The sequence below is a fragment of the Microcebus murinus genome, chromosome 2 (genome assembly GCF_040939455.1).
Source record: "Microcebus murinus isolate Inina chromosome 2, M.murinus_Inina_mat1.0, whole genome shotgun sequence".
Taxonomy (NCBI): Eukaryota; Metazoa; Chordata; class Mammalia; order Primates; family Cheirogaleidae; genus Microcebus; species Microcebus murinus.
This window is the reverse complement of record NC_134105.1, coordinates 71714616-71981798: the sequence shown is the minus strand read 5'-3', so window position 1 is coordinate 71981798 and position 267183 is coordinate 71714616. Positions and strand designations below refer to the sequence as shown.

The 267183-nt window shown below is 39.9% G+C and overlaps 3 protein-coding genes and 2 long non-coding RNA genes across 5 annotated transcripts; 1 reads left to right on the top strand and 4 right to left on the bottom strand.

Moving 5' to 3' along the window:
- Window positions 1-87794: 87794 nt before the first annotated feature.
- On the bottom strand, window positions 87795-168273 carry LRRC8C (leucine rich repeat containing 8 VRAC subunit C). Its single transcript, XM_012790850.3, has 3 exons — window positions 168017-168273; window positions 121979-122120; window positions 87795-94727 (listed from the first exon to the last, which is right to left on the bottom strand). Exons 2-3 carry the CDS (start codon window positions 122114-122116, stop codon window positions 92454-92456), a joined length of 2412 nt encoding a protein of 803 aa, XP_012646304.1. The 5' UTR covers window positions 122117-122120; window positions 168017-168273; the 3' UTR covers window positions 87795-92453.
- Window positions 168274-180328: 12055 nt separating this feature from the next.
- On the bottom strand, window positions 180329-189387 carry LOC142866674 (uncharacterized). The gene is made up of 4 exons (XR_012916520.1): window positions 189140-189387; window positions 188891-188956; window positions 185643-185677; window positions 180329-180540 (listed from the first exon to the last, which is right to left on the bottom strand). It is a non-coding gene; the product is annotated as an uncharacterized LOC142866674 (long non-coding RNA).
- A 1214-nt stretch (window positions 189388-190601) lies between these two features.
- On the top strand, window positions 190602-191767 carry LOC105885694 (uncharacterized). Its single transcript, XR_012916522.1, has 2 exons — window positions 190602-190736; window positions 191619-191767. It is a non-coding gene; the product is annotated as an uncharacterized LOC105885694 (long non-coding RNA).
- Window positions 191768-208971: 17204 nt separating this feature from the next.
- LRRC8B (leucine rich repeat containing 8 VRAC subunit B) lies at window positions 208972-223981 on the bottom strand. Its single transcript, XM_012790845.2, has 2 exons — window positions 221843-223981; window positions 208972-214160 (listed from the first exon to the last, which is right to left on the bottom strand). Exons 1-2 carry the CDS (start codon window positions 223979-223981, stop codon window positions 213888-213890), a joined length of 2412 nt encoding a protein of 803 aa, XP_012646299.1. The 3' UTR covers window positions 208972-213887.
- A 2862-nt stretch (window positions 223982-226843) lies between these two features.
- Window positions 226844-226906, bottom strand: LOC142866658 (uncharacterized). The gene has a single exon (XM_075999789.1). The coding sequence runs from the start codon at window positions 226904-226906 to the stop codon at window positions 226844-226846; it is 63 nt and encodes a 20-aa protein (XP_075855904.1).
- Window positions 226907-267183: the final 40277 nt, after the last annotated feature.

Genomic DNA, 267183 nt, shown 5'->3' with positions numbered 1-267183 from the left:
AGTTCAGCTAGTAGATAAGGCAGGGAAGGTCCTGCAGATAGAGGAAACAGCATGAGTACAGGCGCCGAGCTTGTCTTCCTCTCCACTCTATCATGTAGCCATGGGACAAGGAACCAGGTCCCTTCTAGACCTAAATTCAATGAGTCCTTGAATAAGGATTACGCAATATCTGTTTATACTATGGGTAAAGGAAAAGCCTTGGCTTAATTCTTTTGCCTCACTAGCAAACACGTAAATAAAGAACTCAGAGTAAAGAACTCAGGGAATGGCTTTTTTTTTTTTTGATGGAGGTTTGCTGACTTTTTAATCTCTCATCAACAGTCTAAACATGAAACTCTTTGCCTTTTTCATTATGAGCACTAGACTTGAGTGGCAACTCAAAAGAATTACTCTTCTTATCCTGTCTCCTTTTGATTAATTAATCAAAGTTGTATACATCATGAATAAATACTTCACACTTATTCTGATCACAGATAATTTCTTTTTTACAGTAATAAATTTTAAAATCATTCCTGTCATTTACAAATTTCTCCTTTATTTTTCCACATCCTAAAAAATCTTTTCTTTTAGCCAACACAGCCAGACAGTACTTTATCCTGCTCTGAGAAAACACTTTTATCTTCTGAGTTATCATGGAATGCTTGAAATAATATGGATGCTGAAGGAAAACTCTAAAGAACGATACATTATAACAGTAAGATGTTTCAGGGAGACTGGGCTATCTATCCAAGGAGGAAGATTTCCATCTGATGCAGTCTAAGTAACTCCCCCCCACCCCCGGGTCCCCAGACCTTAGACACGCAAGTGGCAGTTGCAAAGACTGTATTTGCGTGTCTCAAACTGCATGCAGAATTTTCAGGCCAGAGAGTGTGTACTGTAACCCCATTAGGTAAAGGCATGGCTGAGCCCCAATTAAGAAGGCCAATGCCATGACAGGAAAGGTAATTTGCAGACTTTGGAACAACCAGCATGGCTGGCTGTACGAAGAAGATTGGGGCTTTATATCCATGCCTAGAAAGACCCCCATGATATGTTAGCTAAAGTCCAAAGAGCACATGGTCAGGCCCTGATTGCTTTGGCATTGCTTGGAGCAGTGCTGTAATCTGTGACTTGGACCTCTTGCCATCCAAAACAGCTGGGAACCTTTTCCTGGAATCGACTTTGACCCAGGGGGACTTGAGTTTGGGTGGATGGATGGCTGAGATGTTTATTACCATAGTGTCTTATCCTCTGCAAGAACACTTGAGCTCTGTTTGCTTTAGTCGGTTGTTGTTACTGGTATTGGTGGTGGTAGGGTGTGTGTGTGTGTGTGTGTGTGTTAGTTTTACATGATGATAAACAAATATCTGAAATGTCATTGCTTTCCCTCATTTGCTTCATATCATCCATAACTGCTGGCTATTTAGGAGCAAAGTTAAAGAGTCTATAGATCTGAGGTGCTGGAAGCAGCTTTGGGCAGCCAGGACTCCCCATTGCACAGAGACTCTTCCTTCCTTCCCCCACCTCGCCTTCTGCAACTCTGAGTTCCTTTTCTAAACCTCTCACCGACACCTTCACTTTCTGTTAAGTTCATAATGAATCCCAGTGTGGCATGTTTGTGATGTTGTGCGGAGGCTGCTGTCCAAAAATAAACTATTGTATTGAACAGGGGGAAGGCTGGTTTAAGGAGGCGTGCCAGCCAGCCATGGTGTTCAGAAGCACTTTCTGGTTAATGTCTGCAAATTTTCTTTTTCTACAAAAAGCTAAATGGGGCTCATTAAGCTCCTCTCGTGTAATTTTGTAAAAGAAAGGATAAGTTAAAAATAGTCTAAAGCACAAGCCTTAGAGGCTTAGAGTTGTTAGGAAGAACTGATGATGAGGTCTGGGGAGAGGTTTTCACAACTGAAATCACAGCCCTGCAGGAGCTGGGCAACCCCAGCAGGAGGGGAAGGCTGGGAGGCTAGAGGGAGAGGCCTTGAGGGGCAGAGTGTGTTTCCAAGGATGGACTCACATTCAACCCCATTCAATTTGGATTTTGTCAAGTACCTATTAACACATAAGCTGCTAAATGGTACTAATTAAGTCCCTGACTCATGTCAGGATCCCAGTACAATTTCATGAAAGAGTTGGGAATGGAAAATCCAAAGGACTGGCCCATTTTGAGGCTCTAGTCCTTTGAAGAAGACAGTTGTCCTTACTTATTAAGGGATGATAAGCCTTGCCTGCTGTGTGCTGACAGAAAAGAAGTGCTAGGACAAGCAGGTAACCAGTGTGTGAATGCAATAGTAGGCAGGATTCCACTTGCTTGCCACTCACTAATGGTCCCTTGCATTGAAAGCTTATATAGTGGCGTTCAGGCTGCCTCAGATTACATTCTGACACCTGTTCCCCAGGTTTCTGTGTTAGTGAAAGGAAAGTAGAGGAGAGCCTTGGGGACAAAAAGTAGTCATCCATAAGCATTCCTGTAGCCTGACAGCTTTAATAAGGGCACAGATGCCAGCTGCAGGGGTGTTGCTTGTGGACCAAATGTATACAATTTCATGCATCTCTGACTTCTGAGCCAGCTCACCTCTGACAACTGCCTCCCAGTCTCAGTGGAGGTCTCAGTTGTGATGCCAACCACACCCCTCCTCATGATTTAGGGGCTCTCTTGCTTGTACCAACATTAATGTGGATTTGCAAACATCTGAAACTTTTCACTGCCTCCTGGAGGGACAATGAGGGACTTGGGTTGGGAAGGAGTGACTCATTCTTTAGGAGGGAGGGGAGAGCCCCTGCCTGTCTCTAGGTTATGTCCCTGCTAATCCCCACCCCAGGTTGGCCATATAGGAACATGTGGGGCTGACTTAGAAGATCTTGAAAGTGCTGTCTAGGGATAACTGCTGGGATTCTTGCATTTCCTGCTCATGAGCCATGTCAAAAGGCCATGCAGATAATGGATAAGGTTGAGACAGAGATTAGAGCAGAGCAGGCACTTGGCAGGGATGTGGTAGGAGGACACATGCACCAGATTGTTGACCTGACTGGGTGATCCATGAGGCCTTTGTAACCCTATGACACTAGGGTTCCACAGGAATGGGGGTTCTTGAGTCTAAGGAAGCTCAGTGCAAGAGGAGCTGCAGAAGCACTGGTGGCTGAATAAGTTCCTTTCTTGCCTCTGGTCTTCGCCCTGGGCTCCAGAAACCAGCCCTCCTTTTTATCTTGCTGAACCTTCCTCGTAGTAACTCATCTCAACAGCAATAATTCCATGGGCCTGACTTTTGGAATGCAATACAAATATTAGAAGCCATTTATCAAAGGCTTATTGTTTCCTAGTACATGCCAGGATTTTACCTACATTGTCTCATTTATTCATCAGCCAGTCCCAGGTTCAAATCCTGGTTGTGCCATTTGTTAACTGGGTCACTTTAGGCAAATTATTTAACCTCTCTGAGCCACTGTATTAGTCAGCTTGGGCTGTCATAACAAAATACCATAAACTGGGTGGCTCGAACAACAGAAATTTATTTTCTCACAGTTCTGGACACTGGAAGAATAAGATCAAGGTGCCAGCAGGCTGGGTGGGGGAGGCAGCGAAGACAGAGAGTTTTTGTTCATGTCTCTCCTTATAAGGACACAAATTCTATTGGATCAAGGTCCCATCCTTATGACCTCATTTAACCTTAATTACATCCTTAGAGGTCCCATCTCCAAATCTAGCCTCCCTGGGGGTTAGGACTTCAACATATGAATTTGGGGTTGGGAGGCACAACCATTCAGTCTGTAACAGCCAGTTTTCTCCATAGGAAAATATGAATAACAGTGGCATTTATATTAGATAGCTGAGAGGATTAAATATCATAATGTATGGGAAGTGCTTAGCAGTGCACTTCCTGGTGCCTGATACGGCGCTCAGTAACATTAACCATGGGCAGTATATACCAGAATTGGTATTATTACTACTAGGCCTACTTGACACATGCAGCCCAGGCTGCTGGTAGCATAATTATTATATTAATAGTAAGAAGAGGCAGCTATGGTAGTCAATATGGGTTTGTGGGACTTTACAGCCTGGCTTTTTTCCATTTTGCCTCATTTCTTCTTAAGACTTACCTTACATAGGGCAAGGCGCAGTGGTTCATGCCTGTAATCCCAGCACTCTGGGAGGCCGAGGCAGGTGGATCGTTTGAGCTCAGGAATTCAAGACCAGCCTGAGCAAGAGTGAGACCCCATCTCTATTAAAAATAATAGAAAGAAATTAGCTGGACAACTAAAATGTACAGAAAAATTAGCCGCCAGGCATAGTGGCGAAAGCCTATTGTCCCAGCTACTCAGGAGGCTGAAGCAGAAGGATGGCTTGAGCCCAGGAGTTGGAGGTTACTGTGAGCTAGGCTGACGCCATAGAACTCTAGCCCGGGCAACAGAGCGAGACTCTGTCTAGAAAAGAAAAAAAGATTTACCTTACACAATGTGTCGATTATAAGACCCACAGTTATTTGAACTCTCCTGAGAGTAGTGTCATCTCTTGTTTCCTGTTAATAGTTAAACACACTAGCATATAGATCGCAAAATCATTTCATTTTAAATGTCATACCCTCAAGTTCAGGGACTGTGCCTTACACATTTTTGATTCCCCAGCGTCCAGCATTGTGCCTGTCACATCGGAGGCACCCGATAAATATGCATTGAGTTGGACTGCGTTAGAGTCACAGGGAGAATGAAGAGAGTGAAGCAGCTAGAGCTGGCCAGCTCCCCTTGCCCATCCCGTGGGGGCCCCATTCTGACCCTAAAGCCCATTGTCTCTATACTTCATGTGCCTATTAGTAATCAAGGGAATTTTTAAAATGTTTCTTCTCCTATATTTCTCTTTTATTTTTTTTTAATTTCTCTTTTCTTAATCATTCTTCTCAGTTTGTTCATTCACTTATCTACAAATAATCATTACGTGCTTACTAGTATCAGGCTCTGTTCCTGGAGGCTGAGATACAATCAGGAACAAGAAAACCAAAGTTCCTTTCCTCATACAGGGTTACAGCAAGTACCCTGTTAGCGAGATTGGAATAAAGTGCCTAAGGGAACACAGAAAGATGTATGCATCACATGCCAGGCTCTGGTGGCAGAGGCGAGGGGTGCCTTGGGAATGGGTAGCAGGGGTGCTTCATCTGGACTTGGGCAACTTAGATCACTTAGATCACTTGGAGCCATCTCTAAACTGAGCCATGAAGGGGAGTGGGGGCTACACAGGTAAGTGACACAGGGAGAATTTATGCTTTAAGCTAAGAGAAGTCCTGGGAACTGCCAGTCCAACAGGGATCTAATAGGTATAAAAGGGGGAAAAGGAGAGAATATAAAATGAGGTCTCTGCCTCTTGAAGTTCCCACTTTTAAGAAACAAAATATATTGAAATGAGGCAACTTGAGAAAATGTTTGAAGTAACAATAACACGTGGAAAATCATATCAGATGACATGATAAATGAGTGTGAGTACATTTAGGAGAATATATAAGAGCTATTTTGTCAAAATGAGGTTCACAGAGTACTTAGATCAGAATCACCGGGATGCTTGTTAAACATGCTAGGGCACTATCCCTGACCTAGGGAATCATAATGCTGTGCGGTAGGGGCTGGCTGTCTGCAAGTTCCACGAGCACCCTGGGGGACTCTGATGCCTACTAAGGATTGAAAACCACTGTCAGCCAATATTTATCGAGCACCTCTTATGGCTCAACAAGTCCCTACATTTAGATTCAGAGGAGTAGCCTAAGGCCCAGAGAAGGCAACATAGACCCTAGGGCATGAAGGCTTTGTGGTCTCAGAGATGGAGGAAGAAAAGGGAGGATGTTTCAGTAAGTGACGTTGGAGTAAAGTCACTAAGGAAATCCAGAATGACATGTTTATGGAACAGCGAAAATACTGAACTGGCTGGGGTGGAAAGGCAAGGTTGTTTAAATAACAAAGTTTTAACTAACGAAATTCTAAGAAATTCTGCAAATAAAGGCATTTAATCAGACAATAAGGAGCTATTATATGTTCTTCAGCAAATAAAAGCCTTATTGCTTTGAAAATGCTATTGGGAGGAGGTTAATAGTAAAATATTTTTGCGTTTATGATTTTGGGCACATCACTTGGTTTCACTGAACCTCAATTTCTTAATCTATAAAGTGGAGATACTAATACCTACTTTTCAAGGTTGTGAGAAAAGAATGGTATACATGTGAAAACCAATCCTATTCTGGACCAAGGCTATATTAAAACGATAACAAAACTAAAGCCAAACACACACACACACACACACACACACACACACACACACACACACACCCCTTTTCATAGCCCATCGTGTGGCTTGTGACATCTGGCCCAGTGATACTACTGTACCTTACTGCTTATTCCATCCTTCTCGTCATCCATATCCGGGCTCCAGCTGCTCCTAGAAGCTTCCTGGGAATCCGTGTAGCCAGCCTTTCAGGGAGCGCTCTCTAGTGTTGGAAGCTACAATGACTCATTCTGTCTCTGAACAGTTGAAGTTTCTAACTTAACAAGAAACTGTCCTTTGAAAGCTAATACAGCCTACACTAAAAAAGTAATATCTTTAATAGCAAGCTACACATTAACACCACAGGCAAATCTCTTTGCAATTTTATAGTCCTAATGTCAATGACCGACGAGAAAGTTGCTTCTTAAAGTAAAATCTCTTAGTAATTACTGTGCAGGTTGAGGATAGAACAAAAGACCCAGTGATTTTCCATCCTGAGGCTTCCCTTTTCATGTTTCCAAAGTAACTGAAAAATATTTCCCTCAAGGATTTTTTATTGATTATGATTTCACTTAGAAATTTCCTTTTTTTTTTTTTGAAAGAGAGGCGATATCACTAAACTGGAAATATTGGGAGTCTGACTTCTGGGGCCAGTTCTATCACTGGCTAGTGGGGTAACCTTGGTTAAGTAACTTTCCCTGTCTGGATCTTAGTTTCTGCAAACCTAAAATGAGAGATGTACACTCCACAATCACTCAGGTCTCTTCCAGCATGTGGTTCTTTGCCTAAATAGAAAGGAATACAGGGAGTAGATCTCACACTGGGGTAGGAGTCAGAAAACCTAATTTCTTATTGCTGCTCCAGTGCAAACTAGTTCCGGAAACTTGGTCAATTATTTAACCTCTCTGGACCTTAGTTTCCTCATCCACAAAATGGGAAAAAGATCTTTTCTGCCTTATTTGCAGGGTTATTAAAGAGACTCGAAGGTTCACAAGATACTTTGAAAACTACAAAGTGCTATAGAAAATGCAAGGTTCTAAAATAAAGACTCGGCCGGGCGTGGTGGCTCACGCCTGTAATCCTAGCACTCTGGGCAGCCAAGGCGGGCGGATTGCTCGAGGTCAGGAGTTCGAAACCAGTCTGAGCAAGAGAGAGAGACCCCATCTATACTATAAAAACAGAAAGAAATTAATTGGCCAACTAATATATATAGAAAAAATTAGCCGGGCATGGTGGTGCATGCCTGTAGTCCCAGCTACTTGGGAGGCTGAGGCAGAAGGATTGCTTGAGCCCAAGAGTTTGAGATTGCTGTGAGCTAGGCTGACACCATGGCACTCACTCTAGCCTGGGCAACAAAGCGAGACTCTGTCTCAAAAAAATAAAATAAAATAAAGACTCCCTTTACTGTCACCTTTTTGCAAATGATTTATGACAATTAAGGGCTTTAAACACAGATATACACGAAATTTTTAATCCCAGTCCCATCAGTTAGTAGCTCCTGTAAACCTACATAAATCTAAGCCTTATTTTCATTGCTATAAAGGAAGAGAGGTCAACATAGTTGTGGGGATTAAATAAGAAATTTACAAATGGGCTTTACACAGTGTGTGGCACAATAAGAGCTCAGTATGTGGGTGCCGTTATTTTTCTCTAGTCAATCTCATTGTAGCATTTAATGGGTAAAGATGCTAAGAAAAAAACTTAAATGATTTTTCACATCGTCAAAACTTTATTCTTAGACCCCTGAATGGAATTCTTTCCAGGCCTGCTGTGTATCATCAGAAAGCCTTAGGCTAAAAGTGCCAGGTTAAGGTCCATGCTTGATTCAGAGGTTTTTCTGGAAATCTACTTTAATAGCCAACTCAGAAATTCAGTATCCTGTTTGATTTTAGGAGACCAGTGCTACAAAAACAGGAAAACCATACAAAAAACTTCCAAAAATATGAATTCTTTGGACTTGGAATTACCTGCTCTCTGGACCACAGTGCTCACAGAGCGGGCACCAGCTCACTCGGTGCAGGCCCCTAAGATTTGGACTCTGTAAGTCACAGCCTAAACATCAGGACCAATGGAAGGACAGCTGCCCCTTGTCACTGGGCCCTTGATTCTAGCAACCACATTGTATGCTTTAAACATAAAAACAGAACATAGCTGGAAGCTCAGTGAGATACTCTGAACCCATTGTCAGAGCAAAAAGCTGTGGGCCCTGGTAGGTATTTCTGGGGCGGAGTACTGATGATTTAAATAGGCTTGTTCACTTTGATTTCCCAACCATCCCTTCCATCCGTGATAGTTGCACAAACAACTGAGGCAAATGCCCAGGGGAGCTAGCTGGCCCCTTTCGTCAAAAGCATCTAGAAGGCCGATGGGAGAGGTACCTACCATATCCACTGAGGGAGCTTCATTTCAGTGCTATTCACCCTGGCTTTTGAAAAACAACTTCTGTGTTCAGGCTGTGCAACTGAAAGGGAGAGTCATGTTGCAAAACAATACTGTCAGGAGAGCCTCTGAGCCTCCCTCCCCTCCTTTGCTTGCCCAGTCGCCCTGGCTACGGAGGAGTCCCCCAGGAGCACGTAGAAAAACAGGTGCAGACAGTCAGGAAGCGATGGGACAAGCCGGCCTATTCCTCCCACAGTTGTCTTGTTTTTAAAATTAAGACTCCTGCCAACAATGTATTTAGTGTGAAGTGCATTCATTTAGAACCAGAGTGACCAGGCAGTGGTGTTTTACAGCCATGCAGCTGTGAAGTTGACACCCCACCAGATGAGGAAATAGAACAGCAATGGCCAAGCTTTTCCCCTCCACAAAGGGCATCAGGGCTTCTGTACACATTGTCCCCAGTAGGTCCATTGAAATGGGCCTCTCTGCTTTCTGTGGTGCTTCTTGCTTTGCTTGCGATATCCCTTGAGATGGGGTGGAGAAGACTGGAAAGATTGTCATTCAAAGGGGCTTTTTCTGTAGTTCAAATTCCCTCGATTATATAATTAGGAAACCAAACACTTTACAAGTCAAGGCCCGCCAAACTCTAATGCCTATGGAATAAATAATAAGCCATTTCACAAAAGAGCCTGCCTTTTCTGCAGAAATGGACTGAAAACAGAGAATCTAGATTCAAATCCCAATTCAGTCACTTATTAGCTGTGTGATTTAGAGTAAATCCTCAAAGGTTGTAAATGAAGTATATCCTACCTTCCCCACTGACCTCAAATGGTGGTTATATGAATAAAAATCATTAATAAAATGTGATATGGGCCAGGCATTGTAGCTCACGCCTGTAATCCTAGCACTTTGGGAGGTCGAGGCAGGCAGATTGCTCAAGGTCAGAAGTTCAAAACCAGCCTGAGCAAGAGAGAGACCCCGTCTCTACTAAAAATAGAAAGAAAGTAATTGGCCAACTAAAATATATAGAGAAAAAATTAGCTGGGCATGGTGGTATATGACGGTAGTCCCAGCTACTCGGGAAGCTGAGGCAGGAGGATTGCTTGAGCCCAGGAGTTTGAGGTTGCTGTGAGCTAGGCTGACACCATGGCACTCACTCTAGCCTGGGCAACAGACTAAGACTCTGTCTCAAATAATAAATAAATAAAATAAAATGTGATATGATTTATGCAAAAGCTCTGGAAATTGAAGAAGATATTGAAGAGTGCCTGTCTACCCCTGGTCCACACTCGGTAAATACCTATGGAATTGCTGTGGGAGTCAGAAATGTGGAATATCAGGCAAGAAGCGAACAAAACCATTGGGCAGATATTCTGAGTTTTATCTTTGCCTACTGCATCTAATCATTTACTCTCTCTGCACATGAAATTGGCTTGAATCCCTTCAGTCCCACTGTCCCCACTAAACATCACCCACGCAGGTGGCAGTTGATCAGATTCTCTAACACTGTCATAGCATCCTGAGCCCATCTACACGTCACTGACTGTGTAGCCAATGGCTCATTTGCAATGCCTCTGAACATTGATTTTCAGGTACTAGGAGGCCAAGGCATCAACCCCCAATAGATTCAAAAGGAAAGGATTATCCAGATACGTACGGTAACCTTACAGTCCTCCTCCTAAGCCACAGCTGAAATAAGTTTGTCATGCTCCAGAACAGTGCTGCCAAACTTTAATGTGCATAGAACCATTGAGGTGCCTTGTAATGTGCAGAATCTAATGCAGGCGGTCTAGAGTGGCACCTGACATCAAGTTCTCAGGCGAGGCCGGTGCGGCTGGTCCTCAGAGCACACTCTGAGCAGCAAGGCTGTAGAAGACCATCAAGACTGAATCATCTCTTCTCACATTCCTGTTTTCATTGGTTGACCTACAGTTGTAAACCCAACCCCACAATCTCATCCCAGCAGCACTTGGTGTTCCCTCTCCTCCTCCCAGTTTCCTTCTCATTTCCTCTTTCTCAAACCTTTCCCTTGAGCCATCTGCGAAGCTCTGTTCCTTTGTGGTTCACGCAGACTTCCTGATCTGCTCCTCCTCACTCATTGATGACGATGGTCGTGGCCCTCCTCTCTGTCTCAAGCCCTGCCATCCCCATCACCTTGGCTAGTGTTCACATCTCACAGGTGGCCCCAGCTCCCTTAGTTTTCCATGCGCAGTTTCCCTTCGTCTCCACTTTAGCCCAGACACGGCTTCCTGTGACCGTGCACTGGACCTGGAAGTCACTCTGGCCTGTCCCATCTCTCATGAGACTGATTCAGGAAGCCCACGCTGACCTTGGTTCCGACCTTCCCTCCTCATTTGCTCTTCACATCCCCATTCGCCGCTGCTGCTTCAAACTTTGCACTGCCTATGACACTGTTTCCCTCACCTCCTCCTGTCTTGGGTCAAACCCCCTGTTGTAGGCTCTGACAGCACCATGGACCTATCTTTCAAGATATAATTGAAATATTATACCATGAAATATATAATTGAAAGAGCAGGATTTCAAGAGCTTAGTCACAAAGTAAATTTATTTTTTTCTTCACAACTCCCCTGTACACCACCCCGAGGGGATACTTTCCCCTGGAATGAGAGCCCCAGGAGGCCCCATAGCTTATCTGCTCACTCACAGATCATGAAGAGTGCTCTGGTCATTTGAGATCTCAGGACAGTCTCTATCTGGTAATTAATTGTGCCCAGTCCAGAGGAACAATAAAAACTGTGACTCATTCAGTGTTGGCCTACTGTGCGCAGGAAGCCTTCAGCTGGCATATAGGCACACAGTACCAGGCCCAGCTCATTTTTCTATTTTTAGTAGAGATGGGATCTTACTCTTGCTCAGGCTGGTCTCAAACTCCTGACCTCAAGCTATCCTCCCACCTGGGCCTCCCAGAGTGCTAGGATTACAGGTGTGACCCACCTCCTAGGCCTTTTCTCTTTACAACACAAGTTCCTTCCTCCCTCCTACCACCAGGTGCCACTTCTGATCCCCACAAGATTGAAAGGGAAGGTAGGCTAAGGGGCCCAAAAGGTTCTGCAGAGAGCTGGTGGTTGCTGCTCTCCAGCTGAGCTGTTTCTCACATGGGCTGCTCTGAGAGTCTTTGGACACCACCATTCCTGGGGATCTCTCACCTGCACTTCCCTGATTTGGGTGGTCCCCTTACTGACTGGCCCCATGAATCTCCCCTGTAACCCCTATTTCTGAGTGTTTAATGCTCTCTGTTGGGGTAACTTTAAGTGTGGCCTTTTGGGGTAAAGTCTCTTTAAGGAGGCTCCAGGTCAACACATAGCACATCCTCCCAATGTCTGCATTTCTCTTTCAGGGCGAACATGAACCTCTGACCTATTGTCAGTGGAGTGACCTTACTTCCCACGCTGCACCCTCTGTGCTGGTGCCACAGGCAGCTTCAGTCTGCCCTTTAGACTTCTCAGGCACGAAGCAGATACCACTCCAAGCCTCACCTCCAGGGACACATTTCAGTTGCTCCAGAAGGTCTCCTACAGGCCTGCCACCTCTTCTGCATTGTAGGGATGTGGGACAAATCACACACTGCCTACCCACCAAAGCCTCCAGTTCTAGTCTTCCTCTCAGACTCTTCAGCATCTTTCTTAGGCTGGAGGGAGGTAGTTAGCTAGCTAGAGTCTCAAAATCGATTCATAGCTTCCTTTGCAAGGCCTGCATAGTTGAGCTAGCAACCGTGAACTAAAATAAAATCTTAAGGCTCCCCCCTCCACCACCAGCGGACTGGATGGATATCCTCTTGGCCAAGACCCCACACATACACCAAAGCTGAGGTGCTGGCCATGAGAAGGGAGGTCAGACATGCCTCATCACAACCTCCTTCCTCTGGCAGATATCCTTTGTAACTCATTGACAGGCCTAAGACTATGCAAGACTACAGGTCTTCAATACATGTAACAAATCATTTGAGTCACGGGATATGTCCGGTGGCTTGTCTCTGATTAACAAACTTCCTTAACTTAAAACATTCCAGGCCTTTAGACAAAGCTTCATTTCTTTAACCAATTACAAATCAGAGTCTTTAAACCCACCTGTAGCCTGTCAGCCCCCCTGCTTTGAGATGTCCTACCTTTTCGGGCCAGAGCAATGTATGCCTTCCATGTATAGATTCATGACTTTACATGTAATTTCTGTTTCCCTGAAATGTATAAAACCAACTGTAACCCAACCACAGTGAGTCTACTTGTTCAAGGCTTCTTGGGCTTGGCTCTGGGCCATGGTCCTCAAATTTGGCTCAGAATAAACCTCTTTAAATTATTTTACAGAGTTGGGCTTCTTTTCCATCGACACAACTCATTGTGGAGTAAGGGAACACTTGCCAGCTATTATTTGGTGTCCTCAGCCAAAGCACAGTCAACATCGCATGTTAATGTCCCATGTTAATGTCCCAGTATTTCTTATAGTAGCAATGTTACATTTATTTTGTAATTAGTGTTGATTTGCCTTCTAAAAGTGATCTCTACCAGGTCTGAGATCATGTCCACAGCAAATCAACACCTACTATAGCATCTAGCATCAGTAAGTGATGCATAAGGAAAAGGCTTTTCTGTAACCAGCCTTCTGATGCCACAGCCCTACCCTTCTCCTCCCCTTTACAGCCATTTATAGTCTATAGTCATTTGTCCTCAATGTCCCCATTTCCTAATTCTTTGCTAGGGGGAAGGTTCTAAGGATGGGGCTCGAGAGAAGCTCAGGGGGATGATACTTGGCAGCTAAACAGAGGCTTATAGGACAGCCTACACCTGCCATGGCCTTGGCCTTGTGTCAGCTGCCTGCTCTCCACGTTCATGACCACTGCCTGCTCCTTTTAGTGCCTGTTCCTGGGCCTTCAATCGGTTTCCTGCAATCAGTGCAGGCTCTCTACAGGAAGAGTCTCACCTATGCCTGGGACATCCACTGACCCCTAGGCCTCAATAGAGGGGAGGGTCCAGTATGGGCCCTGGTATCATTTTCCCAGGGCTGCTCAAACACAATACCATGAACTGGGTGCCAAGAATTTATTCTCTCACACTTCTGGAATCTAAAAGTCGGAAACCGAGGCATCAGCAGGCTCATACTCCCTCTCTTTAGAGGCTGAGGCTCTACGGAAGAATCCTTCCTTGCTTCTTTCTTTTAGAGGCTGTTGGCAACGTGTGTCATTACTCGGCTTATAGGTGCACCACTCTGATCTCTGCCTCTGTTGTCACATGGGCTTCTCTGTGGGTATCTCTGTGACTTCACATGACCTTCTTTTAAGGATACCAGACTTTGAATTTAGTGTATACCCTAATCCAGTATGATGTCATTTTAACTAATTACATCTATCTACAAAGACCCTATTTCCAAATAAGATCATATTCTGAAGTCCCAGGTGGACACAAATTTTGGGGGACTGCTATTCAATCCAGTATAGGGGATATATTGGAGGAGTAGGGACAACCCAATGATGTAGGGAATATTATTCTCAGGTGAGAACAATGGTAAAGGGCTTTCCCCCATACAGTCTCACCTCTTTTGCAAAATGGATCTAAGTATTATAATATATAGGTGTGTGTATGTGTATATTTGTGTGTGTGTGTGTGTATATATATATATGTATATATTAGCTGTCCTAATTTTGGTTTGCATTATCTTAGCAGACCAATACTTTTTAAGAAAAATGAGGTTTGTTTGTAACTATTAGAAAGCCCTGTGGCTTCATCCACATTAAGGGCCAAGTTGCCATCTGTGCTGGCCTGTGACTGGGTGTACATAGCAGGTTTACAGGTCTCCAGAGGCAGCCCAAGATTCTCTGTGACTGTGCCCTTAGATACTGTTACAGTCAGGGGCAGAGTGTTTGGGATACCAAAACATTGTTTCAGACACAGATTGGGAAACAAAGTAGAATCAAAAATGCTGTTGTGAACTAGCCTCAGAAATCACACATTATCACTTCTGTCATATTCTCTTTTTTTGTTTTTTTTTTTTTTTTGAGACAGAGTCTCGCTTTGTTGTCCAGGCTAGAGTGAGTGCCGTGGCGTCAGCCTAGCTCACAGCAACCTCAGTCTCCTGGCTCAAGTGATCCTGCTGCCTCAGCCTCCCGAGTAGCTGGGACTACAGGCATGCGCCACCATGCCCGGCTAATTTTTTGTATACATATATTTTTTTAGTTGATCAATTAATTTCTTTCTATTTTTAGTAGAGACGGGGTCTTGCTCAGGCTGGTTTCGAACTCCTGACCTCGAGCAATCCTCCCGCCTTGGCCTCCCAGAGAGCTAGGATTACAGGCGTGAGCCACCGCGCCCGGCCCATATTCTCTGGATCACACAGGCCAACCCTGAAACAACAAGAGAGGACACTTTTACTGTGGTAAATACCAGGAGGCTGGTTAGCACAGTCGGAGATTAATTTTCTTCTGTGATCACTCAAGATCAGATGTAATGCAATTAATTAGAAACACAGGACAGGGCACAGTGGCTCATGCCTGTAATCCTACTGCTCTGGGAGGCCAAGGCGGGAAAATTGCTTGAACTCAGGAGTTCAAGACCAGCCTGAGCAAGAGCAAGACCCTGTCTGTACTCAAAATAAAAAAAAAATTAGCCAGGTATGGTGGCACGCACCTGTAGTCCCAGCTACTTGGAAGGCTGAAGCAGGAGGATCACTTGAGCCCAGGAGTTTGAGGTTGCTGTGAGCTAGGCCGATGCCACAACACTCTAGCCCAGGCAACAGAGCAAGACTCTATCTCAAAAAGAAAAAGAAATACAAATGAAATACTGTTCTTATTTTCAAATGCGTACTTTGCTATTTCCCTTATCCTCTAACCTTGTAGTCTTTTATGTGAGTATATTATTTTTGTTAGGTTTAGACTAAATTTCTGCAACAAAGAGACACAAAAATATTTAGCTAAGACAAAATAGATGTTTCTTTCTCTTTCTGTTACCAGTCCAGAGTGGGGTGGAGCAGTGCAGGGCAGCCCTGCTCTTTGAGGACGTCCAGGGACTCAGGTTTCTTCTATTTGTTGCATTTGCCCCTAGGGTTCTGACTTAATCTGCAAGGTCAAAACTGGTCCACAAGTGCAAAATTGGGGGGTGAGGGTGGGGAAAGGATGTGGAGTGGTGACAGCTTCCTGTATGAGGGTGTGATTTGGAAATTCCACACATCAGTTCTGCTACATTCCATTGGCCATAGTCACATGGCCATGCCTACCTGCAAGAAAATCTAGGAAATGTAAGTCTCTAGCTGGTCACTCATGTGCCCATCTCAGACTTGTGGGGCAGAAGAAAGGGAGAATGAATCACAGGGGCAGTTTTCTGTCACATAAGCAAATAGGCAAAGGCTGCACAACACGACGAGGTGCTCTATTGCTAACTAGTTAGGAGACCAAATGTGTTATTTACCAGTTTTCATCATCAGTAAAATGAGCTCATTGAACTTGATCAGTGATTTCCAACTTACAGGCTTTAGACTAGGAGGGAACTGTGTTATGTCTGTGAGGAATTTTAGGAATGTTTGTAAATCTAGCATTTTCTGTCAGTGAAATGAATAATATATCTCATACATGTGCATTCTACTAATTCTCAATATAGGCACTGTCACAATGATTAAAATATAATATTTAAAGTTTTATTAAGTTTGTCATTAATTTTACCTCATAAGTTATAGTTCTTAAAGTCCAGAATTACAATGACTATCACATGGAGGACTGTGACTTTTTTAATATTAAAAAAAGATTTTCGTACTTGAGTTCCCAGCATGTAATAGGTGTTCAGTAAATATTTGTTGACTGGATTAAATAAAATGTAGAGCACCATTGAATAAGATCATTTTGGTCTCTGCCAAGTCTAAAATCTTATGAATTCTTTATTCTAACTCTGAGGCAATTTTCCAGTTTGAGTTTTACTGTAGCCAATCATTTCTACATAATTAAAACCAGCTCTGGTCCACTGCACCGGTTCCTAAATACTGGAAGACTTTTCCATTTCACATGCATATAATAGCACTGCTTACTTAGTATTCACGTCTTCAAAATCCCTTCCTGGAAATAATCTTTCCTTGTTGTAAAAATGAGGTCTGTGGAACTTACATGCCACCCTTTGAAGGTTTTGCATTATACATTCATTCAGAGACATGGATTATGTCTGCTCATAAAAGTAGAATTAGGAGACAATGCAGCACATCTCCAGTGGGGGCGGGGGGATTTTAAAGGCTCATCACAAACACCCAGTCACTTACTATTTTATGATGTATAATGTTAAGTTCTAAAACATTGACATCAAGAACATAAAAAAAAAATCCATTGGTTTGTGGGCCGAGGAAGCTCATGGTGCTCCTCTCACCCACCTCTAAGACTATCCCAGGAGGAAGAATGTCCCTGTGTGTTGGTCATGTTCAGGAATATTCTTGGGTCCTACCTTCTAAGGTGTGGAGCTTAAATAAGCATGATTTGGGGGCTGATCGCACTTCTGGCTGTTGAGGTGGTTTTCTTCTGGAGGGAAAAAGAATAAGGGGAAGTCTTGGCTACTTCCTTTCATTCTCTCTCACTTCTTCACTCTCACTCTTTCCATCTGCCTGGGTAAGTCAAGGGCTGTAATGAATTCATCCGAGAGCTGGGGCTGGCTGCCCAGAGCGGCTCTGCCCTGGGCTCTAGTACACACTCAGGTTCCCTCTCTCTCCCTTTGAGCCTTATTCCAATTTTCACTGGATCGGTCTTGCCTTCCCATAGAGTGCTGAGACGAGGGGGCTCTGAGATTCAGGTGGTGCTTAGAGAGGAAGTTCGTATAGGCTGTGACCCATTTTGTTTCTAGGCTCTAGGCCACATAACCCGGCTTAGCCTCATCTGCCAGTAGAGTGCAATAGTGTTTGAAGCCAGAGCCCAAGTTTCTGCCAAAATTTCCCTTGGCTCAATACTGTCTTCCATAACATATGTGGCCCTCTGAAACTTCTCACTGGCTTAGGGATGACAGGGCAGAGGATTGAAGGTGTCTGATCTTCTGTCCAGGTCATCTATTTCTGTTTGCAACAATATATCCTATGTTATTTAAGAGGAGGATTTTATGTAGAGAATATAGGAAATGTACATTAAATTTGATTTTATAATAGAAAAAATTGTTTTTGAAATGTAACAAACAACAAACTTAAAGTTAGAGCGCTGGGATTCAAATTCCAGCAACTATGTGCTGTTGGCTAGATATTTAGCCTCTCGGTTTCCTGTGTGTGCATGAGGTAATGCATATCGTATGGCAGTGAGGAGTAAATGAGGTTCCAGAGATAATAAATGTCTGCTCTATGCCAGTTCTAAAAGACAAAATAATGTAGATTTTTTATTAGGAGAGGTCCATTTGTTGCATTTTTTAAGGGATCCATTGTCAGAACTCAAACGAGAGGGCACTGGCTCCTTCTGTGCCTCATTGTGCTCAGAGACGCCAAATGATTGCAGCCTTTCCCCCCAGCCCCGACTTCCAGCCACAGGTTTAACGTGTCCAAAAGTGTACAGATTTCAACAGCAAGATCAACATTCATGGCAAAGCCTCATTCTGCACTCATGCACCCCCTTCCGCCAGGCTCCAGTGGTCCAGCTGGCCTCGTCATCATTCGTGCTGATTCTTAATAAAACTAATGTTTATTTGGACATACTATGAGCCATGCTAAGCATCCTATATGGATTATCTCATTTAATCTTCAAAACACGGAGGCTCTATTTCTTTTATCCTGATTTTCCATATGAGAAAAAGGAACCTCAGATAGATTCAGTGATTTGCCCAGGGCACACGGTTAGTAAGTGGAAAAGCTGGTGGGCAAATCTGGCAGCCTGGCCTTAGAGCCTCAACTCTGACCCAAGAGTCACCAAGTCCCCTTGTTCTTGTCTTGCCCACAGTTATCATCGTGCATCCTAATTGTCTTCGGCAGTCATGGCTGTAGTTGTTCTGTCCCTTTAGTCCATGAAGATGTTCTAACTTGTCAAACTCTGTGGCCCACAGAGTTTCTGGTCGTTTTATTTATTTATTTATTTATTTTTGGAGATAGAGTCTCACTCTGTTGCCTGGGCTAGAGTGCCATGGTGTCAGCCTAGCTCACAGCAACCTCAAACTCCTGGACTCAAGCGATCCTTCGGCCTCAGCCTCCCAAGTAGCTGGGACTACAGGCATGCACCACCATGCCCGGCTAATTTTTTGTATATATTTTTAGTTGGCCAATTAATTTGTTTGTATTTTTAGTAGAGATGGGGTCTCGCTCTTGCTCAGGCTGGTTTCAAACTCCTGACCTTGAGCGATCCGCCCACCTCAGCCTCCCAGAGTGCTAGGATTATAGGCGTGAGCCACCGCGCCCGGCCAATTTCTGGTAGTTTTAACCACAGGTGAAAACCACGTATTTATTGAACAGACACTTACATAGTGATTATTAATACTATGCTAGATGCTAAAGTTAATTTATTAAATTAACACTAGGAGTATTCTAATTTAATCCTTATAACAACTGTATAAAGTATAGTCCACTCTCCATATCCATGGATTATGTATTCATGGATTCAACCAACCCAGGATCAGAAATATTTGGGGGAAATATTCCACAAAGTTTCAAAGAGCAAAACTTGAATTTGCCACATGCCAAGTACTACCTTGAATCCACGTGAATGAAGTGATGTGTAGGCCTTGTGTTAGGTATTATAAATAATCTAGAGATGATTTAAAGTGTACAAAGCATGTGCATAGGTTATATGTAAATACCACACTATTTTATATAAAGAATTTGAGATCTTGGTATGGGGGAAGTGTCCTGGAACCAATCCCCCATGGATACCAAGAGACAGTTGTGCGTATTAACACACCATCTCCATTTTACTAATGGGGAAATTGAAGAACAGAGAGGTTAAGCAAGTTGGCTAAGGTTAAGGACTAACAAATGGTAAATGGCTGTGTTGGGATTCAAACACAGGCTACCTGGTTCCAAAGCCCAGCTTGTAACCATTATGCCATGTTGTTGCTTGTATTATATTTGTGGTATTAGTCAATGGAACACATACCATGTGCTCAGCACTCAGTTAAGAGGGATAAAGACATAGACTCCAGGGGCACACACATTGCATACAATATTTCCCCTTTATAGGCAATTTTGCTTTCTGTAATTTCAGTTATCTATAGACAACCATGGTCTGACAATATTAAATGCAAAATTCCAGAAATAAACAATTCATAAGTTTTAATTTGTGTGCTATTTTGAGTAACTGACGAAATTGTTCACAGTCCTGCTCCTTCCTGCCTGCGATGTGAATCACCCCTTTGTCGGGCGCGTCTGCATTGTGTATGCTACCTGCCTGTCAGTCATTGACACTGTCTGCTTCTGACATCTGATAATCGACACATCACAGGAAGAAGGGTGAGTAGAGTACAGTAAGATATTTTGAGAGAGACCATATTCACATAGCTTTTTATTACAATATAATTGTTCTATTTTATTAGTAGTTATTGTTGTTCATCTTTTGCTGTACCTACTTTATACATTAATGTTTATCATAGGCAAGACATAATATATATTAGGTTCAGGACTACCTGAGTTTCAAGCATCCACTGGGGGTCTTGGAACACATCATCTGGGCAGATAAGGGGAGGACTACTATAATAAATAGTTGCTCAGCGAGGGTAAAGTCCCTGGGGTAGGCTCTGAAGGTGATGGACACTGTTGATTGTCTATCTCATCTCCAGTCATTTCCTCTTCCTTTCTAACAGAACACCAGTTTTGTTTAGGATAGCAATGTGCCCAGTGAGAGGAGGCCAAGCAATCAAGCTCTGGCCAACAAGATGACCAGGAAAGCCTGCCGAGTGGGGCTTCCAGGAAGGCTTTTATTTTCCTGATACAAAGGCCCAGGCTCAGTTGGCATGCACTTTTCACCCTTTGCCCTTGCCCTTTCTCTTTTCCTGGGACCCAGACACAGTGCCTAGAGTAGAATAGTCATCTTACAACCGTGAGGACTAAAGCCAGCCAGCCACTCAGCGTGTCAGACGGGGAAGTTAGAAGCAGCCTGGTCCTTGATGGTCTCTCTAAGCAGCTGTAGCAGTCCTGGACTGACTACTTCTGGAGTTTTTGATATGTGAGTAAATAAACCCTTATTTGGTTATCAAGTTCCAGTTACAAGCAATTAAACAAGATCCTAACATGCACAGAAATCTTCCTGGAATAGAATGTTTCTATCTAAGCTTCGCAGGTGAGGAACGTTCAGCTAGGTTTGGGGAAAGAAGCCATTGTAGGTATGGGGCATGTCCTACTCAGTGGTAGGGAGGCAAGACCAGTGCGAGGGTTAAGGGGAAGGTGGGAAACCGGCCACTCTGGGCAGAGAACAGTTAACATACCTCCGTGGTGGCTAAAGAAGAACATGAAGGGTAAAGGAGTTGATGCGTGAAGCAGTACAGAAGGGCCCCGAGACTTAGTGAGAAAGTGTGGCTTGGGCCACATCATAGACTTTGGAATAAGAGTTTAGACTTCATTAATACAGAGGTGGACGGTACTGAAGAATTTTGGGCAAGGACATACGCAGCCAAGTAGAAATATTAATACACACAGGCATTTTATATATGCAACTGGATCATCACACGGCCAGTCACAAATGTTTGTGAGCATTTTGAGCATGTGGCAGATACTGTTCTATACCCAGGGTGAAAGGTCAAGGTTCTATAAAATAATGTAAGTTCAATATCTGGATTCCCTAAACAAATGTTTCAGAGAAGGGATCCTAAATCTTTTAAAAATGACAGAACAGTGTTTTGAGTGGGACTGGCTGGGTTCAAATCCTGGCTTTGTCACTTATTAACTGTGTGACTCTGGGCAGGTTTCTTTATATCTCTGTGCCTCTGTTTTTCTCAGCTGTAATATGAAGTTAATAAGAGAACTTTCCTCATAGTTTAATTATAAGGATGAAATCATGGAGTTTCCTTAAGTCCTCTTCTCTCGTCACCAAATCCTGCTGGATCTAATTTCAGAGCATATGCAGAATACAATTCCTTTGTGCCACAGTGGTTGCCGTGGTACTGGTTCCTACCAGATGGCCTTTTCAGGACCGACGCATCCGTCCTCACCTGCTGGGAATGTTGGTTGTGGAAGGCACACAGGTGTGTCCTTTGTGGGGATTGACTTGGCTGAAGGGAATCACCTTACTCAAAACTTAGGTGCTCTCTGAAGGGGCAGTCCCCACCACTGCCTGGCTAATGCACAGACACGAAGACCTGGCCCCCTTGCCTGTGGTAGGCAGAGTGAGGGCCTAATCCCCAGAACCTGCAATGGGTCAGGTTACATGGCAAGCGGGTAAAGTATTTAGAAAAGTATCTTGCACAGAGTGAATGCTCAGTAAGTGTTAGCTATTATTTTTGCCAGTGGAGAAATGGTCACGTGATTCCTGGCATTGCAGGAGTTATTTATCTTTATTTATGTTTGATCCCTTGATCCTGCAAGAAGTGGAAGACAAATAATATACACATGTTAAATTAGGACCTTAGTTTCCTTGCTTTTATGTGTGTGAGCCAACCCCTGGATGAGGTAAATTCCCTTTAGAATAGGCTCAAAAGCGTAAGTCTGAGTCTCTCACATGGAGCCAGTATGTGATCAAGGGCAGGAGATGAGAGTGTGGACTGCAACTTTTGAACCCACAATTTGAGCCCAGGGAATCAGAGCTCAGGGAAGTCAGATCTGGCTCCAGTCAGGCCTGATCTATCCCAGGACCTCTGTAGGAAATGGAAAAGTCCAGCAGTTATACTGCACGAGGAAGGCTGATGGCTGATTCTGAACTGTTATTTATTAGAAGGGCTGAACTTTTTAAATGAGATTTCCATGAAGAAAGAACCCAGAGCTCATCTCATATGCTTGTTCATGAGCTATGGTATAATAAGAAATATATATTTGGGCTTTGCCCCTGGTTCCTGGCATAGAGCTCCTAAACCCTTATAATGTTTTGAGTGATAAGAGCATCCCTTGTTCTAATAAGGCAACTCTTGCTGGGCCCCTAAATAGCTTCAGGATGGAGGCTGGTTGCCAGAAAGACCAAGCTTCAATTAGAAACTTGGAACTTTCGGTCCCATCCCTATCCTCTAGGGAGGGGAGAGGAGCTAGGGTTTGAGTCAACAGTCAATCTCCCGTATGTGATGAAACCTCAGTAAAACCCCATAAATCAGGGGTCCTCAAACTTTTTAAACAGGGGACCAGTTCACTGTCCCTCAGATCGTTGGAGGGATGAACTACAGTTTTAAAAAAACTATGAACAAATTCCTATGCACACTGCACATATCGTATTTTGAAGTAAAAAAACAAATGGTCAAAAACACCTGTATGTGGCCTGTGGGCCATAGTTTGAGGACGCCTGCCATAAATGATGAGGTTCAGAGAGCTTCCAGGTTGGTGAGCACATCAAGGTGCTAGGAGGGTGCCAGAGGGAACTCCATGCATTGCCCCCATACCTGGCCTTGTGCATCTTTGGATATTTCTGTGTTGAATGCTTTATAATAAACTGGTAACAGTAAGCAAGTGTCTTCTGTGAACCGTTCTGGCAAGCTATTGAATGTGAGGAGAGGTTGTGGAAACCCCTGATTTATAGCTGGTTGGTCAGAGGCACAGGTGGCTAGGACTGAAGTGGGACTTCAGCTTTGTGGGACTGAGCCCTTTAATTGTGGGGTCTGACACCAACTCTGGGTCATTAGTGTCAGAGTTGAATTGAATTATAGGACATCTAGTTCTTGTCTGGAGAGTTGGAGAATTATTTGGTGTGAGGAAGAAACCTCTCCCAAGTATCAGATGTGTTTATGAGCCCTGTCTTTTCCTAAACTGATTGTGCTGTCACTCCTCAGCAATTGCCAAAGGTGGGGGCTTTTCTTTTGGTAGGTTTTGGGATAAAAAGGCTCAGAAATATACTTTGAAGTGGGAAAGAGCAAGAGTATGTGCATATATATGTGTAAGATATCCTGATTTCTAGGGAGATACACAACCATCTTTATTGTTATTATATATGTGTGTGTGTGTGTGTGTGTGTGTGTGTGTGTGTGTGTGTGTGTGTGTGTATTTAGAGATGGGGTCTCACCATGTTGCCCAGGCTGGCCTCAAACTCCTGGGCTTAAGTGATCCTTCTGCCTCAGCCTTCCAAGTAGCTGGTACATTAGGTGTGCACCACTGTGACTGGCATAGCTATTTTAAAAAAAATTCTATTCTGCTTGATACAGATATAGACTCATATTTAACCATGTAAGAACAACATAGCCAATTCTGCCATCTGTTGGTTGTATGAGCACTTTGAAGAAACAACTCACCTGTGTGAGGCACTTGAAATCATTGAGTCCTGGACTAAAAAATATATAATGCCTGAACTGTCAGGGACAGGAGGGATTCAGTCCTACTTTTTAGAGATATTTCAAGATAGACAATGTCTAACTTTTGCTGTTTCTTCAGTACAAAATTAGACAACACACTAGAATGTCTTACTGACATTTAAACTCAGTTCTGTTTTGAATTCTATTGATGAGGTTAGCACCTAATCAGATCCCTTCATAATAACACTGGAAATAACATATGTGAAGATATATACATACATATATATATATATATATATATATATACACACACAGTTACTCCTGTGTTTTTTTCCCAAAATAAGGTTAATTCCTAATTCTTACATAATTCATTTTAAGGATATGGGGTGGAGGATCTTTCCTGAAATTTGGATAGTGTCCAAACTATAACATATTGTCTCAGTACCTCCACATCTATCACACAGTACTTTCTCAATAAAAGTTGAATTTCTAATTCCTTTAAAAAATAACCCATCTTAAAGAAAAAAACCTTCTATATCCTCAGTGATAAAAACATGATATAGACAATAATATGCTCACAGAGTATTACTTTGAGCTCTTAAATACCATCCATTTTTGTCATACTTCTGTTAATGTATTTCAGTATGTTGAAAACTTTTTAAATAGCACATGTTGCGGAAACATATTTTCCACTTAGAAAGCCTTAGCTCTTTTCCCACTGTACTTTCATTTAATGATTTATTTTTCATCTTATATCAAGACCCAAGATAAATTGAGCCAAATATGCAACCACCTCATACCCCATCCTTACTGTATTTCATCCTGTTTTTGATGGGCCATTTTATCATTCTAATTTTGAATAACTGCCTAATCTTGTAAGCCTGGATAACCTGTAAGCCTGGATGTTACCTGTTCATCCCAACCCTTCTTCATACTCCACCTTCCAGTCAGGGGCTAATCATGTCCCTGATCCATTGACATGAATGGGTGATTCATATTTCTAGCCACCTTGGTCCTCACCTACATAATTTTTTTTTGTGCGTGTGTGAGACAGGGTCTCACTCTGTCTCCCGAGCTAGAGTGCCGTGGCATCATCATAGCTCACTGCAACCTCAGACTCCTTGGCTGAAGTGATTCCTTCCTCAGCCTCTCAAGTAGCTGGACCTACAAGCATGTGCAACCATGCCTGGCTAATTTGTCAGATTTTTTTTGTGAAGACCTGGGTCTCAAACTCTTGGCCTCTAGCAATTCTCCTGCCTCAACCTCCCAAAGTGCTAGGATTACAGGTGTGAGGCACTACACCTAGCTCTCACCTACATAAGTTTTAAAAAATCTAATTTTCTTTAAATATCATGTATCATAGGGATTGTTTCCACAACTTCAGACATTTGACTGAGAATATAATCAGTGAGCAAATTGAAGCCAAGTGCCACCACTTGTGCCTTCTCAATTCCTCATCTGAGTCTGCATCAACATGACACATGCTTGAACTTACACTTGTGTTTTAAGAAAATTCTGCTTTATTGCTCATCATCCTTTTTAATCCCTTTTGTTGGTATTTAAGGTATCTTAGCAACAACTCACATTCGCAAGCAACCATCAAAGGCACAGTTTCAAACACTACAGCAATCAAAGCATCCTACTTGGTTGCTCACTGATTTTCTTCCAGGCAACCTATCTTATTTTAGAAATATAACAAATATATAGAAGCTAATGATTTACAATCTTTCCTCCTGCCACAAAAAAATTTCTGAGACTCTGTGACTGTTTCAAGGAGCTTCTGTGTGCTGCTGATTGATTATACTCCATCCCTTACAATCTGAAAGCTTCCCAAAGAAGGCAGAGCACTTTGGAGTTAGTTAAGATCATTTGGGAAGACCTGATGGGAAAAACCACCAATATCATATACTAACATGAACCTAGTATAAACCCCACTATTTGCCAGAGATTTTAAATTTTTCTAATTGAGGTATAATAAATATGTAAGGAGTAAAGTGCAAAAATCATGTATAAACACAGACTCATAGCCACTGCCTAGATCAAGATATAGATTATTTCTAGCATATCAGAAGGCTTGTTTCTCTCATGTTCCCACCCAATTTTTAAAATTTTTCTTTTTTTCCAATATTGAGACAGCAGACGTTTCTGCCCAATTAATATCCTGTTTAAAGTAAATACAAATCTTACTTCTATCACCATAGATTTGTTCTGTTTGTTCTCTAACTTCATCATAAAGGGGGCCATACAGCGTGTTCACTTTGGGACCTGACCTCCTCCCTTAGCAGTGTGTCAACAGGATTCATCTGTGCTCCCAGCATGTACCTAACAGGTACTTAATAGGGCTGCATTCTTTTTTTTTTTTTTTTTTTTTTTTTTTTTTAGACAGAGTCTCGCTTTCTTGCCTAGGTTAGAGTGAGTGCCATGGCGTCAGCCTAGCTCACAGCAACCTCAAACTCCTGGGCTTAAGCAATCCTACTGCCTCAGCCTCCCGAGTTGCTGGGACTACAGGCACGAGCCACCATGCCCGGCTAATTTATATATATATATTAGTTGGCCAATTAATTTCTTTCTATTTTTTATAGTAGAGACGGGGTCTCGCTCAGGCTGGTTTTGAACTCCTGACCTTGAGCAATCCGCCCGCCTCGGCCTCCCAGAGTGCTAGGATTACAAGCGTGAGCCACCGCGCCCGGCCTCTTTTTTTTTTTTTTTTTTTTTTTATTGCTGTGTCTTTGTCTTATTCCATCATTTCAATATTCCATAGTTTATCCATTCTACTACTGATGAACATTTGGGTTGTTGATAATTTTGGGCTATTGTGACTAAAGCTGTGTAGTCAGAGATTTTCATGTGTGAAATAACACCTAGCTACACACAAATTCTGCTATTTGTACAATCCTTTATGTGATGATAGACACAGAGTGGAAAACTAAATCAAGAAGCCTAGGATGCTTTTTGTGAGACATTTAGACAGAATCCATGTGCCATCCAGGCTGAGATCAACTGTAGGAGCACAGGCAGCAAAAGAAAAAATAGACAAAATGAACTTCATCAAATGTCTTTTGTATATCGAAGAATACTGTTAAAGCAAGAATACAACCTAGTAAATAGGAGAAAATATTTGCAAATCACATATCTGGTAAGGGATTAATACCCAGAATATATAAAGAACACCTAAAACTTAAAAATAAAGAAAATAAAATAACCCAATTGAAAAATGGACAAAAGACTTGAGTAGACATTTCACCAAAGAAAATAAACAAATGGTCCAAAAGCCTATGAAAAGATGTTTAATACCATCTGTTATTAGTGAAATGCAAATAAAAACCACAATGAATACCACTTCACACCTATTAGCATGGCTATAATTAAAAAACTAAATGGCAGTACAAAAGCAATCCATGTAACCAAAACACTTGTACCCTCCATAATATTCTGAAATTTTTAAAAAATGGAAAATGACAGGTATTGGCAAGGATGTGGGGAAATTGAAACTCTGTACATTACTGGTGGGAATGTAAAATGGTGCAGCCACTGTGGAAAACAGTTTGGCAGTTTCTTAAAAGGTTAATCACAGAACTACCATATAACCAGCAATTTTACACCAGGTATGTACCCCAAAGAATTGAAAGCAGATACTTGAACAGATATATAGATAGATATAGATATTGATCTCAAATTTAGAGCTTGAAAGGTAAAGAATAGATATTTGTACACCAAACTTCATAGCAAAATTACTCACAAAAGGCAAAAAGTAAAAATAATACAGTATCCATCAACAGATGAATGGACAGAGTTAGAAAAATCGTTATGGATGAGAGAAGCAAGAAACTTTTCCCAGAGGCTGTGTAGAAACCAGTCAAAAAATATATACAAGGATGCCTATGATGTCAAGAACTTTCAGATTCTCAAAGCTTCATTGCATATGTGAGCTACAGTCCACGTTGTTAGAAAACAGCTGGTCAGCCAATGTGAGAGAGCGATCCACAGTGGCTGCACGGTGGCATGATTCCAGTGGGTCTGTTGGGTGACAGGACAGCTATGCTGCTGTTGCTTGACAGGCAAGGGTGCCACTGCCACTAATTCCCAGTATGATGCACAACCTTACATACACAGTACTTGCTGGCAAACTGGAAACCCAGAGAAATGCGAATTCTGGTATTAGCATCAAAATGAGTGTGAGATACCTATAGATGGCAGCTCAGCCTTGCGCTGCTCTTACACACAGTGTGGCTACAATTCGGGTTGCTTACCAGTGTTTGCTTTTATACTGCATTATCTGAGAAGTCACCTCACCCGCATGTTCATGTGAATAGCTGCTAATAAAAAGCAGCAAGACTTGCTGTATCTTCTGATGAAGCCTTTAGTATGATACCCTTGTATCCTTGATAGCACCAAAAGGCACTTTAACCCCACAGGGGTTGGGGTGGGAAACACTGCAGTCCAGGTGCAGGAGCAAAGCCTTCTGTGCCTCCAGAGCATGGCATCACGAAACAGCTCCACTAAGCACCCAAGACACCCGGCAGTGGCCACTACTGTTTGCCTCCCCAATACATGATATGGTTTTGTTCCTCAGGTTTGTAATGGAATAAATTATCCTTTGGTAGGCATAATATGTGCTCAGTAAATGTTTAATAAATGCATGAAATAGGAATAAACCAATGATTTCAGGTACCTAAAATTCTTAACCCAGGCCTAGTGTTAGAGGCAAGGACCCTCAAAGACCCTCAACTCCCCTATGACTTGTCCTACGCACGAACTTCGCCCTGGAAAATTCCAGCTATAGCTCCAAGAAGAACGCAGTCCATGACGTGCTGACCACGGAATGCTCCAGGATGTGTTGACTGCAAATGTTCCGGTTGGAGATGAGTAATCAGTCAAAAACAAGATACTGATAAGACACTGATTAGGGCTAATCAACCCAGACCCAAGCCTCATCGTCACCACTCTATGTTTTGTTTTGACTTCCTTGTTTTTGTATGCTTATAAAACCCACTAAAAATCTAAGTAAAGCAGACCTTGACAACCATTTGCTTGGTCTCGTTTCTTTCTCTCGCTCATCTCTTTCAGGCACGGTCCCCCTTGCCCCCGCGAGTAACAGAAGGTCCCGCGGGCCGGGACAAGTGGCGCCCAACGTGGGGCTCGAGGTACGGACCTTTGTCGGGTGACGCCACGGAGTGCTCTTCGGCCGAAGGAAACCCTACAGAGACCCTCGTTCTGCCGCTCACAGAGTCGACGGTCTGGTGAGTAAAATTTTACATTGTCACCCCATCGAGATGGGCCATTCATTGTCTAAGGAGGCCGTTTTTATTAAGGATCTTAAGGTCTCACTCAGAGAGAGAGGAATTAGAGTTAAGAAAAAGGATCTAGTAAAGTTTTTTGTGTTCATTGATCGTGCTTGTCCTTGGTTTATTATTGGTGGACCTGAGATTCACCCACACAAATGGCAAAAAGTAGGTAGAGATTTAAACGATTTACTTCTAAACCAAGGCCCTCTACCCTCCCTTATCCGAGGTTACGGCTCCTCATGCATTTAATTACCTGGTATTCAAAAAACAATCCCCCCGAGAGTCCCTCGACCCTGCCAAAGAGGCTACCCTCGGAGAGGAAGCGGTCCAATATTACGATCCCAAATGGCCGCCTCCTTACACGCCCCAGATTTACGCACCTTCGTTAATGCCTCCCCTTACAATGCCCTTACTTTTGCGTACCAAAGAAGACTTAAGTCAAAGGGTTACGCAATTAAAGGATGTTTTACAACTTCAAAAAGAGTTTGCCCAGCTTTCCAAAGACTTGTCCTCCCTCCAAGATACGCTTAAAGATTCGGTTTTCATTAGCCACCCACGTCATGAGACCGCCCAGTCTCACATCACCTTACATAAGAAATCCTTAAAATCCTCCCATAAAGCCCTAGCATTCTCGGTAGTTACCAGGTCTAATAGGCAAGGAGACCTTGCCGCCCCTTCTTCGAGCCAGTCCCCGCCCCAAGATTCAGATAATGAAGATACAGAAGGGAGAGAAAGGGAAAGTGATAGTGATGACCCCCCAGAGGAGGCAGTCCCGGGGCCCACTGCAGAGCCTACTGAGTTCCGCAGACTAAAACTTAAGACTTTAAAAGAATTAAATTCTGCTGTTAGGACGTATGGGCCCAATGCACCCTTTACCTACTCCCTCCTAGAGGCAGCCTCGGGAGGCGGCTACCTGCTCCCCGGAGAATGGACCAAGCTGGTTCAGGCAGTCCTTTCACGCGGACAGTTCCTCTTATGGAAAGCTGATTTTCTCGACCGCTGTCAAACTACGGCTACTAATAATTTAAAAAACCCCAATTCTGCCTCTTGGACCCTTGAAAAACTTAGCGGACAAGGGAAGTTTGCCACTGAACAGCGCCAAAGGGGACTCCCAATCGGGCTTTTGTCTCAGACCGCCGCAGCCGCTTTCGGCGCCTGGCGAACACTTCCCTCTACGGGATCTGTTCTCACTCCCCTGACAAAAATCACCCAGGGAGCTCAAGAGGGCTTTAGTGAATTTGTGGGCAGGCTTTTAGAGTCTGCTGAACGAACCCTCTGGCACGAGGATGAGAATAATAGGCTTATTAAACAATTGGCCTATGAAAATGCTAACAGTGCTTGCAGGGCCATCCTCAGGGGCAAACTTAAAAATAAAGACCTTAATGACATGATTAGAATGTGTAATGATGCTGACCCCTTCGCCCATAAGGTGTCGCAGGCTGTGCAGCTTGCGGTCGGGGCTGCCATTCAAGGCACTGCGGCACAAAAAGGCTGTTTTAAGTGTGGTCAGCCAGGACACTTTGCGAAGCAATGCCCCTTAGCCATCTCCTCTGCTGCCCCTAACCTCAGTAGACCACCAGGCAGGCCAACCTGGCCCCCCTCCCTCTGTCCTCGCTGCAAGAGGGGATACCATTGGGCTAGTGAGTGCCGTTCTAAGACCGATGCCCTTGGAAATCCCTTGCCACCCCTTTCGGGAAACGGCCTGAGGGGCCAGCCCCGGGCCCCTTGTCCTATTCAATTTCAGTCGGCCTCGAGGAACAGCCGACAAGAGAATCCCCAGCCCCTAGACTCCTCCGAGCGACCACAGGGAGCGCAGGAGTGGACTTGTGTGCCTCCTCCGACACAATATTAAAACCTGAAGATGGTGTTCAAATTTTGCCTACTGGCTCATTTGGACCCCCACTGGCTAACATGTTCTTTTTTATTCTGGGCCGAGCCTCCTCCACCCTTGCAGGGCTCATAGTCCACCCCTCCATAGTAGATAGTGACTTTACCGGGGAGATCAACATCTTAGCCAGTGCGCTCACCGGCCCTGTGTGTGTCTCTAAGGGACAGCGCTTAGCTCAGGCATTGCCCTTGCCCCTTAATACATCCTTCCCAGCCATCGCCTCTAACTGAGGTGCTTCCTGCCCTGGCTCTTCTGATCTTTATTGGGTCCAAGCTATCACCAAAAAACGACCCACCCTGCGGTTAAAGTTAGATGGTAAACTTTTTGAAGGCCTTCTTGATTCTGGCGCCGATTCCACAGTTATTGCCCAGGACGCCTGGCCCCAATCATGGCCATTGCAGCCTTCACTTACACACTTACAAGGTATAGGACAGTCTAATAATACTCTCCAGAGCTCAAAAATTTTAACATGGGAAGACCCTGAGGGAAACAAAGGCACCACCCAACCCTTTGTAGTCCCAAACCTGCCTGTTAACTTATGGGGGCGTGATATCCTTGCACAAATGAATGTCATTATGTGCAGCCCCAATGAAGTTGTAGCCAGCCAAATGCTTACACAGGGATTCCTCCCAGGACAGGGTTTAGGTAAAGAGGGTCAGGGACTAAGAGCACCCTTAACCACCCTCCCTAAGTCAGACAGATCAGGACTAGGGTTCAAAGAACATTTTTTGTAAGGGCCATTGATCCCCCTGCACTTCAGGCAGATAAAATCACTTGGAAAAGTGACTCACCTGTCTGGATCGATCAGTGGACCCTCCCATCTAACAAGCTAGCTGCAGCTACAGCGTTGGTGCAGGAACAATTAGCTGCCGGACACATAGAGCCCTATACTTCACCATGGAACACCCCCATTTTTGTCATTCAAAAAAGGACTGGCAAGTGGCGGCTACTACAAGACTTGCGGGCTGTTAATCAAACAATGGTTCCCATGGGGGCACTCCAGCCTGGTTTGCCTTCGCCCATAGCTATCCCCAGAGGCTACTATAAGATAGTCATTGACCTGAAAGACTGCTTTTTCTCCATACCATTGCACCCAGATGACTGTAAGCGCTTCGCCTTCAGTCTTCTGGTAGTAAATTGTATAGGACCCTCCCCGCGTTTCCAGTGGCGAGTATTGCCTCAAGGCATGGCCAACAGCCCTACCCTTTGCCAAAAATATGTAGCTCAGACAATTGATTCTTTTAGAATTCAACATCCTCAACTATATATAATTCATTATATGGATGACATTCTTTTAGCCGGAGCCGACGAGGCAACCTTACATCAAGTTACTATGCAGGTTGTCTCGGCCTTACAAGCTCGAGGCCTCCGCCTGTCCCCCGAAAAGATTCAGGTCTGCCCCCCTCACCTGTTCCTAGGTTTTGAATTATTCCCCAACAAGGTCCTCTCCCAAAAAGTACAGATCAGAAAAGATTCTCTTCAATGCCTTAATGATTTTCAGCGTCTTCTAGGCGACATTAATTGGCTTCGCCCATATTTAAAACTCACCACAGGACAGTTAAAACCCCTATTTGACATCCTGCAGGGAAATACTGACCCAACCTCTCCCCGCTCCCTAACTAAAGAAGGGCAGCAAGCACTCGATTTAGTCGAGCAGGCCATAAATGCCCAGGCCATTGGCTACTTCTCCCCAGATTCCCACCTATACTTCATTGTCCTCCCCACCCCCTTTTCGCCCACGGGACTCTTTTGGCAGGGCAAGCCTTTTTTTTGGGTTCACCTATCGGCTTCCTCCCCTAAAGTCTTCCCACCTACCCTTACTTAGTAGCTAAGATTATTCGATTGGGGCGAGAAAACTCCCTTAAACTCTTTGGAAAGGATCCAGATATCATAATACTCCCTTACAATGCTTCCCAAATTCGGTGGCTAATACAGAATGATGATGACTGGGCAGTTAACTGTACGTCTTTCCAGGGCAAACTAGATAATCATTACCCCCCTGATAAACTAATTCAGTTCCTCTATCGGACACCTGTAATATTTCCCAAAAAAAACAAGAGTCTTCCCCATTCCAGGAGCCGTCTTAGTCTTTACTGACGGATCCTCCTCAGGCACCGCGGCCTATAGCATTAATGGCCAGGTCCGCAGTTTTCCCACCAGATTCTCCTCTGCTCAACTGGTTAAGTTAGCAGCCTTAGTCGCAGTCTTCAAATACGTAGATCAGTCACCATTTAACTTGTATACTGATAGTTCTTATGTTGCTCATGCTGTCGCCACTTTAGAAACTGTGCCTCATATTCGGCCCTCCAACAATACTACTCAAATGTTCCAGCAACTACAAAGACTCATTCACTCCCGTTCTGCGCCCTTTTTTATAGGCCATATTCGCGCCCACACTGGCCTTCCTGGACCTCTAGTAGCTGGAAATAATCTTGTTGATCAGGCGACTCGCGTTGCAGGCGCTGTTCACAATATCACTGTTGATCCTGTCTGCGCTGCACGCCAGGCTCATAATTTACACCATCTCAACGCCCATACCCTCAGGCTTAAATTCTCCATTACTAGAGAACAGGCCAGAGAAATCGTCCGCCAATGCAGGGCTTGTTTTACCCTTCTCCCTGAGCCACACCTAGGAGTCAACCCTCGCGGCCTGATCCCTGGGGAGCTCTGGCAGATGGATGTCACTCACTACCCCCCTTTCGGAAAGCTTAAATATGTACATGTCTCTATAGATACTTGCAGTGGATTTATCTTTGCTTCTCTACAAACAGGCGAGGCCACTCGCCACGTTATTAATCATATTATAGCCTGTCTCACCTCCCTCCCTCAGCCTAAAGTTATTAAGACTGACAATGGCCCGGGGTATATCAGCTCCAATTTCAAAAGTTTTTGTGCTCAGTTAGGCATCAAGCATATTACAGGCATTCCATACAAACCTCAGGGCCAAGGTATTGTAGAGAGAGCTCATCAGACGTTAAAAAATATGCTCTCCAAACTACAATCGGGAGGAGGAATTTTGTACCCTTTAACAGGTAATTCCAAAACCCTGCTTAATCATGCCCTGTTCATTTTAAACTTTCTCACCTTTGACACTGCCGGTAAAACGGCCGCCGACCGCCTTTGGCACCCATCCACCTCGGATACTTATGCACAGGCCTTATGGAAAGAGCCGCTTACAGGCAAATGGCTGGGGCCTGACCCTGTCCTCATCTGGGGAAAAGGACATGCCTGCATCTACGATACCCAGGCAGGAAATGCCAGATGGCTACCAGAGAGAGCGATTAAGTTATATAACCCACCCAGGGAATCCCCTGAGAAGAATTCTTAATTCTGTTCTCTTCCAGAACTACAATGACTCCCCGAAAAAAGGTGCTGCCTCTCCTATGCCTGATTCTAGTCGTGACCAAGAGCACCATCGCAACCAACATCCATCAGATCTACAACTATACATGGCAGGTAGACGCAGCCACACAAAAATCGGTCTCCGTGCTTCACCAACGGCTAGAACAAAGAGGCTCCAGAGAAGACCTCCATACAGAGTCTCCCCATTCAGCCACAGAGGGTTTAAATTTCTCAGACCTTGCCTCAGACATGGAACGCAGTTGGTTCCAAAGGCTGTGGAGACGCCCATGACGGGATTATCGCGATGCCGTGTACCAGGTGCACACCCCGCCAGCTGTGAGGTAACTCCATGACGGGAATATTGTAGGTCCATGCCCGGGGGCACACTTCATAATCAGAAGTGCCGGAGCTGGATGCCACCTACATAGCCTAAGACAGAGGCCTCACCTTCACATTAATCGCCAGATCTTATGTTTGGGGTGCTGGTCGCGGAAGCACATCGCGTAGCCTAAGACAGGCTCTCCACCCACTTATATAAACCTCCCTCATATTAATAAAGAGAGGGGGAGATGTTAGAGGCAAGGACCCTCAAAGACCCTCAACTCCCCTATGACTTGTCCTACGCACGAACTTCGCCCTGGAAAATTCCAGCTATAGCTCCAAGAAGAACGCAGTCCATGACGTGCTGACCACGGAATGCTCCAGGATGTGTTGACTGCAAATGTTCCGGTTGGAGATGAGTAATCAGTCAAAAACAAGATACTGATAAGACACTGATTAGGGCTAATCAACCCAGACCCAAGCCTCATCGTCACCACTCTATGTTTTGTTTTGACTTCCTTGTTTTTGTATGCTTATAAAACCCACTAAAAATCTAAGTAAAGCAGACCTTGACAACCATTTGCTTGGTCTCGTTTCTTTCTCTCGCTCATCTCTTTCAGGCACGGTCCCCCTTGCCCCTGCGAGTAACAGAAGGTCCCGCGGGCCGGGACAGCCTAGGTTGCATTTCTGAGGGATCATACCTACTCAATTGCATGCATTTCCTTGTAAGAATGACCTCAGTGTTGCAAGGATAGCTACACAGATCCTTGCTTAGCTAATTAAACAGGCTTGCTCTCAGTCTATGTCAACTCTAACTAGAAAAACATACTTAAGGATTTTAGAAAAAAAAATTTAGGGGTTGTTTTATGAAAATAAGAAATATTTTCATTAGAGTTTGTGTTTGGTTAAATGAGACCATTGAAGACCCATGCAAACCTTGCTTGTCTCCTATCCTCAAGAACATACCTAAACCACCAGATAAAACCGGCTACCTGGAGCCAAGGAATTCATGCTCTTGTTTCTCCTCCTATGTTCAATGACATCAAGAAATAATAAAAACTCTTTCAGTTGTGAAATAATAAAAACTCCACATCTACAAGGCCCAAAGTATTTCACTGAATATCTGCCCTGACGGAAAGCCCAGCAGAGTTGCTGGTGGGCCTCTAGACACGGATGAATGATGCTATGCCAGACCCATGATCCCTTTATAAATGGAATGTATTCAAGAATATGTGAAATCCTTAAGAAATTAGGTGCCCCTGTCTTTGTTAGACCTTGCATAACCTATTCTGACTTCCTTGCTTCTTTCCATGTATTTATTAATTCAAAAAATATCACTGAGCACCTATGACATGCAAGGGGATGATTAGGAACTGAGGATTCAGCTGAGAAAAAGAATCAGAAGGTCCTTGTCTCCATGGCGTTTACATTCTGGTGAGAGGGTGAGGTAATTAACAAGTAAACATATTAATTAATGAAATAGCTTCAGTCTATGAGCACAAAGAAGTGGTGCTGTGATAGAGAATAACGTGAGGAAAGCATGTTATTTTTCGTGCACTGAAATACACATACTAGGGCGACTGTCTGCAGGTGTGTGAGTAACACTGAGCTAGTCTTTTGTGGGCAACCCCTAAAGGAGAAAGCTTGGGTCAGTCTTCCTAGTGAAGCAGCGGTAAAAAATCTTAAAAATTCCAGGACAACTTATCCAGTGAGAAACTCAGAGAGAAATGAGATACTTTTGGGTTCTCTAAGGTCTGTAGGGGCAGGGACATTCATCTTGATCATCATGGCATGTCCAGTGCCTAGCACTGTGATGGCATACAGAAAATGTTCCAAAAGAAATCATAGATGAAAAACCAACTGATCCTGAAAAGCATACAGTTATGGAACCAGTTCTTTCTTTTATCTTAGGTAGAAAAAAAATCCAACAGTGTTCTGAGCGATAAGGCCTGATACCCAGATTCCTGCCAAACATGGCAGACTTTGTTGGCTTTGGGAAGGACTTCCTGGGAAGGCCTAGGAGTGGCAACAGGTTCAGAGATGCAAGAAGAATTTTTTTCACAGCCTCTTCCAGGAGGCCAAACCACAGGGAACAACTCTTGGAAGTATCAACACTTTGGGGCTAGCTGATTGCTGATTGGGTGTTTGAGAAAAAATTTTCTCTTGGGCTGAGATTGCTATTTACCAAAAGAAAATGAATACTCTTGGCCCATCCTGGGTAGGTTCATTATGAAAATACAATATCCTATTATAGCATTTATCCTCTTTTAATTTATTTAATTGTGTGCATATCAGTCCCTTACTCCAACAGACCATAGCTTCTCTTGTGGCAGCTTTAAAATCTGATGGGCAGAAAGGGCTAATCTTGTCTTGAAGCTGTGTTTTCATCATTAGCCTGTGTCTTGAAATTATAGGTCTTAGATCAATAAAGATAGCATTTTCATTCTTTTCATAAGATTTCCCGCTTTTTATTTATTATTATTATCATCATCATGTTACCTAGGTGGCTGCTGAGAATTAGAGTCAGGCTAACTGCTGCTCACTCCCCCAACCAGCCTCTTTCTTGTTAATCTTTTCAATTCACAATGTTTAGCACAGTGGCTTAGTAAGTGATTGTTGCATTGAGTATAAACACTAAGAACAAAGAATGAATAAAAAGCATGGAGTATAAGTGTTAATCTTATCTTCTAACACCAGTGTTTTCAATGTTTCCCATCATCAGTTATTTTTAGCATTTCCAAAGAGAGTACAATAGGGTGCAGCAGGATAGTCATACTTAATTCAAAAATTCATTTTAATACTGTCCCAAATAGGATACATGGAGACCACAGGTGATAGAATAGAGAGGCATGTTGTATTAAAATAAACTATTTAAATGTGAGGACTGCAAACATCTCTTTTAAGTCGCCTGCAGGTCAGATGTTTATAACTGCTGCTCCTGTCCTTCCTCTCCCAACCAAACCACTGTGACCCCAAAAGCCTCCAAAGCTGCTGTCAGGCCAGGTGCAAGAGGCAGAGACTAAAGAACTCCTAGAGATAAATAAACTGTCATTTCATCAGGACCACTCATGGAAGCCCTATAAGCTTTCCCTCCCTAGGATATGGCATTAGAGCAGAGATCTGGGCTAAAATGATTATTGCTGGGCTGCTGCCAACAGAAAATATCATATTCCTAGCTTAATAAAAAAAAAAGAGAAAGAATGTAAATTGAATCCAAATGAAATATAATTCTACTTCCATTTTATCCAACTGATTTAGGTGAACAAAGGATGGGGCACTGCAGAGAGCAAATGAAATGAGTCCTCTGATATATCACAGAGGCTTTTAGGGCAGTGTTGGGAGTAGATTCCTGTTAGGGGAGGTAAGGGCAATCCCCTTCCCCAAAGGCAAGCAAGCATTAGAATGAAGGCGGAGAGAAGGGAGGGAGGGAAAGCCCTACCCTACTGATATTCCTCTCTGCTGTTGCGGAAGGTTCTTGGGTAGGGGAGTGATATGACCAAAGTAGTTTTTAGGAAGCTGAACTTGTCAAATCTCAATTAATATTGGTTGAATGAATAAATGATTCAGGTTAAGACCAAGACAGAGACATGAATCTTAGCACATAGGAATATGGATTTCACTAAAACCTCATGAAAAAGATCAGAAAGTGATATCAGATCGATATCATACTTACAGCTTTAGGTTATTCATAGCTTTCTATTTGCTTATTTTTAAGTTACATGAACAGAAGTGTTAAAAAAATTAGACATGTGATAAAAACACAATCTGACTTTGGTTTTTATTGATCCTATAAAGTTTATTTTATGTAGTAATTGTTGCCTGACCTGGATGAATACTATTCACCCTAAGGTAATGTACAGTTAATCATTTTAAGGTAAAAACACAGCCCAATACACACATTAAAATACCCATCCCTGGAAAAAATTAAAACCCAGAATTTCATATGATGTCTAATTGTCTCCCTTTCTCGGGCCACACCAGTGTCGGCTGGCTGCCTGCAGTGACAGAGGGAGGCTTGTCCCTAGGGTTGTAGCACAAAGAGAGGAAGGGAAAATAGGAGCAGGGAATTTTCTTACTTCAGCTCTACCTGCCATCATTTGGCTTTGTGCTGAGTTCGGCTGACGTTTAAAGCTGATGTTCTTCTGAGGGCACTTTTGGCGGCCCCCTTGCTGGCACTTTCTGGAGCTGTGCTGATGCCCCTTCTGCCACAGCACCTCTCCCTGGAGGGTTCGTCCCCATATGCCGTCGGAGCCTTCCCCCTGCTGGGTAGATCTTACACAGCCATAGGATGGCTGGTCCTCTATCCTGTTCCACACGGGGGGAACATCTTTTTTCCTGCCACTGCAAGGGGATTGAGGTTGCAGGACTTTCTCAGAGGTAGCCCCTACGTGCCTTAGCTCTGTCACCCTCCACACAACTTACCAGCTTCTCTCCCACCCTGCAGATTTCCTGGGGGCAGAAGCCAGCCCTCAGCTCACTGTGTCTTCCAAACTTTAGGCGACACATATCGGGCTGTCAAAGTGATCATGTTGAAAGCCACCAAAACCTGAGAAGATGTGGGTCAGGGACCTCTTCATCCCTTATTTCTTCTTGGGGCATAGGACTAGAGACTGAAGCATACATTTCTCCAAAGAAATCCCTCTCACCAGAGTCTTTCCTCTTTTTTCCCACTCTCCAAGAAGTCTTTATATTCTTGAAGTGAGAAGGAAGACCCTAGATAAATGGTCTGAAGTTTTGAAACCAAACTTCAGATACTTTTTTGTCAAAGATTCTTTTTACAGGTTCTGTCTCATATACACTTTGGTACCTGAGAGCTATCATATCAGTCCCTCAGGAAAACTAAGTGAGAAGTGTTCTATTTTAACATTAGGTTACGTTCACTTAACCAACCCTATGTAGGACATTCCATAAAATAGCTTCAATTCTTCTTGCCCTTTCAAAGGTTGAAGTCTAAAGAACTTCCAAAGTAACCTGACACGTTAGTAAATTATATTCACAACTTTTACTGCTTGTGACTGCTGCTTGATCAGCAGGGCTAACTCTGTGTCATGTAGGAGCTTGTGCAATTTCGGAGGACTCTCTTTAAGAAAAAGAATGCAAAATTAGGAAGATAAATTTGGCATAAAAATATTTCCTTGGAATAAAACAACACAAATTATAAGTTTTAAAATGCTGACAAATATAACAAACATTAAAAATCCAGAAAAGTTACATAATGCTTTTATTATCAATAATTATCTTATACCTATATCTCTAAAATTTCTTTTGAATTTTAATATGATCAATGATTCTGAATAAATATACCAAATTATCTGAAGTCAAGGCATATATAGAAGTAATTAAAAAGAATTTTAAACACCTCTACATTGCATTAAGCTACTTAATTATGTAATCACAGTATTATTATCCTACATTGATTTATTTTATGAATATATATGGCGATTTTATGATTAGATTGTTTCTTTAGGTTGTTGCACTTCATTGATGGGTACTTTTTCATCTTGTTTTGTCTACAAGTGCTGGTCCTCTTCGGGATGTGATGTGATCTAACGTGTTGGGATATATGAACTATATGACTGAACAAATAGACATGGTCATTGTGGAACTGGCACTGGTGTGTGCCCTACAAACACAGGAATTCTGATAAATTCTATTTTGTATGATTTACCTCAAAAACGAAAAAATATATTGTAGGTTTATAACTGCAAACACTGCATGTTATGTATATTCCCAATGGGATGGAACTTCCATTTTGATTAGGCATCTTTGATAATTAAATCCTCTGATTGTACTTTCCCATATCTGCAGATTGGCAGAATTTTCCACATTCATATCACAATATGACCTCTTGGATTGCACCTGCTTGTCAGATACTGGGTGAGACAGCAAAGAGATATTGGAAATATTGCTGGAAGATGTTCCTGTACCATAGTAGCTAGTAGTAACTTAGATGCAGAAGTGAATCATGTAAATATAATCTTCTTAACCCAAATTCCATGTATCTTCAACTCAGCCTTTTTTAGCCAAATCTAGACAGCCCTTGCCACTTTAACCACCCTACGAGGAGGGCAAGTGTAACAGAAGGTAAACTAGGGAGGAGAGACATGGGTCTTAATAGATTGTAGTTAATGTATCTTACAAGCTTTACAAGAGTGTAAGACCATGTGGACATATTGCCTGCGTCCCTAACCGGGCCTTCAACAGGGCTTATGCAAGTGAGGGGGACTGGAACTTTATTAACTTTGTGGCGAATCTGCCCTGCCAACCAGGAATGACCTCTGCTTGGATGAGCCACCGAACACAGCACATTTACATTATAGGACTGACACATCGGTGTGCTTGTGGGCAAATGTAGGTTGAATACTTGTTGCTGCCAGAGGTTAGCAGTTGGCTGATCTCTAAAAAAGGAGTTAGCAGTTGAGTAGAATTTTCCCAAGTTTTACTTTTATTTCTTAGCCTCAAGGCCTTAGGAAAGTTACTGACCTCATTAGTGTGCTCATATACTATTGAAAGGTGTTTGACTTAGAAAATCAAGACATTTTAGTAACTTGGCAAAAAGGAGACTCATGGAGGGTGTAGGTTGTGCTCAGACATTGATAGAATTAAATAGAGTGTGATAGATAATTAAGATGCCTTAATTATCACCTTAAGGATAATCATTTGTACACTTGTATTTTATGAGGAACAGTCACAATTAATAATGATTTCAGCTGCAAATAACAGAATACTTAACTAATAGTAGCATAAACGTTAAAGATGATTAACTCAGAACAAAAAGTCTGAAGGTGGGTAATTTGATAATTCTTCTATTTTAGGACTCTGTGTCCTTATCTTTATGGTTCCCATGGTTAAAAATATGTTTGCCATAGCTCCAGGCACCCTTTGTCCAATGGCAGAAAACAGGGGGCAGCTAGAGAATGTGTGTTTTTTGCAAGGAGGAGAAATCATTTCTAAACAATTTCCCATCAGAATTCCTTTTAAAATTTCATTGGCTAAAACTGGGCATGTATTCCAGAGTTCCTTCACTGATTTCTAAACCCCCCCAAAAAAGAAAAAGGAAAAAAACTGGGCACGTGGTCACTCCTAGCTGCAAGGAGGAATTGGGAAAGTGGGTGTCTGGCAAAGCGGCAGAGGAGTTCTATGATTGGCTTAGACTAATCATGCTTCATCTTTCAGGGCTGGGCACATGGCTGCCCTGGACAAAAATATGTATTCTATCAGTAAGAAAGGAGAATGAAATGACTATTGGGTGGGAACTAATGGTATATGTAACTGAAACTTTCAGTTTGACTATTAATAAAACTATCCTTTTATTTAGCAATTATTAAACTAACATGAATTGAGAACATACAGAATACAAACTATGATTTATTTAGTAAATATTTTTGTGCCAGGAACAGGTGCTAGAGTTTAGTATACATTATCTGCAGTTTTCTCAACAGACTTGCAAGATGAATATTATTATCCCTGTTTCTAGGACATATTGTCAATTTTATTTTATCCATTCTCTTAAGTATGGAGTGGTACTTATCATGGAATACAGATTGTTTTTGAAATTTACAGTAAAAGTGTTTTAGACTCAAAAAATTATTTTATAGGCTAAGGTCCAGATAATTTGTGAATAAACATGGCATACACATACTTTTAAAAATATATCCCATTCTGTTTTTGACCTAGATACCTTTCCAGACTGGAATATTGTGATGATATGACTCAAATAGGAATTATGCACCTTACTTGCAGGTTTTCGTGGTCCATGAGGTTGGTCTCTATAAAATAGGCCTAAGTTTTACTTTTCTTTCAGGGATATTGTAGAATTTAGAATTGAAGTTCTTAAGGTGATGATGAATAGAAAATTACTCCCAGGGATAAGAATAAACAGTATTATTATTATAAAAAGATTCAGTCACTTATTAATGAAATTAAGACAGTATTTACTAAGTAGCTAATATAGTGAAAGTATTATGTTAGATACGTTCTATGGAGAATATAAGTATAAAACATAGCTTTTATCCTCATGGAGTTTGTAATCTAGTTATGAAGAGAAGTAAAATATCAAAAAACATGAAATAACTATTCCAATAACACATAAATACATATCACAAGACTTTAATTTTTCAAAATGATTGCACTCACAATACAAAAACCATACATCTATATATTATAAATATTTATTATATAATGTATATAATTTCATATGGTACACTGTCACAGATTATACAAATTGCCTCTCAAAATGGATAACCTGTGAGGTGGATGGCTTGGGTATTATTTCAGTCCCTAAGCAGGTGAGGACATTTGAGCTGAGGTTGGAGAACAGGTGAACTCTCAATATTAGAAAGGAAGAAGCGGTCATTACAGGAAAATTTGGTGTCAGAAGCCAGACCTGTGAGCAAATCAGTTGCCTTGTCGACAGGGTAATAAAAATAATTGCTGCCATTTATTCAACACTCACTATGGGGCAAGCACTGTGCTAAATCTGATACTCAGGTGACCTCTTTTAAGCTCCATTACAACCTTACAAAGAAACTAAGAATTTAGAACCTTTCATACAGTCGCATACGCAATAGGCTGTGGGAGTGGGATTCTAACCCACAAAGTCTGATTCTAACCCTTTACTTCTACCTCACACTGCTAGCCCAGGTCGCGCTGGAAAGGAAACTTGAGGCCAGATTGTGGAGGGCCAAGACGTTTGAACTTTTGCCTGGAGGACTCGTGGCTCTGAATCTTCTCTTTCCCCCACTTTTCGGCATTTGAGGGACAGGAGACTTGAGGAACGTGTGGGTCCCTCGGTAAAAGTGGCTTAATCAACACCCCCATCATGTGTGGTTGGAAATACTGCTCACTTTTTCCTGGGTGACAAGCCTCTCGAGGAAGGGGGTCTCTCGGCAGCTCAGGAGACTCCGAATTAGAGAGCACAGAGGATGGACAATGAGGGTCTGGACGACGAATTTGGCAGCGGGCTGCATAACGGGTGAGACAGAGAATTGGCAAACAGACCCCTGCCGCGCGACTGAGCGCGCGGTGACGAGGGGCAGAGTGGTGGGACTGGCGACCGGAACGGTTAGGGGGCGATGGAGAGGAAGGAGTTAGGCTCCCGAGAGTCCGTGACTGTGCTTCCTTCCCGCCCGAGGGCCGCTAGAGGGCCTCCAGCCGCCGGCGCCGCGCTCGCTCTCCGGGAGGGCCGCGCTGCTGCTTAAAATCCAAGTCAGGCGCGCCCCTGGCACGTTAAGGGGAGCCGGGATTTAGAGCAGTTCATCTTCATTGAGATGGAAATTTGGGCAGTCTCCCACTCGAGTGAAAATGGCTAGAAACAGGGCCTAAGATGGAGCAGTGAATGCCCGCGCGGGCGGGTGCCGGGCAGCCTGGGGAGCAGCAGGGCGGAGGAGAAAACAGCTGCCTGCAAGCCACCAGCAGCGCCCTCAACCAACCGGTGCTGGCCAAGGGGACCGAGGTTCCAGAAATTCCTAACATCCTTTCCCTGCTTGCCCGGGCCATGCAATTGGACCTGCGGTAATGGATGTTTCTCTCAGAGTCCCAGGTGTGAAATGGAAAGAGGAGTTATCCCAGAAGCCCCCGACCACAGGGACCTCGCACAGCCAAATGGCAGTGGAGCAGGCGCGTGTGTGCGTATGTGTATGTGCAGATGCGCGTGTGCGTGTGCGCATGCTCGTGAGATTGGTGAGCACGATGCCGTGTGTCTGTGTGCCTGCTCTGCTGGGGGAATGTTAATGTTTATTGCTTGGCTTTGGCCCAAGCGCACATGGCTTTTGAGGAGGAGGACACACAGTAGACTCAAACTAGCAAAACTCGGAGACCTAGGCTGGGGGAGAGGGTGTGCATGCTGGGAAGCCACTGGGCAGTCCCCTCAGGCAGGAAAGCAGACCAGTGGGGCATTCCTACCCTTAGGTGAAGATACGTGCATCATCCTCTCTTGGCTAGCCTCTCTTTTGGGTTGGCCTTGAACTTACTAAAGGTGACTTCACTTTTTGAAGGGTTGACAGTTACCTACCTTACCCTTCCCTGGGCTGTTTTTTTTTTCTCTTTGTCAGGTGTGCCCTTGCCCTATTTCTCAGAGATGTGGTCACAGCCCCCTTACTCACCGGCTGCTCAGACACACGTGGCTTCCACCTGCCTATGCACTGAGTCATGTGGCCTGCTGGTCCTCAGGATCTCCTTTTTCGGCTGTGAGGGGCTGGAAGCAGAATGGTGAAGGTAGAAACAGATTATTTGGTGGCTGGTGAGACAGAGCTGCAGCTTAATCTCAAGGCCCGTGTGTATACTGAGTTGTGAGTAGGCGGGAAAGGTGGTAGTAGGAAGTAAGTTAGAGACCCCTGTGGCAGGCCCTTCACCCATCAGCGATACCCTTGTCTGTGGGTTTCCCACAGGCCCAACTTACCTGGGCACCAAAGACACCCATTCAGCTGGGGAATGTGTGGCCCCTTTGAATTTTATAGAGGCATTCAAAAGATTTTTTGAAAATGATTGGCCCCACATGTGTATTGAGAACTGTATCCAGTTAACTAAACAGTTCACAGTATCAGTTAAGTATGGTATCAACACAATAAGCTTCAAGGAGCACCGTGTGTTGTAACCTCTTGATGCCTCCGTATTAGGGAACTGGTGAAACCCTTGGTCAGATCTGGCTAAGGAAATTACTTCATCCCAGCTCAAAGAAGACCTCTTCCCCAACCCCTCCTCCATTATTGTTATTCTCTTTTGTTCACCCATCCTCTCATGTGTCCCCTGACATGTTACATTGAAACAGTTTCTTCTAGATGCAAACTGTAGCTGATGTGGTCATTGGGTCTGTTGCATCACCACCTCCGCCCCCCAACGCCCTCCCTGACCACCCCCCACCTGGCCCCTGCCAAAAGAGTTTACTTCTGGTGAGAGGCATATCCAGGGCCTGAGGGCTGGAACCCAGAGATCATGAGGAAGGAGTGTTGTTGCTGAGTTAACCTAGCAGCAGGAAGAGCTGTGCTGTACATTCTCTCCTTGGACCATGAGAGCACACAGTTGCCTTGCTTGGGATTACAGAAGCCGGTAGGGCAGGGCCCAGGACTATGGAATCAATAACACCCATGGGACTAAAGCATTCACTATCTGTTCTTTGCTAAGTTCACTGCCACCACCAAAGTAAAAACCACAGTTGTCCTTCTTCTCCCTGACTTCCGTCCCAACCAATCTTCTCCTAGGTGGGCCAAACTCTCTCCTCCCACTTCCAAGAGGAGGAAGTGATGTCTTTTGGTAAGTACAGAGGAGCCCCAGGTTTTCTAGTCACACTACTCTTTCCTTGAGTTCTCAGCTCTTGGTAATTGTGGGGGCTTGTATCTTTCAGTGCTTACTCTTTGCAGAAACTGGCCTCAACTGCTATTTGGGGATGGCATCTCCCACGGAGATCTGCATGGATTTTGTCCCTGTAGGCTGCAGGGATGAGAGTAGTTTTCAAGTCCCTGGCTTTCTGGTAGGGAGTGAGAAGCTTCCAGATTGAGTACAACTGAAAAAAGATTTTCCCCTCTGAACAAAAATCATGGATGTTTCCTGTGTTGCAATAACAAACGCCCCTCCTAGCTGCCACCGGATATGGTGCTGGCTGTTTAACCCCTTCAGGCTCACTGGGGAAGTGGAAGTGGAGGAACTTCCCTTTCATGGAGGCTCCAACCACAGAACACTTCCCACAAATCCCTTCCTGCCTTTGTAATCTTGGCAGTACAGAGCTGCCACGGCTGCTGTTTGCAGAGCCCCGCCTGTGCTCAGTATCTCCTGTGCCCTCTCTAATTGCCCTCTTCCCTGCAAAATCCAGCTGCCTGTTGAGGCTTCTCTCCCTGTATTTACAGCCATCTAATGAGCTGGTAATTTACTTTCAATCAGTGCCAGATTGTGTTCTTCAGATTGATATCTTCTCTTCATTTAGTGAGGAAGTTATTGCCTTTTCTCTTTACCGTTCCTTTTAAGTATTAGCTGCCATGTGCTGATTAGTGGTCCTTAAAAACAAAGGTATAACCTGGCAGTTCAAGAGAGCATAGGCCGAGAGCTACACTCACGCTGTGCTCAAGGCCAGCCCAAATGCTTGGAACTGGGGTAGCATTTTTCATGCCCAGTCTTATGCCCAATGTCTTATATTCTTCAGCTGTGTCAAATATAGATTTCTAGAGGCTTCTTGTTATTTAATTCCAGCCAGAACCGAATTGCCTGGCAGGCTCCAGTGAGGACCATCCTGAATGGCTGGGGTGTAGTAGGGAGGCCACAGGGCTGTGCCATGCGATCCACTCTGAGAATTCAGCCATGTTGGGTTGAAGAGATTGTGTTAGGGACCGACCTTCCACAGCCCCACCAGACAGAAAAGCAGAGACATCGAGGATGCAATCACACAAGAGGAGGTTTATTTTCTGGCTAGCCAGGGTCCAAGCCCCAGAGCACCAACGCAGTGGCCACTCTCACAGGCAAGGACCCTGACCGGAACAACGGCATGCCTTTTATCCCCATGGTGCACAAACTGCGCACAAGCTGACTACGCATGGATCATGAGTTGACCTTTAAAATGATTGGTTGCCCACTATTGCCTTTTGAAATAATTGGTGGGTTGGTTGCCCCCTATTGCCTGATGGGCCAGTCGCCCATGCTTTAATGACCTCATCCCATAATTCCCCATACAGCGGTGTAGCAAGCAAGCAATGACCAGAAGCAAAGGTTTGCGGTTAGCTCATTGCCCCACCCAAGTAAATTCCCGACAATTGGAAAAACTCCTCTGCCCTTCCTCTGTCCTACAAATTCCTCTGCCCTTCCTCTGTCCTACAAATTCCTCTGCCCTTCCTCTGTCCTACAAATTCCTCTGCCCTACAATTGCCTGTTAAAATCTCAAAAATTGCAGGCCAAGGACAATAACAGGTTATTTTTGAGCTTGTGAGGCAGGTAGGGTAGAGCCCAAGAGAGGCCAGGGAGATGAAGAGAGAGTAGGTGAAGGCAGAAAAAAGGACTAATGAGGGAATCCTTGTTTTCGCCGCACTTTTCACCCTCCTCTTAAGGCTGATTTGATGACTCAGCTTGGAATGGAAAACAGTTCTGGCAGACAAATCTATGCTTAGGCACGGTCACCTGGGTTTTTCGAGGATTAGGTAGCGCCATTTTTGAAAAAATCATTATTTTAAGTGTTATTTCACCACCTTTAAAGACTGCAGCACTTTTACCAGCATTTTTACAGGAGTGGTTTCATGAGCTCACAGCCTAACATGATTCTGGCAGAGAATTCTATGTTGATGCCAAGCTAAGGGGATATTTCCAAGAAGTCGGTCCTAGAGCTTTTAAAATAATCATTCTTTAAAGAATTATCTCACCATTGATCACCATTCCTTGAAGAATGGTAGCCCTTTTCACTATCCTTTCAAGAATCATTTTTTTGGAGCTGGCCTTTGTGAGAGGTGGAAAGTGCGGGTGCTGTGTCAGTCCTTACTTCTAGCTGATTATCCTCAGAGATGAGAAGTGCACATGTGCGAGACAGTTGAAAAGTGCAGATTGTGCTTCAGTCAAAAGACTGGAAAAGGGTCCATATTTTTCACCCTAGTCTTCAGGCTGGTTTGATGACCCCCAGCTTGGAATGAAAAACGGTTCTGGCCGACAAATCTATGCATAGGCACGGTCACCAGGTTTTTTGAGAAGTAGGTAGCACCAGTTTCCGAAAAATCATTATTTTAGGTGTTATTTCACCATTATTTCACCATCTTTAAAGACAGCAGCAATTTTACCAGCATTTTTAGAGTGGTTTCATGAACTCACAGCGTAAGATGATTCAGGCAGAGAGTTCTATGTTGATGCCTAGGTAAGGGGATATTTCCAAGAAGTCGGTCCTAGAACATATAAAATAACCATTCTTTAAACAATTATCTCACCATCAATCACTATTTCTTCAAGAACTGTAGCCCTTTTCATCATCTTCTCAAGAATCGTTCTTTATAGCTGGCCTTGGTGAGAGGTGGAGAGTGATGTCCTGTGCCAGTCTTTCCTTCTACCTCTTTATCCTCAGAGATGAGAAGTGTGCATGTGTGAGACAGGTGGAAAGCACGGATCCTATTTCGGGATCCCCACTTCTCACCCTCCTCTTCAGACTGGTTTGATGACTCAGCCCGGAAGGGAAAACAGTGCTGGCAGACAAATCTGGGCTTAGGCCCGCTCACCTGGATTTTTCGAGGCGTAGCTAGCACCAGGGTTGAGAAAATCATTACTTTAAGTGTTCTTTCACCATTATTTCACCATCCTCAAAGACACCAGGCATTTCACCAGCATTATTAGAAGAGTGGTTTCATGAGCTCACAGCCTAAGGTGATTCTTGCTGAGATTTCTGTGTCGAGGCCTAGCTAAGGGGATATTTTGGATAATTCGGTCCTGGAGCCTTTAAAATAACCATTCTTTAAAGAATCATCTCCCCATGGATCACCATGACATCAAGAATGGTGGCCCCTTTCACCATGCTTTCAAGAATAATTTTTTGAGGCTGGCGTTTGTGAGAGGTGGAGTGTGCGGGTCCTGTGTCAGTCCTTCCCTCTAGCAGGTTATCCTCAGAGATGAGAGGTGTGCATACGCGAGTCTAAAGTAGACTGAAACAGGATCCGCACTTTTCACCCTCCTCTTCAGACTGGTTCCATGACTCAGCCCAGAGGGGGAAACTGTGCTGGCAGATGAATCTGTCCTCTGGCACGGTCACCTGCATTTTTCGAGAAGCTAGCACCAGTATTGATAAAATCATTAATTTAAGTTTTATTTCACTGGTATTTCACCATCTTCAAAGACACCAGGCATTTCACCAGAATTTCTAGAGGAGTGGTTTCATGAGCTCACAGCCTAAGATGATTCTCAAGATTTCCACATAGAGGCCTAGCTAAGGGGATAGTTCCCAGAAGTTGGTCCTGGAGCCTTTAAAGTAACCATTCCTTAAAGAATTACCTCCCCATCAATCACCTTGACTTCAAGAACGATAGCCACTTTCACCATCCTTTCACGAATAATTTTTTGGAGCTGGCCTTTGTGAGAGGTGGAAAGTGTGGGTGCCGTGTCAGGCCCCCTTCCCTTTAGCTACCACCAATGTTGAGAAAATCATTATTTTAAGAGTTATTGCAACATTATTTCACCGTCTTCAAAGACACCAGGCATTTCACCAGCCTTTCTAAAGGAGTGGTTTCGTGAGCTCACAGTAGCCTAAGATGATTCTCGCCGAGATTTCCATGTCGTGGCCTAGCTAAGGTGATATTTCTGAGAAGTTGGTCCTGGAGCCTTTACAGTAACCATTCCTTAAAGAATCACCTTCCCATCAATTGCCATGACTTCAAGAACCGTGGCTACTTTAACCATCCTTTCACGGATAAATTTTTGGAGCTGGCCTTTGTGGGAGCTGGAACGTGCAGGTCATGTGTCAGTCCCCCTTCCCTCTAGCTGCTTATCCTCAGAGATGAGAAGTGTGCACGTGCAAGATGGGTGAAAAGTGCATATCCTGTTTCAGTCTACTTTATTTTTTAAAATTTTTTTTTAAATTTAAATTTTTTCTTATTTCTCCCAGTTCTTCCACAAAGGAACTTCAGTCTACCTGAGACTGAAACAGGATCCAAACTTTTCACGCTCGTCTTCAGACCTGTTCGGTGACTCAGCCTGGAAGGGGAAACGGTGCTGGCAGACAAATCTGTGCTCAGGCACGGTCACCGGGATTTGTCGAGGTGTAGCTAGCACCAGTGTTGAAAAAATCATGACTTTAAGTGTTATTTCACCATTATTTCACCATCTTCAAAGGCACCAGGCATTTCCCCGGCATTTTTAGAGGAGTGGTTTCATGAGCTCACAGCCTCAGTTGATTCTCGCAGAGATTTCTATGTCGATGCCTAGCTAAGGGCCTGTTTTGAAGAAGTCGGTCCCAGAGCCTTTAAAAATCACCATTCTTGGAAGAGTAGCCTCCCCCCAGGTCACCGTTACTTCAAGAACGGTGGCCCCTTTCACCCTCCTTTCATGAATAATTTTTTGGAGCTGGCCTTTGCAGGAGGTGGAAAGTGAGGGTCCCTTGTGTCATTCCTTCCCTCTGGCTGCCTATCCTCAGGGATGAGAAGTGCACGTGCACAAGACGGGTGAAACGTGCGGATCCTGTTTCAGTCTAAAGTAGACTAAAAGTAGACTAAAGTAGACTGAAACAGGATCCGCACTTTTCACCCTCCTCTTCAGACTGGTTCCGTGACTCAGCCTGGAAGGGGAAATGGTGCTGTTAGACGAATCTCTGCTCCAGCATGGTCACCTGGGTTTTTCGAGGAGAAACTAGCACCAGTGTTGAGAAAATCATTATTTTAAGTGTTATTGCAACATTATTTCACCATCTTCAAAGACACCAGGCATTTCACCAGCATTTCTAGAGGAGTGGCTTCTTGTGCTCACAGCCTAAGATGATTCTCGCCGAGATTTCCACGTAGAGGCCTAGCTAAGGGGATTGTTCCCAAAAGTAGGTCCTGGAGCCTTTAAAGTAACCATTCCTTAAAGAATTACCTCCCCATCGATCACCATGACTTCAAGAGCCATCGCCCATTTCACCATCCTTTCACGAATAATGTTTTGGAGCTGCACTCTGTGAGAGCTGGAAAGTGTGGGTCCCGTGTCAGTCCCCCTTCCATCTAGCTGCTTATCCTCAGAGATTAGAGGTGCCCATGTGTGAGACGGGTGAAAAGTGCAGATCTTGTTTCAGTCTAGAGTAGACTGAAATAGGCTCCACACTTTTCACCCTCCTCCTCAGACTGGTTCCATGACTCAGCCTGGAAGGGAAAATGGTGTTGGCAGAGGAATCTGTGCTCTGGCATGGTCACCTGGGTTTTTCGATGAGTAGCTAGCACCAGTGTTGAGAAAATCATCATTTTAAGTGTTATTTCACTACTATTTCACCATCCTTAAAGACACCAGGCATTTCACCAGCATTTCTAGAGGAGTGGTTTTATGAGCTCACCGCCTACGATGATTCTCATCAGGATTTCCACGTGGAGGCCTATCTGAGGGGATATTTTGGAGAAGCCGGTCCTGGAGCCTTCATAGTAACCATTCCTTAAAGAATTACGTCCTCATTGATCACAATGACATCAAGAACGGTAGCCACTTTCACCATCCTTTCACAAATACTTTTTTGGAGCTGGCCTTTGTGAGAGGTGGAAAGTGCGGGTCATGTGTCAGTCCCCCTTCCCTCTAGCTGCTTATCCTCAGAGATGAGAAGTGCACACGCGTGAGACATGCTTTTCACTCTACTCTTCACACCGGTTTGATGACTCAGCCCGGAACCGAAAACAGTGCTGGCACACAGATCTTTCTTAGGCCTGCTCAGCTGGGTTTTTCAAGGAGTAGCTAGCACCAGAGTTGAGAAAATCATTACTTTAAGTGTTCTTTAACCATTACTTCACCATCGTCAAAGACACCGGGCATTTCACCAGCATTTCTAGAGGAGTGGTTTCATGAGCTCATAGCCTCAGTTGATTCTTGCCGAGATTTCTATGTCAAGGCCATCTAAGGGGATATTTCGGATAAATTGGTCCTAGAGACTTTAAAATGATCATTCTTTAAAAAATTATCTCCCCATCGATCACCTTCAAGAGCGGTGGCCCTTTTCACCATCCTTTCAAGATTGCTTTATTGGAGCTGGCCTTTGTGAGAGGTGGACTGTGCAGGTCCCATGTCAGGCCTTCCCTCTAGCTGCTTATCCTCGGAGATGAGAAGTGCACATGTGCAAGACAGGTGGAAAATACGGATCCTGTTTCATTCTAAAGACTGAAACAGGACCCGCATTTTTCACCCTAGTCTTCAGGCTCATTTGATGACTCAGCTTGGAATGGAAAACTGTTCTTGCAGCAAATCTATGCTTAGGCACGTTCACCTGGTTTTTTTCAAGGAGTAGGTAGCACCAGTTTTGAAAAAATCATTATTTTAATTGTTATTTCACCATCTTTAAAGGACTACAGCCATTTTACCAGTATTTTTAACCAAATCGTTTCATGAGCTCACAGCCTAAGGTGATTCTTGCAGAGATTTCTATATTGGTGCCTTAACTAAGGGGATATTTCCAGGATTGTCAGTTCTAGAGCCTTTAAAATAACGAGTCTTTAAAGAATTGGTTTAAAATAGTTTAAAATGGATTAAAATAACCATTCTTGAAAGAATTATCTCACCATCAATCACCATTACTCCAAGAACCATAGCCCTTTTTGGCATCCTTTCAAGAACCCTTTTTTTGGAGCTGGCCTTTGTGAGGGTGTAAAGTGAGGGTGCCGTGTCAGTCCTTCCTCATAGCTGATTTTCCTCAGAGATGAGAAGTGCGCATGTGCGAGACAGGTGGAATGCGCTCTAGTCAGAAACCTTCATACTCTCTCAGGTTTGGGGGACTGAAGGTCTTACCCTCCTGCCAATCCCCCATACTTCCATTCTTTGTTTAGCTTATTTCCAAGAACCTTCTAGAATTTTCCTAAAGGAGGGTTTTGTGGTGGCTGTTGGAAGCAGGTGGGTAGACTGATGTTGGAGAAACTGGCAGAGCAGGCAGAGTCCTCTCCTTTGTGAGAAAGCTGGGATGAAAGCATGGCACCTGGAGGCAGACTGTGTAGTACACGTCATGGCTGCACCACTTGGCTTAGTGATCCCAGGCAAGGTTCTTCACCTCTGTGTACCCCAGCCCCATGTATGGACTTAGGGTTATAATGACGTGATTCTAGTGAGGATTACATGAGAGAATGGCTGTTAAGTGCTTAGAACTGTGCTTGGTACATGGTGAATATTGAATAAATCTTAGTTGTTACTGTTAGGTTGCCTGGGATGGGGTGGGGGGAATAGAAATTAGGGAGAAGGCTAGAGCTCCTCCAGTGCACCCCTACGGGTGCCTCTGGTACCCTCTCTTCATTGTTTGTGGTCTTTTCTTTTCTTTTTTCTTTTGAGACAGAGTCTCACTCTGTTGCCCAGGCTAGAGTGAGTGCTGTGGCATCAGCCTAGCTCACAGCAACCTCAAACTCCTGGGCTCAAGCAATCTTCCTGCCTCAGCCTCCCAGGTAACTGGGACTACAGGCACGCGCCACCATGCCCGGCTAATTTTTTCTGTTTTTTTAGTTGTTTGGCTAGTTTCTTTCTATTTATAGTACAGACGGGGTCTTGCTCTTGCTCAAGCTGGTCTTGAACTCCTGAGCTCAAGCAATCCTCCTGCCTGGGCCACCCAGAGTGCTAGGATTATAGATGTGAGCCACTGTGCCTGGCCTTGTGGTCTTAATTTAAACAGAAGTTTCTCTAGAAGGCCTCCTCTGCCACTCTCCCTACTTCCCTGCCTTCAGACTCTGAGTCCTACTTCAGTGCTCTGTCTCCACATCCCCTAGACCTTTGTACTCATAGATAACTCACCCTTATGACCATGGTTTAATTTGATTACCCCTGTCAAGACCCTATTTCCAAATAGGGTCACATTCAGAGATACTGGGAGTTAGGGCTTCAACATATCTTTTGGGGAGGGTGTCATAATTTAACAATAACTCTGAACGGTGGAAGAACTGGTCGAGCAGGAATACAAGTGGAGTGGATTGTCATCTGAGAGGCCAAAATTGTTAAGGAAGGACATCTGGGCTTCTGAGATATTCTCAAAACTCTTAAGATAATATTTAAAAATTTCAGAAAAAGAAAAAGTACTCTCAAGTATGACCTAAAGACCCAATCTATAGACCCAATTGCAAGAAATGGATGACTTTCAAAAATAAAATTCTGATGACACAAGTGGAAATAATCCTGAAGAAGGAATTATGGTGGCTGCAAAGAGAGCTCTTTTGTGAGTTCTTAAAGGGTCATGATGAACTACTGGTGAAAGGAGTATATAATCAGGACAGAATATAACCTGCAAAAAGAAGCTGAGAGTGGAATACATCTTATAAAAATTCTAAGGGCAATAAAATGGGCTTTGTTAGACATGTACAGAGCAAGGAGGACAATGGGAAACAGACACTGCATGGGACAGAAGATATGTGTTAGCAGATGACTTTAGGCTGCAGCTTTTGATTTTGTTCTTTGTTAGAAAGAATAATTTTCAGATTGTAAAAGCAGATCCAGATCAAAGATGGGTAAAGAGGTAAAGAAGCCAACTATAGATGAGGTGACAAAACCAAATTGCTAGTTGTCTTAAACAAGTTCAAATATTCATACTAGACTAGGAGTTGCCAAATTTTTTCCATAAAGGTGATATTTTAGGCTTTGTGGGACATATAGTCTCGGCTGAAATTACTCAACTCTGCTATTGTTGCATGAAAATGGCCATCAACAATTTGGAAATGAATAGGCATGGCTGTGTTCCAATAAAACTTTATTTACAAAAACAGGTAGCCAGCCGGATTTGGGCTGGGATATAATTTGCTGATCCCTGCACTAAAACAGTGACAACCTAGAAAGCTGAAAGAAATTGCTGTTAAACACAGAATCATTGTCAGTCCTCTGTGAAGAATGCTGCAAGAAAAAGAAAACACTCTGAATCCAGAGGAGGGCAGAAAACAGAAAGATTCTAGTATCTATAGTTCATTTAGTTTAGCTCTGATTTCTGATACATTTCCAGAACAAATTATTAGGTAATGCTATTAAAACAAATATTATTTGAATGCCCACTTCGTACTATTTTAAGTCCTCAGTGGTAAACCCAACAGACATGGCCTTTGCCCTCAAGGAATTTTTAGTTCAAAGGAAAGAGAAATAAAGCGATTTTGTAAGAAGTGATGACAAGGGAATTGAATGCTCCATAACAGCCTGGGGCAATGGAGATTTAAGCAAGGGGATTTCACTTAGTTTTTGGGGTCAAAGGAGGCCTCCCTGAAAAAACTGAAATTTGAAGCATGAAATTAGCCTGGAAAAAGGGACAGAGTAGAACAGCAATCTAAACATAGAGCCTGTGCAAAAGCCCAGCATTGAGAGAATCCTCAGGACACTGAAGCAAACTGACAGGGATTGGCGTGTCTGCAGACGGATGAGGAGAGTGGGACAGGACAAAACTGAGTGGCAGGCAAGAGCCCAGTTGAGGACTATCAGCTTTGTCATTTCTCTGGTACTCTAGTCTAGCAACACTGGCAAAAGCAGAAATGATGTGACTTTGAGAGAACTTTATTTTTAGTAAGCTAACATTGGCTCCAATAATCGTAATTCCCTTTCCAAATGTTCATGAACCAGCCTCTTCTCCCTGCTTTTAGTATTAGTTTCCTCTAATTCATTCCCCACTCAGATGCATCTCTAAATTGCAAATCTGATTATAACACACCCATGTTTATAAAACCTTCAGTAGATTACCATGGTCCCTGGGACTGAATACATTTGGATTTAACAAGGCATATAATTGTGTTTTTTTTAATTGACAAAAATTGTATATATTTATGGTATAAAACATGATGTTTTGATATATGTATATATTGTAGAATGGCTAAATTGGGCTAATTAACATGCTAATTAACTAAGTCTTTAATGATGTTGAGTGGAAATGAATTTGTAGCTGGATGTAGAGACTTTAAATTAATGGAATGCTGTTAACTGTCTTTAATGGATTGCCACAGTCTCTTGTAAACTCTACCTACAGCTATCATCTAGAATGTGTAGCCTCCAATGTCTCTGTATTATGGGACTAGAGGAATAGAAGAGTCAGATTGTCTCTTAGATGCTTTGGCCCAGAAGTGACATCATCTAACTCACTGTTCATCAGCCAGAGGAAGTCACATGGCTTCAACCCAAATGCAACAGAGCCTGGGAAAAGTAACAGAGCACATGGCATATTTGGGAAGAATTGTCTTTGCCACAATGTGTTTATTGAGTCTGTGAATGGCATAAAATGTGGATGGTTAGTTAATATGTTTGATAGGAGAACTAAAATTCAAAAATATCTCAACCAGGTGGAAAGATATACTAAATTAATAAAGAGATATTTAGGAGGATTAAATATAAAGTCCAATACCTTAGTTAAATTAAAAATGAATCATTCTATAACAAGGTGGAAAACATCTTGCTTGACACATTTCAAGTAAAATAAAACCATAGAAAACAAACGGTTTTAGTTAACCATATGTTCAGTATGAATCACCAGGGCCTGCCAAAGAAATATAAAGTAATCATAGCAGCATTAATGGCTGTATAGAGTTTAGAATAGAAGAGATAACAACCCTCTTGTTCTCTCAGCTGGTTGGACCTCATCTGCTGGTGGGTTCAGCATCAGGGGCTCCATTTAAAGAAGTCTGAGAAGCTGGAATGAGTCCAGAGGAATTTGAGTGGGATGTAAGGGTTGTTGAAAGATATGAGGAAAACACTGGACTTGAGATTAAGAGATCTAGGTTTAAATTTTTTTTTTTTTGGAGACAGAGTCTCACTTTGTTGCCCAGGCTAGAGTGAGTGCCCTGGCGTCAGCCTAGCTCACAGCAACCTCAAACTCCTGGGCTCGAGTGATCCTTCTGCCTCAGCCTCCCGGGTAGCTGGGACTACAGGCATGCGCCACCATGCCCGGCTAATTTTTTCTATATATATCAGTTGGCCAATTAATTTCTTTCTATTTATAGTAGAGACGGGGTCTCGCTCTTGCTCAGGCTGGTTTTGAACTCCTGACCTTGAGCAATCCGCCCGCCTCGGCCTCCCAAGAGCTAGGATTACAGGCGTGAGCCACAGCGCCCGGCCTAGGTTTAAATTTTTTTGATGCTCCCTTTCTAGGTTGTGACCTTAGCTCCTCTTTAAGACATGACTTTCTCCATCTGACCCTTGACCCTTTAGACCACAACTTTGGACAATAGATGGCACCGTCAATGACCTTTCCTAGCCAATAGAACAATGTGCAGTTAAATTGCCACTCATCTGGTGCTATCTGACATCTCCATCTGACTTGCAAGGGATGTAGGGCACTGTGCTCCCTGTCAGGGCTGCATGGAAGAATTCTACATTGGGTGGGAGATTGGACTTAGTGACCACTGACATCCCCTACTACTCTCAAATTCTCTGACATTTATATTTGTCACTGTTCACAGGATAGGCAAGGAATAGAAAGTTTTCAATGATTCTTTGTCAGTAGTAATTCTCTTCCCAGATTGCCACCATTTAATAAGTCATATGCATGTATAGATTCTTCTGTGCCTGGATTTTGCCACTAAACTCTCTTCATCAGAACATGAGTAGCTCTTGGAACAACTCATGGAGATGAGCTAATGCTTCTTAATTTACTTGACTCTTGTCTGTTGTCCCACATGATGAAATGGTGCCTATGAAGTACAGCTGGCCAGAGAGGAGGAGGGAAGCAGTGTCAGTCATGGGGTGGTAAAATGCTGATGGCCCATGGTCAAACCATCGCTTTCAGCTACTTGAGCTATTCAAGATCCCAATGATGTTTGAAGGATGGCTGGGAGGAAGATCTGGCCATAGCTATGTTGACCCCCATAATGATTAGATTCCAGCAGAAGACAGCAGAAGGCCAAGACCCTGACCTACTGGTATTACCATACAATGGTTCTTCCTCTTCATAGCGATCTTATTAAAACCCTAAATATGATCATATCATTCCACTAATACCTTCCAACTATACATATAATAATCGTCAAATTCCATATCATGGCCCAATGGTCTGATTCCTGCCTCTTTCTACAACCTCATTTCATATGTTTACTCTATTATCTCCTTCTTTAGGGCAGAAATCTTTTCTTGTGTCCTGCTGCATCTGCAATGTTGAGAACAGCACTTGGCATATACCTCACTACTTATTTGTTAAACAAATGAAACCAGACTTGACTTCCAAAGAACTTTACTAAATTCTTATAATGGAACCTCTCATCACTAAATTCTTAAGAATAAATTGTTTTTGGAACTTTCATTCCCTATATCCTCATCATGCTTTGGGGATAAAAAACATTATTTTGATTAATAAAAGAATAGCTGAAGAAGTGAATAATAACGTCATGTTCGGTTCAATCTCCTTGGGAGAATTTGGTTGTGAGAATGGAATTACCCAAGTTGGATTCTGCCCAGCACACCAGGCTTAAGTTATTGGGTAAGAGCACATTAGAGAAATGAATTTTGGCAGCTGCCAGAATACTCCCTTGATGTGGAAGTACATGACCTTGGATGTAGTTCCTTTTAAAGTCTGGCTTTTCTGGCAGGGGCAAGAGATGGATACTTTGAGGAGCCAGGATTTTGCAATGACAGAGCAGTACCAGAAAACTTGCCGATTGTTATAGTGTATCAATTTCTCAGCATCCATTATAGTTAGAGATGTGATGGGCCAAATTTGCATTTTATTTTGCCAGTGTTTGGCCTCTTCATTTGGAGAATCACCCATGATTGTAGCTGACTGTATTCCAAGATTCATGAGCTTCGGCGCCTGACTCAGATACCTACAGACAAAAAAGAAACCATTTATTCATTCCTTTCTACTTTCTCTTTTTTTTCCATCACCCATTTAACTGTCCCATATGTGGGTAATTGAGTCAACTGAGTCAATATTTTTCCATAAAGACTGACTTTGGAGAAGCCAATACAGTTCATCATACTGTTTTTCAACTAGTTCATCGTGACATTCTGGGATTTTTAAAAGACATCTTTTCTGTGTCGGGCCGTCCTGGGGTGGCTGATATCCTTTTGCTCATTATTTGACAAGACAGAGGGAGGACAGGGTGATAACACAGCAAGAGAAAAGGGAGTAAGTGGCTGATGTGGATGCTTAGAGTGGAAAGTGCAGATAGAGCTGAGGTTAAGATGCCAAGGAGTAGTAAGAGGGCTCCTTGTCTGAATAGCCCGATACTCTAGCAAGTTCATAAAACTGGAAAAGAATTTTAAACAGTGGAAACCTGCTTTGAGGCATTTATATTTTCTGCTAATCTGACCACAAATAATCACTTTTTTTTTTTTTTTTAATTTTTTTTTTTTGAGACAGAGTCTCGCTTTGTTGTCCAGGCTAGAGTGAGTGCCATGGCGTCAGCCTCGCTCACAGCAACCTCAAACTCCTGGGCTCCAGCGATCCTTCTGCCTCAGCCTCCCAAGTAGCTGGGACTACAGGCATGCACCACCATGCCCGGCTAATTTTTTTTATATACATATCAGTTGGCCAATTAATTTCTTTCTATTTATAGTAGAGACGGGGTCTCGCTCTTGCTCAGGCTGGTTTGAACTCCTGACCTTGAGCAATCCGCCCGCCTCGGCCTCCCAGAGAGCTAGGATTACAGGCGTGAGCCACCGCGCCCGGCCAATAATCACTTTTATTATGAGTCAAAATAGAGTATATGAAGCTGCTCACAGTGGGATTTGGAGAGAACCACCTGAAAATACCTCCCTCACCAGCCTGGTCTGGTGCCTACAAGTTCTACTTATATCCTGTCTTTGAGTAGAAGTATTACCTCTCAAATACCCTGAGAAAATGCTGGTATTTCAACTAGGAGAAGAGGAAGATTAGTTGCCAGGGATGGGATTGGTTTATTTAGCTGTCAGCTAAGAATGCAAGAAATTTGCAATGGACTAAATGTTTATGTCCCCACGCCCAAGTTCATGTGTTGAAATCCTAAGCCCCAAGGTGGTGGTATTAGGAGGCGGGGTCAGTCTGTAGTATCAAGTACTGTCACAGTAGAGAGCTCTGGGAAGGCGAAAACAGCCATAAAAGACACGTGTTTGGAGGAACCAGTGAGGTGAGCCAGCAGATTAATGCCAACATGAACATGTGTGATCTACCAAATGGCTGTGGTTTCCCTTCTGCTCTCCTGCTCTCCCACAAGAATAACCTCCCCACTGGTTACCATTAATTCAAGAACGGTGGCCCCTTTCACCCTCCTTTCATGAATAATTTTTTGGAGTTGGCCTTTGCGGGAGGATCTCCCCTGGCCCATGCTAATAGGAAACATGTAGTGAAGGGCATTCTGGGAAATGTAGTTCAGCCTCATCAAGTTGACATTGATCAAGCCACCAGGTCAACTGATTCCAGGACCTGTGGTCTTTCCATGACACCACATTGCTACTCTCTAGATGGCCCTTTGCATTGCTTGTATAAACTTCAACCCCAGGAAAGGCAATCTTTCTAGTGCAGTCCACTTTAAGTATTGCTACCACAAGCCTGCAGCATGGCTGGCTAGTGGCTGAGGGTGGCTTGGTGGAGAAAGACCAAGAGGTGAACATCTTCTTGAGGAGATCCCACAAGAGACTAAATGCTAGCTGCAAAGGATTAAGGTCCCATTCTGGGGGTGTGCACACAGGGGCAAGGAGTTTTGTTTTCCATGCACCCCTACCTGCCCAGTACTGCTTTCTCACACAGCCAGCCACCGGTATGGCCCAGAGGAATGAAAACTTTTCTCCCAATCCATGGGGGCTGACGGAAGCACCCTTTTATAATTTACACAAAGGCATTGAAGGTGTGGCTGTGCCCCTTGACTCATCTGCCTATAGCTGCCTGTGAAACTATAACAAATGTACATTTGGTCTTTGCCTTCAGTACCTGGCAGATTTCCTAAAACCCTTGTAATTTCCTGAATGATAGGGCTCATAGGAGCATCTTTTGTTATAATACTCTGTCTTGGTTCCATTTCCTGATATAAGAAATTCTAAGACCCTTGGAATCTCCAGAGTGATGAGTGTCTTTTTTTTTTTTAGACAGAGTCTTGCTCTGTCACTCTGGGTAGCATGCAGTGGCATCATCTTAGCTTATTGCAATCCCAAACTCCTGGGCTCAAGTGATCCTCTTGACTCAGCCTCCCAAGTAGCTGAGACTACAGGCATGCACCATGAAACCTGACTAATTTTTCTATTTTTAGTAGAGATGGGATCTCAGTGTTGTTCAGGCTGGCCTTAAACTACTGAGCTCAAGTGATCCTCCTGACGTGGCCTTTCAGAGTGCTAGGATTACAGGTGTGAGCCACCGCTCAGCCTCGCATCTTTTTTATGCTAATGAGGTGGCTGGTAGCTGGGGTCCCTAGCTAGCTTCAGAATGGGTGTGGGTCATCAGAAAGATCAAGACCTGATTAGAGGTTTACAAGGGCTACACCCCCCCCCCCCCCCACAAACCTCATGCCTCAGCCTCCTCAGAAGGGAGAGAGACTGGAGATAGAGTCTATCACCAATGGCTAATGACACTAGGTCATTGAATACAAAATGTCTGATTTCAAATCAACAGTGTGTTTTATTATATCTCAAACAAGTAGCAGTACAATTAATCAAAGTATGTACCTAAACTATTGACACAGTTTTGCCATCTTAACAGTAGCTTGTTTATGCCAGCAATTAAGAAACCTGGAGAGCAAGTGGCAATAAAATTGTGAAAGGTATTTTCTGCAGCTTTTTAAATATTGACTATTTTTCCTTGCAAGAAAAAGAAGGGGTCCAAAGCCCAGAAGAAGTAGCAGTCAGTTGGTGCAAGGTCTGGTGAATACAGTGGATGACAGAGAGTTTCCAAGTTCAGCTGCTATAGTCTGAGCAGCATTGTTTATGTGACATGTGATCGAGTGTTGTCTTGTGAGAGAATTGGCCTGTCTCCGTTGACCAATCTCGCCTGCTTAATTGCAAGTATCCTCATTATTTATTTCAAGTGGTTGCAGTAGACATCCGCTGTAACTGACTGACAAGGTTTCACAAAGCTGTAGTGGATAATACCAGTGCTGGACCATCAAACAGACACCATTAGCTTTTTTTTGATGAATATTCAGTTTTGCACTGGTTTTGGCACTTCATCTTTATCCAACCATTGTGCTGAAAGCTTGTGATTGCCAAAAGAATCCATTTTTCATCAAGCATGACATAACAATACAGTGTAGAAATTGTTTGCTTTTATGTTATGACAGCAAAGATGATTTCTCTTCTGACACTTGTTTAATTCATGCGGAACCCATCTATCCACTTCTTTACCTTGCTCATTTGTTTCAAATGCTCCAATATTGTTGGAATAGTAACACCAAACCTTGCTGCTAATTCACGGGTAAGTTGAGATGGATTCACTTCCACTACAGCTTTCAGCTCATCATTATCCACTTTGGTCTCAGGTCATCCTCTTGGCTCATTTGAAAAGCACCAGAACAGAACTGAAATCATGGATGTACTGTGTGTTCTTCAGCCACATCCTTCCCAAACACTTTGTTGATATTTCCTGCTGTCTGCACTGCATTGGTTCCATGACAGAACTCATATTCAAAAATAACATGAATTTTTGACTTATCCATGTTTTTACAAAAATTGCTCTAAAAAAGTTTGGAAGATACTTACAAGCCAAAATGTATGTTTTAAAGACTGAAGATGTACCTTCACAATAAACATAAAATAAGAAGTGTCAAAGAGAAATGTCAGAATTATCAACTCTCAAACTTAATACTTAAGGAAATGGGACATTTCATATTTAGTAATCTAATAGAATCAACCATGCCTGCATAATGAAGGCATCACAAAACCCTAAACAACAGAGCTCAGAGAGCTCCTGAGTTGGTGAACACACCCACATGCCTGGAGGGTGTACACCCCAACTCCAAGGGGGCACAAATTCCTGCACTCGGGACCCTTCTGAACTTCTCCCTATGGACCTCTTCAACTATATGTTCATTTATATTCTTTATAATATACTTTATAATAAACCAGCAATAGTAAAATGTTTCTGAGTTCTATGAGCCATTATGGCAAGTTATCAAGCTGAGGAGGGGATTGTGAGAATCCTAGATTTTTAGCTAATCAGACAGAAGTTTGGGGTCACCTGGGGACCCACTACTTGCGATTGGTATCTGAAATGGAGGGCAGTCTTGTGGGACAGAGCCCTTAACCTTCGAGGCCTATGCTAATTCTGTGTAGTTAGTGTGTGAATTAAATTAAAGTGTAGGACACCCAGTTGGCAACCAGAGAGAAGTGGAGAATTCTTTGGTGTGAAAAATCCACACGTTTGGTGTTGGAAGTGTTTGTCAGAAGAGAAACAGTTTTTCTTTTACTGTCTCATATGAAGTTGTTTTCTTTTCATTCTTTTTTTTTTTCTTCTTCCCCATTTGGGAAATCCAAGCCAGGACAGTTTGCCTGGACTTCGCAGATTGCCCTGAGGCTAGCTCAGCTCCTGGCCTTCCTGTCTGGAGCCTGAGTGGACCTTGTGTGAGGAAAGTAGGAGCTGAGATGAAAAAAACAAGCACAGTTTCACACGGGTCCTCCCAAAGCATCAGGACAATGATACCTTCATCCTGGCTTTGAAAACAAAATAAATAATGGTTAGCATTATTACATACTTGTTATGTACCAGTCTTTGTGCTGAGAACTTTATATGAATTATACAATAAACATTTACTGAGGACCTACTATATGCCAGAGAATGTTCCAGGTGCTGAGGACATGTAATATAACATACAAAAATTTCTGCCCTCATGGAATTTACCTTCTAAAGGGAGATAAAGACAATTTAAAATATTGAAAATATTAGTATGATATGGAGATGATAAATGATACGTGGAAAAATAAATGAGGAAAGGTGTGAGGAGGTGCTGGTAAGGGTTGAGGAGGGGAGGGTGGCTCTTTTAAATAGAGTGATCTGGCCAAGATTTCACTGAAAACTGATCTGGGCGACATCCCCATAAGATAAACCATATTGTTATCCTCACAGTTATCCTTCACAGATGAAGAAACTGAGGCTTAGAATATAAAACCTTTTTCTCAGGAGATCTATTATTAGCTACTCATATGTTAGCCTATCTTTTCCTGAAGTATTTGCATGTAACTTTTTTCCTAGCAGTAGAATGCAAAGCAAGTTGTACATAGTAAAGGAATTTTAACACCAAGGGCCGAGCTGAAGGTCTGAGGGAAGGGGAGAGATTTTTTCTCTCAGGGCTCCTACAATCCTGATGCCTTAGTTGGCCGGTCCTAGTCGCTCTCTTGATCTACAACAAACCTCTGCATGATGCTAGGCAGGGTTCTGTGGCCAAACAACAGATTTTCTGTTGTTGTTGTTATCTGAGCCAACTTTTATTTTAAATAAACTTCATTTTTTAGAGCAGTTTTAGGTTCATAGCAAAATTGGGCAGGAAGTACAGACAGTTCCCATACACCCCCAGCGCTCACACGTGCACTCTCTCCTCCACTACGGACATCTCTCTACAACAGACTTTTATTTACAAGTTAACTTCTTCCCTACACTGCTCCTTTCTCAGAAATCAAATCTGGGCCAAGGTTCCACTAGTATTGCCCTCTGGATCCCGTGCCTGGTCCTACAGAGGAGGTCTGCGGACGAGCGGGACGCACAGGCCAGGGCCCCGCGCCGCGGTGCTGCAGCTGCCGCTGGCCGAGGCCCGTCCCCGCCGAACCCTGTCAGCACAGACAACCTTCCTCCCGGCCAAGCCTATGAATTATTTTCTAGGAATCCCTTAGCCCTGGATTTCCCCTTTTGCTTTTTACTTTCTCATCCTGCGTTGGCTCAGCTTGCCCTCCAGACTTGCCTAAAAACTCCCTATCTGTTGTTGAGGTTTGAATAAATTTTCATCTGCCGCGGTGGCTGAGTCACAGTTCATGTCACTCCCAGGCACGGCTCCACACTGTCTTCAGCCAGCTGCCTGCCCCTCCCGCCTAGGCTGAGAGGAGCAGCGACCAGCCAGACACCCACACCTTCAGGCGGAGCCACTTCTGAGAAGCAGTGAGGTGGAAATGTGTCATTGCCAGGGCGGCGGGAAGGAGGGGCATGGGGAGGGGGAGGGGGAGGGGGAAGGGGAGGGGTGTGGGGAGGGCGCGGGGGCGGGGTGGGGAGCCAAGCAGGAGGGGCAGTGACATCAAGCCTGATCCTGCCTGACTTGAGGGGAGGCCATGGTGAGCTTGATTTTTGAGGGAAAAGGAGGTGAGTTCATTGATGAGCTTTCCCTACCTGAGAGTCAGAGGATGAGGTCACTCCTGGGTTTGTGTTATTTGGGGGAAGAAAGAGTGAGATCATGCTGAGTTTCCCTTATTTTTGATTGAGAAATGAGTGGGGGCATGGTACATCTTGCTCGGATATGCCTTATTTAAGAGGTTGGGGAGGTTTGCAGGCCTCCTGCCTCTTGCCCGAGGTTGCCCTGTACCCGCAGAGCCTGGGATCAGCCCTTCCCCTGGTTCTGCTGTTCTTCTCGGGCCACCCGGGGCTGCACTATGACTTTCATGAGCCTCTTTCTCCATTAAAAAATGTTTTATTTTACGACTGCGTTGGTGTAAAGATGAATATAATCCAGGCTGGATTCATTATTATATAAGCAACTCATTTTTCTTCTGATTGGAAAAGAATGTAAATTAACATTGGGGCCACCAACAGCATCATGGGCCTTTGGCTATTGGTGCCTATTGTGCCTAATGATGAATTGGCCCTGAGGTCACTGGTACAGTCAGGGCTGTCCTAGAAGTCAGAAGAGAGTCTGGGGCTGGAGCCAGAGCACAGAGGACAGCACCAGCTCCCAATCCTTGCCTTACCTGGCTGAGACGCTCTGCCAGGGACCTGGCTAAGAGAACTGCACAGAACTGGCCTGCTTTCTTGTACAGTCATGCACTACATAATGTTGTTTTGGTCCACGAAAGACTGCGTATGCAAAAATTCCTATCACCTAGTGACGTTCCAGCCGTTGTAAGCCATTGTTCCACCAAGCAATTCTCCAATTCTCTCTGGTTACCCTACACTTTAATTCTGTTAAGCACCCAGAGCTAACACAGGCCTCACAGATTAAGGGCTCTATCTCATGAGACTGCCCTCCATTTCAGATACCAATTGCAAGTAGTTGGTCCCCAAGTGACCCATAACTTCTGTCTGACTTGGCTAAAATTCTAGGATTCTCACAATCCCCTCCTCAGCTTGATGTCTTAGTGCAACGAATTACCCACATGTTTGTGTGATGATGCTGGTGTGTAAACAAACCTACTGCACTGCCAGTTGTATAAAAGTATAGCACATATAAGTATGTACAGTACATAGTGCTCCATAATGATAATAAATGACTTATTGGTTTATGTATTAGTATACTTTTTATTGTTATCTTTGAGTATAATCCTTCTACTTATAAAAAAAAGTTAACTATAGAACAGCCTCAGGCAGGTCCTTCAGGAGGCATTCCAGAAGAAGTATTTTTATCATGGAAGATGGCAGCTTCATATGTGTTATTTCCCCTGAAGACCTTCCAATGGGACAGAATGTGGAGGTAGAAGACAGTAATATTGATGATCCTGACTCCATGTAAACCTAGGCTAATGTGTGTATTTGTGCCTTAGTTTTTAACAAAGTTTAAAAAGTGAAAAAAATAGAAAAAATTGAAAATAGAAGCGTATAGAATAAGCATATAAAGAAAGAAAATATTTTTGTATAGTTTTACAATGTGTTTGTGTTTTAAGCTCAGTGTTATTGCAAAAGAGTCAAAAAGCTAAAAAAGTTAAAAAGTTTATAAAGTAAAGCTACAGTAAACTAAGGTTAATTCATATTGAAGAAAGAAAATTTTTAAAATAAATTTAGTATAGCTTAAATGCACAGTGTTTATAAAGTTTATAGTAGAGTGCAGTGAGGATTCTGCCTTCACATTCCCTCACCACTCACTCACTGACTCACCCAGAGCAACTTCTAGTTCTGCAAGCTCCATTCATGGTAAGTGCCCTACACAGGCATACTGTATTTTGTCTCTTATACCATATTTTTACTGTAATGTATTTCTGTGGCACCAGTTGTGATTTCTCCTTTTTCATTTCTGATTGAGCTTACTAGAGTTCTTTCTTTTCTGCTTCTGTTTAATCTTGCAAGAGCTCTGTCAATTTTGTTTATCTTTTCAAAATACCAGCTTTTTGTTTCATTAATCTTCTGTATAATTCTTTTGTTATCAATTTCATTTAGTTCTTCTTTGATCTTGGTTATTTCTTTTCTTTTGCTGAGTTTGGGATTGGTTTGCCCTTCCTTTTCCAGATCCTTGAGATGATTTATTAAATAGTTGGTTTGTGATCTTTCTGTCTTTTGGATATAGGCATTTTAGGGCTGTGAATTTTCCTCTCAGGACTGCTTTAACTGTATCCTACAGATTTTGATGACTTATGTCCCCTTTATCATTTAGTTCAAGAAATCTTTACTGGCAAGAAGACTTAGCAAATAAAATTAAAAAAAAAAAAAAAGAAATCTTTTGATTTCTCTCTTAATTTCCCCCTTTACCCAGCTATCATTTAGCAGCAAGTTATTTAGTTTCTATGACTTGTGTGTAGATATATATATCTACATGTATATATTTTTTAATCTATTCATCCAGCTTATGTCTCTTGAGTGGGAAGTTCAAGCCATTCATATTTATTGAGAGAATTGATAAGTGGAGTGGATTTCTGTTCTTCCTTTTGGGTAGAACTTTATTGCTTTGTTTTACCTGGTGAGACATTGTGGTATCTGGGCTATGATCTTTATCTTTTGAGTGGTTTTACACTGGTGGGTGTCTATTGTGTTGATCCATGTATAATGCAGTTGCGAGTACTTCTTGTGGGGCAGGTCTGGTCTTGACAAATTCCCTCAGTGTTTGCTTGTCTGAGAAGGTCTTTGTTTCTCCATCATACAAGAAACCTAGTTTGCAGGACACAAGATTCTAGACTGGCCATTATTCTGTTTGAGAAGAGTGAGAATGGGGCCCCAGTCCCTTCTGGCTTATAAAATCTCAGTTGAGAAGTCCAAAGTCAGTCTGATAGGTTTTCCATTGTATGTTACCTGATTTTTTTCACCTTACTGCTTATAGGAATGCTTCTTTCATGTTTACTTTGGCATGTCTAATGACTATGTTTCATGGTGACTGCCTCTTTGTGATGAACCTCCCAGGAATCACTTGAGCTTCTTGTATCTAGATATCTAGATTTCTAGAAAGGGCAGGAAAATTTTCCTTGATTATTCCTTCAAATAGATTTTCCAACCCTGTGTATTTTCTCCTTCATACTAATGAATGCCTATGATTCTTATGTTTGGCCTCTTTACATAATCCCACATTTCTTATAGGCTTTGTTTATTCCTCTTGTTTTTCTCTTCTTTCTCTTCAACTGACTTGTTTAGGTCAAAGGCGTTGTCTTCAAGCCCTGAGATTCTTTCTTCTGCCTGATCGAGCCTATTCTTAAGGCTTTCCACTGTGCTTTGTAATTCCTTGAAGAATGAATTTTTCATTTCCAGAAGTTGTTTATTTTTTCTTTAATAATTCAATATCTTTAGAGAATTTTTCATTCATTTTTTGCATTGTTTTTGTGACTTCTTTTTGTTGGGTTTCTATTTTCTCTTGTATTTTGAGCTTCCTTACAATCCAGATTCCAAATTCCTCATCTGTCATTTTAATCTTTTCATTTAGGTTGGTATTCATTGATAATGAATTATTATTTTCTTTTGGAGTGTCTTTTCACTTTTATTTTTTATATTTCTGGAGTTCTTTCACGGGTTCCTTCTCATCTGGCCTCTCAATTGAGAGCTGAGGGTAATAGAGCTGGCTTATGGACCTGTTTTCAAGTCCCCAAAGATTGGTCCCTGACCATGCCAGAGAGAGGAGTGCTGGTCCTGAGTTGCCCTTGGGGTGCTCTAGCAGATTTAATGAACCTCTCTGGTAATGTCACTGCAGCAGCTCCTCTCTCAGTGGCAGGCTCTGCTGGAATGCGCCCCTTCTGCAGAGAAACAGGCTTCTCAGCACCAAGCTTTCCTGTGGTTGCTATGGCGGGCAAGGGCTATGATCTCCTTGCACTGCTCTCATGTCTTGGGGGCACCGGGTCCTGACCACCTGTCCAAGCCACTAGCAGTTGATCCCACAAAACGCTGCTGCTGCAGCTCTGTTCTCAGTGGCCAGTTCAGCTGAGAATGTGATCTCCCTGTATAGAAACAGGTTCTCAGCACAGAATATTCTTGTGGTTGCCATGGGGGGGAGGGGCCATAGTTACAATCCAGCTTGAGCTAAAATTACTTTCTGTGGCTCTAGGAATGGAGGCAGTCCAAAGGAGGAGGTGTCTAGGTATAAAATTTCTGGGTTTCTGGCCTCTCATAGCACTTTCCCAGGGGGTGAGAGTTTTGTCTCACTGTGCACGGGAGTCACCCAAGTGGGGGAGGGGAGTCCATTACCTTTTCACTGGGCTCCAGGCCTCTCTGGGTTTGGTCCATACCACTGTCCTCTCTTCTCTCTCTTTCTCTTTCTCAGCTTTGTAGCCATTCTTGGTGGGATCCCTGGACACCTCTGCTGTCTTCACATCTGAGCTGCAACTGTTTTCCACTTTCCTCAGTCCAACCTTCTACCCCTCCTTGAGAACAGATTAAATGCTTTCTACTTTCCTCTACCTTCTCTGTCACTGGTCCTGCGGTTTGCACTATAGTTACAGACCAAGTTCCATGGAGAAGCTAGTTGCAAATGTAGAGGATCATGGAGGCTGGCTGATCAGGCAGGAGAGGAAAGAAGCATATTGTCAAGGCTGAATGTCAGTTTGCCATCATCTTGCATTCCCTGTGTGCACCAGGTCAGGGTTCTGGGAATCCACAGTCCTGGTCACTATGAACTATACCAGAGCTCTTGGTCCTGTAGTCCATTTGTTTGATGCCTTACTCTTAATTGAAACCAGAAACATAGGGCCAAACCTGGTAGGGTGACTGTCAACTCCCAAGTCTATTCCCGTTGTTGAGTGAGGCATGACTGTACCACGAGGGCACTATGTGGAGGCAGGATGGGTCATCTGGCAACAGGCTTCCAAGGAGGGCTTACTTAAGGTGAAGTGCACTTAGGCTAAGCAATCCATCAAAGAATAGATGCTGGTCATTTCCCCAGGCAGTGGCAGAGATCAATGCGGGTACAATTTTGGAAATTCAGTGTCACAAGTGATCAAACTTCATTGAAGAAACAATACAAGGTGAAATTGATTGTATAAATTATCCACATTCATTAATTCATTAACAAATATTTATTCAGCCTCAACTATGTGCTAAACACTAGGCCTTGGGGATACAGACAGATTCTGGCTCTCCTAGAACTTATCCACTATACATTTGAATTCCCCAAGGTATTTATTTATAGCCACAGGTAAGTTGGGAAAAGGAGAGAAAGAAACAGAATTAAATTGTTAGAAGCCTTGTCACCTATTACCAGCCAGCATCTTGACATGCATTATGTCACTTTACCTTCCTAACTATCCTGTGAGACATGTACTATTACTTCTGCTTCATAGATGAGGAAACAGGCTCACAGAGATTAAGAAACATGTTGTCAATTGCAGAGTTTTACATTGCGGGTTAGAAAGCAGTTTTCACTCATTCCAAAGTCTGTGATGTTCCACCTGCTACTCCGCCTTGCTAGTTATGATTGATATTAAGCATATACTTGGTTTACTAGAAGCTTTCTCAAAGTATATTTATAGTTTCAATATACCCTTTTTTGGAAAAAATGAGAATAAATTACCTAAGAAAGAATGGGAAATGAGCCTATGTTAGGAATGTAGGGAGGGCAGAACTTTCTTAGTCCATCTGGGTTATGGACTAAGTGTGCAAAAGTGGGTAGGTGGTGTCACTGATGTCTGGGGAAGACCACCATAGGTATAGTGATGAAAGGTTACTTAGGTTTGGGGACAGGTGACTTTTCTTATAATGAGTAAAACACCAAAGTAGCGTGTCTATTAAGGAATGCTCATGCCATCTGGTTAAGATGTGAGCTGTAGTTATCATGACTGCTGAATATCAAGCATAATTGTCTCACCAAGGTACAGACAGAAACTGGGTGCAGTATCCAGTACAGCATGGAATGCAAACAGAAACCAAGCTTCAAAGAGCAAACCCAGTTGCAATCTAAATACTGGGATGTACGGGACAGAATCTCCGATCAGTTGGGTCTCTGGCAGGCAGACACCAAGGATCTGGGTACTCAGGGTTCAGAAGCCAGGACTCAGAAACCACTGCTTCAGAGAGCTGGATACAACAAGGTGAATGTCAATCCTGGATCAGGAGCTATTTGCTGTTGACTTTTTTTTGGCCACATGCTAGGAATGTGTGTGTGTATGTGTGTGTGTGCGCGCGCATGCATGCACGTGTATGCTCATGTGTGCACACACATCAGGTGGGTGGGGTAGGGAGCTGGGCTCCAGGTATTCATAGGAGCCAGGAATCTAGCAGCCTCTGAAAGAACCCTACTCCCTCCTGAGGCAGGGTAAGACTTGCTGTGTTGACCTCCCAGACATGTGGACTTGCACAATTCATTTTATAGTGCCTCTGCCTACAGCATCTGTCAATCTCAGATATTTAAAATCTGCTTAAAAATAATATAAGCAGATTTAGTTCTTCATAGTTCTCTTCTACTGTCCTTGTTTTTCCTTGTATACTGAGACCCACGTATAATCCAATCCTGTCCCACACAGGCCTGGTTACATAATTATACCTCCAACAGAATAATCTGCTGAGACCCATAGTGGCCATCACATGTTTATTAACTATCCTCTATCTCAACTTCTGAGCCTGAACTCCATTACTGGCAACTCACTTCAGAAATAGAAGACTACTTCTTCTCCATGAAATGTCTATCAGAACCAGGAGGAGAAGGGGAAGTTGTTAATTAATACAATTTCCAAAACATAAATAATTCCTGCAACTAAACACAACTGGAAGTGAAATGCATGAGCAGAATTGTCTGGATAGTCCACCGGCTACTCCCAGAGGAGCACGCGGGGAGGTTCGGCAGCAAAGTCTGCTGTGATAGTAAGTAGGTGCGATGTCGTCAGTGGAGGAGGGATGGGAGGGCTGGAGACTGTCTATGAGCCTCCACACCAGTTTGTGGAGGAAAAGGTTATTTTTTTCTGGAGGAGGAGAAAGGCTGTGAGAGAGCCGGGCTCGCACTTTCTGAGGACAACAGGAGGCAGAGTGTGATGCTGGACATTTGACCAGACTGCACAGACATGTGCCACACCCTTGGAAGCCAGATCTCTGTCTCAGTCCCCAGTCTTTCGGTGGGGTCCAGTTTGACCCGGTGAATACAGTCACTCTCTTTTCTTTTTACTTTCTTTCTTTTCCTTCCTTTCTTCCTTCCCTCTTCCTTGCCCCACATCCCTCTCTCCTCCTTTCTCTCTCCTTCTTTTCCTTCCGTCTGCATAGTAAGTGGAGTAAATAGAATATTACATAATTTATTCTATTTTAGTTAATTATAAAAATTCTTCTGGAATCTCAGATTCGCCATTAGGAATTGTTTCATTAGATAGAATGACAAATATTGACATAGAAAGTCTGGAGACGGCCAGGTGTGGTGGCTCATGCCTGTCATCCTAGCACTCTGGGAGCCTGAGGCAGGAGGATCACGTGAGGTCAAGAGCTTGAGACTAGCAAGAGCAAGACCCTGTCTCTATTAAAAACAGAAAAATTAGCTGGGTGTGGGCACAGTGGTGTGTGCCTATAGTCCCAGCTGCTTGGGAGGTTGAGGCAGAAGGATAGCTTGAGTTTGAGGTTGCTGTGAGCTAGGCTGACATCATAGCACTCTAGCCTGGGCAACAGAGTGACACTCTGTCTCAAAAGAACTAACTAACTAACTAACTAACTAACTAACTAACTAACTAACTAACTAACTAACCAACTAACTAAATAAGTAAATAAATAAAATAAGAAAGTCTGGAGACTAGTCTGAGTTGGTAAAGCCTTGAGAAATATCCTGAAAGTTGATTATGGGCAATTTAGAGTTGCTTTCTTGAGATTTCCCATTTTCTCCTAAAAGTTAAAGGTAGAAGAATTTCAGATTAGGTGAAATTTCTGGTTATTTGGTCTCTGGTTAAAGCTTTCCTTGATACTCTTCCCTCTCCTTTTCCAGGTACTGGTAAACTTTTCTGGGTTAAAATGTTAGCAAGAACCTAACAAAGGAAAAATTTCCTCTATTTTAACAAACCATCCACATATCTGGCTACAAGATCATCTTCATATACATAATTATCTCTGTATGAAAATATTTTATCTTGATTAATTAAAGCACTTCTGCTGCTATTAACAGCAGGAAAGAGTTTCTGGAAAGGACTCTAAAGTCACTTAGCCTCTTTAACAGCTCTGCTGTCCACTAGCAAATGCTTACTGCTACTTTAATTATTTTAGCTAGTATGGCACTTCTGCAAGTGGGAGTTGAAGTTGCACACTTTTAAGTATTATACTTCTGTTACATTAATAATTTAATACTATGATATAATTAACAACCTTAATTTTAAGAAGTGATTTTCTATTTTAAATGGCATAGATTTTCATTGTGGAAAATTATAAAATACAGAGAAACATAAAGAAGAAAATAAAGATCACTCATAATCAATCACACTGCTAATTGATCAACAGCATTAACATTTTGGTGAATATCCCCCAAGTATTATTCTATTCATACAATCTTTTTGTATACCACTAAAATCTTACATTCTAATAGGGTTTTGATTTTTTTCCTCTAAAAAAAAAGTATCACACATATTTTCCCATGCAGTTAAGTATTCATACCCAATGTGATATTTAATGGCTGCCTAGTGTTCAGCTGTGTAGATACACCATAATTTATTTAAGAAATCCCCTGTTGGAAACCACAATTAAGTTGTTGTCATTTTTTTCACTGTTGTATGTAGCATAGACATGAACAGCCTTGTGCATAAATCTTTGCAAGAATCCCTAATTACTTCCTAATGGCAAATTCCCAGAAATGGAAGAGCTGGCTGACAGAGCTTAAACATTTTCAAGTCTTTTGCTATAATCTTGCCAAATTGGCCTCCAGAAAGGATGTACCAATTTATTCTCCTAACAACATTTGACAAAGTGACTGTTTATCTACATCCTACGTAATATTTTGTCTTCAGAATAAAATTTTACTAATTTGATAGTTTAAAAATGGGAATGTCATTATCACTGAAATTTCCTGGAATACTAGTGAGGTTGAATACTGTTTCACATGTTTAATTGGCCATTTGAATGCAGGCCCAAGTGAATGGTCCACTAATGCCATCTACTCAATTTCCTACTGTGATGGTTATCTTTACTTTTGGTTTGTAGGTGAGCTAATTGTTTGGTAGTTCCTACTGTTAGATCATTTCCAAAGATGAATTTCATGGCAATATTTGTTTTATAGGCTACCTTTTTGTCACCTTCTCCAAGATGCTCAGGGAAAGTGAATGAATCTTAAAGCTGTCCAAATTACTCTGTTTCCAAATTTGTAAGTAATCTTTCTTCTTAATCTCCTCACATAATTACTCTGTTTTGAAATTTGGCAGTGACTGCCTTTCACCTTTTGAATGAAAGCAAAACTTATTTAGAAAAAACCAGGTAACAGATCTCATCTAGAGTTGCACTGCTCAATATAGTAGCCACTAGCAGCTTGTGGCTATTTACATTTAAATTTGAAAAGTGAAATAAAATTAAAATCTCAGTTCCTCGCTTACTCAATAGCCACATATGGCTAGTGGCTACTATTCCAGACAGCACAGGTATTGAAATGTTTCATTTCATGAAGAGTTCTGGACAGCACCGGTCAACAGATTAACTTTTCCAGTCCCTGGACCTGTTCCCTTCTACATCTCCCAGCCCCGTCTTAGGATGCCCTTCTCCCTTTCTTTGGCTAATTCCCACTAGTCCTTCAACATATGGCTCAGACACCACCTGCTCTGGGGAAGCCCCTCCTGACTACTCATGTTCCTGGATTACAGACCCTCCTTGGGCCCATTCGAGCCCTGGGCACAGAGTGCCCATTGTGGTCCACTGGGGATGTTGGTTCACTGGTCCTTGCTCCCTGCTAGCTCACTGAGGGAAGAGTATTCGCCTTTACATTCTGATTCCTCTGTTCCAAGCTCAGTTTCTGAAAAAGAGAGAGCTTAGTGTGTGTTGAATAAATGGACTGCCCACCATTTGCACCATCCTGTGCAAAGGTGATGGTTTATCCCCTCAAATTCTCAAGAACTAAAAAGCATACCAAGAGAAGTATTCAAGGAGCAACACACTTATATCCTAATATAGTATTAATAATACGATTATTAAGTATCACAAAATAATGAAATACATGGGCATGCTTTATGAGCTGCCTCACAAAGGACAGTTACTAAGGCAATGCTATAACCTTTCTTTTGTCAGAAATATATACATATTACCTTTATGCTTGAACTAGTATAGTTTATATGCTTGGAAAATTTATAAAGCAAATCCTCCTAATAATTCTCACCCCAAATAAAAGCCTATATAAAAGTTTATCTATTACCCTTAGGCCTCCAGAGTCTCTCTAAAATCTTCATCTCATTTTCCTTCTGAAGTTACAGCATATTGCATTTGTGAATGCCAAGCTCAGGATATATTTTTCCTTTTTAAATAAAAAATTACTATTAATATATATTTCTTAGAGGAAACATTTTAAAATGCTGATACATATAAAGAATAAAGGAGAATTCACTCATAATCCTGCCACCCAATGAAAATCTGTTTGCATTTGGATGTATATCTCCTAATTTTTTCCATACATAGATATATTAATATATATTTTTTGTTTCTTGCATAAATAAGATCCCACTGTACTTAGTTTTTAATTTACTTCTTTCAACTAACCATCATGAATGATTTTATATGTCAATAAATATGTTTGTAACATTATTTTAATGTCTACCTGGTATTTTATTGTGAAAATGTATCATTTAAAGAAATCACTCTCCATTTATGGGAACCTTAGATTGTTTCCATTTCCTTCTCCCTCTCATTAATAGTGCTATGATGGTTCTCCTTCTGACTAAATGTTTTCCAGGAATCTGTAGATCTGAATCTATTCTCTTTCAAGGCAGAAACAAGGAATGGCCTTCTTCTGGGGCGTTAGAGGATCTTAGGGAGAGGTGATTATAAACCTGCCAGCCCAACCCAACCAAGAAACAAACAGCCAAATTAATGGGTCCATAGTGTTATTCTGAGTTCAGTGGGCCAGTGTAGGGGATTCTCTAAAACACAGTCCGAGGTGAATCTTACCTGCTAGCGCTATGGCAGGGCTGCAAACTGAGAGAAAAGGAAAATCCAGGCTGGCAAGGAAGAAAGCGAATACTCATTAGCAAGTTAGTCACAGCTTCATGATAAAACACAGCAGGTTGCTTGATATGAGACATCTACCAGACCACCAAGCCTAGGAACAATCCATGGCAGAGAGGGAGGGTGTGGAATCTATTTGCAGCTCCTGTGAGTTTCCTTTCTCTATTTGGTCTAATTTCACCCCACAGGGCATAAACTGCCCGTAACTTTCAGATTGTGTCATCTGGTCCATCTGGAGAGCCACTGTAGGGGCTGATCTCATACTGCAAAGTGCGGTGCTTCCTCTGTATCTGAGAGCTGTGGGGAGGGTCAGGGGTTCCCTGGGTGTGGCCAGGCGAACGTGGGTGCTAGAAGGGCTGTGGTTCCCGCTGGGCAGGCTCACTGGGCTCCTGCCAGAGGCTGAGGCAGGGGCTGCAAAAATAACCAAGAAATGGCACCATGAAAGGAGAGGTCTGATCTCCAGCTTGTCAACTACAATTTTCCCAGTAGTATCAAAGCATCAAAGCATTATGAAAGCCCTTGGTTTCTAGGAGCAAAGGATTCTGCAGAGTGCTGTCTATGAGAAACACTAAGACCCACGCTGCCCAGGAGAGGAATGCAACATTATAAAGAACGGGAAACAGAAAATAAGGTCTGTGGGCAGGAAAGCTCCACCTTTCCTTTGGGGACAGAAAAAGAGTAAGAGGTCAGACAGGGACACTTGGGTCAGTCAAACCACATCTTCCTCTGCATCTCTTGCCCTGGGCTATGGGACTCTGAGCAGGCAGCCTGGCCTTCCCAGGGGAGCAGGCTTGTGAGTGGATGGGCAGACACAACCCTGTGTATGTCCTCGTGTCCCCTGAGATCAATGGCACCTCAAAAATGAGCACACTAGTACAATAAGCGGCAGAGGCAGAGGCAGGAGAGTGTTGCCCTGAGAATGTCACAGAGTTCAGGTTAATTGAATCGCTTCCTTTATGACTTGCCAGACCTCTAAACAGGGCACATTTCCTGCAATCAGCTGTACTATTGAAAAAAACAGCCGCAAAGAAAAGAAAGAAATGGAGTGTGAAAGAAGAGGAGGCAGGGACAAAGAACAAGTCTGCTGGGTGGTTTCCCTGAGGTCTAGTAATGCCAAGGACAAGCTGAAGCAACACATGAATGTTTATGAGTCTCATTGTGCACGGTGAAATTTGCTCTGGGCACTGTTAATCTGCTGACTCTTGGCTTCTCTTTGCAGCCGTTGGTTTTCTGCTAGACCAGATGGTAGTTTTTTTCTTTTTACAAGGATTTCGAAGTATAGAGAAAGGTCTCAGACAGATTCTGTAAGATTATCCTGGCTTTGAATGTAACTGAGGATGGAGTTAAATACGTTCCCCAGTTTCCCACTACTGGAAGGATCAAATAAAGAGCTCTCTGGGGCAGGTGGCAGATACAGGCATGTTAAGCTTATCCTCACACGTCTTTCCATCTTTGCCTCCATCCTTTCCAATGGTCATGACCCTTGACTTGCCCTGAGCCCTCCAAGGATACCACATAGTCCTTCAGGCCTCTGTCCTCTCATTTCTGCCTGGGGGTCACCTGCATCACCACTCAGCTCAGGTTCACCTCCTGAAACCTGTCCTATGGCCAGGTGACTATTCTCCTAGTGTGAATAGACTTCTAGGTTAGCTCTCGCAACACGTTGTAGCTATTTGAATGAATGGCTCTCTTTTCTTATTAGATTATGGACTCTGAGAACAAGGATTGTGTTATTAATTTATGGACTCTGAGAACAAGGATTGTGTTATTAATTTTTGGTCTTTAAGCACCTAAAACAGTGTCTCATACCTAGAAGATGCCCAGAAAATGCTGGTTGGTTGGGAAAGCACTTGTGCTCCCAGGGTACTTCATTGGATGCTCACTACGTCACTAGACACACTGCTCAAAGGTAGCTGTTGCTTGTGACTCCTCCATGATGCTCCAACACCTTGATGGCAAAGGTGCAAACTTACTGCCCTTGAGACAATGCCTAGCACATTCTAGGTGTTAAATATGTGTTGCCTTTAGGAAAATGTGCAATATTGTAGATGATTTTTATATTATCCGGAGCTCAGTCCATAGTTGTCATGATACCAGCAAATTTCTTGAGCATGTCAGATACCTCACACCACTAATCAGCATTAGAGCTTTTATTGTACACATGAGGAGACTATGACTCAGGGAGTTAAGAGGTTTGCTCCGGTGCACACATCCAGAAGGTGGCAGAGATAGGATGTAAACCCAGGACCTCATGTGTGATGGCCACACGCTATATCACATGACCTCCCACTCAGAAGCTCTGATGAAGCCAGAGTTTTGGCTCTAGCCCCTACCTGATACCCTGCCACCTACCGGTCAGCATCTGAACATCAGAGAAAGGGAACAAGCCATCTTTCCCCAACTCTACTTACTCCTTGCAGCCCCCCAAAAGCTCTCATGACATGGCTAACCATCCACTTGGCTGATACTATAAGTATCAGATTGTCACTTCAGTTTACTTTCTTGCTATCCAGCCTTATATTACATCATAGAGACCTTAAAAATAGCTATGACTTGTGGCTAAGGAAATGGTAGAAGGCAACAAGTACAAATGATCTTTATTTTGATGAGAACCAGGACTGGTGATAAACTATGAGAAGAAATAGACAATTTATTGAAGACAGAATTGGGGATGATACCAGCATTAGTATGCATAACATTTTAGTATTTCCTGTGAAGGGACAAAATATGGATGCCCTTAATATAAACAGAAGCTAAAGAGTTTAAATTAACTTGCTCAAGGTCATATACCAGGTAAATGGATTGTGAAAATTTAAATTCCTTTTGGATTCCAAGGCCTGTGCCAGAAACATGGGTCAGGACTAGTTTGTGGTGGACCTTGAAAGTCAGGGTGAGGTCCACAGACTGTATTAAGAAGACAATGGGAAGGTTTTTGAGCAGAGGAGCAATAAGATCAGAATTACACTTGGGTAATTCTAGTCGTGGGGAAGACAAGAGAGTATGGCATGGAAGGGTCAGTGGCTCATGAGGAGGCCATTTTGGAGGCTGTGGCAATTACAAAATTTATGCATAGAAGTTTGCTTTCAGACACACAAAGCTTGAGACGACAGAACCAGAGGAAATGTCCAGAAGACAGTGGAGGCAGGGGGTAGAAAAGAGGTGCTAACCAGAGGTAGAAAGCTGGGAGTTGCTGCGGAAGGGCTGCAGACATAGCCCTGAAAGTAAATGAAATCACCAGGGGCTGGGATTAGGACAACAGGGGACAAAAGGCTGAGGGATAAGCTTGGGGATGTGGCATATTCAGAGGGCAGGAAAGGCAGGGGAATTGTGAAAAGACAGGAGGATTAGGGAGAGAGGTAGAGGTCAGAGCACTAACCTCTAACAGGCTGATCACACAACTGAACAGAGGCTGCCAGAAGCCCTGTTAGGGGACAGACGTGTGTGTGTCAAGAAAAAACATGGATAAGCTGCTAGGGGCCCGGGGTAAGAGTGAGAAGGGGGAGAGTGGGAGATCAGGAAATGAGAGAGAACATGCGACTGCAGTGTGGCAGAAGTGAGGAATGTGAGAGTGGGGTTGTGGAGCAGAGAAAGGACGGGAGGGCTGTGGAGAGGGGAGACGGGAGTGTCTGAAGGGCTTTCATGAACATGGGGTTTGAGAGTGGCTTGCATTGTTCTCACCCATGCTCTGCTGTCTCTCCAACCTTCATCGAAGTTGCAAAAATGCACAAAGGCCTGGTGTGAATGCTGGGAGGAAATCACGAACAGGGCAGACTGCTGGGGGGTGGGGTAGCACAGGGGTCAAACCCTAGAATGAAGAAACAGAAATCATTCCTTAGAAACAGAGACGCAGAGTAGGGGCCTGAAAACATAAGCACACTAGAAATTTGTGAAACGTTGGGAAGGGCGGTGGACTTCCAAAGGGCATGGAATGGAGGTATAGCCAATTTCATCTAAATCTTATGGGACATTCTGACTTCATCTAACATCTGTGGAACAACCCTATCATGGATGTTAGCTGTTAAATATTCTTTCCAAATGAGCTAAGTATGTTGGTGGGTTTTACAAGAGTGAACATGAGTGAGGGAAGCCCTCAGTGATTTGGTTTGAAGATTTAGTAGTCTGGAGGGAGAACACAGATCTTAATATAGCATTACGTTTACACAGTTTACATCAGCTCTAATGGGGCAGGCTGCCCAGCTGCGAGTCATAACTTTGACTTGTCTGCTGGAGAACCTCTCTGGGAAGTTTTTGCTTCCTGTGTTCGTGAGTAATTGTTTCCTAGAAAACTTTTTCCAAACCCGAAATGCTTCTCCTGAGCTAGAAGGATGTGACCCAACTGAGAAGGCTGCCACAAGGCAAGGAGTTGGAAGACTGAGAGCCCTGCATTTGCTGCCTGTCTCAGTCTCCGTGAGGGTTTGCAGCCTTCACTAACGTGGGGCTGGGGAGGCGCAGGAAGCGAGAGCACTGAGCAGACGCCTGTGCCAGGGCAAGAACGGAAGCTAAGGGCCATGGCCCCACCCCAGGTCTCTCCACCTTTCACCACAGACAGATGAGACATTTCCTCTTATTAATTTGTGTAAGTCACAGACAAGGGGGGTGTGCATGTGTGTGCCCATACATGCCTCTGAGGAATTTAGGAAATTTTGGCTTGTGTTGGAAGAAGCATAGGATAGTTAGCTAACATTTGTGAAAGCTGAAATCCTGTCAAAGAGATGATGATTTTAAAGATTCAATTTAATAATATGAAATGATGGCTTTCTCACAGTTATTTCACGGTCTACATTCTGCCAGGTTCTCCCAGCTTGCCCAAAGAAAAGGAGTGAAGAAAATACTAGCTTTCTAAATTTTCCAGTTTTCTACAATCATCACTGGATATGCTGAAAGATTATCTGAAATTCATGAGTATTACTTAGTCTCCATGCATCCTATATTTCTTTTCTTTTCTTCATCCCATATTTCTTATCTATAAATGTTAGTAAACATTAAAGAGTTAGGGGTTCTTACATGCAAAACATATAGAGTTGCTGCTCCATGGTTGGAGAGGCTGGTTTGAAATCATGTGGCAGATTGTCTTTTTCACAGATGGCTACAACAATATCTCTTGTTCCACATATTCTTCTTACAATGTGACATTGGCACTTCTCCCATCCCATGTCTATGTCTTCTCTACCCCAGTCTTAAAACTTGGCAAGATTTATGACTGTTTCCACCAATAGCCTCAAAATTCACATATATCACTTCTGGCTGGGCCATAAAAGGTGACGGAACATTCTTTCTGTCTCTTGGAATACTCCCTTTGGAGCCCTGAGCAACCATGCAAGATGTCTAACTGTCCTGAAGTTGTCATGCTGGGAGGAAGCCCAGGCTGTACGGGGAGGCTATCAGCAACACAGCCCCAGCTGAGGTTCCAACCAACAGCTAGAATCAAATGCTAGACATGTTCGTGAAGACATTTCCAGATGATTCTAGTTTCCAGCCATTAGGTCTTTCCACCCAAAGTCCCAGACATCATGGAGGATAAGTAAGCTGTTTTTGCTGTGCCCTCTCCAAATTCCTTACCTAGAGAATCTGAATGTCATAAAATAGTTGCTTTACACCACTAAGCTTTGGGCTGATTTGTTACATGGAAATAGTAATTGGCACAGATGTGAAAGCAGGAGCCCTATCCACTCCCTGACTTCTACCAAGATACTTTGTCAGAGGGTTTCTTAGAGCTTCTTGGAACACGATTTGAAAACATCTGGGCTAACTAATCTTCGAGGGCTCCAAATTCTATGTTTCTAATAAACCTAGAATTTAATAGCTTTATCAAGAAAGAGAAATATCTTGCTCAGTATTTAGGGATTGAATTTTGTCCCCCAAAAAGATGTTGAAGTCCTGACTCCCAGTACCCATGAGTGTGATCTTATTTGGAAATAAGGTCTTTGCAGATCATCAAGTTAAGATGAAGTCATTTGGGTGGTTCCTCATCCAACATGACTGTGTGCTCATATTAATAAAATGGGGAAATTTGAACATGGATATAGATATATACTGGGAGAACACCATATGAAGATGGAGGCAGAATTGGGGTAATTCATCTACAAGTCAAGGCTCACCAAAGATTGCCAGCAAACCACCAGAAGATGGGAGATGGGAATAGAATAAACTCTTCCACACAGCCCTCAGAAGGAACCAACCCTGCCACAAACATCTTGACTTAGAACTGAGAAAACAAAGTTCTGTTTAAGCCTCTCAGTTTGCAGTACTTTGTCATGGCAGCCCTAAGAAACTCGTATACCACAGAGCAGATTTGAACAGGGTGATGGCCTTTCACGTTCCAAGGCTCTCAATTAATAGAGTTAGGCCTCTTGGTTGATTTAGCAATATATTTTCCAGAGCTTGTTTGGTACAAGTCGTAATGGTAGGCACTGAAGGGAAACACAAAGCTAAATAAATGTTGGTTTTCTGCATTCATTGGGCCTCCAAAAAGGAGAGATACAATAGGTCCTAAAATAACCATAATGTAAGTGGTAAGTGCTCTAATTAAAGAGGCACTTAGAAGTGTTAGAGAAAAATTCTGGATAAGTCTTAAAACCCTTTTTAAAAGTCTTAGGAATTTTAATACAAGCAGGGCCCTAAATTGAATTTGGATGGACAGAACTGAAGGTAGAAGGGGCATTTCTATAAATAGCTAACACTCTATGTGCCCCTGTCTGATCCAAACAAATACAGTAAGCACAACTTTTTTATTGTTGAGCCTATTTAAAACATTGATAGATCTCTGGATAAATTTTTGTATAACATTTTTTTCCTTCCTGTACATATAAGGAAAAAAATATATGATTTTAAATGTTTTAAAATAACCTAGAATGCAACTTGTACCTTACATTTGTTTACTATAGTATAGTATGTAGTGCAGTGCTGTTAAGAATGTCATTATCAGTATTTACCATAAGATTTTGGAGTCAACTTTCTGGTATTTTTGATATAATTATTATTATTTTTTGAGACAGAGTCTCTCTCTGTTGCCTGGGCTAGATAGAGTGCCATGGTGTCAACCTAGTTCACAGAACCTCAAACCCCTGGGCTCAAGCAATTTTTCTGCCTCAGCCTCCCAAGTAGCTGGGACTACAGGCATGCGCCACCATGCTCAGCTAATTTTTGCTATATATTTTTAGTTGTCCGATTAATTTCTATTTTTAGTAGAGATGGGGTCTTGCTCTTGCTCAGGCTGGTCTCAAACTCCTGAACTTGAGCAATCCTCCCACCTCAGCCTCCCAGAGAGCTAGGATTACAGGCATGAGCCACCGCGCCCGGCCTGATATAATTTGTTGATCAGATTTATAATTAAATCACTTAATAGTCACTAGCAGTTTCCAAGTTAGGGAAAGTTACTGGAAAATAATTTACCTAGCTGGTTTTCCGTACTTGAAATTTGATGATTTGAATGTTGGTAGAATTTGAAGGGCAACAAATCACACTGAATTTTATTTTTTTTTGACTCTTTTATTGTTTTAATTTTTTTCTTTTAGTTTTCTTTTTCTTTCCTCTTAGCTTTGCACATATATATATTTTTTTTAATTTTTTTTTTGAGACAGAGTCTCGCTTTGTTGCCCAGGCTAGAGTGAGTGCCGTGGCGTCAGCCTAGCTCACAGCAACCTCAAACTCCTGGGCTCAAGCGATCCTCCTGCCTCAGCCTCCCGAGTAGCTGGGACTACAGGCACGAGCCACCATGCCCGGCTGATTTTTATATTATATATATTAGTTGGCCAATTAATTTCTTTCTATTTTTATGGTAGAGACGGGGTCTCGCTCAGGCTGGTTTTGAACTCCTGACCTTGAGCAATCCGCCCGCCTCGGCCTCCCAGAGTGCTAGGATTACAGGCGTGAGCCACCGCGCCCGGCCTATATTTTTTAAATTTCAGAATATTATGGGGCTACAAACATTCTGGTTACATATAATGCCTTTGCCTCGCCCAAGCCAGAGCTAAAAGTGTTCCCATGCCACACACAACGCGCTCCGCACTCAATGGTTGCGAGTTTGCACGCCCTCACCACCCCCTCCCACAGGCTCGGCACCCGATCAATATTACTTCCATATGAGCACGTAAGTGTTGATCAGTTAGCACCAATTTGATGGCAAGTACACACGGTGCTTGTTTTTCCATTCCTGTGACACTTCACTTTGAAAGACGGGCTCCAGCTTTATGTAGGATAATGTAAGAGTTGATAGTTCACCATTGCTTTTTGTGGCTGAGTAGAACTCCATGGCATACATATATCACATTTTATTAATCCACTCATGTATTGATGGGCACTTGGGTTGTTTCCACATCTTTGCAATTGTGAATTGTGCTGCCATAAACATCTGAGTGCAGGTGTCTTTATTAAAGCATGTCTTTTTTTCTTTTCAGTAGATGCCTAGTAGTGGGATTGTTGGATAAAACAGTATTTCTATTTTTAGTTCTTTGAGATATCCCCAAATTACTTTCCACCATCCTGAATTTTAGAAAGTACATTAAGCATCCTTTAGCAAGAGGCTGCCTATTAAGCTCCATGCTCCTACTACTACTCCCAATAAATAATAGCCTTTTAAAACATAAATCAGGTATTTAATCCCATTGGCATTTTTGTCTTTCTCATTTGACATGAATGCAGTTTCTCTGAGAGATTACCTGGACTTAAAATATCTATGTAGCTAAATGTTTAGATTGAACTTTTTTGACTGAAACTGAATCTCTAGTTTTTAATTTCACAAGTATGAATTCATTTAAAATACTTCCGCACTAAAATAAAGGCTGTCAACATCCTGTCTTTGTTTCTGGAAGCATAAAACTACTAAATCTGTTAGCATGCTGATATTGTTAAGGCTCAGAGTGTAACTACCAGGAAAGTTTATGAGTCACAGCACCAGAGGCTAGAACAGGGGGAGAGTTAAGGAAAAATAGTCTTCTAATTTTTAACAAATTGATATGTTAGAAAGGCTTACAGAAAAGCCCTGCCCCCAAGAAATAAAATCTGGTTTCCATTTAGAGATCATTGTTGTACATGGCCTTTCAGATTTTTGTTGAACTTGGCTACTCCATTGAGTACTTTTCATAAAGAAACTTAAATCACTAAGAAATATAATTTATACATACAACTCAACAGGCACAAATGAGACTCATCAACTGTTTCATAAACATTTATTCCTCAAATACACAGTGAGTTCATCTTCATGTCTTTGCTTTGGTTTTAAATATTCTTGGATTAAATCAATCTAAGAAAGATGTTCAAAGCTGTCCAAATGTTACTTAGAGTATGATTTTAACAAAATTATCACACATAGTCTGTGAAATTACAGTGGAATCTCAAGAACCTTTCCAATTCCCAAAGTGAAGAAATGTTATAATTATTTTTTTGCCATTTCAGAATCACTTCTGGAAAATTGATTTTTTTTTTATTAACAGAACTATGGAGGAGATAAAACATGTAAAACCTACAGGTTGCTTCTTTTGTGTCATTTTCTCCAATATCTATATTATCTGAGACTTGTAATAAGAATTGGACCAAATACTTTTTAAAAATGGTATATGTCTAGATGTAACTTGAGTTGAAATAAAATTAATTCCTTAAAGGATTAAAAAAATAAACAAGAGAAGGGCCATCCTCTGGCTGGGCACAGTGGCTCAGACCTGTAATCCTAGCACTCTGGGAGGCTGAGGCAGGAGGATCACTTGAGGTCAGAAGTTCAAGACCAGCCTGAGCAACAGTGAGGCCCCATCTCTACTGAAAACAGAAAAAATTAGCTGGGTGTGGTGTTGTGCATCTGTAGTCCTAGCTACTTTGGAGGCTGAGGCAGGAGTATGATTAGAGCCCAGGAGTCTGAGGTTGCTGTGGGCTAGGCTGACGCCATGGCACACTAGCATGGGCAAAGTCTCAAAAAAAAGGTCCACCCTCTACTTGTTTGTAAACATTATAACAGAAAAATCCCTGAATCAAAATAATCTGAATGGCCAAATTGGTTTAGATGTTTGATAATATTGTTACCCATCTTACATATAAAATATTCATACTTTGAAAATTATCTGTCACTTATAACATTCCTGATCATATGTTTATTTGCAACTTGCTGTGTTCAAAGGTGTTTAAATAAGAAATCTAAAGTATAACCTGTATTCAAGGATTTACACACAGCTCCACACAAAATAATGTGGCTAATGAACAGCTTTTCATTTTTTTCCTAATTGGATATTTAGGATGACATTCAAATTTAAATTAAAGAAAAAATGCAGGTCTTGTGCTATCATTGTACTAAGTTGCAAACTAACTTTAATGATTTCCATCTTGTGCATCAAACAAAATGCTTATCTTACTAACCAACAATAACAAATAACAGAATCAATTTAGTTAATTTCAGAGTTTATCTCAATATTCTGTATGAATGAAAGGACTGGAAGATGAGACAATGGAAGGTGGCAGTGGGCAGTCTTTTCCTCATATGATATCACCAGATGCTCTAATCTATTGCATTCCCCAGAGCTTGTCTCCAAAATTTCTCCAGAGCTCTAACATAATCTTGTCTACATTTCTCACACACATTCACATGACCTCTCCCATCACACTCACAATCCTTCCTCATCTCAATCATCCTTCTCTAGAGAATTGACTATCAGTAAAATAACCACTATTAGAAAAATATGTAAAGTGACAATTTAGCTTTGAAAATTATGAATTGCAATTTTCTTATGCTTAAGTGGTACATGAAGTTTTCTTGTAGAGGCTTCCCAAAGCCTAGAGTGAATGTGGTTAATTAGGGGAGCCTGCCTACCCATGCAGGACCATTCTGATTCCTTTAAGTAACCACAGTCATTACCGTAAGAGTATTTACTGAAAGCTGAGCTGGACAGCCATTTTACAAACTGATCTGGCAAATGCAGACATTGCACTCCAGATTACATATTAAAGCACTAATTACCCAAATGAAACTCCAGGGGCACCTTAGGTAGATACAGTACATTGAATTAAGGAAGGAAATAATTAGTCACAATTACAGAAATTAACTCAACACAAAGTGAAAGAATGCATGTAGGCTATTTCCTGCAGAGCCTAGTGGGACTTAGTGATAGTTTAAGAAATGCAAAAGATAAATAAGATTTTTAAAAATGAGTAAGAAAGGCACAAATATCAATTTTAAGTTACAAAAATGACTTTATTTTTCTGTTCCTATGTACTACATGGCCAAATAACATTAAGACATTTTATTATGAATTTGCACTATGACAAATCAACTTTTAAGCATTTTCTTAACAATCTTAGAGGTTTGCCAGCATTTGACACAATCTGAACACATACAAACAGTGAGAGTAAACAAGTGGCAAAAAGAAAACTGAGGGAGCACATAAGGCATGGAGTTCCAACTCCAATAAAAATATTCCATTAAAGAGGCAGAAGAAGGTAGGAGAGAGAAAGACATTCAGAAGAAAGATGCAAATGGCACACGATATTAAAAACAATGCCTAGGAACTGTTAATTAACATGGCCAAGAAATTAAGTTGTCCAAAGTTTTATACTCCTTTCAGGGTCTTCTGATTAAAAAATATTCTTTGAGGCAGGGGAAAACACTCCTCTATCTCCTCCAAATGAACTTAAGGATGCTACCTTTACCAGCAAATAACTCTGGGAAGATGGAATAAGATTGGATACCTAGTTAGGAAGGGTGGCAAGAAACCGTAACAGAAGCATGTCACTGAGGCCCAAATCTGAAAAATCATGGCAGGTCTGGTGAGGACTATCCAAGTTTCCTTACAATGTTTCTAAATAGACAAGAAAAGATGAGAAAATCTTCTAGATCCTTTAGGCAGTCTCCTCACTAATAACTATACTGTTTTGCTAATTTGAGGTATGGAACCCTATCCTGAGTTATTAAGATCCTACCAAAAATGTGAATTGTTTGAAAAGCATTATCATGTTCAGGATTCATAGGAGGATGAGGATGTTAACTGCATCTTAATTTAATCTCCACAAACAACTGGAATTATATTGAATTTATCTTATTTGTTCACTACTAAGTACACTAACAGTTTTCATAATGATGGATCATGAATGTTCACTGTTTAAATAAACATATTATTACTATTGATCAGGTATTTTACATGAAATTAGATTAGAGAGTAAAATATTCTCTACTTAAACAATGGATTTTTCTTATAGTCAAAAATAAGCAACAGAAACCCTCTTGGTGGAAATGTTAACAACAAATATAAAGGTTTTGTTTTCTCTTTCTTAATATCAGAAATCATGAAATAGCATATTGAAAGAACTTGGAACTTCCCTTACTTCAAGCCACTCAAAGAATATTCCAGGCTGTTTAAGCCCCTTTCCACAAAGATGACCTGAGAGCCAGGTAAACAGGCACCTTTAAATGAAAAAAACTCCTACCAGGTATATTTTCTAAGCCTTTCTGAAAAAGTGCCTGCCACATAAGATGCCATGTAAATTGCTAGAATCCATTAAAATAGCTGGGAAATACAATGTCAGGGAAAGAGGTGGGTGAACAATAAGAAAAATTTATGATTGTAAATAACAGATTTCATTGTATTAATATCAAGAATCTTTGCATTACAGGTGCTATGTCAAAACAAAGTAAAACAAAACCCAGCACATAACAAGAAAATGCAATCGCTTTCTGAAGTGTGGTCTTCTTAGGTGAGTTCCATTGGAATATACTTACATGCTCTCTCTCGACTAGATCATTAGCAAACAATTGTTTGCTCTGTGCTTAACCTTTAAAGCTGACCAAAAGCTCACCCATCATGAGCTCCAAGCAGCCACAGGAGTTAAGATTACATACAGTGCTTTTATATTTACATAAGCAGTTTCTCATGCATCCTACAGAGATTAGAGAAATAGAGCTAGTTGTTCCTTTTTAGCAAGAGTGCTTATAAAATACAGAAAGTGATTAGGTAATTACCCCTCTACTCTGAGTTGATCAGTTAAAGAACTTTAGAAAAGTCAGAAGTTCATTTACCTGAGTTTCCCATTTAAAGGCTAAATAGTAATTGAATGCTTTTTACTTACCAAAGTGAACAAAAACTTACAATATTAAAAAGGGCCAGAGTCAGAAAATGCAGACTCAAAGTTAAGTTTGAGACTTTCAAATTTTTATAAAACCTAATAAGAACATCTATGATTTTCCTTCTTAGTTAAAACATAAAGTCATAAAACTATACTGATTTACTGGATGTTATCAAAACTGAGGTTGGGGTCAGCCTGCAAAATCATTAAAAAACAAATCAAATTCTTTTGTAATTTTGAGCAAATTGTTATAAGTGATAAAAATGAATTATTAGTGATTTATTTCAGTTATGAGCCCATATGAGATTATTAGTTAACACCAGATAAAGACTTCAGCATAAATATAATTTTTAACCTGAATAGATCCCATTTGAAGGGTGAAATAGAAAATAACTATAAATTTTATCCAGAAAAATAGTGCACCCAGTGTGTTTCCAGCAGTTATCTAAGCTCACCTTTCAACAGGGTATTAAATATTTCTGCCATGCTCAAACATGGTGATCTGCCAACAAATTGTTTAAAACAGGGCTACGTTTCTAAATACAACCCATTGTTCATACTCAGGATCCCAGCAATATTCTGGAATTAAATATTTTATCATACAAGAACTATAACCATGACACTCTTTCAAACATTATTTCAGTTGCAGGTCTAAATAAATCAGCTATACAAAATCATCATTCTAAAACTTTAACATAGTGCAGAAACTGTGAAGTACTTTGGTTTATATGATTATATTAAGAAACAAATGAAAAGCAGCTCTTTCCATAATCCTTCACTCCATTATGTATCTTAAAACTTAAAACAAAATTGAGGCACACAGTTCCCATAGTTGATTTCTGTATATGACTCAAAGTAGCACTGGGCAAATTTACCAGGTTCAGGGAACAATTCTTAAAAACAGCACTTTGAAATCCCAAATTATCTTCCTACTTTCTTTCATTGTTAAGTCACACAGAACTTTCTTAGATCAGTCTAGGGCTCAGAAAATGGTCCCTGTGAATTTGGTACATAAAACAACCTTCCTATAATCAGTAGCGCTGGTCCTGGATAGAGGGCACAAGTAGTGTATTTCATTTTTCCTGTTCTATCTAATAGTCAGTGAAATATTTTGCCCAAGAGCCTATACTATGTTGGATTTTAAGTACACAGGTAAGTAAAAGCTCTGCTAACAATCAGGCAAAAATTATTGCTATGTAACATGACTTAGCAATTTATTCACACTTAAAAAAAAAAACTTAACAGAGCCATTTTAGATGAGATATGTGTGTTAAGCCAGATAGCAGATAGAGTACCTGTGCTTGAACCACTAGCATTCACAGCAAGGGCAGGCTTGACGGAAACCAATTAATATACAGTTGTTCCTCAGTATCCCTGGGGAATTGGTTCCAGGACCTTCTCAGACACCAAAATCTGAGGATGCTCAAGCCACTGATAACAAAATGGTGTAGTATTTGCATATAACCTACGCATATCCTCTCGTATACTTTAAATCATCTCTAGATTGCTTATAATACCTAGTGCAATGTAAATGCTATGCAAATAATTGTTACATTGCAGTATTTAGGGAATAATAAAAAGATAAGAAAGTCTGCACACGTTCAGTACAGACGTAAATTTTCTCTTAGAATATTTTTGATCCATAGTTAGTGGACTCCCCATATGGGGAACCCATGGATATGAGGGCTGACTGTATACGTAAGTGTATTATTTTGTGCAGCAGGCAGAATTTGAATAGATTAACACTGCCCTAGTGCCCTGAGCAAGGGAGAGGGCCCCACTGGAGCACACCAGCTCTTTGACAGGGCACTTTAGTAGTGAAATTTTTTCCATCTGATGCATCCACATATCAAGATATCAAATATGATTAAATTACTCAAAAACAGGCTTCTAATTCTATGATTTTTAAATTTAATTACCTGCTGGAATATTAAAATAAATCTAAGTTCTCTAAGGTCATGCACCAGTACCACATAGCAGTATTGAGATTAAGGGGAGGGGAGGGCCTCTGTGTTTAGTTTTGAAATATTTAAAAAATATTGGTAAAAATGCTAATCAGTTAAATTATAAATGACCAATTCTAGCATGCCAACCACTAAAGATTACTTTCTTCACCCAATTACAAAAGCCTTGCCTAAAGGATAACTATAGATGTCAGGTATATGATATGACACAATTTACGGTTCTGTTGGAGGCACGGGGAAAATTCAGAAATAATACTCTGTGACAATGCACTTATGTGAAGTTATACTCCAGAGAAGTGTTTTTTATAGAATGAAGGACTTGGCCAGTAAAGAAGGCAGCTGGTATTAAAACAACTAGCACAGATTCCTTGGTATACACACAATGAAAACACAAAAATGAGGACCCTACACAGGTGTAAACAAGCTAAAAATGACCCTGGCAAAATATCTCCCTCTATTTAAAAAAAATGCCAAAAGCATGCAACTTATAATTCCCTCCCTTTCACAAGAATGAACTGAAAAACAAACAAAAACTAAAAACAGATGGAACCGTCTGTTTCTATCAGTAGAAAACAATAATAGATACATTAGGTTCCAAGACAAATAAAACTTTAAAATATTAATATTGAAAAAATACAATTAAATTTTTATTAAAATATACATACTCCTTACTCAATCTTTGTGTACATTTTGTTTTGTGTGAAAAAGAAAAAAAATAAAAATAAAATAGGAAAGGCATTAAGACTACCTAATTATTCATACTGTATTTGGTAGAAGCGTGTTTCAGTCAAACTTTAACGAAAAATAAGTTATTCTGTTTTCATTTGCTCCCGGACGTCAGAAGGCAGAGTTTCAAACAGGGCGTCTTCCACAACTAAACCAGCTCTCTTCAGAGCCCGACAGTCGCCCAGTTCAGGAGGGAGGATTTCAAAGTGATTGCCTTTTACATCCAAGTAGGAAAGAGATAGTAAATTTCCAATTTTCGGTGAAAGTACAGATAGGCTGTTTTTCCCAATCTTCAGAGTTTTAAGTTTCTTGCAGAAGTAGAGTTCATCAGGAAGGCTTTCCACTTTGTTACAAGTGATGGAAAAATACTGTAAACTTTGTAGAACTCCGATTTCAGGTGGGATAAATCGAATGTCATTGTAGGATAAGTCCAAGTAGCGGATCTTGTTGCATAGGAAGAGGTGGGAAGGCAGCACCTCTATTTTATTATGACTAAAGGACAGACGTTCCAGGCTGGTGAGTTTCTTTATATGCTCTGGGATGTAGGTGATGCTGTTATGCCACAGTTTTAGCACTGTCAACTTCCTCAAGTGCTGAAAGCTAACAATTTCTTCTATAGATTTCAGATTGTTTTCCTTCAGGTCCAATTCCTGGAGGCTGAGCAGGCTAAAAACAGCGTGAGGAATGCGCTCCAGGTCACAGTGGACCAGTTCCAGCTCTGTCAGATTGGTCATTTTCTTTAAGTTGTTGAGCATAACCAGCTTGGTGCCATCATTATGTATGCACATCTTCTGGAGATGGCTGGAAACATCAACCACTGCCTGAGGGATTTTGGAAACGTTGCTTTTGATAGAAAGAATTTTAAGGCTTTTGAGATCCCGCAGAGACTCAAGGGTGATGTTTTTGGAAATGTCATGACTCAGAGAGCCAACCAAGTAGAGCTCTTCCAGATTCCGCAGTCCGTACATCCAGGGGGGCAGCTCCCTCATGTCATCAAACTTGACGCTCAAGACTTTGAGGTTTTCCTTCAGGAAAGAGAGAGCTGCACTGTGGATTTTGACAGAGCACTGGTGTAGGGAGAGCTCTTGGAGATTGTCTAGTTGCGCGATGGTGGCTGGTATCATTACGTTCTTAATGATTTCAAGTTTTAGAGACTGCAACTCTGTGATTTCAAAAACAGTGTCTGGAAGGCCAGAGAGCATGATAAGAGGCAATTCCAGTCGATTATGGGCATTTGTCTGTAGCTTCTGCCTCAGTTTATCAGGAGTCCACTCATTATTTAAGTTCAGCTGCTTTAATTTATTTTCACTGACTTCAGATAGGAACACTGCAAATCTCTTGGAATAGAGAGGGTCATATTGATCTATCATATGAAGCATAAAAGCAAAGTCATTTTTCACATCTGGAATATCATCAATCCCAGTCTCCTGCCGGACATACTCAAAAGAATATTCCCTTAGAGAACGGTAGAACAGCCAGTACAAGGTATAAAGGCACGTCAATCCATAGATACTCACAAAGCACAGGTAGCAAAATGAGAGTTTTGAGAACAAATGTGCCATGGTATGATTGCAGGAAAAGTTTTTATATCCAGTCATGTCCTGAATGTCAACATTACAGTCCACTGTAAATTGGACTTCAGGAACCAGAGCACTATTGTATGCAATTATGATTAGGAATTTGATAACCTTAAGTACAGTCTGTCGAACATACATGGCATATAGAATATCACCTTCTTCTACATGCAGCCTGAACTTCTTCACCTTCTCAAATAAGGCCTTTGCTTGCTCACCTTCCTTTTTATCCAGAGCCCCCGCAGTGGATTTGTCAACCACAAACTTCTCAGGAATTGACTTTAGAGACTGAGAGTTGACTAGGCTGCCTTCTGGACCAGACTGGATGGTGTTGGACTTGCTCATGTTGTTCTTCCTATTGTCCTTTTCTTCTGAGTCCTCCCCGGACACTTCAGATAAAGCCCGTGTGGTCCAAGGAGAGTCAAAACACTTCCCCAGGATGGAGATGAAGTGTTCTATTTTGGAGCTGGAACCAGGGAATTTAAACCAAAAGTTACTGCAGAGCATGAAGACCAAGGTATGGATGAGAACAAGGTAAGGGAAGTACTTGGCATACCAGTGGAGGGCTCGCTCGTAACACATCTGGTTTATAAAACTGTACTGTTGAAGGTCCAAATCTGTCTTCAGTCCTTTCATTTCCACAGTGACGGGGTTAGTAGGAGACGGTTTAGGTGGAGGCAGTGGGGTGGTACTGGCAACTGCTTGAGACACGTTCGAAATGGAAGAGTGGTTCTGAGCAGGCTGCACTCTTTTCGGGAGGCAGATTATCTTGTCTTGCATGACCTGAAACACAGAAATAATATTTTCAAATTATATTACTCAAAGAGCTTTCATAATGTCATTAGTGCAAAGAAAGCAGCAATAACATCCAATAAATGTCCATTTCCTTTGCCTGGAAAATACAATGTTCAATTCCAGCACCAAGATTTTATTCTTAGCCCCTGTGCTGGAAAAATGAAATATCTGACTTTCTTCATCATGTCTAAGTTATGACATAAAACAGCAGTTTTGTCAGGTCATAGAACAATTCACAACAAAGTAAATATTTACAGAACATTTATGGGTTTTTTGAAAATAGCATTTCTTGTCTCACTGGAGCCTGGAAGAATCAGTTATTGGTCTGGGAAGTATATCACCTTATCAGACTCAAACTTTGAGTTGCATGTCCCCCAAGATTATAGCAGTTTATATATGAGAAGTAAAAGGATTGGAAGGAAGAAATTTGAAAGAAAATCCTGTCTTTATTGTTTTCCCATCTCTTCCTACCCATATCCAGAATATATGTATAAATCAACATGAATGGCTTTAATGTAATGGGAATTTTATTAAGCTTTCAGAAAAAACATTTCTCAGAAAGAGAGAGAAAATATAGTATTTAAAAGTAAAATAATTATTTCTAAATTTGCTAGCTTGCACACAATATATTACACTGAGAACCACTATCCTTCTACCAATGCTTTGATTTGTTGAAAAGAATATTAAGCCACAGTAATGTCTAGCAGACTCATAAGATTGCAATTTGGGAAGGAGAAAATGTACCCTCTCTGAAGATGAGGTAGAATGAGGCAGAATATATCTTGAATCAACCTGAAGGAATCATGCCCAAGAGGGGGCCCATGTAAGTGAAACTATATGAACAATAAACAAACAGTTCAATGGAAGGATAATAACCAAGGAATATACAGCAATGACATGTGGAATTAATAACGCAGGGAAAGCCTATTTGTACCTTAAAATGTCAAATGGCTGGAAATCCATAGTGTTTGGTGATTCTGCAACAGCAAATGGTTTAATGATTTTGCAACATCAAAGCCCTTTACACTGACTGTAGAAGTAGAAATGGAACCCATTGCAAAGTAGACTGCTATGCATGGTAGGTAATGTGACCATAAGTGGGTAACAAGGGAACTAGCAACCCACCACATAGAAGAACAAGGCTGACAATGCAATGAACCATCCAACACTTTGTAAAGTGCCTAGTACATGAGAGACCACCAGTATATATTTGTTGACAGAGTGAATGAATCCAGAACTGCCACTATTCCTTCCAGTTTGGTTGTATCGGTCTGGAGGTGAAAGACACCTCTCCTAGAGATGAAGATGGTGATTAGAGTGATGCCAGCAGTAAACTTCTGTTGTGCTTAATATGAAACTGACCCTATTGTCATAATGTCACGGGTACTGATTCTTTTAATTGCTATCTTAATTCTTATTAATATTCTTATTATTTTATTCCCATTTTACAGACGAAAGGAGACTGAGGCATGGACCCAGGTTAAGTCACTTGCCTAATGTCATCCATCCCAGGACCACCTGGACCCAGAGCCCACATTCTTATTTTATTTTACTGAGTGTCTAGCATTAAACGAAAAGGATACCAATTTGACTTTATCCTCAGTAATAAATTATTTTACACAAATAAGTCATATCTTAGGGAAAAAGTTTGCTGTTTCCCATGTCCTATGCAGATAACAAGACACAAGGTTAGGTGAGGAGAGAATGTTTCACTCCAAGATTTATAAAGCTCTGTCCTGGAAGATAAATCAGGGGAAACTACTTGCTATTTAAATAAAAAGAGTTCAGGGAAGAACAACAAATTTTATTTAGAGGGTACAGAGATGTGAGAACTGACTGTGGTCTTCAAACATTTTTATTACTTACCTATATCAGAGAAAAAAGGTTGAGTATGTCCACCTAGTATATGTGTGTCTACTTATAATTACTATATATCCTTATCAATCAATATGTCAAATATTAGAAAAGCAATTTCCTTTGTAAGTTTAAAACAAATCTAAATAAAATTTTCATTTTTATCTCACATTTCAATGGAGCATCTGTCATATTTCTTGGGGTTGAGCACTCTACTTTGGAAACCTCTGGAATAGCAAACAGTAGGAGAAAGCCCAGAAAAATGCCAGAATATCCTGAAGGAACGGAAAAGAGAAGCAACTAAGACCTTCAGTGTTTGGGATCATGTTCCAGGTGCTTTCCCATTCATGGTTTAATTTAATGCTTCAACAACCTGTGAAGTAGGCACAGGGTGGAGGCCAGAGACCAGCAGGGAAAAGGAATGTGCTTCCATGAGCACATTCCCCAAGGTGATACCTTTAAACTAATATATTAATATGACATTGTTAATGATGTGATGAAAGTACAGAGGAATAAGTATAAAAGCAAGATTAATTAGAAGGTAAAAAGGCAGGCACCTTCTTAAAGTGCTAAGTCTCTGGGGCCCCAGTACTGTCCCTTTTCCTAGCTCCTCCCCCAGGCTTGCTCCTAGTGGCAGGGGAGGGTAAACTTTGGGAGCTTGGCTGCTGTATAGGATTTCAGGTTATGCACTGTGCCAGGGTGCCCAGGTGCAAGTTGTAAGTTGAAATCTAGCTTGTGCACCTCTCACTCAGCTGTGTGTGAACACACAGTTAGGTGTACCTTTTTATATTTTACACAAAAACATCTGATTGTCTGAGGTCTGCCATGCTGGGTTGGTAGGTCACATTCTCTCCATTCTGCAGAAGAAAGTGACCAAAGTTGAGAAAACTTAAATGACCTGCCCAAGTTCACATAGCTAGGAATGGCAGAACAGGAACTGAAACCTGCCATTTGTTTCTGGCTTAGTGTTCTTCCACTCCTCCCCCTCCCCCATTCTTCTCGTTTCACCAAGATTCTGCTAGGGTGGCCGTGCTCCTCCTCCCAGTGTAGGAGGGGAGTACACAGTCTCCAGAAGTTCCTTTCAGTCTTCTGATTTTATGTTTCTCTTTCAGTCTTTATGAAGATAAGGTTTCTGAAATGTGCCTACTCAAATCTCAGGAGGATAAAGACAGCTATCTATTTTCCAAAAGCTGTTCATCACTCAGAAATAAGCACTGAGTAGGAAAAAAAATACTGGAATTTAGTCATGAAGAACAGTAGCTGATGTTGCTGAGAGAACATATCATAAAAAGACTCCAGCAGAGCGGTAGCTCCAAGTAGAATATTCCAGAAGAATGTGAGACCGGGTTGTCTAAGACAACCTGGACTACAGGTTGTAGTAGACAACAGGACTACAAAAAGAAACCTCCAGGTTAAGGAGCCCAACAGTAAACAGTATGAAGATTTAAAACAGTAAAATAGCTACAGGAGAGGGGAACTTATCCTCCATGTTTAATAGAAATAGTGTTTCTTCATGTTCTGGGGAGACAGGAAAAAAAATAGAAACAGTGTTTCTGAACATTGCAACATTGGGAAGAACCCAGAGAAGGATCAGTATTTTCAAAGGTATACTCTGAAAGAAAAAGAAGGCAGACAGGCTTCTTCTTATTCCTCTTTTTTTTTTTAAAGGTAAAGAGTATTTTTGCCCCATCTTTGTAAATAACAGCAGCCTATAAGAACTTGGAAGTTCTTGTTTCATCTTTTCTGCCCTTTTGAGAAGTTTGCCTAGTTAAACCTACACTTCACTTCTCTTTACCTTTACCCAGTCATTTAAAGTTCAAGGTGCAAATGAAGCCTTAAAGAAAGGCTGCAAAACAAATTTCGGTTGTAGGGTTCCAGGCTGCTGGTGAAAGACTAAGAGAGAGTGCTTGAGGTGTGGGCGCCCCCAACCCCACCCAGCTCCACAGAGCCCTGAGGCTCAGGTCATCCCCAGCAGCACGAGCATGCCGAGCATGCTCTTTCTCTCTCTGTCCCTCTGTCTCTGTCTCTGTCTCTCTCTCTCTGTCTCTCTCTCTCTCTCACACACACACACACACACTCACACACGTCACAACATAAGGAAATTCTACCATTTTCTCCTAGAGGCAACCCTCAGACTGCCTTTGGAGGAAAGAGGCTTCAGAACAGAGCACACGGTGTGTTTGTGTAGAAGCGGGGAGAGAAGGTGGGCAAAGAAATTGGGGGAAGGAGAGAAGAGAAAAAAAGATTTTAAATTAAAATGAATAAGAGAACCTGATTCAAAACACATTAATGTGAGAAAAAGTTAATACCCTAAAAGCTGATACGAGAATTCTTCTTACAGTGAAATCATTTATGGTAAGGAAAACGTCTGAGTGAGTGTGGAAAGGAGGAGGAGAGGGACACAGAGGACGAGGAGGCACTGAGAGCACGGGTCAGGTGAAGCCAAGGTACGAAGAGATGGTTCAGTCTTACTCGTGTTGAGACGAATGGGCTCAGAAATAGGAGGAGACGAATTAGGAGAGCAAAGGGGCTCAAATGGAAGAAGAAAAGTAGGTCAAGCAACACAATAGGTGGCTGGAGTGTATGCTCATTATTTCTATTTTGAGATGCAAATACTATTCAATCTTTCTCAGACTTTTAGTACACATACACACCCCAACACACTATCCCTTTTATGTATGAATTTTGTAGAAATCACAGCAAATTTTATGCTTGGATCAAAGTTATACAGACAGGGAGAGATTGCTTGGGACAGATAAAAATCTATAATCTACACAATTGCCATGGAAACAGAAACTGGGACCATGAGAACCTAACCCTTACAGGAATTTGACAAAACTGGGAGAGGGGGCACTGAATTAGGATTTGACCTGACAGCCTCTAGATCTTTAGGAAGGATATCTAGGGGACAAAAGTATATAAAATGCTCCTCAAGGCTTTCCAGTTAAAAGTCCCTGGAGAAAAAAAATGTTCATGTAAAATCGTTCCATGACTGTGGTAATTAATATCTACGTACTACTTCAGGAGAAGAAAACCAAGAGATGCAGGCATTGGAGAAATGGGCTCACTAAAATTTAAATTCTTGGGCCGGGTGCAGTGGTTCATGCCTGCAATCCTAGCACTCTGGGAAGCCGAGGTGGGAGGATCACTCAAGGAACAAGAGCGAGACCCCGTCTCTACTATAAATAGAAAGAAATTAATTGGCCAACTAAAAACATATAGGAAAAAATAGCCGGGCATGGTGGCACATGCCTGTAGTCTCAGCTACTCAGGAGGCTGAGGCAAGAGGATCGCCTGAGCCCGAGAGTTTGAGGTTTCTGTGAGCTAGGCTGACGCCACGGTGCTCTAGCCCAGGCAACAGAGTGAGACTCTGTCTCAAAAAAAAAAAAAAAATTAGATTCTTGAATTCTCATCTGCATATAATCATGCTGAGAAAACATATAGCTGTTTTCAAAAAGAAAAAAAGGATCTTGAAGACCTTCCATTCTAAGGTCAATGAAATAAACTGAATTTCTTGCTTTTACTTTTTATGGGTGGGGGATGTGTTTTCAGGGGAAATCTCAAGGAAAAATTCAAATTTCGAATTTCAAATCCAAATTTCAAATTCAAAATTTCACCCAGGTGGGAGTGAAGAAGTCTTGAACTCCTAGGCTCAAGTGATCCCCCTGCCTCAGCCTCCTGAGTAGCTGGGACTACAGGTGACCACCACCACCCCTGGCTAATTTTTTAAATTTTTTGTAGAGATGGGATCTTGTTATGTTGCTCAGGTTGATCTCCATTTCCAGGGATCAAGTGATTTTCCCCTCCTCGGCCTCCCAAAGTGCTGGGATTACAGGCTTGAGCCACTGCGCCTGGCCCTGTCTTTTCTTTTTAACATAGAAGATAGAGTCCTCCCTTTCCCTATTCCACTGCCATTCCCTTGGGCCCCAATAAGTTTGTATATACTGTTGCAGATGTTTATCTGTTCATTTACACACATTTATGTAAACAAATGGGATCTTACTATATGTATTGTTCCTGCACCTTGAGTTTTTCACTTTCGTAGTATGTCTTGGAGACGTTAACACATTGGCACCTTGAGATCTACTTCATTCTCAGTGCCAGGGAATCACACGTTATAGATGTGCTATAATTTACTAAAGACATTCCCATGATGATGTGGACATAGGCAATTTTGCTATTAAAAAACATGTCAGTCTGAAAAGATTATACACTATCTGATTTTACATGGCATTCTGAAAAACAGGACAGAGAACAGATAGGGACATATTAATAGAACAGATCAGAGGTTAATGGTTGGGGTGTTCCCTGCAAAATCAGCATGAGATAGTAATTTCCCCCCAGTATTTAACCCTTGGGGTACTGAGATTGTTCTGTATCCTGTTTGTGGTGGTGGTTACAAGAATCTATGCATGTTTTAAAATTCAAATATATACCTTGTTGAGATAAAGAGTGCATTCTTGAAGATGGGAGGGTCAAATGATGTCTAATATTAACATTGCTCCACCAGCTTTTATTATGGTATTTTCATGTTATATCATCTTTTTTTTTTTTTTTTTTTTTTTTTTTTGCTTTTTGAGACAGAGTCTCGCTTTGTTGTCCAGGCTAGAGTGAGTGCCGTGGCGTCAGGCTAGCTCACAGCAACCTCAAACTCCTGGGCTCGAGCGATCCTTCTGTCTCAGCCTCCCGAGTAGCTGGGACTACAGGCATGCGCCACCATGCCTGGCTAATTTTTTATATACATATCAGTTGGCCAATTAATTTCTTTCTATTTATAGTAGAGACGGGGGTCTCGCTCTTGCTCAGGCTGGTTTTGAACTCCTGACCTTGAGCAATCTGCCCGCCTCGTCCTCCCAGAGAGCTAGGATTACAGGCGTGAGCCACCACGCCCGGCCGTTATATCATCTTTTGATCTCTATTTTTCACCTTTATAATTTTGAGGTTTTTTTTTAGGCGTTTGCCTCATGAATTTTTACAGATCCAAATCAATCACCTTTTTTCTCTTTTTTTTTACAAGTGAACTTAATACATTACATTATTTAGCTCACTGATATTTGGATATTTGGAATGATTTCTAGTTTTTAGGGTTTTATTTATACTCTTTCCTCCTCCTTCCTGCCTTCTCACATTAATAACTTTTTCCATATCTCCTATTCCCCCCTCCCCCAGCTAGTTAGGAAGATGTAGACTGTATTTTTATTTTTCTACAGGTTATCTATCTCATTTCTTAATATGTACAATTAGAAGTTTTAGTATCTCTATGCCCCTCCCAAAAATGTTTTAACTACCCACTAAGCTACCCCATTTTGTTGTTCCCACAGTTTGCTTTAGCTTTATTTTGAGACACACATTTTTATAATCTGTAGTTAATTGTGATTGTTTATATATTTATTAAATTATATGTTACCAGTTCTCTTAGATCCTATAGGTTTCCTTGGGTTCATTTTCCTTTTGATTTTCCTTAATATCTCTTAATAAGGGGTGGATGGGTAGGAAATCCATATACCTGTATACCTAAAAATGTCTGTATTGCTTTCATTATTAAATAATAATTTGGTAAGTTATAAAATTCTGTGTTGACAATAATTTCCGCCCCCCTAGTATTTAAAAATATTATTCTATTTTTCCTGGCCTATATTTTTTCCTGATGAGAAGCCTCCTGTCAGTTTGAATTTGTTCTTTAGTGGCCAATCTGTCTTTCTCTAAGGTAGCCTTAAGATTTTACCATTAATCCCAGATTTTTTACAGTTTCACTTTAATTTTGAAGGCATGTAGATTAATTTTGTTCCATACCTGGAACTAAGGACTTTCTTCAGTTTGGAAAAATTTTAGCCAATATTTCTTCAAATATTGCTTCAAAAATTGCTCCATCATTTCTTCCATTTTCTTCTATAATTCCACTGGACATATGTTGGAGTCTCTCAGTCTATCTTCCATGAGTGTGTGTGTGCCTTGATCTCTGTCTCTCTCCTGTGCTGAGCTCTGGGGCAAGCTCAGAACTCTTGTCTAATTCATTACTTCTTTCTGCTACTAAATACAGTCTAGGTATTCTGTTGATATTTTAAAGTTCATTGACTTTTTTTCCGGGAATTCTAAATTTTAAATGTATCTGCTTTTAAGTCATATCTACCTACTTTTTAATGCTGTTTCTTAATCTTTTTGACCACTCTAAATATATTTATTTTAAATTCATTGTCAGCTCTTTCAAAACTTAATTTCATCTTGAGTGAATCAGTATTCAATTGCTAATTTTTTTATTTTTAATCCGCTGCATTTTATTTTATGTATTAAGTTTTTATTTGAGTAGATTTAGGGGATACAAGTGTTTTTTGTTATATGGATGAATTGCATAATGCTGAAGTCAGGGCTTTTACTGTATCCATCACCAGAATAGTATATATTGTAAGTGATGGGTAATTTTTTATCCTTCCCCCCTTCTCCCTTATTAGATTCTAATATCCGTTGTACCATTTTATGAGCATATATACCCACCATTTAGGTTCTATTTATAAGTGAGAATATGTGTTATTTGTCTTTTGATTCCTAAGATACGCAGGATAATGGTCTCTAGTTCCAGCCAAGTTGCTGCAAAAGACATTATTTCATTCATCTTTATGGCTGATTAGTATATATATAAAAACCACATTTTCTTTATCCACTTATCAGTTGATGGACACTTAGGTTGATTGTGTACCTTTGCAATTATAAATTGTGCTGCAATAAACATTTGGGTGCAGGTGTATTTTTAATATAATGACTTCTTTTCCTTTGGGTACATACTCAGTAGTGGGATTGCTGGATTTAATAGGTGTACTTTTAGCTTTTTGAGGAATCTCCATACTGTTTTCTATAGAGGTTGTACTAATTTGCAGTCTTACCAACAGTGTATATAAGTGGTCACTTTTTATCACATCTGTGCCAATACCTATTTTTTTTTGGTTTATTAATAATGGCCATTCTGACAGGGGTAAGGTGATATCTCATTGTGGTTTTAAATTGGATTTTTCTGATGATTAGTGATGTTAGGCATTTTTTCATGTTTGTTAGGAATTTGTAAGAAATCATAGATGACACAGACAAATGGAAAACACTGAATGCTCATGGATCAGAAGAATCAATATTGTTAAAATGTCCATACTGCCCAAAGTGATTTACAGATTCAATGCAATTCCCATCAAAATACCAATGTCATTTTTCATAGAATAATAAAAAAAATTCTAAATTTCATATAGAAACCAAAAGAGCCCAAATAGCCAATCCTAAGCAAAAATAACAATCCTAAGCAAAAATAACAAATCTGGAGGCATCACATTACCTGACTTCAAATTGTACTACAAGGTTATAGTAATGCAAACGCATGGTACTGATATAAAGTAGACACATAAATCAATGTGAACAGAATAGAGAACCCAGAAATAAAATCATATAGCTACAACCAACTGATTTTTTATAAAGCAGACAAAAACATACACTGAGGAAAAGGGCATCCTATTCAATAAGTGGCTCTGGGAAAATTCGATAGCCACATGGAGAAGAATGAAACTGGATCCCTTTTTCTTACCACACATAAAAATGAAATTAAGATGAATTAAAGACTTAAATATAAGACCTGAAACCATAAAAATCATATTAGAAAACATAGGAAAAACTCTTCTGGACATTGGCTTAGGCAAAGAATTTATGACCAAAGCAAATATAGCAACAACAAAAATATGTAAATGGGACTTAATTAAACTAAAAAGTTTCTGCACAGCAAAGGAAATAATCAAGAGAGTACATAAACAGCCTACAGAATGGGAGAAAATATTTGCAGACTATACATCTGACAAAGGGCTAATATCCAGAATCTACAAAGAACTCAAATCAGCAAAATAAATAACCGTGCTGAAAAGTGGGCAAAAGACACGAACAGACTTCTAAGATATACAAAGTTTGTTGAAGCCATTCTTAACATAGTTTTCTTCATGTGTTCTGGGTGGCAGATGAAGTCAGAGTAGAAGGTTGCTATCCACTGTTTCTGTCAATTGCACTTTTGTGGTTTCCTGCACCTAACCCCCAGCCACCCAGTCCACCATTAGGCATTATCATGGTGTTTTGATGTTCCACTGTGATGTCAGGGTCTCATAGATCCAGTCAGGGAGACAGTGGGCAGGCTGACTCAGTTCCTGCTTGGGAGCCACGCTGGATGTACAGTTTCCTCTGAAGCAACAGCTCCAGCATCTAGCTAATCACCATTCTTTTCAGCTTCCTTTTGGCACTGGGAGACTTTGGCTTCAAACAGTGACCAGGCTCAGCCTCTTATCTTGCTTCGTGCATTTATAGTTCTTTTACTGGCAGGAGCTGAGCTCCTGGTTGCTATTGCTTAGTTTTGGATGACAGCCCAGCAATTGATTCAGCCTCACTCAGTATTCCATTTGTGCTCCACAGAAATGTTCATCTCATTTTTGAGTCCACACGTGCATTTTTGTTATCTCTTTGTATATTTTATCTATGATGATGATATGCATTAAACAGAAGTGTTTTAAAGTATAATACTTGCTTTACCATCTTTTCCAGAAGTGTGTATGTATATATTTTAATATAAAAATTAGTTGAGACAAACTAACTTTATGAAGAATTGGGTTTGCTTGGGTAGTGCTCAAACTTACAACATCAAATTCCCTATCCACTAAAAAAGGCGGAATTTCTTTACACACTTCCCACCAATAGAATATGAGAATACTTATTTTCCTACCTTCTTGTCAATAAAGTCTATTATTCTTTTTCTATGAACTAGAACCCCCAAATTATTTTCCTAGTTATGACTATATTATCATACAAAAAGGAAGTAAATGAGAAAATTTTCAATGGATGATGAAACAGAGAGCATCATTTCAACATGTTAGCTTGTAATCCAGATTCTTGTGGGTTCCAGATTTAGCTTATGGATTATTCTTTAAAAAGAGAGTGCTTTAACAAGTTTGATCTGAACAGGTACAGTAGACCACAAAAAGGCAGTTGGACTATTATACTTTATCCTTTACCTTCCCTCTACCGCATAGATTCAAATACAGCTGATACCAAAGGGTTCTACGCTCAAGCTGATCTTTCAGACTTGCCACCTGTCAGGACGAACCAATGTTTCTTTTCTGAGCTAAGAATTATGTAGCAAGAAATATATCCCAAAACTTATTCCCCAGCGCTTATTCAGAGATACTAAGGACACACTATCCTTTAAACTAAAAGTTATTGAACAGATATGCTAAGCATCATAAGAAAATGAAAGAGGCATAACAAGTATTTGCTACTCTAAAAGCACTTGCAGTCTTCTTGGAGAGATACTAATAGCCATACAAAAAGTCAAACAAGAGCGCAAATAAGGCAATATGTACACCAAGTGAATGGTGGGGTAAGTACAGTAAGAGCTTAGACTTGGAGTAAGCAGAGAAGGCTTCATGGAATGGGAGTAAATTCATTTGGGACTTGAAGCTACTAGGTCAGAACCTTGTGGTTTCCAGAGATAGAAGCAAAAGGTTGCATTTGGGGAGAGGGGAAAAAAGACTGAAAAAAATGGGTTGTTGCTCTTCATTTCTGAGATAGACCCATTTCTCCTAGGTAAAGGTATAGAAATAGAAGGGAAGCACATTAACTTTAATGTCTCTAATTTATCAGTTAATATATACACTTGATTAAGCATCATCAATTAATATACAAATTTGACTAAGCACTTTCTTCAAGAAACAAGATGTCAGAGGACAAAAAAAGTATCTATCCTCCAAAGGCATGAGATTTACCCTCATCAACGATAGGATAACACTGAAAATACAGATTTTGTTTCAAGGTTAACTACTGAAAATATTTTAAGTACAAAAGACTGCCAGTGAGAAAGAAGAAGACATGAAAGGCAGGGTAGATTGTTCTAAAGGGGTAAACATCTGAATGCTTTCATTCTTAGCAAATGTATTACTCAGAAGTCTTTTTATTCTTCAATCCAATACATGTGTGTTTGGGGACAATCACCACTAGAGCACAAAAATAGACATCCATGAGAACCACACATGCTGCATCACTATTGCCAGGACAAACAAGGTCCTTGTCTCCAGGGGAAACACAAAACTGCAAGTGTGTGGCATCATTTCCTGCCTGCTGTGCACATGCCATCTTCTCTTCTTTTCTTAATACTTAAATTTTTCTGAGAAGTTTTATGTTCATAGTGAAATTGAAAGGAAGGTACAAATATTTTCCATATACTCTCTGCCCCTACACATGCATAGCCTTCCCCATTATCACCATTTTCTACCACAGGGTTATATTTGTTACAATTGATGAACCTACATTCATACATCATAATCACTCAAAGCCCTCAGTTTACATTAGGGTTCACTCTTGGTGTTGTATATGGGTTTGGACAAATGTATAATGACATGCACGTATCTATAATTACAGTATCATACCAGGTAGTTCCACTAACCTGAACGTCCTTGGTGCTCTGCCTATTCATCTCTCCCGCCACTGTCCCCTCCAAGCAACCATTGATATTTTTACTGTGTCTGTAATTTTGCCTTTACCAGAATGTAACATAGTTGGAATTATATAGTATGTATCCTTTTAAGATTAGCTTCTTTCACTTAGCAATATGCATTCAAAGTTCCCCTATGTCTTTTCATGGCTTGAAAAGCTCACTTTTTTCAGACTGGGTAATATTCCACTGTCTGGATCATATCTTCCCTTTAATGGTGATGATGTTTAAAACTTATATGATAGCCAGGAAATAACACATTATATATGGAGGAAGTTTAGATAGTAAAGTGAGATAGTAAAGTTAGAAAAGATAGTAAAGTGAGAAAAAAGTCTAAAGCAAATTGTCAGATTTTAAGGTGTTTATTAATAAACACAGGGCTGAATTAAAAAGCTTGTATTTATTGATTACTCATTTCCCCAACAGCAATAGGAAAAGAAAAAAAATACTCTGGTACCTCTGAGTCATAGAGTCCCTGGGGGAAAAAAATCCAAAGAATTGGAAGGATGAGTCCATTAAAACTTAGAATTTTGTAGATATTCAAAAAATGATGTTGATATTTTAATGTTGATTACATTGAATCTGTATATCACCTTGGGTAGTACAGACACATTTTATGCTTTGTATGGAATCAGAAAAGACCCCAAATAGCCAAAGCAACCTTAAGCAAAAAGAACAAGTTGGGAGGCATCACTTTACCAGACTTCAAGCTAGACTGCAAGGCTATAGCAATCAAAACCACATGGTACTGGCACAAAAGCAGAGACATAGACCAATGGAACAGAAAGAGAACTCAGACATAAAACCATCATCATATTGTCATCTGATCTTTGACAAAGCAGACAAAAGCATACACTGGGGAAAAGAATCCCTATTCAATAAATGGTGCTGGGAAAATTCGATAGCCACATGTAGAAGACTGAAACAGGATCCACACTTCTCATCACTCACAAAAATTAATTCATGATGGATAATAGACTTAAACCTAAGGCATGAAACTGTAAGAATTCTAGAAGAAGAGGTTGGAAAAACTCTTCTAGATATTGGTCTAGGCAAAGAATTTATGAAGAAGACCCCAAAGGCAATCACAGCAACAACAAAGATAAATAAATGAGACCTGATTAAATTAAAAGGCTTCTGCACAGCCAAGGAAACAATCAATAGAGCAAACAGACAACCAACAGAATGGGAGAAAATATTTGCATGCCAAACATGCAATAAATGGGTAATAAATAGAATCCATGAAGAACTCAAGCAAATCAGCAAGAAAACATCAAACAACCTCATAAAAAAAGTGGGCAAAAGACATGAACAGAAGTTTTTCAAAAGAAGATAGACTAATGGCCAATAAACATATGAAAAAATGCTCAACATCTCTTATCATCAGGGAAATGCAAATCAAAACTACAATGAGACATGACCTAACTCCAATGACAATGGCTTTTATGAAAAAGTCCCAAAACAACAGATGCTATTGTAGATGCAGAGAGAAGGGAACATCATTGACAGGACTGAAAACTAGTACAATCTCTATGGAAATAAGCATGGAGATACCTAAAAGAACTAAAAGTAGGCCTACCATTTGATTAAACAATCCCACTACTGGGTATTTACCCAAAGGAAAAAAAGAAATTTTGTCAAAAAGACACTTGCACTGGCATGGTTACATCATCACAATTCACAATTGCAAAGATGTGAAAACATGAATGAATTAATAAAATGTGGTATATGTATACCATGGAGTACTACTCAGCCATAAAAAATGGTGAACTAATACCTTTTGTAACAGCCTGGATGGAACTGGAGACCATCCTTCTAAGTGAAGTATAGCAGGAATGGAAAAAAAATACCATATGTACTCCATATTAAAATGGAACTAATTGATCAACACCTGTGTGCACGTACGGTAGTAAATTCAACAGAAATCAAGCAGGTGGGAGAGGGAGAGGAGAGGATGGGTAAATTCACACCTAATGGGTATAATGCACACTATCTGGGTGATGGACACACTTATAACTTTGACTCAAACTGTACAAAAGCAATTCATGAAGCCAAAATATTTGGCTTCATGTATCCTGTAATATTCTAGAAAAAAAAGAAACTTGGAATTTTGAATTTATGGATTTTCTCAGTGGTAAAGTATAACAGTACATTTTCTATATGTTCCATTGATACATAATTAAAAATCAAATATCAAGCAAATCTTCTCAAGTTCTGCAAAATCAAAAATTTCTATGCTTGAGGAACACTAAATGCCATTATCCTGGTAGGAGGATTAAACACTGAATAAGATAAAGCATAATTTCCTATGTCATTAGTATATAGAACAAATAATAATATAAGGAACAATAAGCTCCTTAAAGGCAGGCACTATGCTTTGATTTCATAGCCTGGCACAAAGTAGGTATGCAATAAATATTAGGTAAACAAACAAACAAAAAATAAACACTCTCCCCTGGCAAGGAGAACAAACCACAGCCATGGCAAGTTGCACACATTCATATAATCAGATGCCAGCGAACATCTGGAAATATCTGGCTTCAAGCTACCTTCCTCTGAGATGAAACAATTCATTTTGCACATCCTCCAAATTGCTAGTTATACCAGCCTAGTGATTCTTACTAGAGCCAGAGTTAAATGCTAACTCATTTGAGATACACAAAGAGAATGTCAGATTTTGGGAGGCACCATCCCTTCATTCCTATGTAAAAAAAGAAACCATCACATCCATGTTAGGATATGTCTACATTTTGAAAATTTTGCTTAATACATATTATGCTCCTATCAGTGTAAATACCGACACACTAACTTTTCTGAGAGGTAACAATACATACTATCAATGCTAATTTATTTAACCCCTGATTAGCCTCAAATAGACTTTCCAGCCATCAAGGATGTTTTTATTTCCTGTATTTTAGTTGTATCCACATGGCATATTTCCCCTATCTTTTTTTGAAGAAAGCTGCTCCAAGACAAATAAGGAATTAGGGAAAAAAGTTTCAAAAAATGAAGAGAGTGGGTGAGATTAGAAGCAGTCTCCTCTCATTCTGCTTCATAACATTTTTCTGTAAGCCATAAGGACATATGAATTAAGTGGAAAACATCCTTTTCAAAGCAAAACTATGTGAGAAAATTCACGGATATATAAAAGCTATGGATAAACATTAGGAACATATATTTTGATTTATAACAGAGAAAATTTGTTTCAGTTGTTTGAAGAGCTTGAAATATTTATCTATAATTATGCTCTTAAAATAATATAGGAAAAGCTCTTTTTGAAGCAATGCCCAGGAACTGAAATCTTAGTTCTGTACTCAGATGACTTATCTCGAGACACCCTACAGTGTACTGATAAATCTGTGAGCAGGAGCGGGATAAAAGAAATCGGGAAGGTTCAAAGAGAAACATAAATCTCTGGACTATCTTCAATGTATAAACAAACAGCACAAAGATACAGATTTCTAAATACTAGAAGCATCCAAATAAACAAACAAAAAATTCTTCTAAAAGGATATTTCAAAAATGATTGGACATTTACTGTAATAATTGAAAAATAATTTGCTATAGTACTGAGTAAGTGAGACAGTGTCCACTGCCAGACTGTGGTTTAACCTATGTGAAGGAATAGATGGTATCAATTCATAAGAGAATGGCTATAATTTGTTGTGGCATCATAGATGGCTTTCAGTTAAGGCAGGGGTCATGACAATTGTTAATCACTTTTGTGTGTTGGAAGGTAAGTGCATTTTTTTTCAGTTATTATGCTTTTTAGAAGTTAAGATTATCTAGACTCCAGAAATACCATTAATTTAGATAAGACAGGTTCTAGCCACACACATTCCAGGAAAATTGATATTTTAACATATGGGACAAATTTCATTTTGGAATTTTTTGTTTTTTTCTGAATCTTCCAGATTCAGGCTGATGTCTGGGGAGAACACATGACTCTTCTCTGTTCCTCCTTATATTTTTCCTAGGAGAAAGAGGGCTAGGAGACATGGTAACTTTCAGGGAAAGTATTAATCTTGGTGTCAGAAGGAGTTGAGCCTCTGAGTTCAAGTGGCAGGAATTCTCCCTTGGGGTCAGTATATTTGGACTCTCTGTAGAGCTTCTGTTGGAAGTCATTATTTTGAAGTCTCTCTTCTTCCTTAAAACTGGTGTGACATGATAGGTATAAAGCTGCCTCTCTCTTGGAAGTTGATGGTGCCTGGGAGAGCCTAGGAGGGGGACAGCTCAGACAAGCTTTACAGAGAATCCATACGAAATCAATCTCTTTCTCCTCTTTTCCCTTCCCCCTCCTGTATCCCTTTGCCTCTTCTTTACCCAGATTCCCCAGATTTTCTTGACCTGAGCATGGCAGAGATTAAGGAGTAGAAAAATAAGCTAAGGAAGTTTCTTTCATTCCCTCTTCCCCTCTCTGGTCCTGGTATGCAGATTTTCAGAGCTTAGGCAAAAGAAGTCCTTGTGAGTTATCTGAGGTCTAGCCTAGTTCACCACGACACTAACAGTGAGGTTTGGGGCCAGAGCCTTAGCTTTAATTAAATATTTTTTTTGCCTGTTCTTGTCTTCTGTCTATACCTACATAGTGCCTGTGAAGTCTTCTGGGAAAAGGAGGTAGGTAGCTGTAGGAATTTGGGCAATTGGTCTTGGATCCTAGACCCCTCCCAATCTCTGTTTGCAAAAGACACAACTAACCAATCTTTTGATTATAGGGAGATGTCCCAAATAAAGAGGAGGCATTTTGAAGTCTATAATTAAAGAGACTAAATATAATACATTTCTATTTTACCATCATTTTCTTTTCACAATAAATCTGTGAAATGGATGTGATGCCTAACCTTCTATACTTCTACAACTGTCTCATCTTGCAATAAGCATTTTCTGAGTCTAACATCAAGTACCTACATTATAAAATTTAACACCAACATCCCAACAATAAACTAATATATTTGAACTTAAGGTCATATAGCCCCAGCTTTGGGTATCAGTGCAAAGAATATCACCAGCTTTTAAAAACTAAAATACCTTGAGTAGGGAGATGCCAATTCTATTTTAAAGGTGCTGATCCTAATATTACTGCTACTTCTAATACTTCTTAGGAAAGCTAATGTTTTGAACTTGCCATTACATCATGAAAAAAAAGTCACTAAGTATGTTTAAAAGGCTTTATGCCTTTATTGGAAGTGCCACCAAAGAAATAACAACTGCTTTAGTAATTCATGTGGTTCCAGGTTCCAAAACACTGTAGGATTAAATGTTTGGTCATAACCCTGAGAAGTCAGATGTAAAGCTGAACACTTAAATCTAAGACACCTAACATTTGTGGGAGCACATATGCTCCAGGACACTAGATGATACATGCTTGATTTGGGTCAATGCTTATCTCAATCCTTAAAAGTGGACCCAAGCAAGAAAAAACTGAAAGGGGCCACTCCCCTTGTGTTTTTCGTACGTGCCATGCTGTCCTCTTCTGTTCCCGTGTGCTGCCATGCCTCCCTCTCTCAGTTCCTTTTGTTCTGCTCAGATGCCATCTTTTCAGAGAGCACTTCCTAGACCACCCTATTTTGAAGCAGAATCTCCCACATTCTCCTTATACTGCTTTGTTTTTTACAAAGCACTTATATCTGACATTATATTTTAAATGCATTTGTTTGTTTCTTGGCAGGAATTATTTCGTTTTTATCACTGCCTAGGGCTATTAATTTGTGAAGAACAAATGGTTCTCATGACATGTGGATTCTCCATGTAGTCTTCCCTCTACCAGGCCATTCCGTTTCTGGAAGAGTATCTTCAATAATAGGAAACTCGGTAACATGACATTCTTAGAAAGTTCTTGACTTTTTGAAAGTTTGAGTTTGTATGAGCTAATATATTCCTTCTTAAAACTTCTGCTATCGGTTTTATTTGTTCTTCTAGTGTATATGGGATAAGTTGAAGCCATTTAAACTTTTTACATGGCAGCCCTTCAAGTATCTGCTGTCTGTTCCCATGTCCCCTTGAGTCTTCTCAACTTGAGGGTAAGCATACCTTCAGCCAGGCCTCGTACAATGTTTTTTGGTCCCTCTCCTCTACTGGTCACGATCTTTTAAATTATGGTCAAAAATGCCCAGAAATGAATGTAATTCAAAGGTCTCAGGGCCTTTGCAAGCATGTCAGATGCTCATGTACATTAGCACATGGTTAAGATATGCATTTATACTTCCTCATTCACGCAGCCCTCCGTTCCCCACATGCATTCTTTTGAGCACTTACAATGTGCCTGCTGCTGATTTCCATTCTGGGGACACAGGGACGAAGCTGGCAGATGAGGTCTGGCCTTATGGAGTTTATATTCCTGTACGTTAGAGCTAATTCTTCCAACCAGATTTTTGTTTTTTAAACAAAGGGATGATAAATCTTAGAGCTAACGATGTTCTAGCTTGTGAAATTAAGAGTTTAGAAGTTTCTTACTTGTAAAATACAATTGAAATATTTGCAAAGATATTTAAAAATTTACAACTGGAAAAAAGGATGAGATTTGAGCATCTGACTTATACCCTATAAAGAATATTAGAAGAAATCAGTTCATAGAGTGGGGGTGATTGTGTGTGCGTGTGTGTGTGGTTGGGAGAGGGGAAACCTCAGGAGCAGAGGGTTGAACTGTCCATGCTCCTCAATGGGTAGCATATTATCAACCATCAGTTTATTCAAAGCCTTGCCTTCTTTTCCTCCCACCCCCGCTTCCCTTTCACCCCGTATGCCATTCCAGTCCTCTCTACCATCATAAGCAAGCATTCTTCATATAAATTTTGGGAAAAGTTTCTCAGAAAATTGAATTAGAATTTTATAAATATTGCTTTGAATTTATAAAACAATTTGTGGGGACTACACATCTTTGTAATATCAATTCTGTGCTATCCAAGGACATGAAATGTGTTTCCAATTATTCAAAATGTCTTTTATGTCATTTATGTCTTAGACATTTAAAAGTTTTCTATGAAGTTCTTCTATATTCTAAGTTAGCTTAGTTTCTAGATATTTTAGAATTTTTGTGGCTATTTTAAGTGGTATCTTATTTTTTGTTAAATCTTTTTTCTTTTTTTAAGATGTCAGTCTGCTACTTTATTTTAGGAGAAGAGTTCTAAGTCTATACATAGCAATGATTATATGGGAATAGTGATTGTTCCATAAAGTTCAGCACTGGAAAGAAGAGTTGTGCTCCTTTTGTATTTTATAAGCTTTTATTTCTTTTTACTACCTGAGAAAAGGAAAGCAGATCCCAGGACATTTATTGTAGTCTTGCCCTATAAGCATTTGAAAGCTGTTTCTTAAACCTCGTTCTTAGGGCTGAGAAGAACAAGAAGGGAGCAGGGCTGGTCAAGGGGTTCTATTCTCAGACATCATGAGCTCCCAATTTTGGGAGGCATTCACCATCTCAGCTGGATTATTTTTTGTTAAATCTTTTAGTTGGTATGTGTCTTTCCAGTTGGGAGTATTTTATTACATATTTTAAAAAGTGGATACAAAACAATATTAAGGGATTAATTTTTTTTTTCTTACTATATGAAGCTAGATGTTCCAAAACAACAGGATTCATAAAATAAACATAACAAAAATGCAGAATTTTACGAAGGAAAACAGTAGCATAAGGGAAGAAGGAGCAGCACTCATTATTTATATTAAACAGAAGACTCCACATACAGCCCAGAAACTTAGTAGCCTATGATGAAAATATGTCCCAGTGTTAACCTAATCCTGGGCTCAGGGCCCCTCTGTGGCTGAGAGGATTCAAATGTCACCAGTGCTTTCAAAGGAATGGGAAAGAGAGGAAGACAGTGAGGGCAGTAAGTAGTAGCGGGGGTCTGTTTGCCTGACGGGATGAGAAAACTGGGGAGGAACTCCAGGTCAAGGGCACTGACTAGAAATACAAGGTCAAACCCCTCCATGCCATAGTATGCTTACTTAATATACAGATCTTTAAACAGAAGTTTTGAATGATTCACACATCGCATCAACAACAGATACTAACTGTACAGCAAATCTCATTTGCTTCACATAAAAAAAAAGCCGGATACTCTGTCAGTGCTTTGTTATTTGAGGGAAAAGATGTGTCATTAAACAATCAATAGGCTACAAGACCATAACAGTGAGATAAGAGGAAGTGTTCCCCATTCACTGACAGGCATCGGATGGTGTCTGATGACCTACGAAGAGCATTCGGATTCATGTCCTGTGTTGAACCCGACAGAGTGAGGTGAAAGGCACTCATATATTATTCTTGTGTCCAGGAATTCACTGCACATTAAATTGTCAAGGTGATAGATGACAAGAAGTAAAGTTCTAGGGAAGATCAAAAGTATCAGTTTGAATAAACCACCATAAAAAGGAGGTCCTAACTAAGGCATATTTTTAGCACTAGATTTAACAGGGGTTTTGAGATAGTGTTTCTCTCACAGCCTTCACCACCATCCCTACAAAAGATGAGAAAGGCCGTTTTTTAAAATTATTTTCACCATCCAAATAACTTTTGTTTCATATTCCCCACAGATCGTAGTGGAATGGTGACATGGAGTGGGTACATAGAAACTTTATTAAACATATCTTAGGTGAGGTCTTCATTTTAAGCCTACCCATTAGTGTTGTATGCTATTTCATCAGTATTCTGGATTTCACGTTAAACAATGGGCTAATCTAAGTTAGAATTTCTGGGCCTCCATCTATAATTCAAATTGGCAAAAGAAAAAGATCTACTAGAAATCCCAGATGTTATGCAACAGAGGACTGTGAGGGGGGGAGTAGAAGCAAGAATTCAGGGCACATTATCAAAACAAACTCCTTTGAAATCACTCTGAAATCTATAATTTTTATTGCCTGTACCTTCCAGGGAACTGCCTGTGAGCATTTCACCTGAAGGCCATTTGCCGTGGAGCTGACGTTGACGGGTATAAAGCAGAGAAGTAAAAATTAACTTCAGTATGCACCACAAATCAACGTGGAGATCAGCTGTGGCCACCAAGCTCAGATGTCCCAAGCTCTTTGACAGTGTGACCCTGCTTGCCATTTGCTCATGGCGATTGGGCTAAGTACTCAGGGAGTTTTTGTAGGTGGACTCAAGTCACTGAAATCACTTGCTTGTTCCCCGCCCTCCCCCACGCCACACATACCAAACACAGAAAGCAGGAAATGTCTTTTCCATGTAACAATCACAAGGCAAGTCCCCTGGGACTTCCAGGGGGCTTGCATCTCCCAGTTCCTGTTTCTGGTTTCTGACTGCTAACTCTATATTTGGTAATAGCGTGCCTGTGGACTGTTTTGGATTTGGTCATAATATGATAACCTGGAGTCACTGTGCAGAGACCTAAAGCAATCTTATTTTTCCAGGAAGCAACGTGTTGACCTTTCAGGATTCGGACTGTTTTATTGAGTATGTTGAGTTTTTGAATCATGTTGTTTATAGCACAAAGTTGGGTGTTTACACTAGTGGTCCTTGAGGGGGTATGACTGTACAGGAATGGGATATGTACACTCCTACAGTCTCCTGGTTTATAGTGAGTTTCTATTTGTTTCCTATGTGGCCTGATGTAATCTAAGGAATGCTCTTTATACATGTTCTTAGTCCATGGCAGCCTTGAAAATAGCTACTTGCTCAGACATGAATAAATATTTGTCAGATAAGTAAGACAAGAGAGCTAATTTTAATCCCTTTACATCAGGGCAAGAAAGAATCAATACCCCTTTGATGGATAATAACCCCCTTCCTTCCCCAGTATTTTCAAAGCTCTATAGTGTTAAACCTATATGAACATGACCTTTTAAGAATAAACACATAATCAACTGTTAGTTGGCACAGAAAAGCAACTTACAAAATAGTTACTCAAAAAGCTGTTGGATTACTATTTCATCATCAATTACTATTTCATCATCAATAACTGCCCTTCTCACTCCTCCTTCAATTTTACTTTGTCATATTTTCAAACCTTGCTTTGAAAATAAGATCAGAAAGAATGTACTTCCATTTTACAAAGGGAAAATCAAGGCATAAAAACATATTTTAACTATTTTAATATTACCTTGGAAATGGGAAAGGAATTTGAGCCTCACAAAGAACCCTTTGTTTATAAAGTTGTCAGTCATTAAGCCAATTTTAGTGGATTATCATAGAAGAGCTAAAATAAGAACTTAAATTCCTCCCCTAAGGAACATTACTTTCATTAGTAATATGAATCCTGGGTGGTTTTACTTTAATAATTTATACCATACATTATTTCATATTGCTTTAATGCTTACTATAGGGCAGAAGTTATTCTTTTTTATAGCCAAGTATATAGTGAATAACCTTTAAAAAATCTACTGGGTAATTCAGAAAATTGATACTCTCTGTAACTTTCCATTTTCCCTTTTGGTCATTTTGTACTTGTTTTTATGCTGAAAATCCTGTGTTACAAACTGAACTCTGGCCACACCATTTGTGCAATGGTGATGGTTCCATAATATTCGATAGCAGTGTGCACAGGGGTGATGGGCATACCCTGGAGGATCAGCCTGAGGTTTGAATCCTGGCTGAATCCCTCTTGGCTACCTAACCTTCTTTATATATATATTTATATTTATTTTTTTTTAAATTTTTTGTTTTGTTTTGTTTTCTATTAAAGATGCTGCAATTATGTCAACAAATTGGCTACCTAACCTGCTATACTTCAGAATTCTCATCTGAAAAATGAGGCTAATCTATTTCTACAGCTCCATTCTGGGAATTAAATAAAGTACATACAGATTCTAGGACAGGTTCCCTCGCCAGTGTTTCTTGATGGAAGTTCCATTATCATTCTCAATAAAACAATTCTTCTATTGTGTGGGAATGTCCCACCCATTTCAGGATGTTTAATATCCCTGAACCTGCCCTCTAAAATGCCATCTGTGCTCTCTGGTCACTGTGCTGATCAATGAAGTCTTTGTGAAATGATCACACCAAATCTTCTTTTAATGCTGATTTTTTCCCTTCCATTCCTATTTAAAATAATATATATATATTATATATATATATTAAAATAATATATATATATATATATATATATGTTGGTTTTGTATACTCATTCTTTCAGACTTTGCTCCATTATCTCCTCCTCAAGCCTCTAACTTCCAGTGGTTGAGATGACAACATCATATTTAATGCTCTTGAGGTACCAGCAAGGCGCTCATACATTAGAAGGCATTTTTAATGTATTTTTACGGTCTTTAGACTATTAGCAATCTGAGGGCATAAGCTGTGCTGCATTTCTCTTTCAATGTCTAGCACTCCACCTAGTACCTGATATATTGCTGGGCTCAGGGATGTTTGCTGAATTAAACAGTATGAATTCTGAGCCTTGCAGCTTTCAATACTGTGCTGATGCAATATTTCTTCGGAGCATCTCACTTTTTCTCAGAACCTTGGCATCTCAGTCTTTGCTTCCTGTTCCCAGTCAACTGGCATCAGATTTCTTTGTAAAGGCTATAGAGATGAAACAGGCCTACAGGTGAAGGGCCCAGGCTAGGTCACCTATCTGGGGAGAGGCAGTGACCACAGGAGGTAATGGTGGTGGTGCAGAGCAGGGGGCCGGTGGGAGCTCCGAAGGCTTCTGGACAAAGGAGAGACATGGAAGGGCTGTGCTGCAGGGAGACGATTCTGGCCACTGTACAGGAAAAGTGGTTTAAGTTGTGCTTAAATCCTCTCCTGAACTCAGCGCAGGCACACCTCCTAAAGGTCTATCATAGACTTTTTCACAGGGACACTCTCACTTTCATTCATTTTGTTCCAACTACTAGTTCTTACAGATTAACTACTAGTTAACTACTAGTAGATTAACTACTTAACTCTTAATTAACTAGATTAACTACTATAGTTAACTATTAGTTCTTATAGATTTTCTGTGTCCTTTCTCTTTTCTGCACTTCATGCTGCCATGCAATGTGTAAACAAGAGAAACAACTCCTTGTGCTTGTTAGGCAGATCATGCAGCAGTGCCGTGAGCTGTGGCACAGTAATAAAAACGGATTCATAGTCCTCCTGTTGATCTGCGTCACCTCCTTCTATTATTAATATTTCCCATACTGGCCATCCCAAATCTTGGCCCTCCTCTTTGAGGCCCCCACTCCACTACCTCCCTCATCCTCACAATCTCTCAGCAGCTGTGCTGCTTTCTACATCACAGAGAAACCAGAAGCCAAAAGGCCTGGATTCCCATCTTGCTGCTCCCCTTCCAAATATAATGCATTTATGGCCATCATTCCCATTCTGCTGGAAGACCCCCCTCCAACCAAATCAAGGGTAATCCTTCCACCAGGATCCTGGATCCATTACCTCATTTCTTCCTGAAAATGACCATTCATCACTAACCCTAACCTCCTGGTCTTATATCCAACTGATTACTTAATATCTCACTTGGAAGCTTAACATATATCTCTCACTTAACATGCTCACAACCAAATTTTTCAAGTTGCTTAGGACTAGAAATCTTAGAGTCATCCTTGATTTCTCCTTTTCTCTCATATTTTATCTTCAATCTTTGAGCAACTGTTGGTGGTTTTTCCTTCAAAACATATCCAGAACCATGGCTTCCACCCTGGTCCAGACCATCTGATTTATCTGTTGATTGGATTATTGCATAGCATTCCGAATAATACCCCTGCATCCATCCTCACCCCCTGCAATGTATTCTCAATGGATAGCATGGTCTTGTTAAAATGTGAGTCAGATCATGGCAATCCTCTGCTTGAAATCCTCCAAACATGTCCCATCCCACTCCGAGCAAAGCCAGACCTTTCAGTGGCCTACAAGGCACTGCACGATCAGGCTCCCATCACATCTCGGCCTCAGCTCCTGCTGCTCTTCTCACTCACAGGGCTCTCCACACTGGCCTCCTGGCTTTGCCCTCAGCAGACTGGCGATACCCGCTTCAGGCCTGCAACATTATCACCAGGTGGCTTTCTAGGTTCACCTTAATGTTCAGACTTACTCAGATCACCATAAATTTCATTCGGCACCAGAATCACTTGGAAAGATACAGGATTAGAGTCATAACTTGCCAGCAAGCCAGCACAGGCTTTCCTCCCTTGGGAAAATCTTCACAACTGTCCACATAGTGTCCACACACACTGCAGCCCAGCAGCTAGTCTCTCCTCCCTATTTCATCTCAGGTGCAAGGAAGAGATCCAACGTAGGCAGGTTCAGGACTTACCCTGCCTTAAAAGCCTTGTGCCCCAAAGGAGCCAATATCTCCTGTAACTCAATAGATACGTCTTCAACATGTCAAGAAGCATGCTTAGTTACAAGTGTCACCACAATCACAGGAGTCCAATGATATGGTTTCCTATCTGTCTAGAGTGATCGCTCCCAGCCCAGACGCAGTTGGCCAATCAGCACTCAGTGGTCATTTATGCCATAAGCAATGTTGCCTAGTAACACAGTTAATATTCACTTTTATCGGGTCTCCAGGGAAACAGAACTAGAAAGCTGAGAAAGTGAAGTCAATTCCTCTCCAGAAGGGGAAGGATCCTGTTAAACCTTTGACTATGTATCCTTTACTCTTCTGTTCCCCCCAGCTCTCACTGGCTCCTTCCAGGACATCTGCATGGCCTGCTCTTATTTCTCCTTTAATTCCTTGGCAAAAGTCACCTTACCAATGAAGACTTCCCAGGCCATCCTATTTGAAAATTGCAACTCTTACCTCATCTGGTGGGACCTGCTATCATCCTTGCATGCTTTATTTTTTTCCTAATTGCCCTTATCATCTTCTAATATATATATATATATATATAAATTGATTTTGTATATTTTGCTCATTTTTTTCCCCATAGAATTTAAGCTCCATAAAGCTGGGATTTTTGTCCTTTATTTTTTCCTACTTCACTGGTAACTCTTGGTAGAACAGTACCTGATGCACAGTAAGTTCTTCAACAACCATTTGTTCTATTTATGAATGAATTTATGCTCTTTCTTTCAGACTCTGGCATCTCATTGCCATCCATTTTGGGTGGGTGGGTGAGTGAGGGTGCAAAATGTTTTCAGTGACCAAGTAAGAGCCAGCACGGTGTTTGGGATTAAGAACAGGGACTTTGGAACCAAACTGCTTAGGTTAGAATAAGGGCTCTGCCACCTACCTTGGGAGGTTCCCTTAACTTCTCTGTGCCACAGGTGTCTCCTTTGTAAATGGGGATACGACCAGCACATACAACTTAGAGTTGCCATAAAGATGATTGCTTGTTTATTCAGTTCTCCTTTGGAATGAACTGCTAAGCGATATCTGTATTCTCAAAGTAGTGCCTGGCACATAGCAGGCATCCAAAATATATCCGGATTCAATATATGAATATATAGTGTCTCTCTAGAATAAATTTTGGTTGTGTTACTTAAAAAAAAAAAAGGACAACCTTTTGCATTACTTAAGTCTTTCCAAGGTGGTTGGGTTACTTTTTAATTCAGAGCTAAACATTGGGTAAAATGAGCATCTTGTCAAACTGCTAGTTCTTCCAGGAAATCTTACCAACTGTAAGATGTAAAAAGCAAAGAAAAGCAAAAAGTTCCATTTGGCAATATATATGGCACTGGGTACACATACTATATTTCACTATAAAGCCAACTTTGAACCATAAGGGCCCCCTTTGATGGTCTTAACGTCAAACATTACTTGACTGCAGCTAACTGCTCTTTGGGCTCATTGAAATCTTGTAAGTACCATCTTTACCTTATTAAGAAAGTTCAGTGAATAAGTGTTTCAGGCTCTCTGCCATGATTACAAATATGATATACAAATAGAGAAGAGGAACTAATATTTACAGAATTAAAAATCAGACAGCCAGATCTTTAAGAGGTCTCATTGACTTGGTGTCTCGCTCCGGCCCACAATCTGCCATGGGTCTAGGCACCTACCTGTAAAGTGCATCCAAACACGCCGATCATCAGCATGGCCACCGAGAGGTAGTCAGTAAACACGTCCCACCACGGCTTCAGCACCCGGAAGGCAGGCTGCTGCTCGGAGAACTGCCGGAACTCTGTCACAGGAATCATGTTTCTGGGGAAGGAGAGATTACTGGTGAATGAATTTGTCATCAAGTACAATGTACTGCATTGTTACCAGCATTTCAAATGAGGCTTCAACCCATCAGAAGCAGAGATCTGAACTAGTGCAGGAGCTAATTAGGCACGTCAGTGTTTCAATGAGCCATTGAATAAAACCACCAGTTGAGGAAAGAAAGAGACCCATGTGGAAAACGCGAGTACCTTCACGGGTTTGTTGTCCAATAATCGGGTTCCCTTTGTGCTCCATGTGGGACAAAGAGACCAGGGTCAGAACAGTTGCCAAGTCCCAGTTATTTCCTAGACCCTTACTTCCTCTAAACAGAACTATTTTTGCTATTTATCTTACCATCTTGCGTTATTGCTTTAAACTATTTTTTTAAGTGTCATTTCAGCATTTGTGTGTGTTAATTCTTCACTGAGCCCTGTTTATAAAGCATTTTGCTTGCTCCATGGGGAAGGAAAACAACGTTGCCATGTGATGCTTGTCTTTTAAGAGGAAAGATCTTATTGGTGATGGGGGGGGGACCCAATCTCTCTTGCCTTTTTTTTTATCTCCATGCTTGTGTCTTGATTTCTTTTCTCTATTTCCTATACTTCTCATGTTTTACTCTGAATTTCAAACTTATCCTGATTTTCTCTGAGAAAATCAGAGAAAATCCTGGAAACTCCTCTGTCTCTCTCTAAATGACAGAAGAGAAATGAATAGGGCACACCTGAGGCTAGGGGAAAAGACGTGTATCCTTCTCTTGGTTTGCATACTCCTTCCTCACTCCTCATTCCCACTTCCTTTACTAGGAACCAGGACTTCAGGTTAATCAGCCTGCCACTGTGAGAAGAAATTTTCTTTCTTTATTTTAGGGCAGGGAATAAGAGTGGCCAATGAGGGCCCAAAAGAAAATTTCTCTCCCTTCTACCTTCTTTAGATCCCATAGTGTAGTTCTCTATGCATGTCCTTGTTATTTAGCTCTAATTAAAGAGTCAGGCTACATTTGCTGCTTAGTCTCCCAAGTCTTGTTGGTTTCATGGACCTTCCTTCCTTGATACTGAGTTAAGGACTATTGTTGGAGACTAAGACCCTCCACATTCCAACGACTTGTCTTGACTTGTCTTACACAAGGGCCTCGCCCCAGAAAATACATTCCATGCCATGCTTGCTCCAGGGCATGCTACCTGCAATTGTTCCCAACCCCCTGCCAGGTTGGGGTTGAGTGATCCATCACAAAGAGCTTCCGGTGCCATTGGGATACTGATTGGGGCTGATTAGCCCACACCCAAGCCTCATCATCCCCCCACTCTATTTTTCAGTTTCTACTTCCTTGTTTTCTGTATATAAAACCTACTAAAAATCCAAGTAAAGTAGACCTTGACAACCCTTTGCTTGGTCTCGTTTCTTTCTCTCGCCCATCTCTTTCAGGCACGGTCCCCCTCGCCCCCGCGAATAACAAAAGGTCCCTCGGGCCAGGACAAACTATACAATAAACACCCCAGATAAAAGCAAAGCCTCTTCTTTGAATTCATTGGTGGTTATGTTTTCAAAACTATTATGTTATTCATTGTCTTGCTGCTTATGACTTTTTCTTAAACAATAATTTGTCTTCCTTTTGGATTTGTTCATTAACACATGTTGAAAATTTCAACTGTGGATGATGTTCTCCCCTATGACTTACCTACTCAACACCTGTGTAGTATTTGCTACAATTTCTTCATTTTACTGAAACACAATTTTCTTAACTCCACTAGGCTGCAAGCTTCTATGTATTATGCATATGTGTGTTCCCAAAACACATAATGCAGACAAACTGAGTAAGCTCAGTAAATTACTTTGCATGTTCCTAATGTCATTAAAATTTCAGACTTAGTCAAACTTTGATTTTCCTGACACTCAGGCCTCTTTTCTTCTCAATGAATCATAACAATCTGATTGCCCCAAATGTTTGCTAGTCACAGTTGTTTCAGCAGCAGTCAAAAATGGGACTAACTCGTCTTGACTTCCAAAAGTTTTGCTTCAAAAGGTACTGTCTCATCCTATTTTGCGTCCCCATTACTTACCATAGTGCCTGAAAAACAAGAGGCTCCGAACAACTGTCCATTATATACATGAATGAACAAATTCAGATGCTTATTCATGGAGCAAAGCTCATCCAACTCAGATTTAGGGTGACCCTAATTAGTTGCAGTGACAGTGATAATTAGCAAACTAGCTGTGCTGCAGTCTTGGTTGTTGTCTATTCCATAATAAGTTCCTTTACATCTTGGAGGAAATCGAGCTTGTTAAATTATTTAAGCAAGCGACAATTTCAGGAATAAAATGGACCAATGTAGAGCAGTGAACCTCAAACGTTTTGGTCTCTGGACCCTTTCACACTCTAAAATGTAATGAGGAGAATCCCAAAGTGTTTGTAAATTATACCTATTAATTATACCTATTACATTAACACATATTATGAAAAATGACTATATTTTCCAAAACAGAAAAATTAGAGAGAATAATGGCATTGTTTTACATTTCTACAAATCTCTTTAATAATCTGGCATAATATACTAGACAACTGGATTCTCAACTCTGTTTGTACATCAATCTATTGTGATACATGTTGTTTTGCCTGAAATTTATAAATCAAATACAGTCTCACAAAGACACATGGTTGGAAAAGGGAGTATTTTAACAGGCTTTTTGTATCATTGTGGATATTCATTTTTGATACTATGCAAAACCTTGACTAGGTTAGCTGCAATATGGAATCTGGCAACTATATTACAGAACTTTTAAACTCCATTATATTAAAACTCATTAGCCTACTTCTCACTTTGAGTAGATATTTTTACCCATGTATTATTTTGTAGCATCATGCATTGGTAATTTAGAAAAAATTGGATCACTAAGTTATTAAGATCTTCTAAATGTTGACATATTTCATAATAAAATATTTTAAAAATCACATTTATTAATATCATCACTGCTATCATCAGAGAAATGTTTACGTATTTGGAAGCTGCCAAGCTCATGGCAGTGAATACAAGTTTTCCACAATTCTAATTATCACTTGAAAGTGATTTTATCACTGTCAGCAAATATTATTAGTTTTTCTCCTTGAAGTGTCAGGCTCATTTCATTCATGAGGACACATACGTCACATACTCAAATCTGAATAATCATTTGTTTTATTCAAGTAAAAGTAGTGTGATATGATAAAGTAGCTAACTCAAACAAGCACACCAAGGCTTTGTCTTGAGATCACCACTGCACTTTGGAATGCAACAGAAGTGATTTGCGTATTCTTCCCGCTTCATCGTGCAGGCAAGGGTTGAGAGTTATTAAAATAATAATTTTAGGCCGGGCGCTGTGGCTCACGCCTGTAATCCTAGCTCTTGGGAGGCCGAGGCGGGCGGATTGCTCGAGGTCAGGAGTTCAAAACCAGCCTGAGCAAGAGCGAGACCCCGTCTCTACTATAAATAGAAACAAATTAATTGGCCAACTGATATATATATATAAAAATTAGCCGGGCATGGTGGCGCATGCCTGTAGTCCCAGCTACTCGGGAGGCTGAGGCAGGAGGATCGCTTGAGCCCAGGAGTTTGAGGTTGCTGTGAGCTAGGCTGACGCCACGGCACTCACTCTAGCCTGGACAACAAAGTGAGACTCTGTCTCAAAAAAAAAAAAATAAAAATAAAATAAAATAATAATTTTACTGCTTCAACAAGGACATTATGTGAAACTTGCTTTTTCATTAATTGCAAGTGTGTACCAGTAAAGAATTCAATCCCTTCAGTACAATCTGGTGCCTCTATCTTGAGTAGTGTCAAGGAACCTAACCCATCATTGCTTTTGTACCATTACTGGAAAAGGAACAAAACATTTTAGCACTGTATTTATAAAATAATTTTTACCTTGTGGGGTCCGTTAAATAGGTTTAGGTTACCAGGCTTCCATGGAACATACTTCGAGAACCACTGAGGCAGAGGGACACTGTTTTTTTTATCAAGTAGCTATAGCTTTACTTTATACTTTCTACTTCATAGTAGTATAGCTATAGATTTACTTGAAAAAGCAAGGCCCTGAGTACTCACAACAGGTGAGGTTTTCTGAGTCCTTGGTTGAGTTGCCTCACAGGGGTCATGATTTAAACATGGGAAATAAAGTCAAACTAAGGAATCTAGGAATTTAAGTATTATCTACTGCTTCTTAACATTGGCGGAGGGATTATGAGATTTTGTTAGCATTAAAGCTGGTCAAGATGGTGAAGCCTTTTAGTGTCATAACACAACTCTTATCACACTTAAACTCTTTTGAGTCAGTGTATGTATGTGCATGTGTATGTACATAGCCACATACATGTATATATACTACATTCAAATGTACTGATTTAACATATTACAAGGCCCCAAGCCAATACCCAAAACAACATTAATCTTTAATATTTTTGATACGAAAAGGGGACTAAGGGAGAGTTGAATAAAAATCTCCAAAATTAAAGAGAGGGTAGATGGCCCTTTGGCTGCTTAACTGATTTTTTTTTTTTTTTTGTATTTTTCTTTCACAACTTTCAGCACCTCTGAAAATTCATGCATTTCAGTGACAGCCACACTTGATTGATTTTTCTTTCATTACCACTGTCATTTCCAACTGATTTGTGACAATTTCAAGAGTTTTCATTTTCAGCCTAGGGAGCCATTCTGAATAATCTGCTGGCTTTAAATAGTTAGGCAGCTAAAAATTAATTAGCATAATTGTATTTCTATTTAAAATTTTTTTCTATTTTAGAAATATAAATGATTATCCTTCTACCTCCTCCAACCCCAATTTTCAACTTACTATAGAAGCTTTTAGTTTACATTATTAGTAATGTGTTTGTAAATATGACATTTCAAATTAAATAAACAGATTCTGGTATCCTAATTTTTTAAATGTAAAATTTTACACTGTATCTCTGTTTCTGTAGACTTTTGCAGAAATCCATATGCATTTTCTTATTTAAAATACTTATTACAAAAACCCCAATGTAATGGCTCTATATTCTACACAATTTTACTTCTCGAAGATATCATTTAATTCTTTGGTGAAGAATGTTGGTAAAGTTAGGTGCCAACAGAGACAGTTTCTTATTTCTTTCATTTATATGGCTCTTCTTAAAACAATATATCCTCACCCCTCCACAGGATAATTTTAGTACTGTCTTGCCTAGAATTAATCACACAGAATATATTCTACTCTGTTTATCAACCATGACCTAACTAACATCAGACTTATTTTACTTTGATTCCAACACGATTGCTAACAGTGTTCTCCTATGGCTATCAGGTAGGTATTGCTAACATTTATTTTGTTCCATATTTTTCTGAGAGTGGATAAATAGCATCACCTTTAGATACCATAATCATATATCATTCAAGGAAATCAGGGCCAATTTCAAATGATGACAAGTATCATATTAGTACCCAAGTGAGTAGCCCCTTTTATTTTATGAATAAAAATAATTTAATAATTTATGATCACATGAAATATGAATTCGATGGAAAAGAAACTTATGTGTATTGTTCATCTGTGCTGCTAAAGCCAATGGATAGTTCTCATTCCTCATCTTATTTGATTTGTCAGCAGCATTTGACATAATTTGACCATTCTCATTTGGCTTTTAGGACACCACAGCCTTATAGTTTTCCTCCTACTTTCCTGGCGATTTCTTTTTCTACTCCTTTGTTGTTTCCTTCTCTTCTCCCTGACTTCTTACTTTGGAGCCCCAGGGCTTAGCCTTTGGTCTTCTTCTCTTCCCTAACTCATTCAGTCCTCCGGTGACTGCATCTGATCTCAATGCGTTCCATACTATCTAAACTGAACACTTCACAAATTCACCTCTCCAGCCAGATTCACAGATCCAACTATCTACTTGACATCTCCTCTTAGCTATCCACCATACACATCAGACTCAGTATGTCCCAAGTCTACTCCTGTCCTAGTCCCTTACTCCCCGTCCCCACAGCAAAGCCCTATTCTACTTGAAGCTTTCCTAGCTCAGTAAATGGCTACTCTTCCTAGTTGCTTAGGCCAAAAATCTTAGAGTCATCCTGACTCCTTTCTGTCTCTTATATCCACATTCAATCTGTCAAAAAAAGCTTATTATGTTTTTTAATGTATCGCCTCTCTCCTTCCAGAAGAATGTAAGTTTCATGAAGGTAGTACTTCACTTCTTAATTCTATTTTGTTCACCGATGTATTGCAAGTACCCAGAAAATAATGCTTGGCACATAGCAGACACTCAATGTTTCATGAATAAATTAGAGAATATGCAGTAATTTTAATGAAGAAAGGGGGTGTAATTGCCTTCAGCTTTAGAAATAATAATTACAAAAGCAAAGTGTGTGTCTGAGGAATGTCATGGTAGGAAGGTCCCACAGTGCAGGGCCAGGACATTAGCACAGCGCAGCCAGTATGGAGAAATGTAAACAAGGGAGAGCACAAACATGCCATGATTTTAAATTTATAGGTTCTTCTCAGTTGTACTCAAAGGCTCCACAAATCAAAATAAAGTCATCAGGATATGCTCAAAACATCAGTTACAAACAAACTGCTTTTCTTCTAGCAGTGTAAGGTTGGAAATAAAAAGCAGGAAAATAAAGCCAAATTTTCCCAATTACATAAAAATTATATCTTTCTCCCTTGGGAGAGCATGAGTCTAGATTGTGTTTTATTATATAGTTGTGGTACTCATGACAAAATATTTCTAGAAAGATCCACTGAAGAAGAAATAATTATATGGTTCTATAGGAATGTATTTTATTAAAAGAGAAAATCATAAATGGGTTATAAAATTTTAGAACCTGAAAGGGACAAGTGAGATCATTCAGTTCATGCCCCTCATTCAATGGGGTGAAAAACTTGAGCCAAAAGAGATTAGGTGACTTATTCAAGCAACACAGCTTGTGGTAAACCCTGACTTCTGACCAAATCTTTTCCTTCCTCCAGAGCTCTTTGCTGATACCACACGATGCTGACTAGAACTTAAATAATCTGCTAATATAATGTACTTTAAGAAACAAATAGTTAATTCATTTATTTATTTACATTTTGTAGAGATGGGGGTCTCACTATGTTGCCAGGCTGGTCTTGAACAGCTGGCCTCAAGTGCTCCTCCTGCCTTGGCCTCCCAAAGTGCTAGGATGACAGGCATGAGGCACCACACCTGGCCAACAAATCATTTAAACAGAATTTTTCCCATACTCAAATCTCTCTTTTCATGTCCTTTATTTGACAATATAAAATAAAAAATAATAAATGACTAATAATACATTTAAATTATTCTTAAGCTACACTGTCCTGGAAGCATCATAAAATGAGAGAACTTTTCACTCAAAGGAATATTAAGAGACAAGTTGAACTTGCAACAAAATGGATACTTCTGTATTATGTTCTCCTTAGATTTTTCCATGATGTCATATGTTCAGTTAATGGCCCAATTACATGTTTGGAAAGCATTCAAATTAAGCTTAACCTGTATTTCTAAAGGTGGTGGTATATAGGGAGCAAAAATTACTCCTACCAAGACATTCTAGTTCTCTCTTAACCAATGAGGATATTATCCCCTCTATGATTATATTGTTTTTAAAAACCATCCTTTTAATCCTGTGTACTTGTGGCTGTACATCTTAATGCCTTTCCTTACATGCTAGTTTCCACAAGTTATCTTTATCACAGTGATAGGCCTTTGAATCCACTAAAAGTGTGTTATATATTATGATTAGTAGCTACTTTTTCTCTCACAAACATGATTCACTTTAACTCACTTACGTGCTTGCTGTAAATTAAATATGAGAGTCAATTATATGTCAGGTACTGTGCTAGGTGCTGAGGCAATGGAAATAAGCAAAATAGATAAAGTGCATGCCCTCGCCCACACATACACTCATGGAAGAATATTCATTAAAGAAATTTCTATAAAAGCATGAATTGAAATTGCTCTTCTTTGTAAAAAGGATTGATATTGTTTCCTGGGCTACTGGTGCATTTAAATAGATTGTCACATTATTTTTATTTCACTGAGAATAATGTTCATATCTTGTTTATTTCCATATCTTCTAGAAAATAGCACAATGTCTCAGAAGAGGCCCTCAGTGCATATTTATTAAATTGAAATAGACTTAAACATATACTCACATATACACACGCACCCAATTGAACATTTTGTAGTAAGGACCAAACTCTTGTACTTTGTTATTATCCCCTTATATCAATATGAAGCTTGTAATTGAAATAAATACAAGAGAGACTATTATCATATAGCTCCATATTATAAATAATGATTACTCAAAGAACATCTACTACTGAAGAGAATGTTTGAGATGAGGAAAGAAGTCAGGAATAATTTATAATTTCAAAGTTAAGGATCACTGAAATTTTAATACACAATGTTCTACCACTAGTGCTAAAGAGGATGCATTGATCAATAATGCCTTGTTAGTTCTTAGCTTGTACCCAAGGAAATGACCACATTTTGTGATTCCCTTGTCAAAACATTACCCTATGAAGAAATAAGTGATAGAAAACTGATCTAAACATAAAAAAGTCTTGTTAACAATATAATGGTTTGGAATATTGCACTTCTAAATCTTGCTGAGATCCTGAACGAAGGCTTTAATTTCTTTGAGATTTTTGTCAAAAAGCTTCAGCTACATCTATATGATACTAATAATTATGTAATGCTTACTGTGCACATTTCAAGTATATTTAAATTCAGAAATCCTTTCTGAAATGAGGCTAAGCTATTGTCTAATAGTCTTTTAAAAACTAACCATAAAGATGATCATCAAATGTTGGTTTCTCCTTTCCCCACCTCTGTTACTCTGAGTACACCTACAGTCTCTATGAGAAATGGCTCAGCTGTCTGTGTCCTATTGGCCTTCTTGACTATCTCCTTCAAAACAGAACAGTCTTCCAGAAGTTATAGTGTATACATAGCCCTCAGTAGTATCTGAAACTCTTGAAAAGGCTGTGCATTTCCCCTCAACTTCTCAATATCACGGTTTAGACAAGGTTTACCCCATCATCTTATCATTCCCAACATCCAGTAACTAAGACTAGGATTCAATTGAGTTACTGTGTAATGATTGTTTTGATTCCTTCTTCAGTGGATGAAAGGAGGCTGAAGTTTATCTCCAGTCTAGTTTTACCCCTTGAGCCAAGAAGACAGACACACCATGAACATTCAGTTCAGCGCAGGCCAGAAAATCCAGGCAAAACAAGAGTTTGTGAACCCGCTGACCTGGAATGATGCTTCCTTCTGACAAAGGGATAGTGAGGACAGGAAGGGAGAGGGCAGAAAGACTCCCGCCCTCGAGAACATTAAAACTAAGTTTCTTGTTTATTTTTTAACTTCTGAAGTTTAGAGTAATATGAAAAGGCAGGAGTCACCTTTTATTCCATATTTCTCACTTTGGGGCCTAAAATGCTCAAAAATTGTTTGTGGAGCTAAATTCATAAGACTGCATAGTGGGAAAGTTGTATTTTCTGTTCTGACAAGTTTAGCTTGTTTTCCAAATATCTTTTCACAAACATAGATGGTAGACAAGTACCTATACAAACACCCAACCAAAAGTGCGACAGGGAGACTAAAACAACGTTTGTTTTGAGACAGAGTCTTGCTCTGTCACCATGGGTATAGTGGTGTCAGCATAGCTCACAGCAACCTCAAACTCCTGAGCTCAAGCGATGCTTCTGCTTCAGCCTCCCAAGTAGCTGGGACTACAGGTGCATGCCACTGTGACCAGCTAATTTGTTCTATATATATTAGTTGGCTAATTAATTTCTTTCTATTTATAGTGGAGACAGGGTCTTGCTCTTGCTCAGGCTGGTCTCAAACTCCTGACCTCAAGCAATCCTTCTGCCTTGGCCTACCAAAGTGCTAGGATTACAGGCATAAGTCACCGTGCCTGGCCTACTAAAGCAACTTTTTGCCAAAAACTTTCCCACTTGTTTTTTTTTTTTTTCAAGTAGGAGTAAATTTTTAAATTTTTCAGCTATGTTAAATACAACAACTAGGAAACCAAGTAATACTGTTCAGGAGACAGGAGACTGGTGTTTCAAGTGAGAGATTGAAAGACCAATAGATTTAGACCATGATATTTTTTGTCTTCCTTTCTTATTAAAATCATCTTTATAGCAATCTACCATTTAAAATTTCACTTCTAAGAAGGATCGGAGAGTATGAAAAGTTTGATAATAGCAGAAAAACACTAACTGCTGAATAATTCTCTTTGGGGCTTTCAAGAAGGCTGTTGTCCATCTCACGCCAGCTCTTTATTTGTCTTTCCTGTGGGATGTGCTCAGTAAATCCATGATGGAAGGAAAAAGTTAGGGTTCTCCAGCCTCCAGGAAAAAACAACTCTGCAGGAGGAAATCAACAACTATGAAACTTCCACCCTCAGAGTATTAAAACTGACATGAATGCACCTAAAAATTAGAATATTAGGTTTTTGTCCATCCAGCCAATAAATATTTAATGCAAGGCTTTGTGTCTACAGGAAAAATAATTATTGGGTTTGGCTCTAAGTTTAACATATTGATTTAAGGGCCATTTTTTCCAAGGTAAACATTTTATGAGTTCCCTCTTCCAAGTTTTCTTTTCTCGCAGCAAAGATAAATGAAACTGAATATGAAGACATTTGATACTCCTAGAGTCACACATTCTAGAAGCTGAGGGAGGGCATAAAAGGTTTCTTTATATGAAAGCTCTAGGAGGATATGGTCAAAGGCTACTGGCCTCTCAAATCTGGATTGTGCCAAAAAATCTATATGAAAAAAATTATTATAAAAAATGAATCATTTAAAACATGTTGTTTCTGAAGAAAACTACATTCTTTAATTTAAACAGATAAAAACAACTAGCCCCCTCAAAAAGAAATAATGAAGCTAAGTGAAATACATTATGTGATTGCACAGGCCAATGATCTATGTGGATCCTGAAAAGTCATTACAAAAAAGATATGATAGTGGCAGGGCCTTGTGGTGCTAATCCTACAACTAGAATGTTCTTTCAATCCCTCCCTTGCTTTGCAAACTCCTATGCATACTGCAGACTGAGACTCTAGCATTTCTTTCTCATGGAGTCCATCTCCAGTCTCCCTGACTAGGTCAAATCTAGCATTTCAGGCTCTTGTGGCCTGTGGATGTCCCTTGATGGCCCATCACAGATAGCATTTTCCACACATTTGTGTTCTTGGATTAACGCTGGTCTCCCCTAGACTACAGGCTCCAGGAAGGCAGGGATGATTTCCATTCTGTTCACCATTGTTCTCCCAACACCTCACAGTGTTTGGCATGTAATAGTTGTTGAATATATATTCACTGAATAAATAAATGAATAATTAAAAACAAAGTTACAAGAATGGTCTAAATGTAAGATCTTGGTTTTATCAACTTGAATCCTTTCTCAGTAAAAAGAAAGTAGATTAAGAAAAAGAAATTAAAGCCCATTAGCTAACTTGGAAGAAGACCAAAAGCAGTGCTTTTTTTTCCCTCTGTTGCCCAGGCTGCAGTGGTGCAGTGGCACAACCTCAAACTCCTGGGCCCCAGAGATCCTCCTGCCTCAGACCCCAAGTAGCTGGAACTATAAGAGCGTACAACCAAACCCGGCTGATTTTTAGCAGTGTCACCTTTATAGACAAACTGTATACTATTTTGAAATGGTTTGCTTGCAGTTGCTATTATTAGTAAGAAAGCTGGCCTGGGGCCATATGAGGTCTTCCTGAGCAAATCATCTCAAAGATATCTAGAGCCTTGCCAAATGTATTTTTAAAAATGGTTGAAAGACCTAGAAAACAAGATACAGAGATCTACTAGTATACTAACTTGCAGGGTGACGTCTAAAGTTGATTTCAGGACTGGTTTTGCTCAGCGACTTCATTAGCAGATTGAAAGGTATGTTGGGGTGCTTGGAAGGAGCAAAACTAACTCAAGAGTTGTTAAATAGGGAGGTCTAAATATATTAATAACAAATACTAAAAAATAAAAAATTATATAGAAAGGCCACAGGAATTCAATGCTTAGGCTTAGCAGAAAAAAGTAAGGAAGAAACAAGAAAAAACTTACTTTTAAAAGTATAACACTTCAAAGATGAGAGATTTTTGAAAATTCCCAAGAGGGACTCAGGAGTGAAGTAGATGATGTTTTGGGTAGTGGAAAATAGGCTTAGGGTGAAGGGAAAAGATAGGGCTTATGGGACAACTGTGGGGATGTTTGTTTTTATTTGTTCCATCATGTTTGATCCTCTTTTCAGATGACCCATCTTAAAAACTTAACACAGACCAATGTTTTAGGGATCTAAAAATATGGTTACACAGACATAAATTAAAATTGTTTCTGCAAAAATAAATAAGTAGTAAATAAATGTCCCCTGAACAGACAAATGGAAATTGGTAGAAAGATAAGCTAGTTCATTTCTATTCAATGTCCTTGGATATAAGCAGGGTCAGTCAGTCTTGGGATTCTTGTGGGAAAGAAGTGGGACTTGGGGCAGTGGAGGTGGAGAATGCCTTAAGATCTTGATTCACGCTTGGTCTTTCCCTTTCTGGAGGCTGAGGAGGGTCAGATTATCAATAGAGACAGCTACTTGTGGAGTACAAAGTTTCTCAACGACAGATGTGAGGTCTTTGAAAGTTTTATATCCCTAGCCCCTACCACAGTGACTGGCAGCTTTATTCATTCTTTCTATAAGGAACAGAACAGCTTTTTATTTTTTTTTTGAGATGGAGTCTTACTCTGCGGCCCAGGCTAGAGTACTGTGACATCAGCCTAGCTCACAGCAACCTCAAACTCCTGGGCTTGTGCCACCATGCCTGGCTAATTTTTTTCTCTATATATTTTTAGTTGCCCAATTAATTTCTTTCTATTTTTAGTAAAGACAGGGTCTCGATCTTGCTCAGACTGGTTTCGAACTCCTGACCTTGAGCGATCCACCTGCCTCAGCCTCCCAGAGTGCTAGGATTCCAGGCGTGAGCCACCACGCCCGGCCAGAACAGCTTTTATCTACAAGGTATTAAACTCACTAATGTGGACAAAGTAATGAGTAAGTCCCTATCTATGAGCCTTGCATTATGGTGGAAAGACAGATGGCAAACAATTACATACAACCATTTAGTCTCAACTGTGACAAGCATGGTGAAATAGAAGTTCAGGATACTCTAATAATATACAGAAGTACTGTGCTACTGGGGTTTTAAGAAGTGATACATGCACAGAAATATGAAATATAAGTAGTAATATCAATAGTTCGCTAGGTAAAGTTGGAGTGCAGGGGCAGGAGAATTTTCCAGAATACAAAGCCTGCAATGTTGTATGTAGCTTTTTTACCCCTCTTAGGATGTTTCATTTTGCCCTCCATTACTTATTATAAATGTTCTGTTTCTATTTATTTTGCATAAGGTTCTATCTCTAGAGACACAATGATGGGGTAGTCTGAGCTGGTCCAGATGCCCTGAGACAAGGAGGGTTACAAGTCACATGTTCTTAGATGGAATTGGCAAAATGTCACCAAGACTCACCCAAAGTCTCTTTCTAAGGTATGTATGAACATCTTTCCAACACAACCTTTCTGTAGTAGCACATACAACTCAGCAGCTTCACATGGTACCTGGCTGTCAAATGAAGTAAACTCCTTGCAAAAACATGTGAGTTGTCCTTGACCTCTACTGGGTCGTCTTCCAGGTGATGCCTCAATGTTAATTCAGTGTAAAAATTAATTCCATGTATAAATGTTTCAAAGCTCTGGCTCAGTAGTCCATGGTTGGTACTGAGTTCACAAAATTCTCACCAGGAGTAGTGAACGTTGCTTTAGAATCTCAGTGGGCCAGTCATCACCACGAGGGCGCTGCTCAACAATATCAAGAGACTGAATACAAGTGGCGACAGTGAGGGCCAAAGACTACATTTCTCCCCTGCATCTGTGCAAGCACATGCCAGCCTGCCATGTAGTTGCCTCCCTCAAAATCCATCCAGAATTCCTCTTTAGGAACTGACTTTTGAACTATACCCAGGAAATTCAATCTTGGGCCAGGGGATAGTCTCCTTTGGTCTGTTTTTATACTTTTTCTCTTTTTCTTCTTCCCTTCCTTTGACATGCCTTTTGTCTTTCCTTTTCTTCCTTTTTCCTCTCTAACCTTCCTTCCTCCCTCCCTCTTTCAATATGCTTTACCTAACCTAAGTGCCAAGCACTGAGTATAAAAGATAAATAAGAAGCTATAATATTATTAGAACATGTGACCACTTGGGAGGCTGAGATAGGAAGAATGCTTGAGGGCCAGGAGTTAGAGGCTGCAGTGAGCCGTGATTGTGCCATTGCACTCTAGCCTGGGCAGCATAGCAAGACCCCATTTCCAAAAGAAAATAAAGAAAATATGTGGGCAATAGATCTACAAACAAGAAAATAAAACATGTGTGATCTATTATCCCCTTTTTTGCTCCTCAGCTCCTTACACTGATTCAAACCCAAAGGGCTCGTGTGAGCCAGACTAACACTGGAAAAAATGCATGCCAGCTAGCCAATTTTTATAACTCCTCCAGGTAGTTTTCCAAGAAACCTGTCAGAAAAGAACAGGCTATAAAACCAAGCATGAGATTACCCTGGGATGAAGAAATGAGAACAAAAATAAACAGGTATCTTAACTTTCATAATCTGAATATAAAAGTGGAATAGATTTGGATAGTTTTGATAAATCCCTTGCTACACAAACTCTTGCAACTTGCAATTGAAAACCAAAGAATCAAATAGATTTGGATAAGAGATATTTAAATAGCTTCTACATATTCAACATTTTCATCCATTATTTTTTAAACTGACATTTTTCTGATGAGAAGGTCCATGGCTCTTTTCTAATCATCAATGGGATTTGCAATCCCTTCAAATACTTAACCACTACACCAACAGTGAACCATCTCTTATGAGTATAGAAGGAAAAGCCCGAAACATCTGTGTAAGGAAAGTAGCTGCAGAAATGAAACTAGAAAAAAAATTGTAAAAACACGAACCAGTCAGCATGAGGGTATAGCAGTGTAAGGGAATCAACTTCAAAGAGAAAAGAAATTATTTGGGTTGCCCTAGTAACACCAAGATAAAATGTGGAAATGAAAAAGTGGAGTTTAACATTAAGAAAAGCTCCTTCAGCACTAAGGTCTCTCACATCAAGGAATGAGATTTACCATGGCAACATGCAAATAACATGTAAACGGATTAAATACAGAAAATATCCAAGGGAGTGGAAGCATGGCAATAAGAACTAAGCTGATCTAATAAATATTTTGTACCTCTCTTTTCTTTGACTCACAGAATTAAATGGGGGGATGGCAAAGTGTTTGCGGGGATCAAATGAGATTTCTTTCAATGATATATAATTTTAAATAATTTTAAAAGTTAAGCGTTATGGATCATTTCCATCAACTCACTTTTCCACAAATGGTATAGAATCTCCACTCATTCTAAAGCTCTTTTTTTACTATAGGAAAAAGGAAACGAAAAAACAAACAAACATAAGAAATAGAAATATACTCCTTGGTTACATTTTCCATGCCCAATCTCCACTTTTTTGGAGGAGATCTGTCACTGGTCATTAAAGCAGTAAGTGGCTGCTCTAAAGAACAGACAATCATACAAGTAATATTTTTAAAATCATAGTGGTTGGGAGCATGGCACTGAAGTCAAGGTGTCTGAGTCTGAATCCTGGCTCTGCAATTTATGAGCTAGATAACCATAAGCAGTTTGCTTAATCCTTCTGTTTCCTCATCTTTAAAATGAGGAAAAGGTGGTATTTTCCTTTACAGGGTTACTGGGAAGTGCATAAGAGATAATTGTGACAAGCACTAATTGCAGTGCTAAGCAGTGCTAGCACTTCACACTCAATATATGACAGCTACTAATATTATCAATAGAAATAACAATCAAATTTCTTAAGTGTGAAATTTTTAAAATTTTATTTTATTTTGCAAAACACACTTAAATATAAGATCTACCCTCTTAACAGACTTTTAGGTATACAATTTTGTTAACTATAGGTACAATATTCTAACGCAGATCTCTAGAGTTTATTCATCTTGCTAACAGAAACATTGTGCCCATTAATTAGTAACTCCTAGGCCCTTGCAACCACCATTGCACTCTTTGATCTTATGAATTTGACTATTTTAGACACTTCATATGTGGAATCATACAATATTTATCTCTCTGTGACTGGCTTGTTTCACTTAGCATAATGTCCTCAAGATTCATCTATGTTGTCACAGATTGCAGGATTTCCTTTTTTACTTTAAAAGACTGAATAATATTCCATTGTACATGTATATCAGATTTTCTTTACCTATTCATCTGTCAATGAACATTTAGATTGTTTCCAAATCTTGGCTATTGTGAATAAGCAAGTTTACTATTAAGAATAAGAATTTTAGGCCGGGCGCCCGTGGCTCACGCCTGTAATCCTAGCTCTCTGGGAGGCCGAGGCGGGCGGATTGCTCAAGGTCAGGAGTTCAAAACCAGCCTGAGCAACAGTGAGACCCCGTCTCTACTATAAACAGAAAGAAATTAATTGGCCAACTAATATATATAGAAAAAATTAGCTGGGCATGGTGGTGCATGCCTGTAGTCCCAGCTACTCGGGAGGCTGAGGCAGCAGAATCGCTTGAGCCCAGGAGTTTGAGGTTGCTGTGAGCTAGGCTGACGCCATGGCACTCACTCTAGCCTGAGTAACAAAGTGAGACTCTGTCTCAAAAAAAAAAAAAAAAAAAAGAATAAGAATTTCTTGGTGTTTAAAGCCTTCTGTCCTAACTTGAGGTAACACACTATGAAAGAATTCCTTATAAAAACAGAAGAAATAAACTTTGAAGAAATTGTTTTTGTTAAATGGAATAGAAAAAGGTATACAACTGACATTTAATGTTACTGTGCCCACTAATTGCCAGGCAATACAAATGTTATCTGTTGAACCTTCACATTAAATCCATGATGTAGGTATATCTTTGCTCTAGAGGAGAGGAAATATGCAAAGAGAGATTAAATAATTTCCTCAAGGTAACAAAGCCGGTGAATGGCATAACAAAAATTCCACAGCCTCTTTTATGGGAAATTCAGACTTGACATGCACTGGCAAAAACATCTGTTTTAGAATTCACTTATCCGAGGACTATATTCAAGGTAATCATATTTGTGGTTTGAACACTCTAGCTTAAAATCTGAAACTGCAAGAGAAATCCAATCTGAGGAAAGACTTTTTTCAGAAGTTATGAAGCAATCAGCTTCTGTCCACGAAAGAGTCACTGGTATGGAACTTACCCTTCCATCATAAATAGCTAGAAAAACGGAATTTTACTAGAGCCACAAAAGCTCTTTTAAGCTATACTCATGGTTATACCTGATTGTTGTTTGATGCTACATCCCTGACTGGAGAATACAGTCCCCAAATGTTGCACTCACTGTTCCAGTCTCCTTTAGGGGAATCTGCCTGTGGTTTCCAGCACAGCAAACCGGCAAGAACCTTCTGTACTGAGAATTTGAATACCGGGAAACTGATGCGGAATTAAAACAGAAGGACACTGACTACTTACTTCCTTTTCATTGTTCTTATTCAAATTAATTTGGTCAAGATACTTAACTATTAACCATCACTTGCCCCAAGAAAGTTATCAGGATCTCCCTTCTCCGTCTGACATTTTAGAAATTGTTTTGCTTTATTGCAGATATGTCAACAAAGAGGATCTGTTTTTCTATGACTGGTTCAAATGTTCTTTTTTTTTTTTTTTTAATATTATGACTTTTCATTTCTGGCTTCCCTATCCAAGTCCCACAGTGTTTCCAGAGGCAGGGAATAGAAAGTCCTTTGGGTGAACTTTATGGAAACCATTCCCATGGGTACCTAAAGTCTCTTTCCAATCCACGGTTTACAGCCTTAGTTCTCACTCATACTCGATGTTAAGACATATCAAAACATAGTGAACTACTCTGTAGTTTTAGCTCTTTTAGGGGAATATGATCTGTGATGTGATTTCACATCAACCTGAGTTCCAAGGCTCAAATGCTTTTAGCTTCAGTTTTCCTCATCCCACCAAATACTGCCCTCCAGGTAATTCCATTACTGCTTTGCTTTGTATTTTACCTCAATTTCTTCATCCCACTGCTTTAAGTTTTTACTTCTTTTAGTTTTTTCCAATGTAAGTAACTCATGCTCTTATCTGATGGACTGAATATGTGGTTTGAGAGAGAGGAGTTAAAATAATGCCCAGATTTTTGAGTTAAGAAGCTGAAAGGATGGAGCTGCCACTTACTAAAGGGAGTTAGTGTGAGGTTATAGAAAGAACAGGTTTGAAGAGGGGAGGAATGAGGAGTTTGCTTAGAGACACATTAGATCTGAGATGTCTTTTATACATCCAAGTGGAAGGGGCTCTACAAACAATTGGATATCCTAGACTAGAGTCAGGAAAGATCTGGGCTAGAGAAATAAATTTGGGAGTTATGGTATAGCAAGTGGTAGGATGAAACCACTTAGGGAGTGTATGGAGAGGGGAAAACTAAGGATTTCCTACAACTAGGAACATTTAGCTACCAGATATGGGCATGAATATTGCTTTCTCACTTCCTTCTGGTCTCTGTGAAAATGTCATTATCAGAGATGCCTTCTGTGGTCACCCTACTGAAAATAGTGTAATACTAACTCACCAGCAGTGTACAATCCCAGCATTCCATTTTTCATTCTCCTGTTACTTTCCTAAATGGCATTATCTTTACTGGCTGTACTATATATACTTCCTTATTTATTTAATGTATCTTTATCTGTCTCTTGTATCATAAGGTAAGCGCCATATGAAATGGGGACTTTGTTTTGTTCACGTCTATCTCCCAGAGCCTAGAGCAGTGCCTAGCAAATAAAAATACTCAATAAATAATTACTGAATGAATGAATGAAAAATGAACATATACATATTCTGAAATTCTCCCAGTTGTTAAAAATGTGTAACAGGAATATTTAGATGAAAAACCAGAATTTAGAGTAAGGTGTACTTAGTTTGGAAAAGAGAGCCAGCAGATTTCTTTTGCAATTCTGTGCATTTTCTCATGATACCTGTATCTTGCCTAGGGGCAAAGGGGGAAGCAAAAAGTCATAAGAGGCCACTTAAGAGATCTGCATAGAGGTGGAAAAGAAAAATCCTCTCTGTTTGATTCATGGAATTGGGAGAAGGAAGAAAGGAGAAGAGTAGAACAAAAGGAGTTCTGGGCTTGATGTGTTGTGAACCATGGGCTCCTTTGTAACATCATTGGCAGCATTATCCTTTTTCCTCTACTTTCATTGCTTGCCTCAGTCACCTTCCAGGGAACCATCATGGAATAAGGGAAAGACTGCAAAAAGGGAAATGTAAGTGTTTACTCGCAAGAGCAGTGCAGTGATCATTGGTAGTCTGGGTCAAAATACAGTCATATGTCACTTAACGATGGGGATATGTTCTAAGAAATGTGTTATTAGGCAATTTCATCATTGTATGAACATTATAGTGTGTACTTACACAAACCTGGATGGTACAGCCTACTACACACTTAGGATAGCATATTGCCTCCAGGCTACAAATCTGTACAGCAGGTTACTGTACTGAATACTAATAGGCAACTATAACACAATGGTAAGAATTAATATTTGTATATGTAAACATATGCAAACATAGAAAAGGTACAGTGAAAATACCATATAAAAGATTTAAAAATGGTACACCTGTATAGGGCACTTATCATGAATAGAGTTTGTGGGCCTGGAAATTGTTTTGAGTGAGTCAGTGAGTGAGTGGTAAGTGAATGTGAAGGCCTAGGACATTACTGTATACTTAGGCTACATTAAATTTATTTCTCAAATTTCTTTCTTCAATAAAAAATTAACCTTAGCTAACTGTAACTTTTTTACTTTATAAACATTTAAGTTTTTTTAACTTTTTAACTCTTTTATAGTAATACTTATCTTAAAACACAAACACATTATATAGCTGTAAAAAAATTTTCTTTATATCCTTAGTCTATAAGCTTTTTTCTATTTATTTTTGCATTTTATAATTTTTTTTGCTAAAAATGAAGACAGACAGACACACACACACACACACACTAGCCTAGGCCTATCATCAATATCACTGTCTTCATCTTATCCCACTGGAAGGTCTTCAGGCAAAATAACACCCCTGTCCTCTCCTTGAGAACAATGCCTTCTGGAATACCTCCTGAAGGACCTGTTTGAGGCTGTTTTACAGTTAACTTTTTCTTTTTAATAAGTAGAAGGAATGAAATGTAAAATAATGATAAAAAGTATAGCAAATACATAAACCAGTAACAGCTGTTTGTAATACAATTGTTATCAAATCGTCATTATGTACTGTACATAACTGTATGTGCTATACAACTGCAGTAGGTTTGTTGACCCCAGCATCTCCACAAACACTGAGGAATGTGTTGTGCTACATCACAATGGCTATGTTACCACTAGTTGACAAGACATTTTCAGCTCCATTACCATCTTAAGGGACCACTGTTGTATTTGTGGTCTGTTGCTGACCCAAACATTGTTATGCGGTGCATGACTATCTATATTCGTTAGCAAATGGGGAGCAATGCACAAGCACAGTAAATGGGAGCGTGAGAACTGCCAGAAGTTAGGACAGATAATAGGTGGAATAAATCACCAATAATGTTATTTTTTAAAAAGACAACATGATACTGAATTTGTGATATTCAAGAACCCGAAAGGTCACTTACTGGAATTTATGGCTCTATTTTCTTTTTTTTTTTTTTGAGACAGGATCTTGCTCTGTCATCTGGGCTAGAGTGTAGTGATGTCATTATAGCTCAATGCACCCTCAAATTCCTCGGCTTAAGTGGTCCTCCTGCCTCAGCTTCCTGAGTAGCTGAGACTATAGGCACACGCCACACACCCAGCTAATTATTATTATTACTATTATTATTTTTAGAGACGGAGTGTCACTGAGTAGACCAGGCTCCTCTTGAACTTCTGATCTTAAGTGATCCTCCTGCCTGGGTCTCCCAAAATACTGAGATTATAGGCAGGAGCCCAGCCTAAGACTCTTATTTTTTTAAAGAGGAATGTAGAAAAATATTAGATAGACGTTTATATAAAGGCAACAAATTTTACCTTAAAAAAGACATCCAGATTCCAACTATTTCTGACCCGTCTCTGCTATTACCCAGGTCCACGCCACCATGGTCTCTCAATTAGATCACTGTAACAGTCTCCTAACTGGTCTCTCCACTTCTACCACTAACCCTGGGAGAGAAGTCTCAACTGAACAGCCAGAATGATCCTATTAACATACTGGGTTTCTCCTCTGCTCAAAATTCTCTAGTAACTCTCCTTCTCACTCAGTGAAAGCACCAAAATCTTTATGAAAATCCTACAAGGTTCTCCACAATCTGACTCCCACCCCACGCCAGTCTCACAGCCCTCTCCTTCACACTGGCCTTGCCCTAGCCACACTGGTCCTTCTAGCTGTTTCTTAACATCCCAGATTCACTCCTGCCTCAGGCTCTTAGCATTTGCAGCACCTCTGCCTGGAATTCTCATCTTCCTGGTATCTGCATGGCGCAATCCCTTGACTTCCTTAGGTCTCACTGAAACTCATCCAGATTTCACCCACTTTTCACCATCTCAGTCGCTACTCCTCTGGTCCAAGCCTTCCCCACTTCGTTTGGATGATACTGCAAAGCTGGTTTAGAATCACAGCCCCCACCCACCCTTTACTCCTGCCCTGCCTTATTTTCCTCCAAAGCAATTAACACCTTTGCGCATACTATATATATTTTAGTTACTTATGTATTTCCTTTACTGTCTCCCCTCTTTTGAATGCAAGTTCTATGAAGGCAGAAATTTTCCCCCAATTTAGAAACTGTTCTGTCCAGGAAAGTACCTGGCCCATACCTGTCATTCAGTAGATGTTTGTTGAATGAAAGAGTACAGTAGTAGAAACAGAACCTGTACAGAAAGGTACATAAATTGAGATGAGCAAAGGAATATATAAGGCCAACAGAGGAGTCAAGAGCCTGGGCATCCACAGACAGATTGCAGTGTCAAATACAAAATGCTTCAGCTTCGGGCATAACAGCAGGCTTCAAGCTGCTGTGTGAGAGATTTAGGAAGAACCTGTTTTTTGTTGTTGTTTTGAGACAGAGTCTCACTCTGTTGCCCGGGCTAGAGTGCCATGGCGTCAGCCTAGCTCACAGCAACCTCAAACTCCTGGGCTCAAGCGATTCTCCTGCTTCAGCCTCCTGAGTAGCTGAGACTACAGGCATGCGCCACCATGTCCAGCTAATTTTTTCTACATATTTTTAGTTGTATAGCTAATTTCTTTCTATTTTTTTTAGTAGAGACACGGTCTCACCCTTGCTCAGGCTGGTCTCAAACTCCTGAGCTCAAGTAATCCTCCCGCCTCAGCCTCCCAGAGAGCTAGGATTATAGGCGTGAGCCACCACACCCGGCCATAGAACCCGTTGTTAAACGACAGAATAAAAGGTTCTAGAATAAAACCTGGAGGTTGGTCAGGCCGGAGAGATGTAAAAAATAGGACAGTGAATCACGTTTTGATGGGCCTTGCTCTCTAAAAGCAGGAGCTAGGTGAGAAATCCCCCGCTGCCCTGCCAGGAGCCCAAGGTGAATATTTCCCCAGAAGCCAACATTACTTACTGAAACACAGAAAGTGTCACGTGTTTCCAAAGGGCAAACTCAGGAACTGATATTAAAGTAAGAACTGTTGATTGGGAAGCCTCTTGAAGGAATCTGGGCTGAGCTAGTCTCCAGAAATTTAATGGAGAACACCTGGGAGGAAGTAAAAACCTTTTGGGACCACCTGGAGAGCTTTAAAAAACAAAACAAACAAACAAAAAAACCAGTGCCTGGCTGCAGTTACATTGGGATCCCTGGGGTGGGGCCTAGGCTATTTTTTTTTTTAAAGGCCCTCAGGTGATTCCAACATGAAGCTGAAGGAGACTTATTCTCTTAGAAATACCTGCTTCCTCTTCTTTTCATATGAAGTAAAGCCACCCACCAAATGATGCCTTAGGGAAAACCCAGAACTTTATCTGGGACTACCAAAGGCAGAGTTTGCTCACTTAAAATGATGTCAGTACTCTATGAATTTATATTTTACTATCATATCTTTAGTTAATATTTACCTGGACACCACCCCTCCCCAGATCACCACATCAAGACTGACAGGCTCTGCACTCTGGCCACCCTCCCTCGGGAAAAGCTTGCTGCTTGCATAAGACTTGAAGGGGTCTTAGACCATAACTGCAGTGTCCTATTTTGGAAGCCTGTGGCTATTTTCATAGGCAGTCCAAGGTCAACACTTTCCTACTTGCACCATTCACCTCCTCACTCCCTTGGGTTATTTATGTTCTCATGTATCTCCCCTCCCACACTGTAAATTCTGCACAGGCAGAGACCACGTTGCTCATTTTGGCTCTCCTAGCCCCTAACCTAGTTGTCTGAGTGGTAACAGTTTTACATGACACAGAGCTCCACATGTGTAGCAATGATTTATCCCTCCAGAACATTTTCAGAATGTAGATGATGCTTTCACATTAGAATTGTAGTTCTAATGGGGTCCATCTTTATTTGATAAGCGTTTTTGAGTAACAGTGAATATTGATTTTATTTAACAAAGCTCTCTCTATATACAAAGCAAAACCTCCTTTCGATCACAACATGAACTAAGGTTTACTATATACCTAGAAAATGGAGGCACTTCATATGTGTTATATTATTTAACCCCCAAATGCCCCTAGGCTCTAGGTACTATAGGCCTACTCTTACTGAAGAAATTGAGATAGGAAGGTTAAATATCCTGCCTAGGTTACACAGTGGTAAGTAGAGGGGCCTAAATATAACCCAGGTAATTTGCTTTTAAAGCCCGTTATTCTAAGTCACTAAACCTAACATTCCATAGACTATAGGGACAACAGAATTGAAAATTGAACCGAATTCCTTCTTGATTAAGTTTAGGAAGTACTTAACAGAAAGGGTGTTTTCCTCCACAGATGTATTTCTTGAAAACTGGGAGAGTCACTAACTACAATTGCCTATTAACTAACATATAATAATGCTTTCCTTTAAATTCATAGTATACTCAGAGTATAATGTATTAGTACATATACTCAGAGATGGATTTGTTTGCTTTTTCATTGGCAGAGGCTCCTAACTCTTTGGCTTTAAATATTTTTAGTTCTACAGCCTCTTGGTCAGGTGCTTAATAACTTTAAAGAATTTAAAGAGTTAAACTATTTCACCCAATAGCTAAATGAGAGTACAGGTAGTCCATTTTCCTGTCAGAAAAGTGTCCATTTTCAGCATATTGTACATACACATTTTTAATAAATATTTTATAGTTTATCACCCAATATAAAAGATAATTATACACAGTTCACTTTTTATATCAACTGTATAATATTGGAAAGATAATAAGGATTTCCTTAATCCTGTTCATAGGTGATCCTAATATAAAAATAGAGATGGTATTTAGGTATAATCTTTCTAAAAATGAGGACATAGCCATCTATTTTTAAAATGTAGTGATTCCACCACTGTCCCCACTTTCACTAAGTAAAATGTCTTGGCGTATGAGACGGTGAGATATGAAAAATGCCTATTTTGAAATCTTATTGAGGTTAAGATTTTTCTAAGTCTTTCTCAGATCATATTTTAAAACTATATTTTAAAATAGGCTTCCATCTAGGTTTCCAAGCAAACACATGCAAACAGATTAATTGATATATCAAAGCTTTACTGTTTTCAAGTGCTATACTTAACACGGCTTATGATGTCACACAAATAATTTTGATTCAGTTTGAATATGTCAACAGGAAGAGGTCTGGCAGAAATATAAAAACCCTAAGCAAACTAATTCTGAGACTGAAGCAACTCCATTACCAGAAACGCTAGTTAAACCAAACAGTAGTATGGCCAAAGAACATCAAGGAAAACCACTGTTTTCAAGATTTGTGGTTTTCTCATATAAGGGATCTATTCTGCTCTTATTTGGATGTGGTACAAGGGGGCTTTTTGAAAGCATGGTATATTTCCATTAAAAAGAATCCCAGTGCAGCTGAGTAAATGTAAAGATAGTCATACACTTACATTCCTGAGATTCTCTGAAAATATATCTGCTGCTTTACATTAATAACATACCTTATTACCTCACCTAAAATATTTTTCTTTTTGCTTATAAAATATTCTAATGTGGTACTGTCCTTTGTGCATAGCCCCAGTTTGGGTCTAAACTATTTTCCCTTCTATGAAGAATAGGCCTTCTGAAAATGCTGCAGAAATGGACTGTAAGCATATGGAGCATCTTCTAAACCACAATGGCCATGGCTTACTAGGGGGCCCACTACCACAGTTAGGCAAACCAGTCATAAAGACAGGATACGTTCCTACTTAGGATACCAGCATTAATAGCATTTTAATACAAAATTTAAAGGTAATTTGTGCAAATTCTTTTTTCTATGAACTGATTACAGTTGTTTTGTCCATTTGGGTGATATGAAGTCCTTAGTCCAAAATAATATATGTCAACAGTAAAACTAATAAAAAACTCCTCTATTACCACACACATATATATATTAAACCTCACTGAACATCTGCATTCCCAGAACTCTTAGTCATAGCAGCCACATTAATCTAAAAGATAAAAATAAAAGTAAGTCATCTCTACTCACCATTTTGTATAACATCACAAAGTGATTACAATGCAAGTTTTTAGCCAGAAAAACCTAGGTTTAAAATCTAGCTCTGTGGCTACTACTGGTGACCTTGGGCAGGCTATTTAAGCTCTTTAAATTAGGCACACTTGGAAAAGTTTCTGGCAGTAAATATGATGACTATTAACCTCATTATTTAACTAAGAAAATAATAGCTAGGCTTCTCTCTTGGGAATCTTCTGGGTTCTGTAAAATCCAATTTGTTGTATGTTCCTCTATATCTGCTGTTCATAGAAAGTGCCAAACATACCCCAAAATTGTGGTGTCCTCTTTAAAATATTTCATTTGGTAATTTTTCCATTGCCTCAAGATAGGCCGGTTTCTCCAAATCAACCATCTCTAACTCCATGTGCTACCTATCATTGTTGCATGGATATATGGAAATAAAACTCCATGGAACACCATAAAGAGGGATATAGAAAATTTACTTTTATGCATTCCTTCCTTTAAAAGTACTGAGAGATGTAAAACCAATAAAAAAAAGTCCCTCCCTTGAATTTCAGGCTTAAATATCCAGCTGCTGACTTGACATTTCCCAATGGATGTTTAATAGATATTTCAAAATTAACAAGTCCTAAATAATTCTTTGTTTTGCCCTACAAATCTGGTATCTCCACAATCTTCCATATTTCAGTAAATAGGAAATCCATCCTTTCAGTTCCTTTGATTCAAAATCTTATAGTCCATTTTGACTTCTTTCTCTCACATCTATGTCTACACTGTCAGCAAAGCCTGATGGGTCAACATTTAAAATATACCCAGAATCTAACCAGTTCTCCCTCCTCTACTGCCATAACCCAAGGCACCAGCATGTCTCATTTGGTTTATAGCTACAGGTTCTATCCTTGTCTCTTATAGTCTACTCTATTCTCTGCCTTTGTTTCTCAAAGTGTGCCTTTTTGGGGAATCAGTGAGGCCAAAACTATTTTCATGAGAATACTAAACATTTGCCTTTTAAACTCATTTTTCTGGTGAGTGCACGGTGAATTTTTCTGGAGACTACATGACATAGGACAGTGAACAGACTGAATGCCAGACATTAAAGACATTTGCAAAAACTTAAAACACTGCTATCTTTTCACTCTTTTTGTTTTGGAAAATATTATTTTCATTAAAATATGTTATTTCTGTTAACATGTAGCAGCATTATTTTTGCTATTTTAAAATGAATAATATTTATCAGTTTAAAATTTTGAACATGGTAAATATCTATAGATACAGACCACATAAAGCTCTTTGGGGTCTTCAATAATTTCTTAAGGGTACAAAGGCCCTGAGACCAAAATGTCAGCCAAGCATTTGCTCTATACTGCAGCCAGGGTGATCCTTTTAAAACTCAAGTCACATTAAGACTCTCATTTGCTCAGAACCCTCTAATGGCTCCTTATCTCACTCAGAGTTAGACACTTTAAGAGCCTATGACACCCCCTCTTAACTACTACTCTCTGCTAGGCATGGTGGCTCACGCCTGTAATCTTAGTACTCTGGGAGGCCAAGGCGGGTGGATCACTCAAGGTCAGGAGTTTGAAAACAGCCTGACCAGCCTAAGCAAGAGTGAGACCCCTGTCTCTACTAAAAATAGAAAGAAATTAATTGGCCAACTAAAAATACATAGAAAAAATTAGCCGGGCATGGTGGCATGTGCCTGTGGTCCCAGCTACTTGGGAGTTTGGGGCAGAAGGATTGACTGAGCCCAGGAGTTTGAGGTTGCTGTGAGCTAGGCTGGTGCCATGGCACTCTAGCCGGGGCAACAAAGTGAGACTCTGCCACAAACAAACAAACAAACAAACAAACAAAAAACTACTACTCTCCCCATCACTTAGTGCCCTCTATCTGCACTGGCCTTTTTGCTGTTCCTGCATCATGCCAGGAGTACATCTTTATATTTGCTGCCCCCTCTGCTTGGACCTCTCCTCCTTCACATATGGGTAACTCCCTTTCCTCCCCCGGGTATTTGCCTTATGATCTATATTTTTAATTGTGTCTCTTTCCAGATATTTAATGCTCACAAAAATTTCCCTGTTCTCCCATGATAATGCTACCCCTATCTCTGCTACTTGTATTTGTTTACCCTACCCACTCTATCACAGACTAAGTCCCGTTTTTTTAAGCCCCTCAAAGGCTAACAGATCTGGTGGTTTGCACCCGGTGTAGTCTTATAATTATAAACACAAGGCTGATCTTAAGGGGTTATTTGGCTAAACCTTCAGGCAAAACTCATGGCAGAAAGCCCCAACTCCGTTCTAATTCTAAGATATCGCAAAGACCCAGCCTCTATGAAAATTTGTGAAAAGGCTGATTACTTGATGTCTGAAAGTTCTTTTTAACCACCCAAATCCTAGCTGCAGGTTAAACGTTTCTCTCTTTTCAGAAGAGATGAACCACTGCCCTTCATATTCAGTTGGAGATCCCATCATATCCCTGGAAGTAATTAGGAACTTTTCCCTTGACCACTTTATCTTAGTTGAAACATGTCAGTTTATCTTTTCCACATAGATTCTGTTTTTCAATGTTTAAATTCACTTTGTGATGGTCTTCTGATTCTTTTCCAAGTGTTTCATGTTCCTGAGGTTTAATTGTGTAGTCCAGAGTTCAACAAGTTTTAAGTTCGGGTGGCATCAAAAGATTCCTACTGTCGACTCTTCTTCTACTACATCCCAGTGTATGCTTTTAAAATATACTACTACATTCCTTGAAAAAGAAAACTGCCTCAAAACTGTTTGTGTGGTATTACTTATAACCTCCTCTCAGAAAGAAATTACTGTTCCTGATAAAATGCTTAAGTCATTGATTCTTGTGAACTGTAATGACACTAAGACTTTTTCTGGGAAATAAGTTACCACTCACTCAGTTAACCAGCTGTCAACCAAGAGTTTAGCTGCCAACCAAGAGTTTAGTGACCTTTAACCAAATATTATTTTCTTTTGATGTCCAATCTAATGATTTTCTAACCATTCTCTTTTGCTATAAAATGTCCCTACTAACAGGAAATCTTCTACTAGAGAGCTTTTCTCTTACAGCAAATTTATTATAAAATTTTAGTACATACTAACAAGTAAGTTGTCAATTTATTTTTTAATGCAGGAACAGTTAACTTTTTCCAACAATGGGAGAGACAGTAAATACTTAGGCTTTGTGGGTCATACAAATTCTATTTTGCATATTCTTTAAAAAAATTTGAACAACCCTTTAGAAATATAAAACCAATCTCAGCAAGCAAGCCATACAAAAACAGGTTGCAGATCCAAACTACATGGGCCACAGCTTGTCAATTCCCATAGCAATGGTTTTTGGAAGTCCCAAAGAGACTTGCTCACCTCTAGAGAAGCAGAGCTGTTGGCAGCTTATGGATCAAAGAATTTCATGGGATGTATGCTATTGAGATCCATTGTGCTTCTCTTCCTGACCCTTGGATATTTTGCTGCGATGTGGCAATTTGAGCACTTGAATGTCCAAGTCTAATGGCTATTCAAAAGGATACCAGTTTACTGGGCTTAAGATGCTTTGGCATCTAAGTTGAAAGCTTGGAGAGCTGTTTGGACCCTAAGAATGGGCTGAACTTGGGGTTGGAGTTAAAACAGGACTCCTCTCCTAGGACGAAATTATAGCAGTATTTTGACATCCGAGGAATGTAAATGTAGAAGTACAGAACCGAAAGTTTCTGTCCTATGTTTTAAGTCTGAGGACTTCCATGGCGAGTGTTTCGTATTTGACACATCCTATGGTTAAACACATATTCTGTTACTAAGGTACAACCAAAGCCCTTAAATAGGAAGTTTAGGATGAGGAAGTTTGCATTGTTTAAAAGGTATACAAAACTTGGAAATGAGGCAAAAGGAGAGCAGTATATCCTTTCAATGTAATACTCAAGAATGTTTTAACTATTGCACCCAAGGATTATCCAGGGAAATATACATTTTCTTGACTTGCTAATTCCTACTGATTAAATTCCAGACTTGTACATTTTTGTCCTGTAGAAAACTCAAAACCTTATGGTTTTGATTTCCATGAAGGATATTACCTAGTTTTAAATCTAACCTAGCTGTGTTATTTTAATATTCTTTTAAAAAATAATTCCTTGAATAGTCTTTGAACCAGGTTTGCCTTCCTGCTGGCTCCCTCATTTGTGAGTTAAATAAATCTTTGGCATGTACATTCTATATTTGTTTAAGAGTCATATTTAACATTTAAAAATTATCCTTTGATAACATTCACAGAAGTCTCAAGTTATTTTGTGTTTTGCCTGCAGTGGGTTTATGTGTGTATACACTTGCATCTGTATTTGCACTTGTCTAAGTTAAAGCTATACTATAATAATGAGGTTAGAGGTTTTCTGTGCATTTTCCTGTGTCTGTAAGTGGTTATTTATAGTGTTCTGTTATTTCGGTTAGTGAGTCATTTAGTTATGTACTAGACCTATAGCTTCTTCTCACTTACATAGAACACCTCTAAGAACGAAGGTTTAGTAGTCACAGGAGTTAGTCCTGTGTTGTAGGAAAAAAAAAACAAAACCATTAAACTAACAAATTGCCTTTGAATGAAGAAAAAAGAGAAAATCTTCCTGGATACCCAGGAAGTTTACAACGATGCTAAGAGAAAGGGTTAAAGGAAATTTCTGCCAGGTCTGTGGCTAACAGTGAATTAAAAGAATAGCTCTAAATAGACCCAAACAGAATCTACAACCTATGAAGACAGTTAGTTCCTCCACCACCATCCCAGGTAAGAGAGTAGTGCCTGAAAAACTGTTTCAAGGAAAGCCGCTTTACTTTTCCACAGTTCCTTTACCACCTTCCAGAGAGAAATTAACAAGACTGTAAAGTCTTTCAAATAAATGTGGTTCACATTTTTTAGACAGACGTTAGTAACACTTTTATAAATCTAGAATAAGGGAATCTGAGCAAGGCATGGTGGTGTGGGCCTATAGTTCTAGCTACTTGGGAGGCTAAGGCAGGAAGATTGCTTGAGTCCAGGAGTTCGAGGCTGCAGTGAGCTATGATCATGCCATTGCACTCTAGCCTGGGTGACAGAGGGAGATCTTGTCTCTAAATAAATAAATAAAGGGAATCTGGAAAATGCCCTCTCCCCAGACATACAACAAAAAAAGAAAAAAAATGCACAAAAGGGAAGTTATATGATAGTGTACAGGTCACTAAGGATGAGGAACAAAAAATACACAAATAGATATCCGGTAAGATTTCAGCAACCCTTTTTGTATTTCTTAATCAGAAATTTTAACCCAAAATGTAAAGAGATTTACTGGTGCTTTAGCAATACTTTGCTAACAACTATGAGTGAATTATATAAAATTTGAAATTCAATTGATATTTCTGATAATGATGACTACCTGTACAAATTAAACTATTTTGTTAAACTTCATTAAAAAGACAGTTAAATGTCTTAGCACTGATTTTAGTCTAGTTTGGGATATGATGCAAAAATTGTACCCCATTTACTATACATCAAAATGTCAAACACAGAGTTACCACATTACCCAGACATTCTACTTCTAGGTCTATATCCAAAAAGAATTGAAAACAAATACTCAAATACCTGTACATGAATGTTCATATAAGGATTATCTACTGTAGCTAAAAGGTAAAAATAACCCAAATGCCCATTAACTGATGAATAGATAACCAAAATGTGGTATGTCCCCATACTGTGGAATATTATTTGATGCTAAAAAGAAATGGAGTACTGATACATGCTACAACATAGATGAAGCTCAAATGCATGCAAAGTGAAAGAAGCTAGTCACAAAGAAACCACATATTGTATGACACCATTTACATGAACGGTCCAGAATAGGCACAGATATATTGAGAGAGAAATAGAGTATGGCTGGTTAGAGCTAGGGAGAAGTGGTGGATATGGTCGGGAGTGGGGAGTGACAGCCAATGGGTAGAGATTTCTTTTTGGGGTGATGAAAATGTTTTAAAATTAAATATGATGATAGTTATACAATTCTGTAATTATGTTAAAAACTACTGAATTGTATACTGTAAACAAATGCATAGTATATAAATTATATCTCAACAAAGTTGTTAAAAATATAGTTTAGTTCATGCAGTTAGTTCATGTATTTTGGTTCATCCTATCTGTTTTCTGACAGCATGCCTATTTAACTGTAAGGTACTAACTTCCTTATATTTGTCTCATAGGTCCGACAGCTAATCATTAATTACAATAAAAATTTAAGATTGTATAAGTGCTCAACAACATGTAATTATAACTAATGTCTGTTTCTTTAATGGTTGTAAACTTTAGGCAATGTTGTAATAATTTGAAATCATGTTAATTCATATTTCTCTGGTAAGTACCTAATATTAACAGTGACTGTGTTATTTTTAAATGGTAATGTAAATTATAATTCAAAATAATTCATTTTAAGATTGGGGATTATATTAAAATTAGGTAATGAATAATCTTTAACAATAAACTTATCATACAATAGTTTTAACCTATGTAACATATTTACACATGAACATATTTTTCTTTACAACAGTCAAGTAAGACTATAATCATTATCTTATGCTTTATAAAATTAATTTCATCTTAAAAACTAAAGCTGAACACTTTAAAATTGTCATCTACCATTTTTTGGCCTATAGAATATAAAAAATAACATTTTTTAAGACAAATATGAGATACAATTATTTTTTAAAGTAGCTAAGTAGAACAGATACCTGGTCACTCAAAAAGAAAAATTATTTTTGAGATGGTCTCTTCTCAATATGTATCTGTAAAGTTATTAACTTACTGTATATTGTGCCCAGATAGCAAAAGTAATTTTTTTCCTCACCCAACCCAAATGTTTTCTTACAGAAGGGACAATTAGCTTTCATGCTTTTGTGCTGCTTTTTGATATTTCAAAATATTAATCACTTAAACAAGCAAAATAATAAGATTTCTGGCCTCTAGAGAAATTAAAACTCTAACATATCTTATATACTTTCTGATGTAGTTGCTACTAGTTAATAAGCTAGCCAACACTATGGATTTCTCTTACTTACCCTTGGCATCTGTATTCTTATCTGACAACATTTTAAAGTGTTGTGTTACTTTAAGACCATGTTTCAAATTTGGAGCAATAAAAAAAGGAGCAGATGCTTAAATACCCAAAACATGTTTCATACACACTAGAAAACATCTAGATAGCACCAACGGTTTGTTCCCTCTCCTATAATCCAGGATGTGGCACTCACAAGTTAAAGGAATGCGGGAAATAATTAGTTTTAATTGATTTGCTCCTTAATTTGGCCAACAGTAGGCAGCACTTTTTATTGCACTCACATCATGTGGAAAGCTGTCAAGTAAAAAAAAATTAATAGGCATATACTATTAATGTGATTTTGTTACTAGATACCCTTTCAGGATAAGTAAAATCATATTCATACCCAAAGGCTGACTGACACAGTGATTGTCAACAGATCTACTTGTGTTTCTTTTTATAAATTTTAAATATATGCATGTCGATTAAAAATTAGTGTGGCACTTATTTTTAGTTACTGCTTTGCATATTTCTTAGGATATAGATATTTTTAGTTATTGCTTTGCATATTTCTTAGGATATAGAATCCTATATCCTTAGGATATAAAATCCTAACTATCTCTCCTGCAAGGAGAGATAGTTTTACTTCTTTCTTTCCAATCTTTAATATTTTTTTCATCCTTATTGCACTGGCTAGCATCTTGGATAATGCTGAATGGAATTGATGAGAGCAAGTATCATTGCGTAATTCTTTATCTTAGGGAGGAAACATTCAAAATTTCACCATTAAGTATGCTGTTAGCTAGCTACAAGTTATTTTAAAGTAAAAGAATTTTATGAGATTTACAGATAAACTTTGAGAATTTTAGCACGAATAGATGTTGAAAATGTTGAATGCATTTATTGAGCTAGTAAAAGAGGAAAGCCATATGATTTTTTAACATGGCGAATGATAGTGATAGATTTTTTAATGTTAAACCTATCTTGCATTCTTGCGATTAAACCCTGTTTGATGTTTTCCTTATGGGAAAGTTTTTGGTTATAAATAAATGTCAGGCTTTGAAATCTGTGCTCATGAAGGAATTTTTTTCCCATTTCATCTAAGTTGTTAAATGTATTAACTTATAGTTTTCACAATATTTCCTTGCTATCCTTTAATGTCAGTAGGGTCTGTAGTGACACCCCTCTTTCACTTCTGACATTGGTAGCTTGGGTTCTCTCTCTCTCCCCTCCCCCAATCCCCCACCTCTTTATAGGTTTTGCTAGATTCATTTCTCTTCTCAAAGTGTGGACTTTTGGTTTCTTTAATTTTTTTCTATCATTCATCTGTTTTCCATTTCATTTATTCTGCTCATAAATCTAGTATTCCCTTCTACATTTTTTGGAATTTAATATAGCTTCTTGTGGTGAAACTAAGATCTTTGATATTAAATGTTTCTTTTCTAATATAAGCACATCAAGCACTATACAACCATATCTAGCTAGCTAACAACCAACCTATGCCCTGCTTTAGCCATGTTTCATTATTTTTTTCCATTAGTATCAATGTTGTATTTTTATCACTGAGTTTGAAATATTTTAAAGTTTTCTTGAATTTTTCTGGCCCATAACATATGTAGAAATTTTTATATTTTATTTGAAAATATTTGAGGCTTTTCTAGATACCTTAGTATTATTGATTTCTAATTTAATTCCACTGGGGACAGAAGATACATTTCTAACATTTCATTTATAATGGCATTCTGTCCTCTATTTTGTTTAAAAGAAAAACTCAGTCATCATCCATATTGTTGCTATCCATATTGTTGTTATAAAATGTATTTTTATTTTTTCTAGAGGTTTCTATAGTTTTCTCTTTCTCTTTAGTTTCCAGCAGACTATGGTGATATCTCTAGGGATAGTTTTGTCGTATTTAACCTACTTGTGGTATGATATGCTTCTCAGACTGGTAAATTTATGTTTTTTACCGAGTTTGGGAAATTTATGGCCATTATTTCTTAAATTTTTTTCTATCCTTCTAGGACACTATCATGCTCTTGATATTGTTTCCACATGTCATTGTGACTCCATTCAATTTTTTTTCTTTTTATTTTAGCGTATTATGGGGGTACAAGTGTTAAGGTTACATATATCGCCCATGCCCCCCCTCGTCCCTCGAGTCAGAGCTTCAATTTTTTCAACCATTTTTCTCTCTATTCTTCAGATTATATAATTTCTATTGGTATATGTTTAAGTTCTCTGCTCCTTACTTTGCTATTTCCAATTTGCTGTTAAGCTCATTCAGTGGATTTTTCCTTCAGGAATTTCTATTTTGCTGGGTTTCTTTAGTTTTCATTTCTTTGCTGAGAATTCTAACTATATTTCTTTTCATATTACTGTAGCAGGTTTAAAATAATTATGTGCTAATTCTAACATTTGGAGCATCTTAGAGATAATGTCTATTGACTATTCTTTGTCTTGATAATGGGCTACATTTTCCTGTATATTTTCATGCCTAATAATTTGATTTTATTCTGGATATTTCATATGTTATGGAAGCTCTCAAGTCTGTTATCTCTTCTGAAAATTACTGATTTTGGTTTTAGCAGGCCATTAACTTGCTTATGCTCAAACTCTAAACTCTGTCTTCCCTAAGCTGGGCAGCAGCTAAAATATCTGCTCAGGTGCTCTAGCCTTCCAGCTGTCCTTCTCAGTTAAGCTGTCACCTCCCATGAGCATTCCTAGGGTCAGGCAAATATTTGGAAAGAATTTATATGCAGATTTTGGGGCTCTCCCTTTTATGTGATGCCTTTTCCCCCAGGACTTCTCCTTCACTTTCCAGCTACAGTAGAAGGCTCAAATTGAACCTTTTGACTTTTCAAGTCAGTGTGACTACAGTGTTGGGTTTGAGAGTTAGCAGCTCTGACCCATGTGGACTGGGTAATAGTTGCAGGAGAAAATCCATAATTCAAATCTCACCCAGTGCTGCTTGTGTCAATGATCAGCTGCCCTCCAGTTCCTGCTTGCTCTTGGTTGCTCTCCCATGCCTTCAAATAGTTGGGTTGTATATTTTGTTGAGAGTTTATAATTGTTATGTGCTCAAGAGTTAATTGATACAAAGCTATACTGGCAGTGATGTTTTATTTTTTGAAAGGTATTTGATAAAGCCCCTATTTTTCCTCTTAGATTACCTCTAACCCTTAGTTTAACAGATTATTTCAGTTCATTTGTAGAGTATCTTTTTAAAAAACTCTAAAACCAAAAGACTTCCAATTTAAACATGTATGATTATTGGTTATGCTTGCAGCTATATCAAGGTTCAAATCTGTTTGACTGGTATATTATGAAATAATACTGTATATGTCAGAAACCCAGTTTTAATATATAATGAGTGAGATGTGCACCATCTGGGGGATGGTGATGCTGGAGACTCAGACTTGTGGGGGGAGGGGGGAATGGGCATTTATTGAAACCTTAAAATCTGTACCCCCATAATATGCCAAAATGAAAAAAAAAAAAAGAAACCCAGTTTTAGGGGACTGAGGGACTACATTCCTCAGAATACTACACAACACAAGCATACTCTTTAGAATTCTGAAACTTGTAAAATCTCCAGTATTCTCTCACCATGAAGGACAACATCTTGTATGAAATGATAATAAGAAAAGCTGTGACTATAAACTAGTAAATACCCAAGAGAACATAAAAATCCTTTTAATAATTGGAATTTAAAGAGGTAAACTTAGAAAAAACACAACTAGTTTTTATTAAAGATCAAGTAAATGAACTTTATTCTAACTATACCTAAAAGTAATAAAAAATTTATTTGTGGATAACTCCACTATCATGGAATCTATGACTCTCTAGAAAACAGGACAGAGGTAAAGATAAATTTGCCTAGCCCACGAAACTATGCAAAATGGCAGTCATTACTTTATACACTGAGACCTTTGCTTCTCCTGGTGATGTAGCTATTTGCATAGGTTAAGAATATGTCCTCCTTCCTACCGGTATATAATTACATAAGTCTAATTTGTAAGATGCTTGCCCAAAGTATCACATTTAGAGATAGACTTAGCTTGCTACGACAATCCCACTATTAAGGTACTAATGATACACTTTATAAATGGTAGCAATGTCTACAATGTCCTCCCTGGATACTACTCTGGTACCTACTACATGGCCTACAGAATCTCAACTTTTCAAACAATAAAGAATATAACTTTCTAGCAGGACAAGAACTATAGTGGGGAAAAGAGGGTCCTCAAGAAAATAGGGACCACAGTTATAATTCCTACAGGCAAAATATAACGAAGATAAATTAGATACTTCTTGAGTTCTAGCCTTGGAATAGACAAGATGAGAGGGCGGTACTGTAAAAAGTGTTTCTAGTGTGAATAAAAAATAAAAAATACACTTTAAGGATTTTACAAAGCCTCCACAAAGAAGTTAACTTCTTAGCCTTAGTGGTTGTCCAATATCATATGGCAATGAACTTACTGACCACATAACAGGATAGTATAAAAGGGTTAATAAATACCTCTTGCTAGGCCAGGCATGGTGGCTCACACCTGTAATCGTAGTACTTTGGGAGGTCGAGGCAGAAGGATCACTTGAGGTAGTTCAAGGTCAGCCTGAGCAAAAGCAGAACCTATCTCTACTAAAAATAGAAAAAATTAGCTGGGCATGGTGGTGCATGCCTGTAGTCCCAGCTACTTGGGAGGCTGAGGCAGGAGGATCGCTTGAGCCCAGGAGTTTGAGGTTGCTGTGAGCTAGGCTGATGCCATGGCACTCTAGCCTGGGCAATGGAATAAGACTCTGTCTCAAAAACAAAAAAGAAAAGAGAAGGGAAAAAAATACCTCTTTCTATACCTTTTTCAACAAAACATGCTAAACAGAACATACAAAATATAGAAACCCAGTCCATAAACTATATAAAATAGATAAGACTGAAATAGTGTTAGTTATGCTTTGAGAAACCTCTCTGATATAGAAAACAATCAAAGTGTTTATACAAATATTGCAGGTAATTTTGACTGTAGATATATAGTGAATGAGCAATGACTTTAATACAAAAATGGAATGAGATGGATAGACCTTTCCTTGACGAAGATAGATTTGCAAAGATTGTCTAAATTGAGCGACTATTTTTTTATAAATGTTTCTAACTTGATTTGGAACAGAACCTACTTGCAAAGTAGAATTCACAATCTCCTTTTGTGAAGAAATTAATATTCCTAATAAAATGCTTAAGGAATTTTCTGATTAATGGAGAAAAACTTGTTCTTGGAAACCAGATACCTTGCCATCCATTGTCAGCTGTCAATCAAGATTCTATTGACCTTGAATCTACATTTTTTTATCTAGTCTAACAATACCTATTTCCTTTTTCTAATCAAATGTCCCTAAGAATGAATTTCTGAAACAACCTACCAGAAACCTTTTATATATAAAACTGAGATAAAACTCATAAATTATTTGTCTAAAAAGTTTTTTTCTAACAGTTTACTAGTTACTTGTCACCATCCCCTTAGAAATAATTTTACTTTTGCCCTAATAGCACATAGTCTTTCTTCATCTTGCATTTCATTCATTTATTCAGTCAGCAAATATTTATTAATCCTTTGCTTCATGTTGTATACTCTTCTAAATACTGGTGATACCGCAACAAATATAACAAAAAAACCGAAAACTCTAGTACATCTGTATGGTTTGTTTGTTTATTTTTCTTCAAGGTACCAACCTGTACTTTCCTTAAATGAATTTAATTGCTTGGTTTTGACTATTTCCTTTCACTTTCATTTTAGTTTGCCAAGCTCATTTCAAATCCTTGCTTCAACACTAAGGCACTCTTTCCACCATGGGGTCACTTATATAAATATCAGATATATGTTTTCTATTATGCCATCTGGATCCTTAGATAAATTGCTGAAACGCCCAACTCAGATGCAAACCCTGGACACACCTCCAGCCGCTACCTCTTCGGTAGATAATCACTTTCTGGTTACAACGATCCACATAACTGTGCATTAGCTAGAAAGTTATGTGTGCTACATGGTATTTCCTAACTTTACTGATAAACACACTGTCTGGACTTTGCTATTGTCAAGGGAGATAATATAAATTAGTCTGACAATGTTTTCTATAGAAGCCACTCTTACAGTTATTTAAAAATTTGATTTACTAAATAATTTTCTATGGTATTTTCCCAGAAGTTAGATTTATAGGTTATATATTTATAGGTTATATCTTTCCTATTTACAAAAAAATAAAAAGATATTTGGAAGATATTTGAGAAAGACTGGATAGTAATTTTTATTGATTTTGACAGGTTCTTAAAATATAGGGAGAACTCACAGGACCTATGAGTTTTCATATTTTTAGCTTATTTAATGACTTTTACCTAGGTTTTACTTTTATGTCCTAACCTTATGTTTTTTATATGCTTGCTCCTAATTTATAATTATTTATATGATTTCCCCTTACTTTTCAATCACATATCTCTTAATGTTCCTATGAGGAAGGGATGACTTTTAATTAATTATACTATCAAATGTTCCAGGATCTAAAATAATAGAAAAGGAAATGGATATACTCCAAATACTAGGTAAGAACTCTTACTGTAAAATATATCATCAGGTACTTATACCATGACTATTTCTTGAGCAAGCTATGTCCCGGGCACTTTGCAAATGGTGTGGATACACCAGTGAACAAGACAGATGTGGCCTCTACCCCTATGGAAATTTCAGTGTAGTACCACAAATAAAACAGAGAGAAAGGATGTTGAAAAGCAAATATATTTCTGGAGGTTTTAGGGAAAAGGACAATGTGGTTAAAATAAAAGCTGGAGGCCATGAAAGATGAGTTGTTTTGGGAGAAGGGAGCATGTCAGGGCATGACAGGCTCCAGATGCTGAAAGCAGCCAATACATAAAGAAGACAAGCTCCTCTAGTCCTAGCAGCTCTTGAGATTAGACCTCAGGGCCAGGCGTGGTGCCTCATGCCTATAATGCCAGTATTTTTGGAGGCCAAGGTGAGAGGATCACTTGAGGCCAGGAGTTCAAGACTTGAGAGGCCCAGGCTCATGCTCCTTACAGAACCTGAGCAAGGAACAAGCCAAATGACTTCAAGGGTTCTCCCTTCCCCCAAAATCTACTTGTTGTGAACTAAATTTCTCAGATATAGGGCACAGGGTTTCATAATTATAAATCAATAGTTTAAAATACAAAATCTCTGGCAGAGACAAACTAATTTATACCCAAACATAATTGACCAGTCACAAGAATGAATGGCTATTATCAAAGCATTCTCAGCATAACAGAAATAAAGGATGTTTAACGTTTGAAGTTGGTGGGGGGTGGGGGGGAAGGATGCAGGTAAAGGGGGCTTTGGAAGGTAACTTTATGAATTTAATAATTTTGCCAATTAAAATTGGGACTAGGAGTCTTACAGTTTTTACATATAAATTTCTATTTAGGAGCCAAAAATTATGCTTTTAAAAAATAGAGGCAAAAGAAAAGCAATTTAATTCTAGAGGATTTGTAAATTAAGGTATCATCTATAGTCATACAAACTATATTGATATATTGATTATTCTTCATGTCTTTAAGTTTCATATAAGCTCTTTTGTGATTTTCAAATATAGTATAGAATCATGTTACACCATGTGTTCTCAATGAGGATAATCTTGCCCCTGGCAAAAATGGGTTGGGGAGGGAAGGGGGGTGTAAAAAAAATCTTAAATAATGGTTTGTGATCCACCAAAGGGTCACAGTACATACATAGATAAACAGTGCATCTGTCGTATTACAATTTATTTTTAAAAGTCTTGCAAGCTGAGAGTGACAATGAAAAAAAGGCTGAAAAGCATTTCTCTATGAGTTCCATTATGTTCTCCCTTGTACTGTTTGAGCTGTTGGGTAGTTTTTGGATTTACACAAACTAACTTTCCTTCTTGCTTACCTTTACAACCTTTTCTGTTATGGGAATAACTTTTACATTTCTGAGTCCTTTGAAAGGTTCTTTAAAGCTGCAGTCTCCAAGCCCTGGGCCTCACACTGGTACTGGTCGGTGGCCTATTAGGAATTAGGCCACACAGCAGGAGGTGAGCGGCAGGTGAGCAAGGGAAGCTTTATCTGTATTTACAGCCACTCCCATCCCTTGCATCACCGCCTGAGCTCCACCTCCTGTCAGATCAGCAGCACCGTTAGATTCTCTTAGGAGTGTGAACCCTACTGTAAACCACATGTGAGGGATATAGGTGGTGCACACCTTATAAGAATTTGTTCAAATCCATCCTCCACAAGCCCCCATCCATGGAAAAACTGAATTCCATAAAACCGGTCCCATCTCTGGTGCCAAAAAGGTTGGGGACTGCTGCTTAAAAAACATATAGCTCTCCTGGATTCCCTTGACTCAAAATACTTCGATTATCTGGAACATTTTCAGTTACTTCCTTAAGCTTTAAAATTGATCTTTCTTAAAATTGATTTTTTAATTTTGCCAAGTCTTCATTTTCTTTTCTCAACCCTATTTATTTTCTGAACCCATATTGCCATTCCTCCATCAACTGCCATTTGGTTAGATATACCATAGACTATAGAACCATATTCTACACGGACACCCATCCAACACCAGAAAATGATCCTAAAGTGTTACACTTGTCAGTAGATAGTCCAGGTTTGTTGTTGTTGTTGCTGTTCAATGCCTTATATTGGAAAAGACCTTAATAATTCTCAACTTTGTAATGAGTGGGAAATTTTCAATATATTCCTGCCAAATCATCTGCTTTAAACAAAGCTCTAAGAATACTTTCTTACTTTCTGTGCTGGCCTTGGGGCAAGTGGGAGTATATTCATGTGCTAGATGTCCAAGGCTACGCTACTTTCGTGGCCCCTCTTGACCCTACAGTCTCTTTCCTATTTTTATAGTCCAGGAATGACCAATAGCTAGCAGGCCTCAGACATATAGCATTATAGGCATACTTAATTTCTTTTACCCCTTCCTTTTAATTTTTCTACCCTTTATATTTGTGGTGAGACTCTCTGGGTCTTTTGCTTGTGCTGATTTTCTCATGAAGGGCACTTTTGGTTCTAACCTCTCCACTGAGCCATGATTAATCCTATTTCCAAGTGGTTTGAAATCCTCCTTGCTCATTATCTCAACCTCTCTGAGGCAGGTGTTCCTTTCTCTCAGGTAAATCCTATTCTTAATTAAAGAAATCCATCTGGGCCATTACCCTATCTCAACGACCAAACTACTCCAACACTGTTGATGTGCTCAATATATTTGCAACCTGATGAGGTTATTATGTCACCATGGGAGCAATTTATTAATGAAACACAGCTATCTAACATAGTACCTAATGGCCAAGGCGTTATTTATGAATGATGGCCTTCCAATAAATGTAATCACTAGTTATATTTAGTGGAGAAGGCTGGGATGAATAAGTCTCAAGGTAACAAGGAAGTTGTTGCCATCAACAATCATGTAATAGAGACAAATAATTTGAGTGTCCTTCCTAATTATTGTAAGGTTCTTAGAATATCTGATGTGTCTTTCATTCAGGAAATAGAAACCATCTATGTGTTATCCCAAGCAAAGAATATAAATAAACTTAAAAATCTAACCCTGACCTCAAAGAGTTTATAGTTTTTCATAGTATATTACCTGGAAAAATAACTAAAAGTTTTTAAAAAAAAAATTTAAAAAGCATAGGGGCACATGTTGTTTGAATTATTATATAAGTGAGCTGACAACAGATTTTGAGGGAAGCATACAGGCTCAGGAAGGACGTGGCTTTTATGCTAGACCTTGAAGGAGATGCAGAATTTCAGCTGGTAGAGGCTTTGTCAAGAGTGAGGTATGTGGTAGGGAGGTACTAGCATTGTCATGATACCCTGTATGATAAGCAAGGCTAAGAGATCAGAAAAGGCAGAAAACAGGAAAGTGTACTTGCCAAAAAATACAAATTCCAATCTGTTGTGATACTGCTAGTAGAGTTCTCAAAAATGCAGAGTAAAGGAAAAACTACAAAAGGTGAGTGCATGTTTCTAACTCCACACTACAAAAAAATGATGCAATTCAAAAGTTAAAGGTACTAAAAACCAGATTACACCTCTGTATAGCTGTGTGAAGAGTGAATCATTGATAGCAGTGACTAATCATTACATGCATACAAAATGTACATAAAGAAATACAGCAGAAATTTCAATTAGTGCTAGCATACACTGGTGTTTATCGTTACTGCGTACCCACTAGGTGACAGGAGGTGTCCTTTGCATGTATTGTTACATTTAATCTGCACAATGATCCAGCTAGATAGGCTTTATTAACCTCATCACACATGAAGAAACTAGAGTTCAGAGAAGTTGAATAATGTGAGCTCATTGCACTCCTGCTGTGCAGTCGAGTAAGAATTTGATATCAGCTTTTCCTATCTTGAGGCCATGCTCTTTACTCCATGCCAAACTAGAATGATTTATATTTCAAAAGAAATTAAGTGGATTCAAGGATACCTCCATAGCAATGTAATACTCATGAGATGTAATATGCTTTCATGAGTGATTCAGGAATGGAGTATAAAATCTTGGGAGTATGTTGCAGCCCATGAAACCATCAGCTACATGTAGATGAGAAAAATTGGTGGACAGGAGTGAATTGTCCATAACATTGAGCTCTGAATCAGTCATTTAATATAATCAATGGCAAGAACATAGGTTTTGGAAACAGATGGCTCAAAATTCAAATTCTATATACTAGTTACATGAAAAACCTTGGACAGGTGATTTTACAACCTCTGTGTTCCCATACAGTCATTATAGTAAGTTAACAATACATTTATGTAGGAAAAAAGCACAGCAGTTTTGGATAACAGAAAAAAGTATATCAGTTAGACTAAAGAGGCTTGGCCTTATTCAGGCATTAACTTAAGCTGTATGGTTTTTGGCAAGTCACAAACTCTGACCTTCTTTTTTCTGTAAATGTGGATGGTATTATCTACCTTAGGGATATTTTGTAAGAATCTGAGATAATGTGTATTAATTATCTACCACCACAGCTAGACTATATTATAAATGAACCACATTAAATCATTAACACAATTATTTGCAGATAAGTATAGTTTCTACTTCATTTCTTTTTAAACTTGGGCTCTACTATGTCTATAACAAAATTACTACAGACTATTAAAAGATCATAACAACAATTTGGTAAGACTTGGACACCTTAGGAGTTAAAAGTATTTGTAACTTTGTATTGTTTTTAAAAGATAATCTTAATATAAATGAAAAATTTTCATTCATCTCTTACAGCTCCTAATGCACATTTTTCACAAAAAGCATTCCTTTTTAAAAACACATTTCATTAAGTGCTTAGTCAATCTGAGAAATAAGAGATTAGTATTTTTAAGAAAGGCTTTTTTGATAACTTTTTAACAAGAAAATTGTTAAATATGCTTGCTGTCTGATACAGTCATTGGTTGGTGGGCCCTATCTGTGATCAATCTATTATGAGAATCATGCAAAATATCCATCTTTGCAAAACTGTGCCTACATCTCTCTCAAAGGAAATAAACAGACTCCAAAATGGAATTTAAGTTAATCACTCCAAAGGATAGCAAATCAGGGTTACACCCCTGCCTTTACAAGCAAGTCACAAGAAATTCAAAATAGAATACAGTTGTATGAATCTAATTTGTTTTCTTTGTCCACACATCCAACACAGTGTTTATGAACCTGAGCAAGTTTTGTGAAGTTCAAATTACGTTTGGGGTTTACAAGTTTTCCACAAATTATTTAAAAAGCAAAGAGGATTTATACATGTATAAAATGAATTGGCTCTGGCGATTTTGCAGTGTTGTGCCAACAGAGAGGATCACCATCATTTCTACTCCTCCCCCACCTGGATTGGCATCTTAGTGACCTGTCCACGCTGATGCTTCATCCATGCTTTGGGAAACCAACACATACCTGTCCAAAAAATGTGACCGTTGGGTAAGGCTACCTTTTTCACACTACCGAGGTGTCGAAAAGAATTATGTGACTAAAATAGGACTGCGATTTCCTCTACCTCTTCCTCTCCCCAAAGGCTGCGTTAAATAGGGTAATTCAAGCCTCTCTCGGCCAAGCTCCGGCACTCCCACAAAGATTGATTCGTTCTTATTTTTTACTTTAAGGAGGATGGGAACCTAATAAAAATGTTTCCTAGCTGGTTTCCTGGGAGTTTAAAATGCTTAAGGAATTGGAAGCCAAGAGAAGTTTGGCCCTAACACTCTGAAACACCCGCATTAGAATGCGGGCTAGGTGGCTATTGCAAAGCTACGGACGGTGCGAGGCTTTGGAGAAACTGTTTGCAATCCGATGTACACCGGCACGCGTGGGGGTTGGGGTGGGGAGAGGGCATAATTGGCTGAGGGAGAAAAGAAAGGCTTTAGCGTCTACAGAGCACATCCTAAGGTTCCTGAGTGGCTAACTCCATCCCTAACCACCTGGTTGCTGAGAACCAGCTGGAAAAGAAAAGATGAGCGAGCCTCGGGTTTGGCATGAAGGCAGCAGCGGTCCTGGGCTCGACCGCTGGCCTAGACACCTGGCTTCTGGGGCCCGCCGACCCGGCTAAACCCCTCTTTCCCCTCTGGTCCAGCAGGTGAGCAGACTGTGCTCTCTCGTTTTTTCAGAGACCTTCAAATTCTTTTTCCTCCCCCAAGTGCCAACTTCAGGGGTTCAGAGGTGGCACGGGGGTAACAGACTAGAAAGGACAGGCCCCGGGGTCTCAGGGATTTTCAAGGCAGGAAAGAACGACGATCGCCCCGGCCGCGACCGCGTTTTCTCCCCGCGTGCCCTCCCACCCCCGCCACCCGCAGGACCTGCCGCGAGCGCGGCGCTTGGCGCCAGGCTGGGGTCCCCCGCGCGGACGCCCGGGCTGGCGTGGGATGGGTGGGGTAGGGCTTGGCGGGTCCCCGAGCCGTAGAAGCGGAAGGTTCCAGGCACAGCACGCCGGGCAGAGGACCACATTCTGCCAGTCGCAGAGCGGGGAGGAGGCAGGGACGCGAGCGAGGCGGGGCGAGCCCTGGCTCCGGCGCGCCTAGCGGACCGAGCCTGGTCGCCCTCTGCGGGCTGCCCGTCTCCATCCCTGCGCGGGTCCCCGCTCTTACCTCTGGGCGCGAGGGTGCCGGCTGGAGAGGGTGCTGGGGAGCGGCGAGCTGTCTCTGGGTCGCGCTCAGCAGCGGCCAGCGACTGGGGGGTCGCCCGCGGGGCTGCCGCTCATTGCTCGTCGCGCCCGGAGCACTGCGGCCGCGGCCACAGAGGCGCCTTCCTCCTTGTCCTCTTCGCGGGCTCCCAGCCGGGACGCAGCTAACGCCCCAGCCCCGCAGCCCTCCTCCCCTCCGCCTCCCCGGCCGCGGACGGAGCCGCCTCCAGCGCCGCCCCGCGCGCAGCCGGGCCAGCGGCAGCCAGCGCCGCCCAGCGCCCGGCCCCGGGGTCGCCGCCACCGCCCGCCGAGCTGACTCGGCGGTGCCAGCCCCGCTGTGACGCAGGCCGCGGTGTCCGGGAACTTCCTCCCCTGCAGAGGCTACCCCGCGCCCCGGACCCGCCAGCGAGGGCTGCGGCCGGCCGCTGAAGGCTTTCTTCAGGGCGAGGAAGGAAATCCTCCCTCCGCTCGGCGACAGGGCCACTCCCACCTCTGAGACGCCCACCTGGAGGGCTCTGCGCTGGGAGTCCGCGGCGTCTAATGCCGCCTCCACCTTCATCCCTAACAAAGCGCGGAAAACCCGAGGCTTCTGTGCGCCCAGCGCCTGCTCGGCTGCCGCGGCTCCTCCCCTGGGTAAGTTAGAAGCGGCAGCCACCGCTAAAAATAGCCGTTTGGGGAACTCCTCCAAAGGCTGGGGCCAGAAGGAAGATAACCCCTCCACACGGGAACCGAAGCGCCTCGTAAGAACAGAAGGGCGGGGAGGGGATGGTGGGATGCGCTGACGGAGGGAGACGAGAAGGAAAAGGATGAAACCCAATATCCCTGGATCGTGAAGACCTTGCACCCCTTGACAACCAAGTGCCTCTCTGGCAGGAATCCCCGACTGCCCGACACTGCCAGACGCGCTAAGCAAGGTTCCAGGGAGACTCGGTTTGAATGCTCTGCCTGCAATTTCGTGAAGTGTGTAAAGGAGTTGACAGTGCATGGCAAAACCACCTGTTGTTCAAAGAGTAGGGAGCACGGGTTTTTCTCTCATTGATTGATCTGAACCGTGCTTTTCTTCTCCCCATTCCTCCACCCAATTTCAGGATGAAAAAGCAAACTCTGATTCTTGGAAGCTGGCAACCCTCTGTATGGAACATCTGCCCAGTGAAAAAATGTACAGACAAGATTACTCAGCACCATGGTGTCTTCTGGGAATGCCTGATCAGTGCTAGCTATTCTAAGAGCACCAAAAGTTAAACTATTGCTCGGTCTTGGGAGTCTGGAAAAGACAGACAGATGTATGGGAATTACTGATAGACAACTACTTAATAGTCATTCGCCGGTGGGTCTGTTCTTACACAGCACGCCTTCAGAAAGCAGTCACCTCCTTTCACCATGTTTCTACTTCTAAGCCAAAATGAAAAGAAAATTTGTCCAAAAGTTGTCCTCTTTGGCTTTTAACCCCTTTCCCCCTGCTCACCCAGCAAAATACTACACTTTTTCTAATTCCAGAGGTGGTTTAGGGTGTCCTTCCCAGAAGACAACCTTAACCCTTCTTAGGCCTTAGAAGATGACCCTAACACCAGCCTTAATTAACTTAGATCAAGACAAAAATTTATATTGGGGCTTTCCTCCTAGATAGCAGGTGGAAAAATTCCTAGAGAGTCTCTGGGAAAAAGGCAAAGCCTGACTTTAGCAATGTGCTAAAAAATTCAAATCTCTTGTAAGCCACCAGGTAGATGCAGAAATACTCTGAGGTAGCTTCAGCTCTTAAATACCTTACCCAGATTTAAACACTCACTGAGGAAAGTACTAAAAACACAAACCTCATGTGAAGGGCCTTGTTCTGCAATAGCTTTCTGAGTGCACTTCTGCCTTCCATCCTCCTTGTACCACTGGCATCCTGACCACAGGTTTAGGCATCTCTGTCAAGGAACCATTGAACCCTAGACTTTGGACTCAGGTGAACCAGGATTAAATCCTTGCTTATCCTGTTTACACTTAGGGAAGTTACTGCTCCATTTTATTCTCCTCCCATCATCAATACATATAGGTATAGTACTGTGAGATGCTGTGAGAATCAGAAAACATGCTTGAAGCATGTGCTAAGCACTTTATAAGTATTCGATAAATGATAGCTACTATTGTCCTTACTGTTCTTCATTGCCCTGAAAGCAAAAGAGCCAGGAACAGCAACAAAATTTGGAAACATGGTACATGTATCCCCTGCAAGTTGAGTTTCCCCCTGAGTTGCTTTATTGCAGTACTGTGCCTGCCTTCTAACAGGGTGACCTGGACAGTTCTACATGTGTAGGCAAGCGATTCATATGCACATTAAAGTTTTACAGGTACTAGTCTAAAAACCACTATGCTATACTGCTTAGTTCACTTTTTTTCTTATTTTATATAGCATTTAAACCTTAATTCTAAGTTGTCTCACCTCAGTCAATCTAACGCAAATCACCATCCACACTCTGTAAAGCACTGGGTGAATTATCAATCAAAGTCACCTTGTTTGAATGTTGGGCCCTGAGGGTCTCAAAGAAGTGTAATGCTTATTACCTGACTTCAAGGTGAGTGTTCATGGTTCATGGGAGGGGGCTCTGGTATACATGAACCAGAATAAACCACTTCGAACCAAATGTGGTTGAAGTTCAGAGAAAGACAAGGGCACTGTGAGCTAGGTAAACTGGGTATATATATACAGTCTCCATCTTGACCTTTCACTTTATACCTAATTCTTTAGGCCAAAGTCTGACATTCTAGATGGGCTTACAGAGTGTGTCCCCATACTGGGACTCCACATAGTTACAAGTTAACCACGTGCAGGTTGGCAGTAGGGAGCAGAAATAGATATTTCTGGGCAGCACAGGACCGTGGTAAGGGATTTGGAACAACACAGGTCTAGAGTCACATCTTGCTTCACTAGCTAGCTGTGTGACCCTTAGCTTCTTAATCTTTGAACTTCATTTTTCTCACACTTCAGAAAAGAGCAACTTTTTAAGGTTGTAGTTAGACTTAAGAGAGAATTCTGTAACCCCTCTAAGTAAATGGTAATTATTTCCAGGAAATGGTAATTATGTTACATTGCTGTTTTGTTGTTAGGTACAAGAAAACTCTGGCTGGGCTGTAGCATTCCTTCAAGGTGTAATTCATAAGTCACCTTCTCTGTGAAGCTGCTGGAGGTTCCAGGCAAGTGTAATTTTCCCTTCCTTGTACTCCCACAGCACTTAGATTGAACATCTATCTACTCAGCACTTAGGCATGGTATGCTCTCGTTTATCTCTTTGCATGCCTGCTTTGCTACCGAATCTGGGAACCGCTCCAGGACACAAACTATATCTTTACTCATCTCTAAGTCCATCGTCAATACCTAGCACAGGACCTGGTATTAAATGTTGAAAGAATGAGTTTTAAAATCTTTCAATTTCTTGTACTTGTTCTGACTTTCAGTGTAACTCATCTTATACTACAGGCTCTAAAACTTGAACCCTTTAGCTCATAAAGAATTTATTCTAAAATTATGCATTATGTATATGTATCTGCTTGATTTTTCAATGTTGGGATTGTTCTTTAACAGAAACCTGCTATTCTTGTTTGCTTTCTATTTGATATCAGTTGATCCTGCCTGGTAATAGTGAAAGTAAAATGTAAATTCTAAACCCAAACCACCAGCAGGATTTTACCCTGCATTCTCTATCCACCCTGTGCTGTGCACAGAGCCTTTCTGAGCTTTGTGGGGAGGAACTGAACTAACAAAAAGACATACTTGTTTTAAGTTTCAGCTGATTACACTGTTGCAAGCATTAGCACTTTCTGAATTAATATCTGCAAGATAAATGCACCCTTAGCCACAGTTTTGAAATCCTTGACTCTATGACATTAAAAATGCTAAGACAGGAAGAATAAAACCTTAAAAGAAAATGTCCTCTGAGCAGGAAGTTGCCTGAGAAGTAATATGGCCAAATGTGGTGTAGACCCTACAATGGAAGTTAAATTTGTACCAGAGGAGATGGTGGTGCTGTTGATACCCCAAATAAAGGCCTAAGAAGCAGCCTCAGAAGCAAAGTCTCTCTATGGCCTCCTCCTGCCCTCCTGTCTCTCATCCATCATCCTCACCCAAGGCAAGCCATAGAAACTAGAATATCCTCTTCCCAAGGTAAGTCATAGAAACCAGAACCCCTTTTGCCCACAGCCAGGCAGAAAGCCTAAATATATTACTCGAATCTTCTCCTTTCCTCCTGCCCCTCCCTCCACCTTTCTGGACAACAGCTGGCCATAAAGAAATTAAGACCTTCATTCCAGAGGGGTCCTACCCCATCCCCAGGAGGAAGGAATGTTGCACTGAGAGGCCAAGAAAAATCTGAGCAGACAGGTCTTGCCTAGTTTCCCCACTCAGTCTATTAGCATTAAATCACACCCTTTTTGTCCAATCGTATTTCTACATGGCTGTCCATACTTCATTGAACCTAAGTATCAAAATGGATAGTGTCCCCTGGAAGGCTCCTGTGTCACATAAAACTATGATCAAATGAATTTGTTATGCTTTTCTCTTGTTAATCTGCTTTTTTATGGGGTATCAGCCATGACCTTTGTGATAGGGAGGAAAGGGATCATCCCCTTTCTGCTCCCACAGTTCCAAGGACTTAAAACTAGTTTACTATAAAATCTTAGATAAAATTCTTCTAAAAATCAGTTTTATATATTTTACTCTCCCAAGACAGAATTGTTTGTTCCCATTAACTTGTGAAATTTTCTTTGGAAATAATGGATAAGCATTTGTGAGATACATACTGTGTACTAAGTACAGGTTGAATATCTGTTATCCAAAATGCTTGGAACCAGAAGTATTTGGATTTTGGAATATTTGCACTATACTTACTTTACCAGCTGAGCACTCCAGATCCAAAAATTCAAAATCTAGAATTCTCCAATGAGAATTTCCTTTAAGTGCCATGTCACTGCTCAAAAAATTTCAGATTTTGAAGCATTTTGGATTTTGGGTGTTCAACTTGTACTAGCTTTGTATGCATTTTCTCATTTAACCACCATAACTATCCATTATATAGGCAGTATATTTCCTCTTACTGACAGAGGAGAAAACTGAGGCCCATTATAATCAAGCAGCTAGCCGAAGGTCACATGACCAGTGAATGGAAGAGTTGGGATTTGGACCTGGGCAAGTCTAATTTCAGAGATCTCATGCTTAACCACTACTTAATCCTGTGGGAAAGGAAATTTATTTTTCAGTTGAATCATCAAGTGCAAATGTACTAAGTAAGGTTAATGATGTACTTTTTTAGTAGCTTTTGAAATTGCATTCATTTGTGCTTTTTCTAATTGCATATTTACATCCCAAATGTGCCTTCATAAGGTGGTTTTACAATTTATTCTTTAATTGAAAAGCATTTTATGACTGAAACTAAATGTCTTAACAAAAGATCATAAAGTGTCTGTGGCTCTGAGTTAAGGCAATGTGATATATACCAGACAGAGGTCTTATTTTTAGAATTATTGTTCAGATAGACCAATGATAGATAAGTAACTTTCACATGAGAAATATTGTTATACTGTGATATGATAAAAATATGTATTTTTTGGTCTTTGTCTATGGTTCTTGGCTCACAGCTCCTAAAACTCTTGTAATTTTCTAAGTGATTAGAGCTATAGGAGCATCTTTTGTTATAATACTTGGATTTTGTCTTCAGTTCCAGAGCTATAAAGGTGAAAGAAGTGGCTTTAATTACTCATAAGACACCCCTTTCAACCACACCTGGGTTTATGTTAATGACGTAAGGTTTGGAAAGCTCCTAGCCAACCACAGGATGGGGGTTGGATGCCACAGAAACTGATCATGTGATTAGAGAGTTTTAACTTTCAGCCCTATCCCTGACCTTAGGGGAGGGGAGAAGGGGGTGAGGGACTGGAGACTGACTTAATTACTAGTGCTAATGATTCAATCCATCATGCTTGCGTAGTGGCTCCTCTATAAAAACCTGAAAGGATGGAGTTCAGAGAGCTTACAGGTTGGTGAACAAGAACACAACCCCTTGCTCTGAAGGTGGCATACCCTAAAACTCCTCTGCGAGGACAGAAGCTTCTGTACTCAGGACCCTTCTGGATCTTGTCCTATGCATCTCCTTCATGTGGCTCTTCATTTGTATTCTTTAATATGTCTTTTGTGATAAACCAGTAATCTGGAAAGTAAACTGTTTTCCTGAGCTTTTCTAGCAAATGATTGGTCTTGGTGGGGTGGGGACATGGGGACCTCTTATTTATAGCCAAGACAGACAAAAATAGTGAGTAACCTGGGTCCACCACCTGTGATTGGTGGCTGAAGTTGGGGGGTGGGAGCAGTCATATGGGACTGAGCTCTTAACCTAATGGGGCTAATGCTATCTTCAGGTGGATAGTGTCAGAATTGAGTTAAATTATAGGATGCCCCATTGGTATGTGCTGGAAAATTGAATAATTTTAAGGAAAAACCCAATAGCTAGAAGTGTTGATGTGAGTAGTAGAGAGAAAACGGTTGTTTTTTCCTATGTACAAATGTAGTATAAGTTTAAAGTAAAAAATCAGTTTGACATTCTCAAGAGTGACCTTTTTTTCACCTAAATATCACTGCTATAACAACTAAGTAATAGTTGCTAGCTTTTATTTATTAAGCACCTACAGCCACTGTTCTAAGAACTTAGCATGTATTAACTCATTAATTAAATCAACAAATGATTGGTTCTATCCATGAAGTGAATTATTTGAAAATCAATGAAGTAGTCTTAAAGGGTTTAGAACTTTCTTATTTATTAAAAATACATTATAAATACCTCCTAAAGAAGGTAACTCATTTTTCCCAGGACTGAAAATCTTCAGTTGTTTCCTAATGCCATATCTTATTACGCACATACAATGTACGTTAGAACTTCTCAAATTACAGCTTAACACTGAATTGCTTCAAATTTCAGTGGCATCAGCCCTGACAAAGCACCTAATTTTAAGATCCAAGAAATTCTTTCTTTATTTTGACCAAGAAGCTGCTCTCTCTCTGAGGCGTGAAGAGCAATGGCCCAAGAAACCTTATCCAAGTAGTGAAATTGAAGATGCTCTTGTGACTCACATAAACATGATTCTCTGTTTGCAAAATTATCATGGATGGTGCTTTGTATGTTTAGAAAATACTGTAGCCGTTCCCAGATGCTCTCGCCATTAAAGCCCACACTGACACACACTGCGTTTTGTGAGCCTTTTTGGAATTTATTCTTAATTTCCCTGAATTCACACGTGTTTTTTGTCTCTCTAGGAAACAACAACAACAATAAGAAAGCCTGGCTTGCCTTTTCAGTATCAGTGATGGTGATTATTAATGATCATTTTTATTCCCGTTACTGAAAAGAGCATAAACTGGGATTAATAAGATCTGGATTCTAGTCGTGGCTCTTTCATTGACTAACTTTGTGACTTAGGACAAATCTCTTTATATTTTTGTATCCTCAGTCCCCATCTGAAAATGTAGGGGCTGGGATAGATGACTTCTTCGGGCTTATTCTGTGCTAAAGTTTTACACATAGATCTTTAAATTTTACATGTTAATCCTCCTTAGATTTCAGTCAGTGGTAGATATCATCACCAGCATTTAGTCAAAGAAGCAGCTACTAGCTGCTTATATATGGGAAATATGTCTAGAGGTAGGGCAGACCAGTCAGCCAATATCTTCCCATAGCACCTTTGTTCTCTACCACCCATCGCCAGACAGAGAGAAAGAGCCATTCTTCTAGTGAGGCATTTCTAAGCAGCTGTCTGTAGAACTCTACCCCTTGAGATACCCTGAGAAATAGAAGCCTGTGGTCAAGTTCATTTAGGAAATACTATATCCCTCTTGGAGATTCATAATGCATATTAATATGCGTAGGGTTCTGAGATGTCTTGCATAAAAATACATATTTAATTTTCCTGAACCTAGCATTTCCTTAACTTCATTGACCATGGATCTATTTCCTTTATCACACCTATCATTGCAAGAAGAACAAAATTGATCCAGATAGAATATGTTGTTATTTTAGAGTTAAAGACTGCAAAGCCTTCATAAGACTTTTCTTTTTGGAAAGAGAGGAGAATTATAGGCTCTATAACTCATTTAATGAATGTCTGTCAGGATAAGCCCTCTTGGTAGATGTTTTCTTCAACTATTTTCCTTGCAAACATCAGCCATAATAGAGTTTTTGTCATTTTTAATAGGACAAAAGCACCCATTCTCATTGGTGATAGTGTAGCCTTGTTTCTCTGCACTGAGGAATAGTTCCTTGGCTTTTACGTATTCTTGTTAGCCTCTGGTTTGCCTGGCATCCTTTTAGAGCTAGTTGAAACTGGTATAGGACAAACACATATTCTGAGCACAGAAAAGGATGACATAGAATAGCTTATTTATTGATGACTGTTATGAGACAATTCTCCATGAGGCCTCTAGTGTTTCTGTACATCTTGGGAGCCAGGCAGTCACAGCTATTTCTTCCAGAAAGGATATTTCTATATTGTATAGCCTTGAAAGATAGCAATAATGACTCTCTCTGCAGCAAAAGTCAGGCACGTTTACTGTCCAGTATAGTAAAGGTAATGTTTCTCTCCAGAGCAAAGACTGGGCATGCTTACTATTCATTATAAAAGGTTCACATTCCCTAAGGTCAGAGTTTTTCTTCTAAAATACAACCCACTGTGTGTGAATATGCTTTCTGGCCTTAGCATCTTCCTGTGGGAATCTGGAGTCTAAGAACTTATACAAAAATGCTGATACTTTGCATTTAGTTAGTGATGTGAGTGGTAAACTTTATTTTGTCTCTAATCTAGGAAGCGCATGCCTTCTACCTGCAACCAAGTGTCGTAGGCTAATATTTTAGTTTCTAAGAGTAATATAATCTCAGACCCTTCACATTTCTAATAATAAATAGAACCTATTTTACTTGAACATTGATTGCTAAAGATATCTTGATATCCTTATAATAATGTTCTCCCTCCCTGAATCATTCTTGGTCTTGTGAATATTCTCTCCTGTGAATGCTCTTCTAGGTCTCATAGTTATAGCATTTATAGTTCTCCATCCTTGTTTCTGAGGAAGAGTCAATAGAGGGCTATTAGAAGTGATGCACTTTGATTACAGGATTTCAAAGAAAAGGCATCATAAATTGTGTCCAGCAAGATAACATTTCATTAAAATGATTATAAAATACTTTATATTCTATTTTATTTTTTAAAACGATTGAAAAATTAATCCTCAGTGAAAAGGAAGTCCCATGTTAAAGAATGGATGTGTGTGTGTGTGTGTGTGTGTGTGTGTGTGTGTAGGTGTATGCTTCTGAGTTAATTACACTGATTGCTTCCAAAAGAAATATAAAAAGAGTAAAAGACTAGAGTTCAGATAAAATGAACTGCTTCCTATGACCAAAGGGAGGAGCATTTTACCACAGCATGGAAACAGACTGTAGTCTCTTTTAGGAGACTGAAAACATCCCTGATCTCTTAAAATGTCTTCATTCAGTCTTCAAAATTTTCAGCTTGTGAAATGCTGCAGACAATAGCTATTTACGTCTGATTTGATATCATTTCATATTAACTGTTAATTTCATTAAACCGGAACTCAAAATTGTGCTTTCTATAATGTTTTGATCACTTGTTTTGAAACAAACATTTTCTGATTGAAAAATTTTCAGGGACTTTAAGATACAACAATAATTGGTTTGGGAGCCACTGGGCCTGGCAATTTATAAGAGTTAGGCTGACAACTTGCTGAGGTGATTTGGATGACACAAACTGGGTGGCCAATTAACTTTTGTTGAGGACTGGTCTTAAACATTTTACATGTATTATATAATTTCATCCATGTAACAACACAATGACAGAGGTAATATTAATAACCCCATTTCATAGATAGGGAGCTTGGGGCACAGACAGGTAATGTCATTTGCCCAGTAAGTGGCAGAGCCAGGGATGGACCCCAGACAGACTCTAAAGCGCAAGCTCTTATCACATCCTTTCTGCCTTTTAACATCAGAATATTTTAAACTCTTGGAAAATTAGAATGCTAAAGAGAAATAAATATAAATTATCTAGCTTTTATGGAGTTTTAGACCTGGATTATTATCTTCCCAGATATAACATTTTGCTCCTCATTTCTGTATAATAAATATGTTTTAGGGCCATTAAGGGTGAATTAGTGTCCATCATCAGTGCATGTTGATGAAAAAGGAAGATATTGTATAGCCCATTTTGAGTAGGCTGACATTCTAGTTAAGCTACCTTGAAATGTGCCATGAGGTTTTGATATATTGCAAACTCCAAACATAAGATGCATTTGAAAAATCTTTTAATAACCTCAAATAAATATACAATAGGCATTGAGTATCTTCTAGTCTACATCCAGAGAGGGAGGAATAAGCAACAATATTTTTAAAGTTACTCATTTTTTACCTGGGCAAGTTTCCATTTTTCATGATTAGGAGTGATATTACTGCCAGCTCCCAAATTGCCCAAATTTCTACAGCCCCCAAATGGGCACATTGTGACGCAGCCTAGACTAGCAGCCACATCACAATGCTTTTGCTCAGATCAGACTGGCAGCTCAGCCCATCCAGTCTCCAAGAGGGTGAGGTAGGGAAGAGTGGGGGACTCCTGAGTGCTTTCAGGGGAAAGGAATTTTTAAAATCTTAGATGCTGATTTCTTAGGATGTGAATAAAATCATTTAATATATAGCATTTATAGATTGCTGCTCAGCCTCTGAAACTCCAAAATGATTTCTAAAAACTAGTGATAGGAAGATTTCATGCAAAATTCTCTGAAATGTTAGATCTATTCAGTGTTCTGGCTACTGAAGACAAATAGTGTGGTACGAATTTCAGATTCAAAAGCAAGATGAACTTCTAGGCCCCCCTGCCACCATTTTCCCAAGAAAATGAAGGACACTTCACCATCTTTGCTGAACAATCTTTGTGGAGATTGGGGGATTTTTTTTCATTCTTTCTGTTAAGACCTTGAAAAACAAAGCTGAGTAGTCTGAGTAGTCTGTCTTTCTGTTTCTCTAATCTAGAGTGAGCCTAGAGGTTTAAGAGAAGTAAGTATGAATCTCTCTACTGCTCTTTATGAGACCTCAAGAAGCTGAAAGGAAGTATTGAAATTTCTTAACTGAAAATATTTGGATTTATCTGGATGTTAACCTGCATTGGCATGTTTTTATAACTTATATATGATGCCTGAATGCCTATAGACCCAACGTTTTTTGACAAAATCGCCTTCCTAAACTTTCCAATTGTTCACTCTGAGAAATTTGCACATGGCTTTGGTGGGTTTATAGTTCTTTACCATCTCCTTGATTTTGTACATGTCTTTATACCACCTTCTAGTTTCTCTTTCTTCCTTTTCCTCTCCTGCCCACTCTTTTCCTCTCCAAATTCCATCAAATATCTACTTCAAATATTATCTCCATAAAGGTTTTGTATCCCTTTCTTTTCTGTACACTCTTTCCTATGGTCTGAATGTTTGTGTCCCCTCAAAATTCATATGTTGAAACCTAGGCATTTAAGGGGCAGTGGCAGTGGCAATCAGCAGCTGCAGAGAAAGAAGGGAGGGAAACACCCAGCCAGTTGCATGCTGCAAGATAACGAGGGTAATCCACAGACTTGAAACATGAGTGCAGATGCCAGCCAAGTGTCACTACCACTCCCCCGCTCCTCCGCCCAGCATGCCCCACAAAGAAAGATATTTTGACTGCATCAATAAAAATGACCCAGAATACATTAGAGAGAAGAATATGTTTCCTGATCTTTGACAAGACTTCAATATGATGGAGCAGAGGAAGTGAGTTACTCAGATCCTGCAAAGCCTTGCCTTTCAGGAAGACCTGAAAATGCCTTATTCAAGAACAGGTGAAGAAAGGCCCCACCACAACTGAATTACTAGCATTACTACACATTACAGATTAGTCATAGTCAATTGTTTCTCAGGCTTTTCTTCACTTCCTCTCAGTGTTGGTGTGATCACACCTATTATCAGTGACCTTCTTGGTGCAGAGACATCCTCATTTGTGAAGGAAGAAACACTTACCAGCTGTAAACTTGCCAGCCTATACAGACTTGCAGACTTGTTTGGGTGGGCACCCCTGGCAAATACACATATCTCAATAAGAATAAGTAAGGAGCAAGACCACATTATTATCATTCCTGGAGGCCTGTCTTTTTCTGAAGCCACAGCCTCCAATTTGGTGAAAGCCAGTATAATAGAAGAAATGGTTGACCAAGGAAGTACTAATTTGGAAATCGACCATACAGCATTCAGTCCGCATAAGGCAATCTATTCAGCACATTCTGATGTTAAGTGTGTAGCATACATCCATACCCTTGCAACAGCAGCTGTATCCTACATGAAGTGCAGGATCCTTCCACTTTCTCAAGAGTCCCTCATCCTGGGAGATGTCGCCACAAACAGGTATCTGTCTGCATCTCTTCGAGTGTTCTCCATAATATCTGTTGGAAAGAAATTGCCAGTGAACAAGTGAGAATTTTTATTTCTCTAACACCTGTTTCACCCATAAATTTTATCATAACTTTTGATTGTATCTTTTGGGTCCTGATTGTTTCAATGGGCATTAACTGAATGCTTAAAAAGTTTCTAAGGCGAGAATCTATCTATAGCATTAGGAGACACTGGCACATATATTTTTTTAAAGTTTTAAGAAAACATTCATTTGGAATTTTATTCACAGTATAAAATTTCCTTTCCTGAAGTAACCTTGTTTGCCAAAAACAAAGTTTTAGTAATCTATAATTTTTGAAAACTTCCCTTTTTATTAGTTTAGAAAGCTCCTTATTTTTCAACAAAGGGGATTTTGTACATATAACGTGGGCTTTTTAGTTTAACTCTGGTAAAAACAATTTTTTTGTGTTAAGATGTTTGTATACCATCGAGCATAAAAGTGTCCTAAGCATATTAGCCAATCATTCAACAGTACAGAATATTTAAGGCTGCTTGGTACTGAGTATACTTAAATATAATTCAAGAATCCAGAGACTTGGTATCAAAAAGGGATTAAAGCATATAAAGGTACATCTAGATTTGTATTTGAATCTTATATTTTATTTATCTCTTATTACTGCTAATGAATAACAATATCATAAGGTAACCAAATGAAAAAGAATGACAGGGAAATGAAAAGAGAACAAAAGGTGGAATGTGAAAAGAAGAATTCTAGTTTGATAATAACTCATATTCTCAATAGAATGTAAGGTGTGATTTACTCGAAACATGTCCCAGATTTCTAAAATTCTTTTTCTCTGCCAGAATCAATGACACTTTCTTGGTTGATTCTTGAGTTTTAAAAGGGTCATTTCCCTCTAACTTGTATATCTTTAGAGGGCAGCAATAGAAGAAATTAGTAGGTCTAATTCTACCAATGAGAAAACTACCACTTCTTCATTTTATAGATTAAAAAAAAAATCTTTTTAGTTAATTTTCTTTCTAATGTAAATACAAATCCAAACCTAGGCATAATATAGGCTTTTCCCCTTTCACCCAAGTGATGTCCTAAATAAGTACAAAATCCATAATCAAAATAATCCAAATAATCCAGAGTGTTAAAAGAGGGCGAGTTGGCATGCAAAAACTTACATTGAGTACAGTGTGTTCTGGGGCTGGTTCTGTTTGACTGTGTATATGACAATGCAAATTTAAAATAGAACCTGGAAATGTAATTCTAGATTTCTCAAACTAACTACTAGAATCAGTGTTTTAATCTCTTGGTGGAAACTTCCAGTTGCCTAACTCTGTATTTGAGGATTTTTTTAATGGTTGACATCATTTATGTTGTATTACAATGTATATAGATACAGTAACCTGTGAAATATGCTTTTCCATAACTTCTAAACAAATATATATCTAAATGAATGCAATGTACACAGATATTTTTTTAAATGCAACAGTGAACTATTGTGCCTTTTGCTAATGCCTCTATTTACCCACTTTGGCATAAAGAGTGAGCCAATGAATCTCTGTGTCCTGTGGAAAAATGTATAAATGTTTTCTTAAATTGTTTTTAGATGTAATGCTAATTAATGTTAAATCACAAATAAATAGTATTTTAAATATATGTGTGTATGTGTATATGTATATATATGTATATAAACAAATCTAATCTCCATTGTAGTGTTACTAAGAGGTAAGGCCTTTGGGTGGTGATCAGGCTCTGGTCTCCACTATCTTGAATGGATTATTGCCCTTATAAGAGAGTTCTAAGGAAAGTTGCACCTGCCTTTTGCCACATAAGAATGTGGTAAGAAGGTACCATCTATAAATCAGACAATAAGCCCCTACCAGCTACTAAATCTGCCTTGGAGCCTCCAGAACTATGAGCGGTAAATTTCTTTGTTTATAAATTACTCAGTCTCAGATATTTGTCACAGCAGCTTGAAGGGACTAAGACATCCTGTAGTAATTAATCATCTGTTTTACCTTTCATACCTATGAGAACTTGGACAAATTGCTTAACCTCTCTGAGCTTCAATTTCCTCATAGATATTTATACTGCCTATTTTACTGTGTGGTTGTGAGGATTAGCTGATTTAATACATATAAAGTGTTAGAACAGAGCCCAATATGTAAGCATGTGATAAATGTTAATTTTTATTAATATTTAACAGCAAATTGTATCCTCTTTTTAAAAGCTTTGCAATTTTTTCTTATTTCCCACATACCTATCAGAATGACTATAGACTTCTCAACTGAGATTGGACAAGCCAGAAGGGATTACAGCCCCATTCTCAGTCTTCTCAAACAGAATAATGGACAGCCTAGAATTTTGTATCTTGCAAAACTAAGTGTTTTGTATGAGGGAAAAATAAAGACTTCCTCAGACAAGCAAACACTGAGAGAATTTGTCAGGACCAGACCTTCCCTACAGGAAGTTCTCAGTTCTGCCTTATATACTGATCAGCACAAGAGACACTCACCAGTGGTAAATCACCCTATAGCTAATGGTTGGAGCCCAGAATCCACAATGGCTTAAGTGGTAAAACAAAGCAATAAAGTTCTACTCAACAGGATGAAAAGAAATCCACCCCACTTATCAATTCTTTCAATAAATGTGAATGACTTGAACTTCCCACTCAAGAGACATAGGCTGGATGAATGGGTAAAAAAATATAAGCCAAGTATCTGCTATCTCCAGGAAACACATCTAGGACTCATACAGACCAGATGGACTGTCTCATACACAAGGACTCATACAGACTCAAGGTGAAGAGATGGAAAACAATATTCCATGCAAATGGAAACCAAAAGAAAGCTGGTGTAGCTGTTCTCCTATCAGATAACATAGACTTCAAATCAGCAAAAGTAAAGAAAGACAAAGATGGTCATTATATAATGGTGAAGGGAAAATTAAACAAGAAGTCATAACAATCCTAAATATTTATGCACCTAACACAGATGTGCTCAGATTCATAAAGAAAATTCTACTTGATCTAGACAAAGTGATAAATAGCAGCATCTTAATAGCTGGGGACTTCAACACCTGACTGACAGAATGAGACAGATTATCCAAGCAGAATATAAACAAACAATGGACTTAAACAGAATTCTAGAACAAATGGGACATTTATAGAACATTCTGCCTCAAAACTACTGAATATATATTTTTCTCATCGGCACATGGAACATTCTTTAAGATTGATAACACCCTAGGCCACAAAACATGTCTCAACAAATTTTAAAAAATAGAAATTATAACATATATCTTCTCAGACCACAGTGGAATAAAATTAGTAATAAATTCCAATAGAAACACTCAACTCTACAGAAAGTCATGGAAATTAAACCCACTGTTAAGTGATAGCTCTATCAATGGGGAGATTGTTAATAAGATGGCAATTAAAAATTCTTCTAACTAAATGATAAAAGGGACACAAGTTATCAAAATCTGTGGAATTCAGCAAAAGCAGTCCTGAGATGAAAATTCATAGCCTTAAATTCTAGCCTCACTAGATTAACCATAAACAGAAAAGACTCTAATAAGCTGAATCAGAAATGAAAGAGAAGATATTACAACAGATACCATGGAAATACAAAATATCATCTCTGCATTCTATAAAAACTCTGTGCACATAAATTAAAAAATGTTGAGGAAATAGAAAAATTCTTGGAAACACAAAACCTCCCAAGGCTAAACCAGGAAGGAATAGAACTTCTGAACAGACAAATATCAAGTATGAAATTGAAGCAGCAATAAAAAAATCTTCCAACAACAACAAAAATAAAAAACCAAAAAAAGAAGCTGAATAGCCAAAGAAACCTTAAGCAAAAAGAACAAATTGGGAGGCATCACTTTACCAGACTACAAGCTATACTGCAAGGCTATAGTAACCAAAATAGCATGATACTGGCACAAGAACAGAGATATAGACCAATGGATCAGAACAGAGAACCCAGATATAAAACCATCCTCATATTGTCATCTGATCTTTGTTTGACGAGGCAGACAAAAACATACATTGGGGAAAAGAATCCCAATTCAATAAATGGTGCTAGAAAAACTGGATAGTCACATGTAGAAGACTGAAACAGGATCCACACCTCTCACCACTCACAAAAATTAACTCATGATGGATAGCACACTCAAACTTAAGGCATGAAGCTATAAGAATTCTAGAAGAAAATGTTAGAAAAATTCTTACAGATATTGGCCTAAGCAAAGAATTTATGAAGAAGACCTCAAAGGCAATCACAACAACAACAACAACAATTAATAAATGGAACTGGATTAAATTAAAAAGCCTCCACACAGCCAACGAATCAATCAATAAAGTAAATAGACAACCTACAGAATGGGAAAAAAATATTTGCATGCTATATATCTGATAAGGGCTAATAATAAGAATCTACAAAGGACTCAAGCAAATCAGCAAGAAAACATCAAACAATGCCATAAAAAAGTAGAAAAAAGACATAAACAGAAGCTTTTCAAAAGAAGATAGACTAATGGCCAATAAACATATGAAAATATGCTTAGCATCTCTAAACATATGAAAATATGCTCAGGGAAATGCAAATCAAGACAACAATGAGCTATTACCTAACTCCAGCGAGAATGGCTTTTTTTTTTTTTTTCCGAGACAGTCTCTCTCTGTTGTCTGTGCTAGAGTGCCATGGCGTCAGCCTAGCTCACAGCAACCTCAAACTCCTGGGATCAAGCGATCCTCCTTCCTCAGCCTTCCAAGTAGCTGGGACTACAGGCATGCACCACCATGCCTGGCTAATTTTTTCTATATATTTTTAGTTGTCCAGCTAATTTATTTCTCTTTGTAGTAAAGACAGGGTCTCCCTCTTGCTCAGACTGGTCTTGAACTCCTGAGCTCAAATGATCCTCCTGTCTTGGGCTCCCAGGGTGCTAGGATTACAGGCGTGAGCCACTGCTCCCAGCCGAGAATGGCTTTTATCAAAAAGTCCCCAAACAAGGGATCCTGGAATGGATGCAGAGAAAAAGGAAGACTTATACACAGTTGGTGGGACTGCAAACTAGCACAATCTCTGTGGAAATTAGCATGGAGATAGCACAAAGAACTAAAAGTAGACCTACCATTTGATTAAGCAATCCCACTATTGGGTGTTTACCTAAAAGAAAAAAAAGTCATTTTATTAAAAGACATTTGCACTCGAGTGTTTATTGAAGCACAATTCACAATTGCAAAGATGTGGAATCAACCAAGTACCCTCAATCCATGTGTGGATTAATAAAATATGGTACGTATGTATACCATGGATTACTACTAAGCCATATGTGGTAAATATGTATACCATGAAGTACTACTCAGCCATAAAAAATAGTGAACTAATTCCTTTTGTAACAACCTGGATGGAACTGGAGACCATTGTTGTAAGTGAAGTATCACAAGAATGGAACAACAAGCACCACATGTACTCACTACTAAATTGGAATTAACAGATGAGCACACATGTGCACAGAGGGAGAAAAAACTCAGCAGAAATCAAGCAGTGATTGATGGGGTTGAGGGAGTGGGTAAAAACCTACATAATGGGTACTGTGAACACTATCTAGTTGATGGGCACACTTATAACCCTGACTCAAGCGTAAAAAAATTGATACATGTAACCAAAAATGTTTGTACTACTTTAATATTTTGAAATAAAAAAAAAGAATTGCCAGTTGCCAGTTTTATTAAAGTCAAAATCTTGTAGCTCAATACATAAACCTTTAAAGTAAATAGAATGAGTATTTATTAACTTAATATGTAAGTAATTTTAAAATATTTTGTTTTTATTTCAATTTAACATATCATCCATGATACATTAAAATAATTATTTTACCCTATCCAAAATTTAAACCCATGAAATTATTTTTCTTGAGAAATTCTTATTTAAAATATATGTCATATTACAGAACTGTCATACTGTAGAAATTTTGTGGATAGGAGCAATTCAGTGTCTTAGTTACTATTATAGAAAAAAGACTACACATCAAGAATTTTGAAATACAACTTTTATTGTTTAGTGAAATCTGTATGCAGGAAGAAATAGCTAGTTTTAACCCATTAATGTTACATGGTCTTTTTTACACATGGTTTACACATGGGTACATCCCAAGAACCCCTGAAACCCTTCATAAATTTGTGGTCTAGAGGGGAGGGAGGACCCTGAGCTCTGAAGCGAATAAACTTGAAAAGACTGTTTGAAAGGTAAAAATGGACATTAATTTTAAAACATGTCAACCTAGGTTAAAAACTTAATCAGGAAGAAAAGGGGACTGGGACCTGAGTTCAATCATTTGACTGATGATTTAATCAGTCATGTGAGGTAACGGGCCGTAATAAAAACTCTGAATATCAGACCTCAGTGGAGCTTCCTGGTTGGTGAGCGCATAGACACGCCGAGAGAGCGTCATGCCCTGAGTCCGCAGGGTGAGGGTGTGGAGCTCTTTGTTCTCTCCCCAACCTTGCCCTGTGTGTCTCTTCATTTGGCTGCTCTTGAGATGCAGCCTTTAGAATAAGTCTGTAATCATGAGCACGGTGCTTTCTTGAATTCTGTGAATTGTTCTGATGAATTGTTGAGCCCGGCAGGGTCATCGGAATCCCTGAATCTGTAGCCAGTTGGGCAGAAATGTAGGTGGCCTGGGGAAGTGAGGGCTGTTTCGTGGAGGACTTTGCTCTTAACCTGTGGAGTCTGTGCCAACTCTGGTAGTCAGTTTCAGAATTGGGTTAGGGTGAAAACAGAACAGAGGCAGTATTAAGTAGCTATTACTGGAGTCTATAGAACTAGATGAAGTCACTAGAGTGTTATTTTGTATAGCATAGCTGTAATGGAAAAACTGACTTATTAAGGGCTTTCCCAGGACCACAAAATGTTGATACTGCTTCCTCTAATCTGGTTTACATAGAACCTGTTAGCATGGCCTCATGTGAAGAAATCATGTCCATGAGTCATTTGAAGACAAGAGGAATAAAAATATTCTGACTAGCCTGGGGGAAAGCATTTGGAATGATTGCGATCTTAATTCCCTGGAGTCCCACGAATGGTTTATTTTGGCAGAAGACAACATGAGTGTCATTTGCCACTTAGTTTCTCTGGAAAATATTCTACCTAGGCAAGACAACCAAGCCTGGCTATTAAGTTTCAAGTAAATGGGGAGGCTGTGTGGGAAGATTTAAATCCCTCTGCTCTGTCTACATCCTAGATAGCAGTTCTGAGAAGAATCGGTTTGCTGGTACTGGTGATAGTGGTGTATGGGGGAGGGAGGGCATTGTCTATTTCCTGCTCACTAAGCTGTTTCCAATTCTGGCAGTAAAACACAGCAACATAGGGGGAAAAAAAGAGAAGTCACAAGGCATTGAGTATCTGCTGCCTACCAGGCTTGGGATGAATGCTCTTACTTATGTTAGCTTATTTAATCTTCATAACCTCCCTAAGGAGTAGGTATTACTATGTCCACTTTGAAGACAAACTGTGGCTCAGAATTCCCTGAGGTCTTATAGCCAGTAAGTTAGAGAACAAGCATTAGCATTCAGGGTTGTCCGAATCCAAATTTAAACTCTACACTATCCTTTATTGCCTAGTTTCCAGCTTTGAACCTAACCATGGTATGCCCGAGTCACACTCTGGTTTAATAAAGCAAAGAAAGGTTATCTTTTCCTCCTCAACTTACAGGAGGTCGATGGGTGAAATTTAACAACCCTCACGTTAGGATACACTAGAATCAACTCCTAAATCAACTGTCCTCAGACAAGTTTGAGATTTTCACTATCAAGACAAGAATGAAATCCTTTTGCAGCCTCCTTCCTCAACATCATCTCCTTTAGGCAAATTGGAGCAGATTCCATGGCAGCCAGGAACAAGCAATCATCACAGCCTCCTAGGGAGGTCCTTGTAGGGGCCCAGGGCACACGTGGCCCCGTGCTTCACAGAATGCTCTCCCCACTCCCCTGAATTAACTCTGCCCAGTGGTGAGTAGCCACAAGAATCCTGGATGGTGCATCCCCTCTATCCTCCAGAAGACCTGCTAACAGGGCTCAAAATATTCTGAAACCACAAGGAGGATGAAGCTGAGGGTCTGGCATTAAATACTAAGTGGCTATTTGGTCTTAGTAAATCTTCCTGGCATGGTTGGCCAGGGACCTAACATGGAGGACCTGGGGTGTAGTGCCCAGCCCTCTGGTGGTGGAGGCTCAAAGGAGTAGGACAAGGCACAGTAATCTCCATAGTCTCTCTTGGCCACCATCAGGGTGGGCAGACCAGGACAGCATCTCAACTGGGACAAAATTTTGAATAGCCTGTGAACTGGGACCTGGGTTGCAGGCAGCATTAGCCACTCACCAGAGAGCAACTCCAGCTGAACACACTCTCCCTCTCATTTCCTGAGAGTTCACAGCAGTTGATTTCCTATGGAAACAAGCAGAAGTCTGTTTTAATCATCTGGCATTTTTAGTTTCCTAATTTGTATGGGAACCTGGAGATAGAGACATATGGTACATTCATTATCCCAGAAAGCTATAGCTGAGAGAAAAATAGTTAAAGCTAGTCTTAAAACTGGAAAGCTTCACCAGATGTCTTCAAATTACTTGCCTTGATCTCAGAGACTGTCAACAATGCTGCCAAAAGTCTTGCTTCTGTTTTAGCTCAGTACTTCCAGCAGGATTCACATTTGAATCTTGGTGTGTGCTTGCCCCACGGCACATCCCAACTCTCACCAGTTCTTGCCGTTGGATCTCAGAGTCCTGCACCTAATCTCCCAAGCCAGATGGAGTGGAATGAGCATGATATCAGGGGTCAGACAGACCTGAGTTCTATTCCTGACTCTGGACCTTACTAGACCTTTGACTTGGGCTAAAACTGAACGTCCTCATCTGAAAATTTCATTCATTCATTTAACAAATATGTATTGAACATATATTTTGTGCCAGGCATTATTTTAGGAACTGGGGAGATAGCAATGAACAAAACAGAATCCCCACCTTTGTGTGGTTAATATTCTGTTTGGGGGATATAAATAATAAAAAATGAGTAGAAGACGTAATACGCCAGCTGGTGATAGATGTTATGAAGAATCCTACAGCAGAGGAAAGGAGTATTTGGGCAGGGCAAGGACAAGAGACAGTTGAGGAAAGGCCTGAAGGAGGTGAGAGTGAGCCATGTGGAGGACGAGCATTTTGGTTGGAGGAACTGGGGTTGGAAACTACCTGGTGTTTTTGAGGAACAGCTGCAGGGAGTCCAATGCAGCTGGAGTCAGTGAATGTGGGCCTTTGGGCACCACCAAAGAGAATTTGGCTGTGGTCACTCTCATACTGCAGGGTTTTTCACAGAGGGGCGATGTGATCTCAGTTGTGTCAAGGTTATACTGGCTGCTGTGCTGAGGCTGAGAGTCGACTGAAGGGGACAAAGTTAGAACGCATCACAGTAATCTGAGGGAGACCCCATGGTTTGCACAAGGATAATCGGTGTCAGGTGATCAGAAGGGGCTGATGTTGGTTAATGCGTTATGTTGAAGGTAGAGCTGAAAGGATATGCTGACAGATTGGATGTGGGAGTGTGAAAGAGAGTGGAGTCAAGGATGACACCAAAGTTTTTAGCTTGGTTGCTGAAAAGTATAGAGTCCATTTTCTGGGACGGGGAATAGTGTAAGAGGTACAGGTGGGAGTGTGGGAAATCTGGAATTTCCTTTTGGACATACTAAGTTTGAGGTGCCAGTTAGAAATCCGGACGGATAAAATGAAAACATGTCACCCATCAAACAACAGAACTTGCAAAATGCAATAAAATCTAAGATGATGACTGCTTTTGTCTTCAAGAAAAATAAGAGTAATCTCTTCTGATGCTATATGGTGAGAAACTGAACTGATTGAGAAGTAAATAACTCAGTTTCTGTGCTTTCCTAGCATGGGCACTATTATCTCCTTACAGTTGATTACCTAGTGGGATTTCAAAGTTTCACAAATGTACAAGTAAAAATAAGTCCCTTCTCTGGACTATACAATATGGGAAGCACATATCTATTTGCCTACTTACTTGTTTTTTTTTTTTTAGGATAGTTCTAGGCTAGAGTTGGAAAGAGGGTGCTTATGACCAAGGGTGTAGAGAAGACCATGGGGAAGAGAATGTTTGTGCTCATATCTGTCTGGAGAAGATTCTGGACCCAAAATAGAGGTGGCTCTGAAGGCTGGAGGTGAGTTTTGTGGTAGAAATTACAGTACTAGCTTGCAGGGATTCCCAAGGCCTGGCCCACAATAGGGCTCACTGAATTTTAGTTTACTTTCTTTTTCTTAAGGACAAGAACTCTGCATTATTAATCTTCATTCTCTTAGTAGGTACATAATAAATGTACCTGTTTGCAGACTTGAATTTTGTTACTTTATGTACTAGTGTTTCTAAGGTACTGGAGACTCAAAGGTCAGGTCAAGGTAAAGTTTAGAGTTTATTTTAGAGCAGCAATGCCTGGTAGAAATATAATGTAAGCCACACAGATAATTTTAAATGTTTTAGCATCCACATTTTAAAAAGTAAAAAGAAATCAATGAAATTAATTTTTTTCTTTCTGCTATAGTTTATTATTCTTTTGAATTAATATTAAGGGGGTACAAATGTTTTTGTTACATGGGATACATCATACTATGGGTAAGTCAGGGCTTTTAGTATGGCTACCCCCAGAATAGTGTTCATTGTACCTGATAGGCAAGTTTTTATCTCACACCCACCCTCATGCCTTTCCCCATTCTTGGTTTCCAATGTCCTTTACATCTTTTTGTGCCCATGTGCACCCATGATTGAGTTTCCAATTATTAGAGAGTACATGTGGTGTGTGTTTGTCCATTCCTGAGAATACTTCACTTAGGATAATGATTTCTAGTTCCATCCAAGTTGCTGTAAAAGACATTATTTCATTCCTTTTTATTGAGTAGTACTCCATACTATGTACCACATTTTCTTTATCCACTCGTGAATTGATGGGCACTTAGGTTGATTCCACATCTTTGTAATTGTGAATTGTGCTGTGATAAACATTCAAGTGCAAGTGTCTTTTTTGATAAAATTACTGCTTTTCTTTCAGGTACACACCCAGTAGTGGGATTACTGGATTGAATGATAAGTCTACATTTATTCTTTGAAGAATCTCCATTCTGTTTTCCATAGAGGTTATACTAATTTGTAGTCTTACCAACAGTATAAAAGCATTCCTTTCTGTCTGCATCCACACAACCATCTATTGTTTTTTGATTTTTGTGGGCTAACATATGATCTATCTTGGCAAATGTCCCATGTGCTGAGAGGAATGTATATTCTGCAGTTTTTAGGTCAAATGTTCTGCAGATATCTATTACGTCCATTTGTTCTAGAGTCCTGATTAAGGCCAATCTGTCTTTGTTGATCTTTGGCTTCAACAATCTGTCCAGTTCTGTCAGTAGAGTGTTGAAGTCCCCAACAATTAGGATGTTGCTTTTTATATTTTTGCTTAGATATAGTAGTATTTGATTTATGAATCTGGGAGCTCCTGTGTTAGGTGCATATATATTTAGGATTGTTATATCTTCCCGCTCAATTGTTCCCTTTATCATTATATAATGATCTTTTTTTTTAAACCATTGTTGATTTAAAGTCTATTTTATCTCTATGAGAATAGCTATTCCTGCTTGCTTTGGGTTTCCATTTGCATGGAATAAGTTTTTTCCATCCCTTTTGCTTGATTCTATGAATATCCTTGTGAGTTAGATGGGTTTCCTGGAGACAGCAGATACTTGGGGTGTGTTTTATCATCCATTCAGCCAGTCTATATCTTTTAAAGGTAATAATAAGTCCATTTACATTCAATGCTAGCATTTATATGAGAGGTACTGCTCTGTTCATCATGTTGAATAATACTTAGTTGCTTTGTTTTCTTCCATATGTTACTGTTTTATAAGAGTTGTGAGCTTTAACTTTCAGATGTTTTTATATTGGTGGGTACTGATTGTTTCTTTTTCATACACAAAGTACTTTTAAGCATTTCCTGTAAGACAGGTCTAGTGGTGACAGACTCCCTTAGTGTTTTCTTCTCCGGGAAGGGTCTTACTTCTCTGTCATTTATGGAATTTAATTTTACAGGAAACAAAATTTTTGGCTGGTAGTTATTCTGTTTAAGAAGACTGAAAATAGGACCCCTATCCCTTCTGGCTTGAAAGGTCTTTGCTGAGAGGTCTACTGTTAGTCTGATGGGTTTTCCTTTTAAAATAATTTGTTGCTTTCATCCTGTGGCTTGTAGGATTTTCTCCTTCACTTTGACTTTGGTCAGGCTGATGACTGTGTGTCTTGCTGATTGTCCTATTTGCTATGACTCTTCCAGGCATTCAATGACCATCTTGTATCTGTGATACCAGGGAAGTTTTTCTTTATTATTCTCTCAAGTAGGTTTTTGAGGCTTATTTTTCTTCTTCTCTCTCAGGGATACCTGTAATTCTTGTATTTATTCATTTTGCATAATCCCATATTTCTCAGTGATTATTTTTTGTTGTACATTTTTATTAACTGGGTGATTTTGAAATTCTTGTCTTCAAGCTCTAAAATTATTTCTTCTGCTTGGTCTAGCCTGTTGTTAATGCTTTCTGTCTTATTTTAAAATTCTCTAAATAACTTTTTCATTTCTTTAAGTTCTGTTATCTCTTTTCTAAATGTTATCTATATCTTTAGTGAATTTTTTGTTCATGTCCTAAATTATTTTTTTGGTTTCTTTGAGATGGGTTTCTACTGCTTTACTCAGTTCCATTCATCTTACTTGTCATCTATAATCTGAATTCCATGTCTGTCATTTCAACAATTTCCTTTGGTTGTAGTTCATTGTTGGAGAGCTGTTGTGATCCTTTGGGGGTGCTGAGATAGTCTGTTTTTTCATGTTGCAAGAGTTTTTATGGTGATTCCTTCTCATCTTGGGCCTATTCTCTCAGCTTGAAACAGATAGCAGATATGGTACACCTGTTCTTTTCTAGGACTTCTGTTGCTCAGTAAAGATAGGTATGGGTCCTTAGATTGTGTGCTTGGGTCTTACTCTGGAAGGTTGACCAGGCAAGAGAGGGATGGATGCACTACGAGCCTTTAATGTTGCTGTTCTGGTTCATCTCCCCTGTTCCCCTGTGGTTGTCATCAGGCTGCTGTGGCAGGGCCAGTCTCTGGTGCCAGGTGTGCATGCATGGCAGGGCTGGACAACAGGAAGGAGCACATGCATGGGATAAAGAAAGTCTGTTAGTCATGACACACACACATGCAGCCCTGGTAGCAAAGGTGCTAGGTGTATGAGCATGGTGAGGTCAGTGCAGGGTGTGGTGCAGGGTGTAACAGGTGTGCAGGGCATACTGACCCTGTAGGCACATGCGGTGTGGGGTGAAGTAGACCCCTAGTGCAGAGTAGCCCAGCAGATCATATCTCATGTGTGGAGTAGAGTGGGGACCCAGGATAGAGCAGACCTACAGGGTAGGGTGCCTACATGGGATGGAGCTGGTTTGTAAGGTGTGGTGCTCATGCGTATGGGTCAGGGTGGCTATGGGGCAGGGTGCATGCAGGGTGCAGCATTCAGGGCACCTGAGCTAGATGGAACAGGTCAGTGGAGTACAGTCTGCCTAGATCCAAAGGTTGTGGCTATGCTGGCTTTTGTTCCACTAGAGTCTCATAGGAAGTGTGGTTGAGTGGGACTGCCCAGACCTCAGCAGAAGGCACAGGCCCTGTGGTCTCCTGCTCTGCTACCCCAGGGCCCCTGGAGGTAGCAGTGGTGGGGATGCACATCACTTGCCCAGGGGGCTGATGTGAACACTGGGATTCCCTGCTCCCTCCCTGCCTGGCAGGGGCAAGGGGAAGGTAGCAGTTATAGGTCTGATGCCTGGGCAAAAGAAGTGTTCCAGGATTGGGATGCTACAATGGCACCAGCCATAGTGCCCATGGCTCACAAGCCAGCCCTCCTTTCTCTCTGGAACAACGCAGCTGCACAGCCTCCAATCAGGTCTCTGTATCAGTCCAGTGGCCTGCTGTGGTGGAGGGGCCCTCCTGCTGCTTTGGTTGCAGGGTCCTTAGGGGAAGTGTGGAGCCCAGGGTTTTCTCCTTTATCTCTTTCTCATGTGTGGGCACCTCCCCTAGTTACCTCTAGTCCTGCTGAGCAGCTTGTCCCACCTCTATCTTCTTCATTTCCCTCCCTCCCTCTCTCTGTGGATTCTCCATGCTCTCACTCAGGATACATCCAAAGGTAGGTATCTCTCCACCACTTTTGAACTTCTCCATGAGAACAGCATTGTGCAGGCTGCTTCTAGTCCGCCATCTTGGCCATCTTCTTCTATCAGCAATGGAAGTACCTAATTTTAATAATACATACTATTTAATCCAATATAACCCAAATATCCTTTCAACATACAATTGATCTAAAAACTGATATATTTTGTTCCATTTTTAACTAGTTCTTTGAAATCTAGTGTGTAGTTTATACCTACAGAACATCTTCATTCAAACAAGCCACATTTCAAGACCTCAATAGCCACATGTGGCTACTGGTGATCACATTGGACAGGGCAGTTCTAGAGGCAATAGGAAGGTATTTTCCTCTCTTGCTTTATATTGTTGTGAGCCTGACATTCGACTGCAAAAACATGGGTGTGTTTTCTGTCAGTCAGGCTCAGATATTACTTGTTCTTTTGCTTTATATAGCAAGCAGTTATGTGGCTGCTATTCCTGTACATGTTGGAGACAGATGATCTCAGACTTTCTTTGTGCTCTACCTGCTCTCACCGCCCACAGGTAGAAACATCACTCAGTAAAAAGCACAAAGGAAAGATCTAGTAACATCAAGAATTTTATATCCATAAACTTTTGCTTATGTGGGTAGTCATCCTAATGGCTACATTTAAAAATATTATCTTTCTCTGATTTTTATGTTAAAATTTCCCTGTGATGAAAGAGCACAGAAAATATTGGGAATGGGGCACAAATAACTTGGAATTGGTAGCAGGGTGTTTTCAAGCAAGTGGCAAACATAGAAAAACAAAGTAAAAATTATCTTGAAAAATGTGTAGCTTTTAGTCACAGAATAAATGGGATCTTAATTTGCATTTCAGTTTATTAAGATAACTTCATGTACTTTTGTTGATTCAATCATGTTTCTAACTTACAACATTTCTCCCTGACTACAGAATGTTAATGTTGGTACTTACAGTGGAGTGCTACTACAACCAATACTGCTCTAAGCACTTTATATGTCTTATTTTATTTAATCCTTATAACAGTCCTATGCCTCTTGTAATAAACTGATAATGTAACAGGTTTCAATCTTAGCTCTGTCACTGATGGTTAGGAAACTTTCTGAGACTCAATTTTTTAATATGTAAAATATAGATGATAATATGACTTACCTCATAAGATTGTTGTGAAAATTAACTTGAGTTAATTGTGAAGCTACACAGAACAGTGCTTGACATGTAGTAATAAGTTCTTGACATTCATTGCTACTATTATTGATGAAAAATAGTTATTTTGCAAATTTTGGGGGAAGAGGTTACAAACATTCTATGGCAAGGAGGCCACAGAACCTCCTCCTCTAGCTCAGACCATAGTTTTCAGCTTCAAGAACCACAATTTGCCTTGTCTATATATTAGAAAGTTTTGGAGCCTATATTGATATTGAAGGCATTAAGGAACTCTTATTAGAATACCTAGAGCAAGAACTTACTGCAACATCACTAACATTTTTAAAGTATCAATAATTGTTTTTTGAGTAGAAATATGTACATATGATACAAAATACAAAAAGATATGCAGATAAAATGTATATAGCATTACCAGCTTTTTGGGCATCCACTGGAAATATTCTGTGAATATCCAAGCTCATACATGTGTATGCGTGTGTGTGCGCGCACACACACACACACCTCTTCAAATATTCAATCAGCAAATATTCTCAGTAAGAGTCTATTGCGTTTACTGAGGTTTGTAAAGACCTGGTGCAAGAGTTTTAGTTTAGGAATATTGATTAATGTTTTCCCAGGGACACTTTCTTACAGGCTCACATTAGCCACTGACTCTGTTAGTGATCATCTCACCAAAGGCCTCAGAGAAGCATCAATAATCAGGTACAGGGATCAAGACATGGGTAAGAAGAAGATTCAAGGAAAGAAAGGTAAGGTGATGAGTACCTATTGGGTGTCAGATATGACTAATAATTTTAAATGTACTGTCTTAATTTTCTCAGCCACTCTGGAAGATGGCTATTATTATTCTCCATTTTGCAGATGAGAAAACTGAGGTGTGGAAAGTTACCTGACTTGCTCAATATAAGACAGCTGGAAAGCTGAGGAGGCAGGATTCTAACTTAAGTCTGACTGATGTCAAAATCCCAAGCCCAGTGACTTCCACCCTATGGGACGGACAAAGGGGAGCAGGTACGCAGAAAGGCAGAGAGCAGCTGAATTGCCAGTTGTTTTGAATGCTCTGGGAAAAGAGGGGAGATATAATCTGAAAAACTAACATTTACAACATGCAAAACAGCGCCCGAGGGGCAAGTTGACAGCCCTTTTCCGTCTCAGCACCTCTTCAGACATGTTGGCTCTTGAGCAGGACACGTTTTAAATGTTCACAGAGGCCATGTCTAAGATGAGCCCGTAGTTAAGATGGTGTTTTGTTGGCAGCCGTTCTGCACCCAGTGCTACCTTAGCCGATCCACATAATCCTCCCTTCTGTGGCTAAGTGGAAATCAGTTATAATCACTTAAGCACGTTGCTCAGATTTTTGTAAATGAAAATTTCTGAGTAAAAAAATTAAATATATTCTTCAGTTCTGGTGTTGTCACTAATGGTCTCATTCAGTTTGAGCTGTGATAATATCATAGATGGGGTGACTTAAACAACAGACATCTGTTTCTCACAGTTCCAGAGGTTGAGAAGTCCAAGATCAAGGTGCTGGCAGATTCAGTTTTTAGTGAGGGCCCTCTTTCTGGTTTGTAGATGGCTGATTACTTGCTGTATCCTCATGTGGCAGAGAAAGAGCTGTTGATCACTTCTTATAGGAATGCTAATTCTAACATGGGGCTGCTATATTGTGACCTTATCTAAACCTAATTACCCCCCAAGACCCCACCTCCTAATACCATCACATTAGGGTTAGAGTTTCAATGTATAAAGTTCAGGGAACACAAGCATTTATTCTATAACATTAACAATAACAAAATCATGCACATATATGAAGAGTTTAGCAGTTGGCAAAGTAAGTTCACATAAATCACCTTATTTGAAATTCATAGTTTTATCTGTGAGTTGGCTATTTTTACTTTCCCTGTTTTACAGACAAGGAAGCTAAGTTGAGAAGCATTCAGTGATTTCCCCAGGGTCACCTGACTAGCAAATGGCAGTGGGGAAGTGCAAATTCAGTTCTCCTCATTCCAAATCCTGTGTCTATTCAGCGGCATCAGGGATCAGGCCATTCTGCTCCTAATGTTAACAGTAGCAATAACAAAACAAGAGCAACAACTGATGTTTATTTATTTCATCTTCTAAAAGCACTATTTAAAAATCAAGGTAGAGTTTGCTTTGCAAGCTTTCAAATAGAAAACAGGATTTATAATTAATAGCTCATATTATTAACACAATTTTAAGTGAACTTTTTGTGTGTTTATTAAACCAACTATGCATCACATAGTCCCTTTTGTAGTGAGTTTCTCTGTAATAGGATAGGGTTAGCAAGGTTCATAAGGAAAAATACATAACTAAATTACATTCCATGTTGATCACTTTCCCTCCGTGTTTCTGTGATGGCTGGGACCTGGTCTCCAACCCTTTGTTTGAAAACTGCAACTAGTGAGCCTCCATTTCCAAGGCTTCTTTCCTTCTGTCTGAGCAAGCTGTTCTATGTGTCAGTCCCTTTAAAATATTGTCTCTTGGGGTAGATACTAGTATTCTCCTTATTTTACATCCCTGAGAAAACTTAAAAGTATTAGAGTTAAATAACTGTCCAGGATCGTATAGCTAGTATCACACATCACAGAGCAAGTATCTGAACCAGGCCTGGCTGAATCTGGAGATTATATTTTTATTAAACCACTCTGCTACAGTGGCTTTTGAAATGCTCTTGAAAAACAATACGTAAGATAAAAATATTCTGTTAGATGTATTTATTGAGATTTTAAAGTTAGAAATGGATTTCTTGCCCTTTAAAAGCATTAGTGTCCTACAAAGTATTCTATTGAAAGTCCTATTTTTCAGGCACCACAGATGGAGGACAGATGTTTCTTTATGCTCTGAAAGGTCCACTCTATGTAGCTGACTATAATGAGATTGTATCTTGTTCCGAATGTTTCAGAAAAATGGCATCAGGCAGATCATTCCAAATGAAAGCCAAATCAAAGGAGTTATTGCACAGATTTAATGGGGAGAAAAAAACCCAACAAACCAAAACAACAGGATGTTATTCAGTGGTATGGGTGGAAACTTTTCATTTCAGAGTTCATTCTGAACCACACAGACATTTTCAGATGTGTTCCACCCTAAGAGTCAGTCTGAAGTCAGAGAACTACATGTACGTCTGATTGAGACTTACGTGATGGGCTGAGCTGGGGGCATGGGGTGTGATGCTACAGATACGGGGAATGCAATGCTGAACTTAATTTCAGTGATGTTCAGAATTACACAGAGAGCATGATGAGCGAGTGGCAACTTTGCCGTGACTTAAGTAAACAATTCAGATAAACACAAACTTCTGTGAGTTTGGAAAAGTTACACTTTAATGGCTGAGCATATTTTTAAATACTCATTTGAGAAGAACCATCAGTTCTCTAAGATAATATTTCACAGCTTTGTGTGTGTGTGTGTTAGAGTCATGATTGCAGCCCTTGAAAAGGATATACAATATCCTTTATACAATATTATACAATATACCATATTTTGACTGAGCTGATTTCCAGATTAGGAAGTTCATTTTGTAATCTACAGCGAATCATAGCATTTCAGAGCTTAAAAGTGGGCTTAGTGTCAACTAGCTCAATTCTCCTCATTTTACTGAAGAGGAAACTGAGGTCCAGCCAGAGCTAGTGACATTCTGGAGTCAAACCTAATACAGCTGAGATAACATTCCTTGAAGATCTAAAGGACACTAGTTCAAGAAGGTGTTTGCAGATTTGGTTGAATTCTTACATAATATTTAAGAACACAAACTTTGAAATCAGATCTAGATTCTAAACCAGATTCCTTTGCTTACTAGCTGTGTGTGCTTCGGCAAGTCATTTAACTCCTCCAAGCCTCAGGTTTCTCATCTGTAGAAGGGGTTTAAGATTTTTCCTTTAACCTCATCATACCCATGATGCCCTCAGAGATGTACCCAAATGACTACTTCCTCATGCCATTTCCTTGCCCACAGGCCTTTAATGACTCCTCATTGGTTCAACAGTCTGTCCACACAAGTATGCACTGGTGGTTTCCGGCACATCCATTGCCCTTAGGATTCTGGCTGACCCACTGGCCGGGACACACCTTGCCAACGCTGAGCTTCCTGCCTTCATGCATTCGGCACCTACAGTGTGCTAAGCATTATGGTAGTTGAAGGGGATGAAATATGAACAAGATTTGGTTTCTGTCATCAGTGTAGTGACGGGGGAAGTTCATAAATAACCTCACTACATTGTTATAAGGATTAGGAATAAAACCACCTAATTCCAATTTGGGGGAAGGCAGGTGATCAGAGGAGTTAATTTCATCTTAGTCTTGAAATTGAGTGAGGTTCGGCATTAAATATACTGTGTGGGGTGTGTGTGTGTGTGTGTGTGTGTGTGTGTGTGTGTGTGTACACATGGAAGGCAGGGACTTCTGGTCGAGGAAACAGCCTGGCCAGAGTCGTGGAAGCTGGAGTGGCTTGGCACAGAGGACTGCCCTGTCGTTCTGTACGGTGGGCCGGCAGGAATGCATGTGGAAAGTCCAGCACTGCCCGGAGGGTTTGGATTCTGGCCAAAAGAAAACCACTAGGGTCAGGCCACATTGCTGCTTTGTTAAAACTCACAGGGCACAAAAGGGCAAGAGCATTCACATTTCTAGTGAGTCACACATACATGGCTGTATGCTTGCCAAGTTCTGAGCAAAGTACTGAGGCTGGAGGCGTCCTTCACACTCAGTGACAGAGTGAAACATCAGCATGGTTACATCTCTACTGCTGACACCATTCTACTCTTGAGGCTTTACTTTCATTAAGTCAAGCTTCTACTTGCTACTGTTACAAGAGACAAGATATCCTCCTCAAGTCACACTGCTTGGCTGTGGTGAGAACAGACGAGGGTGTGACGATGGAACATGGTGCCCTGTTCCCAGCAGGCTCCCGAGTGGGTGCTAAGTGCTTGTTCACTGGAAACCCAGCTCACCATCCTTTGTTCCCTGACCACCTGCTGCTTCCAGGGAGATGTGGGTGCCACTCAGGGCATGGCCTTTTTTCAGCCATTTCTTGGACATCTCTCATCTTCATGGTGGGAGAGCGAAAAGGAAGAGGGTAAAAAGGGACCATGTGCCCCTAGTGGGCCAAATTCTCCATTTCCAATCCAGTGCAATTTTCTCATTTGAAGGGGAAGATCCAGTTGGTGAGATATTTATGGAGAATCTCAAAGCTGTGCACTGAGACTTCAGGTAGACATGGATGCCGTTGACACCAGGTTTATATCCAGTTGGGAAAATAGACACTAAACAAGTAGTAGTTACCAAAGTGATGAATACCCCAAAGTATTGTGCCAGTTGCCCTGGGAACACACAACAGGGGGACCTAAACCTGAGCAGGTCAGAAAGAGCCTACCCTGAAGAAGTGACTATTTATCCCAAGAACTGGATGCACGGAGTTAGCTAGACAAAGAGTGAGGAAGGGCCTTCTACGCAGAGAGAAACACATGTGCACAGACCACAGTAGGAAAGGCCATGCTTTTAGAGACTTCCTAGCATCTTTGGAGGAAACTCATTAGAGCTAACAGGTAGTGAGTACCTACTAGGGTCAGACAAGATGCTGAGCATTTTGCATACATTATCTCAGGGAATCCTCCTAGGACCTCATGGGGGAGGGTCCTGTTTGTCACCATTGTCCCCCCGTATCCAAAATGCCTTAGGCGGTAGCATCTGGGTAGTATCAGGCACTCAATATTTATAGAACAAAGTCTACATTTTATAGAAGCAGAAACTGGGGCTCAGAGATAGGTTACTTACGAGTTCCTGGAGAAAATAGGACTCTGACCCAGGTTGGAGATGAGTGCCTTCTGGGCAAGCAGATGACAGCTGGCTCTGTCTGGGACAACAGATAGAGCAGTCTGAGCCTAGGCCTCAGGCAGTCCTGAGCTGGGCACAGAGCACAAAGGTGCACAGCACACAGCTGCAGGACAGCCCATCGCATATCGGATGAGCCTGAGGGGTGTACAGTCTGCCTTTGCGCTGGCACCCAGGTGGGGCTGCTCCCCAAGTCCATGCAGAAGCCGATACCTCTCGGAGCACCCAAGCCTAGAGGCACGTTTCTCCAACTGGGAGCCTGTTAGTGACCTGACATTCAGGCCAGAGGCCCATAGAACAAAAACTGGAGAACTTAAAACTGGCAGGCATCTGTTTGCCCCAGGTCAGACTCTGGGCTGGATGCCAGTGGTAAAGGGTCAGCCTCAGCTTTCAAGCTTTGGCATTAAAGCCCAAGAGGGCCGAGAACCTCCAGGTCACCTTTTCACCTGTGCAACCTCAGGACATTTCTCCTAACTAGGAACTGTAACTGGAGCATTGCGAAGGCCCTGCTGGGAATGTTCCTATCTGTCCTGCCCTAAATAGCTTCTTCTCACCGTGTACCTGGCTTTGCTGATGGGGCGGCACTGCAGAACAGCCCTTAAAGATAACTCCATCCTCCTCACTTGCTATTATGCTTAAGGTTATTTAGTGAATAAAAGTCTTATCTTAAGGTTATTTAGTGAATAAAAGTCTTGTCTTGTTCATGTGTCATAAAAGTGAATCATTTCAAAAGCTGAAAAAGAAACGTATGACATGTTCAAGCTCCTAAGAAAATTACTCGGTATTAAACCTCATCAACACTTCCCACTCAGCATTTTACATAGAACAGAATATTGGAGTTGGAAGGCACCCTGGGGGCTATCCAGGCCCACCCGCTCACCAGGCTCCACTAGGTTTGGACGCCAGCATAAGGCAGATCACACTGGAAATGGCAAGATCACGAGGGCTGGCACTGAATCCCAGAAGTTTCAAGAACCCCGTTTGCTCTTGCTCTGTGAGACAGCCTCCGGCGTCCTCAACATGGCCAAATTCCCTGAGCCACAGCTTACCCCGAGAAGCTTGTTAATTTCTTGCAGGCCCTTCCAGTCATTGTCTCAGCTGGGGCCTTCACTGATTATCTGAGACAACACCCAAACCATTTGGTTCATTTCCAGCCTTGCAAAAAAAATTCTCTGTGGACACTTTCTGCTAAGTTGGAGAAATTATATTCACCACTAGAAAGAAAGAAAAAGGGAGAAGAGCCAATTTCTTTCCTCTTCTAGAAGAAAATTAAAAAAAAAAAAAAAAAGAAAAGAAAACAGCTGAGGTGATTGTGCAAAGTCCCAGCAAAGTCGCGTGGTGGGTCATCTTCCTTTCATTAGCAGAGCTCAGTGGAGGGGCCTGGGGACCCCTGAGTGCTGCAGTCCTACTGAGTGAGTGGGGCTCGAAGACAGCTGAGCCGGGTAACTCACACGGGCCTGATATGCCATGTCTTGAAGGGTTGGCATTTCAAAGAACCCCAGGGGAAATGCCAAATTAACCAGAGATACAAGGCAGCGGGTTGTTAGAGCTTTAGTTGATTCTTTCTTCGTGCTTAGTAACGTGTTCAGCCAAAAGGCAAGGGAGGGTCACGGCATTATCTTGGGTGAGGAACACAGCTTCTTATCTGGAACACAGCATGAATTCAGTAAGGACAGCATAACTCTTCCCTCCTCCTCGCTCTCCTCACTTTCCAGCAGTCTAAATCAGCAGCAGAAGAATGAATTTAGCATGGACTGTGATTGGAAGTCATTTTGCAAGTCTAAAATATCTTCCAGCATTTTCCTATAATAAATCAGGACTCTTAGGGAGTTAAACTGGAACTTCAATTCTCTAAGGAAGCTCAAACTGACTGCGAACCTCATCTGCAAACTTGAAACAAACAAAAAACCCCCACACAACGTTAACAACTCTTTTTAATAGGTTGTGATCACCCTCAGGGTCAGAAATATACCATGACATGTCATTCTTCTAATGAGAGCACATGTGCTCATGGATTTAGGTTAAAACACTAAAAAACTAAGCATTTTCAAAAATAATCACAAAGTTTAAAAATGAGTCATTTGGATGAAATTATATTTATACTACAATGCTTAAAACTGTGTGTATGTGCAGGTGTGATGTGTTTACATGTGTATCAATCTTTTTCAATATTCAGACTATTTCATATCTGCACATTACAAAGAACAAAATGCTGAATTAGATGTCAAAATTCTAGGCTGTGCTCACAACCCTATCACTTATTAGCCGTATGACCTTGGCAGTGTACTGTATAGAGAAAGCAGATTTGGTGCTACAGAGTCTCCGATTAAAAACCTAGCTCTGTCACGCACAAGCTATATAATGTAATATAGAACCTAGTATGCTAACCTGCCTAAACCTATTTTTCATCTATAAAATGGAGTTAATGCCTACTTAAAATGCTTTAAGCATTGGTGGTGCTTATAAAGCCCATGGCAGTTGCTTTAGTAGTTCTCAATAATGGTAACTATTGAAGGTGTCTCTTTCAGAGCCTAGTTTGCTTACATGTCAAATAAGGACAATGGCCTAAAGTGCTCTGGGCACAGTGATGCACTGTGCACAGGAATAGGTCGAAGCTAAAATGAATGCAGCTTGTTAGAGAGTGTAGAGGGCCTAGAGTTAGGTAGGAGACATGACTGCTAGTCTGGCTCTTCCACCAGGCTTTGGTTCAATGTAGATTATCTGTGCTCCACAGAGCCAGCCCAGCAGGGCGAAAGGAGCACTCAATAGGGAGATACACAGACCTAGGGACTGTGTCCCTCAGTCAGTGGAGTTATGATCTCCAGCAAGTCACTAACCCACCCATCTCAGAAAACCCTCATGGTTCCTTCTCATTGGAAAGTTCTATGAATCCAGAATTACATTAGAAGATGAGGAGGAAAGTAAAACGTAGGAAGTGACTCACTGGCTCAAGGGAAGACAGAAGCTAGGATACATATGGAGCAGGAGGACTCACAAGGCTTAAAGCAGACTAGAAGACAACACTGAGCTCTGAAAACCAGTTTTCCAAACACCAAGATGAGTATGAAAAGATAAAGTTCTGATGTTGAATGTTCTGCTAAATCTCTGTAGAATCAGGCTTTGCAGACCTCTAGGCTGAATATGGTTCCTCCTCTGAACAATTGGGAGATTTGGGGAATGTTATAACTTTTAAGTTTAGTTTCTCACCTGTAAAACTGGAACAGCACACCAAACAGGATTGTGGGTTTGCTTGAGACAGCTCACATAAAATACCTGCCAGAGTCCCTGGCATGTAGTAGGTGCTAAGTAAAGTTATTATTGTATCCCACTATGTTACTTCTTCCTACAGTCATGGTCTCCAAGCTAAAGGAGCAGGAACTAAATGGTTAGATTTTTGTCTTTTCTCAATTTGAAGGCATCAAAGAAATTCATGATGTGTATCATTCTGCCCTGAAATTACAAGCCCAGAAAATTTTCCTCAGGCCTCTTAATGCAGACCGAATCAATTCTTCACTTGGCTACTTTGTTAGGCTTTTCCTTTTCACAGAGCAACTGCTTGGGAAAGGCTTGATTTATTACAAAAACGGTGGCTTGATGGGCTTGGAAAAGTGACAGAGAACAGTTCTTTTCTCCCCTTGAGGATATGAGGAGTTTCTCTGCATTACTAGGCATTACTCTAGATAAGAGTGTGAATCCAGTCCTGTTTCAGGGAAAGACTAGAAGGAAACTCCCTTCATACAGGTGACAGTTGGTTCTCCTGAGTGGTGCAGTTCCAGAAACTGGAGGGAAACCTTCCCACCTACTCTTTAATGACTGAGAAGCATTTCAAGAGGGAAACAGTTTTTCACACCACAATGGTAACTCACTGATTGCTGTTGAGAAGAAAATTGTCATGGCCATATACAGGGCACCTGCAAGCCAGGCTGAGCTGAGCTAAGGATAAGTGCATTTAAGCTGGTGCCTGAGGTATTAATTCACAAGGAGCACCAAATGTCATTGGACTAATTGGAAATATGGGGCCAGTGAACTCAGGTTTCCGCATGCAATTTCTTACGTTACCGGCCTAAGGAATGAAATTGGCCTGGCTCCCCATTCAGCATATGGAATAAGTCTCTTATTTTGAATTTGAAACTGTAGCAAGAAACTGCCTCTAGGAAGAGAGAATCGTGACAACAGAAAAGCATTTATTTTGATAAGCACAAACTAACGCATCATCCTGGAATAATAGGTCTTTAATAGGTATTGAGTATTCTTGAAGGGGATTTAGTAATAGGTGAGGGTATATAAGCTTGGAGTTTGTGGTCGGGCAGTGCTGAATAGCACAATGAGGGGCAAGGGGAGAGAGAAAGGAGGAGTGTGATCTGGGAAGGAGAGGGTGAGGGCTAAGAGAGTAGAGAAAAAAGGGGGGAAGGAGGGGGACCCAGCAGCTGACGGGCCTGCTCGCATGGCCTGGGAGAAGAGGTTGTCAATTGGGAATATTTGACAGAAACGCCATGACCTTTTTGTTTTTTGAGACAGAGACTCACTTTGTTGCCCAGGCTAGAATGAGTGCTGTGGCATCAGCCTAGCTCACAGCAACCCCAAACTCCTGGGCTCAAGTGATCTTACTGCCTCAGCCTCCTGAGTAGCTGAGACTACAGGCATGCACCACCATGTCCGGCTAATTTTTTGTATATATTTTTAGTTGGTTTCTATTTATAGTTAATTTCTTTCTATTTATAGTAGAGATTGGGTCTTGCTCTTGCTGGTTTCGAACTCCTGACCTCGAGCAGTCCACCCACCTCTGCCTCCCAGAAGGCTAGGATTACAGGCGTGAGCCACCGCGCCCGGCCTAGCTTTGAGAACTCTTATACTCCCTACAGTCCACAGCCCCACCTGTCTTTCTGCTAAATCATCTTTAAACTCCTCCTCACTCTTACTAGAGTCTAGTTTTTGGAAAAGGGAATAAGAAGACAGTTGACATAAAGGTTCATGATTTTTTTTCCAATAGAAAACCAGTTTTTCCATCTCTACCAAAAACTTATTAAATAAATATACAACACATATATTTTTTAAAAGGGGTACAGAATTCTGACCTACCCAGGACATGCACAGTATGATCTGGTACAGGTGCCAGGCACTGCATGGGGCTTTCTCGTGTGCATCTCATTTGAAATACAATCACTTAGACTAGGGAAGGGCCAATTAATCTTTAAGATCTTGTCTCGGGGCCTGCGTTTCATAAAGATAAGGCAAGCAGGGAACTGGATGTTGTGGTTTAAGGACTGTATCCAGAAGAGGAGGCTGGGCTCCAAAACAACTATTCTAGTGTCAGGGTTGCTTCTTCATGACTTTGTAAGTCTTTTACTTGTAGAGTTGTGAGGCCTTCACTCCATGGGTAAAAAGGTTGGCCAAAACAATCGCACATGTTGATAAACCATAAAGTAGCATTTCCCCTCTGCCTCTAGAGGCCAGGACTGAGACTGCACCTGGCAAATAAGCAATGGGCAATCTGTATAAGAGAAATTACCAGGAGGGGCAGAATCTGGGACAAGCAGGGAGGGGGACAAAAGTGGTAGAAATGAATAGTCAGGAAATGGGCGGGCCAGGAGGTTTGGTGTTAAAGGAAAGCAGAGGATCTGTGTTGGTTTCGAGGGTAGGTAAGACAGCATGAATGTCATTTCTCCAAAAGAAAGAAACTGGAGTTACACTTAGTTAATAGTGGGTGCTGCCAGGGATGCTTCTATTTGGTTTTTTCTACTCTCAGCAGCAGAGGGAGGTAGAGAGTAAAAAATGACGTGGTTCGAGCCCTTCCTGAACAATAGGCACATGTAAAGCAGCATTCAAAATTCAGGGTATTTATCATAGGAAATATACTGAAAATCTCAGTAGCAGACAGGCAGCTCTACAGAATCATTGGTATTTAGGAGGCAGGAAGACTTATTTGAGTCTGGGGAAGATGAGGCAATGTGTGAAGAGAGCTTTTTATTTTTTAAAAAAAGACTACATGTTAAAAAAGGACACTTATTCCAATCCTTCTTTGGCATGTAGATATATGATATTACATAAATATGGGACTTGAGTTTGAGGTCTGGCTTTGTGCCCTTTGGATGAATTTCTTTTCTCTAGACCTCAAAGATGAGGGGACAGAGAACACCAGGTAGGAACAGAGGAGAAGGAAGCAGAAACCAGAACAAAAGCTGCAGTTCTGGAGAATGGAGCCCTTCTTTCAACAGCATTGACTCAGTCTCCTTCTCCCATAGTCAGGCCCTTTGTCATAGTTTTGAAAAGCCATTTTAAACTGCGGATGTGAATGTTGAAGTACACGAAGCCACAATTATTGCCATGTTCAGGGGGGTATGCCATTGCCCTGCAGGCTGTTAATGTACAACTCTGGAGTCTCAAAGCACCTGCAGTTCCTGAAAGGCTACTAATGCCTAAAGGCAGGTACTCACTTCATTTCCTCAATGTACTCCCCATTCCTGAGGCACTTAAAGATGGGGAAAAGCCTTTCTTGAACTACTGCATTTTCAGAGAATATGGCCAGAGGACGATTAGAGTTACTTGCCTTCATAAGCTGGTTCTGTGTGCGTGCGTGCGTGTGTGTGTGTGTGTGTGTGTGTGTGAGAGAGAGAGAGAGAGAGAGAGAGAGAGAGAGAAAGAGAGAGAGGAAAGATTTTTTCTTTCCAAGAGGTCAAACTATCACATGCATTTTACCCAATAATTCATTTTTCTCCCTTTACTATACATTCTCAGAATTGCCTGTCTTACACTTCTTTAGTTTTTGTTTATCTGGTCCACTATTCAGTGTTAAACTAACAGTAAGTGGAGGAACAGGCACCAGAAAGGAGGGAGGGATAGATGAGTTGGTGTGTGAACATCTGTTCTCAGATAATCCCAAAGAGGAACACTGTAGGACAGACGGCCCCGTCGTGAGAGATTCGGTCCCCCGCCCCACCCAGTTTATTCTAGAATCAATCCAGCTCTTTTCAGGTGCTTGCTATTTTGTGACCATGGGAGCATATTTTGAAAACTCATACTACCATCATGAGATTCACATGTAAATCCAATATCTATCATTTGCTGAATAATACAACTGTACAAGGAAACGTGGGAAGACGAAGGGAATCACCTCTGGACCCTGGCTGGCCGCTGATAAATGAACACAGGTAAAAATTAATACAGGCAAATTAAAAACTAATACCAGCATTGAATGTTTTTATTTGCCATTTATTATAAAAAATTTAATCTTTGTTTTACACAAAAGGTACTTTAAAAACAGTAAAGTTACCAAAAGCTACTAAATCTGAGGCAAAGGGATTTACCACCAAAATGCAGATTTACATGGTAAACCTGAGGGCCAAAAACATTGAACAAAATCTTACATTTTTAAATAATTCATTACCAGAAGCAAAAACCAATTGTACACGTGACAAAGGTAAAATGGTGACAAAGGTAAAATAACAAATGCCAGCCTTCACTGTGAGCTAACAAAAGAAAATGTCTCTATTCAAGATTGGCCCATTATTTCACTGAGAGTGAAACATCTGAAGAATTTTAAAAATCTTGTAAATGTTAATAGTTAGGCTTATCCATAACATATATATATATACACACAAACACATCCATTCTAACTCTACACCCCTTTGTATTTTTAAATTGCACCATCTCTGTTAGAGATAATGTACGACATGCAGAAGGCATTCATAGTTATTTTTCTCAGCAGTAGTGTATTATACAAGTCAAATGCAAAAGTCAAATATGAAATTACGTTCAATTGAAAGCCATCTTAACTTAGTACTTTGGCGCATGTATTCTATGACAATGCTTTAGTGCTGATGAAATTGTTCATATACAAAACACCGAAGAGAATGTAGTCCGTTACCAAAGGTACTTAGTAGATAGCTCCCCTTGGATGTAGACGTGATGGATAAGAAACAGGAAGAAACCAATTAAATAGGGCTGCAGTTTTTTACTGCTTCAACGTTTCACATCCAGCTGAAGATAATAATTATATCCAGGGCATTTTGCAACAGCTATTAGTTTGTAGCATTATATGTATATGTAATGTCTTCATTATACAAGCCAAAATGCAAAATAATTCCTCCCCTCTCCCACCAGTCTTTCTCATTTCCAGAAAGGAAGAAATACAGATTCTAATGCAATATACAGTTACTGAAAACAAAGTGGACCTGCAGTTATATACTCATGCTTTTGTGATGACAAAGTGTCATAGGATCAGGTCTCAATACTGCAGGGATGGGTGAAGCTGAACTACTCAGTTAGTCATAATTATAGGAACTGGCTTCCCCGAAATAAATACATGCTCAAGTATCACTGCAAATCCTCTAGCACAAATATATTGTTACTATATAAGTGTTGATCAAATTTAACAGGGTAGGTGAGTGGAGAAGGAAAACAAAATACCTTATGTAGATAGGACAATGCTATGTGAATGTAAAGATGGAAATATGGAAAGAATATTTTACTGAAAACAAGAAAAAAATGTTAAGTCCATAGAATAATTGTTTGATTATTTTAATGGTTTCTGAACCCATCAATATTATGCAATATTTTAATTACACACAACATTTGAATCATGAAACACTTGAAAAACAGAAAAAAAATTTCACTATCAAACAATGTTATGCAAATTAATCACTGAAGTGCACCCCAGCACACTTATTGCACTGAGATCCTGAGGGTCTCTATTTACCCTGTTTAACATACATGTTTGTTAAGTGACAGTGAAATATGACATATAGGGAGAAAAATTAAGACTGAGGGTAAAGAATGAAAATACAGTATCTATGTGTCACACAGATGTACCCTGATATAGGTTAGGGAAAGAATGCTACACTTTTATAGGAATGCTCAAAAACACTTAGGTTTTTGAATCAATGTTAAGCATTTGGTTTTCTTTTAAATGTCATAACTAAGGGAATAAAATACTCCATGATTGCAATGAATAAAAAAAATCACTATCCTAGCATTAATCTATAATCTCTTGCAATTTTGGAAAAAATACTAAACATATAAAAAACTAATAAGTTATAATTTGCATACATGAAGTATGTGTGTCTATGTATGTCCCTGTGCATCTGTGCATGTCTATATGTGCATACAAATAAAAGGAACCCATGTCATTGTTAGCATAAGCCATAAACTTTGCTCTGAATAACCTTCACATTTATTTTTTGGAAAATTTATATGTACATTCTTGAAAATCAAACGCCAACTAACATCTCATAATTTTACAAACTTCATTTTCTTCATTTAAATGAATATGAATACTTGTAAAATAAAGAGCTGCTCCAACAGCGCAGTAAAGATGGTATTAACACCACATTTTGTACGTCAAGCGGTGGTCTTATTTTTCCTCATGTCAGTGCTACGTTGTTTTGAAAGCTATCTAAACGCTGGTGTAAAAGATTTCAATAAAAAAAAAATTTAAAAAATACAACCTCAAGAATCATATAATTTGCACCAGTAATTATACCCTGGTGTGTGGAAAGCAGCTTGCAAAACTCATTAATTCTGCTAGTAAATTACCTCTAGAAATTTATATAGGTGATAAGGAAAATTTAGCCAATAAGTTTGCAGTTGAACCAAATCAGTGACTAGGCATGGAGAAGTTCTAGCTTGTCAGGTGGATGGTAGCAAATCTGAATTTTGATTTGAAAATTCTTCCTATAAAAGAGGGTGGGATTTTTAAATATAAATTCTGGCTAATTATTTGGGCTAAAACATTTAAATACCTCTCCATGTATCACATTCACATCCAAAATGTAATCCTATAAAACACTGGAATTAGTACACATGATAATTCTATTGTGAAAAATTAAAATAACCATCAACTTACATTTTAAAAAATGAAAATAACAAAAAACTATGGATATAATCTGAATCTATTTTCTGAAGTCCTAGGAGAAAGTTTCATCAGTTATGCCTGGTTCCCTGAGAACTTGAATGTTCTGACTAAAAGGCAAGTTTTGGTAAAAAGTATATTTTGACACCATTCCTTCCCATTCAGAATAAACAATAGTTTAGGTAGCTTTAGGTGTTCTATATTCTTTATAGCTAATATTATTCAAATTTCATTTGATGTGAATAATTCTTTTTTCTGAACATCAGGGGTATGTGGTAGGGGAGGGGAGCTATATTTGCTGTACTTTATTTTTTTTTTTTTTTTTTGAGACAGAGTCTCGCTTGTTGCCCAGGCTAGAGTGAGTGCCGTGGCGTCAGCCTAGCTCACAGCAACCTCAAACTCCTGGGCTCAAGCAATCCTGCTGGCTCAGCCTCCCGAGTAGCTGGGACTACAGGCATGCGCCACCATGCCCGGCTAATTTTTTTTTTTATATATATATTAGTTGGCCAATTAATTTCTTTCTATTTATAGTAGAGACGGGGTCTCGCTCTTGCTCAGGCTGGTTTCGAACTCCTGACCTCGAGCAATCCGCCCACCTCAGCCTCCCAGAGTGCTAGGATTACAGGCGTGAGCCACCGCGCCCGGCTATTTGCTGTACTTTAAAGACTCACTTTCACCTTTCTGGTTCAAAGCAAGAAAAAAAAAATATACCACACAATAATTCCATATACACAGTACTCTTTACCCATGGTGTTTTCCAGTTTTGTCTAGATGCAGCAAATAGATTTCTTCATAGTTATATCCAAAATGAGGAAGTGGCACCATAATGCCTAGATCCACTACAGAAAAACACATTAAAAATGTACACTTCCCCCAAACAAGTCAATTTTATTCATTTAACAATATGCATGATAATAAAAGGCCAAACACATAGCACTTTATAAAAAGGAGCAAATATATATTCCAGAAGAGTTAGATAAAGGCATGAGATGAATTTCAGTTAAATAGATCTAGTTCTTTGTGAGCTTTGAGAATTTATCTTAGACACTGAATAGAGGCTGAGGGTTTTACATTCTAATCATAGCTACAGATTATGCAGATGGAGAAAAAAAGCATTTTGCTTTAACTCATGCTAAATTTCTACAAAGTATTTTAAAATCAACTTAAAAAACAAGTTTGTACCTCTCCCCTCCATCACAGTTTTTGTAAGTAATGAAGAATTGTACCCGTACGATTGCACAGCGACTAGGGAAGAGAGATGTAGATGACTTGGCCACCCTCTCACAAAGAAACCCCCAAATACTTGAAGGCATTAAGCACAAGGCTTTTGTTATCCAACAGTAATTAGCTGCAGAGCACAGAAACATTTTGGAGCAGAATGTACACAAACATGAGGATCATAAATAGCCAAAACCAAGTACACTAACAGGAAGTTCTTAAAGAAATGCACATGTTCTATGTACCTCACGAAAAATTATTCTCACAGATGTTGAATCCAAGATTTATACAATAGAATATATTTATGTTTTACATTTACTGTAAAAATTATTAATAAAAAAAGGCTCTGATGACAGACAAGAAATCTTACATAAGACATTAATTTTCAGGATGCCCCTAACAGGTCTTAAGTGCCCTGCTCCTACTCTAGGCAAACGCCAAAGGCAGACATCTTCTCAGGGTTCATCATTGTTAAGAGGCAATCAGATTAAGGAAAACTCAAGCAAGCTGGGAAAGGAAGTAAAAATTAAGCCAAAATAGGAATTCTGCCAAGCACAATACACCCTGTTTAAAAAAATTTAAGAACATAAATCAAAGACAGTGGTGAGTACAAGAAAATTTATATTGATGAGCTTATGGCCTTGGTGATAAATATCAAAACAGGAAGTCAGTTCAAACAAGTGTGCAAATAAGTAATGGAGACTGGGGGAGGGAGAGGAGTCTTCAAGGTAAAAATTGCAACATAGGGATTCAGTAATTTCATAACCTCCTTTCCACTTCCAATGTCTACTTCTTATGACATTTCAATAAGTTAAAGACCAATTATTCACAAAACTTTAGGTTAGTGTTAACATTTTTTACCTGTTGGATTTAGGACTAGACACGGAGTTGCTTTAATAAGACATTTAATTATAGTTCATCATAATCATCACTTATTTCTCATCTCATTAAGTTAGAAAATTTTACTTCTCATTTAAAGCCCTGGAACATACTTTTAAAAATGATTTTGAGACATGGGTCTCTTTTCTTCTGGTCAGCATTTGTCTAAGCACGTCTGCAAACGTTCTGTCACAGGGGGAGGAAGAGTATTGAGCAAATTCTCCTCGACAATCAGACAGCTTCGCTTCAGGGACTGACACCCTTCTAGTTCAGGAGGAAGCGTTTCCAGGTAATTACCAATGAGCTCCAGATGAGTAAGGTTCGACAGCTCACCCACGTGAGGAGACAAATTCATCAAGCTATTTTTCCCCAAGAGTAAACACTGCAGCTTTTTGCACTGAAATAGCCCATCTGGTAACACCTCAATCTGGAAAGGGGGGAAAAAAAAGAAGCCAGTAAAACCGGGGCTGGATAATACATTTACTCATTTATACTGCTAGCTACCTTTTCCCAAAAACATTTTGGGGGATTTACAGGGATTCATATAACAATAATGATAAATTTCAAACAGATGAAAAAGATAGAGGAAAAATAATGATAGCACTATCACAGGGAGTCAGCCTGAGGCTCCCATGCACACCTACACCCTTGCTGCATAGGGGTCGGCAACACACGTGGCTCTGAACACTCTAACATGCAATTCTTTTTTTTTTTTTTTTTTTTTTTGAGACAGAGTCTCGCTTTGTTGCCCAGGCTAGAGTGAGTGCCGTGGCGTCCTAGCTCACAGCAACCTCAAACTCCTGGGCTCGAGTGATCCTTCTGCCTCAGCCTCCCGGGTAGCTGGGACTACAGGCATGCGCCACCATGCCCGGCTAATTTTTTATATATATATATCAGTTGGCCAATTAATTTCTTTCTATTTATAGTAGAGACGGGGTCTTGCTCTTGCTCAGGCTCGTTTTGAACTCCTGACCTTGAGCAATCCGCCCGCCTCGGCCTCCCAAGAGCTAGGATTACAGGCGTGAGCCACAGCGCCCGGCCTAACATGCAATTCTTAAAGAAAACGTAGTTGACATACCCATTGTCCCTAAGGTAAAAAAACAAAGCAGTAATTCAGGAGAACCATAATTATTCTTGAGTCTTGGATCAGAAATAAATTACTCTCAAGAGTCTTCATAAAGAGCTTACTGTGTAATGTAATGAGCAACATCCTTAAAAACATCCTGACAACAGTCACAAGGCTATTTCTTACACTGCTTTTTGGGACTGAAAATTTTATTTAAAAAAAAAATCTACTGAAGCAGAGTCAAAAAGATATGATAATACATACAGGTACATTTCCTTCCCTTCTACATACATACACGTACATCTGAGTATTCACCCTCTTCCTGCTCTCTGGAAAATGGTTTCAGCTAAATCATTAAATCATTTATATAACACAGAGAGATAATTTTAAATATGATAAACAGTCTGCAAATTAGGACAACTCCTAAAGCTGTTCACTCAACTGCATCCCTATAGGGTGCAGAGGTTTCATGTGATTTCCTAAGGGAGCCACAGTGCATATATGAAATAGGGTGTATTGGGAAATCCTCCAGGAAGTTGAGCACACACAATCCCTTCAACTCATCACCCCACCGAAGGATAAGTTTGGGCCGAGCACAGTTGGCACACACCCACCCTGTAATGCTCCACATGTTGGGGACAGGGAGCATCTATGAACCTATAAAATAACACAGGATCCTCAGTTCAGACGTGGCTTTGTTAGAAACAGGGATGAAAGGGGTTCCCAGGGGCTCAGCCTACATCCTCTGATGGGCCAACGCAGACCTGATGGGAAATGAGCTTCCAGGGCATCCAGAACTCTCTCCTCAAAAGGATAAATATTCTTTAAATAAACTAAAAAATGACCAAACTACATTCAAACATGCTCCTGAGGTTGGAAACTTCCTTCTCCTATGTCATTCACCCCCACTACCCCACATCCAGTGCTGGATATCCTTGAAAATAAATCTAACGATCACCATTGCTAAGACAACATTCAATACAGATCATCGCTGTACACCAAAATACTAGGTATAAGCAAAGGAAAACTACCCTTTAATTTCATTTCCTTCTTAGAGCAGATGCAAACCCATACATATGTAGACTTCAATATTGAGAGTGAGGCAGAAGATGCAAAAGAGAAGAAATATGACCCTTTTCTAAAGGAACCCCTTCTGCTCAGAGATAGCCGTAGCTCAAAACCAGGGTCAGTGATGTCCAAGTGAAGGGAGAAATCAGCCCTGGGTAGAGTGCTCAGGGTTAAGAGTGCCTGCTGGTGACTTAGCAATGACTTAGGTAAACTGGCTGGAAAGGAAGCAGGCATGCCTCCTTTGGGTTCAGGAAACATGTGCTGAGTGCCTCCTGATGTGCCAGGCTCCCTGCTAGGTGCTGAGCAAAACAGATGGCATTCCAGAACTTTAGTCTAACGCAGGCTACCATGAATACCTCGGCCTCGGCACCGCTGACACTCTGGGTGGGAAAATTCTGGCTGTGGGGCTGTCCTGTGTATTGTAGGATGTTCAGTAGCATTCCTCGCCTATACTCACCAGCTGCCAGTGCCACTCTTAGTTGTGACACAAAATCAGCTCCAGACAAATGTCCCCCAGGGCAAAATCATCCCGAGTTGGGGAGCACTGGTCTAATGGAAGTGAGAATCATTAGACAATGACATAATCTGTAATGGGTGCTAAGAAGAAAAGTGCCCTAGCCTGAGCTGCACCAGAGTCCCACATCCCCTTCTCCACTGATTCACATTTCCAACTCACTTACACACCTGGCTTAACTGCACTGACTTTCTGCTGGGCAAGTATCCTGAAGACATTGCCCTCCCTTTCCTGTCTGACATTTAGCATACCCTTTCTTGACGGTCAGCACTACTGGGCTCCCACCAGTCCTCTCAAATGTCTAAATTTGTGATTTCAGTGAACTTTTCAGCCTCCAAAGGCAGAGAGATTTCCCAAGGCAGTGGGAGTGAGCCCCCGGGGCAGCCCTTCAGTCTCAGTCCACTGCTGTGAAGGCGAGGTGCAGGCAGTGATTGGCGGTAGCCCTTCCTGTGCGCCAAGCTCCACCTCGGGCTTTCTCCCCAAGTCAGCGCCCAGCTAAGGCGCAGGACCTTAACTCACCTACTCTAATTCAATTTTCCTAAAGGAGCCGGGAGCTTTGTTAGAGATGCTAGACTTTCCTTCAATGCAGCAATTTTTTCCTGAAGAATCTACTTACAACTTTAAAAACAGTTTGCCTTGAAGCTTACAAGAACACTGAACACATTTTGCCTGGGTCGACAAATTTTATAAAAATGTTAGCTAACATTTATTTATAACTAATTCATTTAGCATACCCTTTCTTAGACCGCAAGAAACATAAACCAGAGAGCAAAACGACCACCTTAATATACCACTGATTTCTTCTCAAAAACCAATGGAAAAGTTTACAGATTATGAGGGACATGATACACTTCATTAACAGAATGGTTTTACAGAATAAACTATAATGTGTAATATATACATATATAAAACAAACTACATAATAAACTATAAAATAAACTGAAAAAAAAAGAAAAACTATGGGCTACATCATCATTATATCCTAGAATTCTCTGGCAACCAAATGTTGCCAGCAAAATGGATGGGAGCCCCCAGAATAAGATTGTTCTCTTTTGTAAATATTATCAATTATCATTGATAATTAAATACCCCACTGTTTCCCAGGGTCTGGGACCTTAATTCTGAATCCATCTCAATGTCAGATTTCATTTTTGTTTCTGGCCAATGACACATGCTATCTCAGGTTACGCTAACCAAACCCATCAAGCCTGATCATTTTCAAGAAACAAAGCTAAATATTTCCATTTCTAGGTAGTGATGCCAAAAACAACAAGCACTGTCACATAAATGATATTCAGAAGAAATTTCTACATTATTCACTTTCTAGCTAGAAGTCTTTGTGTTAATAAAAGAAATAAATACATATGTGTGGAAGTCGGAAGACCTGGGTATAAATTGGAGTGGTTTGTAAGATTTGAGCAAATTTAATTAAATCCTTGCCCACACCTTTTGCTTCTCCATCACAATCAGTGCCACCCTAAACAATTACCTGTTGGCACTGGGATAGGGATGGATCCTGCCTCTTCCTTTCCTACCTTCCATACCCATGCACATACACCATTGTTTCCCAGCAGAGGAAGAGCCAGAACACTTGCATTCCATTCTAGCTCCATCACCAGGAAGCTTTGGACTTCAGATGAGTTACTCTGAGCCTAAGTTTCAGTATTGGTAAAATGAGGGCAGGGGACTAGAGTAAGGGTTGGCAAATTTTTCTCTGAAGGACTGGAAGAATAAATATTTTAGTCTTTATGGGGCAAGAGGAAAAACTGAAAATATTACGTACATAATAAGAGAGAAAAAATTCCATATATTTTTAAGTGATGGAATTCAAAATATAATAATGATTGAGTATAACTTTTTGTTTCATTTGGCCCATTAATGAAAAGAATGGAATGTATTCATGGACACTGAAATTTGAATTGCATATAATTTTTATGTGTCACAAAATATTCTTTTGATTTTTTTCCCTCGACCGTTTAATAATACAAAAAACACTCTTAGTTTGGGCTGTATAAAAACAGACTGTGGGTGGACAGAGTCTGCCGACCTCTGGACTAGATGACTTGTAGTATTCATTTTAGATATAAGAGCCTTTGTGTCTGTTTTTCATCTATACTCTTGCTTCTAAAGCATGACTTATTAAACCTTTCCATGGGGTTTTGTTTCTATGCTGTCCTCTCCCAACCCTTCTATGTGCTACCAGTTCAGGCTAGCTAGCACTGTCGAGCTGAACTCTCACCCAGCCCCTGCCCCATGAATCAAACATGAACTTGACTGGCAGACTCCCAGGCATTCCTCCTTCTGGCCCATCTTGCTAAATGCTTAAATCATCTCTTATCACATCTGGGTATGCCTATTGCAATCCTCTGTGCATGACCTCTACCTTTTTGCACTCCCCTAATCCAGTGTGCTTCATGGAACACAAGGTGTCTTGCTCAAACACATTCTGCAAACATTGCATACCATATCTCCCTCTTGGAGATGCACAATGTGTATTCATACATTAAAGGCTCTGAGGAATCCTGCATCAAAAATATGATCAAAAGAAACATTTATTTAATGTTTTTCATGATGACACATTAGCATCCTTTGGAAGAAACTCTGAAGTGTCCTGTCAGTGAATATCTGTCACCTGGGGGGACTTCTTATATCTAGGGAATTCCCCACCTTATGACGCATAGTAGGTAGCAGAGCTCACTGCCCACTAGAGAAACTACCACTACGGGATTCTTGTGTGCCCAGCCCCCTTATAGCAACAGTGTGGGCATTTATGAGCTGTGCCAATCAGGTGCTCAGACTTGGACTTTGAGTTGGGGCTAATGTCACAAAGAAGTGGAAACCATGAAGAAGTGGAACCTATTTTGTGAGTGGGTAAGGGCTGCGGCAGCAGTAATGCCAGGTTTTCAGGGGCAAGACTGGTGCCCGGTGCTGGTATGGTTTGAGGCAGGGTGTCCTTACCACTCTGCTTTTGTGCTACGATTTTGGCTATGGTCCTCTCTGCTGCCTGACTTTCTTTGTGCCTGACTGTTTTCTCAGTTTGGTTTTACGGCCTTTTCAGTAGTAACACGAGATACCCAATATTATTACAAATGTCTTTTCTGCTTAACTCAAGAGTTAGTGTCTGTTGCCTCCATCTACAAACCTGATACACTGCCCTAGTCTTGAGAACAGATGTTTAAAGCACCTCTTTTTAGAAATCATTACCAACTACCTTTCCAAATGAACTTATTAGCTTAAGGTCTGAGTATATGCATATCTAAATATTTATGCATCCAATTTGGTGCTTTATTTTATAATTTTTATAAATATTTTGGTCTAGCTCAGAATCATGAGATCTCAAAGTTAGAAGGAACCTTGAAATTAGTTAAATCCCCACGTGAAACATGAATCCTCAACTCCCTTTAATAACATTCCCATCAAGTGGCTGGCAGTCTATGGACAGTCTTAATAATAATAAAAATCACTTCTCCTTCCTCAATTGCTCATTCAATGTTTGGACAGTTATGTGGGAAAGACGAGAAAGCTTTCCCTGCTTGTCCTAGTTCTAACACTGTGGCTACTCCCAACAAGGTTTATGCTCCATGTAAATATTTCAGATATTTGAAGACCCATATTGTGGACTATTCTCTCTGCCCCACGGGCACCACACTTCCCATCATAGGGCTAAACTGTGTCATCAGAGAGGAAGCTTTCATCTCCTTGGTGGCTGTCCTGTGAGTGAGTTCAGTTTCTTCATATTCTTGTTACATAGTCTCTTCACAGTGCTTCTTTAACCCCACGTTCTGAGGAGAGTATTCCTCACCCATTCGAAGGTGTCATGTTCATCAGTTTTTGGCTCCAAGGATGCTCAGCAACTGCTTTTCTTCAACTTTATGAGACAAGCCACTCTAAGATACCATCCTATTTTGGCCATAAAGTATGTTCAGCAAAAGACTTTCATGTGAAAGGAGGTGTCTGATAGTCACATCTAGTCTCTCTTTCAGATATGGTCAAGAAGTCAATAAACTTACTGTCAAAAGCACCAATGGTCGTAAGGTTTCATTACATTAATCTAGCAGAAAACATTAACCTGCTCATACAGTTAAATGATGTATTGCCAACTTCAAATTTAATCAGCTGCAACTTTCAAAAATCCATGTAGTGATTTAACTGTATAACTGCTTAGTAGAACCTATGTCTTTCAAAATAATTATTTATACATTTTATTATACATTTAACAATGGAAGAAAATATGGCCAAAATATTAACATTAATCAACTACACAATTAAGTGGCACTAATGATAAACCTCTAGACCTGTGGTTTTCAAAGTGCAATCACTAGGCCAGAATCATCAGCTTTACCTGGAGAAGTCCAGGCAGATTGTAAAGTAGTTTAAAAATATTGCAATCCTTTAAGATCTGAAGATTTCTCATTTTTCTTAGAATGGTCTCTCCGTTTACATACATTCCTCAGAATTTTAAAAATCAGGATGAGTTTTGCTCTCATCCCCTAATTATCTGGTATTTCTCTAACATCCACGGTTTTCAAAAATAATGTCTGTTGATTAACATGTTTATTAGCCAACATCATGTTCATAGCTATCTTTAGCATGAAATATGAATAACAAAAATCTAGGAGATAATACATTTTGGGATGTGGTAAAAGCTGCCCCTGTTTCGAGAAGAGAAAGATCAATTTCATCTCTTGATTTCTGACAGTTCCCCCCACCCCTTCTTTCCATAGGGACATTACCCTCACTCTCTTGTCCTTTAAATGAGCATGTTTTTTTTTAATTTTCTTTTTCCTCCTCCTTCACATTTTAACCTAGGAAACTACTCATTTATTTTGTTTTTTCATGTTTCTGTGAAGTTAAGTTTTTCTTAACTTGGCTTTACTGTTGCAAATTATGGTTCATTTTTAAGCATGGATGCTGGAAAAAGCTTCTAAGAAGCCCTAGTGTTGCATTATAGAGGCAGGCCTTTCATTTTGAACTGTTTCTAGACATATATGCAGATTTCAAATTTTTTTTACTGCATCACAAAAAGGATTTATGAATAATTCATAATCCCAGCATTTTAAAATAGTTATTATATTATGACAGACTTGAAAAACTGAAAAGTTTAACCAAACTTTCTAAGTACCTAACACCTTTCTAAAACAAAATGTAATCTCCACCATAACTAGTTTAAAATATTTTGACTGCGATGTTTATGTAGAAAATGGGGAAAGAGAATAAAAGGAACTAACATTTGTTAAGCAACTATTATGTGCCAGATGCTTAGATATTTTTTCATAAAATCTCCACGGCAACTTGGATGCTTAGTGTTTTGGTAATTTTTCGAAGATGACATGGAATTGGGCTTGGCTCAGAGAACATATAATATGGCTTAAAGTCCATTTTCTTTCCCTACATTACATGCTACAAGCATGGCAGATACTCAAAAGACTAGCTGAATAAAGGGAAGGATGGATTTACTCACGTTGTTGTTGGTCACAGCAAAGTACTGCAGATTACCCAGATATTGGATTTCTTCTGGAATGAAGGTCAGGTGGTTATAGCTTAGATCCAAATAATGGAGTTTGGTGCATAGGAAAAGCTGTAAGGGCAGATTCTCTATATTATTATGGTCCAAAAAGAGCTGCTCTAGGTTGGATAATGCCCCAATCTGTGCAGGAATATAAGCAATGTTATTGTGCCATAACTTTAAGCAGGACAAATTTTGAAGATGCTGAAAGCTAATGATCTCTTCCACAGTTTTAAGGTTATTTTCTTTTAGATCTAACTCATGCAAATTGTTGAGGCTGAAAATAGAGTGTGGGATGCGCTCCAGGTCACAGCTGACTAGTTCTAGGCTTTTCAGATTGACCATCTTTTTCAAGTTGTTCAACACAACTAGCTTGCTCCCCTCGTTATCAAGGGACAACTTCTGCAGTGAAGGCAGGAGGTCTGTAATGACTTGCGGGATCCGGGACAGGCTGCTCTTCAAGTAGAGGGTCCTCAGGTTTTTTAAGTCCTGAAAGCCCTCCAACTGCATGGTACTCAACTGCTCAGGTAGGACACAGCCTGATAGATAAAGTTCCTTGAGGTTCTTCAGGTGAAATACCCAGCGTGGGATTTTTCCCATTTCAGTAAATTTCAGGCGGAGGATTTTTAAGTTCTCCTCCAGGAAGGCCAGTGCGGGATGGTCCACCACCAGGGACGAATGGTACACTCGCAGCTCCCTGAGGTTGACCAGCTGCGAGACCGCAGAGGGCAGCTTCACCTCAGGGATGAGCTCCAGGCTCAGCACTTCCATTTCCGTTAACTCAAAGACGTTGTCCGGAAGCCCGCTGAGCATAAAAAGGTGCAGTTCTATCTTGTCCTGGGAATTTTTCACAAGCTTACTTTTCAGTTTCTCAACTGTCCACTCGTTATTGAGGTTGATCTGTTTCAGTTTGTTCTCACTGACCTCCGACAGGAATATGGAGAAGCGCTTGGAATACAGGGGGTCGTACTGGTCGGCCAGGTGAAGGATGAAAGCAAAGTCATTCTTGACGTCAGGGATGTCACTGTAATTACTTTTTTCTCTTAATGCCTCAAAGGAATATTGCTTCAGGGAACTCCTCAGCATCCACCACAAGCTATAGGAGGAGGTGAGACCATAGAGTATAACCAAAATAACATAAAATGATGCCAGGACCTTAAATATTTCTGCCAGGGAGTAGACGCACTGGTAGCGCTTATAGCCTGTAAAAGCCTGCACGTCAATGGAACAGTCGATTTCAAGAGAGATGTAGGTTAAAAAATAGGGAACATAAGTTATGATGAGGACAAACAAAATGACTTTGACAATGATCTGCTTCAGATACACCCGATAAATGATGTCTTTCTGCTCCACGTGGAGGCGGAATCGTTTCACCTTTTCAAAGATGGCTTTGGCCTGTTCGCCCTCCTTCTTGTCCAGGACACTGGAAGTTGGGCTTTCTATGCTGGCTGACTCCAAGCCCGGCTGCGGGTATGGCAATGACTGCTTGCTGGGATCAACATCAGCTGAACACCCTGAGGCTGAAAGCAAAATCTTGGACTTGGAGAGTTTCAGGGGCCTCACCGACTGCTCGGCCACTGTTTCTGACAGGGCACGCGTGGTCCATGGAGAATCGAAGCACTTGTGAAGGATGGCCACAAAATGCTCGAGCCTGGAACTGGTACTGGGGTAGTGAAGCCAAAAGTTGCTGCAGGCTGCAAAGATGAGCGTGTGCAAGAGCACCAGGTAGGGGAAAAACTTTGCAAACCAATGGAGCTGTTTCTCGTAGCAGACAGCATCGATGTAGGAGTATTGCTGGCGGTGAAGGTCGTTCTGGATTCGGAGGGGGAGCGGAAATGACGTATCAGGATTAGAGGATGCATTCATGCTGGCTTTCAGGATGTCCCAAGGCACAGCACAGTGATTGTCAAATTCCACTTTGCATGGAAGACAGCACAGAACCCTGCTCTGGGTCAGCTGGAGAGCTCCGGCCAGCACGGCCACCAGCAGCATGATCAGGGTGATATAATACCAGAAGACGTCCCACCATGGTTTTAAGATGTGATAAGATGACTGGGCATCTGCTAAGCATTTTAGCTCTGTTAGTGTAATCATGACTTTCCCTTGTAGGAGTACAAACCTGGAAGAGGAAAATAAAAGAAACACTACTGAAGCAAGTACTCACATAAGCATTTAACTCTAGCGCTTGTGCATATACACTCTCCCTAAGTAGGATTTAGCTCAGGGATAAACCTAAGAGGCAGGCTGATCAAGGGCACATAAGTCTTCATGGGCCATCCTAACCCAGCACTGTAAAGTCTCTTAGATGGGAGGCCATTTGGTGACAGCCAGGCTGGATCTGTAAAGAAATTTGAAGGTCGCCTTCAAGGCAATTATCTAGTTACCTCCTGGATCTCAACTCCAGGCTGCACTATTAAAAACCAGGAACTAATTTTTCTTCAACTGACATTGGAAAAACGTTTTCTTATGTTGCTAGTTTCTAAGTCATTTATACTCTCCAAAATATCTGAATAAGCTCCTTTTCCTGTCCTGCCCAAGTCTGGAGCATCAGTTGTAGCCTGAGAGTTGTTTCAATCAGAAGGAGCCTCTTTGGAGCAGGCTCTGCTTTATAAAATTATCCCTTAGGCTTAGAGGGATCTACTGATTCTATGCCCAAAATAAACTGTTAGTGAATGCATTATCTCCTTTCCTCCAAGCTCTCTCTCTGTAATTCAAGTCCATGACTATTTAAAAACTTAGGGTATTTAAAGGTTGGGAAACAACAGTAATGGCCTAAAAAAGGATAGGGAAGAAAAACTCTGTTAGAATACCCTCTTGTGGGGAACTCCCTCTCATGTTTAATGCTATGGTAAAAAGTATTAAAAGGATAAATGATGAAGGCATGTTCTATTATTAAATTATTACTGCCTTCAGAAAAGCAAGATAATTTTGTATTTTCATATTGAAAAGCATTCAGAAAGCATTCCTGAGAATTTATCTATTTAGCCTTATATACATCAATTATTTAAAAAATTGGGCCAGGCGTGGTGGCTCATGCCTATAATCCTAGCACTCTGGGAGGCCAAGGTGGGAAGATTGCTTGAGGTCAAGAGTTCGAGACCAGCCTGAGCTAGAATGAGACCCTATCTCTACTAAAAATAGAAAAATCAGCCAGGCATGGTGGCATGTGCACCTCTAGTCCCAGCTACTTGAGAGGCTGAGGCAGGAGGATTGCTTGAGCCTAGGAGTTTGAAGTTGCTGTGAGCTAGGCTGACGCCACAGTACTGTAACCCAGGTAACAGAGCAAGACTCTGTCTCAAAAAAAAATTTGCTTATTAGAAAAATCCAGACCAGCTATACAATGGCACAGAATAAGAGAAAAAGAAATATACAGATTGTAATAATATCTGTTAAGAAAAAGAAAAAAAAATCATGGTATCATGGTTACCCTTTACTGATCATCCACCTCTAACCTGTGCCCAAAGGCTTCTTCTGGACGTTCTTGAGTCTGTAGTCTTATCATCTATCCTGGGCCTGAGTTTCTCTCTGGATACCCTAGCACTGGCAGCACCCCCAGGGAAGCCTGCTTTGCTCCCATTAGTTCTCCTTGTGGAGACTGGTATCCTGCCTTGAACCCTAACATCCCACTAAAGAGGCCCTGCTCCCTGCTAGTAAGTACATTCTCTTTTGCTGGTCATCTTCAGAATATTCCTGACCATCTGACCCTGAACCCTATAGCCTCCTGCTCTCCCACCTGTTAGGGCATCCCACAATCCTTGATTTTAACTGCTGGACTGGAGTACCACTTACTGCCTGTAGCCTTTCTAGGCATCAAATCCTATTATATAGATTCGACTTCCTCGTAGGACCTGAGGCTTGATTATATAACTCTCCAGGGCATCTCTCCTTTACTCTAGTTCAGTGGGTCTATTTCTAACTTTCAATTCCTCTTATTGTGCCTCACCTCCTGCCTTAGACTCCCGAGTGGCTGGGACTACAGCCTCTCATAATTGTTTGTCAAGGCAAGACAAAAACCAAAATGAGAGGATTATATGAGACAAATTGTCCTGGACTTAGACCTCAAAATACCATAAACATGATGGGACAGGGCCTGGCAGAAAACATTGCTGGCTGAAAGAATGTGTGAAAAACACCTAGAGATTTTAGTTGATGCATATGCATACTTTCAGCTGCTCATATGATAGCTAGTATGCTAAAATATTGATTACAACCTTTGGCCATATTAACAAGTGGGCCCAGATAACGGAGCAACAGTCCTTCTGTGCCTGCCTGGTGATATCACAACTAGAACCCAACGCTCATTTTTAGGTTAAAGATGAAATGGGCAACAAAATAATTAGGAGCTACTGTCTACAAACCATTTGCTACGGAGAAACACAGGTAATTGATGAAATGCAGCTGGGATAAAGGATGACTAGGTGAACCTGAGAATTTTTCTTTACATTTTTGTGCAACTATCTCATGGATGAAAGAATAAATGGATTTGTTCCAGAGGTAGAAGGAGGTGAGTGGAAGTTTTAGAAAGTCATATTTTGATTCAGTCTCTGGTAAAACATCATCAAACTGGCTGCTCTATGAAACAGTTCCTCTCCCTGTCTTGAGCAAGGTCTAGATAAATAAAATGACCATACATCAAAAGAATTTGTTGTTGCAAAGGAATTTCTTTCATAAAGAGAATGAACAACCAGACAATCTGTATAGGCTCTTCCAGTTCTAAGTTCATGATGTTATCTGCCCTCTCAAAGGCCCTGAGAGTCAAATTCACTTATGAAAAGCAGCTGGAAATTGCAGAAGAATGAAAACATCCATAGCTCTAACAACGGTATATTTAACAGAGAGTGAATATTAATATTTATTCAACAAAAAGTACAAGTCAACATTGACCAAAATAATGTAGTTTAAATATTTATACTTACTATAATGAAAAAAAAATGAATCAAACAAATCAGCTACGCTTCAGTCAGGAGGTCTACACCTTTTGAAATTTCTTAGACACACCATCTCTGTGTTTGTCTTCATTCTGTGAGAAAGCAAAAACACCTTGAAATAGCTACAAACAGAAAAAATTGGAGATACTGTCTTCAGAGACCCTCTCCATCATAAGACATGATAAGGCAAATAGATTTTCACAGCTCAGGTTCCTTTTCACACAGGGGCATACTGTGGCAAAGCTGTATCTACAGGACCTCACCCACATTCGTCAAACCATACTCACTCCCCTGAACTCTCTTTCGATTACAGAGATGTTTCTACAGAAATTTAGATATAACATATTTTAAAATTCTGTATCTATAACACTTAGCTTTTTCCAAGTAATCTACATATGTTAATTTCTCTCACTCAGTCCTCATACACAGTTGTTCTTATTTGCATATATCAGATGGCTTGTCAAACCATGTGATTTCTGCACCCTTATTTAAAACCACACATCTACCCAAACAAGAACTCTCAGTGCTCCTAAAATTGAGCCTACCAATTTCATTGGAAAAAGTCACAAGTGAATATATTTTTTCAGTCACAGCTCAGAGATATGGCTGAAATCCCCTGAAATTCTGATATCATTAAATATAGCTAGCCTTTATATTAGATTTTTTTTTTACTTTGTAGATTAATAAAACCCATTCTTAGCATATATGCTTCAATCATTTGTGATAGTTAAGTTTGAACTGTGAGAAAATTCTGAAACACTAGAATTTTTTAAATTGAATATGAAAATTATATTTTTTAATGCCTATGGAACTTCAAAAAAGTTGCTGGGAAGGTTTTTACATTTTCTCAGAAGATACAATCCATTTATTAATTTATTAAGTACTTGAAGTCCAACTAAGAACTGACCTCAAACTGTATTTAACTGTATCTGTATTTAAGATATTTTTAGCAATAACCTTGTCTCCTTGTCATTTCAAATATCAAAAAGTTGGGCATGTCCTGAAATTTACTTTGGGTTTACCAAGTCATGTGAAAAGCCTATTTTATAATTAATCACCATCCAATGTCAAATAGTTTTGCAGGTTAGAAAGCACAGTTGGTATGTATAACACCCTAGCTGTGCACTAACTCATAATTATATGACCCTACTGGAGTATAAGTTTTTCACTCATAATTCACAAGCCTTTATAAAAGGCTTACAGAATATATTACATGACTGCATTTATGTGCCCTGAGTATGTTAAAGACATCTGATGTGTGAAACATTTCACATATTCTTCCATAGCATTGAGTTTATAACATGCCTGAAAATAATTTATTGCATAATTCCAGAATGCTACTCAGCCATCACCATCATTCTTATACAATAGTTTCCTTTAACTATTACAGATACATTTTCTACTTTATTATTAATAATTTAATATTTGTTTTTCTACTTTCAAAGCATGTTTCATTTACATTAATTTGTTTAAACTTATAACAAACCATTGAGATAAATAGAACTATTCTTCATATTTTGTGAACATGGAAAATGAGGCAGATCCAAAGTATTTATCTTGTACAAGGTGACAAAACTGGCAAGCAATAAAGTTACAACTGGAACCTGGGTCCTCAGACTCAAATCACAACTTCATCCATTCCAGACTACATGGCTTCAGTCAACCCAATTAACTGTGCCACAGTCTCAGTTCTCTCAAAAGCTGAAGTTATTTAGCTTTCTCCTCCAATTTACCCCAATATCTGAATTATTACTGAGTTCTATTATAATTTTTGAATAGGATGCAAATGTTGCTTTCTGCCAGGTCTTTGCTGGTATATTATATAATTTAATTTCTCAGCTAAACATTTTTCTACAATTTTTTTTTGAGACAGAGTCTCACTCTGTTGCCTGGGCTAGAGTGCCATGGTGTCAACGTAGCTCACAGCAACCTCAAACTCCTGGCCTCAAGCAATCCTACTGCCTCAGCCTCCTGGTAGCTGGGACTACAAGCATGTGCCACCATGGCTAATTTTTTCTGTATATTTTTAGTTGGCCAATTAATTTCTATTTTTAGTAGAGATGGGGTCTCGCTCTTGCTCAGGCTGGTTTCGAACTCCTGACCTTGACCTCTGCCTGCCTTGGCCTTCCAGAGTGCTAGGATTATAGGTGTGAGCCACCGTACCTGGCCACTACAAGTATTTTTTACTGAATTATCTAAGTCTTAATATTTAAATGTACAGCATCCAGATTTAAAGATACATGAAAAGTCTCAAGCATTCCTATATATTAAATTATGCTAATTTTTCTAATTGAAGCATTTCACTGGAGAGTTTGACCAGAGCTGTCCTTTGTCATTAAGCCATTTAGTACTGTCTGCGTGTCCAGGAAATTTTTTACAGACCATATTTTAGCAAATGATGAGGATTCAATCCAAATGCATTTTCAATTTCTAATATATAAAAATGTACTAAATCAGTTCAAGGAAATAATGTTAAAAGCAATGATTTTATGGTTCTCATCCATTCCTTTAGCTTTTAAACCTCATTAAAAAGTCATAAAACCTTTTCACAACACATGAATTCACTTGACAATCTCATTCCAAAGTCTCTAAGACTGTAACATCAACACTCGAATTAAGCATCTTTACTTCCCAGTACTTCTTATTTTATGTTCAAAGCATTTCCAAAATAACTAGCGAAAAAATAAACAAATGATGATCAGATGGTATTTAGAGTCATTATATGCTGAGAACTGGATGCTACTTCAAAGATCTGTCTCTGACCCCAGGCAGGGATTATAGCCAAACAATTCATAACAGCAGTTCTCTACACTACGCTCAACTGAAAATTGATTTTTATTTTTTCCTTTTTTTTAATTTCGGCATATTATGGGGGTACACGTTTATATTGCCTTTGCCCCACCCAAGTCAGAGCTTCAAGCGTGTCCATCCCCCAGACAGTACACATTGCACCTATTACGTGTGAATATATCCATTCCCTCCTCCCCCTCCCTGATTTTAAAATCACCTTATATTCCTTCAAAATGTTTAGTGCTACTTCCCATCAAGATGTTTCTTGAGTCTTATATTTAATTGAAATTTAAATTCATCTCTTTGAGTTCTCTAGGAAAGAATGCATCAGTACCTCTGATTAACTTGCACCTTTATACTAAATAACTCCTTTAACCCTCTTCAGAGATCTGATGACAAGCATTTAACATTTCTCAAGTACTTAAATCATTACCAGCAATAACACTTAATACACCAGTGTCTGCATCCTCCTTACCAGTTCTTTCATATCTTGTCAGTGCAGGGATTTTCAAATAATAAACATACTTCCCAAACTTAGTTGTAGTCTTGAGACCTAGAAAGAAACTAAAATTTATCTAATAGTGTTTCCCTAACATTAATATCCTTAAAAATCAGGGCGGGCGTGGTGGCTCACGTCTGTAATCCTAGCACCCTGGGAGGCTGAGGCGGGCGGATTGTTTGAGCTCAGGAGTTCCAGACCAGCCCGAGCAAGACCAAGACCCGTCTCTACTAAAAAAATAGAAAGAAATCAGTATGTATATATATATACACACATGGTGACACATGACTGTAGTCCCAGCTACTTGGGAGGCTGAAGCAGAAAGATCGCTCGAGTCCAGGAGTTTGAGGTTGCTGTGAGCTAGGCTGATGCCACAGCATTCTAGCCCGGGCAACAGAGTGAGACTCTGTTTCAAAAAAACAAAAAAAAAATCACTCAGATCTTATTAAAACACAACAGATAGGTCCCACCCTCAGAGTTTCTGATTCATTAGGTCTGAAGCCTGTCTCCAGAATGTGCATTTCTGACAAATTCCTAGTCCATGTTGGCGTTGCTGGTCCAGTGATCACTTTTGGAGAATCACGAATCTAAGACAGTGATTCTCAGTCTTGACTTCACATAAAACCCCTGGGGCACTTTTAAAAGAAACCTTAACCCAGGTGCCCCCTTCCACACAGCAATTTGATTGGTCTAGGGTGAGGCCAGATTTCTTTTTTTTCCAAATCTCCCTAGGAGGAGAAAGCACACAAGATAGACTGGCAACAAAATATCTGGGAAACTGCCGACTACCTTTTAGGTCTACTTGGAAGTTGCACTAGATGTCTAGGATGCTCCCTCCCGTCCACAGATCACAAAGTAGCAGCTCCCCTCTCCCACTGAACCATTCAGAGATTTAGGTACTCAAGGCAGGAGAACAGTGAGTCAATGAGACACAGAGATTTGCAGGATGGATTAGAAAAAAGGGGACCCAGCTGAAAGGCTATTTCAATTATGTGAGTGATAAATAATAAGGAAGAATTTTACAATATGTTTGAAAAGAAAGCAAAGATGAAATAGTCACTGTACGTTAAAACTAAACATCATCCAGCAACATCTGACAGAAAGATCCATGGAGAAAAGCAGGAGTCATATGGACTCAGATTTTGATCCTATGCTATTAAAGTGTCTTATAGTTTCTAGCACATGATGCACAATAAATATTTATACAATAACTAAATATGTAAAAATACAAAAGCAGGAAAAAAAATCCAGTCATTTAGATGTTTAGGCAGGGTGTATTCAAGGTGACAGAGCCTTTCCCTGGGGGAGGCAAGAACTCAGCAGCATATAGATGGAAAGATTTTCACTAACTATTCTGCATATTCCCATCCTTGATAGCTTAAAAAAAATAGGTTTTATTTCTCAAGATTCAGTGGGAGGTTCTTTACTTCATGGTGTTGGCTGGCATAAAGATGACTAGAAGGTCCAAAATGTCCTTGTTCCTTAGGCTGGTAGTTGGCACTAACTGCTGGCTGGTAACTCCTTTGTGTGAGACTACCATGTGGCTCTTTGTGAGTCCCCACTTAGCATGGTGGCTGGGTTCTAAGATGGTGCATTCCAGGCACAGAAGTGAAAGCTGCAGATTGTTGAAGCTACACGGTGCTGGGTCCACCAAAATCTACTGGTCAAAGGAGTCACGGGGCCAGCCCAGATTCGAGGGGAGGGGAAGCAAACTTTACCTTTCAGCGGAGGAGTGGCAACGAATTTGTAGCCTGGCTTTGTCCTCCATAGTCTACTCTCTGGCTACAAATGATTGCATTGTACCACATGCAAAGTGCACTAACCCTCCCCCAAGTCACCCAAAAGTTTCATCCCATTATGGCATCCAATTTGGACCTGAAGTCCAGGATCTTGTCTTTTAAATCAGGTGAAGGATGCTGTGGGGCAATATCCTTGAAATTCTTAGGAGCCCTTCCCTCTAGCTTACAGGATTCAGGAGGCGCTCACTGCCTTAAATCTTTCTGAAGTTTTAACACCAGGTCTTACCGCTGTGCCTTTGTTTATTTTCACTTCGAGACCAAGTTTTACTGGCAGTAGTGCTCGGCTCTGATCTTTGGAGCTGAGGCCATTTCTTTCTTTGAGTACCTTTTGCTGCATAGGAGAGCTAGGGATGAGAAACAGTTTTATTTATGACCCTAGAAAATTCTGGAATGGAAATATTTTCTCTAGAGTCTGTTTAAAATCTGAACAGTTTCTTCTTTAATTTATCTCTTCTTTGCAATTCTTTGATCATAGGTGGTTAAAAAAGAGTGTCAATTGGTGCTTCTGATACTCTGCTGGAAAATCTCCTAAGCTAGATCCACTGGGTCATCAGGCTTTTTTCTGTTTCATGTTACTGTAGGTGATAGTCTTGCTGATTTTCCTGTTGATATAAAGCAAGAATGCCATTTTACATTCTCCAGTAGCAACAGTATTCTTATTGCCCTCTGAACTTCATTGTCACCTGGTCCCAAAGCTAATGCCATGTTTTTTGTTATGGTGGGGCCTCACTTCTGGGTACCAGTTTTTCTTTTGGTTCTTTAGTTGCATAACAAAGCACACCAAAACTTAGTGGCTAAAATAACATTTCATGATTTCTTGTGATTCTGTGGAATGATGAGGCGGTTCATGTGGTGTTGGCTGGAATGCTGGAATGGTTAGAAGGTCCAAAGTGCCTCAATCACAGGGCTGGTACTTGGGCTGGCTGCTGGCCGTGAGCCCAGCTTGGACTGCTGACCAGGGACCTTGTCAATCCTTCACATGACTGATTAGGCTTCTGCACAGCAAGGGGCTAAGATCTAAGAAGCAATATTTCCAGCACATGAAAGCAGAAACTACAAATCTCTTAAGGCACTGCCTTGGAAATTACTCTCTCCCCTTTCTTCCACATTCTGTTGATCAAAAGAGGGAACAGAACCAGCCAGATTCAAAAGGAGGGGGACGAAACTCCATCTTTTGATGGGAAGAGCTGCTAAGTATTAGTAGCCATCTTTAGTCCACCAAGTCCACCATGGGAAGTCACGTGCTTGTAAGTAGTGGACAGTGCCACAAAGAAATGAATTCTTTGAGAGAAAGAAGGGAGTAAAGAACAGAATCTCTGTCCCCTCAATAAAATATCAGATGAGGAAGGATTGTTAGATGAGGAAGAGTAAAAGAGGATAGAGAAGCCAGGTTAGTGAGATAAATGCCAGAGTAGTTCCGGAACACAAAAGTCAGAGTTATAAGGAAAGGAGCTGACATCATAGTCAAATGATCCAGAGAAACCAAAGAAGAATAGAGACATGTAACTACCATTCCACAGCTGTTTATACAAAGTTGTAGAATAATAATTGGTCTATGAAACAATCAGGAATAATACTCTAGGCCAGGAGTGGTGGCTTACTCCTGTAATCCTAGCACTTTGGAAGGCTGAGAAGGGAGGATCACTTGAGGCCAGGAGTTTGAGACCAGCCCGAGCAAGAACAAGATCCCATCTTTACTAAAAAAAGAAAAAATTGCCAGACATGATAGCACAGGCCTGTAGTCCCACCTACTTGGGAGGCTGAGGTAGAAGGATTGCTCAAGCCCAGGAGTTTGAGATTGCAGTGAGCTATGATGATGCCACTGTACTCTAGCCCCGGGAGACAGAGCAAGACCCTCTCTTAATAATAATAATAATGATAATGATAATGATAATGATAATACTGTAAATAAAAGGAAGTCACCTTAATCATCTGAAGCTCCAGGAGAAAGTTATTGAATAAATGAAACCAAATACATAGTTATAAATATTAAATTAAATAAATAAATTAAAGTTATTAAGTGAATTAAAACCATGTGAATAACTCTAGAAATCCTAATGAAATCTGAGTTGTTCTGAATTTTCAGGAACATTGCTTTACTTTTCCTTATTTCTGGAGTCAAAGATTCTATCATATATTTAATATAGATGGCAATTGTCCCTTTAGGAAATGATCTCTCAATTCTTTGTCAGTAAGCTACCATATTATCTAAAATCCATTTAAAATAAAAGAAGTTACAGACACAGTATTGTAATATTAACACTAGAGCATAGGCCACCAGTGGCTAGATAATTCTTGGAAAGAAGGTGTAAACAGCAGGCAACCTCAAATTCTTCTCCATCACCTTTCGTTGTTTGTAAAAATATTTTCCTAACCACCCCCCTCCCCACAACAGTAAGCAAGCCATAAAAAAGTACTGGAGAGCCAAACCCAGTCCCTACGTAATTCCTTGCGAATCATACACACTCTCCTTTCAAATGACAGGTAGACAACAGATATCGTCACTCCATTTGCTTCTCGTTTCTTTCACAGGTGATCTACCTTACACAAGACCAGAACCATGTGGACTATTTAAGACAACTATTGAAGACAACATGGAAATTGAAGTCTACTCTTTACCTGGTAAATCAGGAAACTAAAGTTCAGAGGAGTTTAAGTGGCTTCTGTAGGGTCAAAAAGCAATAAAACATGGGCTTATAACCAAGGGTCCTAATTTGAAAAGAACCGAAAGGTTGGTAGCACTGATTCTAGCCACCTTCCCTAATTAATAATAGGCCTTCTGAACAAAATAAACATGAAGTTGCAAATATAGTCTAGAACATTTCTATGGTACAATTCTTTTTTTAAACAATAAATCAAAATAGAGAGATATTTTAGCTCTGGGACAAACCAGTGTATTCTACAAATAGTTAAAAAAAATATGAGTGAGATGCTAATCTTAATCTTTTCTCTAAAGTTAACCTTTGTATACATTCAATTATGGAGGCTAGGTACTACAAAGGTAGACCCAGGAAATATAAGGCCTTGTCTCTGCCTTTCCAGAATTTACAATCCTATTCTAGAGAGTAGACATGCATAGTTGAAAGTTGGCACCGTCATCTTATAATGTCATGTCTGCGTCCACATGAGTAGGATGATGGGCTAAACCTAATAAATACGACATGTGGTTTTGTGCAAATAAAATGGCCAAAGAGAATGGGTGAGACCTCACTGAACAGCAGCACTTGTTAAAGAAAGGTCAGGATTTTAGCCTGTTCACATAGCAAATGTTTAGAATGCCTATACTGTACCAGGTGCAGTCCTAAATGTTTGGGAAATACAGGTGTGCAAGACAGATAGGATCTCTGCTCTCATGGGCTTTACCACGTAGTGAGAGAAGAGAGACAATAATCAAGTATACAAACACAAAAAGATCAGAAATGCTACAAAGCATATAAAGTCAGAGAAGGCCTCTTTAGAGGGACTACCATTAGCATGGAGAGCAGAAAGGAGCCAGCAATGGCAGAGCATTCCAGGCAGAAGGAGCAACAAGCTATGTGAGGATCAGAGAGGAGGCCACTCTGGCTGGAATGTCAGCAACCTGAGGAGAGTAGAAGAATGACAAAGGGCCTGCAGCCAAGGTAAAGATTTTGGATAATAAATAGTTCAGGAGTAGTGGAAAAGTCACTGAAAGGTCATAAGTGGAGGAGAGGCAAAATCTGTTATCAGCTTTAAAAAATGTATAGTTAGTTCAATGAATCAGCATGGAAATGTGGATATACACCAAAGCCAAAGGACCTTTACCTTCATCCTTAAAAAGAAGAGTGTTCAGAATGTAGTAGGTGACAGACCCCCTGTTTTCATGACTGATTCACCTGGACTATGTGATCAGAGCTGGGTGACGCTTTTAAGACATTCGCTGTGTTCGCAACACTGGAAAGTTGTGCTATTTAAGACAGTGTATAAATTCATCATTCAGTGTGTCAAACTCAAAAGCACTGCCACAGAGCTAACTTAAGATTAATCTTCCACAATTATATAAGAAGAACGATATTTGCAGCAAGCAACAGAGCATACGGTGTGTATATTTCTGACTTATCTACTTAAGGAAAGCATGGCCATCTTTTACTTAATAAAAACATGGCAAAACTAATTCTAAGCATTAAAAATGCTATCTTCAACAAAAATTAGGAAAATAAGACATAGACATTATTCTCTCATGGCCATTTATTATATTCCTTAGATCTTTAATGTTAAAAAATGACAAATATGATACAAACATACTTTCCTACATACTAAATCCCACAAAGGACAAGAGGATGACACTTTTCCTAAAATGTATAGTTTTAATTTTCTGTTTATTAACTGGTTTAAAAACCTCAAAAAGATTTTACTCAAAACATCTGTAAAATGAAAGAGATTTTACTCAAATTTTACATACTAAGTATTTAGTATTTATTTACCCCAAGCTACCAACACATCTTTATCATATGTTCCCAATTCAGGATGTTAATCTTACCCTAAGAATGCTGGTCAACTGGAAACTCTGCAATTAGTTTCAATTTGAAAAATTCCTAAAGAGAAATCATAAACATATTGTTATATTTTACATATCACAGGAGTGCAAGATAATTTATCCACTTATACAGTTCTAAAATTTCCAACATATATAATAATTTTATGAAATATAAAAAAGGTAATTTAAAAAAATGAGTATTAAGAGATCACCTTCCGACTTCTCACAAAAGGTGTTTTCTATTAATCAGGGAGATATAAAAATTACTGTCACAAATTATCAATTTAATCAATCTACAAAGCACAAAATAGGAACATTCAACTTTCAATGGAGAATGAGACAAGTATTATATCTGAGGACCATGGATTTTATAAATAAAAGATAGAAAAAACAAATTGAAAATATCTATGCTTCGTAAATTAAATACCAGAAACATGAAAAAGACTTAATCGTTGGGATAGTTTTCTCCATCTAGTTTTTGTTCTTTTTGCTAATCTGCTAGTTTTCTACAATTATGCCACTGTAAAATTCAATGGCACAATAGTGATATCCGCTTTTGCCTCTTTCATGTGCTTTCTTGATATTGTTACGAAGTCTCTTTAAACATCATTTTTGATGGAAGCATAATAATTCATACATGGATATGTTCTACATTATAAAATCATTTCCCTATAGAATCTTAGGTTTTCCTTTACTACTAATAATGATGTAAACATCTCTGTACTCTGCTCATATGGAATCTTTTACATATACTTCCAAAATGAGAGTATGGGTCATAGAGCATGAACATTTTAGGGCCTCTGATATATAGTATCAAATTATTTCCCAAAAAGATTAGACTAATTTTCTTTCCTGTAAACAATACATGAGTAGCACCTTACTGGATTTAGGAATTTTCATTAAAAATAATAAAACTTGGCTAATTCCATACGTGAAAAAATGATCTTGTTGCTTTATTTTGCATTTCTTTGAGTTGGGCTGACTTATTTCAGCATGCTTATTAACAAGTTTCATCCTTCTTTTCTATTTAACATTTACCTAAATGAGGGGGATCTTTTGCTGAGAAGATATAAATGTAGAACTTAACGACAGCTGTCTCATAATGACAATTTGTCATCTCAGGGTGAAGACACTGCTGCCAAGTAAAACGAAATACCAAAATGTAGCTGAGTTTAAACAGGCTAAAACCAAATCATTCAAACTAATTTTGGAAACTGTAGCGAAAGTTATTGCTTTTCTTCCACCTCAGCAGAATGCAGAGGCGCCACATTGAAAGAATGAAATGTGAAAATACTAAATGGCAACGCTTCTTAGAATAGAATAAAGAGTCCATATTAGGCAGAGTAAAAAGAGGACAAAGACTGTCACAGCAATTCTGACAGCCCCAGCTGCGGAGACAGGCGGCTGTGTCAGTGGTTCTCCAGCTTGCCATGCTAATGAGCATCACCAAACAAGCTACGCCTACGCCCTCAAAAACATTTTCTCTCCCAGTGGCAGGACACAAGACATGTGTATTTTAACTTGCACAATCAATTCCAAGATAACCTAAAAAAAAGATACTCTGGAAGATTTGGAGGTAGCATGCATAACACTGAGAAGCCCCTTCTTCCTTAAATAAGAGCTCCTTTCAGAAGGTTCCCTGTGAGGGACATCGAAGGGAATACTCCCAAGTGACTAAGGATTAGAGAACAATAAGGCAACAATCAGGTTTCTGGTAGAACAATAAAAGGCCCCAATGCTTTTACTTTGAAAATGGAGAGGTCTTGATGCTTTTAATTCCTCTGGTCAGTAGAGATAGTACATTTGACAAAACAAACTCCTTTTTAGGAGAGCAAAGAACTAATACACAATTTTGGAGTCTGATAATGGTTTTCCATTTGGGTGCATTTGTCTTTTAGTGCTACAGTCCTCAATCCCCTGGCCGTAGCCCATTACTGTTCTGTGACCTGTTTGGAAATGGGCCTGTCATCATGGCCTGAGCTCTGCGCTCCCCCTAACCCCACACGACACCCCATCCCCCATTCAAGGTCTGTGGAAAAATTGTCTTCCATGAAACTGGTCCCTGGTGCCAAAAAGGTTAGGGGGACTGCTATATTTAGTGATAGATAAATAAAGTCTTCAGAGGAAAGTGCAAGAAGTGAAGAATCTCTGGTCAAAGGACCTGTATCAGGTTAAAGGCATAGTCATGGGACATCACTTTGCAGCTATAGCAGGAACCACTGCAATATCATACTCATTCACCCCACCTTAGGCAATTGTAAAAGTTTAGGGCTTTAGGTTACATAAAATTAAAGTCTCCCATTTCATCAATTTGAAGAGTTCAAAACTATGAATAAGAGATGGATTTAAAAGAGGGACATTCTATTTCATCATCTGTCCCACTCTGGGGTCAAGTGGAATCACCTCCATGAGCTGCCTGAATGGCCACTAGCTGAATTTGCTGCTCCTTCATCTGTGTTCCTAGAACATACTAACATTTCTCTTATACTGTTTTAGAGTATGTATTAAACTATTGCCCCAAGTTCCTTGAGAGCCAGGGCAGTATCTTATTTATCTATATCCAAGGGATCTATCACAGTGTCTCTGTCCAGGACTAGATTAAGGTCCTGGAGATTATGGCAGCTGTCACATACTGATTCATCAATGGAGTGTTTAAAAAAATCTCTGGAAAATTAACTAGATTAAACAAAAATACTACCTATCAGAGCTTTTCTCAGGGAGAATATCGAATGTGGTTGGAAGGGATGATCAGGACTCTGACTGCTATTTCCTCCTGGGCAATTGAGATTCTGGGAACTGACAAAAGGAGGATGCAGGGAGGCTCTTTTGCTACCCTTTTCACATACAGTGCTTGTCTTCTCCTCTTAAAAATGTGAACAAATACTTAAAGACTAACAGCCTGAAGTGGCACCAAATCCACAGCATGCCCAGAGCCCAGAGTAACAAATGCTGAGCCCCTCTAAGGTGCCCCCATTTCTCATTGTTGCCTCTGCCAGCATCATGAATATTTAGGAAATCATTGTTGAGTCAATAAATGATACCAGATCAGGTTTTACCACCCAGGTAGGAACCAGGGGTACAGAGGAGGAGGCCTGGCTCTTGAAAGGATCTGCAAACACAATTGGTGCACACACACGGTGGGTTGGGAAGAGTGGCAAAGCACATGGTAGGAACACAGCCCTAGGCACTTCCATCACCCCATGGCAGGCACAGAGATTCAAAAGCAGAGGCTAAGCCTTCATCCCCTCAGGAAGAAAGGAGAAAAATTTATACTTGCCAACTCACCCACCAAACATGACATCTCACAAATCTGACTGGAGAACTGCTGTCAAATTCAGCATGACTGGCTGCATCATAATGACTGTGAGTCATTTTAAATCAGTGATAGCCCACTGGATAAATGCCACAGCATTCTAAAATGACCTTAATAGCTTACTGAATTATGATTTCACAATTATTCTTTTGCCCAAGTTAACCTTAGTATAATACAACAGGAATAATGCTGGGAGCAATGGAATTATCAAGTCATCACCCAAGGATGTTGTGCATCATGCTGTTCTGTGTCCACTTGCCCTGTCTGCTTTTCCCCAAGACCATGAACTCTGGAGGGCCAAGACCCTTCTTTACCCCCTAGGGCTTGTCACATATTAGGTACTTCATAAATATTATAATTCCACAATTCTGTGAGCTATGATCAAGCTGACAATATTGCATGTTCTTGGATAGTTTCAGTCTCATAAAGCTAGTAACTTTTGATAGTGATGAAGGTAAAGAATATTGTATCTGCTATAACACATTCTTAACCCAATGACAAAATCAAATTGTCACACATTGTGAATCAGCCTAGTGTTTCTACCTCAAGCTAATTTCTGATCCCAAAATAAAAATGTTTAATGTTCAGTATTAAATGACTATTAAACACAAAAGACGTTTAAAAGAAACACTGCTACCCTACTTGACCCCCAAACAAGTAGTTGCTCCTTACTTCATGTTTCTTTAGCATTTAGAGAATATTGATAGTTCTATTCTACTTCCATTAAACTGCATCCCCAATATCTGGTTTGATGCTTTTCTGCCTCAGCTTTTGAACTCTAAGAAGACTTGATTGTGCAGGAAAGGACCTGGCACTCGACAGAGTCTCAGAAATCGCTTGCTGAATGGAAAGGGTGGTGGGAGACAGAAAGGGGAAGGCTAACACTTCCTGTGTACTTGGGGAGGTTGCTATTACTATCTCCACTCTAAAGGTGAGAAAGTTGAGGATCAGAGAAACTAAGAAACTCGATGAAGCACACAAGCAAACCCAGCACTCATACCAGTTCTGACTAAGAGCCATATGCTACACGGCCTCTCCAAAGAACTATATAAAAAGGAGTTTTATATAGAATATGACATCTCTACTTTTCAAAGCTACAATCTATCTTTTAGAAAAACTAAAATGACAATTTAAAAATGAGATCTCTATTGTTTTCCTACCTCACTATTCAGTATTCTATCTAGTGAAACACAATCAACAAGTGCTTCCTCCACCCTATCTACTTATTAAATAATTAAGATTGACATGATACTTAGGCAGAGTGAGGATGCTTCCTGCTTCCATCAGCTCTTATAGAGAAACATTAACCCATCAAGTGAATAACAAGATGAATAACCAGGTTCCACCTGTATTTAAATGGTAATGTTTTACATGGCTTTTCTTCTTTATATACCTAGTAAAATGTAGTTAAAAATAAATTAATACTATATCATGTATATATGACTTTCTTTTTGAATGACTTAAAAAAAGAGTATCACATGCCTTCAATGTGTTTATTTTGTTAGGCCTAGTTCTTATCCTAAAACTCTGATGGAAATTTGAGAGACTTGAAGGGAGGGTAGCAGGATGGCTAAGATTGAGTTCTGACTTTGTCATTTGCCCTATGCTGCTTGATCTTAGATAGGTATCAATCTTATCATCTGTAAAATAGAGATAATGGTTTCTACCTAATGGAGTTGTTTTAAGAATTAAATAAGGTTTACTATAAATCAAATGCTTGGTACCACAGCAGGTACAAAGCAAGGATTCAAAAATGGTAACTTATTAACACAGTAGTAGCTTTTATCTAAAATTAATCCTTTAAAGGTTGCCTTTAAGGTATAATTCTGTAATCAGAAATCAGACTTAACATTAGGGGGTTTGGTTTTCTACTGAAATTAGTGATTTCCATGCCAAATTTTGCAATATATCACGACTTCCAGTTACTATGGAAGATTATGAAATATAACTTTCCTCAAACATTTACTATATGGCCCACAAGGAAGACAAAGTGTTGTGAAGCCAAAACAATACACTGTGATGCAACATTTTAAAAAAGTTAACCTGTGTTAGTAATATCCACTTTTTGATGCAATGCCTATCATCCCAGTCAAGATTCATGCTGCAGACAAGTCAGATATGACCAATGTCACTCAAGCAAAAGGCCACATCTTAAAATCTATAATCATGGATGTACTACAATGTGAATGTACTTAATGCCACAGAACTGTATACTTAAAAATGGTTAAAATAGTAAATTTTGTGTTATGTATATTTACCACAAAAAATATCTATACTCATGTAAACCAGTAAAACCATTCTTACTTCTTTAAAATCAACATAAATGTAAACCAGCAAAACCATTCTTACTGCTTTAAAATCAACATAAATGCGTTGCACAAATTAAATACACAGTGAATTTTAATGTACTAGAAAACATACCAACACACAAAAATATTTTAATTTGTCAAATTCACTTTGTTCAGAATTCGTAGGTTACTATATTAAATATTCAATAATCAATTTTGTCTGTTATCTTGAATTAGAGGAAGGGTAAGTGAGGTATGATCTCCCAAATTTTTCCAGAAAAGGCTTAAGTCTTTATAGATAAATAGCAGTATTTGAAGCTAGAACACTTAAAAATCTTCTAGTGACTACTGCCGTTAGTACACATGTGAGATCTTTTTCTCCCCTAAAATAACAATTGAAACACCCACATGTTTACAAAATTCAGTAATAATTTAATGAATGTGCTAAGTATTTGATCCTCTTGTTAATCTTTTTATTAAGAGGTCAATCCACCAGAAGGAATCAAGGACAGCCAACAGGGTAGGTGACGGGGAGGAGGAGGATGGGCACCGGAGGGGTGGGTGGGTGTTAGTCCAGAGAGATTGTGTGTGTTGGGAAAAGTTTACAAGAGAGCAGTCATAATCCTTGGTTTTAGTGATAGCAGACCTGCTTACTGGGTGCTTACATGAAATAAATAGATCATCCATCCATCCCTGAGACTTTCGTAATAACAAACTGATTTTTGTAGGATTTCCTTGTTACTTCCTTCGTCTCTGGATATGTGGGGTGGAAATGCCCACCCAAAGCATGAGTAGGAAAAGGCATATCAAATGACATACCAAAAGCCATATCAAATGAGAGTTAATTTAATAATAGAGAAATAGCTGCTACACTAGAAGATGGAGGGAATGTAGTAATGTGCCTAGATGTTCAAGTGAAGGAAAGTAACCGTCACTGAGACATAAGGAAGAATGGAGACCATGAGGCAGAGGGATCTAACAGAAAGAATCAGGACTAGGTGTCGGGAGACCCAGGTTCTGCTCCTTACTTTACTTCTAACTGACAGCATAATGTTGGGTAAGTCATCTCTCCTTACTTAACCTGATTTTCCTCACTTGTAATGTTAGAGAGAACAAATGATCAATAGACTCTCGGCTTCCACGGCATCCCGCTATCTTATGAGTTGATTAATGGTAGCTGGCACCAGGGGATATGGAGTCTGAAAGACGGTTCTGGAGTGTTGGGAATTGGGCAGGGCTTTAAGAAGTGACAGGACAGCACCAGGAGAATAATTAACTCAAAAGAGAATGGTGTATATTTTCTTAGAGCAAGAGGGTACTCGTCTGCAATTGGCAACTGATAATCTGTCTCACTGAAAAGGGAGTAAAAGTTGGTTATAATAAGAGAAGAAAGTCATCAAGTCAAGCATATAATAAAAGCATGCATTTTAAACGAAGGTAGAAAGGGAGCTGGGACTCTGGCAGGGTCCTGTACTACCCCACCCCTTACGCACTGAGGTTTGCTCCTGGGCCTGTGGCTTCTCTGCTCATGCACATGATCTGCTCGGGTGACATCCTTTACCCTTAAGCCTTCATCTGCCACCTCTGTGTATATAATGAGCCCAGCTGCCTAACCCTCAGCATCAAAATCATCTCCCTAAACATCTTCCTGGCTATGTACTGAGGTGTGTGAAAGCACATCATCCAGCAGGTTCCAAACTGCATCCACCGTTTCCTCCCATACCCAGACACCAAACCCACTCTTCCTGGGTCCCTGAATCTCAGGTTGATGGAAACACCAAGGACTAAGGCACTGCTATGGTTTGAATGTCTGTGCCCCCTTCATGTTGAAAGTTAATCCGTAATGTAACAATATTAAAAGGTAGAGCCTTTATGAGGCAATTGGGCCAGGAGGGCCCTGTCCTCATGGATGGGATTAAATGCCTTATAAAAGGGTTTGAGGGGGCAGGTTCTCCCCTTCCATCTTTTCTTGCTCTTCTGCTCCTTCACCTTGTGAGGTGAGGACACAGTGTCCAAAGCCCAGAAACCAAACCTGTGGTGCTTTGATCCTGGACTTTCCAGCCTCCAGGACTGTGAAAAACACATTCCTATTGCTTATAATTACCCAGCAGCACAAACAGACTAAGAGAGGCACCTAACCCAGAAACTCTCATTTCCTCTACTCCCTTGCTCCTTCTGCAATCCTGCTGCCATTGCCTCTGGTGGAGCCTGCCTCATCTTTGATGAGGAGGACTGAAATAGCCTCCTCTCTTGGCCTCCTCAGTCCGTTTCCATACTGCAGCCAGAGGGCTCATTCTAAAGCACATCACCTCCTGATCTGCTGCTGTGTTGTTATTGTGAAGATAAAACAACGTCTCAGGGAAGGCTGGGGGCCCTGGCAATGTTAAGTGATGGCAGGACTGCTCTCCAGCCCCTCTGGATTTCTACTTTATTGGCTCTTGCTATTTCTTTCCCAGGAATGCTAAGGTTAGACCCCCAAAAGGTAGGGCAGACTGGATTCCATATTCTGTGATCACCATGATCACTGATCCCCTGAAAATAGCTAGAAGAGGAGGACAGGATGCTTCACATGCAGCTCCCGGTGGGCACTCACTCAGCCCCACAAGTTAGGTCTGGCCTCTTCTCACTTCATCCTGCTGCCTGCCTCAGGGGCTCTGATACAGTTGGGACTACTTCTGCGAGGGCAAGCCTCTAGCTCTGTTTCTATCTACACACGTCACTGGCGTCTATGCTTACAGATACCGGGCATTTTTACAGATGTTATCTCTACTTGGCGGTCAGCAGCAGTCATTGCTACGGTGGCCAATCCCGGGCATACGGAGAGATTGCTGCACTTGCTGATGTGTTGACCTGTAAATGTTCTGGAGCTGCTGTAGGTAAGTGCAAACTGCCTAACTTTTATTCACTTATTTTTATATCATTTGTCCCCCACCCTTCACCCCACAAGCTCTAGGGAACTTCTTGCTGATCAAGTATAGTCTCACTTTGTTTCTCCACTCTTCCCACTGGCGGCAGTGAGAGGCAGGGGCTGGTTTCCATGGTAGCATGTGGAAAACGAACACTGGCCTGAGTCCCAGGCCTGTGCCCACCATGGGATGGGCTTAAATCACTCACCCAGTCCAGGCCTCCATCTCCTCAACTTGAAAATACAGACAATCATACTGGCCTAAGAGCTGGTATTCGTGGTAAAAGAAATATCATGAAAGCACTTTGAAATCACTGAAGTGGCAGATAAATGCAAAGGGGAAACTCCCATAAAGAAAGCTAATTCTGTAAGATGTGCAACGTTTGGAGGATGGTCACACTTGAAGCTCTTATTCAAGGGGGAGGGCGGCAGGGGCAATAGATGTAATCTTAACATTTGTACCCCCATAATACACTAAAATAAAAAAAAAAAAGAAAGCTAATTCTTTTGCTGGTAAAGTGATTTGGAAAGAGGATGGCCTTGAGACATTATCTTAAATGGAAACAAAGTAACCCAGGAAGTGAGCTTTATTTATATCACTGTGGTTCCAAGGCAACAAAACAGCAAGTGTTGCAAGGACACTGACCTTCCATAACATTTAGGTCCTACTGCAAAGACAAAAGGAACTTTTCAAAAAGGCTCAGAGGCCCATGGTTCGAGGTAAACATGTGGCTCAAGCACAGACTGCCAGTAATTTCTTCCACTGTGATAAAACAACCTGAGTAGAAAGTTCTCCAAATCTACCTTACAATAATGGACTGGTAATGGACCAATTAAAGGTGTGTCAATTGGGGATTTGGAAAAAGAAAAATAAAAAAAAGGAAACAACGCTTACAGTCCGTGGCTCACAGTGCCAATGAAGTGCAGCTGCACCTGCCTGCCCAACCCAGAGAAGGCCTTTCAGAACATTCCAGTTGGCCAACAGTGCTTATCTATCCCAGCTCCTATTTCCTCTGGAAGGTGTGGGAGAGGAAGCACTGGGCAAGAGCTTTAAGAGAGAAATAGGTCATTTTTACAAAAGCAAGTTCTATGTCACTTACGTTTCCAGGGAAATGTCCATTTTTACCTTGGTGTTAAGTCAATGCTTCATATTTGCAACTTGGTTATTGGCCACTGGTGGGTAAAATCACTGGTGGCCATTGGCTCCTAAGGGGGAGTAGAGAAACGTCTGGGTTTACATTCAGGTAAACACATAGTGAGATGTCTTTTTTTCTGATATCACTTTCTCCAACATCAACTGAGGGTCCTACAATTCCAGCTTATCCTGACATTGACCACCTGCAGTAAGCAGCAAACTCACAGGTTTAAGGGCTCGGTTCCACACGACTGCCCTCATTTCAGAGTCCAGTTGCAAGTCCTGGGTATCCAAGCTACCTGCACTTCTGTCTGACTGGACTACAGATTTGGAGGTTCCCACAATCCCCTCCCTCAAGTTTGATAATTCATCAGAATAACTCACAGAACTCAGGAAAACACTTTACTTACAGTTACTGGTTTGTTATAAAGGATACAACTCGGGAACAGCCAAATGGAAGAGATACATAACACAAGGCATTTAGGGGTGGGGAGGAGGACCCTCCCAGTACTTTGATGTATTCACCAACCTAGAAGCTACCGGAACCTTACTGTTTAGAGGTTTGTATGGAAGTTTCATGATGTAGGCATTACTGATTAAATTTCTGGCCACTAGTGATTGAAAATCTCTAGCTCTTCCCTCCTCCCTAGAGGTGAGACTGAAAGTTCCACCACAGAAGAATGAAGGCTGATTCTTCTGGTGACCAGCCCCATCCTGAAGCTATCTCTGGGGCCCACAATAATTCACCTCATTAGCACAAACTCTGAGGAGGTTGAGGGGCTCACTGTGAATAGCAAAGCACATTCCTATTACAAAATGCCAAGGGTTTAAGGAGCTCTGTGCTATCAACTGGGGCACAGACTAAATATATATTTCTTATTGTACCACAATAGCACGTTGTTGCATAAGAACAGTCTCATAGGAGGGCTAATTCTTATTCCAAATGGTTGCAATTTGAAACATTGTTAAGTAGTTCACTTAGAAGGTCAAGTTCACCTTCAAGGCCCAAACAAGGCAGTCATTTGAGTCATGAATGCCCTGAGTCAATGACTTATAAGAGCCACTTCCTAAGGGATGCCGTCCTGACACCCTGACCAGGGCACTTCACAACATGCTCCTATAGTTCTCCATCCCTTCCTTTCATAACACTTATATTCACCCACAAATGACTATTCGATTAAGGGTTTATTTCTCTCCCACTAAACTATAAGCTTTCTGAGGTCTGATCTACATGGATTATGCTCATTATTACATCCCAGGGCTTAGCATGCAGCAGCTGCTATTGAATGTTAATTGAAAAAAAAAAAAAAAGTTAAAATTAGACCTTGCTTGGAGCAAAACCGGAAAACCTTATAATTTTCACACCATCTTGCCTTCAATTTACCAAATTCCATGTGACATACAAAGGTCCCTGGATTCTTTAGCACAGACCAATCAGCAAGGAGGGTCTGATTTAGCTCAGCCATGGCATTAGGAATAATTTAAGGCAGCTTGGAGAAATGCAGTGATAGAATAAAATAAGGCAAGGCTTCTAAAAGAACCCACAAATAACTAATAGGGATCAGCTAGAATGCTCACATTGCACAGAAGGAAGCAGGTAGTTTGTGCACATTAGGTTGGCTTTTGGCTTCAGAACTCAGCAGGATTCTGCAGCTCTACTTGTTGTTAGCGAAGGGGAGAAACCATGTATTCTCTGGAAATGTTAGAGTTTTAATGGTTGTCCAAGACATAGAAGACACATTCCCCATCTGGAAGTTTAACACATGGCTTCTAAATTAGGGTGGAGCTTTGTCATAACTCAGTGACAAAATTCAGCCGCATGACACACATAGACTCCAGCCAGTGACCTAAGTTTCTCCTGTGTACACAGCAGAAGAATCTATGGTTACTTCTTAGCAAACACATTTGAAAGGCAAAAAGATTACACCAAGAAAGCTAATGGTGTGGGCTGTTTTTCTACCTTTTTAAAACTCACACACAAGAAATAATATTATCCTGTTTACATTTGACAACACCATCTGTTTTTATTGCAGAGTCTTATCCATTCGAGGAAGACAACAACTTAGTCACTGAACAGAAGTAAAAATGAAGAGGGCCCAGTGTATCACTAACTTGCATCATGGCCAGTCATGGGCCACCAAAATAAGGCCTATGAGAATACATCTTGCATGTGCTCTGACACTAGGTGTACTCAACATCCATGATTAGACTACTGCTGGGTGCAAAGCACTGTTCCAGATGATGAAGGCAATGGAAAGGTTGAGATCTGAGCCTCAAAAGGTGTTTATGCTTTGGTGAAAAAAGGTACAAATATTAAGAAAGATCAAATAAATGGATTATACAGTTGCATCTTGAGGCAATATATGCTAAAGGAACAATAGTCACTGCACAGAAGTTATGAGTTAGATCAAGAAAGATGCACAGGATTTGGATAGGTGCAGGAGAAGGGATAAGGGGAAGGGGTTAATAACAGGGCACATAGTATTTTATGTGGAGGAATGGAATAAATAAAGAAGGTATGAGAAAACCATGGTGAACACAGTGAATGTAAGGAGTTAGTGAAGAGACATATGAAGTGGAATTTTTGAGACAAATATGATGGGAATGGGAGATAAGAGTGGAAAATAGATTGGAATTACATGTTTAAGTTTCAAATGTCGCACTAAGTATTTTTCAAGAAATAACTCAGGCCCAGAATGTAACAGGTATCTAAGAAATTATTGCTTTAGAGGCAAAAATATCACTTTTAGAATAGTCGAATATTTTTATGAGCAGAAAGGAATTTAGACTTGCTATAAGTGGTAGAAAGTCACTGATGGTATCTGAACAGGGGAATAATGGAAAAATACATTTAAGGACATATTAGGGAAATTAATTTAAAAGCGTCAGGAAGAATTCATTGGAGAGGGTTTGAGATTGAGAGCAATTTTATAATAGCGTATATGTTTGAGTATCTTGAGAAATAAAACATAAATGGACTTCAAAATTAAAATTCCAACTAGAAAAATAGTTCAGCTTTAAAAAAATTAAACTTTCAAGTTAGCCAGTCAGATGATGCAACCGACAAAGCAATTAGATTTTGAGGAAGCACACTTTTCCTGAATGTCTTAACTGACTTTTTCAAAAGAGAAATAAATTTGATTAATAACTTTTTTTTTACTAGAAGTTACTTGACAAATGTTTTACAGTAAAAACACCACTTTTAGAATTAATAGCAATATTTTTTGTAATGCAATAATACATAAGAATAGTACATAAGAATACATAAGAATAGTCACTTAAAACTGTGGTCCCCAACCTCTGTGCTGGGCCAGTCCTGGGCCATGACCTGTTAGGAACTGAACTGGGTATCATCACCTGAGTTCCCCTTACCCTGTTCTACCTATTTTCCCTATCTGTGGAAAAATTGTCTTCCACAACACGAAACTTAGGAATCAGGGAACTGCACAGCAGGTGGTGAATGGTGGGTTAGTGAACAAAGCTTCATCTGTATTTACAGCTGCTCCCCATCACTCACATCACCGCCTGAGCTCTGCCTCCCCCGTCCCAGTCCCCCCCACTCCTGACTGTCCATGGAAAAATTATCTTCCATGAAATTGGTCCCTGGTTCCAAAAAGTTTGGGGACTGCTAATTTAAGACATACACACAAAAGGGTGCCAGATATATTACTGGCCATATTAAACACACCATAAAGCAAACCATCAACTTAAGAATACACTGGGCCCTTAATCATCAGAAAGATCATTAGGCATTATGACATTCACCATGCAATCAAACCTCTGTTTAAAATCGAATTACAATTACTCTAATTATGGACCTACATTTCATTTGTTACACAACCGGTACCTAATCAAACAGTTCTATAGAAGAGATGATTTCACCACAAGGTAACTTAGTTAATTTCAGTGCCAAAGAAATTTTTTTAAAGAGCTTTTTTTTTTTAAGCAATTGATTTATACATTTAGATGTCAGAAATGTTATTTCTATAAAAATTACTACATGAACTAATTCTAAATCAAAACAAAATACTTGCATGCATTGTGAAACAATATTCTTCTCTCATAAACACTTTATTTAAATATTTCCCAGCAACAGGCTTATGTAGACCAACCAGGAAGTGAAACCAAATATGATCACATTGTGAAAGCCGAGTAAGTTGAAAGAATACATTTGGAATTAGATGAAGCACTATTAAAATTTCATTTAAAAGTCCATTCCCTTGGAGACATCAATTTAATTAAAGCAGTAATAAGAGGAATTTCAAAAGCATAAGTCTTCATTTTGTTGTTTGGCAATTTCCCCAATTTTCCAAGCAAATGTCTCTTCCTGTAGGCAGGCTGGCTCATCTGAAATGGGAGCACTCACCCAACCTGCCTGGGGGATGGAGAGAGCAGGGTAAAGCTATCGTTTTTCTGCTAGTACCTCCACTCTTAATGCGACCTTTAATGACTTGCTTTGGAGAAAAAGTATCTTTTGCTTCTTAGGTAACAAGCAAATCCCATTTCTCTTAATTGTTTTGCTGTAGTTACTATCATTCCCTTTAAGCTAAGTATAAACCCCCTAATAACAGAAACTGTATTTTATTGTTTGATTAGTTTGCTTTTTAACTAAGACTCAGTGATCGAGGCATAGTAAGAGTTATATTAAGTACCTAATGGTTATTCTTATTGTCCAAGGATAGTGTAACCAAACAAAACTTGTTACTGTTTATGTTTTCTTTCCAAGATGGATACTAAGTAGAATCATCAATTCCTGGACACCACCAGCATCTGGCTTATTTCTAGGAGGTTAGGTCCAGGAGAGGGAACTAGGAGACATTCATGCAAAAATAAAATGAATTTTCATTTACTGATTATTATACTTTATTCTTATTTTTATTTTAAGCAGGATTTAAGTTTAATATTACATACAGTGTAATAATTTCTATGAACATTTCTTAGCAATCTAAATAAATAAGAAGGTAGCTCCTAACTATCCATGACTCCGGCAAGTGATCAGGTAACTCCTATTAGACACTGTACAAACAAAATGTAAATGTGAATGTGCTAATGTAATTCATATTTCCATAATTCACATTACAAAATGTAAATGTGAATGTGCTAATCTGTGGACAAGGTGGACACATTACTGCTATGTATAAGAACTGAACTTAAAAGGGGGAAAAATTAAGCACAAGCAGTGACAGACAAATCCATTGGCATGTTTATGTGTGTCTATAAACACATGTATAAAAATATGCAAATAATGTGGTTAGTGAATTCAATAAACACTTGAGAACCTATGCTGTGCCAAGAACAGTGTCATTCCTAACAAAGCGAACCAATTCTATTGCCATTGTGTTAAGAGGTTGAAGAGCCTGCCTAGGTGTTTTACCCGGAGCACGTCTGTGGACTCATAAAAAAGTCAGTGTTGAAGTTGGCCAGTCCCCTACTCAGTACCCTTTTGTCTGGGCAGACTTTTTCCTTCCTGTTACTTGCTTGCTCACTTTATTAATACTTTCACTATAGAGCCTGATGCTTTACAGTTGCATTCATTGGATTCTCTTGATGGGGAGAATTTATTGAGCATTTGCTATGATATGGGTAGGACAAAAAAGTATATTTCGGCCGGGCGCGGTGGCTCACGCCTGTAATCCTAGCACTCTGGGAGGCCGAGGCAGGCGGATTGCTCAAGGTCAGGAGTTCAAAACCAACCTGAGCGAGACCCCGTCTCTACCATAAAAATAGAAATTAATTGGCCAACTAATATATATATATATATAAATCAGCCGGGCATGGTGGCTTGTGCCTGTAGTCCCAGCTACTCGGGAGGCTGAGGCAGGAGGATCACTTGAGCCCAGGAGTTTGAGGTTGCTGTGAGCTAGGCTGACGCCACGGCACTCACTCTAGCCTAGGCAAGAAAGCGAGACTCTGTCTCAAAAAAAAAAAAAAAAAAAAAGTATATTTCATCTTATATTTACCCTTAAAACACTCATAAAAGTGTTTATGGGAAATGTTACATACAAATTGAACAGGGAACAGGAAAACAGATAATCATAGATAATCATGGATAAACAATATGGCTGAACAACTCTGAATGTATGTATAATGCTCTAAAGTTTATAGAGTATTTTTTTTTCATAAATAGTCATTTAAATCATGCCTTTGGTTTTAAGATAAGGATACCAACCCAGAAAAAAAAAAAAGCTGCTGAAGACACATGGCTAGGGAGCAAGGGCTTGATCCTATAACTGATACCAAACACTATATTGTCCCAACCATCCGAAGCTTCCTCTCAGAAGGGTAACAATTACAGTTCAGGGAATGGAGAAAACAGCACAGATGAGGTGTCTCTCAGCCTTTAGGGTCGGATCCCACTGCAGTGGTTCAATAATAAAGTAGAGAGGGTCCAGAACAGGGGAGTGTCCGTGAGAATGACCAGGAATGAAGACAACAAAGATTGGCAGGTGGGAGAGATGGGGAAAGAAAAGAAAAGGGGTGTAAAATTGGGTTAAAAAGCTCCATTATAAAGTGCTAGTTAATATTTCAATTGGTATTTAATGGAATACCAATGAGCAATCTAATGAAATTTGCTCTTTCATTTCAAATCAAGGCTAATTATTAACATAATTAAGATTTTATGCCTTTATCAAAGGTTTGGCATAACTAAGTTTCACTAAGCACTGCTTTCAAGAGTGAACCTAAAGCTGAAGGTGAGATGAAAAGGCCATTTGGTCCAGATCATAGAGAAACATGGCTACCATGCTTGGAAATCACCAAAAGTATTTATGAAAGGGAGTGGCATGATCCAGCGTCAAACTTTAAACTCAGAATTTTCTACTTTGGTAGCAGCATGGAGAACCCATTAGAAAGGGGAAATGTACATAGGGAAGAAACCAGAAAGATCAATGCTCCAGAGGATAAACAAGAAAGGAGGTTTGAGCTCAGATGTGACTGAGCACGAAGAGAAGAAAGGATAAAAGCAAACGCACCACCATCACTTCTAAGCACTTTCAAGCAGGTGCTCTGCACAGTAGCCTATGGGCATGGATTCTAGTGTGCCTTAGGTACTTATCAGAAGGATTTGGTGGCAGACTGGAGGTTAAGAAGAGCCAGAACTCAAGGACAAATGACCACCCCAGCTTTGGCCACAGGCCCAGTGGTGGAGGAGGGTAATGAGTGTGGTTATTAAAATGCTGAGTTTGCAGTACCTGTGGGCCATCCAGGTGATGACATCTAGTAGGCAGTTGGAAAGACAAACTTGAGTCCTGGGGAGAGGAGAAAATAGGAATGAGTTTGTTAGGTTGTTCACTTTTGCTAAAGACTCTGGCCATTGTTAGATTTAAAGACCAGTACTTAGTGATTTGGAAAAAAATAAGTTATTTAAAATAAAGAACTAAATATAGCCTCAGTCCATCTCCCATATAAAGACATTTATATAATATGCTCCTTTCAGAATATCCCCATTTAAAGTTGGAACAATTTAATTTTTTGGTAAGACACTTGAGTTCACTAAGATATAAAGTCTGTATGTTAGAAAACATGTATACTTGCACATACATGTACACAACTACAAAACACCTCTTTTGATGACTTCTACTTGACTGCCCAGTTGGAGGTGAATAGAATTGGAAGCAATAGGTTTTGTTTTTAAATAACTTCCAGCCTCCCCATTGCAGATGCTCATTGCCTTCCTGACCATGAACTGCCAATTTTTTAATAAAACAGAGAAGGGCAAATTTTTTCTTTTTCTTTTAGTTTAAAAAAGATCCTGCCTTTCCTAAGCCACTTCAACTTTAATGTGTACTCTAAACTACTGATTTTTAGAAACAGTGAATATATTTAGTTATCAATAGAATTAACAGAAACATGAAGGAATTTCAGATGTGTATGTTTTATATTGTTATAACTATCAATCTCCTTTCTTTGCCAGCTTTGATAGAATTGGAAAATGTATACTTGGGGAATTTTGAAGAATTGCTCCAGTTTTGTTTTTCCCTAAAGAATTTATCTCCATTTAATGTACTATATACTTACTTCTTTTGTCTATTTTATGTCTCTACCCACTAGGTTTCTATCTTGAGGGTTCACTGAGGCATCCCGCCACCTAGTCCAGAGAGTAGGGGCTCAGTAAATATTTGAGTGAATAATCTCAATCCTGTGATTATTTCCTTGGCAATCATATCTATGCTCCACCTTAGTTTTGAACTATGACTTCTATTAAGTATTTATACATCCCAAAGAAACTCTTTCAGGACCTACATTGTGGTAGTACCAGCAGGACATTGAGGGTTACTGGTACAAAGGAATTAACATGAGAAAAACCACAGCCAAGTGTCAACTAAGGCCCCTCGGTTGTCCAGATGGTTGCTCTGTCCACCTCTGTCTTAGAAGGAGAAGTTATGATGATTCTTCTCCTCGCCACACTATTCTGACTTCTGGTTTCCCTGATCTCAATTCCTGTTTGCAGCACCTGTTTTAGCCCAGGCTTCCTTGTGGTATTTTGAACACTGGTTACCTGAGTTTGACATCTGTTGTTTTCATAGCTTGAAACTGATTTTTTTTTATATGTAGCTAAACTTAGAGAATTGCCTAATCCTGTATTTCTACACAGACCAGAGACTCGCATAACTTAAAATTACAAGACAGACATTATAGACTACTTTCCCCTCAAGGTTCCTATTGTCCTTCTCTGTTCCCATTAAAAACCTAACAATTTCCTCACCACCCTGTTTGATGGAATCATCACAGTAACCACTTGGTATTCATTACTTGACATAAAGTATTTTTTTCTGGTCAACTGAATTTAGTTTGCATGGATTTATTACATAATCAAATCCAAGGAGAAACTATTACAATATTCTAAATTCATATTAAGACAGAAATTAAAACTTCAAATTTTGAAAAAAAGATGTATTCTAAGTAATTTATGCTATAACTTTTCCATTTGATGTCTAAATATATGGTTAAAAATATTGTGCTTTTGCACTCTTTGTGAAATGTAGTTAATATATAAGCTAGGCTATAACTTTTCTTAAGTCTTTGTATTGGAACTAATTTAATTCATAGGGCAATACTTTCAAACACATCAATTGTATCAGCAAGGCAATATTTAGAAGGGCTCTTGTCATCTCCATAGAAGACAATTCACTTGACAGCACTCCTTTTTTTGGGCAATGACTCAAATCAGCTAGACTGAAAATAAATCTAAAGGGTACACAGCTGTCATGTAGCCTCAAGTAGCTTTCTGAGCAATATCTTGATTCATTTTTCTCTATTTGTTCTACTGGTTTTGCAAACAGGATTGCAATCCAACAAATGTATTTATCCCACACTGTGAAGAGAGAGCATTTCAGTGTCTTAGAGAGGGTGGTATTCAATTTCTTTGCCCTGCTGGGTATAAGAAACTATATAGAGTGATTTCTTGATTTTATTTAATGAGAAAAATATATTTAAGCTCAATGATGTGAATCATTTACAAAATAAGGGCTCTAAAATTTGAGAATAAGATTTTGACAAAGGAACACTGGCATCAAAGTTCAAAGAAGGGCCAGGGCAGTGTGGAGAGGAATGTTTTTTCTCCCTCCCAGCAAAGCTCTGATTGGAGCCCATTTACATCTTACCAGAATGAATTTCTATCTATGTCTACTGTGTATAGGCAACTTACTTATTTTCATTGTAACAGTCCTTAATTACTGTTTTTTTTTTATTACGGAAAATTTCAAATATACACAAAAGTTGAGAGAGTGGTACAATGAAGCCCATTTGCCCACCACTCTGATACAACAATCCTAATACCCTCACTGGATTATTTGAAACAAATTCTAGATAACATCCTTTGTCATATTTTAGTATACGTCTCTAAAACAGAAAGTCTTTAAAAAACATAACCACAATATCATAATCATACCCAGTGGCTTGCTGTTAGATATTTAACAACCAGTTCTCTGTGGAAAATAAAAAAGGGCCCTGATTTGTATTCTTTGCCATTTTCCATGGTATAAATATTCCCACCATGGCCAATTTCAAACTACTAGCACAGTGTCACTGAATAAAGTTGAGAAGAGATATGTAGCATACCACCATACAGTACTTCCACTCTGCAGATACATTGGACATAAATGACCTTAAGAGCATAGATAATAGCAAATTCTAGTAAAATAATTAAGAAGAAAAAGTTTTGAGTATTTCTTTTACTTTTAATACTTTACTTACAAGTTTGTATGATTTAATTTTTAATAGCTGTGTTTAACTAGCTTGCAAAATTCCTAAAAATATAATAGTTTCACAAACCTGTTTGTGTCATCTCTAGCATACCACTGAATCACATCCAAATAAATAATACCTTAATATTATTAGCTATCCAAATTTCCCTGATATGTCTCTTCCCTTTTTTTGTTTAGCAGTAGAGAAATGTTTTAAGCAGGAAGAGAGAGCGAGCTTTATTTCAGAAAGCTATACTGAGTGCTACTTTCTGTATATAACTCAGGTTGCTGTTTAAAGTCTGTTTCCAGGAGGTTAAATAAAATGCCATAGTGATTATACACCTTCATATAATCTAGGAATGATAGTAATGTTTTTATTTTGCTTTTACTGCCCATTCTCAGGCCCCCAAGAGAAAAAGAGTTTGAAAAGGATGACAGGGACGTGGAAGAAGGGAAAACACGTCCATGTCAGGTTGACAACCATAAGTTGATGGAATGTTTGGAGAGGAAGAAGATTGCTAAGAAGATGTGAGATACTTTCCTGTGCCTTGTGTGTCCCACCACTGAAACTCAGCTTACATAAAGCCCTCTTTATGAATGTGCCTTCCAGAAGTGGATATGGCACATCAGATGTGGTCGTGCCTAAGCAGTTGGTAAAGCGGAGCTACAGCCATCTTTGCTGAGGATGCTGCACTGAAGTGCAGCTCCACCTTGATTTCACAGTCAAGTCCAATCAATTAATGAACAGTGTCTACCAGTACTCACCAGACTCTGCAGTGTACATTCATGGACCAACCTCCTGCCCACCACCAAATGTGTACCCAGATTGCCTTTCCAATATTCCCATTATAACTTTGAACGTACCCTCTATTCCAGATAAGTTAGCCTACCCACAGTTCAAAACACACATACCATTTTTATTCTTAAACATTTTAATTATAAAAATTTTCTGATGCATATAAAAGTACATTATAAGGATCCCCCATATAGCCTTCATCCAGTTCCAACGATGATCAACTCATATCACACCCATGCCCAGGTTTGTTTTGTAGCAAATCCTGGATGTATCATTTCATGCACAATGATTTCAGCACTGCATAAGTTCCTTCCTACACCTCTCTGAGCAAACATTTCTCTTCCACCCCCTCCTTCATCTTTCCAAATCCTATCTCATCCTGCAAGGCTTACCTCCTACACTGTTTGCGCCGAATTTATCAGTGAGTCATATGTCTCCTTGGGACATCTGTCTTATTGCTGTCTATCATTCTCGCCTCTTAAATTGGACACTCGCTATGTCATTGGCTTGGAAAGCAGGATGTCTCTCTCACTATACATACAGTGCAATAATTCATGCTGAGTAGGGAAATAACTAAAGATAACCATGTGTCTTCATAAAGTTTATTAAAATTTGATACAATAATTTTATATAGTATATTGACTAAATTCCTTAAGTGGTATATGTCTTGGGAAATAGCACAGGACAGGGTATGCAGACACAGTATGAAAGGGTGGGGAGAACATGCCCTTCTGTTTACATGCTATTTTGGGAATATTGTGTGACTTCTCTGAGCCCACCTGTAAAACTGGAATTAATTGGAGCCATTCTCCCTCTCTCCCTTGCTAAACTCAGAATCAGATGTGACTATATGTGTAAAAATGGTTTTTTAATTGATAAAGCACATTGTTGATGCATATCATTACTTGTAAATGCAGAAATAATTGACCATTTCCAACAAGGAAATCTACTGTTTTGATTCCTGAATGTATGAGGAGAATAAATTTCAACTCCCAACAGGAAAACAGGGAATGTGAGAGATAGTATAGAGATCAGATGGGCTTAAGAATCAGCATACTAACCCTGGGAGGAATATGTAGTGTCTCTCTCAGACCTCAAAAACCACTGCCTTATAATTTGAACAGACAAACTGAAAGACCCCCAAAAAGGTATTACAAAGAAGGAAATATATCTTTTCAGCTATGTAAGAAGAATTCATGTTACATTAAATCATTAAATGGCAAAATTCAACATCTGATTCCTTTTTCAAGTAAAACTACAGACTTTTCTAATAAAATGGCTATAATTTTGAGTTTATGCTCTTCTAGGACATTCTCAAAGTTTTTGACTTCTCAACTTTGCATTTTGTTTTGCCAAAGAACAATTAGTATCAAACTGCAAGCATCTTCCATGTTACACCAAACACTACTTAAATCACAATGGAATTGAGGTCTCTTTTTCCTCCAGTAGAAAAGAAGAGAGATGGATTTATCAAGAAAGCACTGTTCTACAAACCTCACTGCAAACTACATTACCATCCTGTGAAAGATATGCAAATAGTCTTAGCCTACCTTTAGGTAGGCACCCTTTGAGACACTATTACTATTATTGTAAATTTTCTTACAATAAAAATTACAGGGGTTGGAGAAAAGGCTTAAATTTTATAAACCTCTGAATAATACAGGCCAACATAGGAAAAATGGTTTTTCAACTTTGGACCTTAATATGACTTAGCAATAGTCGATAAAAACAACAGCTGCTGAGCCTGGTAAATCCAAATGAGATTAGGTCAAAATCACAGAAAAACACAGAGAACATTTTAAAATTCCCAGCACACTGACAATAAAGCACCAAAATGGAATCTCATTAAGGAAACATTTTGTTTAGAAATAACTTTTTTTATAAGGCTTTGCCATATTTAATATCTCTGAGATGTTATTAGAGAGGAAAAACACAGTAAGAATCAAAAGTGTAACTACTGAACAATGGTTTCCTTCCTTTCTATATTCCCTTTACCCTCTTGTGAAACCTCATTGTACACATCACATAACTATGCATTTTTACATCTTGTTTTCTATATATAGACACTTAAAATTCGTGGTTTGGATTTTAAAAAATGAGATCATATGAGAATAAATTTCTCTTGTATAAATTGCTTTATAATAAGGAAACTACCAGAGTTAATTCTGTTAACTTCATGCACAACAGAAAAAGAAAGAAGGTCTAAAACTTCTAATAAATAAAAATGAGAATTTATACCTTATAGATTTATGTTACTTAGAGTAGTTTGAGTATTGTTACTCATGTTGATTAATTAGTATAAAAGACTTTTCATGGTTAGAGTCTACATATCTCAAAATATGCATCAAAAATGTGAAGGATCATAGTTTTTATTTGTCTATTTCCTGATTAAGGTTGAATTTCAGATAAAGTGAAGATGGAACAAGTTTTAGGTTATAACAAAAATTTAGAGCTTTTTGTAATCTGGTCATGGGTCAGCTAAATTTCTTTTGATTTTTCCGTAGTGTTTAACAACTATGCAAGCCTAATTTTTCAGCATTAAGTAATTTGCCTCTAAAAATAACCAGGAAAAAATGAATTTAAGCCTAGTTAACTGAACTGATAAATTACAAAAGACCAATCAGGTGGAGCTTGCTTTAACAGTTCCTCCACAATAGATAAGACAAAACAAGTCTAGTGGGAGGCCAAACAGGCTCTATTAAGTAGCTAATGTCAGGCTGACGTAATTGAATATGCTCATATAATAACCATGGATGCCAACACTCATCATGAGATAACTATATGTTAAATATTCTTCCATGTGCTTTACACCAATTATCTTATTTAAAGCTCCCAACAACCCCATGAGGTTTCCTCCACTCTACATGCTAGGCATTGAGACAGAATTATGCAACTTATTTAACCCTGCACAAGTAAACTCCTAATAATAAAACTAGCATCAATGTGAATAAACTTCAAAGAGATCTTTGAGGGAAATAAGAAATAGATTAGCTCAATGGAATGAACAACAGGCTAAACATGCATGCATTCATTCACTCATTCATTCAGTAAACATTCAGTGGCCATCACATGATGATGGCATTGGAGAACCAACACAGGAGACAAAACCAATGACATCCCCAAAAAGATACTATCCCTACCTCATGGAGTTACAGTCTGGTAGTAGAGACAAAGATTAAACAAATGGTTACTCAATCACTTTACTATAATCATAAATGCTCCAGATGGAGGAGGGCAGGTAGAGGGACCACCCTGAAAACACTGAGGTTCAGTGGAACTACAGAGGGGACAGAGACTGAGCCACTGAGAAGACCGTACCAGAGTTCAAAAGCTTGCCTAGCAGATAACCTAGATACTAGCACTCCTTTCTAGATGCTCACCTAAAGGTGGGTACAGGTTCAAGGAAAAAAACAAAAAACCAAAAAGTCAGGAAAGCAAGATATGTTTGAGGCCAGAACTTTATTTAGTTCCATATTACTGGTACATGAGAGTAGCCTTGGGTTATGCCCAAGTATCAAATGCTCCCAGAATTTCATAACAACTTTTAAGGTAAAATCTATATATCACATTAAAAATGTTTAATCCACAATAAATGAGATAACTGTCAATATCAAGAGAGCAGTTGCTCCCTTTGTATATCAGGAAAATTTGACTATTGGTATAGCCAATCCTCTCTGTTTAAAAGTGTCTGAAGTTGGCTACTTCAGCCTCATGGTGTAGTAGAAGTCAGCAAAAAGACCCAGGAGACTGAACTCTTACCCTATCATCTGCCTTAACTTTAGCCAAGTTATACAGTGTCTCAGAATGCCAGCTTCTTAACTGGTATAGAAATAATTCTACCTGTTTTACTTTCTACCTTTACAGTGATAACATCAAAAGTTATGGGAAACTACCTCTACCCAGGAGGTATCAGTCCACGAAAAAGTAAACTACTCATAAATATGAATACAACCTCCGTTCTTCCCAGGCCATGAAACCTACTCCTACATGCCCATGGTTTTAGACAATGAGCTATCCTGCGTGGAGTGATTACCTGGTTTCAGCAGACCTCGCCTGTGCAAAAGAAGTCATTATTATTCCCATAGAACAAACACTACTCCCAAATCATTTCTCATTTACGGTCAAAGGACACCCATATTTAGAAGCTATGATTTTTACAGTTTTGCTAATATAATGTATACTCATTGGTAACCTGAAATTTGAGAATTTCAGAGCCTCAGAATTATTTGGTTGAAAACTTAATCCATTTCTTCTTTGAAAAATGATTGAAAAACTAGAAGTTACAGTAGAAGTAGGAAAACTTCAGTAAATACAATTTGACTCAAGTGATTACCATAGGATCCTTGTGATAAGATAAAATGGAATACTTAATCCTAAGACTTTTTTCTAAAATTTCTTTCATATTAGTCTCCTCGACTCCAGCCCAATGCCCTACATAGTCTCCTCACATGATCGCTCTCATCTCCAAAACATCCTCCAAACAGCTGCCAGCATTATTTCCCAAAACTAATCTGGTATCACTCCCACTTCCAAACCTTCCTTGAGGCTCCTGGGCTCTTCCTAGTGAAGCTGTACACTGTTCACAGGGTTAAAAAGGCATCTTCAGGCCCACCAGGCAGAGGCTGAGCCAGAGTCAGCACTGGGCGTTCGAACTCCCACTCCGGTGCTCTTGTTCTCGCATTCATGCACAAAGGGAAAAAGCTGACTTGGGTGGGAAGGTGTACACTGCAGGTTTTTTAAAACTCAAAGTGCGGGGCTGATTTCAAACACTTTTTCAAATCAGTGTTAGAGCCATTACAGCAGATAGCAAAATTGGCAAAGTATAGACTCATAAAACAAAAAGAAAGGAGCCACAGAGGCAAAGAATTTAGAGCTAGAAGGAACTTCAGGCCCTTATATCATAATGCAACAGGCATATAGATTATTCAGCTTCTACAGCTCCAAACATTTGATTCATATGTTATGCCTTTATATTTTAAAACATTGTGCTAATTTATTTTAAAACTGCACATGCCATGTAAACATGTAAACAACACAAAATTTAAAATAATAAACTTAAAAATAATTGCCCATAAAATGGAATTCAGTAACTGGAAAAATGTATTTAATCTTTGGGCAATTTATAAGGGACATCTAGGAATATGATACATGAAGATGTAATATATGGAAGAATGAAAAGGCATGTGGAAGGTTAAAAACTGTGGACAGGCCGGGTGCTGTGGCTCACGCCTGTAATCCTAGCTCTTGGGAGGCCGAGGCGGGCGGATTGCTCAAGGTCAGGAGTTCAAAACCAGCCTGAGCAAGAGCGAGACCCCGTCTCTACTATAAATAGAAAGAAATTAATTGGCCAACTGATATATATATAAAAAATTAGCCGGGCATGGTGGCGCATGCCTGTAGTCCCAGCTACCCGGGAGGCTGAGGCAGAAGGATCGCTTGAGCCTAGGAGTTTGAGGTTGCTGTGAGCTAGGCTGACGCCACGGCACTCACTCTAGCCTGGGCAACAAAGTGAGACTCTGTCTCAAAAAAAAAAAAAAAAAAACTGTGGACAACTTCAGGATCTATGGAAAACACTAATTTTCACTATATCTAGAGCATATGTAATTGTAATTATAAAATAAACACGTATTACTTGTTTAACCACTTATTTAAAAAAAGTTCAGTGGCCAGGAGCAAATACTATAAGCTATTAGTAATCAGGAGTTGTTTTTATTTAATTAAAAAAATATCTAATATAGGCTAAATACCTTGAAGCTGGGGAAACCTAAGTTGGTAAACTTTTTATTGAAAGATTAAGTTGAATGGTCCATAATGAAGCAATAGGATTAATGACTATTGAATATTAAAATTGGCCCAAGATTCCCTCCCATGTAATATACTTCAGCATAAGTATTTGTCTTCTGCAATGGGTTGACTTTCTGTGTCACTAATTTATGTACTATTAATATATCCTCTCCACAGGCTCCCTTTGGTCCTACTTCACCTTCATGGCTCCCGGGCTGGTAAAGTATAAGGTGATGGGAACCATAGGGTCCAAATCAGCCTGTAGCCCCAGTGCCCCCCTCCCCATCGGGCTGGTCCAGTTCTGCCACCAATGAAGTACTATCCATGCCTGAAAAACCCAGATCCCTTTTTAGCATTGTAAACTGTGTAGGAGATGCTTATTATATCTGCATTGTTCTCAATTTCTATGGCGCCTATCACCATAGTAACGACACACACAGATGAAAAAGTAGGCTAGAAACACCCCAAAATGGCGGGTGGACAAATATAAGGGAAAGGGCCCTTCACTGATTAAAGGAGAAAAGGCTAGAATTTCTTCTTACAGAGTTGTCAGTGCATTAACGGTCAATAATAACTGAAAAGGTTTCTTTAAGAGAGCAATGACAGAAGCCTGCCTATAAATTCAATAAATATCAATGCTTGTAGGAGGTAGACTTGCTAGGCTTCTGAGATTTTAAAGCTAGATATATTAAAAAATCTTGAAGATGCAAATTGAAACCTTTAAGCGGCACCCAATTTTGGAAATGGCACTCATTCCACAGTATGGATGATTACTACTTAAAATTTTTGGTTATTTTGTAGTACTAAAAGTTGAGACATCTGTTAAGGAAGTGTGGCTGGGAAGATAAGTTACTACTATGAATATTTTCCTGAAAGTGACAAGTTTATCTTCCAAGTTTCTGCTTAAAATGTTCCCAGAGGAAATCACTGGGGTGGGATCGGGGATGACTGTTGTTTCACCCGAAGGGAGTTGCTGCCCTGGTGAAAGAGGGACCAGACCTTTCCCATCTACAGCCTTTCTGCTGTCTGTTTGCTCAGAGACCGTCAAAGGCACTAACAGTTCCTAACCATGCTTTAAAACCATGCCATGACAAAGTTTCATCTGTAAACAATCTTTCCACTTTAAAGATCTCCATTTCTTCCTTATGCTTTTTTCTCTCCTGCCACCAGACTTGCTCATAATTTTCCAGAACCTTTGGAATACTTGGAATATTATATTGTGTTTTTGGTCAGGAAATAGGAAAAGAAAAACCACACTAGCCACATAAACTACCCAGGAAGGCTTTACTCCATGTAAATAAAAATGGTACATGTCGTAATCCATTCACACTGCTATAACAAAATACCATAAACTGGGTGGGTTATAAATAACAAATATTTATTTCTCACAGTTCTAGAGGCCGGGCAGTTCAAGATCAAGCACTGACAGATTTGGTGTCTAGTGAGGACCAGGTCCTCATAAATGGTACCTTATCGCTGTGTCTTTACATGGTGGAAGAAGAAAATGAGCTCCTTCCAGGCTGTTTTATGACACCAATCCCATTCATGAGGGCTGTGTCCTCACAATCCAATCACCTTCCAAAAAGCCCTACCTCTTACACCATCACCTTGAGGGTTAGGTTTCAACACATGAATCCATCTTGCCCGGACACCAACACTCAGACCATAGCTGTGCATATATAAAAAAAACAGGAGATAATTTATGGACTAAAATTGTTTTTATATCTTTATATCTTATATTTTAAATATATCTTATATTTATATTTTATTTAGGCACTAACTAGTTGTGACACTGAACAACTTTTACTTTGCCTTTCTCAATCTTAATGTCATATCAGTAAAAAGAAACAAGTGAAATAGAACAGAGGTATGAACTGAGAGAGGGGATTCTAAAGATGATTTCAAGGCATGTTGAAATTTTATACATGTGAGTATCTGTATATTCTGGGAATGACCCTCAAGGATATCTATCATATAAAAAAGTTAGAAATCAATAGATACTCTCTAATGTCTCTTCCACATAAATCTCGAATACCATGACTTGAATCAACCTACCCATATAAATTCAAGGCTTGAATTCAGACTCAGATGAGGCAGTTTGTGAAGTCATTTTCAGAACTTCACAAACTGCCCACTTCAGCAATGCTGTCCCTGACTGACCTATCTAATTCCCACCACTAATCAGTCTCTGGACCTGCATCCTCCTTTATTTTTCCTCCTAGCACTTACTACATGACATCATGCTTTGCATTTCTTTATTGTCTATCTTTCCTCCACTAGGACGTATGCTCCATGCACAAAAGGTTTTTTCTGTTTTCTTCTTTGTTGGATTTATTCACCATGCTTGACATAATGTCTGGCACATATTAAATGTTCAAAAAAAATCTGTTGAAATTACTTGGATGTGATAGAACGTGCCTGTAGCCCCAGCTACTTGGGAGGCTGAGGCAGGAGAATCCCTTGAACCCAGGACTTTGAGCTTGCAGTAAGCTATGATGATGACACTGCACTCTAGCCCAGGTGACACAGTGAGCTCTGTCTCAAAAAAAAAAAGAAACAAAGAAAAACAGAAAGCAGAAAAAAAATCTGTTGAATGCTTTCATCTTTTTCTTTCTTTCATTTCTTTCTTTCTTTGTTTTCTCTTTCTCTCTCTCTCTCTCTCTTTCTCTTTCTTTCCCACCCTCTCTCCCTTCCTTCCTTCCTTCCTTTTCTTTCTTTTCAGCATAATAGGGGGGTACAAATGTTTAGGTTACATATATTGCGTTTGCCTCACCTGAGTCAGAGCGTAAAGTATGTCCATCCCCCAGACAGTGTGCAACACACCCATTAGGTATGAATATACCTATCCTCTCCTTCCTGCTCCCACCTGCCTGAAACCCAATGAATGTTACTACTATATATGCACATAAGTATTGATCAGTTAATACCAATTTGATGGTGAGTACTCGTGGTGCTTATTTTTCCATTCTTGTTATACTTCATTTAGTAGAATGGGCTCCACCTCTATCCAGGATAATATAAGAGGTACTAGATCACCATTGCTTTTTGTGGCTGAGTAGAACTCCATAGTATACATATACCACATTTTATTAATCTACTTATGTATTGATGGGCACTTGGGTTGTTTCCATATCTTTGCAATTGTGAATTGTGCTGCTATAAACATTCTAATGAAGATGTCTTTTATATAGGATGTCTTTTGTTCCTTTGGGTAGATGCCCAGTAATGGGATTGCTGGATCAAATGGTAGTTCTACTTTTAGCTTTTTGAGGTATCTCCATATTACTTTCCACAGAGGTTGTACTAGTTTGAAGTCCCACCAGCAGTGTATGAGTATTCCTATCTCTCCACATCCATGCCAACATTTACTGTTTGGGGACTTTTTCATAAAGACATTCTCACTCGATATAAGTGATATCTCATTGTGGTTTTGATTTGCATTTCCCTGATGATTAGAAATGTTAAGCATTTTTTTCATGTTTGTTGGCCATTAGACTATCTTCTTTTGAAAGTTTTTGTTCATGTCCTTTGCCCAGTTTTGATAGGGTTGTTTGACTTTTTCTTGCTGATTTTCTTGAGTTTTATCTAGATTCTAGTTATCAGCCCTTTATCAGATGTGTAGAATGCGAGTATTTTCTCCAATTCTGTAGGTGGTCTGTTTGCTCTTGTGAGTTTCCTTGGCTGTGCAGAGGCTTTTTAATTTAATCAGGCTCCATTTATTTATTTTTCTTATTGTTGTGATTGCCTTTGGGGTCTTCTTCATAAATTCTTTGCATAGGCCAATGTCTATAAGAGGTTTTCCAACATTTTCTTCTAGAAATCTTATGGTTTCATGCATTAGGTTTAAGTCTGTTATCCACTGTGAGTTGATTTTCCTGAGAGGTGAAAGGTGTGGTTCTTGTTTCAGTCTTCTACATGTGGCTACCCAGTATTCCCAGCACCATTTATTGAATAAGGATTCTTTTCCCCAGTGTATGTTTTGGTCTGCTTTGTCAAAGATTATATGGCGATATGATGAAGGTTTTATATCTGGGTTCTCAGTTCTATTCCATTGGTCTATGTTTCTGTTCTTGTGCCAATGACATGCTGTTTTATTTACTATAGCCTTGTAGTATAGCTTGAAGTCTGGTAAATGGATGCCTCTCAATTTGTTCTTCTTGCTTAAGATTTGCTTTTCCTATATGGTGTCTTTTCTGGTTCCATACAAAGTGTAGAATTATTTTTTCTAGATCTATGAAAAATGATCTAGTATTTTAATATGGATTGCATTGAATCTGTAGATCACTTCGGTTAATACAGATATTTTAACAATGTTTATTCTGCTGACCCATGAGCATGGTATGGTTTATGTCCTCTTGTATTTCCTTCCTCACTGTTTTG

Excerpts from the sequence above, each read along its gene's own strand:
- LRRC8C (XM_012790850.3), bottom strand. The coding sequence starts at position 122,116 with ATGATTCCTGTGACAGAGTTCCGGCAGTTCTCCGAGCAGCAGCCTGCC. Across the intron at positions 94,728-121,978 it reads TGTTTGGATGCACTTTACAG|GTCATGCAAGACAAGATAAT; the intron begins GTAGGTGCCTAG and ends TCTGTGTTTCAG.
- LRRC8B (XM_012790845.2), bottom strand. The coding sequence starts at position 223,981 with ATGATTACACTAACAGAGCTAAAATGCTTAGCAGATGCCCAGTCATCT. Across the intron at positions 214,161-221,842 it reads TTGCTGTGACCAACAACAAC|ATTGAGGTGTTACCAGATGG; the intron begins GTGAGTAAATCC and ends CCCCCTTTCCAG.